This window comes from Pinus tabuliformis, chromosome Q, assembly GCF_031772625.1.
Source record: "Pinus tabuliformis cultivar Carrire ecotype Pingquan chromosome Q, CPIR1, whole genome shotgun sequence".
NCBI classification, from domain to species: domain Eukaryota; kingdom Viridiplantae; phylum Streptophyta; class Pinopsida; order Pinales; family Pinaceae; genus Pinus; species Pinus tabuliformis.
Genome location: NC_142296.1, coordinates 878,481,750 through 878,770,107, shown reverse-complemented (window position 1 = coordinate 878,770,107; position 288,358 = coordinate 878,481,750).

The window sequence follows — 288,358 nt, the reverse complement described above, 5'->3', positions numbered from 1 at the left end:
ATTTTGTATAAACATGAAGCCACCTTATTGAATGCATCCTCATAATAACAATGACTATCAACAACTTAGCATTGAAAGGCAATTGTGTTATTCATAGTTATTTGCTGCTCCAACATTCATCCATCGACAATGCACAAATGATCCAACTTCAAAGTGTAGCTCTTTGCATGCTCTAGGTTCCCTCCAAACATTGAGACTACATAAATAACTAGGTAGCTAGGATTTATAACATTGAACCTACTTGGACAGACTTGCACCAAATAATTACCAAACTAACACGTGTGCTACATTTAAACTATATGTACAACTCTCAAATGATAATGATCTTGTTCATAATAGAAACGTTATATTAAACATTAGGTAGTGAGAAGGTTGACCCTTTACTCCAGAAAAATATTCAACAAATGCACTTGGATAATTGCTATGAAGGCCCCATTCCTTATCAATGTGAAATCTGAAGTGAGGTGTCTCTTAATTAAATATCTGTCATCACCCTCATTTGGATATTATGGCATCCACTAACATCTACATACACATCCCTATTATACCATTACAACTCCATGCATATGATTTGTCACTTGACCAATAGCAACATCATCTAGACTCGATTCAAGAACATTGTCATTCCATAGTGCAACCATTATTAAACTAAGGCATATTTTCCATGCTTGAACCTAAAGAGTCAAACTCATCCATTTTACATGGAAGCTTGATAAACTACCATTAATTGCCAAACTCCAAGTGATGGATATTCTATCATCACCCTCATTTATCTATAATGGAATCCACTGATATGATTTGTAAATTGTTGTGGACATTCCACTAGACAGTTCATCTCAACATATCTATTAATATAAACCAAAACCTATATTATTAATGGTTAATGTTATAACTTATTTTACCCTCATTTGAGTTAGTTTCATTTGACTTTATAATATTAACCAAGTTACAAAGTTTGTACCCTTATTTGTGATCCTTTTAGAGCAGGGACGCTGATTAGCCCTTCCTATTCAACATCCCTCCCCTGATTACTAGTCTACATTCAAGGTTTGGGACACTAATTCTCCCTATGCAATCGATGTCCGAGTTGCACTTTCTAGAACTATCCATTCCTAGGAGATCGGGTTGATGTATTAACTTTATGACTTGGCTAGGTGGTGAATTATTATAAACATTTCCTAGCTTTTCTTGCCCCTAAGCATCCAGATTCATTCTCACAGGGAGGTCTAAAGGCCTATATATACTTGTCATATCAAGGGGAAAGTTAGATATAGTGTTTGTACTATAGTGCGAGAGCATTGTTCATGTGAGGGGCCATCCTTCTAGGAAGAGGAAACTAGGCTACTAGGTTGAAGGAGAGTTTCATAATATGCCTGAAGCTATACTATCTATGTATGCTATTTTAATTATAATATAGAATTGATTCCCTTCCTCTATGTTATTGTTGTTCATGTTATTTACATGTTGTTCATGTATGAATTATCAATGATTATCATTTGATTATTGTGCTAACATAACCTTCTAGGAAGATATTTGGGTATTGTTTGTTGGTTGTGTATGTGAAGGATCTTGGCTTGGAGATTGGAGACTACAAGATCTTGTGTCCCTCAAGCTGGTTGTACCAACTAGCTACTCAATGTTCAAATGAAAGGCACAACTTCCCTCAGCTTCTTGTATTCTATGTTATGGCTTGCATGACTAGAGGATTGTTTGAATCACTCTTTGCACACCATTGTCTGTCTAGTGAGCCTAAGGCAAGGATTATGGAGCAATGTCTCCTTGTGGTTGTGCAATTTTAATCATAACATAACTAGTGACTCCATTGGGGAGTATACCCTAGTATTGTTGAAATCTCCTCTTCTCCTTGCTATTTTGGTTTTTTGTTGCTTCCATTGTGTTCTTTGTTGCAGTACAACCTCATATGGATTTATGTTATTCCCTTGGCTTCCGATTTGGTTAGATATTATTCAATTTTGTGTTTTAAAATTGTATTGCAACGCTGATTCAAAATTGATTATGGAGCATTCGGCCTCAAGGACACATATTAGCCATTGTTAATATACATCTCAGACATTGTTTGGTTACTACTTACTTTGTGTATATGACCGTAAATTGAATTATTTTGGGGCTTTTACCTCAAAACTTGTTTTGTTTTTTTAGGTATATGTTGCTTCTATGTTTTGAAGTTCATATTTGTCTGAAATCTTATTTAGAACCTATTATATATCGCTTCTTTCCCATTGTAGGGTTGTTTTTCAATTTGTTTTGCTTGGTTTTTCAGGGGCTTGCCTTCAATATCTTGCTTTTTTTTGGATCTATCTTTTTGCTTAGTATATTAGTTCAAATTTACATTAGAATAATGGTCTTGAAGTGGATATGATGTATTCTCACTTTTTGGTGTTTCCATTGAAGGTTTTTGCTTGAGTTTGATTGCTTTTAGTGGCATTTTACCTTTTGGTTTGTTGTGGTTGTGCAAATATGGACTTGAAAAGTCTAGTTGAGTGTTTCAGATCTATTCCTCTTATCAGATTCAAATAATTCTCTTTGGTTTCCACTCATTTTTAGTCTTTTCCCTTGAATTAGTGATACATTTTTGGGCCATTATAGATCATTGTTTATGCTTGCTTTTGCTATCCATTGATATATAAACTTGATACTTCCTTTTCACTTTCTCTTACTGTTTAGAAACTCTCTTTTGATCGCTTTTGAGTGATATCTTATTTTGCAAATCCAAGTTTGAGTTTTTGAGTGCTTGGTGATCTTTCTTGGTTTTTTTTTTTGTATAACTATTTTTGAGTGATTTTATTGGTTTCTTATTTGTGTTTGTTTTGCTATAAGTTTAGTGAGTTTCAGGGAATGATAATTTAGAGTTTGTGAGGTTAATTGCTTTAATTTGAAAAGGAAAAAGGCTCTCTTCCCTTCTGTAGCTAGAGTTCATTGAACACTTTTTTGTTGTTGTTGCATTTTCATATAACCCACATTAGGGTTTTATTTTGAGTCTATTCCCACTGTATTAGTTTCATGCCGCTTCCTTTTGAGTAAACAACAACTTAAAAATTAACATCTGATAAAATATATTCGAGAGATTTTTATTTTCACTGGCAGCACACCAATAGTAGCTTAGGTTAGGGTGTTGGAATAAGGCAGTGAGGTCAATTTCTCCAAGACCCCCAAAACAAACCTCACATCTAGAGGTAGGGGGAGAAAATCCCCTTGCTAGTACACATTTCCTAGGAAGTCTTTCTAACGAGAGGTCATCCACAAGGTCACATTGGGGCTAGTAGAGTGATCTACCCTAGTTCGTTGGTGTTGGTGGCATGGTTTACACATATCCCTTAGTGTTATCAGTGTATTTTAGCTATAATTCTTGGGGACTCACCTGTGAGGAGTACCCCTCACTTCGAGGAATCTCTCAGGGTGTTTTAGGCGTAGTTTCTCTACCCTTGCATGTGAATATGACTTAAGACTATTACCCCAGGGCAGGTGCTGTAAGTGGTAACCTTAGTGGCCATAATAATAGTTGGATTACATTGGTAACAATGAGGGGATGTCATTGTTGTACTCGAGGCAGACATTGGTCAAATTCATTTGGATAGCTTGAGGGGTGCTCCACTACTTGTGAGGGGACTTGTGACGGGTCAAAGGAACATTAAGTAGGTCAGTAATGTAACTGCTCCAACAACATATTCAATTTTTACCTAGTTCCTCATCAACCAAACTCTAGCAATGAGAAGATCCCTTTATCTATTGTTTTGTGTGTACTTGTATCCTTATATTTTATAGCATGTGTTGTTTGATATGAGTCATAGCTTGGCCATAACTATGTCTTAATTAATTTAATATGTTAAAATTATATATTCACCATGGCTGAAAAAAACATTTTATGTTTTTGTATACTTTTAGGCCTTTCCATTGATAAGGCAGGTCCACTAATGCGTAGACGAAGGACAACTCTAGCAAAAAAGGAATTTCACCATACTTAGGTTAAGAGGGGATAACTTTGGTCCTAGGAGGGAATATTTGGTGATTATTGAAGTGATAGCCCATTGCATCACATAAACCCACCTTTGGCTGACCCTCTCGACCTGGTTTTAGTGCAACCGAGACCTTATGGTAGTGACCCCTTTTCCTTGTTTTCTTATAACATGTATGGTGAAAGCACTTCTTCTACTATGGGGAAGGTGGGTCCCTGTATACCCTCTACATCGGGAGTTTATGTTGCCATGTCATATTTAACACCACTTACTGTGGCTAGATACATTCCTCCTACAACACCTCTCTCTTCTTCTTTGGGTATTCCACCCATTACTTTTATGACCCCAACAAGTTTTCTGAATATGTCTATGTTTATGCCCACATATAGCTTTTTGATGGGGGTAAACCTTGGTCAATCTATGAGAGTTGGGATATTTACTCTTAGTTCATCTCAATCTATAATTCCTACATTTAACATGGGAATACCTACTTCTGGGAATATGTTGGGAGGATCGACTATTGCTTCTAGCATAGCTGGGGGAAACTATGTTTTTTGCAATACTTATCAACCATGGAATACTTCTATGTTAGGTGAGTTGCCTTACTATAGAGGTTTATTTTCCTTTGGGGAGGCTAATATACTTAAGAGCACTAACCCCATGAGTAGCACTACGCCTATGATTTCTAATGCTTAGAGAGATGCTTTTGCATAGAGAGGTTTTTCCTTTTCTACTGGGTACAATCCCTTTAGTAATCATGCACTTACCCTAGGGGTCAAAATTCTTACACCACATCTATTGGCTTAAGACCTCAACATACTGGAATGAACTACAACCTTGGTCTACACTCTTCTTCCTTTAACTGTGCTATGGGGGGCCATATGGTCCACTAGGGGGCTATTTCCCTTATGATCCATTAGAAACCAACAACAAATTATTTTTTGTCACCTTTTGATTTATGGGATTTGGATAAGCTGACAAATGACCCCATATGCAATGATCTTAGGTGGCCACCTATTTCAGCTAAGCTTCCATTTGATATTGCTAAGTTTAAAGGGAAGCAGGGAGAAAGCCCTTCCACACATCACCACCTACCATTTATGGTGTTCATCTAATTCTTTGGTGGATTATTTTGTGAGGTTAAGACTTTTCCAATGAACACTAATTGATGATGTCGCAAAATGGTATATCGAACTCGATAGGGAACCCTATGGCTCTTCCTTGGCTTGTACTTTCTTGAATCGTTTTCAATTACTCACCTGAAATAATCTCAGGACTTACCTCTTATGTAACAACCTAGGTTAAAAGTTCATGTAATAAAGTTAATAAAGGCAAAGTAAGACCAAGGTCACGAGACACATATTCCAAGCTGAATGTTGGACAAAACATCCTAGTGGGTGTTCATTTGGTTTATTATGGCAAAGGGGAAGATGACAAAGGCTTTGGAAAGGCAAGAGGCATTAATTGGAATTTTATTTATGAAAATAAAGGAAATTAGGAGAAAAGGAAGGTGAAAGGTCACAGGTTACATGTGAGGAGGAAAATGAAGGAAAAATAACGGAAATTGAAGAAAATAGAGGCTTCATTAATAAAAAGGCCTTTTAGGATCAATTCACAACCTTTTTTCAGTTTTAGCTTGGATCTATCTCCATTCTCTTATACTCTTGCACACTTAGAGCATTCTTGGAGCACTCTAGCATTGGAGGAAGGAAAGAAAAGGAAGGAAAAGAAAGAAAAGGAAGGAAAAGAAAGAAAAGGGGAGCAAATATCAAGTAAGGAAGAGTTGGAACAAGTGGCTACAATGGGATTACTTATAGGTATCGAGTTGCATGTATGATTTCCTTGCTAGTGTTGGCATGCATGGTATATGCATGTGTGTATTTGGTTATCTTGTTGTCATTAGCATGGGTTGTGCCAGGTGTGAAAGCGATATCAGCCTTTCCTTGCCATTTCCAGATAGCCATGGTATGATGGGGTTCTTATACTTGGTTGAGCTAGATTGTTGGATGGTTTCAAAACTGAGTGAGGTGGTCTTAGGAAAAATCACAAGACCTAGGAATCCATAGACTAGTAAAGGTGGGATTGTGGTAAATCCTGGTTGTGTATACCCTCATTGGGAATAAGAATCCTTAATTGGTAAATGGAAGGATATATGGTAAATACCGAGGGTGGATACAGACAAATTCCTCATGGCCTAGGTGGAGATATTCAAAGGCATCCATGCTTGTATGGGCCTAGTGATCCATGGATCAGTATGTGGTGGGATTGCGGTAAATCATGGTAGTGTATGTTTCTTGTTTGGGCCTAGTAATCCCTTGGAGGGATATCTGGTAAAGCCTAGTTATATAGGTTCTTGCTTCAAGCCTACAAATCCTTGACTAGTTTTGGCAGGATATGCAGTAAAACCTAAGAAGCATGGTTGGTTTTGTTGTGAGCCCCACATTCATGCTTGGAATATGGCATGGGGGTGGTTGGCTGAATGAAAGATTTGGTTCAGCCCAATCTATGGTTGGGTGGTATGTGGAAGTCCCCGACTTGGTTGCATTTGCATATGTTAATAAGAGATATTTTCCTATTGTGTACTATGTGTGAATGTACTTGTTATTATGTGACTTTAATGGTTGTTATATCATTGATATTTCTCTGGTTATAAGCATGGTTTTATGACAGACCTTGGTCATGGCTCTCATCATGTTTTGATTAGAAATGAGTGGATAATGAATGTAAGACCTAATAGATGATAATGCAACTATTATGAGAGGGCATCAAACCTTCTTGACAATTCTCAGATAAGTATGAAATCTATATGTTCAGATGTGTATAGGACCTATACATTACATGTTCATGATGTGTTTGATGAAATGTCTATCATAAATAGGCCTTGTTAGGTCAGGTTCTTGTCTAAGTTTTGTATGGAAGGCTTTGTCCCTGTGTCATTTATCATGCTTGAGAGTTTTATGAAGTTTTGGGCAGTGGTATGGAGACTAGTATGAAAAAGTGGCTTAAATCTCAACGTCACTAGCACAGAAATGGCTAAAAAAGTTTGTAGCCGCATGGAGGCCTTGTTGTGAGAGTGACTAGAGGGTTTCATTCACATGGATGGCTTGTGATCAGAGTGACTAAGGGTTTAGTCTAGTTAAAAGGCAATTTAAATGAAGAGCTGGGCACCTGGAGTGGTTGGATAACCTATGGGGGACCTGTAGCTCCCGAGGAAGGTCAGTTTGGTTTTGGTTTGTCGATTGCACTTCCTTAACTATACTTGGGGAGTTGAATCATGTCATAGTAATGCTTTGTCACATATTTACCCTGATGAACCAATTATCTTGGGTAAGTGTGGGAGGAGGGTGTTACAGAGTGGTATCAGAGCATGGTTCACCCCTTGGACTGGATGGGCCGAAAGTGTTTGTCTTGGATGCATGTACGTTGAAAATGCGCTTGATGTGTATGCATCGCGATGGTCATTGTTGCAGTTGTGTGGTCATGCAAAAGTCGAAAGTGTTGTTGTTAGAATGTGTTTTTCATGAATGCATGCCAGTTGTATATGCATTGGTTATGCATATCTATCTCTATATGTTGTTATGCATGCATCATGTCCAGTTGGTGTTATAGTTTGTGACATCATGAATAGTATTTGGATGATGGTTGAGATGATGTCTATATATTGTTATGATTATGATTATACATGTATTGTGATAATATGGTTGATCTTGCAGATGAGATATCCTCCCTTGAACTATACTGAGGTATGTTGGTTATGTTTATATTTTGGTTTAACTAACATGGTATGCTTGCAGGAAGAATAAGATGAAAGATGACTAGCAAAATGGTGGATTATAGTTCACAATATTCTCCCTATAGATCAAATGAGAAACATATTTAAGGGTACTCTCCTTACATAGCAGACACATTGAGAAGTTTGGAGGCAGAAATAAGAAGTTGCAAAGCAGATAATGACATGATCATTTAGGTGAAGGAGAAACGAGTAGAGGTTTGTTAGGCCCCTATACTATAGAGGTTTGTAGTGCCCATATTGTTACTATTGTGCCCCATAGAAGCCCACTATTGTTATTATTGTGCCCTTACATTATTATTGTTATGTCGGCTCTGATTATGTTATGACCCCTTAGACTCCTATATATAGAAAGGAGGTCTTTTCATTTGTATCATCCAAGAATTGTTCATTTATGTAATGTAAAGGAGGTTTCCCCCTCGAAGAGGCTGAATTCTAAGGCATTGATCTATCTTTTCTATCTTTTTCTTGAGCTGGTTTCATAACATTTGGTATCAAAGCTTTGGATTCTAGGGTTTCGCTGCTCCAAACAGGTCATCATGGCATTTTCGCTATAACTTTTTTTCTGTGACGTTTCAGAAGTTGCAAAAAAAAAACCATTTGAGAAGAAATCGCGCTAAACCTCGGGTCCGAATTTCAGAGCTTTTTGCACTATATTTGTGGAGATATGATCTGAGGAAGTTGGTCTTTTTGCAGACTCTTGAATTACATTCCAAACAGGTGACCTGGGGAAAATCGTCATAACTTTCTCTCTAGGGATCAGATTGAAATTTCGTAAGAAGGTACAGAAAGAGGATGGACTATAGTTTTTTGTATATTTTTTTCAGATCCAAAGGTCGAAACAGTGACACGTGGCACTTCATACAAGTTCGCTCTTCTGGAAAGGTCTATAATCAGGTCATCTTGGGAGATTGTGCATAACTCTTTCTTAGAGAATCCAAGTTGGATTAGACTGGTGGCATTGGAAAGAGGACACAGAGGGCTACTATAGGTCTCAATTTCAGAACTTAAAGATCTAAAAGTACAGAGTTACAGTCGTTTCAAGTTCAAGCTCCTAAAATCAAGAAAAAGCAAGATGAGGAAGTTTGATGGCAAGGATCCGGTAAATTGGATACTTCAGATGGAGCAATATTTTTATCTACATGGTGTACAACTATTACAGAAGGTATGTATTGCATCTTCATATTTAGAACCAGATCAATTTTTATGGTACGAAGGGCTTTGTTGTCGTAAACAACTTGTTACGTGGTCAATTTTCACGGAGGAAATGATAGCACATTATGAGGTTACAAGGAGCAACACCTTCTTTAGAGCAACACCACAACAACTGGAAAGAGTAAAAGGTCTTTTTGACATAGTGGAAAGAAAAATTATGGAAACCAGGAAGCGTACCCCTCACAACTATAAAGATGGAAGTGTTGTTTCTCCTAGCCTTCCACAACCTACAAGGGTTACACCACAACAATTGGAAGAAAAAAGAGAAAAAGGGATTTGTTACAATTGTGATAGCAAATGCACTAAAGGTCATAAGTGTGCTGAGAAGAAATTATTTTACATAGAATATGAAGAGGAGGAAGAAAAGGATCAAGAAACATCAAAAGAAAAATATATACGCCAAGACCCCACCCCAGAGAAAGAAGAAATGAATCAGACCATATCTTGTAAAGCATTGGAAAGAATTACCACTCCTCAAACTCTCAAGATAGAAGGATATATCAAGAAGAAAAATGTGCAAGAAGTGAAAGATCACATCGAGAAAGAAGAAATGAATCCAACCATATCTTGTAATTCATTGTTCGAAATTACCACTCCTCAAACTATCAAGATAGAAGGACATATCAAGAAGAAAAATGTTCAAGAAGTGAAAGATCACATCGAGCATCAAGAAATGAATCCGACCATATCTTGTAAATGATTGGAAGAAATTACCACTCCTCAAACTCTAGAGATAGAAGGACATATCAAGAAGAAAAAGGTTCAAGCAGTGAAAGATCACATCGAGCATCAACAACAAGTTCTCCAACTTTTAAAGGATAACGCTACTTCGGTGCAAAATCAAATGAAACAACAGGTAGATAAACATCGTAGTGAAAAATGTTTTGATGTAGGTGATTGGGTATTTTTACTGCTACATCTCAAGCAAGCTATTTATGAGAAGGAAATGTTGGCAATACTACATGCACTTAAAAAACGACGACCTTACCGAATGGGAAGACTCTTCAAGGATGAGGATGTGGAAGCATTGTTTTGTGCTATTTATATTATCCAACCAGATTGGATAAACGAAGCAAGGGATGAATGGAAGAAGGATGAAGAAGTATGGCCACTTATTCAAAAGTTGCAAAAGATCCCAATTCAAACAATATTGCCAGAAATTGAAGAGGAAGGAAAAATCATATTGGAACCTGGAGCAGTCACAGAAACAAGAACCCGACAGCTACGAAATCGATCAATTTCAGAGTATCTCATCAAGTGGAAGAACTTACCCACTGAAGATTCCACATGGGAGGACAAGAATTTTATATAGAAGCATCAAGAACTACTCAAGCGTTGAGGACAACGCTTTTTGAAGGAGAGGGGCATGTTAGGCCCCTATACTACTAGTGTAACCCCTTATTGTTATTAGTATAACCCACTTATTATATTGATGTACCCATGTAGTGCCCATATTGTTACTATTGTGCCCCATAGAAGCCCACTATTCTTATTATTGTGCCCTTACATTATTATTGTTATGTCGGCTCTGATTATGTTATGACCCCTTAGACTCCTATATATAGAAAGGAGGTCTTTTCATTTGTATCATCCAAGAATTGTTCATTTATGTAATGTAAAGGAGGTTGCCCCCTCGAAGAGGCTGAATTCTAAGGCATTGATCTATCTTTTCTATATTTTTCTTGAGCTGGTTTCATAACAAGGTTAATGCAATTATCCTTCAGAGTCTGTCATACTTGCATAGACAGGGATCACATAGGATCAATCATGGACAGGAGGACAAGACTAATGGGGCATATGGAAGTATGTCTCATGGTGGGCATAAGTCGGATAGGGATGACATGACCAGAGATGACAGGTTCTTGGATATGTTAGACAGGAGAGGTGATGGACACAGGTTCTATTCTAGTTCTAGTTTCGACAGGTACCATGGTCATCATCGCTATTATCCTTACAGGAGAAGTGACAACGGATATTTGTCAGATGAGTTAAAGAAAGCCAAGCTAGCTACATTTTATAAAGATTTGAAGAATCTAGAAGATGCAGAGGCATGGTTACTTGGGATGAAGAAGTTATTTGAGCTACATGATTACACAGAGAATATGAAGGCTAGAATAGATATCTTCAACCTCAAAGGGAAAGCAGATATCTAGTGGGAAGATATGAAGTAGGTTAGAGACATTAGGACAAAGGAGTTGAGTTGGCATGAATTCAAGAGACTTTTTAGGAATAAGTGCTTGTCAGAAAGGTAATATGACAATAAATTCAATGAATTCTATAAGCTAAAGATTGGATCAATGAGCGATGAGGAGTATACAACCAAGTTCCTGAAATTGTTGTGGTGTGTACCGTATCTTAAGGATGAGAAAGCCAAATTTTAGAGATTTGCTAGTGGATTACCATTAACATTTAAAGATTGGATTGAGTATGATGAGCCTTAGTCACTCGAAGAAGTCATTGGGAAGATGAAGCACTGTTATGATAAATCAATATGTAAGGCAGAATCTCAGTAAGGTTGGAAAGGGAAAGACAAGAATAAATGTAAATTACAACTGAAAAGAACAAGACCCCATGATGTAGGTGAGAAAGAGAATGTTCCGCATGGAGAACAACAGAACAAAGTTGATGGTAGGAGATAATTGCAGTGTTGGAAATTTGGTAAGGAGCATCTTAAGAAATATTGTCTGCAAAGTCAGGGTGGTAGACCTCAGATTTATAGTGCTCAGGAAGCACAAACAGTTGGGGATGTTGGGAAGAACATTCCTCATATCTATACAACATTGGATAATAGGCAGGAAAATCACCAGAAATTTATTATCGAGATGGACGGTAAGATTTGTGATCAAGTTGTTTAGATTTTGATTGACCCTGGATCTAATTATAGTTATGTTAATCCTAACCTGGTGAATAAGTGTGGTTTGAATAAAGAAGTACATGCAGAATCTTGGTTAGTGCAGTTGGATAAAGGTATAAATAAAAGAGTTCATCATTGGGTAAGAGCTTGTGCATTTAAGTTGAATGGTATGCCTACATCAGCGCATCTGAATATACTTCCATTGGGATCATATAGTATGATTTTGGGTATGGATTGGTTGTACCTTCACAGGACCAAAGTAGATTGTTTTGACAAGGTTATTGAATGCTTGGATGACAATGAAGAACATAGAATCTTGCAGGGTAAGAAAAGGGAAACATCAATCAAAATGGTTACAACGATGTAGGAAAAGCATCGTCGTAGGAAGGGGTGTATGTTGTTTGCAGTACATATTTCTAGTGACAAAGGTAAGGATGGCGAGGATGCAAAAGTCTTGAGCAGGTACCCAATTCTATAACAATTTCAAGATGTGTTCCCAACAAAGATTTCAAAGTTTTCGCCTCACAAGGAAGTGGAATTTTCTATTGAGTTGGTACCAGGGGGAGCACCAACATCAAAGGCACCATACATGATAAGCACTCTGAAGTTAGTGGAATTGAAGTTACAGTTGAAGGAAAATGCTTGACAAAGGATACATTAGGCCAAGTGTATCATTGTGGGGTGCACCAGTGTTGTTTGTGAAGAAGAAGGATGGTAATATCAGGTTATGCATTTATTACAGGGATTTGAACAAGGTTACCATCAAAACATGTATCTGTTGCCGAGGATTGATGACTTGTTTGACCAATTGAAGGGAGAAACAATGTTCTTGAAGATTGATCTGAGATCAGATACCATCATGTACACTTCAAAGAATAGGACATCAACAAGAGTGCTTTATGGACCTGGTATAAGCATTATGAGTTTGTTGTAGTTCCATTTGGTTTGACTAATGCTTCAAATACTTTATGTGCTTGATGAATAGTGTGTTGCATCCTTATTGGATAAATTTGTTATTGTATTCATTAGTGATATATTGATATATTCTAAGAATGAGGAAGAGCATTTCGAACCCTTACTAGTAGTATTGATATTTCTAAGAGAGCATCAGTTGTATGCCAAGCTTAGAAATGCAGTTTCTTTCAGACAAAGGTACATTACTTGGGACATGTGGGTTCCAGGAAAGGCATATCAGTGGATCTAGAAAATAAAAGGGCTATCATGGAATGGGAAGATCCTAGGAATGTAGATGAGGTTAGATCATTTATGGGTTTAACAGGTTACTACAGGAGGTTCATTAGGAATTTCTCATGGATTTCATATTCTATCACATCATTGCAATGGAAAGGAAGGAAATTTGAATGGACAAAGGAATGTGCAACAAGTTTTGAGAAGTTGAAACAATTGTTGACAAATGTTCCTGTTATAAAGATTGCAGATCTGGATAAAGAGTTCGTGGTGTGTACAATTTCTTGCAAGAGAGGACTTGGTGGGGATTTGATGTAGGAAGTACATGTGGTATGTTACAAATCACGTAAACTAAATGAGCACAAGTAGAACTATGTGACACATGATCTTGAGTTGGCAACGATCATCCATGATTTTAAGATGTGGAGACATTATCTTATTGGCAGGCAGTTCATCTTGATGAGTGATCACAATGGATTGAGATACCTATTTGACCAATCGAAACTGAATCCCAGGAAATCTAGATGGTTGGCCACGATCAATGAGTTTGACTTCGAGATTAGGGACATAAAGGGTAAGGAGAACAAGGTTGCAGATGCTATTAGTAGAAGAGTGTAGGTGAACCATATAGCAACTATCAGTTCATATGGGATATATTTATAGGGTCAAATCTTGTAGGCAGGACAACATGATGATAGGTATATGGAGCTTAGACACATGTTACAAAAGTAGGGTACATGTTACAACAACAGGGTACATGTTATCATGATGTGGACTATCATCTTACAACAAATGGTTTGTTCATGTTTAGGAACATGATCTATGTGCCAGACAATAGTGAGCACAAGAATCTTATCTTTAGGGAATATCATGCTAAGCCATATTCAAGTCATCCGGGATATCATAAGACATTGACAATGGTGAAGAAGTTATACTATTGGCCGAATATAAAGAAGGAAGTAGCAGAGTTTCTGTCTAGATGTTTGTATTTTCAACAGGTAAAAGAAAAGTGTAAGTATCTAGGTGGTTTATTATAGCCAATTCCAATTCCAGAGTGGAAATGGGAGGTCATTTCTATGGATTCCATCACAACTTTTCCGAGGACATCTGGATAGCACGAGTCATCATGGTTGTGGTGGACACGTTGACAAAGGTAGCACACTTCATTCCGGTGAAGTCTACATATTCAGTTAGTGATGTAGCATAGGTCTACATCAGAGATATAGTGAGATTGCATGGTGTTTCGAAGAAGATAGTATCAGACAGAGATGCCAAGTTCACTTCCATGTTCTGGAAAGAGTTATTTGCAGGATTGGGTACAGAGGTTGCCTTCAGCACAACTTATCATCTATAGACAAATTAACAAACAAAGAGGGTCAACAGGATACTGGAGGATATGTTGAGGATGTACGTGGTGCAACAATAGCGAAAGTGGGAAGATACTGAGTTTTCTTACAACATTGGGTATCGAGAGTCATTGAGGATAAGTCCATTTAAGGCACTATATGGGTGGAGTTGTAATACTCATATTAGTTGGAGTGATCTAGTGAACAGGGTATTAATAGGCCCGAACATGTTGGCAGACATGGAATAGGAAATGTAGGTTATCAAGAAGAATCTAAAGGAGACATAGGATAAACAAGAATTATTCTTATCAACACAAGGAATTTAAGGAGTTCGAGGTTGGGGAACGTGTGTATTTGCACATAACTCCCAAGAAGATCTCCTTAAGGATTTCATCATTTGCATATCTAGAACCTCGGTATTTCCGGCCTTTAGAGATCCTTGAGAGGATTGGACCAGTGGCTTACGGACTTGCACTTCCTCCGACAATGAAAATCCATGATGTTTTCCATGTTTCATTGCTTAAAATATATGTAAAGGATGTTGATCATGTTATTGATTGGTCTGTATTGTAGGTGGAGCTAGAAGGATAATTCCAACCGAAACCTCAATGCATTTTATATAGAAATATGCTCATGCTCCAAAACCGAGCAAGTTAAAGTGCAGTGGGGTCGATGAAGCTACATGGGAGATGGCCGATCAGATGCAAGCTATGTATCCTTGATTGTTTTTCGGTTGAAGCAAAGCATTTTTGGTATATGTATATATGTATATGGATGTAAATACCACAATGAGCTATGTTATAAAGCTCCAATAAATGGTATGGTTGTCATGATGTTATGTTTTTCATGTTGGTATTTCTTTTCAACAGGTTGTTCATTGTAAATGCTGCATTGAGCTAAGTTATAAAGCTCCATGGGTAGTATGTTTTAGTTTTCAACGATTTTGCTGGTTGTAGGTGTCATTGAACACTGAGGACGATGTTCCCCCAAGGGGGAGGGGTTTGTAACAACCCTGGGTTAAAATTTCATGTAATAAAGTTAATAAAGGTAAATAAGACCAACGTTGTGAGAGACATATTCCAAGTTGAATGTTGGGCAAAACATCCTAGTGGGTGTTCATTTGGTTTATTATGGAAAAGGGGAAAATGGAAAAGGTAATGATAAAGGCCTTGGAAAGGTAAGAGGCATTAATTGGCATTTTATTTATGAAAATAAAGGAAATTAGGAGAAAAGGAAGGTGAAAGGTCACAAGTTTCATGTGAGGAGGAAAATGAAGGAAAAATAATGGAAATTGAAGAAAATAGAGGCCTCATTAATAAAAAGGCTTCTGAGGATAAATTCACAAACTTTTTTTCATGTTTTAGCTTGGATCTCTCTCCATTCTCTCATAATCTTGCACAATTAGAGAATTATTGGAGCACTCTATCATTAAAGGAAGGGAAGCAAAGGAAGAACAAGAAATCAAAGGGAAGTAAAGGTCAAGCAAGGAATAGTTGGAACAAGTAGGTACAATGGGATTACTTGTAGGTATCGAGTTGCATGTGTGATTTCCTTGCTAGTTTTGGCATGCATGGTATATGCATGTGTGTACTTGGTTCTCTTGATGTCATTGACATGGGTTGTGTGAGGTGTGAAATTGGGTTTAGCCTTTCATAGCCATTTCCGGATAGCCATGGTGTGATGGGGTTCTTTTACTTGTTTGAGATGGATTGCTGGATGGTTTTGAAACTGAGTGAGGTGATCTTAGGAAAAATCACAAGGCCTAGGAGCCCCTGGACCAGTAAAGATGGGATTGCGGTAAAGCCTGTTTGTTTATACCATTGTTGGGCCTAGGAATCATTGACTGGTAAATGGTGGGATATATGGTAAAACATGAGGGTGGAGACAGACAAATTCCTCATGATCTAGGTGGAGAGATCCAAAGGAATACATGCTTATATAGGCCTAGTGATCCCTGAACCGGTATGTTGTGGGATTGTGGTAAATCCTGGTAGCGTATGTTTCTTGTTTGGCCTAGGAATCCCTTGGTGGGATATATGGTAAATCCTAGTTGTATAGGTGCTTTCTTTAGGCCTGGAAATCCTTGACTGGTTCTGGTGGGATATGCAGTAAAGCCTAAGAAGCATGGTCGATTTTGTTGTGAGTCCCACATTCATCCTTGGAATATGGCACGGGGGTGATTGGATGAAAGAAAGATTTGGTTCAGCTCCACCTATGGTCGGGTGGTACGTGGAAGTCCCTGACTTGGTTGGATTTGCATATGTTAATAAGAGCTCTTTTCCTCTTGTGTACTATGTGTGCATGTACTTGTTATTAGGTGGATTTAATGGTTGTTCTATCATTGATATTTCTCTAGTTATATGCTAGTTATAAGCATGGTTTTTATGACAGATTTTAATCATGGCTCTCATCATGTTTTTATTAGTAAATGAATGGATAATGAGTGTATGACCTAATAGATGATAAAGCAACTATTATGTGATCCAAAATGGATTTTGGATAGACTCCTAAGTCTAAGTGTTCCTCATTGAGGAAAATGAAAGTCCAAGGAAGTTCCTGGACATAACCCCATTACAGAGATCTTTTCATTCTAAATTTACTACAACTTGAATGGGAAAAAATGGACTTAGGATGCAGAAGTTATCACCAAAAGAAGATGCCCTATGTTCTTTAGAAAAAGAGGAAAAATCCTCTAAAATGATAAAAAACCCTTATAAAGGGAAATCGCATAGGAGGAGGGCCAAAGGTGGACTTAAGAAGAGAGAGAAGCCACCCCCGATTGTCGATCCCAGACATATTGGGTCGGAGGCAGGCCTGCGCATATAGCATAAGGTAAGGACCCCCCTGGGCCGATGCGATATGCTGATTGGCGAAATCGACAGATCGGCATTGACGATGGCATGGGACTTAAAGCAGGACCCCGGGCCTAGCAACATTGCGATCATCGAAATCGACAGATCGACCGTCCTCGATACACAAGGCCGATGTGATGAGCGATGCCGATAAAAAGGCTGGACCCAATAAGTTTTCAAAGTCCGATTGTATAAAATTTCAGGTCCGGGAATTCAGGATTTTCATGTATTTCCTGTGTATTTGGGATTTTACCCAAAACACATATGCGATGCGATAAGTGATGAATCCATACCCGAAAGGGTCTATAAATGCAAATGTATATTGTTTGAAGTCTGCCATAAGGCCATTCGACGGTATTTTAGTGTTTTAATGTATTCTAACAAGTACAAAGGAAAAAGCCCCCAAAGCGATACAGCCAGACCCGAAGGGGAAATAAAGGCACGATTAATGTTATTTGAGTTTTGTAAAGGCAGATTCCGGGCGGGCCTCAAGCAGTAAATGGTTTTGGGTTGGCTCCACCCAATCCCACACAATGAACAACATGTGGCTTGGCGAAGGAATAGGGAAACCACCTTTTCAGGCGAGTAACCTCCGTATCCTTAAGCCGGCCGAAATTGAATGAGGACCATTGGATCGGAGATCGCGTAGATCGATGGTGGAGCTATGAAAGCGGCACAAGGTAGACCCAATGTGTTTATAGGGTGGATGCGATATACTTTGAAGTCCGATAGGCTGCGTTTTGGCGGATTTTCCCGTGTTTTGCAGTGTTTCTCTGTGTAAATAGGGAACGACTGTTTTTGGGGATTTCAAGCGCTGATGGTTCCATCTGTTACAAAATCGGTGGCCACCATCCCTGAAAGAATTTTGCAATGATTGCTAACGCTCAGAGGGGGATTTGAGCAGACAGAGGCCGGGAGCCAGAGAGCCCAGAAGAGGAAACGAACAGACAACGCCGATTGGCTTAAAAGCCACAGAATGACAGGGACAGAGGAGGCACTGCTGAGACAGGAGCGCAAAAAGCTTAGCCAAAGCAAGAAGCAGAGGCAAAGAGAGCCAGAGCCGAGAGCCAAAGTGAGAGCCGAGAGCCAGAAGAGCTGAGAGCTTCAAGAGCCAGGGATAAAATGGTGTCTAAACCCATTGTTTCTGTGTAAAATAGTGGAGTTGAGCCAACAGATTGTAAAAGGACTTTGCCATAATCCCAAAGAGCCTAGTTGAGTTGACTAGAGCTCATGGAGATGTAGCCCAAGAGTTTTGGGTGAACTCCTAATTAAATTGCTGCCTTATGTGTGTTGTTTTATTGCTGCATTATATATCTGCTGCTTTAGTTGCTATTGTATCAGTTCAAGCAAATAGACTTAAAAACACATAAATAGTCAACAATAAACATAAGCATACACCTTATTTCAAGCACATATTTAATTATGCATTGGTTAATCATAAAGACTTGGGAATATTTGAAGCTTTGGAAGTGGGAGAGGTTCTTGAAAATTAGACAAGAAGCCTAAGTGCCCCATTTTCGGATTAGGTGGTATCAGAGCCTGAGATTGATTAACTCCACCTTCAAAGAAGGTTATATCAAAATGCTTGATTGACAGAGCAAAGATTGCTTGTCTAAAAGGTGTTTAAACAATCAGAGGTTAATTGTATGCTTTTTTGCATACTGACTATTGTTCGAGTTTGCAAAGGTGAAAGGAAAGCTATTGATAGCTCAGTCCAGGAATGACAAGAAGGAAGAAGGGATGAAGGCATTCTTCTATCCCAAAGGACCTCAAAGCAATCCTTGAAGCACAAGAGGTTTGTTGCAAAAGGTTGCTTAAATAAGCTCTTTATTAATCTTGTTTGAAGTTCTTTTTCTCATTGGTATAATGACAACTTCTACAAGTGAATCCTCAAATTCCTCCTTCATCACAAGACTCTATGATGGAGACATGAAGCAAGACTTGTTCATCATGATGGAAAAGGTGAGAGAAATGTATGAGGAGGGAAGGAAGAGCAACATACTTAGACAGTAGTTGAATTCCATGAAGGAAGAGAAGCAATTGCTTTCCGACAGACTGTAGGAAATGGAGAGGCAACTTCATATTACAAATATGAACCTGAAAAGGATGCATGAGTCGGAGTCACAACTCTTTGTTGCCAAAGAAGCCTTAGTCAAGTATCAGCTTGAAGAAGAGGTAAACCATTCCAGTTTGTCCTCAAATTCCTCTAAGAATGCTTATATTGGTTCTTTTGAAAAACATACTAAAGGCATAGGTTCCAAGCTAATGTCCAAGATGGGCTATGAAGGAAAAGGCTTGGGTAGACATGCACAAGGTATTGTTGAGCCAATAATAATTGAGGAAAGGCCTAAGTATTTGGGTCTTGGCTATGGACAAGCTTATGGAGAAATTTCCAAAGCTACCATGAAGACCATTAAAATAACTCCAAGAAGGAGTTGCATTGCAGGTCTTCAAGAGTGTGAAGGTTGTATTAAGGAGGAATGCAATAGTTTGAAACATCATTTGCAGGGTGCAGGTGTTCAGAAGCACACACTTGAACCAGAGAGTTGGGGAGACTCTAACAACTTTGAAGAGATTGATAGGGTTCCAAAGGGAGCCACTTCTTCATTTGCTTCACCTCCTCACGAAGGTAATAAAGGTGAAAGAGAAAGGTATAAATCTGGTTCTAATCATCTTCCTTTTGATTTTGCAAAGCATGATAAATTTCCACATAAGCATGGGAAAAGAATTGCATGTTCCTTTTGTGGTTTGGATAACCATCATGTTTCTAGATGTTGGAAGAGAATGGCCACATACAGGAATATTTTGAAGGAAAAGAAGAAAAAAGCCAAAGGTCCATTAGACAAGACAAATCATGCTGTTACGAGGATGCACATGTGTTGCACTTACTACCATAAGCAAGGGCATCTTGCTGAAAGGTGTTGGACTCTGAATCCAACAATGCTTCCACAAAAGCTGAGGAAGGTGGAAAGAGAAGATGGCAGAAATGGAAAGGAAGATTCCATGACTGATGTGTCTCAGGATGATTCACATGTTGATGCTGATGTGCAGACAAAGGTAGTACCTTTGAAAGGGATTGGTGAGAAATGGCTAGAGTTCTTATCCAATTAAGGTTGCATGTCTATTGATGCATCTATTTGCATTTCTTTGTTAATGAGATGCAAGTTGCAGGTTCTTACCAAGAAGGTGAATGGAAAAGTTGAGTAGGAGACTCACTTTATTGCTGCAACATTATATTTCATTTCAGCTTCGAAAGTACAGTGTACTTAAGTGAAAGTTGAAGGATGAAATGCATGCATGAGCATGATGTGCATGGACACAGGGATGTTGATGTTTTCCTTGTTTTGAACATGTATGTGTAATTAACTTGTAGGGTTGATTGCTTTGACATGCATGTGATGCAATGTTGACTTGGGAGAAGTTAACTTGGTCTCCAAGATGGAGATAATAATGAAGTGTTTCATCTTTTGAAAAGAGTCCTAATGGTCTTTTTCTACATGCTTGACTTGAAGAGTCATTTGTTTAAAGGCATGTTTTGTGGGCTTGTTATCTAGTCCATCATTTGTATGCAAATGTAAGACATGGAGGTGTTCACAAGCTGTGAAATCTGTTTCTTTTGTTGAAGTAGGAGTTTAGGCCATCCAGTTGTTGTCTGTATTTCTGTTGTTGTTAACAGTTGTTGTTGATAGCTTGTCAAATAGATACAAATGAAAGTTTTGTGGAGCAGAATAACTTCACATTTGTTTGAGCCACCTTGGATCAATGATTAAGGCAAAGAAGTTCAAACCACCTTCTATGACCATTTCAGTAGAAGTTCTGCAGGAAGGCAAGGAGGAAGAAAATTCTTCCTAGGAAGACCAACCCATCCAGGAAGGGAAGTGGTTAGAGACTTGGTTCATAGGCACTATGCAAGGCAAGTGTATGGAGGCTAAAAGAAGAGGGTGATGTTACTCTCAGGTACTGTTCAGATCAGTATATTAGTCTTTTGGATACCAAAAGTTCTTTTAGTGGGAAGGCGTGATCCAAAATGGATTTTGGATAGACTCCTAAGTCTAAGTTTTCCTCACTAAGGAAAATGAAAGTCCAAGGAAATTCCTGGACATAGCCCCATTATAGAGATCTTTTCATTCTGAATCTACTACAACTTGAATGGGAAAAAATGGACTTAGGATGCAGAATTTATCACCAAAAGAAGATGCCATATGTTCTTTAGAAAAAGAGGGAAAATCCTCTAAAATGAGCAAAAACCCTTATAAAGGGAAATCACATTGGAAGAGGGTCATAGGCGGACTTAAGTGGAGAGCGAAGCCACCCCTGATTGCCGATCCCCGACATATCGGGTTGGAGCCTGCGCATATAACATAAGGTAAGGACCCCCCCAGGCCGATGCGATATATCGATTGCCGAAATCGGCAGATCGACATCGGCGATGGCATGGGACTTAAGGCGGGACCCCGGGCCGAGCGACATTGAGATTTCCGAAATTGATAGATCGGAAGATCAGCCATCCCCGATACACATGACTGATGCGATGAGCGATGTCGATAAAAAGGCCGGACCCGATAAGTTTTCAAAGCCCGATTGTATAAAATTTCAGGTACGGGAATTCGGATTTTCATGTATTTCCCGTGTATTTGGGATTCTACCCAAAACACATATGCGATGATATAAGCGATGAATCTAGACCCGAAAGGGTTTATAAATGCAAATGCATATTATTTGTAGTCTGCTATAAAGCCATTCGATGGTATTTCAGTGTTTTAATGTATTCTAACAAATACAAAGGAAAAAGCTTCCAAAGCGATACAGCGAGACCCGAAGGGGAAATAAAGGCGCGATTAATGTTATTTGAGTTTCGTAAAGGCGGATTTTGGGTGGGCCTCAAGTGGTAAATGATTTTGGGTTGGATCCACCCAATCCCACACAATGAACGACATGTGGCTTGGTGGAGGAACAGGGAAACCGCCTTTTCGGGCGGGTAACCTCCGTATCCTTAAGCCACCCGAAACTGAATGAGGACCATTGGATCGAAGATCCTATAGATCGACGGTGGAGCTGTGAAAGCGGCCCAAGGCGGACCCGATGTGTTTATAGGGTGGAAGCAATATTATTTGAAGTATGATAGGCTGTGTTTTGGTGGATTTTCCCGCGTTTTACAGTGTTTATCTATGTAAATAGGGAACGATTGTTTCTGGGTATTTCAAGCTCCGATGGTTCCTTCTGTTACAGAACAGGTGGCCACCATCCCTGAAGGCATTTAGCAATTATTTATAACGCTTAGAGGGGGATTTGAGTAGACATAGGTTGGGAGCCAGCGAGCCCAGAAGAGGAAACAAACGGACAACACCGATTGGCTTAAAAGCCACAAAATGACAAAGATAGAGGAGGCAGTGTTGAGACAGGAGCGCAAAAAGCCAAGCCAAAGAAGGAAGCAGAGGCAAAGAGAGCCAGAGCCAAGAGCCAGAGCCAAGAGCCAAAGCTAAGAGCCAGAGTCGAGAGCCAAAGCGAGAGCCGAGAGCTTCAAGAGCCAGGGATAAAATGGTGTCTAAACCCATTGTTTCTGTGTAAAACACTAGAGTTGAGGCAAGAGCTTGTAAAAGGACTTTGCCATAATCCCAGAGAGCCTAGTTGAGTTTACTAGAGCTCATGGAGACGTAGCCCAAGAGTTTTGGGTGAACTCCTAATTAAATTGCTGCCTTATGTGTGTTGTTTTATTGTTGCATTATATATCTAATGCTTTAGTTGTTGTTGTATAAGTTCAAGCAAATAGACTTAAAAACACATAAATAGCCAACAATAAACATAAGCATACACCTTATTTCAAGCACATATTTAATTTTGCATTTGTTAATCATAAAGACTCGAGAATATTTGAAGCTTCGGAAGTGGGAGAGGTTCTTGAAAATTAGGCAAGAAGCCTAAGTGCCCCATTTTCAGATCATTATGAGAGGGCATCCGACCTTCTTGATGATTCTCAGATAAATATGAAATTCCTATGTTTAGATGTGTATTCATGACCTGTATGTTACATGTTCATGATCTGTTTGACGAAATGTTTGTCATGGCTAGGCATTGTTAGGTTAGCTTATTGTATAAGTTTTGTATGGAAGGCTTTTTCCATGTGTCATTTATCATTCCTAAGGGTTATATGAAGTTATGGGCAATGGTTTGGAGACTGTCATGAAAAGTGGCTTAAATCTCGCGGTTGCTGGCACAAAACTGGCTGAAAAATTTTGTAGATGCATTGAGGCCTTGTTGTGGGAGCGACTGGAGGGTTTCAGTTGCATGGAGAGCTTGCCATGGGAGTGAATGGGGGTTTAGTATAGTTAAAAGGAAAGTTAACTCAAGGGTTGGGCACCTGGAGTGGTTGGATAGCCTCTGGGGGTCCTGTAGCTCTTGAGGAAGGTAAGTTTATTTTTGGTTTGTCGATTCCACTTCCTTAACTATACTTGGGGATTTTAATCATATCATAGTAACTCTTCATCACATATTTACCCCAATAGACCAGTTCACTTGGGTAAGTGTGGGAGGAGGGTATTACATCTTGTCCATTTTCAAACAAGATATATCTACTCATATCTCTAATCATATTCATTAGTGGCGAAGAGACAAGAGGTTCGTACGAACTAGGTTTCCTAATGAAGTACTTAAAGACTAGTTTACTCGATCCCTATTGACATTTATCACCACACATGTTTCTATGGTTTGGGTTACAATTAAGGAGAACACAATCTTATGTGCTCAACATGTTGATTTTATTTACTCACAATCAGACACTTTGTACAAGATCATTTCTAATGCTCCTTGACGTTGAACTGATCCTTAGCGACCTAAGTTAGGACCACACTCCCATGAGGTTATTGGTTCCACTTTTTTTAATATTGTGAGCCAACTAGCGGCTCAACTATGGATAATCATTGTCATTCCCAAGCCATATCAAGTGCATCTAGCTCTCAACAAGCACCTTCTTTTAAGTAGTCCATTGAGGTTCTCACGGTGAAGTCTACAACACCTAAGAATCCCCGACAAGCTAGCAGTAAAAAGAAAAAGATTAAACAAACAAATAATCCTAAGCCTGCTAAGGAGAATACTAAAAACCAACCTAATTAGTGTGGAGACACAAGTGAGTGTTTCCAAAATGTTAAATTTCCTTGTAAGATCTGTTAAGGAGAACATTTGACTCATGAGTTCCCTCATATGGATGAAGTCCACCACCTTCTTGTGCCAACTAGTAACCACCCAACAATTAGCAGTTTTGACTCACCCATTCTTCGCCCAACCACAATAGCTAATGGTGGCATAAGCTCCTCAATTTTCACTTGGGGGCATGGGGTGCAACATTATTATCCTATTGGGAACAATGTAGTTTTTTTCATGATGAAAAATCAAATTAACTTGTCGATGAGAGTGAAGTCCTATGACCATCCTAAGTCGAGTTCTATTTCTAAGGACTTGACCCCCATTGTTGCCTCTATTGGACCTCTCATACTATATAAGCTTGTGGAACTATTATTTCACCCACCTAAGGGTGTTCCCCATAAGTCGACACACAATCCTAATGTGCAGGCTTCCCAACATTATTATATTGTTGAAGATTTAGCCCAAGCACCTTGTGCCATATCTGCTTTATATGTTTTATAGAGTTGTCTGTTGGGTCCCTATAATACTAGTAATTACCCCATTAATATTGTAGTTGCATCCCTTATTAATATTGTTGTGCCCCTATTATCCCCATATTGTTATTACTGTGCCCCATATAATCCCTCTATTGTTATTTTTGTGGCTTTATATTATTATTGTTAGGTCGGCTGGGTTATATTGTGACTCCTTAGACTCCTATATATAGAAAGAAGCTTTTGTCATTTGAATCATCAAAGAATTGTTCATTTATGTAATTTAAAGGAGGTTTTCCCCTCGAAGAGGCTGAATTCTAAGGCGTTGATCTATCTTTTCTATCTTTTCTTGAGCTGGTTTCATAACATTTGGTATCAGAGCTTTGGATTCTAGGGTTTCGCTGCTCCAAACAGGTCATCGTGGCATTTTCACTATACCTTTTTTTCTGCGACATTTCAGAAGTTTCAAAAAAAACCCATTTGAGAAGAAATCGCGCTAAACCTCGGGTCCAAATTTCAGAGTTTTTAGCGCTATATTTGCGGATATATGATCTGAGGAAGTTGGTCTCTTTGCAGACTCCTGAATTACATTCCAAACAGGTGACCTGGGGAAAATAGTCATAACTTTCTCTCTGGGGATCAGATTGAAATTTCGTAAGAAGGTACAGAAAGAGGACGGACTATAGTTTATTATATGCATTTTTCAGTTCCAAAGGTCGAAACAGTGACTCGTGGCACGTCGTACAAGTTCGCTCTACCAAACTAGTCTATAATCAAGTCACTGTGGGAGATTTCACATAACTCTTCCTTGGAGAATCCAATTTGGGTCAGACTTGTGGCATTCGAAAGAGGACACAAAGGGCTACTGCAGGTCACAAATTCAGAACTAGATGATCGAAAAGTACAAAGATACATCCGAGGCAATATCGAGTTCCCACAAAGTGAAAAAAGGTGTGTAGATTTTCTTAAATTTTTGCTTAAGCTTGGTTTGAAAATTTATTTTGAAGGAATTCAAAGGGCATAGTAGAGCATTATTATTGGTAACTGATTCCCCGAGGAAAGAAAATGCAAACACCTAGTAAGGAACCTGAAACTCTAGCATGACTCATGAAGAAGAGGAAGAAATGCTACATGATATATCAAAATTACAAGAACAAGTGCAACAAATGTCACTGTCACAAAAGCTAACAGAAGCTAAGATAAATGGCATGGAAGCTAAGATGGACAACTTGAAGATAGATTTGAACACAAATTTGAAGACAGGCATGGCAGATTTGAAGACAAATTTGACAAATTTTCTACAGGAAATACTTACAAATGGTGAAAAGGTAGTAAAGGAAACTCATGATGCGAACAAAAGAAATGTTAATCATGATTTCTTAGACTCTAATGTGGGATCTAAAACCCACCATATTCCAAAAATAGATATGAGGAAGTTTGATGGCAAGGATCCCACAACATGGATATTACAAATGGAGCAATTTTTCAATCTCAATAATGTGCAAAACACACAAAAGGTACGTATGGCAACTTTATATTTGGAACCAAATCAGTTTGTATGGTATCTATGGCTTTGCTGTCGTAAACAATTTATCACTTGGGCAATTTTTACGGAAGAATTGATAGCACATTATGAGGATACAAAAAGCAACACTTTTTTTAGCCAATTGGTAAGTCTCAAACAGAAGGGTTCAATGGAGCACATTGAGGAGTTCCAAAAATTGAACATAAGGATAAAAGATATTCCAGAGGAGCATAGGATTGATGTGTTCATAGGGTCTTTAAAGGATAATATCCAACATGATGTTCGCCTTTGGGAACTTGATTCATTAGAGAAGGCATTCAGGTTAGCAAGAAAAATGGAAAGCAAAATTATGGAAACCAAGAAGCATACCACTCTCAACTATAAAGATGGAAGTGTGGTTGCTCCTAGTCTTCCACAACCTATAAGGTTGACACCACAACAATTGGAAGAAAAAAGAGAAAAAGGACTTTGTTACAGTTGTGATAGAAAATACACTAAAGGTCATAAGTGTGCTGAGAAGAAATTATTCTACATAGATTGTGAAGAGGAAGAAGAAAAGGAGCAAGAAAGGTCAAAAGAAGAGGATATACTCCAAGAACACAACCTAGATAAAGAAGAAATGGATCCGACCATATCTTGTAATGCATTGGCGAGAATTACCACTCCTCAAACCATCAAGATAGAAGGACAAATCAAGAAGAAAAAGGTACTAGTGTTGATTGATTCAAGAAGTACCCACAATTTTATTCATTGTAAGGTAGAAAAAGAATTGAATTGCTTCTTATACCCAGCACCAGAGTGTCAAGTGATGGTTGCAAATGGAGGAACAATAAATTGCTCTGGAAAGTGCCATAATATCAAGCTATCGATGGGAGAATATGTATTGACTAGCCCAATGCTTTCCATTCCAATGGGAGGTGCTGATGTTGTATTAGGAGTACAATGGCTACAATCCTTGGGTACAATAGCTTTCAATTTTCAATAACTTTTCATGAAATTTTCCGTGGAAGGAAAGGAAGTTGAATTAAGGGGTATTGCAGGGAAACTGAGAAAGATAATTAGCTCTAATGGTATGACAAAGCTTCTAAAAAAGGAACAAAGGGGTGTAATTGCACAATTATGTTCGCTAGATGTTTCCACATTGCAATCATCTATTTCTCCAAATCTCCAAAAAGTCTTGGACAATCATTCCAAGGTATTTGAGACTCCCAAAGGTCTCCCACCTATTCGTGCTCATGATCATGCTATTCATTTGATTCCAGGAAGTGTTCCTCCAAACATCAGGCCATACAGATATCCCTATGCCCAAAAGAGTGAAATTGAACGTATGGCTACAGAAATGCTAGAGGCTGGTATAATTCAACCGAGTCAAAGTTCTTTCTCTGCTCCAGTAGTATTAGTGCACAAGAAGGATGGATCATGGCACATGTGTCCGGATTATAGGGAGATCAACAAGCTCACTATTAAAGATAAGTTTCCCATTCCCGTCATTGATGAATTACTGGATGAATTGCATGGATAAATTTACTTCACCAAGTTGGATCTTCATTCAGGATATCATCAAATCAGAATGAAGACTGAAGACATTCCGAAAACAGCATTTAGAACTCATGAGGGTCATTATGAATTTTTGGTCATGCCTTTTGGCCTTACCAATGCACCTTCAACATTTCAAGGTTTGATGAATTCCATTTTCAAACCATTCCTTAGAAAATTTGTGTTAGTATTTTTTGATGATATACTAATCTACAACAAGTCTTGGAAGGATCATGTTGAACATGTTGACAGGGTGCTACAACTATTGGAGGAGAAACAATTATATGCAAAAAGATCCAAATGTTTCTTTGGAGTGCAAGAGGTGGAATATTTGGGTCATATTGTATCTCATGAAGGAGTTAAGGTAGACCCTAGCAAAATTAAAGCCACTAAGGAATGGAAAATCCCCACATCCATAAAGCATCTACGAGGATTTCTCGGGTTGACAGGGTATTATCACAAGTTTGTTAAGAATTATGGGAGAATAGTAGCACCTCTAACAACATTATTGAAGAAAGATGCATTTTCATGGACTCCAGAAGCAACAAAGGCCTTCGATCATCTTAAAGAGGCAATGTGCCAAGCACTGGTCTTAGATACACCGGACTTCACAAAAACCTTTATTGTGGAATGCGATGCTTCAGGAAATGGAATTGGTGCTGTTTTAATGCAAGATGAAAGACCCATTTCTTTTGAAAGCCATCCAATCAAGGGAAAGTTTTTACACAAAGCTATTTATGAGAAGGAAATGTTGGAAATACTCCATGCACTTAAGAAATGGTGATCCTACCTAATGGGAAGACACTTCAAGGTAAAAACGGATCATGATAGCCTTAAATACTTTTTAGAACAAAGATTATCCTCTGAAGAGCAACAAAAGTGGGTCACAAAGATGTTGGGTTATAACTTTGAAATCATCTACAAAAAAGGGGAGAAAAATGTGGTGGCAGATGCACTCTCAAGAAAGGATGAGGATGTGGAAGCATTATTGTGCGCCATTTCTATTATCCAACCAGATTGGATAAACGAAGCAAGGGAGGGATGGAAGAATGACGAAGAAGTATGGGCACTTATTCGAAAGTTACAACAAGATTCCAGTACGTCTGATACATTTAGCTGGAAAAATGATTCTTTATGGTACAAAGATCGCTTATACCTCTGTAAGAATTCCCAACTAAAACAAAAGATTCTTATGGAATTTCACACTTCTCCCTTAGGAGGGCACTCAGGATTTTTAAAAACTTACCACAGGGTTAAGAAGGAATTTTTTTGGGATGGCCTTAAATCGGATATTCAAAAATTTGTGGCGGAATGTTTGGTTTGCCAACAAAATAAAGTTGAAATAATTAAGACACCGGGTCTATTACAACCTCTATCCATTCCAAGCCAACGTTGGGAGGAGGTTTCAATGGATTTTATCACAGGTTTACCCAAGTCTGAGGGAAAGAGTGTCATCATGGTGGTAGTTGACAGACTTACCAAGTATGCACACTTTTGTGCATTATCACATCCATTTAAAGCCAGTACAGTTTCTACTGCATTTATGGAAACAATTCAAAAGCTACATGGAAACCCAAAGTTGTTGTAAGTGACAGAGATCCCATTTTCACTGGATATTTTTGGACAAAATTATTTCCTTGTCTTGGTACTCAGTTAGCTCATAAATCATCTTATCATCCTCAATCTGATGGGCAAACTGAGATAGTAAACAAATGTTTGGAAGGATATATTCGTTACTTTGTATCTGATAAATAGACACAATGGGTCAAATGGTTGCCTCTGGCTGAATGGTGGTATAACACTTCCTTCCATACAGCAACAAAAATGACCCCATTTATGGCACTTTATGGATATCAGCCACCATCCATCACATCATATTTAAGAGAAAATCCTAATGTTCAAGCAGTGGAACATCACATCGAACATCAACAACAAGTCCTCCAACTCTTAAAGGATAACCTCGTGTTGGCACATAATAGAATGAAACAACAGGCAGATCAACATCGCAACGAAAGAAGTTTTGATGTAGGTGATTAGGTATTCCTATGGCTACAACCATATAAGAAAATGTCCCTCAAGCAAGCTAAGAAGGATAATAAATTATCACCAATGTATTATGGTACGTACAAGGTGTTGCAAAAGATTGGTACTATGGCATACAAATTGGAGTTTCCCGCAGCTTCTCGATTGCACCCAGTTTTCCATGTTTCATGTTTAAAGAAGTTTATAGGCGACAAGCTCCCAGTACAAACAATATTGCCAGAACTTGACGAGGAAGGAAAAATTATATTGGAACCGGAAGCAGTCACAAAAACAAGAACTTGACAGCTACGAAATTGATCAATTTCAGAGTATCTTATCAAGTGGAAGAACTTATTCGCCGAAGATTCCACATGGGAGGATGAGAATTTTATACAGAAGCATCCAGAACTACTCAAGTGTTGAGGACAACACATTTTTTGAAGGAGAGGGGCATGTTGGGTCCCTATAATACTAGTAATTACCCCATTACTATTGTAGTTGCATCCCTTATTAATATTGTTGTGCGCCTATTATCCCCATATTGTTATCACTATGCCCCATAGAATCCCTCTATTGTTATTTTTGTGGCTTTATATTATTATTGTTAGGTCGGCTGGGTTATATTGTGACTCCTTAGACTCCTATATATAGAAAGGAGATTTTGTCATTTGAATCATCAAAGAATTGTTCATTTATGTAATGTAAAGGAGGTTTCCCCCTCGAAGAGGCTGAATTCTAAGGCGTTGATCTATCTTTTCTATCTTTTCTTGAGCTGGTTTCATAACATTGTCCTACAAAAATCAAAGCCTTGTTTACCACTATCAAAGGGGTGGATCCCTTAGAGTCTAGTTTGATAATGTTTGAAATTGATGCCCCTCATTTAGACTCTTTGATGAAGTCACTTTTTATATTAGGGTGCATCTATTTAATAAGGACATATACCGCACCCTAGTGGATGAAGGGTGTTCTACCTATGTGATGTCTACATCATGTTAGAAGGCTATTAGTTCTTTAACAGTTTCTAAGTCAATACTACTCAAGAAGCCTTTTATGGGCACCACTTCATGCATCAAGGCATTCCTCCAAGGTTTGCCATCTAGTTAGGGGGAAAGACTACTATGTTGATGTTGAAGTTGTTAATTCTTAGACTATAATCTACTCCTTGTCTAGAGTTGGTTTTATGCCATGTGTGCTACCGTGTCTTCATTTTTTCATGTGCTTCGATTTCCCCATGAAGGGAATATTATCATGATCGATCAGTTATATTATTATATGCTATCGACCATTACTACCACTACAGGCAATTTAGTGGCATTCGTTGGAGATAACCCTATTGCTTATGAGAGTGTTGGTGTGAGACCATTTAAAATCCTATCACTTATTAGTGTCTTTCCTTTACACCCGCTCAAAATTCCTTCTTCTTCTGTTTCTCCTATGCACATGGTCTCTTCCAACAATTGTGGACCCCATTTGTCTCCTGATCCTTGGGTGGTGATTTCTTCTTTGGATGTAGATCAATGTAGTGAGTAAACGACACGTTTGGTAGAAGATATTTCCTCTTTGGTTATCCCATTAGTACCTCCTAACGCTGTTTAGAAAATCCATCCTAACAAGGAATATGACCAAGATTATTTACCCACATGGGTGATCACTCCACCTATTCCACATGACTCCCTCAATGACGAGTCTCCTTCCTAGAAAGTCATCATGAAGGTAATGGGTTCAGCTATTGATAATCCTAGGGAGATTAGGCCTCTTGTTGCCTCTATTCTCCTTGACTTAGGAAAGGTAGAGATTGGCAAAGAAAACGTTGAATTTTCCTAGGTGGAATCTCTTCAACCATCCCTGGAAGTGCCACCCATTAACTGAGTCAAGTCTTGGGTTTCAAATGTTGAACTCACCAATGAATTGTCTAACTCATCTTTGCATGTCGATGAGTTTCTTGTACCTACTTTGTATCTTGATTATCCATGTAAGGGAGCTACACTAGCTCATGATACCACTTGTCTTGCATGTCCTTGGCTCATTCCTAATAATGTTATGGTTCTAGGTTTTCCCTAGCACCACCAACCTTTAGGAATGAAGCAGTTCAAATTTCTATGGCATGGCCCCATAATAGTGCACCACATGGTACCCACAATAGTCCAAGAGATAATCTATGGGAATCCTTTTCCTGTGCCTAATAATGGGCACACCTAAACATGACCTATTAGATTGTGTTGCGCTTTGTACATATTGTACATAAGAGTGTGTGTGACGTTTTTCTCTCTTTTTGGTTTGTGTGTGTTGATGGTTTGTGTGTGTAACTAGTGTGCATGGTTCTTTATTAGAAGATGTCATGACCCTCTTTGATTTACGTAAGCCTTGAGAATAGTTCCAGATGTAGTAATTGGATGTAAATTCCACTGCTTGGGTCCTCTTTCCTCCCACTATTGATCTTGTGAGATCAGGGGGTATTTGTCTTCGCTCGATCACCAATAATGTGGAAGACTATAATGTTTTCATTGAGCTCTAAACTGAGGTTATCTCCCTTAGTATATGCCAATTGGTTGTCAAACTTGACTCACAACTTGTAGTGTCTTAGCTGAACTGTGTTCTCTGTGAGGAATCCTATGTCATTACATTATTATTTGAGGGTACATATCTTAGAATGACACTTCGATTATATTGTTTATTTACACATTACTAGAGGCTACAATGCACTTGCCGATTCATTAGCTAACTATGTGTTGGATTGGCATTTGTCACATTAATAATTTAAACCATGCACATGAAAATGAACTCATAAAAAACATCATTTAGAAAACACAATATACAACCTTTGATATTTTATTAAGTCAAAATAGAGTTTTACATCAAAACATGAGTACATAATGAAAATAGGGTGTTTGAGGCCCAGACTATCAAGACAAGTACATATGCTAGATAGAAAAACCATCCTACGAGTGTTACTATAGGAAGTCAATCACGCTGTAACCACCCCTCCCACATTTACCCAATTTCACCATCCTACCATGGTAAACATGAGATGAAGAGTTACTATGGCATGACTCGAACTCTTAGCTCTATTTAAGGAAGTGGGGACTACAACTGACAACCGATTGACAAATCGAAACATTCCACAAGGATACATGGATACTTAGGGGCGAAAGAACCACCCTAGGTGACCAAACCCTGAGCCTCCATGCAATTGAAGGCCTCCAATCGCACTCACAAGCCTGCCTAGGTGCGGTTGTGACCCAAATTGTCCAGTTCAGAGGGTGTAGTCTCGAGATTTGAGCCTCGATTCCAGGTCAGCCTCCAAACCACTGCCCATAACTTCTTAAAGCTTCTAAAAATCATTAATGACATGAAAACAAGGCTAGATATACAAACTTGAAGGCAAAACTTGACATAGATTGCCTAGAACATAATAGACATTTTGTTAAACACATGGAAAACTTGTAAGCTATAGGTCTGCATATCTGATCATAAAAGTTTGAGGTTCATCCAAGAATAACCAAGAAGGCCCTATTACCTCTCCACATAGTTGAAACACCACTTATTTGTCCATACATTCATCAACCGATCAATAGTTAAACAATTCATGATAAGAGCCATAGAAGATACACATCACATGAACAACATATAAGTAGCAAATAAACAACATATAAACCATGGCAACCAAACCATAATATCACCAACACATTGCCAACAATATACATGAATCACATTGGAAGAATATCTCTTATTAACATATTAAGATACTAACCAAGTTAGGGACTTCCACGTACCACCTAACCATAGATTGGGCTGAACCAAATATCTCTTTGAATCAATCATCCTTGTGCCATATTCCAAGCATGAATGTGGGGTCTCATGGAATAAACCAATACAAACCAAACTAGGGCTTCCAGAGTACAAACCACCTCAACCTTAACCAGTGATTCCACCTCACGGTCAAACATCACTAACACCAACCAGATCTATCTCTACCCAAGCTGTCTAGGGTTCCAGGAACTAATAAATCAACCTACAACCTTCTAGGGCTCCAGCTCATTTTTCCAACCTGACTCCAAGGACTAGTAACTCAACCCACCACGGGTTCTAAATCTTTTGTCCCAACATAGGCTCCAGGACTAGTAACCCAACCCAAGCTATTCCAGGGCTTCTAGATCGTTTGTTCCAACTCACAACCATAAGAAATTATGAGCACCAATAAGAAAACAATCCAGTGGAAAAACCCATAGCACCATGGCTATCTAGGAAATGACAAGGAAAGTCTAAAACCACTGTCAATCCAAATAGATCTCCATGCCAATGACAACGCATAACCAGATAATCACATGCATATACCATGCATCCATAAATGAGGAAGGAAATCACACATGCAACCTATTACCTGCAAAGTAATCCATCTATAGTTGTTGATGCACCTGTTCCCATGCACTTTCTGACTTTCACTTTTCTTCTTTTTCCAATCCAAGTAAAAACTAGAGTGCTCCAAAAATTCTCCAAGATTTCTCTAAGTGTGCAAGAGTATGAGAGAATGACATAATATAAGATAGATCCAAGTTAAAACTAACAAAAGCTAGAAAATGATCCTCAGAAGCCCTTTTATCATTAGGGCCTCTATTTTCTTCATTTTCCTCCATTTTCCCTTCAGTTTCCCTCTCATGCAAATATGTGAACTTTCATCTCCCTTTTATCCTATTTTCCTTTATTTTATAAATTATTTGCCATTTTTTACCACTTTGCTTTTTCCAATTTCCATAGCCATTAATTAATCACGAGTGATACCCATCACTATTTTTGCCCAATATTTAGCTTGGAATACATGTCTCATGACCTTAGTATTATTTTTTATTTACATAGGAAATCAATGAGAGGTTGTTACAAACCACACCCCCTTGGGGGAACACCATCTTCGGTGTTCAATGACACTGATAAACTAGCAAAACATATGCTGGCCATGGAGATTTATAACACATTTCGATGCAACATTTACATCATGTCATACTGCTGAGAGGATGACCATCATACCATGAACACCATACCGCTTATTGGAGCTTTATAACGCAACTCGATGTGGTATTTACATACATATACATATACATACATAACCAAAACACAACATCAAAACATATATAAAGGCACATCTTCTCAACCAATGAATAGAGAAGGATACATAGATCACATCTGATCAACCATCTCCCATGTAGCTTCATAGGGCCCAAAGTGCTTCCACTACATTTTAACTTGCTTGATTGCTCGATTCTAGAACATGAGCATCTTTTGCTGCAAAATGCATTGAGGTTCCAACTGGAATCCTCCTTCTGTTTCCACCTGCAATACATACTAGTCAATTACATGATCAAAATCTTTCACATACTTCTTAAGAAATGACATATGGAAAACATCATGGACTTTCACTATGGGAGGCAGTGCAAGTTTGTGGGCCACTGGTCTAATCCTCTCAAGGATCTCAAAAGGCCCGCAATACTGAGGTTCCATCTTGGCACATGATCTGATCCTCAAGGATCTACTCTTAGGCTTGATGTGCAAGTAGACATGCTCCCCAACCTGAAACTCCTTAAATACCCTGTGCTGATCTGCATAACTCTCCTAAATGTGCTGTGCTGCCTTTATATTTTTCTTGATAACTTGCATTTCATGTTCCATCTTTGCGAACATGCCTAGTCCAATCAATACCCTGTTCATTGGATCACTCCAACTGATGGGAGTGTTGCAACTCTTCCCATAAAGTGCCTCAAATGGACTCATCTTTAAGGAATCTTGATACCCTTTATTGTACGCAAACTCTACTAATGGAAGATACTCTTCCCACTTCTACTGTTGATGCATGACATACATCCTCAACATGTCCTCAAGAATCCTATTGACCCTCTCTATCTGTCCATCTGTCTACGGATGATAAGTTGTACTAAAGGCTAACTCTATCCCCAAACTTGCAAAAAACTCCTTACAAAACCTAGAAGTAAACTTGGCATCTATGTTTGACACAATCTTCCTAGGAATGCCATGTAACCTCACTATCTCCCTGATGAAGACCTGAGCTACCTTGTGAGCTTAATTCATGTACTTCACTAGAATGAAGTGAGCTACCTTTGTCAACTTGTCAGCCACAACCATAATATAATCATGTTGTCTATATGTTCTCGGTAAACCTTTAATGAAATCCATGGAAATGACCTCCCATTTTCACTTTGGAATCAAAATCGGCTGTAATAAACCACATGGATGCTTACACTATGATTTTACCTGCTAACAATTCGAACATCTCGCAACATACTTAGCTACCTCTTTCTTCAAGTTTGGTCAATGACAAGAGTTCTTCACAACTATCAATGTATTGTGATATCCCTGGTGACCTGAATACAACTTAACATGAAATTCTTGCAAGATAAGCTTCTTGAGCTCACTGTTGTTTGGCACATAGATCCCGTCCCTAGATCTGACCTAACCTTTTACTGTGAGATAATAATCCACATCTAATACCCTGTTGATGTAACATGTGCTTAAGCTGTTGGTACCTATCATCCTGCTATCATGCCTGTAAGATCCAATCGTCTAAATATTCCCCACACGAACTCATAACTGCAATGTGATTTACCTACACTCTTCTACTAATAGCATCTACAACTAGGTTCTCTTTACCCTTAATGTACCTAATATCGAAGTCAAACACACTGAGTGTAGCCAACCACCTAACTTGCCTGAAATTCAGATTAGGTTGGTCAAACAAGTACTTCAACCCACTATTATCACTCATCCAAACCTTCCAAGAAGATAATGTCTCCACATATTCAATGCATGAATGATCACTGCTAACTCAAGATCACGAGTCACATTGTTCTGATCGTTCTCATTCAATTTCCTTGAATCATAGCATACTACATATCCTTCCTGTATCAGAACCCCACCAAGTCCTCTCTTACAAGCATCTATACATACCACAAACCCTTTGTTTGGATCTACAATCTTTAGAATTAGAGCATCTGTAAGCAATTGCTTCAACTTCTCATAACTACCTACACATTCCTTTTTCCATTCAAACTTCTTCCCTTTTCGTTGCAAGGATGTAATAGGATAGGAAATTCGTGAGAAGTTCCTAATGATCCACTTGTAATAGCCTGCTAATCCCATGAGTGAGTTGACCTCATCCACAGGAGTTTCCCACTCCATGATAGCTCTGATGTTTTGGGTCCACCGCTATACCTTCACTGGAAACCACATGCCCCAAGTAATGAACTTCTGTTTGAAAGAAACTACATTTACTAACATTGACATACAACCGATGCTCTCTTGGCAATCTCAACACTACTGCTAGATGTTCTACATGCTCTTCCTCATTCTTGGAATATATCAATATGTCATTAATGAATACTATCGCAAACTTGTCTAGATAAGGACGCAACACATTGTTGGAAATAATGAGAGGGGGTGAATCTGTATTCATTTCATTTAGTATTATTATTAATCTTTCAAAGCATTAGTTACTCTTTAATTATTATCAGTGTTTGTACAATGGTAGCAGTAAACAAAAGGAACACAAATGCACACATTTTTTAAGGTGGAAACCCCCTCCAGGACAAAAGCCACCTGAACACTTTTCTAATAATTCTTTAATCTTCAAATCCAATTGAAAAGAAAGCTCCAACATTCTAGAATCTAGAAAATCATTCTTCTCCAACTCCCACTGGATGGACGCTCCAACACCCAAGATTCTTCAGTAGTCAACTGAACGGGTTCCCCAACTCCCAATGAGATACAATTCACCCTAGCACCACCACACCAACATGAATTTTTCATAGGCTTGAACTTGTTGGTGACTTCATGCACCAGCCTATCACCACCCTACCACCCTATAGAAGAATAAAAGAAGAATGGACTTCCGTACCAGGGAAAATGGTCCACTTTACAATGATATAGAATGATGTAGAAGAAGAAGACACACTAGAACATAACCCCAACTATGACACAACCACCTAATGATGATCCTAGACCTCCCAACACTTCCTTTTTGACTCTTGGCAGATAGACACTTGTACAACTTTTACAATGATGCTTTTACAATGACTATGTACAATGATACTTTTACAATGACTGTATGCAGTGCTGCCCAATTGAGGACTTCATGTGGTGAACTTATTGCTGTCGTTCTGCACCTTGATTGCTGCTCTTGTCATGCTACCCTTTCTCACTCTTCAAAACATTAGATTATGCATTGATTCTTCTCTTGATGAATATATAATACCTGCAAAAATTATTCAAGGAAATACTCATGACATGATAATAGCAAAACTTACCTCATCCTGCAGAGCATATGTCAGTGCTAAAAAAAAAACAATTTAGAATAAAAAGAACCTAACACAATTAAGAGATGAACATGCATATACAAAAGATACTTACTTGGAGCTTACCTCTACTGCATCATTTTGCTCCACCTTTCTCTTTGCTTCCCTAGAAACTCTGGTCCTTTGCACCCCTTGACAACACTTGATCTAGTTTTTTATTGCCTTCTGGGAGCACGATATTGAATATGATGTATCTCTATGATTTCAGATCCCCAATATGTTATCTTTGATCCTATAGTAGCCCTTTGAGTCTTCTTTCCAATGCCATAGGTCTGACCCGATTTGGATTCTTCAAGGCAAAGTTATGCCCAATCTCTCACAATGACCTAATTATGGACTAGTTCAGCAGAGAGAACTTGTATGACGTGCCACGTGTCATTGTTTCCTCCTTTGGCTTTGAAATTCATACAAATAAAACTACAGTCTGTGCACTATCCACCAATTTTTATAGAATTCCAATCCGCTTCTCAGAGAGAGAGTTATGACGATTTTCCCAAGGTCACCTCTTTGAGATGAAATTCGGGAGCCTGCAAAAACTCTAACTTCCACAGATCATATCTTTGAAAATATAGCAAACCGAGATCTGAAATTTTGTCATGACATTCATCAGGATTTCAGATCAAATGGGTTTTAATTTCAGATCTAATACTTTGCAGAAATAAAGTTATAGCGAAAATTCCACAATGACTACTTTTGGAGGATATATGAGATTTTTTTTATAGAGTTGAGAGGGGCTTCTATAGAGAATGTTGGAGGGATTTTAGGAGCTTAAAAATTATTTATTATTGACTATTAAATTAAAAAAATTAACGATAAATTCCATGCCACAACCCCATTGGGTTTTAGCCCACTAATTGGAGTTACTAACTTCAATCTTGAATAACTTACAAACCGTGAGGAATTACGAGGAGAGCTATATACCGATAGAAACATATTTTTGAGTAGAGTATTCCTATAATTTTTATGAGATGAGAAACCATGAATGATGATGCCCAATGTGCCATGGAATTTCAGGGTCATCCTTGGTGCTGCTTGGGTTGACATCAATGACAACCTCAAATCATCATTAGATCAACACACTTTATTCATCAAACACATGAAAGTAGCTGGAGCATTATTCAAACCAAAAGGAACCACAACAAACTCATAATGCCCATACCTGTTCCAGAAATCAGTCTTGTAGATGTCCTCTTATTTGATGTGCACTTGATGATATACTAATCTCAAGTCGATCTTCGAGAACACTACTACTCCCTTCAACTAGTCAAAAAAGTAATCAATCCATAGTGAAGGGTACCTATTCTTGATCGTCACCTAGTTCAAATACTTGTAATCAATGCACAACATGAGAGTACCATCCTTTTTCTTCAGAAATAATATTGGTGCACCCCAAGGTGATATGCTTGGCCTAATGTATCCCTTATCAAGCATTTCCTTCAACTGCAACTTCAGTTCCACCAACTCTGGAGTGGTCATCCTATAAGGTGCCTTCGATGCTAGTGCTTCTCCCGACATCAACTCAATAGAAAAGTCTATTTCCCTATGAGGCGGTAACTCTGAGATCTATGTTGGAAATACATCCTGAAACTCCTATAAAACCAAATACCTTTTTAAGACTTATGCATCATCAACATACTTACCTTTATCACAGGAAATATGAACTACAAACAATACACATCCTTTCCTACTACTGCACTTTGCCTTCATAGATATAACCATTCTCACTAATGTGGGCTTCCTTTTACCTTGCAATATTCTCTTCTTTCCGTCATCATCCAAGAAATTAATAGCCTTATCATAACAATCTACATTAGTCTTGTGAATTTACAACCAATCCATACCTAATAACATACTATAGGATCCCAACGGAAGCACATTTAGATGTGGTGGTGTAGACATGTTGTTCAACTCAAATGCACAAGATTTTACCCAATGATGAACTCTTTTCTTAGTACCTGTAGTTAACTACACCAACCAAAACTCTGCATGCAATTCTTTATTCAAGAAAAAATTATCAACCAGGTCATGGCTGATATAGCTATAGTTAGATCCAAGGTTAATAAAAATATAAACAAATTGATCACAAAGCTTAGTTTACATCTCATTAATAGACACTTGATGATCAACCTTCCTATTATCCACTGCATAAATCCGTGGGATACTCTGTCCAACATCCCCAACTGTTTGTGCCTCCTGAGCATTGTAAATATGTGGTCTTGCAACCTAATGTTATGGATAGTTTCTCCTACAATGATTGTTACAGGTCTATTTGGGCACATCACTCTTGATGATCAAATTAATGTAAACAGGGTCTATCAAACCCTAATTCAGTTGCTACGTGTCCTAGACATGCCACCACATTGAGTGCTTTCATCCATGAGATTTTCTTAACTTCAAACCCTGCTGAAGTGCTTCCTTGGGTCACCAGGGCACCCCTGGTCAGGGGTAAATGCTCTGCAGAGTAGGTAGCCCCATTCAAGGCTGCAGTGCAGAGCACCTAAGCCCACTCAAGCCTGCGCTGGGCGAGAATCCTCGAAATGTTCATTGGATCCTGAGTATATTCCTTCTAGAAGGAACCTAGCTCCTATCCTATCAAGATGAGCTCGACTTAGGATAACCTTGGATCATCTAATCCTCTATCCTCTCATCCCTTTGAACATGGAAACTAATCATCCAATTATGGAAAACCATTCAATGCCATATTAATAACAAAACCACCTCCATCCAGTATGGTCGCCAAATTGTTATACGGAATTTATACCTACGGATAAGTATATCTTCCCTAAGTGGGTAATTACACTTAGAATAGCTAAAGTAAATATGTTTTAACCTTTTCCTACAATAAACAAATAAGATAAAAGAACCTACTTGTGATCCTTCACTTCCTTTGATCTCCTTTGAGTTGCTCTCGTCACTCCCGCTCAAACTGAATTCGCTCAATTGGTACCTGCCAACATAAATAGAGGATGAAAACAATCAAAGCATATGATATATTTATTGTAAACAAATTGGATTGACAACATTTGAACATACATTCATCATAGATATAGACAAAAATATTGGAAAAGGAACAAACAACTTTATTGATTGATAGAAGGAGAAGTTACACCTAATGTGGTTCGATCTTGTATCACTCATCCAGCTTAGTCCAAGCGCTCATCACACCAATAGCAACATCAATCCAACAACATAACATTACTTTGAAAATGATTTCAAGTCTCTAAACCAACAATATTTCTCTATAATATCCAAGTTCTTTGGCTCTATGATGGGAGGCCAATTTATAGATGAATGCAAGTGGTTTTGTCATTAATATGGCATTGAATGGTTTTCCATAATTGGATGATTAGTTTCCATGTTCAATGGGATGAGAGGATAGAGGATTAGATGATCCAAGGCTATCCTAATTCGATCTCATCTTGATAGGATAGGAGATGGGTTCCTTCTAGAAGGCTCTAGAAAGGAGGAATATACTTAGGATCCAATGAACATTTCGCGGATTCTTGCCTAGTGCAGGCTTGAGTGGGCTTAGGTGCTCTGCAACGTAGACTTGAATGGGGCTACCTGCTCTACAGAGCACTTATCCTTGACCAGGGGTGTGCTGGTGACCCAAGGAAGCACTTCAACAGGGTTTGAAGTTAGGAAACTCTCATGGATGAAAGCACTCAATGAGGTGGCATGTCTAGGGCATGTAGCAACTAAATTAGGGTTTGATAGACCCTGTTTACATTGATTTGATCGTCGGGAGTGATGTGGTCTATTTGGGAACATCATTCCCGATGATCAGATCAGTGTAAACAAGGTCTATCAAACCCTAATTCAGTTGCTACATGCCCTAGACATGCCACCTCATTGAGTGCTTTCATCCATGAGAGTTTCCTGACTTCAAAGCCTGCTGAAGTGATTCCTTGGGTCACCAGCGCATCCCTGGTCAGGGATAAGTTCTCTTCAGAGAAGGTAGCCCCATTCAAGGCTACATTGCAGAGCACCTAAGCCCACTCAAGCCTGTGCTGGGCGAGAATCCTCGAAATGTTCATCGGATCCTGAGTATATTCCTCCTTTCTAGAGCCTTCTAGAAGGAACCCAACTTCTATCCTATCAAGATGAGCTCGACTATTAGTTTAAAGACTTGAAATCATTATCAAAGTAATGTTATGCTATTGGATTGATGTTTCTATTAGTGTGATGAGGGCTTGGACTAAGCTGGATGAGTGACACGAGATCGAACCATATTGGGTGTAGCTTCTCCTTCTATCAATCAATAAAGTTGTTTGTTCCTTTTCCAATACTTTTGTCTATATATAGATGAATGCATGTTCAAATGTTGTTGATTACATTTCTTTACAATAAATAGATCACATGTTTTGATTTTTTTGTCCTTTGTTTATGTTGGCAGGGACCAATTGAGCGAATTCAGTTTGAGCGAGAGCGATGGGAGCAACTCAAAGGAGATTAAAGGAAGTGAAGGATCACAAGTAGGTTCTTTTATCTTATCTGTTTATTGTAGGAAAAGGTTAAACATCTTTACTTCAGTTGTTCTAAGTGTAACTACCCACTTAGGGAAGATATACTTATCCGTAGGTATAAATTTCGTATAACAAATTGGCGACCATACTGGGGAACGACCATCGTTCCTGGTAGTTATCCCTTGTCTTAGCAGCACCAGTAGACTTTGTTTGAGTTCATTTACCTATATTAAGTCATTTTGAAGCTTGTTTGGTCAAAATGTGTGCTTATTTGTGTGCTGATAGTGCTCTCTGGCATCAACGCACTAATGTTCTTAACATAGTGCGCTACAGAGCAGCCTTAGCCTATAGACTGTGCTCTACAATGCACTGTCTCCCACTCAGGGCTGCGCTGGTCCATGCCAAGACAAAAACCCATCTTTTTGCTTGATTTTTTCCAAACTGTTTCACATCTTGTTTGCTGAATGGTCAATGTTTCTCTGTCCCTGAAGTCCAAATTAGCATTTCTTTTCCATGCCCACTTTGGCTTTGTTTGTTCAATGTTTCTTTATGTTTTCTTTATCATTGTTGAATCAATCCCAAAGTTAGCTTACATTGATTAGTCTTTACTTTTCTGAAAAAGAATTGTCATAAAGTCTTCATTTCTTTGAAAAAGAAACTGTCGTAAAGTCTTCATTTCTTTGAAAAAGAAACTGTCGTAAAGTCTTCATTTCTTTGAAAAAGAAACTGTCGTAAAGTCTTCATTTCTTTGAAAAAGAAACTGTCGTAAATTCATCGTTTAGTGTGAAAAGCATTGCTTGACCATTTGTGCATTTAGTTTCTTTATGTTCATCTAAACATTAAAGGAATGAAAAGAAAAACATGCATAATGCATTTAGAAGTTTGTGTGTGCTTGTAGGAATGGTATAGGGAAAGTTGCATTAGATGTGCTCTATGCTCTTTGTTTAAAGATTATGATTGCTCTATCCCTTTTAGTTATGGTTTTCATTGTTTAAATCAAATGAAAAGAATGTTTCCCATCTTAGTTGCATTCTAGGAGTTTCAGAAACATCATGAGGTGAACCTGAAAGGCAAACTTTTAAACAAGATCAGCTAAAATTTATCTCAATTAACCTAATGGAGCATTGTAACTTAACGCATAACATTTAGAGGTCTAGGCTAGAGCTGTGTTCCGACGTCGTTAAACATAGCAACTGTCGCTAACAGTCTGCGATACATTCTGATTGTGATACCTCATTCCACGTACGTAAGTATATCATAGCTCATCCACATACTTTCGGGCATATCGGGCGACGTTATAGTACGAAAAGTATAAGGGAATGATCTCACTACGCGGTTTCGCATTAGACAATGCTAACACGGATTGGGCCTCCACGTAATTTCAGGTATATTTGGGAGGACTACAATAGGTTGCTATCCATCCATAGGTAACTGAGTCGGCCTCCTTGTATATTGTGATACACCGAAAACAACATTCGGGGAGATTACCTGCACGTATGTTAAGTCCTTGGCTCCTCCAAGGCATTATATTACAATTCATAGTTACTTGGTAATTCTTTTGCCTAGATTACTCTCTTTTTATTTATTTCTTTTTATAATAAAATCAATCAGAAATCGTGGAAGAAAATCAGCCTTTACCCCGTCGTTCGCGTAGGACAACGAGTAAATCGCCTTTACTGCCTGAAGCTACACCTAGTCGATGAAAGCGGTCTCATTTAACCGAGTCCAGTACATCACAAACTTTTGGTTCTTCATCTGATTTACCAGAGTCACCTATACCAGTACGTACTACGATTCCAGTTACTCCTACTCTTACTGGTTTATCTGCTAATGAAGTGGAACCTTTACAATTAACTGAGGACACTGAAAGTGAACTTAGTGGAATAGTAACTGAAGTTGTCCAACAAGAAGTTGATCCTCAACCAGAATTTGTTCAAGAAATTCATCCTAAACCCGTTGTTCTTTTACCAGAACACTTGGATCCAAAAGTTGAACAACTAGAAGTTGTTCCCATACCGGAAGACAATCGACCGATTTATCCTCAGACATCTGTAACTATTGAGACTTCTCCTTTATCGTAGAGTCAAACACCGGAAATTTATTACGGACCTGACGGTGAAATCCTTCCACCCGGTTTGATTGCTATTGAAGAGGAATTTGAAGAAGAAACTTCACCTAGAACTCCAACTCATTTTGGACCAAGGCTTTATCTTTATCCTTCTTTTCCTTGGTTAACTTATACTGCTCCTCTTGATCCTGTTTACTTTCAAACTCCCATAGATTCATTAGGACATTTATTGGGTCATTTGACTATGGCTGAAACAACATCCCAGACTGTATCATCTGTTACAGTTGCGACAACATCTACTATCACTACTTCTTCGATGTTTACCACAACACCTGAGTCACATCTGTATGGTGGTCCATCCGTCCCACTGGGTTACCAATCATTATCTGGAACTCACTTTGGTGTTTCTTCTAGTCCATGGTATTCACCGATGTCATCCATAAGAATTTTACCTGGTTCTTCACTTATGGATACTGAACAGTTTGATCCATCAAGTCAATATCAAGCTGGTCCATCTGGTTACCATCCAATGTATCCACTTAACAATGGATTACCTCCATATGGAGAACAATATGCCCAATCTGCTTATTCTCCATACTCTGGGGGTCCACCATATGGCAATATACCGTCATCTTTAGGTCCAACTTATTTTGTAATGATTGTTTGTCAATGGCACCCTACAATGCCTGTTCAACCAAGGCTTGTGTATTCATCACAACCAATACAACCTGTTTCATCCATACCTGCTACGTCTGCCATTACAACTTTACCACAGACGCAAGCTCAGTTGATTGTATCTCAACCTTTGCAAGCTGATACTTCAACCTCTTACCCTCAAGTTTTAGGTCTATAGAATCAGTCTTCTCAGGCCATTTTACAACAACCGTTTGTGTTTGAAATCCAACAACCTTAGGCTAGTTTACCATTAACTGGGATGACTCAGACTTATACTGGTCCAATTTATCCACAACTTGGTCAAACTTATACTGGTGGGAAACAATCGTTGTATCAACAACCATGGCAGCCACAATACCAACAACAACAATTCCAACAGTACCAAACTTATCCTGGACTTGGTCAACAAGCCTATGTTGGGTTTGGTCAACAACAAGCTTACCCAGGTTCTAGTCAACAAGCCTATGCTGGTTTTGGTCAACAACAAATTTATCCTGGTTCCCAACAACAACCTTATACTGGATATGCTCAACAAACCTACCCTATCAAGGTTACCGAAAGCAGATTCCTTATGTTGGTATACAAAGACCTATTGCCCAGGCAATTCCATCTTACCATGGTTACACTCAACCCGACCTAAAGTGACAATTGCCTTTTGTCGCAACACTTGAATTATCAGATTTAAATCGGATTACCAATGATCCCATTCTTTATTCAGCTTGGTGGCCGGTGATTCCACACAAATTGCCTTATGGTATTACTAATTTCAATGGAAACCCTAGAGAATATCCGTCCAATCACGTTATGACTTTTCATTTATGGTGTTCATCCAAATCCCTAAATGATGATTCAGTAAGACTACATCTTTTCCAGTGAACACTCACTTGTCCGGCTGCAAAGTGGTATATTGAATTACCACGAGCTTCATTTAACAACTTCACAGCCTTAACCACTATATTTTTAACCCATTTCCAGTTACCCATTAGATATGAAACTGGAACGGAACTATTGACCAACTTTAAGAGACCACTGATACTCACATTTTTTATCATATTCATGAGTGGTGTCGTCGTCGTCGAATGGTCAAAATTTTTGTTCTTGATCAAATTTTAGCCGAGTGGTTTATTAAATCCTTGTTTCCATCTATCACCGAGGATGTGCTTAAAGGAGGAGTTGTTACTGAAGAGCAAGTAATTACTCATGCCCAAAACTTAGACTTGATTTACACCTAGTCTAGCATGCTCTATGATAAGATTCCAAATGCACCTAGACCATCTTTTACTGTTCCACCACCTCCATCCAGTAAGGACTCTCATGCCAGTGATAGTGTGATAGGTTCTTCAAGCACTCAAACAACAAGTAGATTATCTAGTCAAACACTTGCTATTTCAAATCAAACCTCTAATACACCTGATAATACACTTGCTTCTGAAATAAATGTCGTGTCATCTAACAAAGGTAAAAATGAAAAGCAATCTGGAAGCAAGAAAAAGGGGAAAACCAAAAAGAAACAAAATTCTCCCCCTCAAGAGAAATCATATGATTCCTCTTCTCCGACTAGGAAACCTCGTTACCCATGTTTAATTTGTAATGAGGAGCACTTTATGTGAGACTGTCCTCACCGCTCTAAAGTCTCAAAACTTCTTAAGACTTCTAGTACATCCGCTGTGTTGACAGACCCTTTTCCAAACCCAGAGACTCATTTGGTTGCTATAGATCATGCTTCCACTTCACAAGTGCTTATGCTATCTGCCACTAAGCCTAAGACTGATGTTTTGGTGACTACACGAAGTAAAGATTATGGTAATAGACCATTTTTTTCGAATAACCAGGCTATAGATCAACCCAATACTTCAAATTCGACTTCGTCTGACTCCATTCCACCACCCATTGCACCAGAGTTAACAATAAAACCGCCTAAGGGAGTTGTTCATAAATCTACATTCAACCCTCGAGCTCGAGCAACGCAAAATTATAACATAGTAGAAGATTTGGCTTAGTCACCTTCTGCTATGTCAATGCTTGAGGTGCTTCAAAATTGTCCCTCCCAAAAGCATTCTTTATTTTCAGCAATTGGTGGAATTGAACCAATGGATTCCAATATTGTATTCTTTAACCATGTGGGTTATACGCCACAATTACCAACACAGTTAGCATTCTTGATCCAAGTAAATGCTTTGAATCACCTCATTCACTGAACCATTGTTGACGAAGGTGCATCTACTTGTATCATGTCAATGAATTGCTGGAAAACACTTGGCTCACTGCCTTTGTCATGATCACCTATGATGTTAAAAGCTTTTGACGGTCACACTTATACACCTTGTGGAATTTTAAGTAACCTGCAGATAGAACTAGGGGGAAAAACTGTAACTGTTGAAGTTGAGGTCGTTGACAGACCCCTTGACTACAATATTTTACTAGGAAGACCGTGGGTTTACGCTATGGCTGTTGTGGTTTTGACATACTTTCGTATGATCACTTTCCCTCATAAAGGCAGAATCACAGTAATTGATCAACTCGCCTTCTTCGCCTCTAGTTCATAGGAAACTGGAAGTGTTCCGTTAGTTCACGGACCTCCGCTATCTCTTTAGAACATTGGAGTAGGTCTCTTCAAAGATTCTTCCCTAATGGGCACCTTTTCACTACCGTCACCATCACAAACGGTGGAAGTTGCAAAAGTTGAGACCTGTAACATGATATCTTCCACTTCATCTGACTCATGGAAGATTTCCAATAATTCTGAAGTTGATATGTGTAATGAAACCATGCCGCTAAGCCCAATTGAGCTCGCATAGAAATCAATCTTTTTGGCTTGTGCAACAAATCCAAATCCATCATCACTGATTGTATGGGTTGATTGTTCGTTAGAATATGGTACTTCCTCTGATCCTTTTTCACGTACATTTTCTATTGATGAAGGAATCATCCAACCAATGATGATAGAAGAAGAACTATGGGCAGATTATCATCATCGATCCCATCTTCCAGATCACATAGAAGATATTCCAAATGAACTGGATCGCCCTTCAATCATTGATTTTCTTTCAAATTCTGTATTTATAGACACAGTCAATTCCGAATGAAACTTATCGAATATCGAAGAAACCATTTCTATCAATATTTCGACCAAACCTAGAATTGTAGAAAACATCCATGTTGGCAAATATTTTTCTCCATCAGAAATTGAAACTTACCATGCTCTTTTTCATGAATTCCGCGATATATTTGCTTGGTCATATGAGGAAATGCCAGGTATTGATTCTAGTATAGTTGAACATGAGATTAAAATGTATCCTGATGTCAAGCCAGTACGACAACGCCTTCATCCTATTCATCCGAAGAAGGTTGTTGCCATAAAAGAAGAAGTTGAAAAACTTTTACATGCTGGTTTCATATACCCCATTCCTCTTACTGATTGGGTTTCCAATATTGTTCCTGTCATGAAGAAACAAGGAAAAATACGAGTGTGTGTTGATTATAGGGATGTTAATCATGCTTGTCCAAAAGACAACTATCCCACTCCCCTTATCGACCAGATAATTGATGAATGTCTCAGATGTGAAATATTTTCATTTATGGATGGCTTTTTTTGGCTATAATCAGATCAATATTCACCCAAAAGACCAATCTAAAACTGCCTTTATTTGTACCTGGGGAAAATTCGCATATAGGAAACTCCCTTTTGGTTTGAAGAACGCTGGGGCAACTTTTCAAAGGGAAATGAATTATGCCTTCCATGACATCAAACACATCGTTCAACCCTATCTAGATGAATTACCTTCTCATTCACGGAAATGGGCTGATCACCTGCAACATTTGAGAGCCATCTTTTTATGGTGCCAACACTACAAAATTCGACTCAATCCACATAAATGTGTGTTTTGTGTTGGTTCTGGTCATTTGCTTGGTTTCGTAGTGTCCAAAGAAGGAATTCGACTCGACCCCTTGAAGGTTAAGGCAATTCTTGATCTGCCTCCACCTTCCAATTTACTTCAGTTACAGAGACTCCAAGGGAAGACTAACTTTCTAAGTAGATTCATTCCCAACTATGCCAAAATGGTTAAAGGATTCACTCATCTTTTGAAAAAGGGAATTCCCTTCCATTGGGACCAGGTTGCGCAAGCTTCCTTTGATGCTCTCAAAGATACCTTGATCTGAGCATCATTAATGTATTCCCCTAATTATCAGAATGACTATTTCATGTATCTTGCCGCTGCAGATACAACCATTGCTACGATTTTAGTCCAAGAAGAAGATGGGATTGAACATCCGATCTATTATTTGAGTCGTAATATTAATGATACGGAAGTTAAGTATTCTTACGTTGAGAAGCTAGCTTTGGCTTCCATTCAAGCTGTACAAAGATTTCGCCATTATATCCTGCTTCGAAATACCACTGTCATTTCGAATTGCAACCCTATGACATACATCTTGTCATGTTAATTGCTGGGGGGCAAATGTTCAAATTGGATTGTCATTTTGTAGGAATTTGATTTGGAATTCATCAAATCCAAGTCAAAGAAATCTATATTTTTTGCTGAGCTTCTTTGCGACCTTCCCTCTACAGCCATTGACTCAACAATGGAACCATTAATTCCGGATGAGTATCTGTTTCTAATCTTGTCATCTGACCCTTGGTATGGAGATATACTGATCTATCTCCAAACCCAAACTTTCTAGTCCGATACCTCTCGCTTGCAACAATGACATATTCAATATCAATCCAAAGATTATTTGATCATTGGTGACACCCTTTACTCTCGCAGTATCGATATATTTTTTTGTAGGTGCCTCACACATGAGGAATCTAAGAAAGTTCTAAATGATTGCCATTCTGGTGCTTGTGGTGGACATTTATCTGGTTATGCTACCTCACAGAAAATTCTCCATGTTGGTTACTTCAAGCCTACCATATTTAACGATTGCATTAATGCTCTCAGAATTTGTCATGCATGCCAGATTTTTGACCGTAAAACTCAATTACCACCTACACCACTGCATCCTGTCGTCATTGTTGGACCATTTGAAAAAATGGGGCGTTGATTTCATGACATGTAACCGTCACTCGACCGGGGGGCCTCGGTATATTATTGTCGCCATTGACAGTTTTACGAAATGGGCCAAGGCGATGCCTACATTAAACAATAGTGGTGAGACAACTACACTTTTTTTCTTCAACCATGTGGTTGCACGGTTTGGTGTACCACAAGCTGTAGTTATAGATCATGGTTCGCATTTTCGCAATCACATGATGACTGAATTAACTACCAAGTTAGGACTCTTACATGATAGTTCTATTCCTTATTATCCACAGGCTAATGGACAAGTTGAAGCCATCAACAAAGTCCTTAAGCGAATGCTTCAACGAATGATAGGAGTTCACAAACGAAACTGGCATTTGATCCTGTACTCAGCTTTGTGGGCTTACCGAACCTCGGTAAGAAACACAATTGGAATCACACCTGTCCAATTGGTGTATGGTCTTGAGGCAATCTTACCAATACAATGTGAGATTTCATCACTAAAACTCACAATTGACTTGTTACCTAACACTTCTGATGAGGAAGAACGTTTCTTAGAACTCATCCATCTAGATGAAACACGTCGTGAAGCCGCATTGGCCAATGAAGCACATAAGAAATGAATTAAGGCACAATATGACCGCAATGTCAAGCCTTGCATATTCTCAGAAGGAGACCTAGTATTGCTTTATGATCAGGAATTCGATAAATTAGGAACATGAAAATTTGAACCACTATGGATGGGCCCCTACATTGTCAAGCATGTTTTGGCAAAAGGCGCTTATGACTTGGTTGATTATGATGGAATTCCATTGTTTCAGCCCCGAAACGGGATGTATCTTAAACGCTGCTATGCTTGATTGTGCATAGTAAAAACATTGTATATATGCTTTGATTACGTGTGCATGTCACAGTGTGACTTTTAGAGTTTTTATGTGGTTAGTAATTTGCTTTGCATTTGTTGCAGATGTCAAAATACTTGGAACCATTTGTTGGTTATGTTGATGGTGCTAGTCCTAGTACGCATAACCTATCCTCTGCAACATGGGCCATATTTGCTCCAAGGGGAAAGTTAGTGAGCTTTCAAGGGATTTGTATCAGTCATTCTACGAACAATATCACTTAGTATAACACATTGATCTAACTCCTATCTGATGCCATTTCACTTGGCATTCATCGAATCATCATTAGGCTAGACTCACAACTTGCCGTACTACAACTTACGAATGTTTATACCGTCTGAAATTCAACTATTCATTGTATATTCCTTAGCGTTCATCTCTTGGAAAGACATTTTGATTACATTCAATATCAACACATTTCTAGAAACTTTAACACATTGACTGATTCTTTAGCGAATTACGTGTTAAACAGACATTTACAACATATGTAAAGAGTAAATTTTCAATTCACATCAACAGTTGAATAAGATTACACATAACCATACAAAGACATTGAAAGTAAAATAGATAGATGTTCAAAGTTTTTACAAAAATTTGTGTCCAAGACATTTTGGTCATCTGACCTCAAAACCTCAAAATGCATACAGTAAATCATCCTAGTTAGATCTAATGATGCTCATGATAATAGGTCACTGCCTGAGCTATCATGCACAATAGCCTCATCCAATGGCTAGGTACACCAATAGTATGGAGATGTAGTCTCATCGGTAACTCCTCGATTCGAACATCCAGTATACCGAGGGTTAACCCCTCTATATGATGTTGCAACTTCGCCAATGTCTCGATCAGATCTAAATCCTGGAGAACTGCCCTTCCAACATTTCTCCCGCTGGTTCACTCGCCCCCTGTTGATGACCCATTGGTCGAATAATGCCAGCATCTGTATACATGAGAACATTTTTAGTTTAGTCTTGGAAACATCAAAGAACAGAAAAACATGTAAAAACTCAAAAAATAAAAAATACATGGTCAAAACAATTTACATATAGCACCCCATTGAGCATCCACTGGTAATCTCAAATCTGGATCTCTATAGAAATCCATCCCTGCATATGGATGCTCCTCTATGACAATATGTTGTCAATGGAGCCAACTGAAGAATGCAGTAGAAAATGAGATTGATGAATGATCAACATGTCTAGCCATCAACTTTACCCATCTCTGCATCCGTGGATCTCTGGGACTAGCTAAACTCAGTGTCACATGCTGAGGTTGCATCAATGTAATTTTCTCCAAAGTGAAAGCGATCAAGATCGATCCATAGCTGAAATTTTTCATCTTATTTCTTTTTACTTTAGTCAGTTGCTATTTCATCAAAGAGAGTACTACCTCACACCAGTTGAATATAGTTGGCTCGAGACACTCGAGCGCATACTGCATGTATGATTTATTTGCGACATGAAGTGTCATGCTACCCGCCAAGTTTGCGATAGTAAAGAGGATTGTTCGCAAGGGCATATCACGAACATCCCTGATGTTTATCTTTCCATCTTTGCTAGGCTATGTACCTAGCCGACAGAATTGTCGAATGTAGTGCCTCACTGATTCACCCCCACGGGTAGAACCTGCAAGAGAAATGGGGTCACCACATCTCGACAATCCTGTGAGAAAGTAAATATCATTGATCAATATAGGGAGCACTTTGTCCCCTATGTGAAAAACCTGTTCCGCTGGATTCCATGAATGAACCAAGAATTGCAATAGTTCTAACTGTTTCCTCATCCTGGATAACTTGAAATATTTGAGAAGCCCACAATCTCCGAGGGCATCAACAATACTAGGATCATTTAGGGCAACCATATCCTGTTCTTCATGTTCTCTTTCAAGCCATGTGATAGCCATTCTGATCCAATCAAAGTCTGAAATCACACCATATGTTTAGTTAGGATCCATTTCATGCAAAAATTGAAGAGATTTTGGGTAGGAATGATGAATCGAATTTCTAAATTGCGCCCAATGCACCCCTGATCTTTAGATAGTGCGATGCAGAGTAGTTTCCATTCTGTTTGACTGCTATGTAGTGTAATTTTCAATGCATAAGCGTGCATTGATCCAAGGGCGTGATATATTTAGCCTAGGGACCCCAAAACCCTAAAATTTTTGCCTGAAATTGAAAAAGAATGACCTTAAATGAAAGAGAAGAGATAGATCTCCTACCTGGCCCTGATGATAGGAAGAATGATCCATAGAATATCCCGCAATCAACTGCTGAATTTTGAGGTAAAAAACTGGTTCAGAGCACAAAACTGAATGGTAAATGTCAAATGGTAAAATGACTTGGTAAATTCTTGTTTTATGGTTATTTCATGTTCATTAAATGAATAAACTATAGTTTTTACCTATTTTTACCAATGAAACAGGTATGTTTAATCCGTTTGGTGTTTTTTTGAGCAAGTTTACAGCTAACATAGTGAATTTGACATGCATGATCGTAAAATGTACTTTTGACCATAAAGCATACTTTTATCTCTTTTTCAAGCTCTGTTAAACATCGAAAAAGGAACCCCCCTAGAGTCCTCTTTCAACTCTTTTCAGACTCTCAAAATATGAAAAGATTGCCAGGCGCTTGTCCTTTTCAGCTCATAAACGGATTGGAAACGACATCTACTCAATATAAGTTTAACCCTTTTCTGGACTGAGATAGATTACTTACGAAAAAGGAATACGTTGATCGAACATGGTCAATAGGTTCTCTCTTGTATTATTTTACGATTTTTCAGACTTGATAGATAAATTTATGAAAAAAAACTTGTGGAGTTTTATTTTTGTCCCTTTTCAAACTCTCTAAACATGAAAAGGACCGGGTTCTCATTGTCGTCAAACTCGTTAAAGATTCAAATATCGACAAACTTGTCCATCATGACAAGACCAATTTTCACCTTCGCTAGACTCGTTAAAACATCACATAGTGATGGATTCACCCAAAGGAATGAATTATAAATCAAGCATATGTTATCCTCCTCAAGCTTGTTAAAAAATAAATAGGTACTGGTCAGAAATGACTGGGGAAAATGGGAAAAGGGATAAATCACTTTATGGTAGCAAGTCGCTCTTGAACATGACACTTTCACTTCATATTTGTGACTATTTGTGTTGGGTTATCTGCTTGATGGTTATCATACCTATGGTCTATCACACCATCCATCACTTTGATTTTGGGTCAATGCTGCCAATTCATTCAGTGTCACCGACATGTTCAAGAGAAGTCACTCAGTAAACTTCATCCTTTGCAATACTCATAAACCTTCATTTTCATGACCGCCATTCCTAAAAATTGTGTCATGAGTCATATTCTGTCTTCAAAATCATTACACTCGTTTCATGTTATTGATGGGGGATACATCAAGGCCCTCTTGTGACAAGTCGCTTCTTGTCAACAACAACACATTATCCAGGAAGTTGACTTAGAAACACCCTTCCAGTACCTTGAGGCTTGCATACATCAATGGAAAGTTTCTCGCTTCCGGTGACAATTTGACATCACAGGCCTTTGATCGAAAGACTTTGTATGGTGTTCGACATGAAAACATCTATTCACACCATGTAGAATGTACAATAGTACCTTGAGAATCATTATCATTATTGGTGATTTCTCTCATGTCTGTTAAGAACTTACATCATTGGCTGGTAATCAGACAATGTCTTCCCATGTTCGACTTCAGATCAAATTTTCATATGGTTAGACTCGTACTTGAGCAAACGATTGGATGAGATGGAGGACACCGGATCTAGTTTCATCCATCCAGGCTGTGATTTTAGGAGAGTACTAAATCATCTGTATGATGGCTTTACACAGATGGTCATCTTATCATGGGTCTATATCTGTAGATGACTATCTGATTTATGTACATGTAATGAAAAGTTTATATTCTGAGCATGGGTGTGACTTCCCTCAGCAATTCATGAAAAATTCAAAGATATCATGATATTATGTATTGTAATTGATGCAGGTCACCGTTCGCTTCAGATCCTTATCACATCATAAAGCATATCACTCAACATTATCATTTTTGACTTCATGCTTTAAGGGGCAACTATTACATGTCTATTTGGGCACATCACTCCTAACGATCAGATCAGTGTAAACAGGGTCTATCAAACCCTATTTCAGTTGCTACATGCCCTATACATGCCTCCTCATTGAGTGCTTTCATCCATGAGAGCTTCTTGATTTCAAACCCTGCTGAAGTGCTTCCTTGGGTCACCAGCACACCCCTGGTCAAGGGTAAGTTTTCTGCAGAGCAGGTAGCCCCATTCAAGGTTGTGTTGCAGAGCACCTAAGCCCACTCAATCCTACGCTAGACGAGAATCCTCAAAATTTTCATTGGATCCTAAGTATATTCCTCCTTTCTAGAGCCTTCTAGAAGGAACCTGTTATCACTCTGATAATTATTTTGAAGTAATAAGAAAGAAAAACCAAAGGTAACCACAAACCACTTTTGGAGATCAGGACCTAGCCTTCCTGATGCTCAGAGAGGGCTCTCTCTTTAAAATTTAACTTTGTTTTAGTTAAGATGTTTTAGGCTAGCTATGATTGTTCAAGGGGTTTTTGATTTGTATTTGAGATTGGGTGGTGGGATCTGCTTAGACAGATGGATATATTGATGTCTTTTAGACCATTGGGCTATGGATTCAACTAATAAGGAAGCAAAACTAGATTAACTCACTAAAGGGGATGTTCCAAGGGCAAGATAGCAGAGTGTATTTCAGATATTTGAGATAGAGGGGTGAAAAGGTTTCACTCGGGGTGAGAGAGTAGTTAAGGGTTCTCAGACCTGAATAATGAATGAGGAATGAACGAGTAATCAAAGATCATAGGGAAATTAAGAATCCTTTAACCTCGATTATGATTTGTTCAATCTAAACCAAAGAGCAATTAAGAATTCTTTAATTTAAATATCAGAAGAAAACATTCAAATACATAACTGTTAAGACAAAGTGTGATTAAACAAGTTCTGAAATATTATTCCAGTTATAACATTTAGATTGAGAAACACATATAATATTATGAATAACTTTGAGAAAAATGACAATAAAACATGAAAATACTTGTCTGAAATTCACTCAACAAATGAATCCTTGGAAAAGTCTACTCTTTATTTATCAATCCAGCTTGCTGGCTCATCAATTGATACAATAACCTTATGGGTCTTCTTGATCAAAAAGTCTATAAAAATGTCTAATAGAATCCACCCTACATACTTTGAATTGTGAAGTATTTATACAAAATTTTATTACAAAATATCTCAAATTGATTTGAGATTTAATCGAGGAAAGAAAAATATCTTCTTGGCAAGAATATAGAGATAGCTACTGAACTGTTTCATGCTGTCCCTTTTATTTTGGTTGTGCTGGCTATTATTCTTTGATTTTTAGCCCTTCATGCTACTTTGTTGTTTGATCTTTCACAGTGGATGCTTCATTTACTTTAGCCCTTCATCTGATACACTTTCACTTTGATACACTTTGACCCTGCTGATCTATCTTTATCCTTTTACCATGTTGTTTTACTTTTACTGTACATTAACCTTTTTATTGCATATTTCTACAGTAAATTAGTTAATTTCTCCCATGCTTCAGCATCAAGTAATTGAATTTTTAACATCTTTCTATATATTTCATCTGCCTCGGTGTATTTGGCAAAAGTAGGCTTATTGATAAACAAGTGTTTTACCTCATGCTGGAGGTAAAACAAGTTTTCAAATGTTTGGTAGAGTACTTTGCCTGTTGGTAATGCCTTTATTGATGATGTATTTACATGATCCTTTGTTACCTCTCTGATTTTCTTATTGTAATGCTCATGTGTCATGAGCTTGTCATCTATCACTAAGGGATTGGGTAATCCCTTTTCTCTTAAAATTTGAAACTTAGCCATAAATCTGTCGATGGCTATCTGCATATTCTGACACTTGTCCTCCAAGTTTTGCATCAAGTTACTCTTGGGGAGGACCTTTCCGACCTCCAAAATTGTCTCTGTTCTATCCTCTATTTCCAATCCCTGAAGTTCATACTTATTCTTGCTGTTAAGGAATTGGATAATTCTGGTAGCCTCTTCTGGCATTTGTCCTAATTCTTCTCTTACTTTCTGGATGGCCTCTGTAGCCAGCTTTATCAAATCTATTTGCTCAAAAATTACCCAAATAGATGGACAAATATCATTGACAAAGTCAATGATATCAGCCCATAGTTGTTCCTTAGCCTGCCCAAGGGGTTCTTTCAGTGTCAAGTCCTTTTCCAAGGCTTTCAATCTTTCACTCAACCTGGTAGCCTTTTGCACTTCTTCTTTGTGCATGATTTTGGCAAGCTTGTAATCAGTTTCCAAGCTTGTCACTTTCTCTTTGAGCTTATTCATCTCTGTTGTCTGTATGGACATTTCTTCCATAGCTTTAACCAACTTTGCTGCTTCATCACCTGACATACCTGCTGCTAATGTAGATTCTATAGAAACCGGTTGTGCTATGGCCATTGGAGCTGTGGGAGTCAATGAGCTTGCCAATGTGGAAGGAACAACCGTGGTGACTGCTGGGATGACATTCACTGAGGTATTGCCAAGATCAGTTTGCTTTAATTGGATTAAGCTGTCCAATTCCTTTTCTGTCTCCCTCAACTGATCATTTAGTTTGAGGACTAAGTCCATCAACTCTTCATGCCTTGTTTGGTTTTCCAAGACTTCCTGTGTCTGGGGGTGTTGTAGTTGAGGTATCTTCAACTGCTTCTTGAGCGCTGCAATGTCATCATTCTTCTTTTTGATTAGTTGTTTAGTAGCCTTGATGTCTTTGGGATCATGTCCCAATTCAATTATCAAGTCTTCTAAAGACTTGATTCTAGTGTCTTTGGCCTGTGAGGAGGCCTTTTCCAACTGATACTGGGCTGAAATGTTATTCAATGAATTCTGCAACTGATGGGCAGCTATGGATTTTCCTGTAAGGGTGGAGTAAATCATTTCTCCAGCCTGCTTGTGAAATTCAATTTGGTCAATGGGATGAATATCCCTTGCCAATACTTCAAAGTCTATCTTCTTGAAATTTGCTGATGTTCTTGGTTGTTGTACAGTTGGCTTTATGAAGGACATTTGCATCTTTCCTTCCTTGATGTCAAAAGCTGACATCAACCTAGTTTGATTGGTGGGTGTAAGTTTGAGATACTATGCATAGGATTGTGCCTTCAATTTCTCATTTCTCATTTTTATTTCCTTGAACCTATCCTTAATATCCCTATCTCTATCCACAGGCTTATTGAATGAGGAGACTTCTACATTGAGATGCCTTTCTAAAATTTGAGTCTGTGATGTAGATGGCTCCTGCGTTTCTCTAGATGGAATTGTGCCCTTGCTCATGTCTAACTCAGTATTAGTTATTTCTACTGAGCCTTCTGTGTCTTCCTGTTCTAAAACAGGATTGAGCCTTGGCCTTTTTCTCTCACTGGCTTCATATTGTACATTGGAAGTGTCCATACCTGAACTGGAGGCTCCCTCTCTGTTCCTTTTGGGATTCTTTTCCTCATTCTGAGGAGTCTGCAAAATAGTAAGGGTACTCATGGTTCCTTCTTGCTTTGGTACCTGCAGGAATGAGCTTTCATCAAGCTGTCTCTCTAAATCAAACAAGGTATTTTCAACATCTACCTTTGTACTATCCCTGTCTATGAGAGTGTTTTCCAACCACTCAGATTGGTTGGCATATCTTTCTATTTCTGGTATAGGGTGATGAATATAAGGTCCCAATTTGGCCTTTTGTCTTAGTTTGGTCATAAACCCTTGAGGGTCATACCTCCACATGAAACTGTTCTGAAACTTCATTTGTTGCAGAATTTGATCTGCTTCCTCTTTTGCTTCTCTAGAATTGCAAATGAAAGGGCCTAACTGATTTTTGACCTTGAACTGAGTTCTTTTCTTGGCTGAGACAAAGTTGAAATTATTAGAGTTCATTATCTGCCTATAATACTCTAGAGAAAATAACCTCATGGGGAGGTATTTGGGCAGTTTGTATGGGGCAAGTTGGCAACCATAGATTCTTATTTCAGTGTGATTTTGGTAAAGGTACCAATCTTCCACCTTACTTTTATTGGACAATTGGAGCACTCTTTTGATTTCTTGACTTATTCTGGGTGGAAGGTTTCCTGTCAACATGGTCATGACTGGATGGACAAAAGAGTCAATGAAGTCTGTGTAGATGTATGGTGATGAATACCTGTGGAATAGTGGTGTCCATAATATAACAGACCTGGGTTGGCCTTTAGTATCCAACTTTTGGATGGTGAAGGGAAATCTGTCTGACTGATAATACAAAAACATGTGGTAAAGTATAGATGAGTATTTGAATACTCTTTCATTGTGCATTCTGGTAAATTGTTCATGCATCCTTTCAGCTATGAACTAGGCATGATTGTACAAAGTAGCAGGAGGCTTTCCTGGGGTGAAAATGGACATGAAGGCCAGGATGTGCTCGTCAACAAATTCATCTGTGGTATATCCCAGAATACATGATATCATAGTTACAATTTGCTTGCCCTTTTAAGAGAAAATGATATAAACATATGGAGGGGCATCTTTAGGAATGTGCTACCCTTCTACAATTAAAGTTTGGAATATTTGGGCCAGTCTAGATGGACTCAATTTGGTGTACTAGTCTAACAAATCCTCAATGGAGAGTGGGGTCAGGTTTGGAGCTGGTTGGACTTGCAACATTTCATTGATTGATTCAGCTGTGATAGTAAACATGACTTTTTGGTCAGGGGACATTATAGTTCTCTGGTTGGGAATGTAACATGTATGGCACATATGGACAATCTCAGGAAAGATATGTACTTTTGGAAACTAGTATTTGGGAAAATTGGAGTCCCAAAGGCCAATGTCATCAGTATGGTTTAGATATCTGTCCTTACTCAAACAATGAATTTTGAGCAGGAGTGTATAGGCACTTGTGTCTTTGATTTGAAAATCCCTGTCTGCCAGGGGAAGGTGGTCAAGGTCCAAATGGGGGGTTGTGACAGGTCTGACATCCATGGTGATAGGGGCATCCATAATTCAGTTCTTGTGGATTTGAATTTGGCAATACAGGTTTATATCAGAGGTTTTGAAGGAAACTTGGAAGCTTTCAGAAGGGCTTGGGCACACACTTTAATTTTAAAGTAATTTCAATTAATTTTACATAATTAAAACACTTTAAAGACTAAACATTTTCAAATTGGAAGGGTGTCTAGTAATTTCTCTTCAAATATCTGGAATTCAGGTGAATTAGCTTCAAATTGGTGTTCTCGGAAACTGCAGAAGGTTGAATGGGCTTTGGTACGGACCAAGAGCTTTATTGGGGTCTCTGCAACTTCTTCCGGAGTGAAATTGAGGCTAATTGGTGATTTCAATGTTTGAAGGTATCACAATGGTTTGCAGAGGTTTACAAAGAAAATGAGTGAAAAAGGCGAAATAGGGCTTCTCGACCTTTTTATTAAACAACAGTCACTTTTTGGCAGGTAAATCACAAATGAACAGTGGGCGGCTTTTCGGATTGGGCGGGGAGGTGGTTTCCCAAGCCATTGCACCACTTTATGGAGGAGGCAGTATTTTGGAGGGGTAACCCGATCTATATTAGCGCTTGACACGTAGCAAATGGGGGACCGGGCAAAACCACTTTATCGGGCGGGTAAAGGTCGAACATCAGGTGAACCTGATATGGCTATGAACTGTTGGATGTGGGCGCTGATGATTGGATGGCAGTCGGGTGATGGATGTGCATGGATGAAATGGGCAGAGGTTTCGAGGGGGCCCGTGGCTTTAATCCATGATGGTTTGGGATTATTTACAAGTTAAACATGGGATTAGTTGATCGGACAGGGTTTAATGATGGGTTTATCTTAACTTTAGTGAAAATTGGTGAGTTAAGAGGGTTTTGTCGGGGGTATGGGATAAAAGTATAGTTTATAGCTAAACTAAGGGTTGGGGTATTAACTACAAGATTTACTTATATATGGGAAAAGGTATATCTATATCATTATGTTAAAAATTAATATGAAATGAAATGAGCGGAGTGAACATACCCCTAAGCATAATGTAATATTTGTGCATTTTATTCACATACACTTTATATTTAGGATAAAATCTTTTTGTGGGTATTTTGAATGAAATGGAATTTTAACTTGGGGTTATTTACTTTTCATAGGAAAATGGAGTTTAACCTTAGGAAAAGGGGTTTTATTAGGGTAATGAAGGGAAATGAATTTTATGAAGGGAATTCTAACACTTGATATCCATAAGTCATTAAGCTGAGGGTCCGGTCCCACCAAAAGTCAGAGAAATGCTCTGAGCCTTTATGACTTGAAGGATTTTTAGTACTAGAACTTACTTGTAGATGGGGAAATTAGTAAGTATAGGGATGAAATGAATGAGGGGAAGTTAATTAAATCAACTTGTAAACCATTGTTTTTGCTTTCTTAACTGCTCATGCACATTGAAAGATATGATTAAGCATGATAAATGTGCTTTTGTCCAATCAACTTTATACTTCAACAACCTTTCTTCTACTTACCCATTACTTACCCTAACATTTTTTCTTCATTTATTTGGGTGCATTTAGGTTAGCAGACCCGTATCATTCATTTTTCTTTTGAAAAGTAAACTATCTACTTAAACTGATGAGCTCCTTTTATTTTCTCTACCTATCTAATGATCTGCCAAGATTAAGCTGTTTGGTCAGATTTTATTCTCTAACTATAAACATAAAATTCAAAGCATGAAATAGTCAAGATTAGGCAGTTTGACTACCATGGGTTGTGGTATTATTGCAAGCTACACACAACCATTATTTAATACAGTAAAGCAGTAAAATAGTAGTGGCATTTAGACTTGCACACTTTCATGATATGTTTTTGTGTTTGGGGTTCATATATTTTCATTTTTTGATCTTTTCTTATTCTTTTTGTCCTTTGATATTTCTTTTAGGACATACCCTCTTTACATTTTTTAATTTTTAATATGGAAAAATTTTGTAGAAAGCAAAGATATGTACAATATTACAAGGCTTAACCTCAACCAATTCAAAATTATGAATCCTATCACTATAGGACTCTAATAGAACCCAACTCCTATCCTATCAAGATGAGCTTGACTTAGGATAGCCTTGGATCATCTAATCATCTATCCTCTCATCCCTTTGAACATGGAAACTAATCATCCGATTGAGTAAAACCATTCAATGCCATATTAATGACAAAACCACTTGCATTCATCTATAAATTGGCCTCCCATCATAGAGCCAAAGAGCTTGGATATTATAGAGAAATATTGTTGGTTTAGAGACTTGAAATCATTGTCAAAGTAATGGTATGCTACTGGATTGATGTTGCTATTGGTGTGATTAGGGCTTGGACTACGCTGGATGAGTGACATGAGATCAAACCACATTGGGTGTAACTTCTCCTTCTATCATTCAATAAAGTTGTTTGTTCCTTTTCCAATACTTTTCTCTATATATATGATGAATGTATGTTCAAATGTTGTCGATTCCACTTGTTTACAATAAATATATCATATGCTTTGATTGTTGTCATCCTCTGTTTATGTTGGCAGGTACCAATTGAGCGAATTCAGTTTGAGCTGGAGTGACGGGAGCAACTCAAAGGAGATCAAAGGAAGCAAAGGATCACAAGTAGGTTCTTTTATCTTATCTGTTTATTGTAGGAAAAGGTTAAAACATATTTACTTTAGTTGTTCTAAGTGTAACTACCCACTTAGGGAAGACATACTTATCCATAGGTATAAATTTCGTATAACAATGATCCTTACCACAAGTCCAACACTACAAAGGCTTCCTACCATCACCCTTATTCTGCTCCTTAGACTGAAATCCATGTCATATGACTGCATTGAATTTCTTTTACGGTGCCACATTCTCCTTGTTATTTGTGTCCTGAGGTTTTCCTCTCTTCTTAGCCCACTTTCCTTTATTCTTCTCATTAGCTTTCCAATCCCGCTTAGACTAAGACCTGCACTTTGATTACTCATAACAATGCTTCAACTTTCTGATGGATTCCTCCAACGATCTAGGCTCATCAAACTCAATCCCGTCTTTGAATGATATTGACAACCCATTGATGAATATCTGAATATTTGCTTCTCCTCCTTAAGATAAGGCACATATCTCAATAACTCCAATAATTTGCTAGTATACTCGTCATTGGTCATAGATCCCATCTTTAACTCATAAAACTTCTTTGTCCTGTCATCATAGTATTTTTCAGATATATACTTCTTCCTAAAAAGACCCTTGAACTGACTCCAAGTCAAATCCTCTTCTCGAATTCCTCTAACATTCTTCACATGTTCCAACCAAATGTCTAATTTTCCTTTAAGATTTAAAGTAGCTATCCTGGCTTTCATATTTTTTGAATAATCATGGCATATGAAGAACTCATTCATCCCAATTAACCAAGCTTTTGCATCTTGTGACTTCTTCATTTCTCCATGAAATGTATGAGGCTTTGCTTTCTTGAACTCCTCGGGCAAGTAGTGCTTCTCACTCCTATACAGATGGTGATGGTGATGACAATGTTGTCTCTCTGAACCAAAACTAGAATAGAACCCATAGTTACCCCTCCTGTCACATGTATCCAATAACCTACCATCTCTGACTATGTCATCCTTGTCAAACCTGTATCCTGATTGAGACCTACTGCCATATGCCGCATTAGTCTTTTCCTCCTGTCCATGAATGATCCTAAGTGGTCCCTGTCTCTGCAAATATGATAGAATCTGAAGGATGGTTGCATTAACTTCCGCTTGCTTTTCCTTTTCCTTGACAAATATTTTTTATGAATGAATGATCTTGTCATTATATGCCTTACAACTTATGATCTTTACTTTCAAACTTCTCAATGTATTTTCTATGTGAGGGGAGTACTCATCACCATTTTGTTCATCTAATCTATAGGGAGAATCATGTGAACTATAGTCCACCATTTTTCTTGTCATATTGATCTTCTACTTCCTGCAAACATACCATGTAAGATAAGCCAATATAAACATGATCAACATACCTTAATAAAGTTCAGGGGAGGCTATCTTGTCTGCGAAATCAATCCAGATTAGCACAACATATGTATATATAATGAAATCAACATATCAATCATCTCAACATCAACATCATAAACCTCTACATGATGACACAACTGCAACAATAACGATCACAAGCATGCATAACGAACACATAAACAATTGAAATGCATGCATGACAAACACTTTCTGCCCATCCAGTCCAAGTGCTTGAACCTGGGAGCTATGATACAACTCTGTGGTATCAATATCACCCAAAGAGAATGGAAACCTACTCTGGTACCACCCTGTAACTACCCCTCCCAAATTTACCCAATTTCACTGACCTACAAGGGTAGATAGGAGATGAAGAGTTCTATGACATGACTCAACCTCTTAGCTCAAGTTAAAGAAGTGGGGCTGACAAAATGACCACAAACTGACAACTTACCTCATCCCTCAATGTAGAAAGACACTCAGCAACCAAAGAACCACCCCACGTGACCAAACCCTAAGTCGAAGCTCATTTTCACACACTTTAACCTCCAAAAACATGCATGACAAGGTCTCCATGCAGTTATAGGCCTCCAACTACATGCACACGCTTGTCTAGGTGCTGTGACCCAAATTGTCTAGTTCAAAAAGTGTGGTGTCGAGATCTAAGCCTCAATTCCAGGTCAACCTCCATACGACTGCCCAAAACTTCCTGAAACTTCTCAAAATGATTAATGACATGAAAACAAGGCTAAACATACAAACTTTAAGGCATAACTTGACCTAGATTTGCCTATAACATAATAGACATTTCGTCAAACACATGGAAAACATGTAAGCTACAGGTCATGAATGCATATCTAATCATAAAAGTTTAAGATTCATTTGAGAATCACCGAGAAGGCCCTATGCCCTCTCCACATAGCTGCAACAACACTTATTAGTCCATACATTCATCAACTGATCAATATCTAAACAATTCATGACAAGATCCATATAAGATACACATCATATGAACAACATATAACTAGAAAATAACCAACATATAAACCATGGAAACCCAACCATAATATCACCAACACATTTCCAACAAGATACATGCATCACAATGGAAGAATAACTCTTATTAACGTATGAAGATACCAACCAAGTCAGGGACTTCCACATACCACCTGACCATAGATTGGGCTGAACCAAATCTCACTTTTAGCCAATCACCCCTGCACCATATTCCAAGCATGAATGTGGGATCTCATGGAATAAACCAAGACAAACCGAACTAGGGTTTCCAAAGGCAAAACTACCTCAAACTTCAACTAGTGATTCCACCTCACGGTCAGACATCACTAACACTAACAACCCAAGTTTTCCAAGCCTCTAGGAACTAGTAACTCAACCCATAGTCTTTTAGGGCTCTAGAGCGTTTGTCCAACTCGGCTCTAGGGACTAGTAACTCAACCCACCAAGGGCTCCAGAGCGTTTGTCCCAACCTAGGCTCTAGGACTAGTAACTCAACCCAAGTTGTTCCAGGGCTTCCAAAGAATTTGTTCCAACCCATAGCCATAAGGAATTATGAGCACCAATCAGAAAAAAATCAAGTGGAAAAACCCACAACACCATGGCTATCCAGGAAATGGAAAGGCAAGGCTAAAACCACTGTCAATCCAGGCAAACATCCATGCCAATGACAACACATAACCAAATAATCACATGCATATACCATGCATCCATAAATTAGCAAGGAAATCACACATGAAACCTGTTACCTACAAAGAAACCCAGTTGTAGTTGTTGATCCACCTATTCCCTTGCCTTTCTGACTTTCCCTTTCCTTCTGACTTTCCCTTTCCTTCTTTCTCCAATCCACGTAAAAACTAGAGTGCTCCAATCATTCTCTAAGGATGCTCCAAGAATGCACCAAGGTTTCTCTAAGTGTGCAAGAGTACTAGAGAGTGAGAGAATATAAGAGAGCTCCAAGCTAAAACTGACAAAAGATAACAATTAATCCTCATAAGCCTTTTTGTCATTGAGGCCTTTATTTTCTTCATTTTCCTTCAGTTTCCCTCTCATGCAAATATGCGACCTTTCATCTCTATTTTCTCTTATTTTATTTTATTTCATAAATAAAATGCCATTTATTTCCAATTTGGCTTTGCCAGTTTCCGTGGTCATTAAATAATCACCAGTGATACCGATCACTATGTTTTTCCCAAGATTCAACTTGGAATATGTGTCCCATGACCTTGGTCTTATTTTTTATTTACATAGGAAATCAACTAGGCCCTGTTGCACACTCGTGTTGGTGGAAACATAGCACAATGCGTGCAATTCAGCATAATAGGCCTTGATGACGATGTGAGCATACCCCCACTGTGTGCCTCTATAGGTGTGGATAGATGTCGTCCATAGGTATTGACTGAACTCCAAGTGTAAGACTCTTCACATTGTGGGTGAAATACCACAACTCATCATGCTCTCCTCGTTCCTCCTCCTCCTTGGACACTTCTCGAACCACTCGTGTAACTACTCGTTTGCCATAGAGTGGTGACTAGCCTGGGGGATGAGTTGGTCCCACATCTACATATCACAAATTTTAAATGTTAGTAATGATGTGTTCATGAAAAAAAATGAAAAATACAAAACACGAAAACATCAACAAAATTCAAAAAACCAAACTTTCTTATGAAGGGCACCTAGTGTGTCCCAAGAAGCAAGACAAGGTTTGGATCTTGTCTAAAGTCCATACCCTCATAAGCATAGTCATCAAGGAATAGAACCATAACATTAAACCATTTAAAGTATGTTGAGTCAAGCCAATGCCCACTAGGGGTACCTTCTTGCGTCACCATCATCCATGACCATCGACTCATATGAAGCATCTAAAGATCAAGGTCATCCTCTTACTCTTCTTGGGGCCTCATGCACGAAACTCGCTCAAGGAAAAAGGATACCACTATGTTCCCATAACCAATTTATTTTAATTTACCTCTCTTACACCAGTGGAGTTGATCCTTAATGCTCTCTAACATGTTGTTGCACCAATTAAACAAAGTCAACTCTAGACATTTGACTGTTAGGTCATTTTGAGTCTTGGTCGCGAGGTGTGATGTCGATAATTCTATGACATGGGTCATGGTGAGGATGATGGTTTTTAGGGTTAGGTTGACTATGTCTCTTATGGAAACTTTGTGGCCCACTCTTTGTGCCCCTGGCCTACAATACGTGGCCACATAGGAATCTGCACTATCTTCATTGTTGTTGCTCACCATGCTCAAAATTACATGGCAACCAGACCTAAATCAGTTAAGAAGTATTTATATTCAACCTCCAGCCTTAGAACTTCCTACTACACAATAAACTATTCATTATTCAGATTCCATGAATTCACTAATTTCCATGACAAACAAGCTTAGCTCAACATGATTGACCCTTTGAAAATTTTTAACAAGTCACAATATTTGAGAGACCTGAGAAATGGACGATGGGCCATGGCTCAAAAATAATTCTCTCGGTGCTCTTTTTCCCTCCAATCAACCATTTTGGTGACCTAGAAAGTTAAAATAGTCAATTAAAACCCTTAGTTGAGGAACAACACATAAAGAAAATGCACACAAACCTTAGAAATCCCTTAACAAATCCAAAGATCATTTTTTAAGGGAACAAATGTCAAATTTCTTGCTACGTGCTTGATCTGAAGTTAAACAAGAACACAACAAATTACAGATATAATTATAAATACAAAAATGAAACATAAATAACACTTCATTTCTTTAATATCAAAACACTGAAATATGCTTACAGACAGAATGGAAATGAACTAGCTTGGGTGATGATAACTTATCTCTGAGAAGAGATGTGGTGGCTACATGCCTATGAACATGAGGCTCAAGGGACTATTTATTATTGAACAACAAGGGAAAAACCTAAACAACCAAAATCCTAACCCTAGGAGATGTAACTCCAAGGGTTTGTGGGCCCCATTGGGGTTAGTTGGGTAGCCAACTTCCCAAGGTCGTAACTTGGGCATATTATCTCTGTTTGGCGTGTACAATACCTTGTTGGAAAGGTCTCTTTGAGTACTACAAGATTTAGGGCATGCCCTTTCCTACAACCATAGGCGTACTACGGACCTCGAAAAATCGCCCTTTAGGGGGTCAAAATTGCTCTTGAAGTTCAGTACCTGAAAAACTGCTAAAAATAGTAAATGCTGAAATAAACAAGGAAACAAAGGAAACTGACTGGAGGTCTAGGTGGAATAGGAAGGTGGCCACCAATACCTACCCAGATCAGTCCTCCCCCCTTAGGAAGCAATGGTCCCCACTGCGTGTAGAGCCTCCATGAGGTGGGGAAATTTCTGTTGAACCTGGTCCCTGGTGAACCATTTGCCTTGGTGAAGAAGTTGGCTTGCTTTGAGAACTCGATATAGTTGGATCCTCTGTTGGTGGGTGTTCTTGATATATGTGTCCATGAGATGATTTTTTGTGGCCTATTCCATTTAGTCTGGGTTGAGCTCTATTGGTGTGAATTGTTTTGCAATGTTGGATGTGTCCAAAAATTGTGGAAAGTATGGCCGAAGGAAGTGTACATTGAACACTAGGTGAAAACCAAGGAATGATGGGATGATGAGCTCGAAGGCATTATCCCCTACAACCATGGTGATGGTGTATGGTCCATATCATAGTAGGCAAAGCTTGCGGGTGCGGTCTAACGAGGCACTCCTTTTACAAATGTAGCCAAACTTTGTCGCCCACCTGGAACTTGTGTGACTCAATGATGATCATGGCGCTGCTTGTACTTAGCATTGGCTATGTCTAATATATCATGGACCTATTGGAAGATTTTTTGAATGCGCTCAATGAAGTTGTTAGCCTTGTTGGCTTCGGATTAGATGTGAGGGGAATATGCCAGAGTAGATACAAATTGTATGGCCACATCAATGGGACATAATGGTTGAAATCCTAGCCCTACCTGAAATGGGCTATGGCTCGTTGAGCTATGGAGAGCTCTGTTATAGCTGTGCTGGACATAGGGTAGGACTTCATCCCATGTGTGTGGATGATTCAAGTTGTACATGGGCAGAATGTGTACAATCATCTTGTTGACGAACTCTATTTGGCTATCAGTTTGGGGGTGGAATGTCGTGGACTTAGTAAGTTTGGTATCCAACATTGACTAGGGACATTACCAAAATGCACATAGGAATCTCCTGTCTCGATATGAGATAATGGACTGTGGGATTTGAAAGTGTACTCACATTTATTCAAAGAAGAGCTTAGCAGTGTCCTCTGCTGTTATACTCTTCTTGCAGGCTGCCAAGATGGCCATCTTAGAGAATTTATTGACGACCATGAAAACCCAATCATTGTCATGCTTAGTAGAAGGAAGGCCCAACATGTAATCCATGGAGATAAATTCCCAAGGTCAACTAGGAGTAGGTATAGGAGTATATAGGACTTGCTTCTTGATGGTTGGTTTGTCAATGACGCTGGTGGTGCAGGATCTAATTTACTTCCAAACATCCTGATGAATTTTTGGCCAATAAAAATACTTCTGCAGTACCACCACTATTTTCTCTACTTTGAAATGTTCAACAACCCCACTGTAGTGTGCCTCCAAAATCATATTGGCACACTCGCTTGAAGGAACAAAAATGTGTCCACGATTGTATAATAGTGCATCCCAAAGGTGAAAATTTGGAACTTGCTTCCCTTCTAGGAGTGTCTGGTATGTGTTTCCAAATTCTGGATTGCTCTGGTAAAGATGCGGTCGCCCTGAAGTCTCATGCCCATAAGAGTCGAGCGTAGTGATCAACACCATGACTGGTTGTCGGTTGAGGGAGTTTGCAAAATTATTGGTGCTGCCCTTCTTGTACTTAATGTCAAAATGGAAGTGTTGTAGGTAGATGGACCATTTCTGATGGCGATCATTCTTCAACCTCCCTTATGTCTATATGAATTACAGGGGTCAGTGGTTTGTGTGCATGACCGTTTCCTTCCCCATAATGTAATGATTCCATTGACGACAAGCCTACACAATGGAATACATTTCTTTTTCATAAGTGGGATACTTTCAGACTGTGTCTAAAAGTGTCTCACTATGGTAAGCCACTGGATGTCCCTACTGAGTAAGAACTACACCAATAGCATAGTCGGAGGTGTCTGGTTCAATCTCAAATGGTTACTACAGGTCTGTTAATGTGAGCACATGTGCAGAGTAGAGGCGATGCTTCAACTCGACAAACACCTTTTGTTGGGTTTTGGGCCAAAAGTCCTTTGGTTTCACTCCACCTTTGGTGACTTGAATTAAAGGCCAAATGATATGAGAGAACCCCAACACGAATCTACAGTAGAAATTGACAATAGCTAGAAAGATGCAGAGCTCTGTTAGAGTGGTTGGGGCTGGCCAATCTTGAATGACCTGTATCTTGGCTGGGTCCACATGCAGACCCTTCTCATCAATGATGTACCCCATATATTGAACTTGGGTCATGCCAAAGTGCATTTCTCCAAATTGGCACATAATTTGTGTTATCGCAAGGTTTGAAGGACCTGTCGAATATGGTGGAGGTCCTCTTCCCAAATATGGCTGAAGATCAAGATGTCATATAAATACACCACCAAGAATTCATTGGTGAAGGGTCAAAAGATGTCGTCCATCAATCTCATGAAGGTTCCGAGGGCATTTGTCAACCTAAAAGGCATGACAAACCATTCAAAAAGGCCCTCCTTGGGTTTGAAGGCAGTCTTCCACACATCGGAGGGTTCGATAGGCAACTAATGATAACCAGAATTCAAGTCAATGTTGCTAAAATATTTGGCCCCATTGAGCTGGTCCAAAAGATCATCAATCCGTAGAATTGGGTACCTATTCCGAACAGTGATATTTTTCAGCACCCGATAGTCAATACAGAGTCTCCAGGTCTCGTCCTTCTTCTGTACCAATACAATCAGGATCCCATAGGGTGATGAGCTTGGCCTAATGTTCCCTTTCTGCAACAACTCTTGAATTGCCTCTTGATCTCATTGTTCTCCAGAACATAGCTTCGATAGATCAGTCCATTGGGTAGCAACTTGCCAAACGTTAGATCGATGGAGTGCTTGACCTGATAGTGCAGAGGTACCCCTGTAGGTGAGTTGAAAATTTCCGTATACTCCTCCATGACCTTGTCCATATGCTGTTGCTATGCAGAGGAGACCTCTCTAGAAGTCATGACTACAACATTATTCTTGCCCTGATGGCGAATCATAAGGAATTTTTTTTTCCTGGTATGGGAAATGATGTTATTGCATTTCTTTGTAGTGATCAAAGAGATGGTGGTAGGCGGGGATACCTCCGGTATCCTGTACAACTTATTGCCCAAAGTAATAATCATAGAGAGAGGTCTAGACTCATATACAACATGTCACTTCCACAAGTATGGTTGTCCTAATAATACATCAAAAACTTCAAGAGGATAAGAATCACATAGTACCTCATCCATGAAGGGCTTGATGATGTAGGGAAGGCGACACTGCTGGCTGACACAAAGATCTCGTCCTTGGTGAAGCCACATGATGGTGTACAACTGCAGATATGTTGTTGTCGGTAGGCCTAGCCGCTTCACAACCTCTACTAAAATGAGGTTATTTTGGCTCCTGCTGTCGACAATGAACTACAATGGAGAACCCTTCACCCACATCTGTGAGTGGAAGAGGCATCCCCCCTCCTCTATATCTTCAGACTCATTCTTTTGGATCTTGGTGGTGTCCATGGTGGCACTGGGCTTCGCGTCAAAGATTTTCTTCCCTTTTTCATTCCCCTTGTTGGGTTCTGACTCAGAGTCAGAACATGCGTCTGAATCAGAAGCCTTCAACTTGACTGCCAGTGACTGCTTGGACCAACACTGACTTGTGTTGTGAGTGGAGCTCGTATGGAACTCCCACCATTTTCCCATGTCATTCTTTGTCTTCATGGTGTTGTTCTTTGCTTGTGGCTTCGGTGGTTGTCCCAAGTCGCCTTGCCTTGGCTTTGGCCTTTTCTCTATGGTTTGGGGGCGCCTTTTCCTTTCTTAAGATTCACAGATCCGAAGTCTCGCTTCTTCTGTTTAAACTTTTGCTCAATCTTAACAGCGTATCGGTATGCCGTACCCAGTGAGGAGATGTCCAGGAACTCCATCTCGTCCTAGATGTACTTGTGTAGACAACCGTGGTACTTGAGTAACAAATTCCACTCAAAATCCTTGATAATCAACTTCATGCGAAGGGTATGGAAAACATTTGTGAAATCCGACACATCTTGGTCCCTTCCTTGCCGTAGCGTGGTCCACTTTATGTATTTATCTTCATAGCTCTTGACAGGGTAATATTGTTCCTTGATGGCATCTTAGAAAGAATCCCAAGTGGTTGCAGCTGAAAGCAATGAGGATTCCCTCTCGTCCTTTGGTTCACAATAGGTTTTTCACCAGTCCTTGACGTGTGGGGCGACTTTGAGAAGTGAAAAAGTAATATTTTCCCGATTGGAAAAGTCATGAATTCAAAAATATCCTTCCAACAAATTCAATCATTTATATACGGTGTCTGCATTTATCTATCCCTCAAATATGGGAATATCAAACTTAACTTGTACCTTAAAAGAAGGGCGCCTCCAGAGTGGCTGTTGGATGAAGATGTGTCTCCTGTGGGTAGCCGTCGGAGGATCCGGGCAATGTTACCCATCATCGCATTCCTCTGTCACTCGAGAGATTCCTTAAGCAATATTTTGAATGGATCTCCTACCCCCTCGTCTTTCTTTTATTCCTCCATGGGAGGCCATCAAGGTTTGTGAGCCTGGTCTTGCAAAGGTTCAACCAGTTCGAGCCCTAACTCCTTATACCCTGACCTCGTTGGGGACATGCAAAGAAAAACAAAGAAAGAGTTGGCTGCTTTGATACCACTGATCCGAACTTAAACAAGAACACAAAAAATTACAGATATAACCATAAATACATAAATGTAGCATAAATAACACTTAATTTCATTAATATCAAAATACTAAAATATGCTTACAGACAGAATGCAAATAAACTAGCTCGGGCAATGGTAGCTTATCTCCGAGAAGAGATGTGGTGGCTACATGCCTTTGAACTATGTTATAATGAGGCTCAAGGGCCTATTTATTATTGAACAACAAGGGAAAACCCTAAACAATCAAAGTCCTAACCCCAAGAGATGTAACGCCAAGGGTTTGTGGGCCCCGTTGGGGTTAGTTGGGCAACCAACTTCCCAGGGTCGTAACTTGGTAATACTATCTTCATTTGGCGCGTACGATACCTTGTTGGAAAGGTCTCTTAGAGTACCTCAAAAATAAGTCGTTTAGGGAGTCAAAACTGCTCTGGAATTTGAGGACCTAAAAAACTGCTAAAAATAGTAAATGATGAAATAAATAAGGGAACAAAGGAAACCAACTAGAGGTCTAGGTGGAATAGGTGGGTGGCCACCAATATCCACTTGGATCAGTACTGGGGTGTTATCACTCCGTAATTTGTGAGATTGCAGAGTAAATCACAGAGGTAACTGTAGAACCACTTTGGAAACTGGGAATCCAACCCTTCCAGTTTCAGCGAGGGATCTCTCTTTATGATTCAACTTTGTTTTACTGATGATATTAGGCTAGTTATCATGTTCAGATTTGGGTTTTTTGTATTGTTGGGTTGAGATAGTGGAATTAGGCCATTGGGCAATGGAGTCACAGGTTTAGGTTGATCAAAGACAAATTTTACAGGCTAAACTTACAGGGAAGGGTATGCAAATTCGTTGGATATTTTAATATTTATGGTGTGAAAGAGAAGAAAAAGATAAAGCAATCCAATTAATAAACAAAGCAATTAAGAATTTTGTTTTTTAATTTTTAGAAGAAAACATGGAAATTATTCATAAGTCAGATATAGAGTGTACTTTTAAACAAATTATGTTCATACTCTTCTTAGAATAATTTAGATTATAGAAACACATATGAAAAATAATGAAAACATTTAACAAAGAAAGATGCACTTCACCAATGAAATTGACACAAGAATCTTGTAATGCTTGAGTTGTATTACTGAGATATGATCAAAGGTAGCTCTGTGAGCTTCTTTACAATATAAGTCCTTTCTTCAAAACTAATCCCAACCCTTCATAATTCGAATTATGAAGTACTTATAGAAAATATTACAAAATATCTTGATTCAAAATATCAAGATAGGATCCTAAAAATATCTAACAACTAATTACAAAAGTAGTACAAAAATTTAGGAATCTTCTAACTGCTGGAACTGCTGGTACTAACTTCGAGGAAAATTGTTGATGACTTGGCCTCAAAATGTGTTGCCTTGCTGTTTGTCTGTTGGAGATGAAAATATTTCACTCAATGGTGTCACACAATTGATCCCATCTTTCATCACTAGGGATAGAAAGATTGAGTAACTTTCTATACACTTCATCAACTTCAATATACTTCTCAAAGGTTGGCTTGTTGACGAAGATGCGTTTGATTTAATGTCTGATAGTTAAATCAAACTCCAAAGATTCTAAAAAATATTTCCCTGTGATATGTCCCTTGATACCTGCAAATTTGGATTTATCTGTAGCAATAATATAGAGTTTCTGATAGTAATCCTCCAAGTTGATCAATCTATCATCTGGTGCTACTAATCTTGGTAATCCTCTCTTGTTCAATAAGTTGAACTTGGTGTGAAATCTATAGACAACATTTTCCAAAGTCAGAGTTTTGGTCTCCAATTGGGTCATCAAGTTTCTTTTCGGCAATACTTTCTTGATTTGCAAGACAATCTCTGTCTTATCTGTGATATGCATCTGTTCTAATTCTAATATGGTCTTTGTATTCAACACTTTGATCATGGCTGTGGCCTCACTTGGTTTGTGTCCCATAGCATTTCTAACCTGTTCTATTGTTGTATTACATCTTTCTATCAACTCTTCTTGCTAAAAAATGATTTGAATGGATGTCCAAATATTAGTCATGGCTTGACTAATTTCCAACAAAACATTTTCCTTGGTTTGTGCCAAAGTCTGAGCCATCAATGAATCATTTTCCAATCTTTCAATCTTGTGGGCAAGCTGGTGAGATTTCTGCAACTCATCTACATAGAAGCTGTCAATTTTCAACTTTTGTTCTTCTAGATTCTTCAATTTATTCTTTAGCTTGTTAGTATGTTGTCTCTGAAGAGACAAGTACTTCATGAGTTTGTTCAAGTCACTTGATGCTAATGTAGAATCCTCAACTGTCCCTGCAACAAAATTTGGTATAGATGTGACTATAGTCATAGCTAATTGTGAAACATCTTCTTTTTCTTTCAGTAACTTTTCTATTTTCTCTTCCATCTCCTTAATCTGGACATTTTGTTCAATGATGAGTTTGAGCATGTCTTCTTTATCCTGCTAATTTTCTTCTATCTCTCTTGCTTGTGGATCCTCTGTAGATGGTAATTTAAGCTGATTTCTAAGTGTTTCTATATCTGTATTCTTTTTCTTCAAAATTTCTTTGACTGCTTTGACATCACTGGGATCATAACCCAGTTTGATCACTAGTTCCTCCAATGATTTTATTTTGTTGTCTTTTGTTAATGAGGAGATTTTCTCCAGTTTTAATAATGATTGGAAATTGCTAAGTTATGTCCTTAACTTTGAAGTTGTCATAGAAGTGTTGGTCATGGTGGAGAAAAGAATTTCTCCAGACTGTCTATGCATATCCATTTGATCTATAGGATGTATCTTCTTTGCATCAAATGAAAAAATAGTCTTCTTGTAATCTGAAGGGGACTTTGGGAATGGCACTTGAGCTTGTAAAAATGCCATCTGCATTCTTCCTTTCTCACTGTCAAATGATATTAATAGTCTATGCTGGGAAGTAGAGGTTTGTTTCCAAAACTGATCATATGTGTCAGTCTTGAGTGATTCATTCTTCTGCTTGATTTTTAGAAATTTATTGAAGATGTTTGGCTCATCTTGATTATCTCCCAATTCTGTTGACAATACTAATTCTGAAGGATCCTGTGAGGTCGAGGAGGATGGAATTTCAGAGATAATATCCTTTGACTTTTTTGAGGCCTGTGTACCAATCATGACAATGGTTTCCTGCCCTTCTTCATGCTAAATGGTGATTGTTTTAGGATCAATCTTTTGCCTTTTATAATAAATAATAGATTCCTTGGCAGTAATTTTTGTAACTGGTGAAGATATTTCTTCCCTTGGTATTTTATTCTTCTTCTCTTGAGGCACTAGAGTTTGGGAGGTGGCTGTTGACAGAGTCTGCTCCTCTGCTTCTTGTAGTGTGTTTTCCTCCCACTAGTCTTGATTCATGAATTTCTCGATCTCTAGTCTAGGCGTATGATTATAAGGTGTAGTTTTGTGCTCCACTCTTAAATTAAAAATTATGTTGAAGGGGTCATGTGACCAGGTAAAACTTATGTGGGAATTCATTTGTTTGAGGACTGAATCTGCGTCATTCCCTGCTGCTCTGCTATTACATATAAAAGGTCCCATTTGTGACTTAATTTTAAACTGTGATTTTCTTTTACTTGAAACAATATGGAGATCATCCATGTTAATCATTTTCCTAATATATTCCAAAGAAAATATCCTCATTGGAACATATTTGGGCAACTTCTATGGGGTTAGTTCACACCCATATACTCTTATTTCTGTATAGCTCTGGTACAGATACCAGTCTCCAGTTTTGGTCTACTCAGTTAGGTGTAAAATACTCTTAATTTCTAAACTAATCCTTGGCTCAATCTGATTGTTGAGAAGCCCTGCAGCTGTATGAATAAACCTATCTATGAATTATATAAAACTGAACTCCATTGAATTTCTTCTCACTAATGAGGTCCACTATATTATTGACTGGCTGACTTGTTGATCATCTTGTTTTTGCAATGCTATTGGAAAATTTTCACCTTCTTGAAAAAGGAACATGTAAACTAATACAAATGGATACTTGAACATGCCTTTGGTAGTGATCTTCATCAATTGTTCGTGCATAATATCAACCAAAAAGTGACTGAAATCAAACATGAATGCTGGCTTATGCTCCTTAGAAAAAATGGATAGAAAACCTAGAATAGGTTCATCCACCCTTTGGTATGATTGGTACCCTAAAAGGCAAGACACTAAAGAGATGATCTATTTAGTTTTTTCTGGGAACATGCAAGTCGGATAGGGGGGGAATTTTATTGGGAAGTTGAGCATCCTCTGGGAGGAAAATCTCAAAGATTTGTGCTCTCTTAAGGAAGCTGAGTTTATGATACAAATCCATTAGGGCATCTGCAGAAATTTGACCGAGAGAATCATTTTCAGGAATTAATAACACAGTTTATGGTTTTTGGTGAAATAGTGACCAAAATGTCTCCATTCTCGGCCACAATGGTTCTTTGAACTGGATTATATTTAGCTCGACACAATATGATGAAATTAGGAAAATGGTGGACCTGTGGAAACAAAAACATGGGCAATAGGGATTTCCAGATATTGATGTCATCCCCTTGGTCCAGAAAAGTTTGCTTCAATGAGTGGTGCAATTCGAACAAGTTGAATTCACACTCAGTATCAACAATTTTGTAATATTGGCCAGCTAGGGGTAAATGGTCGAGGTCCAGGGTGGCAAAGGACATTGGATTTTCATCGTGTGGTTTGGGATTGGTAGATTTACCCTTTTCCTTGGGTGCCATGTCTGTAAATTATGAAAAAACAAAAGAAATGATAGAGATTCGATCAGAATGCTACCTAGATGGGCAATTTAGAGCTAAGTTGCAGGAACTGACAGGCGCTGGTGGTGGATGCGAAATGAAATATGAGAGATGGGTACCTATAAATCACAAAACTAATAGTGAAAAGGAGGACCACGCGGGTTTACCAGGGTTTAATTATAGCGATTAGATTGGTGGCCATTGCGTGCAGAACCGTTACAAAACGAGTGGATTAGGGAATAAATGATTAAATGGTTAATCTCAATGAGAGAATGCAACGAGTTTTTTGTGTAACAAATAGGTTGATAGGTGAGTGAGGGAGAGACGGGTGGCACGATGACGAGAGTGGAGAGTAGGATACAAGAGTTGACCTGGTTTACCGTTGGTGGGAGCGGAGGAGATAAAGGTGGTTTTCGGAGGTAGTGGTATCGTGATTAAATAACACGATTAATCATTCTAAAACTAATTAATTTATCTTAAGCATGACTAATTTATTCTAAAGGCGCATTTTGATTTGCAAGCTTTTTTATTTTATTTTTCCTATTTAAAATAATATGAAAGTTTATTGAAATACTTAATCCAACTTTAGCCAAGTTTAGATAGTTTGGCTAACTTTTCTCTAATCTAACTAACTATTGCAACCAATATTAAGCTATATGGTTCATTTATTTCCCTAACCTAACCTATTAGATCAAGTTTAATCATTATTAACTGAATCCTTTATTTCTAAGTGGCATTTAAACAAGCTACACACTTATATACAAACATTTCTAAATGAAGGTATTCATGTATTTTTTGATTTTTCTAGTGGCATTTGGAATTGCTCACCTAGGGGGGAATTTTCTATATATATATATATATATATATATATATTTATTCTTTTGGAAATAAATTTCAAACATGAAATATTATTTACATTTTTCAAATATAAAATCATTAGGTAAAAACAACTCCTCTTATGAAATATAGGACCCTAATAGTGGCTCCAATGGGGTTGGCATCCTCCTTCTGAGGTGCTAAGAAAACCATAGATTCAATGGCCTTGGTCCATTGGGCATGCTACTAAGATATCCCAATTGAACTGTTTCACCTGTCTATTATCCATATCTATGGTACACATCAAATAAAAGCTCAGGGCCTTCACTGCGGGCTTCAAATTTTGCTCTCTTAAAATATAAAAGTAAAATGGTATTTTACAATGGTGATAAATGAATGGTATTACTCTGATGGGAAATAATGCTTAAGATGCCTGCCATTCACTGGTCCACCTAGCAGCTCTTCTCCATTCAAATTAATTAATAGAAATGCATTGTTGCCCCTGAAAGCTTCAATCTTAAAAGGCCATTTCCATAAGTTGTCAAACTTGCCATGTTTTCCCTTATCCTCATTTCTGGAATCCCATTTCAAAACAAGATCATTGAGTTGAAAATCATCTACCTTTGTCCTTCTATCATAAATCTTCTTAATGTTTTCTTGAATGACTTGAGTTTTATGATAGACTTCTTCTCTTGACTGTTGCAACTGAATAGTTTGGTTGATCCTTCTTTGCATGTCATTGGTCTCCACCTGAGCTTCTTGCAAAAGTTTTAACACTAGAATTCCCAAAGAAGTTGGGAAAACAACATTTGTCCCATACACTATCTAGAATGGTGACATTCCAATGGATTTCTTGGAAGTAACTCTGTCTGCCCATAGTGCATTGATTAATTTTTTGTGCCATGACTTTTTGTTTTCTAGCAGTAATTTATTAATAATGTTAACCAAACTCTTGTTTGAGGACTCATATAACCCATTCCCCTAAGGGTAATAAGAAATAGAGTGCCCTAACTTGATCTAATAGATGTTACAAAAATCTATCATCTTTTTGGACTTGAAAGCAACAACATTTTCAGTTATGATTTTATGAGGGAAGCCAAACCTAGGCAGTATATTTCCTTCTAGAAATTGGATGATAACAGAGTCAATGGCCTGTCTAGTGGGAATGGTTTCTATCCATTTAGTAAAGTCCATTGCAGTCAAAATCCATTTATGTTGACCTGAATAACTAGGGTGAATTTCTCTAATGAAGTCTAAACCCCATTGTTGAAAAGGGAATTCTACTGAAATTGGTTTCAAAGGTAGAGGTAGTAGCTTTCTTTTACCTTCAAATATTTGGCATTGATGAAAAGAGGTGACCTTATTATGCACATCATAGAACAGGGTTGGCCAGTAAAAACCGACTCTAAGGATTTTATTGGCTGTAGATTTCCAATATAGATGGCCACCATAGTCTCTCTGATGATATAATCCATAACCCTGTCTGATTCATCTTTCAACAAACACTTTAGTAACATTCCTCCAGCATATTTCCAATATAAATTATTGTCAATAATGCATAATTTCAAAGATTTCATTTTAAGGAACCTTGCCTTGGTTTTAGTTAAACTAGGAGGAGCATATAAGTTTTTTAAAACAAAAATTATATCAGCATACCATGGTGATGTGCTGAAAACTTCTGAGATCGGTGGAGTCACCTGCTCTTCATGTTCATCTAATTCTACAATAAAATTAATGTCTAACACATTACAATTGGACTCTGCCATGAGTTTTGCTAACCCTTGACCCTTGATAAGCTTTGTTGGTCTGATTTCAATATCATATTCCAGAATGGTGGCAATCCATTTGCCCCTTCTGCCATCTGGATCTGCTTGTGTGAGTATGTCCTTGACAACTACACTAGGGACAAAAGCAATAATATGTGAGTGAAAAATATAAACCCTAAAATCCTTGATTGCCTTAACCAATGCAAATTCATGTTTTTCCATGATGTTGTATTTCAGCGATGCATCTCTCAATGCTCTGCTGAAAAAGGAAATTGGTTGTTCATGTCCTTCAACATTCTTTTGCAACAACACAACTGCTATTGTATGATCAGGTGCAGTTGTTAAAGCTTTCTTAACCTTAGTTAAAGAATCCTTTACATCATTATGCCATTTAATTTTAGTATCCTTCTTTAACATGTTTGTTATTGCTTTTAGGATTTCAACCAAATTTGGTATAAATCTCTAAAGGAAGTTTATTTTTCCAATAAAGGATTGGACCTCTTTCTTGTTCCTAGGGGGATCTATTTTTAATATTGTTTCCACTCTGCTAGGGTCAATTTTTATACCATCCTTTGAAATTATGTGTCCTAGTAATTTTCCCTCTTCTAAACCAAATAATGTTTTCTTAGGGTTAAGAGAGATACCAAATTTTCTACATTTTTTGAAAACTCTCCTTAAATGGAGCAAATGTTCCTCATATGTCTTTGATAAGACAATGATATCATCTAAATAAATGACTATAAACCTACCTAATTCATATACAAAGGAAAAATCCATTGCTCTTTGGAATGTAGCCCCAACATTCATCAGACCAAAAGGCATTTTCACATACATGAAAGTGCCCCAGGGTGTTTTAAATGTTGTTTTCTCTTGGTCATTGGGATGTACTAGAACCTGGTTATAACCAGAAAATCCATCTAATAAAGAAATTCTTGTTGATCCAACTACCTTCTGTAGGATGTAGTCAATTTTGGGTAGAGGATAGTTGTCTTTTAGAGAAGCTTTATTGAGATTTCTAAAATCGACACATATTCTAATCTCCCTCGTCATTTTTCCTAGTAGGAACTAATTTTGATACCCATTTTGAAAATCGCAGGGGTACAATGATTTTGGAATCATACATTTTCTTGACTTCTTTCTCAACTAGGGGAAAAAGCATTGGGTTGATCCTTCTTAGTTTCTATTTAAAAGGTTTGTGGTCCTCTTTTATAGGAATTTTATGTTGTATAATGCTGGTGTCATAGGACTTTAAATACTCATAACTCCAGGCAAATACATTTATGAATTCTTTGAAAATCTATATATACTTCTGCTTTTGAGCTGAAAGAAAATATTTGGACAATTTAACCATTTTAGGCTTTTCTTTGGTTCCTATGTTACATTCTTCCACATCGGCTCCATTAGGTTCTATTTTAGGTTTTTAGCCACATCATTAAAATCAAATAATTCTTCCAAGGGAACTAACCCTCTAGGAAAAACATTATCCTTCAATTGCAAAATTTCTGACTCTTCTTGATCTTTATCCAATTCATTCAATTCTACTTTATTCATTATTTTATGTACATTATTATCTACATCACAATCTATGTCTATATTGGCACACTCAAATTCATCCTTTGACTGCAAAAAAATTTCAATTTGTTCATCATTACCAAAAACTTGCCAGTACTTGATGTTATTTGGTACAACTAGTTTGTTTTTAACTTCAACTTTATACTGGTGACTAGGGTGATAAGGCATTTTACAAGTACAAGTTGAAGTAGCGATACCATTAGCTATAATGTTTTGACCTCTTGGAACTAAAAATAACTCATACTCAAAAAAACGTTGAAGAAAATCTAGAACAACATTCCTATAAGCCATTATCCTTAGATGTTTAGCTAAATATTCCCCTTTGATTTGTTTAATTATGAGCTCAAAATATCCATGAACTGAAATTCTCTTAGCACCTAATTTTTTTCAAAAGCAATAATCCTAGGATTAAGGGTTCATACTCAACTATATTATTGCTACATTGGAAGTTCAGTTTATATGAATGTCCTTCAACTTTTCTAGTTTGTGAATTGAAAACCCACACACCTGCTCCTGATCCTTCTTTGCTTACAACCCCATCAAAATCCATGTTCCATAAAGGCTCATTATCTTCATCTAGTTTTACCATGTTTGTTTTGTTTTCTTCTATCTCACACAAATCAGTTTCTAGGTTAGGGAGTTTTCCTTTTATACCTCCATCATTATACAAGATAAAAGAGTCTAGGTCTGAATGAAATGAATACAAGGGATGGTTGTTTGGTCTATCCTGACTGCTAACCATGTATTTCATTAGGGTTTCTCTGTAAAGTCTCCTAGGCTGACCAAAAATAGGTATGGTAGCATAACTCATATCCATTTGCAGTGTGCCTTGCAGCTTCACCCCCATGATCTAGAAAGAAGCATTCCATATTTTGGGGGTATGTCTGCCACTACAATATCCATGACTATGCTTTTGGCAGGAATTTGAGCTAGGGTGACAGAGAGGTCTTTAATGAGACCAAGGCACCTCACCTTGATAGAATCAAAAGAATACAAGTCTTTATATGGCCTAGTAATGTCAAGATTCAATTTCTCCATTATGGCTCGAGGCATTAAATTTTGTGAGGCACCAGAGTCGAGCATGGCATTGTGAAGGATTTTGTCAAGGATATTGAGAGTGACATAGAAAGGGGGAACATTTCCATCTTGGGGTTTACCTACTATCTCTGGACCAAACAATAGTCTAGGCTTGTCATTAGTAAGGTTTAAAATATCTGTTCCTTCTCCTACCTTTAAGGCTTTCATTACTTGTGTCCTATACACATTCTTATTCATCAATTCAGTGAAGGGGGTTGAAATTTTAACTTTTTTCCAATTCATTTTCTATGCTAAAAGAGGTTTGTGGCTTCTCTATTTCCTTGAGGTTCTGATCCTATTTCGTAAGGTTTTCTCTTTAAGTATCTTATTTGGATTGACTAGAGGAAGGAACATCTTTAGTTTGACTAGAAGAAGGGATATTGGTCTGATTTTTCTTTGGTTGATTATCAATAACCTTTTTTGAAGGATTATCATGGGTTTTCTTAGGAGGAGCATCAACAATTTTTCTACTCCTGAGGTTATATTTCCTATGCACCTCCATTATGACATTCTGATATCCTTGCTTGTATTTTTTAGACTCTAAAGGAATTGTTTATGGTTGTGAAAGCATAAATTTATCTTGCTCTTCTTTAGTAAAAAATATATGATCAACTTTGCCTCCCCAAACAAATTGATTTGGTTTTCCTCTGGAAATTCTTCTATTCCCACTTCTTCTTCGACATAGTTTTCCTGAAAAAGGGGCCTAAGTTGCTGATCATTAGGGCCCCTATATTCCCTTTGTTTTATCAGAGGTGGATTTCTTCTAAGATTCTGATTTTTGTTTTGAGAATTTGTTTGGTTATCCCTTGGAGGGGTTCTATGAACCATTAACATCCTCTCCATCATTCTTTCCATGGTTTTGACTAGATTACTTATTTTTAAGTCTGATGAAGAGGAGGAAAGTCTCTCTTTGATGGTAACCCTTCTTTCAGTTTTAAGCTTGGTTTTTTTGTTTAATAAATTAGCCTCTACTTTGACAACATTGCTTTTCATTTCTTCAAGTGTGGTAGGGTCTCTTTCTCTTAATTGGCAAGCCATGTCAACATCAAACACTTTAGGGAAATGAATAAGAGCTAACCCTGGTGGGGGATTTATAACAGTTGGAATGGCATTATAAACTCGATTAAACCTATCACAATATTCTTCAATAGTTTCATTAGTCCCTCTTTTTATATTTTTATATTCATTTAAAACTTGGAGGGGATTTTTTATTTGTTTCCCATATGTTGAGGAAAGACTGATGAAAGGCAAAAATATCATTAATGGTAACTGCTGGTAAGGATTTAAACCATTTTCTTACCTCTCACTTAAGGCTTTGGGAAAACAACCTCATCTTCACATCATCTTCGTCAACCTCTTGAAGGTCAAAGTGGTCATTCATCTTATCTACATGTTGTTGTGCAGGGAAGGCCCCAGTGCCATCAAACTGAGGAATCCTACTTTGATAGTCTTGAGGCATGTTATGTAATTGAGCAAGTAAAACCAGGGGAGCATATCGGGCTGCCATGAATGGTATATGGGGAGGAACAATAGATGAAACTATGTGAGGTGTAGATGTGGAAGGAATTAAGACAATTTGTATTATACTTGGTGATATTAATGGAGAGGTAGTGTAAATGGTTGAGGAGGTGGAAATAAAGGAAACAAGATGTAAAGATTGTGTGATGGGAGAAGAAACATAGAATGATAAGGATGAAAGTTCAACTCATTTCTGGATGTAATCTTTATGGATAACTTGATATAGGTCTATCACTAAGTCTTCTAATTTTTCAAACTTACAAAGATATTGTTTGTCAAGATCCTAGACTACAGACTGATGTTCAAATATGTATGGCTTTAAAACTGACTCATCAATGACAGTTTCAGCTACAAAGCTTTCAGACTTAGTTCTAAACATACTGAGTTCAAAGGGTAGATCAAATTTAATGTCTTGTGTGGTAACAAAACTCTCTAGAAAAGATTTGGCTCTTGCCAGAGGACTATTACTCCCTTGACTTTTAGTCAAGCTTTTCTTCCTTATCAATTTGTCAAGATTATCTAGGATATTGGGAGGATTCAGATCTGGATGAGCTCTGGTATGAATTATTTTAGGAGCCAAATCTATATAGTATTTAACACACAATTACAATATGTACAAAAATTACAACCTCAAAAACAATTATTTCTAAAAATAAATCTTAAATGTGCTGAAATAAAGTTTTTGAACCAAGGAAATGAAATTTCAAACAAAGATATGTTTGTTCCCCAGTATGGCCGCCAGGATGTTATCACTATGTAATTTTTGAGGTTGCAGAGTAAATCACAGAGGTAACCTTAGAACCACTTTGGAAGCTGGGAATTCAGAGAGGCATCTCTCTTTATGATTTAGCTTTGTTTTACTGATCATATTAGGCTAGTTATCATGTTAAAATTTGGTTTTTTGTATTGTTGGGTTGAGATAGTGTAATTAGGCCATTGGGCAATGGAGTCATAGGTTTAGGTTCATCAAACACAAAGTTTACAGGCTAAACTTACAGGGCAAGGTAGGAAAATTCACTGGATCCTTTAATATTTATGGTGTGAAAGAGAAGAAAAAGATAAAGCAATCCAATTAATAAACAAAGCAATTAAGAATTCTGTTTTTTAATTTTTAGAAGAAAACATGGAAATTATTCATAAGTCAGATACAAAGTGTACTTTTAAACAAATTTTGTTCATACTCTTCTTAGAATAATTTAGATTATAGAAACACAGATGAAAAACAATGAAAACATTTAATAGATAAATATGCACTTCACCAATGAAATTGACACAAGAAGCCTGTAATGCTTGAGCTGTATTACTGAGATATGATCATAGGTAGCTCTATGAGCTTCTTTACAATATAAGTCCTTTCTTCAGAACAATCCCAACCCTTCATAACTCGAATTATGAAGTACTTCTAGGAAATCTTACAAAATATCTTGATTCCTGGAACTGTTGGTACAAACTTCGAGGAAAAAGGTTGATGACTTGGCCTCAAAATGTGTTGCCTTGCTATTTGTCTGTTGGAGATGAAAATCTTTCACTCAATGGTGTCACACAATTGATACCATCTTTCACCACTGGGGATAGAAAGATTGAGTAACTTTCTATACACTTCATTGACTTCAATATACTTTTCAAAGGTTGGCTTGTTGATGATGATGTGTTTGATTTCATGTTTGATATTTAAATAAAACTCCAAAGCTTCTAAAAAATATTTCCCTATGATATGTCCCTTGATACCTGCAAATTTGGATTTATTTGTAGCAATAATATAGAGTTTCTGACAGTAATCCTCCAAGCTGATCAATCTATCATCTGGTGCTACTAATCTTGGTAATCCTCTATGGTTCAATAAGTTGAACTTGGTGTGAAATCTCTGGAATTTTTTTTCCAGAGCTAGAGTTTTGGTCTCCAATTGGGTCATCAAGTTTCTTTTCTGCAATACTTTCTTGATTTCCAAGATAGTCCCTGTCCTGTCTGCAATCTTCATCTGTTCTAATTCTTCTTTTTTCTTTGAATTCAACACTTTAATCATGGTTGTGGCCTCACCTGGTTTGTGTCCCAGGGCATTTCTAACATGTTCTATTGTTGTCTTAGATATTTCTATCAATTCTTCTTGCTAAAAAATGATTTGAATGGATGGCCAAATATCAGTCATGGCTTGACTAATTTCCAACCAAACATTTTCCCTGGCCTGTGCCAAAGTCTAAGCCATCAATGACTCATTTTCCAATCTTTCAATCTTCTGGGCAAGTTGGTGATATTTCTGCAACTCAACTACATAGAAGTTGTCAATTTTCAACTTTTGTTCTTCCAGATTCTTCAATTTATTCTTTAGCTTGTCATTATCTTGTCTCTGAAGAGACAGGTCCTTCATGAGTTTGTTCTGGTCACTTGATGCTGATGTAGAATCCTCGACTGTCCCTGCAACAAAAATTGGTATAACAGTGAGTGTAGTCATAGCTGATTGTGCAACATCTTCTTTTTCTTTCAGTAACTTTTCTATTTTCTCTTCCATCTCCTTAATCTGTACATTTTGCTCAATGATGAGTTTGAGCATGTCTTCTTTATCCTACTCATTTTATTCTATCTCTCTTACTTGTGGATCCTATATAGATGGTAATTTAAGTTTCTTTGTAAGTGCTGCTATATATGTATTCTTTTTCTTCAAAATTTCTTCCACTACTTTGAGATCACTGGGATCATAACCCAATTTGATCACTAGGTCCTCCAATGATTTGAATGTTTTATATTTTGCTATTGAGGAGATTTTCTCCAGCTTTAACTATGATTGAACATTGCTGAGTGATGTACTTAACTTTGAAGCTGTCATAACAGTGTTGGTCATGGTGGAGAAAAGAATTTCTCTAGACTATCTATGCATATCCATTTGATCTATAGGTGTATCTGCTTTGCATCAAATGAAAAAATAGTATCCTTGTAATTTGAAGGGGATTTTTGGAATGACACTTGAGCTTTTAAAAATGCCATCTGCATTCTTCCTTACTCACTGTCAAATGCTGTTAATAGTCTATGCTGGGAAGTAGAGGTCTGTTTCCAAAACTGAGCATATGTGTCGGCCTTGAGTGATTCATTTTTCTGCTTGATTTTCAGAAATTTATTGAAGATGTTTGGCTCATCTTGATTATCTCCCAATTATGTTGATTGTACTAATTCTGAAGGATCCTGTGAGGTCGAGGAGGATGGAGTTGCAGAGAAAAGATCCTCTAACTCTGTTGAGACCTATGTACCAATCATGATAATGGTTTCCTTCGCTTCTTCATTCTAATGGTGACTGTTTTAGTATCAGTCTTCTGCCTTTTCTGATAAATAATGAATTCCTTGGCACTTATTTTTGTAACTGGTGAAGATATTTCTTCCCTTGGTATTTAGTTCTGCTTCTCTTGAGGCACTGGAGTTTGGGAGGTGGCTGTTGACAGAGTCTTCTTCTTTGCTTCTTGTAGTGTGTTTTCCTCCCACTAGTCTTGATTCATGATTTTCTCGATCTTTGGTCTGGGGGTATGATTATAAGGTGTGGTTTTGTGTTCCACACTTAAATTAGAAATTATACTAAAGGGGTCATATAACCAGGTAAAACTTAGGTGGAAATTCATTTGTTTGAGGACTAAATTTGCCTCATTCCCTATTGCTCTGATATTACATATAAAATGTCCCACTTGTGACTTAATTTTAAACTATGATTTTCTTTTACCTGAAACAAAGTTGAGTTCATCCATGTTAATCATTTTCATAATATATTCCAGAGAAAATATCCTCATTCAAACATATTTGGGCAGCTTATATGGGGGTAGTTCACACCCATATACTCTTCTTTATGTATATCTCTGATACAGATACCAGTCTCCAGTTTTGGTCTGCTCACTTAGGTGTAAAATCATCTTAATTTCTGATTCGATCCTTGGCTCAATCTGATTGTTGAGAAGCCCTGCAGCTGTATGAATAAACCTATCTATGAAATCTATAAAACCAAACTCCATTGAATTTCTTCTCACCAATGAGGTCCACTCTATTACTGACTGACTGAATCCTTGATCATCTTGTTTTTGCAATGCTATTGGAAATTTGTCACCTTGCTGAAAAAGGAACATGTAAACTAATATAGATGGATACTTGAACATGCCTTTGGTAGTGATCTTCATAAATTGTTCATGCATATTATCAGCCAAAAAGTGACTGAAATTAAACATGAATGTTGGCTTATGCTCCTTAGAAAAAATGGAAAGAAAACCTAGAATAGGCTCATCCACCCATTGGTCTAATTGGTACCCTAAAAGGAAAGACACTAAAAAGATGATATGTTTAGTTTTTTCTGGGAACTTGGAAGCTATATAGGGCGAATTTTCTTGGGAATTTGAGCATCCTCTGGGAGGAAAATTCAAAGATTTGTGATCTTTGAGGGAAAGTGAGTTTATGATACACATCCATTAGGGAAACCGCAAAAAACTGAATAAGAGAATCATTTCCAAGAATTAATAACGATTGGTTTATGGTTTCTGGTGAAATAGTGACCATAATGTCTCCATTCTCTGCCATAATGGTTCTCTGAACTGGATTATATTTAGCTTGACACCATATGATGAAATCAGGAAGATGGTGGACCTATGGAAACAAAAACATGGAAAATAGGGATTCCCAAATAATTATGTCATCCCCCTGGTCCAGATAAGTTTGCTTCAACCAATGGTGCAATTCGAACATGTCGAATTCACACTTAATATCAACAATTTTGTAATACTGGTTAGCGAGGGGTAAATGGTCGAGGTCCGGGGTGGTAGAGGAGATAGGATTTTCATTGTGTGGTTTGGGATTGGCAGATTTACCCTTTCCCTTGGGTGCCATGTCTGTAAATTGTGGAAAAATAAAAGAAAGGACAGAGATTTGATCAGAACGCTACCTAGTTGGGCAATTTTAGCGTTGAGTTGCAGGAGATGATAGGTGTTGGTGGTGGACAAAAAATGCAATATGAGAGATGTGTACTTGTAAATCAAACAACCAACAGTGAAAAGGAGGACCAAATGGTTTACTAGGGTTTATTTATAGCGATTGGATTGGTGTCCATTGCGCGTAGATCCGTTACCGAACGAGTGGATTAGGGAATCAATCATTAAATTGTTAATCACAATGTGAGAATGTAATGGGTTTTTTGTGTAACAGATATGTTGATAGGCGAATGAGGGAGAGACAGGTGGCATATGACGGGAGCGAAGAGTAGGATAAGGGAATTGGCATGGTTGACTGTTGGCAGGAGCGAAGGAGAGAAAGGTGGTTTTTAGGGGGGAGTAATGGTATGTGGTTTAGGCGTGGGGGGGGGGGGAGAGGGGTGTGAGAAGTCATAAGCAGCTGCCATGTAGCGTGGGGCCCAGGGATTTGATTACCGCTTTTCGGACCCCTCGCCCATCGATAATGGCATGATGGACTGGAGGGGCGGAAAGCGATCCCCTGCCGTTAATCTGGGTGGGGCAGATCACGACCTTTGAATCGTGCACCCACTCTATCACATAACAACAAAGAATTTTTGTCATTTTCGACTTTATCATCAAACGAAAAATTTAGCTCCAGATGCCTTATTACAAATTGTTAATCATGATTAAATAACATTTTTTTTTTTTTTTTTTTTAACGAAGTCGGGTACTTATCTATTATAAAAGCCTGAGTTACAGAGATCTATTACATTGCAGAAGAGAGATTTTTGATCTGAGGAGCAAAAGCGGGTTCGCAGACCCATATTCCTCAATACTTCTCTTGTTTAATCTGAAAGCAAACTGAAGACGGCTGTATTGCCTTACAAAGGAACCTCCTAACCAGTTAAATTTACAATGCATCTGTTAAGGGAAATGTTGGGTGACAGAATCCTCCTGGTTCCTGGCGCTTGCCTTGGTTGAGGCTTCAGCCTGGTAACTCTAATCATGATTAAATAACATTATTAATTATTCTAAACCTAATTAGTTTATCCTGAACATGATTAATCTATTCTAAAGATGCATTTTGATTTGCAAGCCTTTTTATTTTATTTTTCTTATTAAAATAATATGCAATTTTATTGAAATACTTAATCCTACTTTAGCCAAGCTTAGACAATTTGGATAACTTTTCTCTAATCTAACTAACCATTTCAACCAAGATTAAGCTAGATGATTGATTTATTTCCCTAACCTAACCTATTGGATCAAGTTTTATCACGATTAGCCAGTATGATTAACTAAATCATTTATTTCTAAGTGGCATTAAACAAGATGTACACTTATATACACACATTTCTAAATGAAGGTCTTCATTTATTTTCTATTTTTTTTGGTTGCATTTGGACATGCTCACCTAGGGGGACATTTTTCATTTATATATTTTTTCTTTTGTCTTGTCTTTTCTTTTTTTATTTTATTTTCTTTCATTTATTTATTCTATTTTTTTCTTTTGTCCCCTGCATTTTTTTTTCTATATATATATATATTTTTTGTTTTGGAAATAAATCTCAAACATGAAACATTATTTAAAATTTCAAATATTAAATCATCAGGTAACAACAACACGTCTTATGAAATATGGACCCTAACATAGGGTGCATTTTGTTAGTGTTAGCCAGTTCTTCCTGTCACCAATGATCAAATATGCTCTTACAAGGTTTTGTTAGGGATCTCAAAGTCAAATTTTAATAATTTCATTAGGTTTTCAGAATAAAATTTGGTCACTGGCTAGTGTGCTACGTGTTTTGCTGCTCCTTCAAAATTTTCATGTTCTGGTCACTGCCATCGCTGAAAGATCATCATCATTATCTCAGTCATATCACCATGGCCTTCATTCAGCTCAGTGTCACCATTAGGTCATTAGGGTTAGGGTAATAGGGTTTTGCTCAGAAGGTTCTGTTCCAAAGTGTAATTTATTTCAAAATGATGTAATAAGTTCAATGTTCTAAAGTTGCATTTAAAATTTCCAAAGTTACATAGTTTTCAAAAGCAAAGTGAAAACATATGGTGGGCCACCCTACCATTATGAAATTTCCTTTAACAAGCTATAAAGACTAGTTAATTAAATTTCTCTCCCTCATATTCATTGGTAGAGAGCTCTCATTCACCAATAAGTCATCTCCTCAACATTTTCACAAGCATAAATACTCCAAAAGGCAATCTCAGTAGCCCACACTGTGTTTTCCAGGACCCACATTATGTTTTCCAAAATTTCGCTGCGTTTTCTCTCCACAGGCCCTAAAACTTGTTTTCAACGGTTTTCAATAGTAATTGAAGTCTTCAACATATTTATACAAGTAAGTTTAAGTCTACTGACCCCTCCATAAGTCTTTTTTCCTTGATTTCATGGTGCATATCCTCAAATTTGCCCACACGTTGCGTTTTCACAGTTTTCCTAGTTGGGATGTGTATAAATTCCCTAAACCATACCCTACACTCATTTCATTCCATTTCACTTCCCAAACATAACTAAAAACCAATACCTACTTCCCTAAATTTTCCTACCCTCTTTCCCTTCCCTAAAGCCTTCATCCTATCCCCTCATCTAATTCCCATGTTTTCCTAATTATGGTTTTCTCTTGCACAATGTCAAAATGGAGGGGGAAAGGAAATCCTATAATAAGGGAGGCTAGATTTCAAGGTTTGAACCACTAAACAGTGTTGAGCTGATGTCTTCCCCACTGTCCAAACAATGCTTTCATAATGTAGGGTGTTTAGGGTTTTGTGAGCTAGTTCAAAAGCTCAAATACCATGCGAAGTTGACCAGTTTGTTTGCCACTCATCTTAGGAGAGATAAGGTCACTGTTGCAGGTGTTAATTTCACTATTTCAACTGAAGTCATAGTAGCAGCCACAGGGATACCCACCAATGGAGAAAAATGGTTTAAGAGTCTGAACTTGGACCTGCAAAACTATCAACCTTTCATCAAAGGTCACTATAAACACAAAATTAAGAAGGTTTTTCCTTTCGGACAACTCCTTGAGAAATTTTCTCCACTGATGAGGGTTATTATGAAGTACTTTACATGTGAGTGAATTTTTTTCTAGATTGTACAAAGACCATGTTAAACTTCTCATGCATTTCACATTGGTAAATCCGCTAAACCTACCCTACTACCTCTACAAAAGCGTTGATAAAATGGCAGAGAAGGTGCAACATAGACATAGTGATCATCAAAAAATCCTTTTTCACCATGCCCTCATAAATATTATTGTATTACATTAGATTTCTCAAAAGAACATCACTTGGGAGACATTCATTTAATCATATGTCTTGTTGTTCTCTACTAGTAAATTTACTAGCACAAGTACACCATCAACACCATCTAATCATGTGAAGATTGGTTCATCTAGAAAACCTGCAGTTGAGAGGATACCTAGGCCTGAGGCGACTCAAACCTATCAGAGAGGCAATATACTTGTGTTTACTCCACATATTGTGGAAGGGGCCAAGCTTACACCAGCAAAACAGGGATCACCATCACAACATGAGACACCTTTGCAAGACAAGGAGCCATTGCATATTAACACTGACATGGTTGAATTGAAGGTTAATAAGGAGCATAAGATAATAGAGCAGGTCATGATGGAGAAAGATGCTGAGATTAAAGAGCTTAAAGATAGGTTATCAAAGGCCAATTTCATGATTTCATTCCTTGAGCAAGAAAATCAGCAATTGAAGGTAAAACATCTAGTCTTGGAAAAGTGTGAGGTTGATGTTGGAAAAGAGGATGTAAAGGGAAAAGCAGTGATTGATACAAAGGATTGAGATGAACATTAGGAATAAGTGACAAGGAAAAGGCCAAGGCTAGAGGCCTCAAGAGGGCACTTTAGCAACAAAGATAACAAATGTCTTCAGTTGACCTAATTGCAACATAAATAAATGAGAATAGAGAGTTTTGGCTTGATAAGCTTAATTTTCATTTGGAAAATCTTCTTAAGAGGGCTGACATAGACAACTGGTTTCAAAGGCACATGGCCATGCATTATTACACAAAGAATAGGGTATCCCAAGTTAGAGTCAAGCGGTTGAAGGAAAAACTCAAGGAAAACCTAATCAGGCAAAAAGAGAATGATAAGTTGGATTTTCTTGCTGATGCCTCCCTCATAGCATATCATAGCACTTCAAGACTTCATGAACTAATTTTGAAGAGATTTGGAGAAATTTTAGTTTTTTGTGAATTTTTGGAAATTTTGACTGAGTCATGGAGTAAAAAACGCAATGTGCCCCACATTTCACTTTTTATAGGGAGCCCAAAAACACATTTTGTTTGCATATCTGGATTCCTCATTACTTTTATATTACAACTAGCCTTTGGGAGTAGATATTCAATAGGTTTTGATAGGTAGAAATGGCCAAAAACTACCAAAAAATTACCTTTCTGCCCTCCTTTTGAAGAGCAAGTTGCCCTTTTGAGAGTACCTACGGGAGAATGAAGTTTTGAGGGGCTAGAAGTGACCCTTTTCAGATCTTGAAGAGTCAATCATGTAGCAGACATCCACAAATTTCCAATGAGCCATCAAGATCATAATTTGGACCTCGGGAAGGCATTCAAAAACTAGTTCTCCCAAATTTGCTACGTTTTCTCCTAACACGCTACGTTTTTGAATGATTTCGCGACGCTTTTTACCGTAACAACTTTTTCTCAGTTTTGTCAGCTGGATTTGACGTTTGATGATGTAATATTTGATTTTGATGTAACTATGATGTAATTAAGGGTAAAAAGGCTTGTTAAGATGTTTTTATGTAAATTAAGGCTTCATTAATGAGAGTAGTTTGAGTCAAAGTTTAAATGAAGGAGTTGTTTTAACCTCCATAGACATTAGGGTTTGGTTGAAACACCTCATGTATCAGTTCCTAGACTCATGGTTTCGACCCCTGAGAGAAGGGAGATGTTTTTTTGGTCATATGTACCATTTTCTCAGACATAGAACAGGCTGGACATCAGTGAGTTGAACTCTTGGAGCTTGTACTTCATCACTTTTGCAGAAATTAAAAGGATAGTTGCAGCGATTATTTAGGAATTCTTGTATTGTGAGTTTGTGATAGTGTTTTCTCTCAGTTATAGTCTTATATGAAATATAATTCCATTATCTTTCCATGCTTATGCTTTTCAATGATTTTCCTTTAAGGTTATAAACAAAATTCTTAGTTCTAAGCTCTATTTTGTTAGGAATTTCATGTTTATTTCTCTTGTCTCCTGATAAATGAATTCATTCTTTCCATGCTCATTTTGATCTCTACATTTCCATCCTACACTACATCGACAAAACCCTGAAGTATCACAAAGGAACAACTACCCTACTCCTTTATATCTCTTGCGGCTGAACCCTTTGATCTTTTGACCTAGTTCTTTGATTTTCCCTCCTGATCTAGCAAAACCATAAAACTTTCAAAACCCTACCCTAGCATAACATATATAACCTAAAATCCTTTCCCATTCCAGCCATCATTGGCTATGAATCCATAGGGATCTAGTTTAGTAGGGCTAGTTGCTGAACCGTAAGTGGTTGGAGGTTACCTCTTTCGATTTCCCTTCTCAGCCTTATGATATTATGGAAGATAACATTTTGGTGCCGTTGTCAGGGAGATGACTGATATATTATTCCCGAGATTATTTTTACAAATGCATTCAAGGCTGGTGCTATGGGTGATAGGTTTCAATACTCAAATAAGGCCGATTTAGATCACATCAAGTTAAGGTGTTAAATTCTGGCTCCTAAAATACACACGAGGTCAAACCTTGACCCAAATCCATCTCTTGTGGTTGATGATCTAGAGAAACTACTAAGGAAACTCAAATCTCCTCATCTTGAAAGTAGAGCTCGTAAATGGGTAAGAACTACTTCTTTTCCTAATTAATTGTTTACTGTTGAAGATCTTTCCTTTGATATCCAATTTGAAGTATCTCTTTTCTGATCAAAGTCTGAATCTTTCCTTTCAGAGGTAGTATTTGACCCTATCAAGTTTTATTCTTACTTGCCTCCTTCTCAATCTCTATTTTCTAAACCTTCTGCTAAACCTCTATTTTGTAAAACTGATCATGAACTTTGGTCCAACTTTGATAAGCTCCAAAGCCTAGTCACCAACTTCAGATCACCACTGAAAAGGCTTACATTCAATAACAACTTGAGATTTTTTCTACTGCTACTTCCTCTACCATACCACCAAATACATCCTCCACTACATCTGTCATTGTTAATCCACCATTACTCCCATTGACATCATCATCTCCATCAACACAAACCATTGTATTTACCACAGAACTTCCTCTAGCAGTCATGGAAATTGCCTGGTCAACTTGCTTCCCTACCTCAAAACTATGGCCAAAGACTTCCTCTTTTTGAAGGAAATTCAGTAATTATAGCTCAACAAAATGTTGAAAAACTGGTGGATTTCATCGATCTTGAAGAGGTTGATGACGAAGATGGTAAAATGAGAATTATAGCACAGAGGTTTTTTGGAGATGTTAAGAAGTGGTTTCGTAGTTTGGCAGCTGGTTCCATCAACAACTCTTAGTAGCTGATAGAGTTGTTTTTAGCCCGGCGTCAAGAAAAGAAGAATCCATTATAGATTTTGGCTGAATTCAATTCCATGAAGAGAAATCCGAATGAGACAGTGTAGGAGTTCACAACAAGGTTCAATCTTGTGTACAATTCTATCCCTAATGATATGAAACCTCCTCCTGGTTTAGCACTCCTCCACTATCCTGATCCCTATGATCTAGACATGGCTTATCAACTTAGGGAGAGAGACCCTTCCACTTTAGAAGAAATGTAGAAAAACGCAGTGAGTGTGGAGGCTAATTTACTAATCAAGAAATCCAAAATAAAACTAGAGAAGAAAGTTATCATTAAGGAGGAGTCCTCCTCTTCTTCTAATGGTAAACTCGACACTATTATAAAGACCATGGGAAGAATGATGGAAATAATGACCATTGCAGATCGACAAGTGAAGCCTTCAATAAGGAATCCAAATTATAGGGGACAACAATAACCACAATTCAGAAATAAGCAGAAAGAGAAGGAAAATTAGGATTCTCAGGGACAAATCAGAATTCCATTTCAACAAAATTACACTGAAGGTCTGAAAGAAGATCAAGAAGAGATTGCTAAAGAAAACCATTTCTTTGATGATGATCAATTACCTATCTTTCTAACCGAGGAAGATTAATTTTATTAGGATACTCTTGCACTAAGTGATCAGTAGCTTGTCCTTGGAAATGATGATTCACAGGAAATGCAGATTGAAGAATACCAAAAGGGATATTAGAATGCTCTTAGCCATTTGCAGAAGAAGTACAATTTAAGGAGTAGGAATGTGCCTGTTACATTGAACCAAAAAAATCAAAATGCTCAGAGAGATGCACAAGACAAAGAAACAACCCCTGTAGATAAAAACAGAGAAAAGGAGATTGTTATTCTGAGCGAGGACAAGACCAATGAAGCTTCTACCAACAATGTGAGGAAGGATAAGGAGGTTCCAAATGAAGGTCAGAGAAAGGAGTCTCAAACCAAAGGACAACCTAAAAAGAAGGAAACCACTTCAAAAGAGGTAAACAAGCAATCCAATTTGTTTAGTTTAGAGAATGAAATTTCTAAGTTGAAAGTTTTGATTCCTCTAACTGAACTAGTCAAGAATGATAAATACAACTCTCAGATTGCTAAAATGTTAAAGGTAGATAAGATGTCAGGTATGGTTAATGTTGCCAATGATGAGCCTGCAATTCCATTTGGTCTAGCTATAGAGGGAAGTCCAGAAGATAGTGAAGTCCCACTTGTTGGGCTGAGGAAAAGGTATGTTTTCTCCTCGTAAATAGCTTAGTTAAGCATTTGTCTTCACATGGTTATCTTCGTTTTATGAATAAAAATAGAGGAAACAATAGAAAAAGCTAGGTAAAATCAATTGTTAACAAATTAGATAAATTTGGGCACGAAAAACTAACTTTCACTATATTTATATGTAGGGACGTGGATTGGAAGATTGCTATTCAATCGACAAAACAACAACAACGAGGAAAGGAAAAAAGACAACGACTTGAGTATGGAAGATAGTGGAAGACCAGGAGGACCAATGCTATTCTACGATGAAATCATATTGAGGGTTGTGAAATCCTGAGGATCCCCTGATCCTGAGGATTCACTTCTATCCATTTATTTTTCCAAAAGTTATATAAACCCGTGAGGCGAATTGAATAGTTAGTTAGGAATTCACAAATTGTAACTATTCTTTTTGGACATATAATACTTTCATCACGGTGATGTTGTAACTCTGTTATTGATTTTAATGAAGAAGACTGCGTTTCATCCATAATCGTATTTTAAATATCTAACAACGAGGACTTCTGGAGACTTTGGGCCCAGTCGATAGGAGATCTACTACTTCAATTGTGTTATAATTATTTCTGTTTATTCTTATAACTATTTATTATTGTTAGTTTGTAAAGTTAGCACCATTATGATTACTATGAGGATTGATGATTCTGGTTTGCATTTGCTGTTCAGACGAGATTCTAGATTTAGCTGTGTGTTACATATGCGTGATACTCTTTATTGAATTGGTTATGTTAATTTCAGCATTAGATTGTTGTTCATTCTAAAGTAATGCTATCACAGATTTCAAAGCTAGAGTTGATTGCTTTCCATGAGATGTTTACATGGTTATTTGCTGTTCAATTGTTGTAGCTTTCCTTCATGTTAAATGAATTAGTTTCAATACCAGTTAGATTGTTGAGAATGGTTCTTTCTATTTTCATTTTGATTCAGTTTCTTTAAGAATAGATTAAGTAGACTTGAAAGTGTTTTATGGATTTCTTTCAGAATTGTTTGGATTGAATTTAGAGGAATAGACATTTGCGATTGCAACAACTCCAACTTCTTTCATTATGAGTTGACCTCTGAACTCACTACATATATAGTGCTGACACTCTTGAAATAAAAATACTTGCCTTGGGTTGATGATTAATGTAGGTATTAAGATTGCTTGTAATAAGACATCTTAGTGCACCAACATTTTGGCATCGTTTCCGGGGAGAGTGCTTCAAAGTGATTTCTTTTTATCTTGCTGTAAAAGAATTGGGTTTTAAAAATGGGAGGTAAGAACTTGCGTAACCAACAAGTAAAGTGCTTGCTCACCAGCCTGCTTTTCAACAAATGCATAAAGGTTAAATAAGAATAGTTTTTATGAATGACTAGGAATAAAAAGAAAGAAAAAGATCAGAACCCCCCACCTAAATCCACAAAACCCAAGGGATCGGTGAACCTTGGGAGAAAAACTTTTATAGAAGAAATCGTAAGAAAAGTAGAGTCTCAAGCATCGGTAGGACCCCAGATTGTATCTAGAAAAAGCCCTACTATAATCCCTCAAGCAATAGGATCACCATCTGGAGCTTATGCTGAGATTCATAGCCAAATTTGAGGATCTGAACAAAGCTTTCAGGGTACAGAAAATTTACATTTTGATCCTTTACAAGAGGGAAAATTGTGCAATTTAAGAGAAGGAGAGGGGGAAACCAGTGGGACTACTAAGGTAGGGCCATAGTTGTCTAAACTAGGATCTCATGCAATCCTAGATCTAGGCAGTGTTGCAAATCCATATCGGGTTGAGAATCCTCCACTTACTCAAGTAGCAACCCCTGAAGTCCGTGAAGGATATTGGCACATTTTTGACCAAATGATGAATCTACCACCTCAAGGCCAAAACTCAACATTGGAATACCCCATAGTTGATCCCGTAGCCAATGCCCCTATGAAAGCTATTCCCTTGCAAAATCTTCCAACCTTTCATGGGATGATCACAGAGGATCTGGATGCTTTCTTATTCGAGTTTGATGTCCTCTTCAGAGGGTACGATTACACCACTGACCCTCAAAAATTAAAGTTGTTCCCTTCTACTTTGAAAGGAGCAGCTTTGAGGTGGTTCATGGGTTTAAGCATATATACTATTAACTCTTGGGATAACATGAAAACTTCCTTCCTCACAAGATACCAGGACTTTTGTAGGACTAGGGAATTAAAAGATGAAATCTTTAAGATGACTGCAAAGGATAATGAAACTCTAGAAGAATATGTCGAATGGTTTCACTACAATTTATAGAGATCCCCTCATTCCACATTACCAAAAGAAGTCCTGAGAGACATCTTAATTAAGGGAATGAGAGATGAATGGATATAAACTCTAAATTTGATGGGGAAGGGAGATATTTCTCAAGAGGATTATGATGAAATTGTTCACTTGTGTTTCAGGTGTTTGTGAGGTAGCACATGCACCGGGTTAGGAAGCCGAGATCCTATGACCAGAGGAAGAAAACCAAACAGTGGAGGCGTAACAAGAATGGAAATCAATAGCCTCCTGGAAGACTTGAAGACATACATACTGGGCACCCTTACAACACAACTGGACATCCTACAGGCTAAACATAAACAAGTCTTAGTAGAACAAAACTTGGCCATTTTCTGCCCATGCTACCAAAAGAAGCACAACCAACAGGAGTGTCCATTGGACATGGTCCAGACGTGCGCCATTTGCACCAAGGATCATGCCACTAAGCAATGTCCATCACTTACAGGGATGAAAGCACTTTTCAAAGAATCAGAAGAAGAGACAAAACTAGTATACTTAATGAAAAACGTCGACAGTGGCAGGCCAAACCCACAGGTATGTCATAAGACACATCCCAGTTCTTTCCTTCTTCATCATTTAATCAACAACATAACCCCGGGGCAGCATGGCAAGGTCAATCACCTTACTTAAATTGGAAATCCCAACCATTTCCTATGACACCTTGGCCAACTCAGTCCTTTCCGGGTAATGGCTGGCCGAATTCTCCTTTTCCTCCTGTTTGGCAAGGTAATCCATATCCATCCCGGTGGCCTGCCTCTACTTCACAAAATCTGAACTGGTCTCTGAATTGGCAGCAAAATTTAGGGATAACCAATACACCTATGGGGACAGGTCCTCAACCTCAACCTACATTATCATCCCCATATCCATTACAACAAAATTTTCAACCCCTTATGCGTCCTCAATTCCCAGCTCAACTGAATCTGAATCCCAATAACAGACCAGTTCAGATGGTGCAAATTTTCGAAAGCTCAGACTATGAGATTGAACAAAAAGAATGCAATGAAATTAGAATGAGGTCAGGATGCATCATCACATCTGAGGAAAACAGATACCAACCATCAATTGAGTTAGAAACCCCACCAGTACATACACCATCGACTGTGACTGACACAAAAATAAAACAAGGAGAAGATACAAATGAGCATAAAGATCCTTTTGGTTTGTTCAAAAGAAACCCAAACAGAGCAATGTCTTTTAGAAAATAGTGAAATGCAGACAGAAGATCCTTATGTTTGCCTAGGGAATCCCAAATGGACTTCCCCACTACTAATGCTGTTGTCCAAACTAATTTTGCAGAGAATATTCAGGAATAATGCCATATGACCCAAGGAACAACTGAAGTTTCTATTCAAAATGATACTGAAGAAAACACCCAAGCTGATTGTGTATGACCCGAGAAGCGGCTGAGGCTGCTGTTCAAACTAACCCAATGGCAACACAAGATGATGAGGTCCAGATAGAGGGTAGCGGTCATTAGGAAATTATAGAATGAACTAGCTAAGACTCAACAGGAGTTGACTCTGCATAAAGAGGAAGTAGTGACCCTATGAGTACACCAGGAATTACGAAAGAAATTTGAGGCACTCACTGTCACAGAGGATGAGACTTTCGCTAATTACAAGGATGAACAAAAGAAAGTCAAAAAAGCATAGGTCAAGTTGTAGAAGGCTAAAGAGAAAATGGAGATTGTTTGCTCTCTTTACTCAGATGCCTTGTCATGCTGAGTTCCTGCCACCAACTATGCACTATTCCTATTAGAAAGGTACGTCTTATTGAAGGTTAAAGCCATTAAGGATGGTAAGTTGGTGGAAATTAATACCACCCCAGACTTTGTCAAGTGTTTCAAAGAACAAAATGAACAGGTACATCGCCTTTTGTGTGAATTGTACATGCATAATTTTTTCTTAGAGGATGACTTAAACAATAATCCTGGCCACTTCATAATCCAATTTCAAGCTTTTCTTTCCTTTTCCACTAATCAAATTAAATGGTCTAAAGCCCATAATACTTTTCAAAAGAGAGAATATGGCATAGACTTATGGTTTAGGGGAGAACCCACAAAACCCCTACACCTGTGTCCAGCACAAACATTTCATGAAACGAACGGGCGTTGTGGGTCAATTAGGACTACTCCACATAGACATCATACAGGCAGGGAAGGAATACTTTCAGGAAATCAAAGAAGAAGCTTTGCCTGCAACCAGACAAATATGGGAAGCCTCCAACAATAATGTCAAGAACAGGGAGCCATTTGGGTTTAGAAATTTCAAAGCTACTTCCACTCGCTTACACAAATACAACAATATGGTCCTAAGCATGGGCCCTGATTGGATAGGGTGCCGATACATAAGTCTAATTATCTGGTATCCTCCGGATGGGTACCACAACGATTATAACTTGCTAGATCATCGAGTGAACCAGAATTTTGCAGTGATCAAACAAAAAAACGGTTTTAGGCTATATAAGGAGGAAGTATATCCTGCTTATTCCTTAACTCAACTACACCTTAACCATATTATTGCACGAGGACATGCAAAAAGGTAAGCAGGGGAGTATGTTGGGCCGAGGAAAAGGTATGTTTTATCCTCGTAAATAACTTAATTAAGCATTTGTCTTCACATGTGTATCTTTGTTTTATGAATAAAAATAGAGAAAATAATAGCAGAAGCTTGGTAAAATTGATTATTAACAAATTAGATAAATCTGGGCACATAAAACTAACTTTCACTATCTTTATATGTAGGGACGCGGATTGGACGATTGTTGTTCAATCGACAAAACAATGGCAACCAGGAAAGGAAAAAAGAGAGCTTCTTGAGTATGGAAGAAAACGGAAGACCAGGAGGACCAATGCTATTCTATGATGAAATCAGATCGAGGGTTGCGAAAGGGATCCTGAGGATTCACTTCTATCCATTTATTTTTCCAAAAGTTATATAAAGCCGTGAGGCGAATTGAATAGTTAGTTAGGAATTCGCAGATTATAACTATTCTTTTTGGATATATAATACTTTCATCACGGTGATGCTGTAACTCTATTATTGATTTTAATGAAGAAGACTGCATTTCATCCATAATCGTATTCTGAATATCTAATTGCAGGGACTTCTGGAGACTTTGGGCCTAGTCGATAAGAGATCTACTACTTCAATTGTGTTATAATTATTTCTGTTTATTCTTATAACTGTTTATTATTGCTAGTTTGTAAAGTTAGCACCATTCAGATTACTGTGAGGATTGATGATTATGGTTTACGTTTGCTGTTTAGACGAGATTCTAGATTTAGCGGTGTGTTACATATACATGATACTCTTTATTGAATTGGTTATGTTAATTTCAAAGTTAGATTGTTGTTGATTCTAAAGTAACGCTATCACAAATTTCAAAGCTAGAGTTGATTGCTTTCCATGAGATGTTTACATGGTTATTTGCTGTTCAATTTTTGTAGCTTTCCTTCATGTTAAATGAATTAGTTTTAATACTAGTTAGATTGCTGAGAGTGATTCTTTCTATTTTCATTCTGTTTCAGTTTCTTGCAGAATAGATTAAAACAATGTAAACTTTGAAACGGGAACTATAAACTCAAAACGGGAACTTTGGCCAAAAAACCTTGTAAAAACATAAAAAACAGTGCTAAAAACAAAAAGTGTTGATGCTGGAATAACACCTTTTTTTTCTAGGGTAAATTTTCAACATGTTTTAAAAATGGCAGTGAAAACCAATTTTTTGGTGCAAAAATTGTCCAAAAAACACCCTCAAAACGAAAATTGTTGACGCTGGGATAACACTTTTTTTTCAAGGGTAAAATTTCAACATTTCGAAATAATGGCATAAAATATTTTATCATGACCCAGAAAAACATTAAAATAAAAAAAAATAATGAAAACATAAAATAAAATAAAAAATAAAAAAATTAAAATAATGAAAAAGCACAAAACAAAAATAAGTTAAAAAAAATAACAAAACACAAATTAAAATATATACTAAAAACAAAACATAAAATAAAAATAGAAAACAAAAAAAATCAAATATATAAAAAAAGACAAAAAAAAATCAAACATAAAAAAAAATCAATCATAAAAATGTGAAAAAAAAAAACAAAATTAATGATAAGAATTAAAAAAACTAAAAACTAAAAATAAAAATTATAAACAAATAAATAGTAAACGAAACATATTTAAAAAGAAATGGAAAAAAAAAATCTTGTAAACCATAAAAAAAATTGGCAAAAGAAAAAAAACATTAAAAAAAACTATAAAATTAAGTAGATAAAAACAGAAAAATTTAAAAAACATTAACAAATAATAAAAAAAAATGAAAATTAAAAGCAAACTAGATTTAAAAAAAAGAAAAGGGAATTAACAAAAAAATTAAAAACTACTTAAATTGAGATTAAATTATTGATTACTTAAAAAAACAAATATAAAAATATATATAAAAAAGACAAAAAAAAATGTTACATATGAAATTAAGTAAGTAAAAATAGAAAAATAAAAAAAAACACTAACAAAAACTAGGAAAAAAACAAAAAATTAAAAACAAACTAAATTAAAAAAAAAAGAAAATTAACAAAAAAAAATTAAAAATAAGAAACTAGTAAAATTAATATTAAAAACATTTAAAAAAATCTTAAAAAACAAAAATAAACTCATTATAAAAAAAAAAACCAAAAAGATACGAAAATGGCCTAAAATATGTCTTTTCAAATTAAAAAACATTTATAGTGTATGTATTTTTGATTAAAAAAAAAATTAATTGGTTTTTATTAAACTTACATTTTTTATTTAAAAACAAAATAATAAAAAATTTTAAAATTAATATTTTTTTTAAACAATTTTTAATTTTTTTAATTTTAATATTATTATTATTATTATTATTATTTTATTTACTTTTTTTTTTAATTTAAAAAAATTATAATTTTTTTTAAACAATTATAATTATAGTTTAATTATTTTATTTTATTATTTAAATCATTAAAAATTATTATTTTTTAAACAAATTTAATTTTTTTATTTAAAATTAAAAAAATTAAAAAAATTATTATATATATATATATATATATATATATATTTATTTATATTTATATTTTAAGCCATGGCCCATCCGTTCGCTGCCGCTCGTGGTGGTGCGACCCTGGGCGGAGGGCCTGCATGCAGACCCTTCGCCTAGGGCCACGCCACTAGGGGCGGCAACGCGAGCGGAGGGGCGATTCACGTAGACCCTCCGCCCAGGGCCACGCCACCGAGGGCGGCGGGCAGGTGGAGGGGTGATTCATGTAGACCCTTTGCCTAGGGCCGCGGCACCACGGGCAGCCGGCGGGCGGAGGGGCAATTTTGAGTCTGCGTGCAGGCCCTCCGCCTGGGGCTGCGCCACCACAGGGAGCGGGCAAGCGGAGGGGACATGACTTTTTTTTTTAAGTAAAAAAAATTTGATTAAAAAAAATCATTTATTTTTAATAATTTTTAAAATTTTTAAATTTGAAATGTTTTATTTTATTTATTATTTTCTTCTTATTATTATTTATTTATTTTTATATATATTAAATATTTTTTTTTTTTTAATTTTTTAATCTTTAAATTTTTTTGTTTTGAAATTAAAAATGTAAGCTTAATAAAAAGGATTTTATTTATTTATTTTTTTAATTTAAAAATACATATTTGTTTATAACTTTAAATGTTTTTTTATTTTTATTTTTATTTTTTATTTTTATTTTGTTTATTTATTTATTTATTTTTATTTGTTTTATATTTTTATTTTATATTTTTTATTTTTTTCTTAAAAGAAATATATATTTTTAAAATTTTCATATTTTTTTGGTTTTTTTTTTATAAATGTTTTTAATATTAATTTTACTAGTTTTTTTAATTTTTTTTGATTAATTTTCTATTTTTTTAATCTAATTTGTTTCTAAATTTATTTATTTTTATTTTTATATTTTCTTGTTTTTGTTAATGTTTTTTTTTTTTTTTTTTTTTTTTTTTTTTTTTTATAATTTTTTTTTAATTTTTACTTAATTATATATATATTTTTTAAATTTTGTTTTTGTTTTGTTTTTTGTGTTTTGTTTGTTTTTGGTTTTTTGTCCTTTTATTTTTATTTTATTTTTTATATATGTTTTTATATTTGTTCTTTTTAAGTAATCAACATTTAGAAAAAGAAAAATAGAACAACTTGAAAATTCGTTAAGTAATCATAATTTTAAAAAAATTGGACATAATAAATTTTAAAGTGTGAAAAATAAGTCCTCTAAAAAAAAAGGTATGCTGCATCAACACTTTGCAGCAACACATTTCAAAATCAACATGAAAATCACTAACATTTAAAAACAAATATTTGTATTTGATACATAAGAAAATTTAAAGTGTCAAAAATATGCTAAAAAAAAAAAGAATTGTATTCTGCATTACCACTTTTCAAAATCGGGTCACGTTTTTACCACCCCTATGAAATGGGTAATCATATTGGTTATCTAAAGTGCCAAAAACTATGATCTAAAGAAAATATGTGTGTTCTACATTGCCCCTTTTCAAAATCAGGTCTATTTTTTGCTATCTCTACGAAACGGGTAACAGTATCAATTCCCGTTTCAAAGCTTACGTTGTTTTAAGTAGACTTGAAAGTGTTTTACAGATTTCTTTCAGAATTGTTAGGATTGAATTTAGAGGAACGGACATTAGCGATCGCAATGATTCCAACTTCTTTCATTATGAGTTGACCTCTTAACTCACTGCATATACAATGTTGACACTCTTGAAATAAAAAGACTTGCCCTGGGTTGATGATTAATGTAGGTATTAAGATTGCTTGTAATAAGACATCTTAGTACACCAACACCACCTTTCTACCTTAGTCTGAAACTCCATGAGTTTATCCTCCATAATTCCATGTTAGATTTCGGGGCCTCACATAACCTTATGCCTAAATCCATTATGGAAAAACTAGGATTATATATCACCCGACCATACCACGACCTCAATTCATTTGATTCGGGAAGAATGAAATGCCTCGGTCTTATCAAAGACCTACCCTGGACCAAATTCCAGGCAAGAATGTTGATGGATGTGGTTGTCGCTGATATAACTTCATGTTTTGGCATGCTGCTCTCACGGTCTTGGGGAGAAAAGTTGAAAGACACCCTACAACTTGATTTCTCATATATTACTATACCAGTATTTGGGCAGCTTAGAAAACTATACCGAGAGAAAAAGATGAAATTCATGATTAGTAGAAAAGAGAGACCTAATAATCACCCAATCCATGCTGTACATACCGACCTAGAGTCTTTTATTTTGTATAGTGATATGAGTCGAGTAGATGATGACAGTCAGATTGTAGAGATTTTAGAAGTTTTAGAAGTTATAAGTAGTGTACAAGAAGATTTGATTGAAGAAAAAGAGAAAAAAGATATTGACTGTTTGCAACCAAAAATTTCACCTGAAAAGATTGTTGAATCAGTGCCAGAAACACAGATTGTTGAGACAACGAGTCATCCTCCAAAAAGTCAGACAGATCAGCCCTCCAAGTTTTAGTTTTCAGATAAAGAATATGGTCTTTGGACCATGCAGTTTGATGGAGCATTGGGAACAAAAGTAGCATGGATTGGCATGTGGGTTCATGGTCCCTTGCATCAGTCAAGTAAAGTCCCTCACAATGTGAGATTAAGTTCATATAAGTTGGCTTTTGATTGCTCAAATAATGAGGCACAGTACGAAGCATTGATTGTTGGCCTTAAAATTCTCAAAATGCTGGGAGCAAAGAAAATTTCAGTTTATGGTGACTCCGAGTTGGTGATTAAACAGGTAAAAGGGGAGTATCAGGGCAAGCATCCAAGGATGCGATCTTATCGAAATTATGTCCTTGATATTCTCAATTTTTTCCAGAATATACACTATCTTTGATTCCTAGAAGTCAGAATTTTATGGTTGATTCCCTTGCTACTGCAGCAAGTATGTTTAAGATCCCCATCCACTCAAATAAGAAGTTTTAAATTCATGTCAAGAATCATCGAGTTGTCCTTAAAAATTTGAGATATTGGCAAGTGTTTTAGGATGATAAATAGATAACAATTTTTGCAGCTGAAAATGAAAATGATCAGATTATCAAGGATTAAGAAAAGAGTAGTAAAAGAGAAGAGTTTGTTCTAAAGAATCTTGCAAAAGAAAACTGTATTTAGGAAAATTTCCAGCAAACAATGTCTTCTTTGACTGAAGATAATAGTAATCAACAATCAATTGATGAAGATCACATTCATTCCATTGAATTATATGAAGGTATTCAACAATGTTCAGGAGACCAAGACATTGATGAGGAGTGTTAATCAGATTTCTCTTCAAATATTTCATTTCTTGAATTTTTGTTTCAAGATGTAACTTGTCCATCTATATGTTTAGAATTTTTTGAAGACCAAGAGCACACTCTTTCTGAAATTCATCATGAAGAGCGACTAGTTGCAATAGAAGGATGTTTCTTGATTCCTCCAAATAAGAAAGATCCATTTTTTTCATGATTTTCAGGATCCCGTCGCAAATACGTTATAGCTAGTAATGAAGGTCGATGTTGCAACATTCATTGACGAAGGTGATCAGTTTAGCACATAGACAAATCAATAGTTTGGAATGAGGTTTGTATTCCTGTTTTAAATCATTCGGAAAAGCATATGTTGCATGTTTTCCATGATCCTTTGGTCAGTTTATTGTAGTCATCGGTGAAGGTATAATTTTCTTGGTTCATCAATACAAGTGTTGGATCCATATGGAATCTGGAGTTGCCTAGCGTTTGTTTTTTCTACCTGCTCAAGGAAAGTGTGAGTAGGATTCAAGTAAGTAGCCATTTGCTGGATTGGTTACACTAGAGGGATCATTGCACATGATTGTATATACATCTTTAGTAGGTTGGCAGTTATCATCAGAGGTTTGAAGCCCGAGGAGAAGGCCATAAGGCTTCTACGATCAACTGTTGTTTTTTTTTTCAAGTTGTAAAGTCAATTTTTCAGTTAGTTTTCCAGTCAGTAGTCAGTTTTAGAGTTAAGTCTTTTTTCAGTGTGTCAAGTCAATTCAGTTTTTCGGTCAGTTTTCAATTTTGAATTTGGTCTTTGTATTTTGACTCCATGCCCAATGGTTAAGGCTACCCGGTCTACGGTGTTCTTGACACCTCCAATGAGAAGCCATCCCCAGGTGGAGGCAATGTTAGTTTCAGTCAGTTCTGCCTGTCACTAGTGATCAAATATGCTCTTACAAGGTTTTGTTAGGGGTCTTGGAGTCAAATTTTAATCATTTCATTAGGTTTTCAGAATAAAATTTGGTCACTGGCTAGTGTGTCTAGGTCTATTTCTCTGCCTTCAAAATTTTGATGTTCTGGTCACTGCCATCACTCAGTTGGATGTGCCATCACTAAAAGATCATCATCATCATCTCAGTCATATCACCATGGTCTTCATTTAGCTCAGTGTTACCATTAGGTCATTAGGGTTAAAGTCATCAAAATTTGTCATGTCATTAATAATCTGGTGAATGATGGAGTAGTAATAGGGTTTTGCTTAAAAGGTCCTGTTCCAAAGTGTAATTTATTTCAAAATGATGTAATAAGTTCAATGTTCTAAAGCTGCATTTGAAATTTCCAAAGTTACATAGTTTTCAAAAGCAAAGTGAAAACATATGGTGGGCACCCTACTATTATGAAATTGACTTTAATAAGCTATAAAGACCATCTCATTTCATTTATCTCCCTCATATTCATTGATAGAGAGCTCTCATCCACCAGTAAGTCATCTCCTCAGCATTTTCGTAGGCAAAAATACTTCAAAAGGTAATCTGAGTAGCCCATGCTGCACTTTCAGCAGCCCACGTTGCGTTTTCCACGACCTACATTGTGTTTTCCAGAATTTCACTGAGTTTTCTCTTGATAGGCCCTAAAACTTATTTTTGACGATTTTATATAGTAATTGAAGTCATCAACAACTTTCTAAAAGTAAGTTCAAGTCTATTGACCCCTCCATAAGTCTGTTTTCCTTGATTTCATGGTACATATCCTCAAATTTTCCCACACGCTGCGTTTTCACAATTTTCCTAGTTGATCTGTGTATAAATTCCCTAAACTAGATCCTACACTCATTTCGTTCCATATCACTTCCCAAACATTCCTAAAACCCCTACCTACTTCCATAAATTTTCCTACCCTATTTCCCTTCCCTAAACCCTTCATCCTATCCCCTCATCTAATTCCCCTGGTTTCCTAATTAGGGTTTTCTCTTGCACACTGTCAAAATGCAGGAGGAAAGGAAATCCCATAATAAGGGAGGCCAAATTTCAAGGTTTGAACCACTAAACAATGATGAGATGATGTCTTCCACACTATCCAAACAATGCTTTTAGAATGTAGGGTGTTTAGGGTTTTGTGAGCTAGTTCAAAAGGTCAAATACCATGCCAAGTTGACCAGTTTGTTTGCCACTCATCTTAGGAGAGATAAGGTCACTGTTGCAGGTGTTAGTTTCACTATTTCAATTGAATTCATAGCAGAAGTCACAGGGATACCCAACAGTGGAGAAAAATGGTTTAAGAGTCTGGACTTGGACCTGCAAAAATATTAACCTTTCATCAAAGGTCACTATAAACACATCATTAAATAGGTTTTTCCTTCCGAACAACTCCTTGAGAAATTTTCTCCACTGATGAGGGTTATTATGAAGTACTTTACATGTGAAGGTAGATTTTCTATATTGTACAAACACCATGTTAGACTGCTCATGCATTTCATAGGGGTAAAGCCACTAAACCTACCCTACTACCTCTACAAAAAGCTTGGCTAAAATGGCAGAGAAGGTGCAACATAGACAAAGTGATAATCAAAAAAGCCTTTTTCACCACAGCCTCATCAAGATTATTGTATTGCATCAGATTTCTCAAAAGAACATCACTTGGGAGACATTCATTTAGTCAGATGTCTTGTTGTCTTCTACTATTCAATCTACAAGCCCAAGTACACCATCAACACCATCTAAGCATGTGAAGAGTGGCTCATCTAGCAGACCTGAAGTTGAGAGGATACCTAGGCCTGAGGTGACTCAAACCTATTAGAGAGGCAATAGACTTGTGGTTACTCCACATATTATGGAAGGGGCCAAGCTTACACCAGCAAAACAGGGATCACCATCACAACATGATACACCTTTGCAAGATGAAGAGCCTTTCCATATTGACACTGACATGGTTTAATTGAAGTTTCATGAGGAGCATAAGACAATAGAGAAGGTCATCATGGAGAAATATGCTAAGATTAAAGAGCTTAAAGATAGTTTATCAAAGGCCAATTTCATGATTTCATTCCTCGAGCGGGAAATCAACAATTGAAGGTAAAGCATATAGTCTTAGAAAAGTATGAGGTTGATGTTGGCAAGGAGGATGTAAAGGGAAAACAAATGATTGATACAAAGGATTCAGATGAACATTAGGAAAAAGTGACAAGGAAAAGGCCAATGACTAGAGGCCTCAAAAGGGAACTTTAGCAACAAAGAGAACAAATGTCTTCAATTGACCTAATTGCAACAGAAATCAATGAGAATAGAGAGTTTTGGCTTGATAAGGTGAATTGTCATTTGGAAAATCTTCTTAAGAGGGCTAACAGAGACAACAGGTTGCAAAGACACATGTCCATGAATTACTACACAAAGAACAAGGTATCCCAAGTTAGAATCAAGCAGTTGAAGGAAAAACTCAAGGAAACCCTAATCAGGAAAAAAGAGAATGATAAGTTGGATTTAGATATCACTTTAGGACTTCATGAACCAATTTTGAAGAGATTTGGAGAAATTTTGGTTTTTTGTGAATTTTTGGAAATTTTGACACAGTCATGGAGTAGAAAACACAGCGTGCCCCACACTGCGCTTTTGATAGGGAACTCCAAAACACATTTTGTTTGCATATCTAGATTACTCATGACTTGTATGTTACATCTAGCCTTTGGGAGTAGACATTCAACAGGTTTTGATAGGTAGAAATGGCAAAAAAATACCTAAATATCACCTTTTTGCCCTCCTGTTGAAGAGCACGTTGCGCTTTTGAGAGTACCTCTGGGAGAATGTAGTTTTGAGGGGCTAGAAGTGACCCTTTTCAGCTCTTGAAGAGTCCAACATGTAGCAGACATCCACAACTTTCCAATGAGCCATCAAGATCATAATTTGGACATCGGGAAGGCCTTCAAAAATCAGTTCTCCCAAATTTGCTGCATTTTCTCCTAGCATGATGTGTTTTTGACTGATTTCAATACATTTTTGACTGTAATAATGATCCAGGTGGCTCTAGACACAGGGAAAGAATTCCTAGAGGACTTAGGAAGGGTCAAAAATCAAAGTGTTTGCATTGTGCTTGAACTAGGTTCATGTTGAAGATCTCGCCATTTTGATCATGGCGGTGCGAACGGTTCGTCAAACCGAGCTTGTATGCGAAAGTTAGAGGCAGTCAAAGTTCAGGGTTGACCAGGTGACTTGGCAAGCTTAAGGAAGGCACAATTTCGCAGAAATCTAGCCACCAGATTCTGGCCAACTTCTGGGCAAAATTGTGGCCTCATTAAATTGACTCCTTCGGTCAATGTTCGAGAATTTTCAAAATTTCATTTGTTATATATAAAAACAAAAATATATATATATATATATATATATATATATATATATATATATATATATGTATGTATGTATATGTATATATATATGTATACATATGTATACATATATATATGTATACATATATATACATATATATATGTATACATATATATACATATATATATATATATATATATATATATATATATGTATACATATATATACATATATATATACATATACATACATACATATATATATATATATATATATATATATATATATATATATATATAGGAGGTGGTGGGCCACCACCCCACACCTCACCATATATATACCATACGTATTAAATGAGGAGGTCGGTGGGTATCGAGCCTGTGCCAGCCATGTGGGTTGGCCTGCCACCATGCGGTGGCCCCATGTACAACCCATGAAACAACCATACGTTTAATACCACACCCATTTAATTCTTAAACGAACCAACCAACGCACCAACAAACAACAACACCCCATTTTTGAGCTGCAGGAGTTAAGGGGTGGGCCGCCCAATGCAGACCTAACCCCTCTAAAAAATATACATGCAGTTTTTAAAAACTGTAATGTATTAAAATGAGAGGGGCAGGGATTGACCACTCGACCCCTCAACTAATTTCATTTTTTACCAATCTGCCCAAACAGACTCTTTGAAAGCTCCACTCGGAAATTTATATAAACCTCATTTTTCAGTGCACCCACAAGCATGGAGGAGCAGGAGCGCGCATGGAAGCTGAGGCAAAATTTTTAATTAATTTATTGCAGGTGGAACCATGATTGAACGAAATTTCCAAGACGGTGAAATTTTTGCAGTGTCCAAATTGGACAAATTTTATGTTGATCTTACACCTCTCAGCGACATGAACCTAATTGTGCAGTCAGAATTTCGATCTGAGTAGCAGATTTGCAGAGGAGCCAGAGGAAGGAATCTTTGAGGAATCTAAAAGATTCCATAAGCCCTAGATTTCCACTTTCTCAGAATTCAGAAATTTGACAGCCGATTTTTCACTATTCGACTCCACAAATATGATGGTGCATTCAGATTTTCCATTTTCTCATTTCATTTTTCTGCCACTTTTCTAAGTGGAGTGCAGGTGTCAGCATTCGACGTGCAAGCAGTCATTCCATGCGATTCGATGCCGCGAGATTGATGGTACAACCAACTTCAGCAGCTTGACATCCTTTTCTTCAGATGGCCCCTGGATGTGAGGTATATGTAGTGTATTCATGTACTTCTTTTGCTATGCATTGTGCTGCACATATCCCTGTTTGATGTTTGATGAGGGATCTTGTTTCTTACTTGTTTTCAAGATTCCTTCTTGATGTGATTCAGAATCATTTGTGGGATATACTTGTTGTCATGATTCGTCATGTTTCGTTTGAGATCCCTTTGTCGTTATGTTGATGGGAGACTCATGTGTCGCCATGTATGTTTGCATTGAGATCCCTTTTATGCCATGTTGGCAGGATGCTCATTATCATCATGCATGATTTTGTGTCATACTGATAGGAGTCCTTTTTGACTGAGAGTTCATGTAGTGGAGCATCTCATGGAGCCACTCCCGCATGAGGGAATTTTCCTTATATGATAGTGACATCATCCCTTATGTACATCATCACTATTTACAACACTTAATGCAGAAGCCTACACCATCTTAACACCGGGGCTCGGAGACGTAGTCCCTCCTGGACAAACTCCGTTATCAACAGTTTATGTTTTCATGTGCTGATGATTGTCATGTTCCTCTTCTTTACAACATGCAGATGTATTCATTTATGTTCTTTTAAAAATGAAATTTAACACATCACGAAAGTAAAAGGTCTTGGAAGGGTCCTTTGTCACACCTGAACCTGGATCAAACAAATTTTTCTTAGTTTTGTCAGTTGGATTCGACTTTTGATGATGTAATTATTTGATTTTGATGTAACTATGATGTAATTATGGGTAAAAATGCTTGTTAAGATGTTTTTATGTAAATTTAGGCTTCATTAATGAGAGTAGTTTGAGTCAAATGTTGAGAAATGTCAACAAGAAATTCCAGTTTAATTTGTCCTTGAAATAAGCTGTGATTTAAAATAGAATTCTTTCCTCATAGCAATTTGAAAATAATTAATTAAGTTTAATTAACTTAATTAATTAAGGAAATTAGAATTGGAAGTCTTTTAGAAGACATGTATATGTTCTCCCTAACTTATAGGAGTTAAGGATGAGTTATGAATGAGTTGTAATTAGTTAACTCAGTTTATTGAGTTAAGTCCAATTACTTCCAATCAGTTGGGACACTAGTGACCTAATTAGTGCTACTCTAGTTAACTGAAGATTCCACCATCAGAAACTCATGCATGTCGAATTTGAGAAAGACCCATTGGAGACTAGAGTGTAGGGACAATGTACTATTTGTTTTAGATTTTTCTGAGTTGCACTGATTGTGCATACAATCAGGAACTAATCCTTGAGGGATTGCACTATTTTTAGAGGCTTTATTTCCCTTTAAATACAAGCTATCCTTCATAGGAATTACACATTGGAATAGAGACTTGGAGAGCTTGTGAATTGGCTAAGCTTTAGGCTTGAGCTTGCTTATGAGTTGGAGATTGAATTTGCTCAGTGTTGGGATTGTTCTAGAGAGAACAAGCATTGTAATTTCATCTTGATTTTCCTAATTAATGCAAAACAAATAGTGGGGTTTTGAGCTGTGGCTTTCCCCGGATATTTATTGTGTTTTGTGCCTTTGATTCTCTTCCTCTATTGATTATTATTTGCTCGATGTTTATGGGCTTCCTCTATAAAGAGTAGAAGTAGATTCTTGTATCTTGCTTTAGAAAATTGCATTAGCTTGTGAATCTACAGGATTTTCTACATGGTATCAGAGCAAGATTGTTTTTTGGGCCGAGAGTTTGCAGAGAATTTCTGAGAATTTTTGTGCAAAATTTTCAGAAACAAATTGCATATTTGGATTCCTGGGAAAAAGATACCCAAATTCAAAAAATAAATTGGTCGAGTCGGAGTTCGGATGAGGGAGATATCACTGATTTAAAATCAGCTCTCTATAGGAGATTTTGAAGTTTTGAGTTTCTCGGTTACAGGTGAAAGTCGAATTTTCATACATACTTCAGGATTGGTAGATGGAGTTCCATGGGTTGAGGCTTGAGTATGTCTTGGAAGGAAGCTCGAACTTTATAACCTGGAGGGACAGGATGGAGGCTGTGATAGAAGATAATGGATTGAAGGAATTCATTGATCAAGAAGTCCCCAAGCCAGAAACTATAGATGCACAAAACTTGGCCAAATGGAAGACGTGTGTGGCAAAGGAAAGGTGGATAATCCTTGAGGGATTTCGAGACCACATTGTCTCGAGTATCCATGGCAAGGAAACTCTACATACTATGTGGAAAACATTGATAGACTTGTATTAGAATAATAATGATTAAAGGAAGTTGGAACTGAAGGATACAATTCATAAAATCAAGATGGAGAAAGGCGAGACTTCCAAAGTACTTGACCAAGTTCACTCAATTTTGGGACGAACTTGGAAGTGTTGGAATCATAGTTTCCGAGGAGGATATATTGAGCCTTGCTCTTCTTGGACTCCCAAAGAGTTGGCATAGTTATCAGGACTCTGTCAATGGTCAGGAGAAGCTGCCAGATTGGGAACGACTATGGTCGGATTTGATGCAGGATGAGATTAGGAGGAACACTAGGGATGGCTCTTCATCAAACAATGATGATGAAGAGAACCATGCCTTATAGATTAAGGCAAGAAAGGGAAAAGGTAAAATTTCTTGTTCCAAATCAAATTCTTATCATGGAGGTAAGAAGAAGGACATGGCGAAAGTTAAATGCTTTTATTTTCACAAGATTGGTCAATTTGCTACAAATTTTCCATTGAAGAAGTCCAAGGATAAGTCCTCAGGAGGAGCAGTGGGTGAGGCTTTGACCTCCCAATTCAAGTTGGACTTTTCCCCATTGCATGCATGGTGTCTTCAATGATGGGAAGTGTCTGCTACTTAGACAGTGGAACTTCTTTCCACATGACTGGCGACAAATAGTTATTCAGTGAACTGGAGGAGAAAGATCTCAACATGCATATCGAGATGGTGATGATAGCAAGTATAGTGTTACTGGTGTGGGCACTATTACTTTTTAGAGGTAGCATGCGACTCCACTCACCTTGAATAATGTTATGCATGTACCCGGGATGACGAAGAACTTGGTATCCATTGCCATGCTTGAGGATAGAGGCTATGATGTGATCTTTTCGAAAGGAAAGGTGTTCCTTCGACACATAGCCACGGGTCAAGTAAAGAAGATAGGGATTCGAGTTCAGAATCTCTATAAGATAGAGGTAGAGGATTGTGCTTCTTTGAGTTCAAAAGTGGAAAAGATGTTGAGCTGAGACATCGACGAGTTGTGGCACATGCGATTGGGCTACTTGCATCATGGGGATTTGAAGATATTGCAGCAAATCTCTACCAGTCTTCCCAAAGGTACGCTTGAGCAAGTTGATACATGCAAGGGTTGTACTTTGGGAAAATACACCAAGTCTTCCTTTGGAGATAGAGACAGTCGAGCAGAGTCTATTCTGGAGAGAGTCCATTCAGATGTGTGTGGACCATTCTCAATAGTATCCACTGCCAAACACAGGTATTATGTTATATTTATAGATGACTATTCTCGTAAATGCTGGATATTTTTCATGTAGAGAAAGGATCAAACATTCACATAGTTTTGTGAATTCAAAGCATTGGTCGAGAAAGAGTCAGGCAAGAAGGTTAAAGCTCTATTGAGCGATAACAGTGGAGAATATGTCTCCAATGAGTTTAAGAACTTCTGTGCAGTGGAATGGATTAAACGAGAGTTCACGACACCTCATAACCCTCAACAGAATGGGGTTGTCAAGAGGAAGAACATGAACATAGTAGGGGCAGCAAGGGTGATGTTGCATGACCAGAGCCTACCACTACACTTGTGGGTTGAGGCATGCAACACAACGGTTTATGTTCAGAACAGTAGCCCACATTAGATACTTGAGAGTAAAACACTAGAGGAATCTTATTCCAGTAAGAGGCCAGATGTTAGTCACTTCAGGATTTTTGGGTCATCGGTTTATTTCCATGTGACCAAATATGCACGGAAGAAGCTTGAGCCAACAACAGAGATGGGGATCTTTGTGCGGTACACTGATACTCCCCACAACTGTCGGGTGTACATGCAAACTAGTTGGATGACAGTGGTTCGTAGGGATGTCAAATTTGATGAAGAGAAGGCCATGTGAGTATCCCTTGAGAGGGAGCTTGATCTACATGCAGAGGAGGAACTTTTAGTTCCTAAGGTTGAGGAGCCTTAGATTGATGTGGAGCAACAACGTGCAGAGGTTTTGGGAGTGGAGACATCCACTCAAGCAGAGTCTTCTAGAGAGGGAAGAAAGCACACTAGAGAGGCTGAAATATTGTTGGATGATGCACCGGAGAATGTGGGAGCACCCTCTTCTCAGCGCAGACAGAAGAGGTCACTAGAGAGGTACATTGGATACGTGGCACTTATGGGTGCATGTGTTGTGACAGAGCCATCTTCCTTTCAGGAAGCAGTATATTAGCTAGTTTGGGTTGATGTGATGGTGGAGGAGTATGACTCCATAGTTCGAAACAATGTTTGGGATGTGGTCCAGAGATCGGAGGACAAGTCAGTTGTGAGCTTCGGTTAGCTTTACAAGGTAAATCAAGCTGCAGATTGTAGTGTGGAGAAGCATAAGGCCAAATTTGTGGCCCATGGATTTTCACAGGTAGAGGGGATTGAATATGATGAGACCTTTGCTCATGTTGCAAGGTACTCATCTATCAGATCTATTTTGGAACTATCTGCACAAATGGGTTGGAGTATCCATCAGATGGATGTGAAGACTGCCTTCCTTAATGACATGATTGAGGAAGAGGTGTACATAGAGCAACTCGAAGGTTTTGAAACCTTGGACCATGAGTCACATGTGTGCCGACTCAAGAGAGCGTTGTATGGGCTGAAGCAAGCACCCCATGCTTGGTACACTAGGATAGATAGCTACTTCACTGGGTTGGGCTTCACGAAGAGTGAATCAGATGTGAACTTGTATCACATAGTGGTGGAAGGTAAGATTTTGATCATTTTAATTTAGGTAGATGATATCATACTGACAGGTGATGAGTAGCTCATCAAATATTGCAAGGAGGACCTTTCAAGAGAGTTTGAGATGAAGGACATGGGGCTCATGCATTGCTTTCTTGGCATGGAGGTATGGCAGGGACATGGGGAGTTGTTTGTTTCTCAAGTCAAGTATGCCAATGAGATACGCAGGAGATTCCGCATGGAGAGCTATAAACCCATGGAGACTCCTCTAGCTGGTAACTGGAGGAAGGAGGATGCTACTTCAGGAGAAGTAGTGGAAGCTACTGTTTACAGACAGCTTGTGGGTTCACTCATGTATTTGGTGAACACACGACCAAATATGTGTTATGCAGTTAACAAACTTAGTCAAGCGATGGTTAGGCCTACCAAGCTGTATTGGAAGGCGACAAAGCATGTATTGAGATACCTCAAAGGCACTACTCAATTTGGGTTGTGGTACAAACAGACAGAGGGAATGAAGCTTCAAGGCTTCATCGATGCAGATTGGGCGGGGAGTCCATCAGACAGGAAGAGCACATCAGGATGGATCTTTAGTATTGGGTTAGTTGCAGTTTCTTGGTACAACATGAAACAAATATCAATTGCATTCAGTTCGACAGAGGTAGAGTACATGGCTGCAAGTCAAGCAACATGTGAGGCTATCTGGATGAGGAAGATCCTGGTTGGTTTGTTTGGTCAGCAAATGGATCCGGCAATGATTTATTGTGATAATTAGAGTTGTATCAAACTCTCTGAAAATCCAGATTTTCATGATCGGTCCAAGCATATAGATATCCGGTATCATGATCTGAGAGATTATGTATTGAGGCAGATCATGTTGTTAGATTACATTCCCACGAAGGAACAAGATGCTGACATCTTGACAAAGGCATTACCAAGATGTAAATTGGAGTTTCACAGAGACATGATCAGGGTAGTGGATAATCCCTTCTGGTTGAGAGGGAGTGTTGAGAAATGGCAACAAGAAATTCCAGTTTAATTTGTCCTTGAATTAAACTGTTAATTAAAATAGAATTCTTTTCTCATAGCAATTTGAAAATAATTAATCAAGTTTAATTAACTTAATTAATTTAGGAAATTCGAATTGGAAGTATTTTAGAAGACATATATATGTTCTCCCTAACTTATAGGAGTTAAGGATGAGTTGTAATTAGTTAACTCAGTTTATTGAATTAAGTTCAGTTAAATTAGTTCCAATTAGTTTCAGGAACTAATAGTGAGTAGATAGTTAGTTGGGACACTAGTGACCTAATTAGTGCTACTCTAGTTAACTAAAGATTCCACCATCAGAAACTCTTGCATGTCGATTTCGAGAAAGACCTAGTAGAGACTAGAGTGCAGGGACAATGTACTATTTGTTTTAGATGTTTTTGAGTTGCACTCACAGTGCATGCAACTAGGAGTTGATCCTTGAGGGATTGTAGCATTTTTAGAGGCTTTATTTCCCTTTAAATACAATCTATCCTTCATAGGAATTATACATTGGAATAAAACTTGGAGAGCTTGTGAATTGGCTAATCTTTGGCCTTGAGCTTGCGTATGAGTTGGAGATTGAATTTGTTGAGTGCTGGGATTGTTCTAGAGAGAACAAGCATTGTAATTTCATCTTGATTTTCCTGATTAATACAAAACAGATAGTGGGGTTTTAAGCTCTGGATTTCCCCAGATATTTATTGTGTTATGTGCCTTTGATTCTCTTCCTCTATTGATTATTGTTTGCTCGATGTTTACGGGATTCCACTGTAAAGAGTAGAAGTAGATTCTTGTCTCTTGCTTTAGAAAATTGCATTAGCTTGTGAATCTAAAGGATTTCATACAAGTTTAAATGAAGGAGTTGTTTTAACCTCCCTAGACATTAGGGTTTGGTTGAAACACCTCATGTATCAGTTCCTAGACTCATGGATTAGACCCCTAAGAGAAGGGAGATGTTTTTTTGGTCTATATGTATCATTTTCTTAGTCATAGAGCAGGATGGACATCATTGAGTTGAACTCTTGGAGCTTGTACTTCATGACTTTTGCAGAAATTCAAAGGACAATTGCAACTATTATTCAAGAATTTTTGTGTTGTGAGTTTGTGATAGTGCTTTCTCTTAGTTATAGTATTATATGAAAGATAATTCCATTCTCTTTCCATGCTTATGCTTTTCAATGATTTTCCTTTAAGGTTATAAACAAAATTCTTAGTTTTAAGCTCTGTTTTGTTAGGAATTTCATGTTCATGTCTCTTGTCTTCTGATAAATGAATTCATGCTTGCCATACTCATTTTGATATCTACATTTTCACCCTACTCTACATCGAAAAAACCCTAAAGTAACACAAAGGCACAACTACCCTGCTCCTTTATATATCTTGCAGTTGAACCCTTTCATCTTTTGATCTAGTTCCCTGATTTTCCCTCTTGATCCAACAAAACCCTAAAAATTTCAAAACCCTACTTGAGCCTAACATATCTAGCCTAAAATCCTTTCCATTCCAGTCATCATTGGCTGTGAATCCATAAAGAGATCCCTCTCTGGTTTAGCAGGGCTAGCTACTGAACCATAAGTGGTTGGAGGTTACCTCTTTTGATTTCCCTTCTTAGCCTTGGGATATTATGGAGGATAACATTTTGGTCCCGTTGTCGGGGAGATGACTGATATATTATTCTCGGGATTAGTTCTACAAGTGCATTCAAGGCTGGTCCTATGGGTGACAGGTTCCAATACTCAAAGACGATTGATTTAGATCACATCAAGTTAAGGTGTTAAATTCTGGCTCCCAAAAGACACATGAGGTCAAACCCTGACCCAAATCCACCTCCTATAGTTGATGATCTAGAGAAACTGCTAAGGAAATTTAAATCTCCTCATCTTGAAAGTGGAGCTCGTAAATTGGTAAGAACTACTTCTTTTCCTGATCAATTGTTTACTGTTGAAGATCTTTCCTTTGATATCCAATTTGAAGTGTCTCCTTTCCGATCAAAATTTGAATCTTTCCTTTCAGATGTAGTATTTGACTCTATCGAGTTTGATTCTTACTTACCTCCTTCTAAATCTCTGTTTTCTCAACCTTCTGCTAAATCTCTGTTTTCTAAAACTGATCACAAGCTTTGTTCCAACTTTGATAAGCTCCAAAACCTAGCTGACCAACTTCAAATCACCACTGAAAATACTTACATTCAATATCAACTTGAGATTTTGTCTGCTGCTACTTCCTTTACCATACCACCAAATACATCAACCACTACATCTATCATTGTTAATCCACAATTACTTCCATATAAATCATCATCTCCATCAACACAACCCATTGAAGTTCCCGCAAAACTTCCTCTGGAAGTCATGGAAAGGCTTGCCACTCTAGTATTACCTTGTCAACTTGCTGCCCTACCTCAAAACTATGGCCAAATACTTCCTCTTTTTGATGGAAATTCAGAAATTACAGCTTAGCAACATGTTGACAAACTTGTGGATTTCATCGATCTTGAAGAGGTTGATGACGAAGATGCTAAAATGAGAATTATAGCACAAAGCTTTTCCGGAGATGTTAATAAGTTGTTTCGTAGTTTGGCAGATGGTTCCATCAATAGCTCTCATTGACTGATAGAGTTGTTTTTATCCCAGTGGCAAGAATAGAAGAATCCATTACATATTTTGGCTGAATACAATTCCATGAAGAGAAATCCGAATGAGACAATGCGGGAGTTCACAACAAGGTTCAATCTTGTGTACAATTCTATTCCTAATGATATGAAACCTACTCCTGGTTTAGCACTCCTCCATTATCCTGATGTATTTGACTCGGATATGGCTTATTAACTTAGGGAGAGAGACCCTGCCACTTTAGAAGAAATGTAGAAAAACACTATGAGTGTGGAGGCTAATTTACTGATCAAGAAATCCAAAATAAAACCGAAGAAGAAAATTACCATTAAGGAGTCCTCCTCTTCTTTTGATGGTAAAATTGGCACTCTTATAAAGATCATGGAAAGAATGATGGAAAGAATGACCATTGCAGATCGACAAGTGAAGCCTTCAATAAGGAATCCAAATTACATAGCAGCAATCACAATTCAGAAATAAGTAGAAAAAGCAGAAAAATCAAGATCCTCATTGGCAAATCAGAACTCCATTTCAACATAATTACACTCAAGGTTCGGAAGAAGATGAAGAAGAGATTGATGAAGCAAACCATTTCTTTAAGGATTATTAATTACCTATCTTTCTAACTGAGGAAGATCAGTTTTCTCAAGATACTCATGCACCAAGCGATCAACAACTTGTCCTTGCAAATGATGATTCATGGGCAGTGTAGAATGAAGAATACCAAAGGGGATATCATAATGTTCTCAACCATTTGCAAAAGCAATACAATTTAAGGAGCAGGAATGTGCTTGTTACATTGAACTAGAAAAGGAAAAATGCTCAGAGAGATGCACAAGACAAAGAAACAACCACTGCAGATCAAAACAGATAAAAGGAGATTGTTATTCTGAGTCAGGACAAGACCAATGAAGCTTCTACCAACAATGTGAGGAAGGATAAGGAGGCTCCAAATGAAGGTCAGAGAAAGGAGTTTCAAACCAAAGCTGTTATAGACATTTTTGTGCCTAACAGCATGAAGCATGAAATGTCGATAATCTGAGGGATCCAAAGTCCCTAAACATGTTGTTCCTACCCCTAGAGGAACAAGGTCAGCAAACCACAGCACTGAAAATCAGTTCTCCACCTAAAAACACTCAAAAACAAGCTGTTTCTGGATCATGTCAACTGCTCCACTGAGCATCTGCGCTGAATGTCAACTGCTCCACTCTGTACCTGCGCTGAATGTCAAATCTAATGAAGGCTACCTGCGCTGGGCGAGATTGGCCAAGTGGCACAGTCATTCTGCAAGGTGTCAATTGCCCAGGAAGCTTCCAAACTGACACTTGGGTCAAGGAATTTGCCTTGTGATGAGTAAGAGAGTCTTGATCTCCAAGTGGAAGCAAGAATCTCCAAGTGGACTCAAGAACTGAAGTTTAACTAAAGTGGGAGAGGACACTAGTCAGCTTCATGTCAGTCTCAAGCTGACTCATCCTTTCTCCAAATCTCCTATATATAGAGCTCTCTCATGAGGTCTATGGAGGCTGGAATTTTGTGCAAGTAAGGAAGTGCTGTTGGTTTGTGTATAGAACTATTGGGTGATTGCTTTGAAGGAGGTGAAGAGGAGATTTCTTTCTGCTGGGAGGTGTTTCTGGATTGGGCCTATTATGGTTGTAACACTCTCAGAACTTTACTTCTTCCATTAATAAAGTATTTGAGGTTCTTCTATATGCATGTGTCTTTGTGGCGTATTGATGCTTGTATATTTGATTTATTCTAATCCTTGAATCAGTTATGGATGTATGCTTCTTGTAGTTTCCTTTTCTTGTGCTTTTGCAGGATCTTTGTGTAGCTGGGCCAGTGAAAGAACAAGGAGCTAGGAGCAAGCAGCAAAGAGGGAAGATTGGATCAACCATTAGCGGAAGATAACGGTTAGTGGATCCCTTTCTCCTCTCTCTTACATCTCATAAAGAAGTAATCTTGAATAGCTTTGCTTTGATTGTTGCTGAGGTACTATCACCCTTAGAGTGGGATAGGGTCATTCCGTATTGGATACTTTTCCCAACAACAAAAGCACAACCTAAAAGAAGGAAACCACTTCAAAAGAGGTAGACAAGCAATCCAATTTGTTTTGTTTAGAGAATGGAGTTTCTAGGTTGAAATTTTTGATTCCTATAACTGAACTAGTCAAGAATGATAAATACAAATCTCAGATTGCTAAAATGTTAAAGGTAGATAAGATGTTAGGTATGGTTAATGTTGCTAATGATGAGCCTACAATTCTGTTTGGTCCAGTTGTAGAGGGAAGTCCAGAAGATAATGAAGTCCCACCTTTCTACCTTAGTTTGAAACTCCATGAGTTTATCCTCCATAATGCCATGTTAGGTTCTGGGGCCTCACATAACCTTATACCTAAATCCATTATGGAAAAGTTAGGATTATATATAACCAAACCATACCATGACCTCAATTCATTTGATTCGGGAAGAGTGAAATGCCTCGGTCTTATCAAAGACTTAGTAGTGTCCCTGGACCAAATTCTAGCCAAGAATGTGTTCATGGTTGTGGTTGTTGCTATTATACCTCCATGGTTTGGCATGTTTCTCTCACGGTCTTGGGGAGAAAATTTGAAAGGCACCCCACAACTTGATTTTGTCATATGCTACTATACCTGTATTCGGGCAGCTTAGAAAACTGTACTGAGAGAAAAAGATGAAATTCATGATTATTAGAAAAGAGAGACCTAATAATCATTCAATCCATGCTGTACATACAAACCTAGAGTCTTTTATTTTGTATAGTGATATGAGTCCAGTAGATGATGACAGTGATATTGTAGATATTTTAGAAGTTTCAGAAGTTATAAGTAGTGTACAAGAAGATTTGATTCCAGAAAAAGAGAAAAATGATATTGACTGTTTGTAGCCGAAAAGTTCACCTAAAAATATTGTTGAATCAATGCCAGAAACAAATATTGTTGAGATATCGAGTCATCCTCCAAAAATTCGGACAGATCAGCCCTCCAAATTTCAGTTTTTAGATGAAGAAGATGGTATGACCCTACAGTTTGATGGAGCATTGGGAAAAGAAGGAGCAGGGATTGGCATGTGGGTTCATGGTCCCTTGCATTAGTCAGGTAAATTCCCTTGCAATGTGGGATTAAGTTCATATAAGTTTGCTTTTGATTTCTAAAATAATGAGGCAGAGTATGGAGCATTGATTGCTAGCCTTAAAATTCTCAAAAAGCTAGGAGTAAAGAAAATTCCAGTTTATGGAGACTCCGAGTTGGTGATTAAACAAGTAAAAGGGGAGTACCAGGCCAAGTATCCAAAGATGCGAGCTTATGAAAATTCTGTCCTTTATATTCTCAAAACTTTTTTCAGAATATACACTATCTCTAATTCCTATAAGTCAGAATTTTATGTCTAATTCTCTTGCTACTGGAACAAGTATAAGATCCCCATCCACTCAAATAAGAAGTTTTCAATTCATGTCAAGCATCGTCCAACTGTCCCTGACAATCTGAGATATTGGAAAGTGTTTTGGGATGATAAATAGATAACAATTTCTACAGCTGAAAATGAATCCGATCAAATTGTTAAGGGTCAAGAAAAGAGCAGTAAAATAGAAGAGTTTGTTCTAAAGAATATTGCAAAAGAAATCTGTATTCAGGAAAATTTCCAACAAACAATGTCTTCTTTGACTGAAGATAGTATTAATCAATAGTCAATTGATGAAGATCACATTCATTCCCTTGAATTATATGAAGTTATTCAACAGTGTTCAGGATACCAAGACATTGATGAGGAGTGTCAATCAAATTTCTCTTCAAATATTTCATTTCTTGAATTTTTGTTTCAAGATGAAACTTGTCCATCTATATGTTCAGAATTTTTTGAAGACCAAGAGCACACTCTTGCTGAAATTCATCATGAAGAGCGACTAGTTGCAATAGAAGGATGTTTCTTGATTCCTCCAAATAAGCAAGAGCCAATTTTTCATGATTTTCAGGATCCCATGGAAAATTCGTTACAACCAGTAATGAAGGTCGATGTTGCAACATTCATTGATGAAGGTGATCAGTTTTAGCACATAGACAAATCAACAGTTTGGAATGAGGTTTCTTTTCCTATTTTAAATCATCCAGAAAAGCATATGTTGCATGTTCTCCATGATCCTTTGGTCGGTTTATTGCAGTCATTGGTGAAGGTAGAATTTTATTAGTTCATCAATACTAGTGTTGGATCCATATGGAATTTGGAGTTTCCTAGCTTTTGTTTTTTCTACCTCAGCTGCTCAAGGAAAGTGTGAGTAGGATTCAAGTAAGTAGCCATTTGCTGGATTGGTTACACTCAAGGGATCATTACATATTATTGTATATACATCTTCAGTAGGTTGGCAATTATCATCATAATTTTGAATCTTGAGGACAAGGCCATAAGGCTTCTATGATCAATTGTTATTTTTATTTTTAAAGTTGTAAATTCAAAATTTCTGTCAATAGTCAGTTTTTCAGTGCGTCAAGTCAATTCAGTTTATCAGCCATTTTTTAGTTTTGTAGTTGGTCTTTGTATTTTGACTCCATGCCCAATGGTTAAGGCTACCTGGTTTACGGTGTTCTTGACACCTCCAAGGAGATTCCATCCCTAGCTGGAGGAAATGTTAGTTTCAGTCAGTTTTGCCTGTCACCAGTGACCAAATATGCTCTTACAAGGTTTTTTTAAGGGTCTCAAAGTCAAATTTTAATCATTTCATTAGGTTTCCAAAATAAAATTTGGTCACTCGCTAGTGTGTCTAGGTCTATTGCTGTTCCTTCAAAATTTTCATGTTATGGTCACTACCATCACTCAATTGGATGTCCATCACTGAAACATCATCATCATCATGATTTGAGTCATATCACCATGGGATTCATTTAGCTTAGTGTCACCATTAGGTCATTAGGGTTAGAGTCATCTAAATCTGTCATGTCATTAATAAATCTGGCGAATGATGGAGTAGTAATAGGGTTTTGCTCAAAAGGTTCTATTTCAAAGTGTAATTTATTTCAAAATGACGTAATAAGTTCAATGTTCCAAAGTTGCATTTCAAAGTTCCAAAGTTACATAGTTTTCAAAAGCAAAGTGAAAACATATGGTGGGCCACCCTACCATTATGAAATTGACTTTAATAAGCTATAAAGACCATCTCATTTCATTTCTCTCCCTCATATTCATTGGTAGAGAGCTCTCATTCACCAATAAGTCATCTCCTCAGCATTTTTGCAGGCAAAAATACTCCAAAAAGAAATCTTAGCAGCCCACGCTGTGTTTTCCAGGACCTACGTTGTGTTTTCCAGAATTTTGCTGCGTTTTCTCTCCATAGGCCCTAAAACTTGTTTTCAATGGTTTTCTATAGTAATTGAAGTCGTCATCAACTTTCTAAAGGTAATTTCAAGTCTATTGACCCCTCCATAAGTATTTTTTCCTTGATTTCATGGTGCATATCCTCAAATTTTCCCACACGCTATGTTTTCACAGTTTTCCTACTTGGGCTATGTATAAATTCCATAAATCAAATCATGTACTCATTTCATTCCATTTCACTTCCTAAACATTCCTCAAACCCCTACCTACTTCCCTAAATTTTCCTACCCTCTTTCCCTTCCCTAAACCCTTCATCCTATCCCCTCATCTAATTCCCCTATTTTCCTAATTAGGGTTTTCTCTTGCAAACTGTCAAAATGGAGGAGTAAAGGAAATACTATAATAAGGGAGGCCAAATTTCAAGGTTTGAACCAGTAAACACTGATGAGATGATGTCTTCCCCACTGTCTAAACAATGCTTTCAGAATGTAGGTTGTTTAGGGTTTTGTGAGCTAGTTAAAAAGGTCAAATACCATGCCAAGTTGACCAGTTTGTTTGCCACTCATATTAGGAGAGATAAGGTCACTGTTGCAGGAGTTAGTTTCACTATTTCAACTGAATTCATAGCGATAGCCACAGGGATACCCAACAGTGGAGAAAAATGGTTTAAGAGTATGGACTTGGACCTACAAAACTATCAACCTTTCGTCAAAGGTCACTATAAACACATCATAAAGAAGGTTTTTCTTTTCGGACAACTCCTTGAGAAATTTTCTCCACTGATGAGGGTTATTATGAAGTACTTTACATGTGAGGGTATATTTTCTAGATTGTACAAATACCATGTTAGATTGCTCATGCATTTCACAGGGGTAAAGCCACCAAACCTACCCTACTACCTATACAAAAGCTTGGCTAAAATGGCAGAGAAGGTGCAACATAGATAGAGTGATCATCAAAAAATAATTTTTCACCATGCCCTCATCAAGATTATTGTACTCCATCATCTTTCTCAAAATAACATCACTTCGGGGACATTCTTTCAGTCAAATGTCTTGTTGTCTTCTACTAGTCAACATACAAGCCTAAGTACACCATTAGCATCATCTAAGCATGTGAAGAGTGGCTCATCTAGCAGACCTATAGTTGAGAGGATACCTAGGCCTGAGGTGACTCAAAACTATTAGAGAGGCAATAGAATTGTGGTTAATCCACATATTGTGGAAGGGGCCAAGCTTACACCAGCAGAACAGGCATCACCATCACAACATGAGACACCTTTACAAGATGAGGAGTCATTCCATATTGACACTAACATGGTTGACTTGAAGGTTAATGAGGAGAATAAGACAATAGAGTAGGTCATCATGGAGAAAGATGTTGATATTAAAGAGCTTAAAGAGCAGGAAAATCAACAATTGAAGGTAAAACATCTACTCTTGGAAAAGTATGAGGTTGATGTTCGCAAAGAGGATGTAAAGGGAAAAGTAGTGATTGATACAAAGGATTCAGATGAACATCAGGAACAGGTGACAAGGAAAATTCCAAGGACTAGAGGCCTCAAAAGGGAACTTTAGCAACAACGAGAACGAATGTCTTCAGTTGACCTAATTGTAGTAGAAATCAATGAGAATAGAGAGTTTTGACTTGATAAGGTGAATTTTAATTTGGAAAAGCTTCTTAAGAGGGCTAATAGAGATAACATGTTGCAAAGACACATGTCCATGCATTACTACACAAAGAATAGGGTATCCAAAGTCACAATCAAGCGGTTGAAGGAAAAACTTATGGAAACCCTAATCAGGAAAAAAGGTAATGATAAGTTGGATTTGATTGTTAATGCCTCCATCATAGCATAGCATATCACTTTAGGACTTCATGAACCAATTTTGAAGAGATTTGGAGAAATTTTGTTTTTTTGTGAATTTTTGGAAATTTTGACACAACCATGGAGTCAAAAACGCAGTGTGCCCCACGCTGCGATTTTGATAAAGAGCTCCAAAACAAATTTTGCTTGCATATCTGGATTCTTCATGACTTGTATATTACAACTAGCTTTTGGGATCATACATTCAATAGGTTTTGACCTATAAAATCACCTTTCTGCCCTCCTGTTGAAGAGCACGTTGTGCTTTTTAGAGTACCTCTAGGAGAATGTAGTTTTAAGGGGATAGAATTGACATTTTTAAGCTCTTGAAGAGTCCATCGTGTAGCAGACATCCAAAAATTTCCAATGAGCCATCAAGATCAGAATTTGGACCTCGAGAATGCCTTCAAAAATAATTTCTCCCAAATTTGCCACGTTTTCTCCTGGCACGCTGCGTTTTTTACTGTAATAGTTTTTTCTCAGTTTTTTTAGTTGGATTCGACTTTTGATGATGCAATTATTTTATTTTTATGTAATATGATGTAATTATGGGCAAAAAGGATTATTAATATGTTTTTATGTAAATTTAGGCTTCATTAATGAGAGTAGTTTGAGTCAAAGTTTAAATGAAGGAGTTGTTTTAACCTCCCTAGACATTAGGGTTTGGTTGAAACACCTCAAATATTAGTGCCTAGACTCATGGATTCTACCCCTAAGAGAAGGGAGATGTTGTTTTGGTCTATATGTATCATTTTCTTAGTCATAGAACAGGATGGACATCATTGAGTTGAACTTTTGGAGCTTGTACTTCATCACTTTTGCAGAAATTCAAAGGACAATTGCAGCTATTATCCATGAATTCTTGTGTTGTGAGTTTGTGATAGTGTTTTCTCTCAGTTATAGTCTTATATCAAAGATAATGCTATTCCCTTTCCATGCTTATGCATTTCAATGATTTTCCTTTAAGGTTATAAACAAAATTCTTAGTTTTAAGCTCTGTTTTGTTGGGAATTTCATGTTTATGTCTCTTGTCTTCTGATAAATGAATTCATGCTTGCCATGCTCATTTTGATCTCTACATTTCCACCCTACACTACATCGACAAAACCCTAAAGTATCACAAAGGTAGAACTACCCTGCTCCTTTATATCTCTTGCAGTTGAACCCTTTGATCTTTTGACCTTGTTCCCCGATTTTCCCTCCTGATCCAGCAAAACCCTAAAAATTTCAAAACCATACTTGAGCCTAACATATCTAGCCTAAAATCCTTTCCCATTCCAGTCATCATTGATTGTGAATCCATAGGGAGATCCCTCTTTGGTTTAGCAGGGCTAGTTGTTGAATCGTAAGTGGTTGGAGGTTACCTCTTTCGATTTCCCTTCTCAGCCTTAGGATATTGTGGAGGATAACATTTTGGCACCGTTGTCAGGGGATGACTGATATATTATTCCTGGGCTTAGTTCTACAAGTGAATTCAAGGATGGTCCTGTGGGTGACAAGTTCCAGTACTCAAAGAAGGCTGATTTATATCACATCAAGTTAAGGTGTTAAATTCTGGCACCTAAAAGACACACGAGGTCAAACCTTGACCCAAATCCACCTCCTATGGTTGATGATCCAGAGAAACTACTAAGGAAACTAAAATCTCCTCATCCTGAAAGTGGAGCTCGTAAATTGGTAAGAACTACTTCTTTTCTTGATCAATTGTTTACTGTTGAAGATGTTTCCTTTGATATCCAATTTTAAGTATCTCTTTTTCGATCAAAGATTGAACCTTTCCTTTTAGAGGTAGTATTTGACCCTATCAAGTTTTATTCTTAATGGTCTCCTTCTAAATATCTATTTTCTAAACCTTCTGCTAAATATTTGCTTTCTAAAACTGATCGCGAGCTTTGGTCCAACTTTGATAAGCTCCAAGGCATAGCTGACGAAGTTCAAATCACCACCGAAAAGGCTTACATTCAATACCAACTTGAGATTTTGTCTACTGCTACTTTCTCTACCATACCACCAAATACATCAACCACTACATCTATCAATGTTAATCCACCATTACTTCCATTGACATCATCATCTCCATCAACACAACCCATCGTATTTCCCACAAAACTTCCTCCAACAATCATGGCAAGGTTTGCCTGGTCAACTTGCTGCCCTACCTCAAAACTATGGCCAAATACTTCCTCTTTTTGATGGAAATTCAAAAATTACAGCTCAACAACATGTTGACAAACTGGTGGATTTCATCGATCTTGTAGAGGTTGATGACGAAGATGCTAAAATGAGAATTATATCACATATCTTTTTCGGAGATGTTAAGAAGTGGTTTCGTAGTTTGGCATTTTGTTCCATCAATAGCTCTTAGTGTTTGATAGAGTTTTTTTTAGCCTAGTGGCAAGAAAATAAGAATCCATTATAGATTTTGGCTGAACACAATTTCATGAAGAGAAATCTGAATGAGACAGTGCAGGAGTTCACAACAAGGTTCAATCTTGTGTACAATTCTATCCCTAATGATATGAAACCTCCTCCCGGTTTAGCACTCCTCCACTATCCTAATGGCTTTGAACCGGACATGGCTTATCAACTTAGGGAGAGAGACCTTGCCACTTTAGAAGAAATGCAGAAAAACGTAGTGAGTGTGGAGGCTAATTTACTGATCAAGAAATCCAAAATAAAGCCGGAGAATAAAGTTACCATTAAAGAGGTGTCCTCCTCTTCTTTTGATGGTAAACTTGACACTATTATAAAGACCATGGAAAGAATGACCATTGCAGATCGAAAAGCAGAGCCTTCAATAAGGAATCCAAATTACAGGGGACAACAACAATCACAATTTAGAAATAAGCAAAAAGAGCAAAAAAATTAGGATCCTTAGGGACAAATCAAAACTCCATTTCAACAAAATTACACTCAAGGTCCAGAAGAAGATGAAGAAGAGATTGCTTAAGCAAACCATTTCTTTGAGGATGATCAATTACCTATCTTTATAACTGAGGAAGATTAGTTTTCTTAGGATACTCTTGCACCAAGTGATAAACAACTTGTCCTTGCAAATGATGATTCATGTGCAGTGCAGACCAAAGAATACCAAAGGGGATATAAGAATGCTCTCAGCCATTTGCGGAAGCAGTACAATTTAAGAAGCAGGAATGTTCTTGTTACATTGAACCATAAAAGGAAAAATGATTAGAGAGATGCACAACACAAAGAAACAACCCCTGCAGATAAAAATAGAGAAAAGGAGATTGTTATTCTGAGTCGGGACAAGACCAATGAAGCTTCTACCAGTAATGTGAGGAAGGATAAGGAGGCTCCAAATGAAGGTTAGAGAGAGGAGTCTCAAACCAAAGGGCGACCTGAAAATAAGGAAACCACTTCAAAAGAGGTAGACACAATCCAATTTGTTTAGTTTAGAGAATGAAATTTCCAAGTTGAGAGTTTTGATTCCTCTAACTGAACTAGTCAAGAATGATAAATACAAATATCAGATTGCTAAAATGTTAAAGGTAGATCAAATGTCAGGTATGGTTAATGTTGCCGACAATGAGCCTGCAATTCTGTTTGGTCCAGCTGTAGAGGGAAGTCCAGAAGATAGTGACGTCCCACCTTTCTACCTTAGTCTAAAACTCCATGAGTTTATCCTCCATAATTCCATGTTAGATTTCGAGGATTCACATAACTTTATGCCTAAATCCATTATGGAAAATCTGGGATTAGATATCACTCGACCATACCATGACCTCAATTCATTTGATTCGAGAAAAGTGAAATGCCTCGGTCTGATCAAAGACTTAATAGTGTCCCTGTACCAAATTCCAGCCAAGAATGTGTTCATGGATATGGTTGTCATTGATGTACCTCCACGGTTTGGCATGTTTCTCTCACAGTCTCGGGGAGCAAAGTTTAAAGGCACCCTACAACTTGATTTCTCATATGCTACTATATCGATATTCGGGCAACTTAGAAAACTATAACGAGAGAAAAAGATGAAATTCATGATTAGTAGATTAGAGAGACCTAATAATCACCCAATCCATGCTGTACATACCGATCTAGAGTCTTTTATTTTGTATAGTGATATAAGTCCAGTAGATGATGACAGTCAGATTATAGAGATTTCAGAAGTTTCAAAAGTTATAAGTAGCGTACAAGAAGATTTGATTCCAGAAAGAGATAAAAAGGATATTGACTGTTTGCGGCCGGAAAGTTCACCTAAAAAGATTGTTGAATCAATGCCAGAGACATAGATTGTTGAGACAATGAGTCATCCTCCAAAAATTCAGACATATCAACCCTCCAAATTTCAGTTTTTAGATGAAGAAGATGGTCTTTGGACCCTATAGTTTGATGGAGCATTGTGAAAAGAAGGAGCATGGACTGGCATGTGGGTTCATTTTCCCTTGCATCAATCAGCTAAAGTCCCTCGCAATGTGAGATTAAGTTCATATAAGCTGGCTTTTGATTTCTCAAATAATGAGGCAGAGTACAAAGCATTGATTGCTAGCCTTAAAATTCTCAAAAGTATGGGAGCAAAGAAAATTTCAGTTTATGGCGACTCCGAGTTGGTGATTAAACAGGTAAAAGGGGAGTACTAGGCCAAGCATCCAAGGATGCGAGCTTATTGAAATGTTGTCCTTGATATTCTCAAAACTTTTTTAGAATAAATACCATCTCTGATTCCTAGAAGTTAGATTTTTATGGAAATCTGAGATATTGGCAGGTGTTTTGGGATGATAAACAGATAACAATTCATGCAGCTGAAAATGAAACTAATCAGACTGTCAAGGATCAAGAAAAGAGTAGTAAAAGAGAAGAGTTTGTTCTAAAGCATCTTGCAAAAGAAAACTATATTCAAGAAAATTTCCAGCAAACAATGTCTTCTTTGAATAAAGATAATATTAATCAACAATCAATTGATGAAGATCACATTAACTCCCTTGAATTATATGAAGGTATTCAACGGTGTTCAGGAGACCAAGACATTGATGAGGAGTGTCAATTTGATTTCTCTTCAAATATTTCATTTCTTGAATTTTTGTTTCAAGATGAAACTTGTCCATCTATATGTTCAGAATTTTTTGAAGACCAAGAGCACACTCTTGCCGAAATTCATCATGAAGAGCAAGTAGTTGCAATAGAAGGATGTTTCTTGATTCCTCCAAATCAGCAAGAGCCAATTTTTTCATGATTTTCAGGATCCTGTGGTAAATTTGTTACAACCAATAATGAAGGTCAATTTTGTAGCATTCATTGATGAAGGTGATCAATTTCAACACATAGACAAATCAACAATTTGGAATGAGGTTTGCTTTCTTGTTTTAAATCATCTAGTAAAGCATATGTTGCATGTTCTCCATGATCCTTTGGTCAGTTTATTGCAGTCATTGGTGAAGGTAGAATTTTCTTAGTTCATCAATACAGTTGTTGGATCCATATCGAAATTGGAGTTGCCTAGATTTTGTTTTTTCTACCTGCTCAAGGAAAGTGTGAGCATGATTCAAGTAAGTAGCCATTTGTTGGATTGGTTAAACTCGAGGGATCATTACACATGATTGTATATATATCTTCAATAGGTTGGCAATTATCATCAGAAGTTTGAAGCTCGAGGAGAAGACCATAAGGCTTCTATGATCAACTGTTGTTTTTTTTAAGTTGCAAAGTCAAATTTTCAGTTAGTAGTCAGTTTTAGAGTAAGTCGGTTTTTTTAGTGTGTCAAGTCAATTCAACTTGTCGGTCAATTTTCAATTTTGAAGTTGGTCTTTGTATTTTGACTCCATGCCCAATGCTTAAGGCTACCTAGTCTATGGTGTTCTTAACACCTCCAAGGAGCTGCCATCCCCAGATGGAGCCAATGATAGTGTCAGTCACTTTTTCCTGTCACCAGTGATCAAATATGCTCTTACAAGGTTTTTTTAGGGGTCTCAAAGTCAAATTTTAACCATTTCATTAGGTTTTTAGAATAAAATTTGGTCACTAGCTAGTGTGTCTATGTCTATTGCTGCTCCAAAATTTTCATGTTTTGGTCACTACCATCACTCAGTTGGATGTTCCATCACTGAAAGATCATCATCATGATCTCAGTCATATAACCATGGTCTTCATTTAGCTCAGTGTCACCATTAGGTAATTAGGGTTAGAGTCATCAAAATCTGTCATGTCATTAATAAATCTAGTGAATGATCGAGTAGTAATAGGGATTTTCTCAAAAGGTTCTGTTCCAAAGTGTAATTTATTTCAAAATGATGTAATAAGTTTAATGTTCTAAAGTTGCATTTGAAAGTTCCAAAGTTACATAGTTTTCAAAAGCAAAGTGAAAACATATGGTGGGCCATCCTACCATTATGAGATTGACTTTAACAAGCTATAAAGACCATCTCATTTCATTTCTCGCCCTCATATTCATTGGTAGAGAGTTCTAATTCACCAATAAGTCATCTCCTCAGCATTTTCGCAGGCATAAATACTCCAAAAGGCAATCTCAGCAGCCCACGTCGCATTTTCTAGGACCTATGTTGCATTTTCTAGAATTTCACCGAGTTTTCTCTCCGCAGGCCCTAAAAATTGTTTTCAACAGTAATTGAAGTATTCAACAACTTTCTACAAGTAATTTCAAGTCTATTGACCCCTACATAAGTCTGTTTTCCTTGATTTCATGGTGCATATCCTCAAATTTGCGCACACGTTGCGTTTTCATAGTTTTCCTAGTTGGACTGTGTATAAATTCCCTAAAACAGATCCTGCACTCATTTCATTCCATTTCACTTCGCAATCATTCCTAAAGCCCCTACCTACTTCCTTAATTTTTCCTACCCTCTTTCCCTTCCATAAACTCTTCATCCTATCCCCTCAGCTAATTCCCCTGTTTTCCTAATTAGGGTTTTCTCTCGCACATTGTCAAAATGGAGGGGGAAAATAAATCCTATAATAAGGGAAGCCAAATTTCAAGGTTTGAACCACTAAACACAGATGATATGATGTCTTCCCCACTGTCCAAACAATGCTTTTAGAATGTAGGGTGTTTAGGGTTTTGTGAGATAGTTCAAAAGGTCAAATACCATGCCAAGTTGACCAGTTTGTTTGCCACTCGTCTTAGGAGAGATAAGGTCATTGTTGCAGGTGTTAGTTTCACTATTTCAACTGAAGTCATAGTAGCAACCACATGGATATCCAACATTGGAGAAAAATGGTTTAAGAGTGTGGACTTGTACCTACAAAAATATCAACCTTTCATCAAAGGTCACTATAAACACAACATTAAGAAGGTTTTTCCTTTCGGACAATTCCTTGAGAAATTTTTTCCACTAATGAGGGTTATTATGAAGTACTTTACATGTGAGGGCATATTTTCTAGATTTTACAAATACCATGTTAGACTTTTCATGCATTTCACAGGGGTAAATCCACTAAATCTACCCTACTACCTCTACAAAAGCTTGGCTAAAATGGCAGAGAAGGTGCAACATAGACAGAGTGATCATAAAAAAATCCTTTTTCACCATGCCCTCATCAAGATTATTGTATTGCATCAACTTTCTCAAAAGAACATCACTCGGGAGACATTCATTCAATCAGAAGTCTTGTTGTCTTCTACTAGTCAATCTACAAGCCCAAGTACACCATCCACACCATCTAAGCATGTGAAGAATGTCTCATCTAGCAGAACTACACTTGAGAGGATACCTAGGCCTGAGGTGACTCAAACCTATGAAAGAGGCAATAGACTTGTGTTTACTCCACATATTGTGGAAGGGGCCAAACTTACACTAGCAGAACAGGGATCACCATCACAACATGAGACACCTTTACAAGATGAGGAGCCATTCCATCTTGACACTGACATGGTTGAATTGAAGGTTAATGAGGAGCATAAGACAATAGAGCAGGTCATCAAGGAGAAAGATATTGAGGTTAAAGAGCTTAAAGATATATTATCAAAGGCCAATTTCATGATTTCATTCTTGGAGCAGTAAAATCAGCAATTGAAGATAAAACAACTACTCTTGGAAAAGTATGAGGTTGATGTTGGCAAAGAGGATGTAAAGGGAAAGAAGTGATTAGTATGAAGGATTCAAATGAACATTAGGTGTAGGTGACAATGAAAAGACCAAGGAGTAGAGGTCTCAAAAGGGCAGTTCAACAACAAAGAGAACAAATGTCTTTAGTTGATCTAATTGCAGCAGAAATCAATGAGAATAGAGAGTTTTGGATTGATAAGGTGAATTTTCATTTGGAAAAGATTCTTAATAGGGATAACAAAGACAATAGGTTGAAAAGACACATGGCCATGCATTACTACACAAAGAACAAGGTATCCCAAGTCAGAATCAAGCGGTTGAAGGAAAAACTCAAGGAAACCCTAATCAGGAAAAAAGAGAATGATAAGTTGGATTTGATTGCTAATGCCTCCCTCATAGCATAGCATAGCACTTCAGGACTTCAAGAACCAATTTTGAAGAGAATTGGAGAAATTTTGGTTTTTTGTGAATTTTTGGAAATTTGACACAGTCATGGAGTAAAAAATGCAGCATGCCCCACGCTGCGTTTTTTATAGGGAGCTCCAAAACACATTTTGCTTGCATATATGGATTCCTCATGACTTGAATATTACATTTAACCTTTGGGAGTAGACATTCAACAAATTTTGATAGGTAGAAATGGCCAAAGACTATCTAAAAATCACCTTTCTTCCCGCCTGTTGAAGAGCACTCTGCGCTTTTGAGAGTACCTCTAGGAAAATGCAATTTTGAGGGGCTAGAATTGGCCTTTTTTAGATATTGAAGAGTCCATCATGTAGAAAACATCCATAGATTTCCAATGAGCCATCAAGATCAGAATTTCGACCTCAGGAAGGCCTTCAAAAATCAATTCTCCCAAATTCGATGCGTTTTCTCCTGGCACGTTGCGTTTTTGACTGATTTCGCTGCGCTTTTGTGTGTAACAAATTTTTCTCAGTTTTGTCAGTTGGATTCAAATTTTGATGATGTAATTATTTGATTTTGATGTAACTGTGATGGAATTATGGGCATAAAGGCTTGTTAAAATGTTTTATTTATTTATTTATTTTTTAATATAAATTTAGGCTTCATTAATGAGAGTAGTTTGAGTCAAAGTTTAAATGAAGGAGTTGTTTTAACCTCCCTAGACATTAGGGTTTGGTTAAAACACCTCATGTATCAGTTCCTAGACTCATGGATTCAACCCCTGAGAGAAGGGAGATTTTTTTTTGGTCTATATGTATCATTTTCTCAGTCATAGAACAGGTTGGACATTAGTGAGTTGAACTCTTGGAGCTTGCACTTCATCAATTTTGCAGAAATTCAAAGGATAGTTGCAACTGTTATTCAAGAATTATTGTGTTGTGAGTTTGTGATAGTGTTTTCTCTCAGTGATAGTCTTATATGAAAGATAATTCCATTCTCTTTCCATGCTTATGCTTTTCAATGATTTTCCTTTAAGGTTATAAACAAAATTCTTAGTTTTAGGATCTGTTTTTTTAGGAATTTCATGTTTATGTCTCTTGTCTTATGATAAATGAATTCATGCTTGCCATGCTCATTTTTATCTCTGCATTCCACCCTACACTACATCGACAAAACCCTAAATTATCACAAAGGGACAATTACCCTGCTCATTTATATCTCTTGCAGTTGAACCCCTTGATATTTTGACCTAGTTCCACGATTTTCCCTCTTGATCCTGCAAAACCCTAAAAATTTCAAAACCCTACCTGAGCCTAACATATCTAGCCTTAAATCCTAACCCTAAGTGGTTTGAGGTTACCTCCTTCGATCTCCCTTCTCAACCTTGGGATATTGTGGAGGATAACACATCCACTAATTGAACGACTGCAACTGATGTTCGTTCCCTGGCCCGCCCGAATAAATAACACAAAATTCACATCCGGCCACCTAGCCAAATTAGGGCATGCAATTTTACCTAAAAGAATCGGTAATAGGGCATGAAGACTTACCTAGTTCAGAAGGTTCTCCAAAAAACATACAGTAGCTCTTACAATCTCCTTCCCCAACTTGAAGGTAATTTGGTGTTTTTCCCCTCCTCTCCAACTTCTCTGCTTCATAAGGTAAGAATGAGGTATGGGGAGGTATGTTGGTATTTTTAGAGAATGTTTAATATTAAATTGGGGAAAATTACCTTTTTTTATCTCTCTCTCTCTCTCTTTCCTAATGATAGGAGTGCTTTTTTATTTTATTATTATTCTAATGACTTTATTTGTAGGAGTGTGGGGCCTTTTTCTTAGTACATTTTTCCTGGAGTAATTTTTTTTTATTCCATTATTATAATGTGTTATCTCCCTATAATACTAGTGATTCCCCCATTACTATTGTCATTGTAGCCCTTATTGTTATTATTGTTCCCCTATTGTCCCCATATTGTTATTAGTGTACCCCATAGAAGCCCAATATTATTATTGTCGTGTCCTTATATTATTATTGTTATGTCGGCTTTGATTATATTGTGACCTCTTAGAATCCTATATTGTGATGTAGGCAAGTTCTCTCTACGAACAGAGGCAACCCCTTTAGCCCTAGAGTGGGTCTAGTCATAGAAAGAACAATATCAAAGCAAATTCCCTTAGATAGTTAATGTCATGAAGGCCTACCTTCAAATCCTCATTTGATGAAATTCTCGTTGTGTTGCTCCAGCTCTCGTTCTAATCACTTTTGTACCTGAAACATCATACAGAGAACAACAACAAACATAATATAATACAACAAAAATGATCTACTTAAAGGGTCAAGGAACTTAAAGCTATCAATATGAATTTTTGACATAAGATATAGGAAATAAACCGTTGATTTGTATTAATGTGAACTAAATTAAAACTTACAACCATAACTTGATAAGTCTCCTTGAAAGGTCTTTTCAGCATGTCTCCACAAGCATTCACTCATTAATTGTCTCCCAAGAGGATGAATAACTCTCCCTCCTACCCAAAAGGAAAAATTATGATGCTAGAACACTCATACAATCAAGCCAAATCCACACAAAACTATCCCAGGCTAAGTTACATTAGAAGCTACTTCCAAACTCTAGCAAAAATATCTCACTCTACTCCAACCCTCTTCACTCTCTCACTCACTCTATATCTGAGCTACCTGATCTCAACCATGAAGGAGATATTTATAGGAGGAGTAGCCTCCATAAGAGATGGGAGAAAGAGATTATCCCTTTGGGAGGTTGCACAAAAGGTGGAACAACCAACCCAAAGGAGAGAGGCGAGCTCATCTGATCCAATAACCAACCCTAGAACCGCCCGTTGACAATTTGTTAAAACAAACTCGCCAAAAATAGCTCTTCGCAAGTGAAACACAGGGACAGAGTGACAACGTCGCTAGGCTTAGTTCAATCTTGGCTATCTTCGTGGCTAGAATAAATAATGACCTGGGACGACCGAAAAGCAAAGGTTAAGAAGGGTTTGCTCTAGGAGTAATGAACTGAGGTATTCTTCTTGATATGACAAGGAATAAATTGACACATATTTTGCAACATGACACAATGCAGATGTCAATAAAATGGACAGGTAGTGTCCGGGATGTAGAAAATTTCTAGAAATCTAGCTCTGATACCATGTAGAAAATCTGGTGCAGGTTAACCCGATAATGCAATATAAATCAAAGAAGAATACTATAACCTACTTCTACTATCAATTTGCGGAAGCTTAAAGATTGAGTTGAATAATATAACCAGAAGAAGAAGAATCAATGCACAATACACATGAAAATACTTTGGGGAAAGCCTCAGCTAAAAACCCCACTATCTATATTATCATACAAGGTGGAAATACATAGGAATTATACAAAGCCTTAGCTCTCACGGCTAGCTAGCTCAGTACAATCCTCACAGATGCTCACAGGAAATCTTGGCTTCTCTCCAGCCTTCCTCTCTGCCCTCTCCTATTTCCTTGTGCTGTTCCTTTGGGATGATTCACCTTCAACCAAGTCGAACACTATGATCTCACACATTGTTAGAACTGTGCAATCCTGAAGGAATGATTCCTTGACTGCATGCATGAGTTTTCTTTATAAGAAAACACATGCAACTGATAGTACACTATCCTCAAATTTAATATCAACTGGGTCTTTCTCAGAATAGACATGCATGAGTTTCTGATGAGGGAATCTTCAGTTAACTGGAGTACACTAGTTGAGTGCATGCATGCATCAACTGACTGTTAACTCTCTATTAGTTCCTCAAACAGTTTGGAACTAATTTAACTAGACTTAACTCAGTAAATTGAGTTAACTAGTTACCACTCAAATATAACTCAACCTTATCTCCTTAATTTAAGGGATAACTCTTGCATGACTTCAAAAATACTTCTAAATTGAATTTCTCCAACTAATTAAGTCAAAATGAATTTATTTAATTATTTCCAAGTGGCTGTTAAGACTAAATTCGATTTTAATTCACAATTTAATTCAAGGACAAATAAAATTGGAATATTGTTATTGCCACATTTCAACACAGGATCAGGAATGCGGGGTCAGTGACAAATTACTGTGTAACAGATGCCCCCTAAAGCATGAAGGTCGAGAGAGTGGGAGGGGTGAAATTCTTTACGGGTGAAATGATTTACGAATCCATAACTGAAACAAAACACCATCACAGAGAATCCTACAAACGCAAGTACAACTGATATATCTGATACATAAGTACATAGTGAAAGGAAATACATGTGCATAAGGCATGGGCGCAACGACCCAGAAGATAAACATAAATTATTTGTGGTATGGACGCAACCATCCAATCAAAAGGACCATATAAAAGACTCAGGTATGGTCGCAACCATCCAATCAAAAGAGTCATGTATACAATCATGAACCAATCCGTGCAACTTGGACTTGTGTAATATAAGCCCAGGGTCTTGAATCCCAACCTAATCAAGGTACAAATTCTAATATGTGAATAGATGTGCTGAAGTTGATCATACTAGAAAATCACTTGATTACCGGTCAATGATGTAAACTGTTAACAAGCGCGAGAGAGACCACTAGTAATGTCAATGGTTCTCAAGGTACTGCTAGTACAATCCACGAAGTGTGAAGAATGATCTGAAGTTGAACACCCATGAAATCACTCGATCGAAGGCCAATAATGAAAACCCGTCATCAAATGCGAAGAACTTGCCATTAAGGCATGCAAGCTCCAAGGTACCAGAAAGGAGTCTCTAGATAAACTTCCCAGATAATGAGCTGAAGTTGACAGGAAGCGATCGATCGAAGGAGGGCCATAATGTTTCCCACATCATCGACATGAGACAGAGGAACAAGATGAATGTGGATGAGATAGAGAATCTAAAGAAGGTGTGTAAGGATATAAACTGCAGAAGGATTAAGCTCTTGAACCTATCGGTGACATGACTCCAGAGTTTGGCAGCATTTTGGTACCAAGAAATCAAAGGTCATGATGGTGCAGCAAGGATAAGATGGAATGAGGCAAAATGGATAACCCAAAACCTGGAAGGCCAATGATAAAGTGAGGATATCCCAACCCGACATGAAGCAGAAAGAGTGTCGATGTTCAAGAGCGACAAGCTGCCGTAATAATTAATAAAACCGACGGAATACTTCCAAATTTCCCCCCACCATTTCTAGCGAGTACCCCAAATATTTTTTATCGCAAGCTTGAAGGAGATAACATATGCTTGCATTGTAAATTCATCCTTTGGATGAATCTGACATAGTAAGTTTAATGAGCCCTAGGAAGGATAAACTCGTGTTCGTCATGGTGATGAACCCGATGTCGTTTCATAGTTTAACGAGTTCGACAAAGGTGTAACTCAGTATCTTTTTCATGTTTAGAGAGTTTGAAAAAGACACGTAAAAGAAAACTCCACATGGTCCCTTTTCGTACATTTGTGTCTCTCGAGCCCGAAAAGGTAGAAAACAATACTTGATAGAACCGCTTGACCATTTCATCCAAGGAGTACCTTTTTCATAAATAGTGCTTCCCAGCCCGAAAAAGGGGTAAACTTATACTGGGTGCATGACGTTTCACATCCGTTAATGAGTTCGAAATGACAAGGGCTCGACCATATTTTCGTTTTTAAAGGGTTGAAAAAGCGAGCGGACCCCCCATTTTTATTCTCTTTAATGAGTCAAAAAGGGAAAAATACTCGGCAATATTTTCATCTTTTACGAGTTAGAAAAGAGCTTAAAGGTGACTCATCCTAGAGGAACAAGTGGTATAAAGGGTAGGCTCAAAACATGTAATGGTCAAGAGGCTGGCTAATAAAACCACTCGTCGTTGCGATCCCTCAGGAAAGGAAAAACAACCAAGTGAAAGCATATGATCGGCCAAATAGATGGTGGCAATTGAAGGAAACAACCAAGGCTCATCTAGCAGAAGCAGTTGATTAAAGCGGCAATCATGAGATGTAAATTGGGCATGGGTTCATTTTTTCACAAGCTTGAACCATGGAGAACTTTGCTTAGATTCGGTTTCATGTTTACACAAGCTTGAAATGAAAAACTATGCTTGCTATAAGTTCGCATGCCCCCAACATAATGACTCAAATCGAGGTACATGCCCCCCAAGCTTCATTTCATTCAACTAGGTGGATGGAATGAAGGTTCACTTTCGAGATCTTAAAAAGACTTGATTGGGATTTTACGAGATCTTAATCAAAGACTCGATTTGAAAAGGGAGTTGCTTCATTTTTTAATGAGGTTGACACAGTAAAAGAACTATCCTTAAGACCCTTGTTTCATTTTTTAACGAGCTTGACATAAGACAAGGAACTATGCTCCAGACCCTTGTTTCATTTTTTAAAGAGGCTGATACAAGAAAAGAGCTGTCCTCATCTCTTGTTTCATTTTTTAATGAGGTTGACACAAGACCACGAACTATCCTCACGAATCCTTGTTTCATTTTTTAACGAGGTTGACATAAGACAAGGAACTCTCCTCATCTCTTGTTTCATTTTTTAACGAGGTTGACATAAGACAAAAACTATCCTCATGTCTTTGGTTTCATTTTTTAATGAGCTTGACACAAGACAAATAACTATCCTCAGACATCTATTCATGGAACATACGAGAACATGGCTCCCAAGAGATCCTCACTAGATGGAAGGACCACGCTCGGGGAGGAATACATGTCATTTGGTACCAAAGACAAATCGGGTTCCAATGCCCCCAGTACATAATGTACTATACCATCTGTGTGATCATCAATAGATGTGGAGATGGAATGGGTAGCCACATAATTGACCTATGGCAGGGAAGGTACTGCTTGCAAACAAGAGCCAATAGGGGATGATGGTTGCAAAGGAGATGCCTGGTGACCAATGAATGACAATTGATCAATAGTCACAATTCTTCCTTCGTACGGAAAACAAACCACACGGAAAAGTGAAGAAACAAGAGCTCCCATGACATACACATAGTCGCGTCCAAGGAGTAGATTAAAATCTAATGGACCTTGGACTACCATCACGTCTATATAGACGATCTTTACCCCTAAAGTAATAGGGAACTTTAGAAGGATCCCTAAGGGTTGACTTGTTCCTCCGTTGAAAGCCAACATATTCTGGGTGACAGGCACAAGCTGTGGGGAGCCCAAAGCTTGCCAAGTAGTAGAAGACATGATGCTAATAGACACACCTTCATCTAATATAGTGCCAGGTACTACCATATTATAGGCATGTACTATGATATGGAAAGGCATGCAAGATGGGAGTCGGAAAGCAGTCAAGTGACTCCAATCGAAACAAATGACAAAACCAATTGGTGGGGAAATTATGTGACTGCCCCCATGCTCTGCAGGAATAGAAGAAGGACTCTCCTGAACAGCCGGGACGGGAGGGTCACTCTTTGATTCATGAGACTTTGAGGAGATGAGATGAATATGAACAGTATGATCACTATGCTCTTTTGGAACAGAGTGAGCAACTGGTGGTAGAGCCAATTCGACACTCTGTTCGACCAATGGTTGGTCGAGAACAAACACAAAAGAGTCTTGCTCAGGAAGAGCAGGACTAACAAGACATGAACCCAAGTCAATCTCTTTACCACCCAGGAGAGGGTTAGAAGAAAGCCTCTGATAACCAACAGGGAGTTGGGGTTGAGTTGCTGTAAGGTTTTCCAAAACTTTGGAAGCTTTATTCATAAGAGGAAAAAGGTGAATAAGATGCTCTCTGTCACATAGCATACAGGTGAATCTAATATTCCCTTTCTTCTTACCATCACTAGCCAAGAGTGTAGCATCGACATGATCGCCAGAGGTCGATGGGGATGGTCGATCCATATTTTGAGACCATACCTCTAAGACTTTGGGAATGCCAGGATAGTCTCGGAGGAGATGGTCACCCTTACACATCCTGCAAGGGGATTTGACCTTCCATGGAGGATCAAAATATTTTTCTGCGAGAGGTGCATTTGGAGTAACAGTCACACGGTCGACCTCTTGCTTAGCTGACTTCTTCTTCTTCATCTTCTTCTTCTTTTTGGTAGCCTCCTGGTTACTAGATTTGAAACTTTCACTAGGCGAAGTAGAAGATGAAGGTGAAGAAATAGGGGAAGAAGGTGAGGGGTCAACCTTAGAATCATCGTGATGTGATTCAAATTAAGGAGACGACAGGGCAGGAGTTGGGCCACTCGGGATTAATGAGGTCGGAAATAACCAGACAGGTAAACCAATGGTTAACCTAGGGAGGGACAACATTGCCATATAAGGAGCACCAACGTTTCCAAAAGAAGGAAAAGGACCAGGATTCCCATCCGAAGGGAATCCTTGACTGGCAGAATCTGGAAATGTTGCCATTGGAATCGACTCTAAAGAATTAATAAGGAAGATAACTTTTACCAGGAATATTTCGTGGGAAGTTAATTTTAGAACACTGAAACAAAACTTTGCCTTTTCATGTTTTAAGAGTCGAGAAAAGGATGAAAGGTGACTCTATCACTTCTGATTGGAAACGAACTCGAAAGGACAAGTGCTCGAACAATCTTTTAAGTTTAATGAGTCAAAAAGATCAAATGACTACTCTGGAACTCTAGGAAAATTTTTTACCAGATAAATTGTAAAACTACATATACACCTTGGTAGTAAAATGAAAGGGAAATGACCAAAGACTTCTCATACAACAACTAATCTTCCCAAATGTTGTTTTCGATGTGTTACGATTCATAAGGCGGTAGACTCGGCTTCCTATGGATAACAGGATTGCAACCTAGTGGGGTCCCCCATCATATACACGATGGTACTGGGAGCAGAAGTCTGTACTAGCACTTATCAAATCACAAAAGGAGGAATCACCCAACCTTATTGAAAACAACAACCACTAGGTTTAAAGACGTCGGAACACGTCTCTAGCCTAGACCTCTAGATATATGAGTGTTAAGTTTCAATGTTTCCTCAGGTTAATTCAATAAATTTTAACAATTTATCTTGAATTAGATCTCAATTTCAAGGCCCTACCGAATGTATCTTAAAAAACTCCTAGAATGCAACTAAATGAGTAAAGAAACCATTCCTTTTCAATGAACAACTAACTAAAGAAAAGTGAGAGGTTCATTTCAATGCAATCAAAGCAACAAGCAAGCAAATGCAAGAATGGTACATTTCGTTATTTCGCAAGCAAGCTAATCAAGAGGAAATAGAAATGCTTCTATCTTCCATTAACTTGCAAGCGATCCAATTAAGGAAATGAAAAATACATCCTTTGCTTTTCAGCTTCTAAATGTCAAGAATTTACTAATGCAAAAGATTGTTCTCATTTCCTAATGCAAAATGAATGCGATATTTTGTTTTTTCGAATAAATGACAAGAAACCAAATGCAAAATTCAAAACAAAGCTAGTTTTAAGTCCTTTTTGAATGAAATTATTCAATAAGTGAAGAGACACATTCCACTCAGAAACTAATCAAAGATTTAAAACAAAGAATATATTTCTTTTCGCAAAAACTTGAAAGCTTCTAACTGATTTGGAAGCAATGTGATCTATGCCAAAGTGATGGAAGGAAACCAAACAAACAAGACTTGAAGGTTTTGATAACCAAACGTCACATACCAATCAGGAAGATGAAAGAATAGTCAATAAGGAAAAGCCTCAAACAAAGCAAGGGATCATTTCAAACACAGCTCAAAGGTCCAAACGAACAAGTAACCCAAGAAAAGCTAATGCTTCAAGAAACCCTAAGGTGAACAGGTCACACAGTTCAAAAGGAGAAATATCAAGGGAATGAAACCAAGAGTCAAGTATTCTAGCAAACAAAAATTTGACGCACAAAAAATAGGTAGAAGACAAGCTCAGAAGGATAGGACACAATGGCCAATCAGCAAACAAAACTTCAAAATTCAAACCTACAGGAATCTTCGCGAGCGTCAAACTGACAACCTACGCCGATAATGAAAAGTTGCACCCCCTTAACTAGCAACTTTGTGATGTCATTGTAGAAGTACACCAGACAACAATACCGAGCCTATTTCAGAGCCCATTGCGACTGTGAGGCAATTTAATCGCGCTAAACAGTAGAAAGCACAACTAATTAAATAGAGTAGACGTGACCATCATCGCGACTGTCATAAAATAAAAAATGATGACCCCAAATCAAAATAAAAATTTAAAAATTTAGCTGAGGAAAGGCCATAACTATCACTTATGATAGAGGGAAGACTACTAGGAGTAGTCAAACAACCCACAATATGGAGAATTCTACCCAGAAAGTAAAGGAGACAATAAACAAGCAAAGCAAAATCAAATCAAGAGACAAAAGACAAAGCTTCCTAGTATGGTCGCCAACTTGTGATGCAAACAAGTTCCCTCTATGGACAGAGGCAACCCCTCTAGCCCCAAAGTGGGTCTAGTCATAGAAAGAACAATATAAAATCAAATTCCCTTAGATAGTTAATGTCATGAAGGCCTACCTTCAAATCCTCGTTTGATGAAATTCTCGTTGTGTTTCTCTAGCTCTCGTTCTAATCACTTTTGTACCTGAAACAACATACATAGAACAACAACAAACATAATAGAATACAACAACAACGATCTACTTAAACGGTCAAGGAACTTCAAGCTATCAATATGCAATTTTGACATAAGATATAGGAAATAAACCATTGATTTGTATTAATATGAACTGAAGTAAAAGTTACAACCATGCCTTGATGTTGTAAGTCTCCTTAAAGGGTCTTGTCAGCATGTCTCTGCAAGCATTCACTCATGAATTGTCTCCCAAGAAGATGAATAACTCTCCCTCCTACCTAAAAGGAAAAACTATGATGCTAGAACACTCATACAATCAAGCCAAATCCACACAAAACTATCCCAGGCTAAGTTACATTATAAGCTACTTCCAAACTCTAGCAGAACTCTCTCACTCTACTCCAACCCTCTTCACTCTCTCACTCACTCTATATCTGAGCTACCTAATCTCAGCCATGAAGGAGATATTTATAGGAGGAGGAGCCTCCATAAGGGATGGGAGAAAGAGCTTATCCCTTTGGGAGGTTGCAAAAAAGTTGGAACAACCAACCCAAAGGAGAGAGGCGAGCTCATCTGATCCAACAACCAACCCTAGGGCCACCCATTGACAATTTAAAAAAAAAAAACTCGCCAAAAGTAGCTCGTCGTGAGTGAAACATAGGGACAGAGCGACAACGTCTCTAGGCTTAGTTCAATCTTGTCCATCTTCGCGGGTGGAATAATTGATGACCTGCGATGACCCAAAAACAAAGGTTGAAAAGGGTCTACTCCAGGAGTAATGAACTGAGGTATTATTTTTGATATGACAAGGAAGACATTGACACACATTTTACAACATGACACAATGCAGATGTCAATAACACGGACCGACGATGTCCGGGATCAGGGAATGCGGGGTTGGTGACAAATTACTGTGTAATAATATATAGAAAGGAGGTTTAGTCGTTTGTATCATCCAATAATTGTTCATTTGTATAATGTAAAGGAGGTTTCCCCCTCAAAGAGGTTGATTTTGAAGTCATTGATCTATATTTTCTATCTTTTTGTGAGCTGGTTCATAACATTTGGTATCAGAGCTTTGGATTCTAGGGTTTCGGTGCTCCAAATAGGTCACCGTGGCATTTTCACTATAAATTTTTTTCTGCAATGTTTCAGAAGCTAAAAGAAAACCCATTTGAGCTGAAATCTTGATGATCCTTGGGTCCAAATTTTAGATCTATTCTCGCTATATTTTCAGAGATATGATCTAAGGAATTTAGGGTTTTTGTAGGCTCCCAAATTACATCCCAAATAGGTAACCTTGGGAAAATCGTCATAACTTTCTCATTGAGTATCATACTACAATTTCGTAAGAATTTACAGAAAGAAGACATACTGTAATTTTTTGTGAATCGTTTTCAATTTCAAAGGTTGAAATAGTGACACGTGGCACTTCGTACAAGTTTTCTCTACTAAAAAAGTGTATAATCAGGTCATCTTGGGAGATTGGGCATAACTCTTTCTTGGAGAATCCAATCTCGATCAGACTGGTGGAACTAGAAAGAGGACTCAGAGGGATACCACAGTTTGATATGTCAAACCTTTGAGATCGGAAATTTCAGAGATACATCAGATTCAGTATCGAGCTTCTACAAAGTAAAAGAAGGTGTGTAGTTTTTTTTAAAATTTTCATAAGTTTGGTTTAAAAAATTAGTTTGAAGGAATTCAAAGGGCATAGTGAAGCATAATTATCATTAATTGATGCCCCGAAGAAAGAAAATGGAAACACCTAGTAAGAAACCTGAAAGCTCTAGCATGACTCATGAATAAGAGGAAGAAATGCAACATGATATATCAAAATTACGAGACCAAGTGCAACAAAATTCACTCTCACAAAAAGTAATAGAAGCTAAGATGGATGGTTTAAAGAAAGGCATGGAAGCTAAGATGGATGGTTTAAAGAAAGGCGTGGAAGCTAAGATAAATGACATGGAAGCTAAGATGGAAGGAAAAATGTAAGATTTGAAGACAAATTTGACAAAGTTTCTACAAGAAATGTTTACTAATGGTGAAAGGGTAGTAAAGGAAACTCATGATGAGAAAAAAAGAAATGTTAATCATGATTTCATATACTCTAATGTTGGATTGAAGACCCACCATGTTCCAAAGATCGATATGAGGAAGTTTGATGTCAAGGATCCCGTAACATGGATACTAAAAATGGAGCAATATTTTGATCTCCATAATGTGAAAAACACACAAAAGGTACGCATTACAACTTTATATTTGGAACCAAATTAGTTTGTATGGTATCGATGGCTTTGCTCTCATAAACAAATTGTCACTTGGGAAATTCTTACGAAAGAAATGATAGCACATTACAAGGATACAAAAAGCAACTCCTTTTTTAGCCAATTGATAAATATCAAACAAAAGGGTTCAATGATGGAGCACATTCAGGACTTACAAAAATTGAATATAAGGGTAAAATATATTCCAGAGGAGCATAGGATTGATGTGTTCATAGGGACTTTAAAGGATAACATCCAACATGAGGTTCACCTTTGGGAACCTGATTCATTGGAGAAGGCATTTAGGTTGGCAAGGAAAATGGAAAGAAAAATTATGGCAACCAGGAAGCCTACCACTCACAACTATAAAGATGGAAGTGTTGTTGCCCCTAACCTTCCACAACCTACAAGGTTGACACCACAAAAATTGGAAGAAAAAAGAGAAAAAGGGCTTTGTTACAGTTATGATAGCAAATACACTAAAGGTCATAAGTGTGCTGAGAAGAAATTATTTTACATAGATTGTGAAGAGGAGGAAGAAAAGGAACAAGAAACATAAAAAGAAGAGGATATACACTAGGAACAAACCCTAGAGAAAGAAGAAATGAATCCGACCATATCTTGTAATGCATTGGCTAGAATTACCATTCCTCAAACTATCAATATAGAAGGACATATCAAGAAGAAAAAGGTAATAGTGTTGATTGATTCGGGAAATACCCATAATTTTATTCACTGCAAGATAGCTAAGGAATTGAATTGCTTCCTATATCCAGCACTAGAGTGTCAAGTGATGGTTGCAAGTGGAGGAAACATAAATTTCTCTCGAAAGTGCCATAATATCAAACTATCCATGGGAGAATATGTATTGAAAAGCCCAATGTGGTTTGAGGATACCTCCTTCGATATCCCTTCTTAGCCTTGCGATATTGTGGAGGATAACACATCCACTAATTGAACGACTGCAACTAACGTTCGTTCCCTAGCCCACCAGAATAAACCGTGCAAAATTCACATCTGTGCACCTAGCCAAATTAGGGCATGCAATTTTACCTAAAAGAATCAATTAAGTGCCATAATGAAATTTATTAGAGGGGATAATAGGGCATGATGACTTACCTAGTTCAGAAGGTTCTCCAAAAAACATGTGGTAGCTCTTAAAATTTCCTTCCCCATCTTGAAGGTAATTTGGTGTTTTTCCCCTCCTCTCCAACTTCTCTGCTTTATAAGGTAAGAATGAGGTATGAGGAGGTATGTTGGTATTTTTAGAGAGTGTTTATTATTAAATTGGGGAAAATTACCTACTAATTTTGAAGTCGTTGATCTATATTTTATATCTTTTTGTGAGATGGTTCATAACATTTGATATCAGAGCTTTGGATTTTAGGGTTTTGCTACTCCAAACAGGTCATCGTGGCATTTTCGTTATAACTTTTTTTTTGCAATGTTTCAGAAACTAAAAAAACCCATTTGAGCTGAAATCTTGATGATCATCGGGTCCAAATTTCAGATCTTTTCTCACTACATTTTCGGAGATATGATCTAAGGAACTTAGGGTTTTTGTAGGCTCCTGAATTACATCCCAAACAAGTGACCTTGGGAAAATCGTCATAACTTTCTCTCTGAGTATATATTGAAATTTCAAAGAAGTTACATAAAGAGGACGCATTGTACTTTTTTGTGCATCATTTTCAGGTCCGAAGGTTGAAACCGTGACACGTGGCACTTCGTACAAGTTCACTCTACTGAAAAAGTGTATAATCATGTCATCTTGGGAGATTGGGCATAATCTTTCTTGGAGAATCCAATTTCGATCAGAATGGTGGCACTGGAAAGAGGACTCAGAGGGCTATCGTAGTTCGCAATTTCAGACCATGGAGATCTGAAATTTCAGAGATACATCAGACTCAATATCGAGCTCCTACAAAGTGAAAAAAGGTGTGTTTTGTTTTTTGTTTTTGTTTTTTGTTTTTGTTTTTTTTTTAAATTTTGCATAAGTTTGGTTTGAAAAACTACTTTGAAGGAACTCAAAGGGCATAGTGAAGCATAGTTATCATTATTTGATGCCTCGAACAAAGAAAATTGAAACACCTAGTAAAAAACCTGAAATGTCTAGCATGGCTCATGAAGAAGAGGAAGAAATGCAACATGATATATCAAAATTATGAGAACAAGTGCAACAAAATTCACTCTCACAAAAAGTAACAGAAGCTAAGATGGATGGTTTAAAGAAAGATGTGGAAGCTAAGATGGATGGCGTGGAAGATAAGATGGATGGTTTAAAGAAAGGCATGGAAGCTAAGATGAATGACATGGAAGCTAAGATGGATGACATGGAAGCTAAGATGGATGGTTTAAAGAAAGGCGTGGAAGCTAATATGAATGAAGTGGAAGCTATGATGGAAGGAAAAATGGAAGATTTGAAGACAAATTTGACAAAGTTGCTACAATAAATGTTTACTAATGGTGAAAGGGTAGTAAAGGAAACTCATGATGATAACAAAAGAAATGTTAATCATGATTTTATAGACTCTAACGTTGGACTGAAGACCCACCATGTTCCAAAGATCTATATGAGGAAGTTTGATGGCAAGGATCCCATAACATGGATTCTACAGATGGAGCAATATTTCAATCTCCATAATGTGAAAAACACACAAAAGGTACGCATTGAAAATTTATATTTGGAACCAAATCAGTTTGTATGGTATCGATGGCTTTGTTCTTGTAAACAAATTGTCACTTTGGAAATTTTTATGGAATAAATTATAACACATTATGAGGATACAAAAATAAACACCTTTTTGAGCCAATTGATAAATCTCAAACAAAAGGGTTCAATGATGGAGCACATTGAGGACTTCCAAAAATTGAATATAATGGTAAAAGATATTCTAGAGCAGAATAGGATTGATGTTTTCATAGGGACTTTAAAGGATAGCATCCAACATGGGGTTCGCCTTTGGGAACTTGATTCATTGGAGAAGGCATTCAGGTTGGCAAGAAAAATGGAAAGAAAAATTATGGAAACCAAGAAGCCTACCACTCACAACTATAAATATGGAAGTGTTGTTGCCCCTAGCCTTCCACAACCTACAAGGTTGACACCACAACAATTGGAAGAAAAAAGAGCAAAAGGGCTTAGTTATAGTAGTGATAGCAAACAACTAAAGGTCATAAGTGTGCTGAGAAGAAATTATTTTACATAGATTGTAAAGAGGAGGAAGAAAAGGAACAAGAAACATCAAAAGAAGAGGATATACAAAAGGAATAAACCCTAGAGAAAGAAGAAATGAATCCGACCATATCTTGTAATGCATTGGCTGGAATTCCTAGTCCTCAAACTATCAAGATAGAAGGACATATCAATAAGAAAAAGGTAATAGTGTTGATGGATTCAGGCAGTACCCATAATTTTGTTCATTGTAATATAGCCAAGGAATTGAATTTCTTCCTATATCCAGAACTAGAGTGTCAAGTGATGGTTGCAAGTGGAGGAACCATAAATTTTTCTGGAAAGTGCCATAATATCAATCTATCCATGGGAGAATATGTATTGAATAGCCCAATCATTTCCATTCCAATGGGTGGTGCTGATGTTGTATTAGGAGTCCAATGGCTACAAACCTTGGGTACAATAGCTTTTAATTTTCAAGAAATTTTCATGAAATTTTGTTAAGAAGGAAAGGAAGTTGAATTAAGGGTCCAACGGAATGAAAAAGATTCTAAAGAAAGAAGAACGAGGCGTAATTGCACAATTATGTTCACTAGAGGTTCCCACATCAAAATCATCTATTTCTCCAGATCTCCAAAAAGTCCCGAACAATCATTCCAAGGAATTTGAGACTCCCAAAGGCCTCCCACCTATTCGTGATCATGATCATGCTATTCATCGGATTACAGGAAGTGTTCCTCGAAACATCAAGCCTTACAGATATCCCTATGCCCAAAAGAGTGAAATTGAATGTATGCTAGAGACTGGTATAATTCAAGCTAGTCAAAATTCTTTCTCTACTCCAATAGTATTGGTGCACAAGAAGGATGGATCATGGTGCATGTGTCTAGATTATAGGGATCTCAACATGCTCATTATTAAAGATAAATTTCCCATTCCTATCATTGATGAATTATTGGATGAATTGCATGGATCAATTTACTTCACCAAGTTGAATCTTCGTTCAGGATATCATCAAATCAGAATGAATATTGAAGACATTCCAAAAACAACATTTAGAACTCATGAGGGTCATTATGAATTTTTGGTCATGCCTTTTGGCCTTACCAATGCACCTTCTACATTTCAAGGTTTGATGAATTCCATTTTCAAACCCACCCTTAGAAATTTTGTGTTAGTATTTTTTGATGATATACTAATATACAACAAGTCTTGGAAGGATCATGTTCAACATGTTGATAGGGTACTCAAACTGTTGGAGGAGAAGCCATTATATGCAAAAAGCTCCAAATGTTTCTTTGGAGTACAAGAGGTGGAATATCTGGGTCATATTGTATCTCATGAAGGTGTTAAGGTAGACCCTAGCAAAATTAAAGCCATTAAGGAATGGAAAATCCCCACATCCATAAAGGATCTGCGAGGATTTATCGAGTTGACAGGGTATTATTGCAAGTTTGTTAAGAATTATGGGAGAATAGCCGCACCTGTAACAACATTATTGAAGAAAGATGAATTTTCATGGACTCTAGAAGAAATAAAGGCCTTTGAACATCTTAAAGAGGTAATGTGCCAAACACCGGTCTTAGCTACATCAGACTTCACAAAAACCTTTATTGTGGAATGTGATGCTTTAGGAAATGGAATTGTTGCTGTTTTAATGCAAGAAGAAAGACCCATTGCTTTCGAGACTCTTCCAATCAAAGGAAAGTATTTACACAAAGCTATTTATGAGAAGGAAATATTGGCAATACTACATGCACTTAAGAAATGGCGACCCTACCTAATGGGAAGACAGTTAAAGGTAAAAATAGGTCATGATAGTCTTAAATACTTCTTAGAACAAAGATTATCTTCAGAAGAGCAGCAAAAATGGGTCACAAATATGTTGGGTTATGACTTTGAAATCATATACAAAAAAGGGAAGAAAAATGTTGTGACAGATGCACTCTCAAGAAAGGATGAGGATGTGGAAGCATTGTTTTACACCATTTCTATTATCCAACCAGATTGGATAAACAAAGCAAGGGATGAATGGAAGAATGAAGAAGAAGTGTGGGCACTCATTGAAAAGTTACAACAAGATCCCAATACATCTGATACATTTAGCTGGAAAAATGTTTCGTTATGGTACAAATATCGCTTATACCTATGTAAGAATTCTCAACTCAAACAAAAGATTCTTATGGAATTACACACTTCTCCCTTAGGAGGGCACTCAGGATTTTTAAATTCTTACCACAGGGTTAAGAAGGATTTTTTTTGGGATGGACTTAAATCAGATATTCAAAATTTTGTGGCGGAATGTTTGGTTTTCCAACAAAATAAAGTTGAAACAATTAAGACTCCAGGTCTATTACAACCTTTATCCATTCCAAGCCAACATTGGGAGGAGGTTTCAATGGATATTATCACAGGTTTACCCAAGTCCGAAGGAAAGAGTGTCATCATGGTGGTAGTTGATAGACTTACCAAGTATGCACACTTTTGTGCATTATCTCATCCATTTAAAGCCAGTATAGTTTCTATTGCATTTATGGAAACAATTCAAAAGGCTACATGGAAACCCAAAGATTATTGTAAGCGACAGAGATCCCATTTTCACTGGAATTTTTTGTACAAAATTATTTTCTTGTCTCGGTACTTAGTTAGCTCATAGCTCATCTTTTCATCCTCAATCTGATGGGAAAACTAAGATAGAAAAAAAATGTTTGGAAGGATATCTTTGTTTCTTTGTCTTTGATAAACAGACACAATGGGTCAAATGGTTGCCTCTGGCTGAATGGTGGTATAACACTTCCTTCCATACTATAGAAAAAATGACCCCATTTATGGCATTTCATGGATATCATCCACCATCCATCACATCATATTTAAGAGAAAATTCTGAGGTTCAAGCAGTTGAATATCACATCGAGCATCAACAACAAGTTCTCCAACTCTTAAAGGATAACCTCACTTTGGCGCATAATAGAATGAAACAACAGGTAGATCAACATTGCAATGAAAGAAGTTTTGATGTAGGTGACTAAGTATTCCTATGGCTACAACCATATAAACAAATGTCCCTCAAGCAAGATAAGAAGTTTAATAAATTATCACCAAAGTATTATGGTCCATACAAGGTGTTGAAAAAGATTGGTACTATGGCATACAAATTGGAGCTTCCTGCAGCTTCCTGAGTGCACCCAGTTTTCCATTTTTCATGTTTAAAGAAGGTTATAGGTGATAAGCTCCCAGTTCAAATAATATTGGCAGAACTTGATGAGGAAGGAAAAATCATATTGGAACACGAAGCGGTCACATAAACAAGAACTTGACAGCTATGAAATCGATCAATTTCAGAGTATCTCATCAAGTGGAAGAACTTACTCGCTGAAGATTCCACATGGGAGGATGAGGATTTTATATAGAAGCATCCAGAACTACTCAAGCATTAAGGACAACACATTTTTAAAGGAGAGGGGCATGTTAGGTCCCTATAATACTAGTGATTCCCCCATTACTATTGTCATTGTAGCCCTTATTGTTATTATTGTGCCCCTATTGTCCCCATATTGTTATTAGTGTGCCCCATAGAAGCCCACTATTGTTATTTTTGCACCCTTATATTATTATTGTTATGTCAAATTTGATTATATTGTGACCCCTTAGACTCCTATATATAGAAAGGAGGTTTAGTCATTTGTATCATCCAAGAATTGTTCATTTGTATAATGTAAAGGAGGTTTCCCCCTCGAAGAGGTTGATTTTGAAGTCGTCGTTCTATCTTTTCTATCTTTTTGTGAGTTGGTTCATAGCATAATGGGCCTGAGGCACACTTTATTGAACCTTGAATATAGGGGTAGGTCTCTCATTTACATCTCTGTTGCATCATTTACCATCATTTCCATCTTCATTGTGCCTTAGGTCTGACCCTATCAAGTTGTGATATTAGCCCATCTCTTTTATGCACATCGTAACTTGGTAGTAGAACTTACTTCTACATGGATGCCCTTGATTAACAACTCTGTTTAATGTTGGTATCCATGCAACGCTTAATTTTTTCCATCTCAAAATCATTCGTTTTGACGTGCCATGACTTGGAATCTAAGCCTCATTTTTCTTTTCTTCATCAATTTCTAGCCTTACCTAGAGAGTATTCAACATTTATATACCTTATGATTGCTGCATCTTTTTAAGCCTTATTTGTGCATGCTTATGAGCCTTGTTTTCATTTTTCCATCGCTATCATAATTGCTTGGCCCATTGCTTGCTTTCGCTTCGTGTTCTTACCCTTTCCTGGAGGGGCCACTATGATGAGTGGTCTTATTTTCCAGCCTCTTTGCCTCCTTATGCTTAGGGAAGTCATACCAACTTAGAACTAGTTTCTACCCTTTATACCACTCGTTCCTCCAAGAATATCTCCCTTTGAGTACTTCTCATGCTTGTTAAACCATGAAAGACACTGAGTATCCTATTATCTCTTTTTTAGGATCGATAAAACTGAATTAAAAAGGAATTATTGAGCTTACTTGTCTTCTCTTTTATGCTCATTAAACTATGAAGGAGACTAAAAAGAGAGAAATGGAAGGGGAATAATTCACTTGAGTTATTTGTCAAAAGGCAACGTTCATCCCATCACCCTCAAATATGGCACCTATTTGAGTAATTTCGTCACATTTGGGTTTTAACTTGCTTATGAGTCATCCTATACATATGAGTTTGTCGACTCCTTCGACTAGTTACTCTTATAGTCATTATGGAGTGTGATTCAATGCCTCTTATGTTGTTTCACGATATCACATTGTGCTCATTAGTGAAAGTTGTAAAGTTAATTTTGTGTCATGTCGTTAAGCGTTTAAGGGACGTTTCAACCTAAGTTGGCCATCTGTAGTCCTTGTTGACCATTTTGTGTCAGCCATCCCTATATCAGTTGCACTTCATGAATTCACAACTTCATCTATCTCACATCATATTTTGATTTGTTTCATATTGATTGATGGGGATACATCAAGGCTATCCTTTGACGGATCTTCTCCTGCCAAATTCAACTCATTATCTAGGAACTTGATGTAGGAACCAATAGTACCTTGGAGATTCCAGGCCTCAGTGGCAGGTTTCCTCATGATTGACAGTGGGTTTACCTCATTGAATCCTGATTAGTTAAGTCCATAAGTGTTCGACATTACCTCATTTTTTCACCTTTAGTGGATTGTGCTAAGTACTTACAGGTCCATTTTCATCGTTGGTGGGTCCCCTCAAGTCTGTTAAAGGTACACCTCATTGACCAATAATTAGGTAGTTTCTACCATCCTCGACATCAACACATTTATTCACATGTTGTAGATTCGTACTATTGGGCTTGTGTATAAGACCCTGGGTTAGGGACATTTCACTTTTATATGTCATCCTTCCCAATTTGTGTTGGAGTTATTTATTATTCATGTACTTTGAGTACTACTCTGGGGAACCTCTCTCTTTTATGTGCCCATAGTCCTACTAATGTATACAGTGACATAGATCCACACCATATTCTAGTGGCTATGACATTTCTTATTTGTCACATGCATCCACTATGTATTGTTTGTGGCCATGTCCTAGCATTTTATGTCATGCATCCCCAGTGTATAGTTGGTAGTCATGTTTAGTTTCTCTTTATGATTGAGCATGGTATGCCTGACTTAGGGATATTATGAATAGGGTTGAGACTTCAACATTTGAGTTTCTCCAATTCAACGTTGCAATCCTGGAGCCTTCCTCTCATTTCGAGATTTGAATTTTATTTAATGCATTTCAGCCATCAATTTCTCTTCTGACATCATGCATTAGGGGGAATTTATTATAACCTATTTTACCCTCATATGAGTCTATTTCATTGGAATTTACACTTTTGACCAAGTTGCATAGTTTGTAACCTTGTTTGCGAGCCTTTTAGAGTAGGGATTTTGGTTATCCCTTCCCATTCAACATCCCTCCCATGATCTCCAGTCTATATTAAAGGTTTGGGTTGGTGATTCTCCCTAAGAAACCAACATATCAGTTGCACTTTCTAGAAATACTCATTCCTGAGGAAATCAAGTCGATGGATTAACTTTATGACTTGGATAGGAGCAAATTATTATAGAAGTTTCCTCAATTATCTCCCCCCTAAGTGTCAATATTCATTCTCCCATGGAGGTCTAAAGGACTAAATATACTTGTCATATCAAGAGGAAAGATAGATATAGTGTCTATACTATAGCGTGGGAGCTTTGTTCTTATGAGAGGCCATCCTTCTAGGAAGAGGAAACTGGGTTGATAGGTTGAAGGAGAGGTTCATCATATTCTGGAAGCTATACTATCTATGCATGCTATTTGTTATCGGGAAATCTAGTGTCTATGCAGAGCTGCTAGTCCCACTAAGGCTGGTAGCTACCTTAGAAACAAACAAAATAAAACCACTTTCGTTTTCCTTTATGAGAAGTAGATAAGAGGGGAAAGAAGGAGACCAACCTCTGTCTTGCGCTTGGTTCCTTGCTTGATTCCTCTCTCTTCTGATAGATATTTGCCACTCGCTTCCTCATCTACCCAGCTTCAAAGAGCACCTGTAGAATCAAAGCAACATAACACTATCCAAGAACATAGATCTACTATCATAAACAATATAGGACCAGATATATATTGACCACACAAATGCATATATCATCAATCATACAAGAATGTGGAGGAAAATTTGAATAGCTTTATTAATAATCAAGAATAGAAAAGAGGATTACAACCAATTGTTCTGACCCAGCATCATCCTCTCATCAAGAAAGCCCTTCTTCACCTCATGAAAAGCTTAGATCACCCAACACTATGATGTTACACCAAGAAACCAGCAGCACTTCCTTACAAGATCCAAAATTCCAGCCTCTGGATCTCTGGGATGAGGGATCCATATATAAATGTTTGCAAGGGGGGTGAGTCAGATTTTGAGATTCGATTAGTGTCCTCTCTCTGATAGTTCTTGATTCCACTTGGAGATTGATGATCTCTTACTCATCCCTGGGCGAATGTAGAGAGGCAAGTGTCATAGGAGAAGTTTTTGGAAGATTCCATGATCCTCCACCTTGCAGATTGACCCTGCCATTTGTCCACTCTCGCCCATCGCACCCCATAGAAGGGCTTTTCAGTATGCATCGCACCTCCCATGTGTATTTAGGTGGGATGCAGTGCACTTTGACCATGGAGCAGGTGAGATGGTCCAGTTTTTACCAGTTCTGAGTAGTTTTTCATGGAGAACTTCTGGGAGAAGATGTAATCAGTTGACCTTGTTCTTTTAGAGGTTAGAACAACACTTTTAGGGACTTAAGAGCCCTTGGTTTATGGACATTTATGATTGGGGTTGTAGTGCCCAAAAATGCCTATAACAGTTGCCCCCTAAAGCATGAGGTCGTTAATCTATTGATGTCAGGTGAAATGCTTTATCATGAGGATCTGAAGTTTTTTCGAGATGGAAGGCGACCTGTAATAAGATACAATACAATACATTATCTTCATAATATTTTCATGATCTAGCTGAGGCGGGCATTCCCATGCTCAGCTTTATAAATTCATTTTCATGTACATAAGACAGACAATCGTCTGAGTGTAGACTGATGATTCTCGTAGAGCCATCATCCCTCGGATTGGATGATTATCTGTGTAGTAATGATGTACATTTGATGTCTTTATTTTCCTGAATATATATCACAGCCCGGATGGATGGAACTAGATCCGGGGTCTTCAATCTCGTTCGATCTTCACTCAAAGTACAAGTCGATCCATGTGAGAGATGTTCTGGAGTCGAACATGGAAAGACATCGCTTGATTACCAGCCAATGATATAAGCTATTAACAGGCACGAGAGGAATCACCGATAATGATGATGAACCTCAAGGTACTACAGTACAATTCACATGGTGTGAATAAGGGACTTGGCGTCGAACACCACACAAAATATTTCGGTCGAAGGCCATTGATGTAAACCTGTCACCGGAAGTGAGAAACTTGCAATTGAGGTATGCAAGCTTCAAAGTACTGAAAGGGTTGTTCCTAGATCAACTTCTTGGATAATGAGTTGATGTCGACAAGAAGCGATCCGTCATAGGAGGGCCTTAGTGAATCCCACATCAATGACACAGAACGGAGCAAATGATTTTAATGGAGGTGAAAACGATCTGATGGCATAAGGTTCAGGGTGGCGGTCATGAAAGAATGGAGCGTAAATGTATTGCAGTGGATGAGACACAGGTGAATTCTCTGAGCGACTTCTCTTGAACATATCGGTGACACTGACATGATGGATTGGTAGTGTTAACCCCAAATGTGGATGGTGTGATGGACCAATGGTGATATGACCAGTGAACAGAACAACCCAACCCGACTCGGATGCGGAGTGAAAGTGTCATGTTCAAGAGCGACTTGCTACCAACAAAGTTTCTTCAAGTTTTCTTCCCAATTTTTCCCCAGTCATTGCTGACGAGTACCTCTTTATTTTTGTCAAGCTTGAGGAGGATAACATATGCTTGTTCTATAATTTTCCCTTCAGGCAAACCCATCGCTATGTTTTAATGAGCCCAACGATAGTGAAACTCGTTCTTGTTTGTATGGACAAGTTTGTCGCTATTCGGTTTTAACGAGTTTAACGACAAAGATAACTCGGTCATTTTAAATTTTAGAGAGTCTGAAAAGGGACGTAAAGAAAACTCCAATAATCCTTTTTCATCATATAATCCCTTAAGTCCGAAAAAGTATAAAATAATACAAAAGGGATGAATTTTCGGTAATTTTAACGAGCCGAACAAAACAAGCGCTCGATCGTTTTGTGTAGTAATCCCTCAAATCCAAAAAGATTAAAATCTAAAGGAGGGATAACACTTCCGGTCACTTTAACGAGCTGGAGAGGCCAATTACTCGACAATCTTTTCATATTTTATGAGTCAGTTGAAAAGAGCTTAAAGGAGACTTGTTTTTTAAGGAATGAGTGATAAATTTGGCTAGCAGCTAATTCCAGGTAAGGTTTGGAATTTTCCAATTACGGCAGTGTCACAAGGATGGCTAACAGGATCACTCTTCGCAGCTGTTCCTCAAAATGGGTAAACAATCAAATGGAGGTGAATGATCGGCCAAAACAGAGTGGAGGTGATGATGAGAACATGACCAAGGCTCAAAGTCTGATGATAATGCATTCACGATGGTTATTTACCGGGAATTGGTTCATTTTTTAATGAATGAGCTTAAACTCTGGGGGAAACATTTGCTCATTGCTTATGTTTAATTTTTAATGAGCTTGAACTCCACATAAAAATTGCTCGAGGCGGGTTTATTTTTTAACGAGCTTTAACCTGCGGTAACACTGCTCGTGATAAGTTTGCATGCCCCCAACATAATAACGCAAAATGATGGCTCTACCAGAATCATCAGTCTGCACTCAGACGATTGTCTATCTTATGTACATGAAAATGAATTTATAAAGCTAAGCATGGGAATGCTTGCCTCAGCTAGATCATGAAAATATTATGAAGATAATGTATTGTATTGTATCTTATTACAGGTCACCTTCCAGCTCGAAAAAACTTCAGATCCTCATGATAAAGCATTTCACTCGACATTAATAGATTAACGACCTCATGCTTTAGGGGAAACTGTTATAGACATTTTTGGGCGCTGCAACCCCAATCATAAATGTCCATAAACCAAGGGCTCTTAAGTCCCTAAAAGTGTTGTTCCAACCTCTAAAAGAACAAGGTCAACTGATTACATATTCTTCCAGAAGTTCTCCATGAAAAACTACTCAGAACTGGTCAAAACTGACCATCTCACCTGCTCCATGGTCAAAGTATGCTGCATCCCACCTAAATACACACGGGAGGTGCGATGCATACTGAAAAGCCCTTCTATGGGGTGTGATGGGCGAGAGTGGACAAATGGCAGGGTCAATCTGCAAGGTGGAGGATCATGGAATCTTCTAGAAACTTCTCCTGTGACACTTGCCTCTCTGCATTCACCCAGGGATGAGTAAGAGATCATCAATCTCCAAGTGGGATCAAGAACTATTAGAGAGAGGATACTAATCAAATCTCAAAAGTTGACTCACCCCAGAGATCCAGAGGCTGGAATTTTGGATCTTGTAAGGAAGTGCTGCTGGTTTCTTGGTGTAACATCATAAAGTTGGGTGATCTAAGCTTTTCATGAGGTGAAGAAGGGCTTTCTTGCTGAGAGGATGATGCTGGGCCAAAACAATTGGTTGTAATCCTCTTTGCTATTCTTGATTATTAATAAATCTATTCAAATTTTCTTCCCAATTTTTCCCCAGTCATTGCTGACGAGTACCTCTTTATTTTTGTCAAGCTTGAGGAGGATAACATATGCTTGTTCTATAATTTTCCGTTCGGGCAAACCCATCGCTAGGTTTTAACGAGCCTAGCGATAGTGAAACTCGTTCTTGTCTGTATGGACAAGTTTGTCGCTATTCGGTTTTAACGAGTTTAACGACAAAGATAACTCGATCCTTTTCAATTTTAGAGAGTTAAAAAGGGAAGTAAAGAAAACTCCAATAATCCTTTTTCGTCATATAATCCCTTAAGTCCGAAAAAGTATAAAATAATACAAAAGGGATGAATTTTTGGTAATTTTAATGAGCCAAACAAAACAAGCGCTCGATCTTTTTGTGTAATAATCCCTCAAATCCAAAAAGATTAAAATCTAAAGGAGGGATAGCACTTTCGGTCACTTTAATGAGCTGGAGAGGCCAATTACTCGGCAATCTTTTCATATTTTATGAGTCAGTTGAAAAGAGCTTAAAGGAGACTCATTTTTTGAGGAACGAGTGATAAATTTGGGTAGCAAATAATTCCAGGTAAGGTTTGGAATTTTCCAATTACGACAGTGTCACAAGGATGGTTGACAAGATCACTCTTCGCAGCTGTTCCTAAAAATGGGTAAACAATCAAATGGAGGTGAATGATCGGCCAAAACAGAGTGGAGGTGACGATGAGAACATGACCAAGGCTCAAAATATGATGATAATGCATTCACGATGGTTATTTACCCGGAATTGGTTCATTTTTTAATGAATGAGCTTTAACTCTGGGGGAAACATTTGCTCATTGCTTATGTTTAATTTTTAACGAGCTTGAACTCCACATAAAAACTGCTCGAGGCGGGTTTATTTTTTAACGAGCTTTAACCCTGCGGTAACACTGCTCATGATAAGTTTGCATGCCCCCAGCATAATAACACAAATTGAGGTGCATGCCCCCCAAGCTTCATTGCATTCAACTCGGTGGTTGGAATGAAGGTTTACCTTTGATATCTTTGAAGGTCTCAACTTGGATTTTACGAGATCATAATCAAAGACTCGATTTGGAAAGGGAGTTGTTTCATTTTTTAATGAGGTTGGCACAGTGAAAGAATTGTCCTCGGTATCCACCGTATTTACAGTATTTGATAGAAAATCAAAAACTGAAGGATGATTAAGGTTGTTGGAATAATCTTCGTGGTAATCTGGAAGACGGGAACGATGGTGGTGATTTTCCCATGGTGCCTCTCCTATCATCATTGAATGAATGATTCCTTTGTCTGTAAAACGTACATGCGACCATCTGAAGAGGTACCATATTCCTTAGACCTATCTATCCAAACACTCAATGAGCGTTGTTTTGGGTCTGCCCCCCAGGCCAAGAAAATTGATTGCTACAATATTTCTAAAATGGCGATGATCCATGCTGTCAAAATGTTCAGGAATCTTCCGAATCCATTAGATATAGAATATTTCATATTGCAGGTTTCCACTGTGGCCACTTCCTCCAGATTACTTGGAGGTGGTAGGGCAAAAGTACCCATTAAGGCAGGGTCTTTTAGGAGACCTACTCTGATATTTTGAAGCGAATGATTGCTTCCATGGATCATTGGAACGCTTCCCGTAACTTGTGAACTATTGGGGAGAAATGTTTGTTGGTTGACGATTGTAATTCCTCCTTGAAAGGGAAATGCAATCTTTCTGAAGTATGTCGACACAACTGCAGCCATAGCATAAATCCAAGGCCTTCCCAGTAGGATGTTGTAATCGAGGTTTCCATCGATAACCTCAACATCAATTTCTACTGTTTTGCCCCCCAGTTCAACTTGCAAGTTACTTAAAATCCCGTATGGAGTGTATGATCGTCCATCAAATGCTTTTAACATCGTTGACGATCGCGACAAGGGTGGTGAGCCTAAATTTTTCCAGCAACTCATCGACATAATACATGTAGATGCCCCCTCATCAATAATTGTTCGATGAACAGTTTTGTTGAGGGCTTTCACTTGAATAAGGAAAGCTAGTTGAGCTGGTAACTGAGGGTCATATCCTTTGTGATTAAAGGATACAAGATTGGAATCCGTTGGCTCAATCCCACCTGTTACTGATAATAGAACCTACTTTTGGGAGGGGCAATTTTGCGGTACCTCAAGTGTCGAGATAGAGAACGACGATTGGGCCAGGTCCTCTACTATATTATAATTCTGTGCTACTTTAGCACGAGGATTAAATGTCGATTTGTGTACTACTCCCTTTGGCAGCTTTATCGTTATCTCAGGAATGATGGGTGGCACAACTTCGGTTGAAGTTGTTGTCGAACTACTCAGTTGATCAGTAGCCTTGTTGTTCGACAGCTGTGGATTCCCGTAATCTTTATTCCTTGTCAAAGCGTCATTTTGCTGTTTTGAGATAGAAAACATAAGCACTTGGGATCGGGAAGCATTTTGATTAGCAACCAGTTTGGTTCCCGAGTTTGGAAACGGATCAGTCAATACTGTTGAGGTTTTTGAACTCTTAAAGAGTTTCTTAACTTCAACTTTATGTGGAAAATTTCTCGTCCGATGATCCTCATCGCATATCTGACACCCCACAGGGGGTTTCCTTTGCCCATAAGGGTTTGCAGAAGGTTTTTCAGGAGATGACTCATCCTGCTTCTTTTTCCTCCATTTCTTTTCTTTCTTGCCCCCTAGTTGCTTTAGTTGTTTGCCCTTGTCGGTCGACACGACATTTACCTCTGAGGCAAGAAGTTCTTCATTTTCATTTTGATCAGAAATCTTACGGGCTTTCTTAGATGTAGCCTTTTTCGATTTTGTGCTTGTTGTACCTATCATGCCATCGCCGGCATGAGAGTCTTTGTTTGATTTGGGGGGGGGGACAGAAAATTCCGGTCTAGGAGCGTCAGGGATTTTATCATAGAGCGTGCCAGACTGAGTATAAATCAAGTCTAAATATTACGCATGAGCAATAACTTGCTCTTCAGTGACGACTCCTCCCTTTGCCACATCTTTTGTTATGGAAGGTAATAATGACTTAATAAACCATTCAGCTAAAATCTGATCACGCACATACGTTTTTACCATTCTACGACGACATCGCCACTCATGAATATGATCGGATATGTGAGTGGTTGTCGTTTGCTTGAAATTGGTAAGAAGTTCTGTTCCTGTTTTTACCTTATGGGTAACTGAAAATGGGTTAAAAAGGTTGTGGCTAGGGAACTGAAGTTATCAAACGAAGCTCTAGGTAATTCGATATACCATTTTGCTGCCGGACCAGTTAACGTTCTCTGAAAAAGGCGAAGCCTAATCGAATAATCATTTAGGGTGTTTGATGAACACCACAGATGAAATGTCATCACATGATTTGACAGATATTCACCTGGATTCCCATTAAAATTAGGAATATCTGACGGAAGTTTATGTGGAATCACTGGCCACCAAGGGGCGTAAGCAGTTGGATCGTTTGTTAGCTGATTTAGATCCGGTAACTCTAAAGTCACCATGAAGGGTAATTGCTGATTCAGGTTTGGCGAAGCATACCCAGGATAAGATGGAATTGCCTGGGCAGTTGGTCTTTGCATACCAGCATAATGCATTTGATGCTGGTAACTTTGATAAGGTTGATGGGCATAACCATTGACCGTTTTGAATATATGGCTGCCCATTATTTGCAAAGATTTGTTGCTCAGATCCTTGGTAAAGATATTGCACCAGCCATGGTTGTGAAGCCATGTGCTGTTGTCCAATACTGGCAGTTTGACCAAGATGAGGGGTAATTGTACCCGTTTGGTCCTGTGTCATTCCACTAGTTGGCGATTGTGGTTGAGTCGCAGGGACAAGAGGCTGTTGCATTACAACCTGAGAAACCTGAGGTTGGCATACAACAGGCAACGCTGGTACTTGTGACACCATCACAATAGCCGACGTAGTTGGTATATTAGACATAGGTAAACATTGTTGCATTGAGTATACAACTATTGGTTGTTGAGGCAGTATTCGCACCCAACCACTAGATGTAATTCCAGCATAACCTGAATTTTGTTGTGAACTCTCATATGGTTGTCCTCCCGAAGGAGACAATGAAAGGGTATATTTCCCCCCATACGGCGGTAATCCAGTACTTAAAGGAATTATTTGTCCTTGAGGACCGGACTGCCCAAATTGACACCGTGAAGGATCAATTTGCTGAGCCTCAACATAAGAGTTCCTAGATATTATTCCGGATGAACAAACGGGAACAGACCATACTGTCGAAATAGCCCCTGAGTGGGCCCCATCTAGCGATTGAGAGCTAGTTGGGACAGATGGTATGCCGACGAACATTGTTGGAGTGATAGCAGGAAGTTCTGCCATCACTGTGTCAGATGACACAGTCCTAGATGTCGACGGTTGTTCAGACATTTCTAGTCTATCCAAAAGATTTCCTAGAGATTCTACAGGAGCTTTCGATAACATTAGACTAATTTCTGATGAAGAAGGATATAGGATGATCCCAACTCGAAATTGCGATGGAGCACTAGATGGAGGATCCTCCACAATCTCTTCTATAGCAATCAAACTAGCTGGAAGAGGTAGACCGTCAGGTCCGTAAAATATTTCTGGTGCCGAAGAAGGTATAAAATCTGTAGCGATAGATGTTTGGGGAATAACACCTTCCGAATCAGCTGTAGATGGAGTTGGTTCAGTAATACAAGTGTTTACCTTCACACTAGGATCAACTCTACTATCCTTTGGTGGCTGCGGAACTTCTTTTGTAAAGGCAGGGATACCAAAAATGGTTGGAGTAACCGGAGTTTCCGATGGTGTTGGAACACTTGTTCTAACTTTATCAGGGGATTTGTAACTGGTTAAACGAGTTCGCTTCGTCCGTAACAGTTTTGATTCTGGAGACAAAGACGGTTGACTCGTAAGCCTCTGTGAATGATGGGGTTTCAAGTGACTTTCTTCCACGATTGCGGATTACTCGATCAACTAAAAATCAAGGGGAAATATGTTTCCGAATTAAATGAATTTAAGATGCTTTGACACAACTTGTTTTTTCAATTTTTAAGAGTCGAGAAAAAACAAAAGATGACTCTAGCCGCCTTCGATTTTTAATGATCTTGAAGTGACAAGTGCTCAGATGGACCTTTTCCTTTAAGGAGTCTGAAAAGGAACGAAAGAGACTGCTCTGGAAATCTAGACAAAGGGATTACCAAACCAATCGCAAAACTGCAGAATACTTTTTACGGTACGACAATCAATCTTCCCGAATGCTGTGTTCAGTGCATTGTGATCGATAGGGCGACAGACACGGCTTCTTATGGACAAAGGATAAAGCCTATTGTGGTCTACCAATATATACTCGATGGTACATGGGAGCACAAGTCCGTACTGGCACTTATCTTCTCAAAGTGGAGGAATCACCCAACCATCAATGAAAACAACATTTACCAGGCTTTACGACGCCGGAATACGTCTCTAGCCTAGACTTCTAAATGTTGTGCATTAGGTTCCAAAGCATTTTTAGATTCATTAAATTTATTTTACAGTTGATCTTGTTTAAGAAATTTTCCTTTCAGGTTCACCACGTGATGTAGATATACAATTCCTAAAATGCAATCTAAGATGATAAACAATCATTTAATCTTTTTTTCAATGAAAATTCTGGCTACTAAGGAAAGAGAGATGATATTCTTTCAACATAGAGCAGAGAGCACACACTATATGCACTGTCCTAAATCAAACCAAAAAACAGTCTAAATGCAAATCCACATGCATGTATTTGTTTTCAGCCTTCTTAATGTGTGAATGATAAAAAGAAAGCTAAGCGCAAATCTGAATTATTTTTCAAAGTGACATTACTAACAAGTTTCTTTTCAAGACAAAATGAAGGCGATGACGACACTTTGCGATTTGGAAATGAAAACTTGCTTTCGACACTTGAAAAACTACTAATTCAAATCAAATACAAGAATAACAGTGTAATCGACTATCAAGAATAATCAGATTCTCTTCTATGACTGAAAACGACACTTGCGACACTTTCAAATCAAGAAACGACAGTTCAATTATGCTACTTCTTTGTAAAGAGAACTGAAAATGGATCACAATACATAAAAACGTTTACAGTTCATTGCACAATGGAGGCGGAATAATGGTAAGGAAGGGGGTTTCAACAAAGGTATATTGACTATAGATAGCAAAACTCCTGAATAGAGCTGAAAATACTGAACACAGAAACCAAAATCTAAGAGCAGAAGAGGTCTTGTCTGATCAGCGCACTTGTAACACAGGGAAAGTGAGATGCAACGCACCTACTACACTCGGGAAGTGCGATGCATCCAGATTCCAAAGAAGAGACAGTGAGATGGTCCAGGGACGAGACTTCAACTGGGTTTCGGGTCACAGTTTGCAGCTCATTTCAGGGATTTAGGCCGAGCAAGTGGTAATCAGTAAATAAATCACAGGGGTAGATCTAAGGAGGTCACTAGAGCCACCACAAGGGCAATTAGAGAGCCTGTAAATCGATTGTTAAATTCATAAACAAAACCCGGAGATAGACTGAAGAAACATTGATCTACTTTGCACTTGCATAGTAAATGTAGTTCGAAGGCTAGCTGACTTGACTTTAGGCTTCGTTTGTAAGTTTATAAAGCAAACAAATATAGACAAACAAACAATCTATTCGCTCCCCAGCGGAGTCGCCATTTTGTTATTGGGAAATCTAGTGTCTATGCAGAGCTGCTAGTCCCACTAAGGCTGGTAGCTACCTTAGAAACAAACAAACTAAAACCACTTTCGTTTTCCTTTATGAGAAGTAGATAAGAGGGGAAAGAAGGAGACCAACCTCTGTCTTACGCTTGGTTCCTTGCTTGATTCCTCTCTCTTCTGATAGATCTTTGCCACTCGCTTCCTCACCTACCCAGCTTCAAAGAGCACCTGTAGAATCAAAGCAACATAACACTATCCAAGAACATAGATCTACTATCATAAACAATATAGGACCAGATATATATTAACCACACAAATGCATATATCATCAATCATACAAGAATGTGGAGGAAAAGTTGAATAGCTTTATTAATAATAAAGAATAACAAAGAGGATTACAACCAATTGTTCTGACCCAACATCATCCTCTCAGCAAGAAAGCCCTTCTTCACCTCATGAAAAGCTTAGATCACCCAACACTATGATGTTACACCAAGAAACCAGCAACACTTCCTTACAAGATCCAAAATTCCAGCCTCTGGATCTCTGGGATGAGGGATCCATATATAGATGTTTGCAAGGGGGGTGAGTAAGATTTTGAGATTTGATTAGTGTCCTCTCTCTGATAGTTCTTGATTCCACTTGGATATTGATGATCTCTTACTCATCCCTGGGTGAATGCAGAGAGGCAAGTGTCATAAGAGAAGTTTTTGGAAGCCATGATCCTCCACCTTGCAGATTGACCCTGCCATTTGTCCACTCTCGCCCATCGCACCCCATAGAAGGGCTTTTCAATATGCATCGCACCTCTCGTGTGTATTTAGGTGGCATGCAGTGCACTTTGACCATGGAGCAGGTGAGATGGTCCAATTTTGACCAGTTCTCAGTAGTTTTTCATGGAGAACTTCTAGGAGAAGATGTAATCAATTGACCTTGTTCTTTTAGAGGTTGGAACAACACTTTTAGGGACTTAAGAGCCCTTGGTTTATGGACATTTATGATTGGGGTTGCAGTGCCCAAAAATGTCTATAACACTATTTTGATTATAATAGATAATTGATTCCCTTCCTCTATGTTATTGGTGTTCAAGTCATTTACATGTTGTTCATGTATGAATTACCAATGATGCTCATTTGATTATTGTGCTAACATAACCTCGTAGGAAGATATTTGGGTATTGTTTGTTGGTTGTGTATGTGCGAGATCGTGGTTTGGAGATTTGAGACTACAAGATTTGGTGTCCCTCAAGTTGGTTGCATCAACTGGCTGCTAAATATTCAAATGAATGGTATGAATTGCCTCCTGTTTTTGTATTCTATGTTATGGTTTGCATTAATAGAGGATTTTTTGAATCACTCTTTTCACACACTTATCTGTCTAGTGAGCCTAGGGTAAGGCTTATGGAGCAATAACTCCTTGTGTTGTGTGATTATAATAACAACTATTAATTCCTTTAGATTCCAGATCTCTTAATACTATTTTTTCTATTAATGCATGCAATATATAAAATGTAGAAAATGGAGAATAGTGAACTACAAACACTCACTAATCAAAATGAACACCAAGATATGCTCTCGAAAACATTTTTAGAAGAAAACCTAGCTAAAAAGTGAGGCTTATTTTCTCTCTTTTGTTAGCAATGGAAATAATACAAGTTCAAAGTAGAAGGAACTCTATATGAAGTTACCTAAAACTTGTGGCTCAAGGACTACTATAGAAAACAATCCCCCTCTTTCATGTTCTCTCCCTATCCACTCCTAGCTACTTTGATATACTATGGAAAAAATGCAAGCAAATAGAATGGAACCCGATTTCCTCACAGTGTCCCAATTATAAAACAACGTGATAGCTAGCTAGGGGTTATGTTTGACTCAAAATATTGATGGGCCTCATTAATATGCATATAATTAGGCTCATTTAGCCATCCTTCAGCACATAATGACCTCTTTCCTTGCATTTGATAACATCTTTTTGACTATAATTTTTTTTATTAGGAAGACTAAAGGATGTTTATCATATCTTATGGCCTAACATGATTAATGTGCAGGAAAAGGGTGCATTTACTATGCAGAGATACGTTGGAGGTAGCCAGAGAAGACTTAGGAGGCTTTTTCCCCACATTTACTCACCTTCAACTAGACTTTCTTCTTGTATTTACTCACCCACTGTTTGAGGATCTACTAACAATTGATGAACTAAAGGACTGCAGGAATCTTAGGGAGCTAGCCTTCCACGTTTTCATGAATTTTGGAGGGAAGAAACCCTATTTCCAAGGAGGCTTCCCCTTATTCATTTTTATATAAATAAGGAATCCTAAAGGCTCAATAGGATTCAAACTTTTGGAGAAGATAGAGACTACTAAAAGCTCAGATCTCGAACTCGTCATTTTCATTCCTTTATCATGTACTTGAGCACTATCTTATGTTAATGAGAAATATTTTGTTATCTTCAATATGAGTTTTCCTTAGAGGGATAAGTCCCCTTGGGTTAGGGCCCAACCCAGAGGCTCTCGTCTCTCTCATGTGTATTTTATTCATGCATTTTCTTACCTAGAAGTACTTTCTTTCCTTCTTGAAAGGATTTGTTTATGAAAAATTACTTGTGCAGGTGTTGGGATGGGGTCCCCAAGGGCATAATGGAATTAATTAGTCATTTTTTGTAACAAGATTGAAAAAATATGTAAAGTCTCTGTGATATATGGAAGCGGAATGGGTAGATGAAAAAGAGTCAAAGGGGTTCAACCCCTTGTTTTAAGTATAGTTTTGAGTCAATTTTGAGATTCACCCATGGTCCGCGGACCATGGCATTGTATGGAAAAGTCTATAAATAGTCAAGTCTTAGTGAGTCTTAAGACAAGTTTTGACAGAGAATTGGGCTTATTGAAGAGTTTGGTGAAAGAGATAAGGCAGGAAGGCTCTGCTTCCTGTGCTTAGGTAGAAAAGGGAAGGCTCTGCAGCTGAGTGCGTAGAGGCCTGGGTAGAGTCCAAAACTGAGTGTGCAAACCCCTGCAGCTGTGTGTGTAGGGTAGTTTGAGTCTGTAATCAGTCATTGAAGATCAATAAAGACAATTTTCCAAAGAATTATTGAGTATTTCCGTTGTATCTATTTATGTTATATGCTGCCGATGAATGAGTTGTTTTATGAAATAATGATTAAATGCCACACAAATCTATTGAATCTATCTTAATAATGTATGAAATGAATGCTTAGCCACTTTTGCAAAGATTCATATTGTTTCTCTTATGTTTTTCGACGAATAAAGTAGATCTACGCGAACTCCAATCTAGGGATACTTTTTGATGCGCATAAGTAGGTAAATCGACTGATAAGGGTTCGCAAGGACTGATTGTGGACCTTCACAAAGGTTTGAAGGTTTCTTTAACTGAGTTATAGTGACATTCCCTAAAAGTTTTTGATCTACACAAAGGCAGATCCAAGGCGATGGAAGACATCACAGTAGTCTCTGGATGCAGAAACTTGGTTCTTGCATCCCCCAATATTACTTCGGGTGAGACTGCAGCCTGCGCTACGCGGGTTGTTGCCGAAAGGGCCAATAATGTAGGATTTTGTTGGTTGGCACAACTAACTATGAACCTGGGCCACGACCCTCTAAGCCAACAAATTGTTCCATTGCTGGGATCGGGATCTGCTTGAAAGAGATGTGTGATGTCGCATCATTGGATCCCAACCAAGAAAAAATTTGAAAAGGGGTTGGATCAGAAGATTCACGAGTTCACGACGCAAAAAAATAGGAATCCGCACCTAACAAAGGAAGATTGGTTGAATAGATATATGTATACAAAGATACATGAAATCTTCTTTTGCACCTTCCCAATTGAACTATACGAGTAGTTAGCTAAATTGACAGACAATCAAGGAAGGTGGAAGCTCAATAGTCCTATAGTGTGGACTCCAGAATTAGTGCGATGACTAGAAGCCTCTAAAAACAAGATCGCGTAGGCTATCAATCATTGGCTCAATCAAATTCTGGGAGGATTTGTTACAGAATTTGTAGTTGATACCTCAGTAAGTTATAGTGAAGCAGAGTGAAGATTCTTTAAAGGACCGCGAGGTAAGTATTTAAGATCATTGAATACTTGGATTAAAATTATATTATGGGAAAAATGGGTAATTCCATTACCTTGATGTTCGGAGCTATGTGAAGAGGAAGATTCTTTATAAATCGCTCAGGATCAGAACCATAGTATAGCCCATTGGTTGGACCTCCCTCAAGAAACGACGAGGGGGCAGTGCAAACTACACCATGAAGTGTTGTTCAACTAATAACTGAGGGTATTACTAGGAAAAATCATCCATCCACTCCACCTCCACCTCCACCTCCACCACATACACCTTCACCCACACCTCCACCTCTGTTGCCACAATTAAACACGACGAACACAATGAAGATGCTGATCTTCAAGGGCATAGGAAGTGAATATCCAAATCAGTTCTGGTTTGCTACGAGCATTGTATGGATAACACAACAAATCACTGATGATAATATAAAGAAGGCTCATTTGATTACCGCCTTGTAGGATCGCATGCTAACTTGGTACATTAAGTATTATAGTGACAATCCTCATGCATTGTTAGCAGAAACTCAAACGTCTTTGAACAAAGAGTTTAGTAAACCAAAATTTGACTCACGGTCGGTGATCGAATTTAAAGAGATCATGATGAAGGTTGAGGAGACACCTTGGGACTTTGATCATAGGTTGAAGTGCCAGATTAGACAGGCTAACATGCAGATCTCAGATAGCCAACATCGTGACTAGCTTATAACGTCGCTTTTGCCCCATTTGAGAATTGCTCTGTCACAATAGAAGATAGATGCACAGGAAAAAGCCTTGGAGATCGTGATGAGGTTGCACACATCACTTATTTAAGACACAAATCTAGGGGTGTATTAGATCCACTCACAATTAGAAAACCTACACCTAGAATTACAGAGTTTGAAGAAAGACAAGGAGACTAAGCCTAACATGAATGCAGAAGTTTGGTGTTTGAAGTGCAAGGGCCATGGGCATGATAAGGATCATTGTCTCGTGTTTACGAATTATATTACGAGGGGACCAATTCTCTTGAAGCCAGAAGCCCCAACAGGGCCAAGCACGGGGACTGTGCTATGATGTTCCATTTGTCAAGTTACTGGGAAACATGCGACATATAACTGCCACTTACTTTAGAATTTTTTTCAAACACCTCAACATTTGTTCTGTAATTTCTGAACTGTGGGCCACGATGAGTGCCACTGTCGAAGCCATGAGTTGATGATGGAAAGAACCCCTACTTACCATATGCAGGTAGAGACTTGACATCCATATCAAGGCGCTGGAGGAGCGCGCGAAGGTTTTCAAGGCCGTGGACGGGGTCGAAGAGCAGGACCTGGTAGAGGTCGAGGTCATATTATCTGCTACAACTGCACACAGCCGGGGCACTATGCACGAGAATTCCTGAATCCTACACACCCGTCATGTCAATACTACAGACAGTTCGACCATACCATAGAAGAATGGCCGATTTTAATAGCTAAGATGCAAGAGAAGAAAATGCAGCCTTAGCAGTCTACGTAAAATTTACAAATGATGCGGGCTAAGCCCCGTGAGGAAGATCAAAGCGTTAATATTGTGCTGAGAAGTGGAATGACAATTGGGGCTGATAAGGGTAACCATCCTAAAAAAGATGGATGGGTCTGTGTTGGGACAAGGTCCCCTGCGGTCAATTTTGGGGCAAAATCCCAAGTTTTTGTTATGTAAAGTGTAAAGTCTCCGCAAGATATGGTCGTGGAGCACATAGATAGTAAGTTTCATAAAGGGATTTTCCCTTCTTTTATGTAAGTTGTATTGGTTTTAGTAGATCTACCTATGGTTCTCGGACCATGGGATTATATAAAAAGGAGAGTCTTAGAGAGTCTAAGTTCAGTCATGAGCGAAGAATGAATGGAATCGGTCATTAAGAAGTGAAGAGTGAAGAGTCTTAGAGTAGAAGAAGGTCTCTGCTGCTGTGTGTGCATAGGCCTAGAGGAGAGTCTACAATTGAGTGCGCGGACCCCTGCAGTTGAGTGCGCAAGGTAGTCTTGAGTCTATAAGCAAATATGAAATATCAATAAAGAGACTATTCTAGAAATATATGTGTTTTGTCCATTTAATTTTGTTATGAAAGATTGCGTTTATGTTATGATTAATGATGGGTTTATGATTTAACACTGTATTGATGCGTGATTCAACATCGTTTACATTGTTATATGAATGCAAGTACTAATATCAGTTTACGCAAAGAATATCTTAATGTATGTTAAAGTTATTAGATACTTAATTCAATCTAGGTAAATACATAACTAAAGGTAATTACAGAGGTGCGTAAGTGGTCGATTCACCTGTTTAGGGTTCGTGAAAGGCAGTTGTAGACCTTCACGAAGGTTTAGAGGCCGGAAAAAGGCTTATCAATCTGTGCGAAGGTAGGTTTAGGGTATAAAATGACATCACAATCATCTATGGGCGTGGAAACTTGGTTCCAACATCCCCCCATACTACTTTGGGTGAGACTTCAGTCCGCGCTTCGCATATTGATGCTGAAAGGGCCAGTAGTGTAGGGATTTGTTTGGAAAAATTAACTCTGAACCTGGGTCAGGACCCACTAAGCCAACAAATGGTTTCATTGCCAGGACCGAGATCTGCATAAAGAGATGTGTGCTCACTGGAATCCAACTAAGAAGGAAATTGAAGATTGGTTGGATAGGAAGATCCACGAATTCACAATGCAAGAAAACAGGAATCTGTGATTGGCGAAAGAACAGTGGTTGGACAGGTATCTGTACATAGAGATACACAAAATTTTCTTTTGTTCCTTCTTGATCAAATTATACGAGTGGATCGCTAAATTGGCAGACAACCAGGGAAGGTGGAGGGTTGATGGTCCAATAGTGTGGACCCCAGAGCTAGTGCGAAGATTGGAAGCCTCCGAAGATAAGATCACACATGTTGTTGATCACTGACTTGATTGCGTCTTAGGAGGATTTGTGATAGAGTTTGCGGTTGATACCTCAGTCAGCTACAGCAAAGCAGAGCGACGCTTCTTCAAGGGACAACGAGGTAGGTATTTAAGATCTTTTAATACTTGGATTAAAATTCTCTTGTTTGAAAATCAAGTTATGCAATTACCTTGATGTTTGGAGCTACATGAAGTGGAAAGTTATTCAGGGATAGAAGGGGAACATGACCTGAATATAGCCGGCTGATTGAGTCTCCTCTAAGTGACGGAGAAGGAGCAACGTAGGCTTCTCCACATAACGTTGTCCAATTAATAAGACAAGGGTTCGCGCGAATACCCCATCCTCCCACACCACCTCCATCTTCACCTCCACCGCATACACCTTTGCCCACACCGCCACCACCTCCACCACTGTTCAGTATGGCGAATACAATGAAGTTGCCCGTTTTTAAGGGCTTGGGAAATGAGGACCCAGACTAGTTTTGGTTCATTGCGAAGGCTGTGTGGCAAGCCCAGAACATTACAGATGATCAGATGAAGAAAGCAACGCTGGTTACTACTTTACAAGACCGTACGCTAACATGGTACATCAAGTATTGCACCGATAACCCAATAGCAGCGTTGGCAGACATTCAGACTACGCTGAATAAGGAATTCAGTAGACCCAAGTTTGAAGTGCAATCAATTGTGGGATTTAAGGAAATCATGATGAAGCCTAATGAGGCACCCTGGGAGTTGGATTAGAGATTGAAATGCAACATCCGCGAAGCTAACATGAATCTTACAGATGGGCAACACTGCAAATGGTTTGTGGCCTTACTCTTGCCTCATTTAAAACATAGTTACTGATTAAATGAGAACTATTACCTCAAAACGGGTACTCGAGCCCAAAAACCCCAAAGAAACATGAAAAAAACAACCCAAAAATGAAAATCGTTTATTCTAGAATGATTGTTTTTTTTAGGGTAAATTTTTAACATTTTTTTTAAATGGAAGTAAAAACCATTTCTTTTTTTTTAAATGGATGAAAAAACTCCCTTAAGAAAAATTGTTTATTTTGGAATAACAAAAGAAAAAATCGGGTTACAATTTTGACATTTTTTAGCAATGGAGTTAAAGAGAAAATATCTGGACTTTGAAAAACTGTAAATTCCAACAATTCTCGGAGATGATGTTAAAGATAAAATATCATGTCTCGAATCCTGATAATTCCAACTAATTCCATCCATGTTGTTAAAGATAAAATATCTTGACTCTAAAAAACCTTGAAATTGTAATTGTTTTCGACCGTAGCATTAAACATAAAATATCATGACTTAGAAAAACATTAAAATCTTGATAAATTTTCAACCATGCATTTTAAACCAAAGATTATGACTACAAAAAAATCTAAAGTTTTTAAAATATTTCAAGCATGACATTATGAAATTTTTTTATGACAAAAAACTTTAAAAATGAACACCCAAGAATAATTTATTTTTTTACATGCAAAATATATAGAGATTTTAAAATCTTAGCCTAAGACAACTCAATACATTGCAACAAAAATTTATAAATCAACCACCAAATTGACACGCGGTGTAGATGAACTCAACCCGTTGTAATGAAAACTTAAAGACTAACCACGAAATTGATACATTGTGGGGGAAGAGTTGATTCATTATAACGAAAATTTTAAAATCAACTATCAAATTTCTCATAATGGGATCGGGTTGTTAGACGAGCATCAACACAGACCCTGAGAAAAAAATGAAAATAAAAACCAAAATGAAAAATACAAAAGAAAAAAAAAATCAGATATTGATAAAAAACAATAAAAAAAAGAAAAAAAATAATACAAAAGTTTTTTCTTTTAAAATTGATAAAAAAAAAACAATGAAAAAAACACAAAAAATAATAAAAAGAAAGCAAATTTTAAATATTGAAAAAAAATAAAAACAATAAAAAAACACAATAATAAAAAAGAAAACAAAAATTCAAATATTGAAAAAGAAAAATAAAAAACACGAAAAATAATACAAAAGAAAAAAATATATATTAAAATATTATAAAAATGTAAAAACAGTAAAAAAAAAAAAAAAAATAATACAAAAACACCAAAAATTCAAATATATAAAAAACACACACATATATATATATATATATATATATATATATATATCTATATAATAACAAGAAATAAAGCATAAAAAAACTTAAAAACATGACAAAAAATCAACTATAAAAAAGACAAAAAAACCTAAAAAAATGTAAAAAATAACATAAAATTAACTTATAAATATAAAAAATTAGACAAAAAAAAAATATCATTAAAAAAAAATTAACAAAATAAAAATAAAAACCTTTTTTTTTTAAATAAAAAACATTTTTTTCTTAAATAAAAAACAATTTTTTTTAAAATACAAAACATTTTTTTTAAATAAAAAGAAATACATAGCTAAAAAATTAAATTGAATTAAAAAAAAAAAAAAATTAGAAAAAGAACAATTAAAAAAATCAAAACAAAACAATTAAAAATTAAAATAAAAGAAACAATTAAAAACATTAAAAAAATAACATTAAAAAAATTAAAAAAAATAAAAAATAAAAATAAAACAATAAATAATTAAATTAAAAAAAATTAATAACAAAAAAAATTAAACAATTTTTTTTTCCCGCCACCCCCGGGTGGGGTTGGCGTCGAACGTGTGTAGGACCTGCGCCTGCGACCAACTCCACGCTAGGGGTGGCCAGATTTTTTATTTTTATTTTTATTTTTTGTTTTTGTTTTTGTTTTTTTAATGTTTTTAATTGTTTTTTTTATTTTAAAGCCCACGGGGCTTTGGATTGGTGGTGAATGGGTGCACTGTTAAGGCACCACTCCTCGTGATAGGTCACTGGTTAAAATCCCTATGGGTGCTTACCTACCAAAAAAAAATTGTTTTGTTTTGTTTTGTTTTTTTGTTTATTTTTTATTCAATTTAATTTTTTATTTATGTATTTTTATTTTTTATTAAAAAAATGTTTTGTATTTAAAAAAAATGTTTATTTATTTAAATGAATGTTTTTATTTAATTCAATTTTTTTATTTAATTTCTTTTTATTTTTTATATTTTAACTTTATATTTTATTTGTTTTTAATTGTTTGGTTTTGGTTTTTTTTTTTTTCCTTCTTCTTCTTTTTTTTTTTAATTAATTAATTTATATATATATTTATATATACCCGCCCCTATCCACTGTTCTCCCAACTCCTTCGGTGGCAGCCCCCGTTTCCGGATCACCAGCTCCCCCTGTGTCTGGGTTTCGGCCATCCAGCTGTTTCGAAACCCCAGCGGTTCAAGTTAAAGCCACAAAATCCTCTTCTCCTGAGGGGACACAAAAAACCTTTGTAGATCATCCCTCGGTTCCTCGCACCAAGAAGCGGAAATCCAGGTGCATCAAGGTAACGCCAAAAGATATAAACATTAGGTTTAGAGATTCATGAGCCATTGGGGAAGTAGCAGTTATGGCTCGCACCGTTCTGGTAGGACATGTGCGAGGGCGGGCATACTCAGCAAACAGACTGACGCTATGGGTAAAAGAGATTTGGGGTGGTCTGCTAAAAGAATTGCCAGATGTCCGTGTTCTCCCCCGTGGATGGTTCTCTCTTCATTTCGCAGAAGAAGTATATACGGACCTGGTTTTGGCAAAGTACTGGCACATCGAAATGGCACCAGTCCTGCTCAAGAGGTGGAGTCCCTTTTTGACCCTGAGCGTGAACAGATTGGGGTGGGACCCCTGTGGGCTCGATTGCCAGGTTTACCGCTACAATACTGGAACGAGGATGTACTTATAAAGATTGGCAATGTGCTTGGCACATACCTGGACCATGACCGCACGTTTGTAGAATCAAAGAAGCGTACACTTGCTCGTGTGCTAGTGCACCTGGACACTCGAGAAGGGCTGGAAGAAAAGATCACTCTGCATTGGGGCAAATATAACAGAATTCAGATCCTGGATTACGAAGGCGTCCCGTTCCGCTGCAACCGATGCCATCAGGTTGGGCACCTGTTCAAGGATTGTCCGCACAATAAAAATTTGGAGGAATCGCCTAAGATATCGTCAATTCCATCCAGAGGTGCCTCCCCTGTTAAAACTCGACCGCCTCAGGGGCCCTCTCTTGTCTCTCAGGTCTCTACTCAAGCTACTCTGCTGACATCAGGAAAGATGGGTTTCGGATCGTCCTCCCCACCGATGACCAGGGCTCGGGCAGCAGCAGGGGCTGCATAGGTCTCGGGTACCTCTCTAACCCTATCTCCCTGTTCACTTGATACTTCATCGACTGTGGATACAAAAGCTCATGTATCAACTGCACACTGCATCATATCATCCTCTCCCCCGACTTTTTCTTCGGTCGAGCCTTCCTTGCCCCCCTCTTCCTCCTTTTCTTCAATGTCATCCCCCCGTAAATCGACCTCCCACCCTTATGCACTCCGATCCTGTGCGCTCAAAGCTGATCTACTTGGTAGTCAGGTAGGGTTGGGAATCATCTAATCAGGGACGGGACCTATGACCACCAGAGGCAGGAAAACCAAACTCTCAAAAGCTATCAAATGGGCTGGGGCAGAGGTAGTATCAGGTCGTCAATCTACACTCGAAGGGGTCCTTAGAGCAATTCCAACCCCGAGCAGTGTTCCCCATGAAATGCTTATCTTTCAATTGTAGGGGTTTGGCTAGTCCCCCCAAAAAACTAGCCCTTCAAGGCTCTTTGAGGTAGAACAGTCTGACATTATTCTACTTCAATAGACTCTTGGTCCGACTGAGAATGTTACCCTCTCCTTACAAGCCCTAGCCCCAAAATGGAAATTCATGGCATCTGATGCTATTGGAAGATCAGGGGACTCGCTATCGGCTACAATCCCAGAACCATCAGAATTGATGCAGCTTGGGGTGGACTGGGGTTTTTGGGTATTGATTTCTTTTCATCGGAGCTTGGAAAATCCCTCAGAATCTTGAATGTTTATGGTCCCTGTCACTAGAGGGAGACTTTTTGGAGGCACCTCCTTAATCTTTCTCTACTGGCCCATGATCACACCATTCTGGGGGGGGATCTAAATTTTTCCTTGGGGTTCAGTGAATCATGGGGGTCCTCGGCACAGGTGGATGCCATCACGGAATTCATGAGGAACATTTTGGAACAGAAAAACTTTATTGACGTCCCCATGCAGAAGCCTCAGCCCACCTAGAAGAACAGAAGGGTGGGCTCGGCAGCGTTAGGGCGCAGACTGGATAGATTCTTGATGAAGGGCCCTCTGCTTCAACAATTCCACCATTATAAGCAATGGGTAGGTTCAGGGGGTATATCTGATCACTCCCCCATACATCTAGAGATATTTGGGCCTCACCCGAAACCAAAAGCCCCTTTTAAGTTCAATCACTCATGGATTCAAGATCAAGGTTTCATCAAATTGGTCAATGACTTCTGGAAGGCACATCCCATTGACAGAGAGGCCTCCCTGGAAAAAAGATTCTGTAATAATCTCACCTTGCTAAAGCATCAGACCATTGAGTGGGCAAAGGAAAAGAACCGAAAGGAATCCGAACAGATCACCAACATTGAAGCTGAGCTCTCTGCTCTTCAGGATGACCGGAATTTGGGATTCATCTCGGGGGAGGAAAAATCTCGATTGATTGAGCTAGAAAACCAAAAAGCAAGCATCCTCAAACTAAGGGAGGAATCCAACAGGTTGAGAAGCAGAGCTATATGGTTGAAAGCTGGAGATGAAAACACAAAGTTCTTTGAGAACTATGCAAAAGGAAGGAAAGTCTCAAATACTATATGGAATCTGCCTCTACCAGAGGGGGGTCTTGCAGACTCTTTCAATAAGCTCTCCCAGCTCGGTACTAATCACTTCAGAAGCATTTACAAATCCCCACCAGGAACAAATCTGGCTGAAATTATAAATGTGGCAAATCATTTCCCTAGATTTGTAAATGAGGAAGACGCTGAAGATCTTACGGCTCCGGTCACCATGGAAGAATTAGAGGGCACTTTAAAATGGTTCAAGAAAGATAAAAGCCCTGGACCGGATGGATGGTCCATTGAGTTTTACCTGACTTTCTTTGAACTCTTGGGTCAAGATCTGCTGAGGGTGGTGGAGGAAAGCAGAGCATCGGGCTGTTTATATCATGCTATCAACTCAACTTTCATAGCCCTCATTCCCAAGACCGACTCCCCTTCCTCCTTCAATGACTACCGTCCCATCTCCTTGTGTAACTGTCTATACAAAATCATCTCTAAGATTATTGCTAATCGTCTTAGACCCATCCTATCCAAACACATTTCCCCTCAACAATTTTCTTTCCTGGAGGATAGACAAATCCATGAAGCCATCGGCTTTGCCCAAGAGACCCTGCATTCCATTTGGTCTAGACACTTAAAGTGCATTCTCCTCAAGATTGATCTGTCAAAAGCATTTGATCGGGTTAGCTGGCTTTACATTAAAATGCTTCTCATTCATCTGGGTTTCTCAATATCTCTTATCAATTGGATCATGGCCTGCATCATGACCCCATCTTATAGTGTGCTCATTAATGGATCGGCCTCCCACTTCTTCCACTCTGAAAGGGGACTCTGTCAAGGATTTCCTCTCTCCCCTCTATTATTCCTCATGGTCATGGAGGGCTTGAGCCGTCAAATCATATCTACTAAAAGAGAGGGATCCCTCTGCGGCCTCAAGATCTCTGATGAATGCTATCTTACACATCTACTCTTTGTGGATGATGTCCTCATTCTACTGGATGGTAGCATCAGAGACTCTCTAACCTTTTCCCGCATCCTCCAACTCTTCATGAAAGCCACTGGCATGATGGTTAATCAGCAAAAATCCACGATCTCTTTTTCCAGATCCTCGGTAAACGAAGCCCAAATTGCTCATCAAGCTTTCCCCTACACCATACACCCATTGGACAGGGGCCTAAAATATCTGGGATTCTGGCTCAAACCTGCGAGTCAAAGAATTGCAGACTGGGTCTGGTTAGTCAACAAATTGGAGAAAAGGCTAAATTGTTGGAGCCACAGATATCTATCCAGAGCTGGGCGCCTCGTCCTCATTAAATCAGTGCTGGAAGCAACCCCAGTCTTTTGGATGGCACTTGCCTGGATTCCCAGAAATATTCTCGCCCGACTCCAACAACTCTGTAACAAATACCTCTGGGCTGGAAGCCAGGACAAGCGCATATTTGCTTGGATTGGATGGCAGAAGATTGCACTCCCAAAAAGGTGGGGAGGCTGGGGCCTAAAGGACCTCCCATTATTTGCAAAAGCAATGGCAGCTAAAATGAGCTGGTCGCTGCTAACTAGCCAGAATCTATGGTCTCGTTTATCATACCATAAATACATCTGGCCACTAGATATTCTGGATTGGGTAAGGCTCCCTAGTTGGAATAGGACAGGCATTTCAACTGTTTGGAAAGCCCTGCTATTCTCATTGCCCCTAATCAGGGACCACCTGGTCTGGAGAATAAACGACGGATCTCTGGCTAGAATAGGCATGGACCCATGGATTGGCAGCGGGGGTAGGCATACCCTATCACGAGATCTGATTCAGTACCTACACTCCCGAGATATAAATGTAATCGCACATGTTGCCGATCGCGGAAACTCAGGGATCTTTCATCAAGCATGGAAGACGGCGCATCAAATAAATCTGCCACTCAGATGGCATCAGGAATGGCAAGATTACAGATCTGCACTAACCGAATCCCATATAAGAATCAGAGAAGGTCCAGATGAATTAGTTTGGAGCCAGGCAGAGAATGGAAAATATTCTCCAAAAGCCGGATATATCACACTCAGCAGCCACAAAAAACTAGACCATATCCTGACCTGGTGGCAAAGCATTTGGAAACTACTTGCTCCGCCTAGATCAAAACTTTTTTTTCTGGTGCGTACTGTGGAATAAGGTTCCTACAGGAGAATACCTAATGCACAGAGCATTATACGGGCCATCTTGGTGCGTTTTATGCAAGGACGCATCGGAATCCACCGAGCATCTATTTCTGAGATGCAATGCTACACTCGAATTATGGCGATCTCTCACAAATCACATCTCCCACATTGGCAACTGGGAAGGAACGGGCTTGATCGAGGCTTGGGAAAATTGGGCTCAAAAACATAAGGGATCGAAATGTGTACTTCTTCCGATTCTTGTAAACTGGCAGATCTGGAAGGCTCGAAATCGCTCTATTTTTGAGAACAGTCCCATCATCTGGCCACTGATCGAAGCCGCTATCATGGCTGCCTATAAGGAACTCCCTGACCCTCTGCCCCCAAAAGATCGCCATCCTCATCCGCCCCCTTGCATTGATAAAAACATCCCTTGGGCCTTCTTTGATGGGGCTGCAAATCATCAAAGCTGTGGGGGAGGTTTCATAATACATTTAAATGAACATCATTATTTCACTGTAAAATCGGGCCTGGGCACAGGATCTAATAATTTTGCTAAGCTCATAACCTTGAGACATCTACTCCATTTTGCTCTACACCACCATTGCACCAACATTAATATTTTTGGGGATTCAAAGACTATAATAAATTGGTTCAATGGCATATCAGACTGTCACATACACACACTCAACATCATCCTAAATGAAGTTTTAGTTTTCAAGGCGCTTTTAACAACATCTCGTGCTCCCATATCTACAGGGAACATAACAGACATGCTGAAAAACTATCCAAGGAGGCCGCGCTGATGGACAGAGGCATATGAGAGATCGCAGAGGTGAAGGGACGAAACGAATACAGATATTTTCACCGGCCATACATAGACCAAGAATACCAGCATGCACCAGAATCTTAATTACTGAAAGGATTTTTGTTTTTTGTCATGCAGACAGTATCTATCTACGATGATCAGAAAATTGCATAATTTTGTGCCTTTAAGGCAAAATGTAAACAGTCTTATATGACAGATCTATCTCTCGGAGAGCTATACAGTGCTCTGCTTGATATATTTATGTAAATATGGAACACTGCTATACACACAGTGGGAATCGCATATGCGTAAAGCATCTACAATATGTAATTTTTCCAATCTTAATGAAAAATTACGGATTTTTCCAGTGGATATATATATATATATATATATATATATATATATATATATATATAATATTTTGTATTTTGTTATTTTTCAATTTTTTTCTTTCATTTTTTTTTTTTTAAATTTTTTTATTTTAATTTTATAATTTTTATGATTTTTTTTAGTTTTTTAATTTAATTTGTTTTTAATTTTAATATATATATATATTCATTTTTTTAATAATTTTGTTTATGTTTATTTTTTTATAATTATTATTATGTGGTTGTATTTTATTTTTTTTAACTTAAAGAAATTGTTATGGATGTATTTATTTATTTATTTTTTATTAATATTCAAATTTTTTCTTTAAATTTTATGCTTTTTGATATATTTTCCTTATTTATTTATTTATTTTTGTTTCTTTTTACAATTTCATTTTGTTTTATTTCTACTTTTTTATGGGTGTTTTTTTAGTTTATATATATTTTATTATTTGAGTATTTTTGGTCATGTTTTTAATTTTTTTTACCAACATGAAAATCACAAACATTTAAAAAAAATATCCACACTTAATACATTAGAAAATTTAAAGTGTAAAAAATAAGCCCTCTAAACAAAAAGTGTTGATATTGCATCAATATTTTTCAAAATCAAAATGAAAATCACTAACATTTAAAAAAAATGTTCATACTTGCTACATAAAAAAAAATTAAAGTGTAAAAAATAAACTCTTTAAAAAAATGTGTTGATGTTGCATCAACACTTTTCAAAATCAAGATAAAAATCACTAACGTTTTAAAAAAATGTTCATACTTGATACATAAGAAAATTTAGAGTTCTAAAAATATGTTAAAAAAAAGGTGTATTCTAGCATCACCACTTTTCAAAATCGGGTGATTTTTTGCTACCTCAAAAAAACGAGTACTAGTTCATTTTCTCGCTTGATCGGTAACTATGTTTTAAGGGTTGCTTTATCACAGCAAAAGATTGGGACCCAGGCGGAAGCCCTAGAGATTGAAATGAGATTGCATGAGACACCGATTTAAGATGCTGCTTTGGGAGTTCAAAAGATTCATGCGGAGTTGCAAAATCTTTGCCTAGAATTCCAAAGTCTAAAGAAGGATAGAGCGGCTTGGCCAGAGGTGCGCGAAGAAGTTTGGTGTTTGAAATGTAAGAGTCAAGGGCATGATAAAGATCACTGCCCTGTCTTCGCGAATTATGTTGCAGGAGGAGGGCCGATGCCTCTGAGGCCGGAAGCTCAAGCAGGGCCAAGTACAGGGCCCACGCTGTGGTGTGCTATCTGTTAGGTAGCTAGAAAACATGTGACAGACAATTGTCACTTGCTGCAGAAATTTGTACAAACACCACAACAACTCTTCTGCAACTTCTGCAAATCAGTAGGTCACAATGAGAGCAATTGCCGTAGTTATGAGTTAATGATGGAAAGAACACCTGTGTACTGGATCTAGACAGAAACTCGGCCTCCGGACCAAGGCACTGGGGGATCGCAAGGAGGATATCAGGGGCGCAGACGAGGCCGAGGCGGAGGAGGACCTGTGAGAGGTTGGGGACAAGTTATTTTCTACAATTGTGGAGGACCAGGACACTATACGCACGAGAATGTATGATCCCGACGTGCCTGTCATGCCGATACTATACTCAGTTTGACCATGTGACAGAAGACTGCTCAGTATTAATAGCTAAGATGCATGAAAAGGGGACACAACCTTAGCAGCCTACCTAGAACTTGCAGATGATGAGGGCTAAACCCCACAAAGAGGATCCTTATGTGAATATCGTGTTGTGAAGCGGAATGACGACTGGTGAAGATAAGGGGAAGTAGCCTGAAGAAAGTGAATGGGTCCGCAAAGCTCTAGAGAATGAGGTTGGCTTTGATTTAGAGCATGCGAAAGAAACCTTCATGGAGGTGAAGAAAAGCTTTGCTGAGGCTTCTACCTCAGGAAGTCAGGATAAGAAATTTGAAGAAATGGACCCATCCATGCTTAGTACCTTTTTGGAGACTTGTATGAAGATGCTACACAATAGCAAGGCCGTGAAAGGATTGCAGGAGTTGATCAATTAATGCGTTGGTAAAGAAAATGCTCTGGAGGAACCGCGCGTGGTTAGGAAAATTGGTAAGCATAAGGCAAGAACATGGCATGAGATGAGTCTCACCACATAAATAGGAGAATATGAAATGGACCAAGTTATTCTGGATCTTGGGTCCGATGCAAATGTTTTGCCGAAACAAACATGGGAGAGAATGGGGAGACCCGTGCTGTAGTGGTCTCTTATTTAATTGAGGATGGCGAATCAACAAAATATTATCCCCATGGGAAGATTGCAAGGAGTGACAGTAGATATTGAAGGCGCGAGTGTGTTGGCGGATTTTGAAGTGATAGAGATTGTTGATGATAGCGATCCCTACCCCACACTCATTGGGATCGATTTGGCTATTGACATGAATGGGGTGATCAATTTGAAGAAGCGAACGATGTCATTTGAAAGAAAATCGCTCCACGTAGTAGTACCTTTGGACCCTGCAGAAGGACTGCGTTATACTGAACCGGTCCACGATTATGAAAGTGACGATGATTTGGACCAAATTTATAAGATAACAATGCGAGATCAAGATTGGGTGAATTCGACAGCTAATGGACATATTGCATGGGACCGCAAAAGCTCCTGCACATCAGATTCAGATGAGGAATTGGAACATTGGCAGAATCAATTACACGAAGTGTCTATGCTACGATGTAACATGATGACCAAATCGTTGTGATGTGTATCATCGGAGGTAAGAAGTTTGCCTTATTATGATGGGTTGATAATTTTTTGGATGCATTTGAAAGGGAAGTGCCAGAGAAGCATCGCTTCCAAGCCTTGGACTTGGCAGTACGCAATATGCTTGCAAGATGGTGGGGTACGCATAAAGACAATTTCAATGGATGGCACGAGTATAGAAGAATGATGAGGGTATGGTTTGGTCACCCAAAGGTGCGATTGACAGAGAAATATGATGGGAGGAGTGATCCACGCGACCACTTAGAAAAATGGACTGATGCTTATGGAGCAGAACCAAAATTGGAGTGGGTGCATCTGTTCTGTCACACTTTGGACGTAATACCAATGAATTGGTACTTGGAAATAGAGCTTCACCATGGTACAGACGAATGAGATATTTTGAGACAGGGATTCTTGATGACATTCAACATTGAGGACGGATTCAAGTGCATCAATGAAGCGCTGCAGGAGGTCAAGGCAGCGATCTTTTGAATCCCGTAGGATCCCTTGGATTTGATTCAACCTGATTGGACCACCCAACTGTGCCATGCGCTGGAGTGCTACAATGTGACTGCTGAAGAAGAAGAGGAGGATCCAAGGAACATTAATATCCCAGAGGCAGAAGGTCACCGTGAATTTGAGGGGCTACAGATAGAGAATCCAGATATCACCGTGCCGCTAAAAACTAGACAAGTAAACATTGGAATAGAGGCAGAGCCGAAGTTTGCAAATATAGGGGACTACTGGGACAATGCTATAGTGGATAAGGTCACTGAGTTGCTTCATGAGTACTAGGATTTGTTCCCTACAAAGTTTTCGAACTTGAAGGGGATAATAGGTGATTTAGGAATGATGAAGATAACGTTGAAACCAGACACAAAGCCTGTGAAGTAGAGGCCATATCGCCTTAATCCAGAGTATAAAGAAAAGGTTTGCTTGGAGTTGGATAAGATGTTAGTAGCATGTATTATTGAATCGATAGAGGAGTCTGATTGGGTAAGCCTTATGGTAGTTTAGGAAAATAAGCAAAAGGATGAGATAAGGATATGCGTAGATCTCAGGAAGTTGAATGATGCTTGTGTACATGATCCCTTTCCAACTCCATTCACCGATGAAATGCTGGATAATGTTGGCGGACAGGAAGCATATTCATTCACTGATGGGTTCTCTGGGTACCATCAGATCAAGGTCGTGCTGGAAGATAGGAGTCAGATGACCTTCACGACTAAGTGGGGATGTTTTCAGTATATTGTAATGCCTTTTGGACTTAAGAACATGCAAAAAATATTTTCGCGTGTAGTCGTTGCGACGTTCAAGGAATTCATTCACAAGTTTTTGGAGGTGTACTTTAACGATTGGATGGTGTTCAAACTGGTCAAGTGCCATGTAGCTAGTTTGCGCTTGATGCTAGATACGTGCCAAAGGTATCAGATTGCGCTAAACTTGAAGAAGCATTTATTTTGTGTCCCTTTCAGAATCTTTCTGGGTCATGTAGTGTGCAAACAAGGATTAATGATGGACCAAACTAAGATCATAGTCATAATTAATTTGGAGGCGCCAAGAGGTGTTAAGCAGCTATGTGCAACACTGTGTCATACTGGTTATTACCGAAAGTTCATCAAGAGTTATGCCCAGATTACCTCACCGATGGAAAAAATGTTGAAGAAGGGCGCTACATTCTGTTGGAAAGAGGAATGTCAGTGGAGCCTGGATGTGTTAAAATAAAAGATGGTCACCGTGCTGATCCTAGTCTTCTTAGATTGGAAGAAGGGATTTCATGTGCATGTGGATGCATCATGTATTGCGCTGGGAGCAGTATTGACACAGGTCGGTGAAGGAGAAATCGATCACCTAATAGCATTTGCGAGCAGGAAGCTATCTAAGGCTCAAAAGAACTATTCGACAACGGAACATGAAGGGCCGACTATGGTGTACGCACTCCAGAAATTTAGGCATTACTTGCTAGTCAAACACTTTAAGATGTATACAGACCATTTTGCATTAAAGTACTTGGTCAACAAGCCTGTGTTGGGGGGGAAAATATGCAGATGGTTGTTGCTATTCCAGGAGTACGATTTCAAAGTAATTGTGAAGCCAAGGAGATTGAATCCAGGACTAGATCATTTGTCATGCATTGAAACGGAAGAGGATCCTACTAATTTGGAGAAAGGATTTCCTGATGCACAGCTCTTTGCAGTGCACGTGGTAGACAAGAATTTTGCAGACATCATCCACTTCCTGACTACGGGAATGGCTCAAGAAGGATACATGAGTCAACTAAAGAAGGATTTGGTGGTGCGCGCGGGCGATTTTACTGTTATTGCAAGTCACTTGTATAAAACGAGATCAAATGATATATTGCAACGATATCTGCCTGATTTTGAACGTAGTAGTATCCTGGCTGAAGCTCATGGAGGAGCTGCAGAAGGCCATTTTGCAGGAAAAGTGACAGGGCAGAATATTTTACGTGCTGGGTTGTGGTGGCCAATCTTGCATAAGGATTCCAAATCATATTGTAGGGCGTGCGATGCATGCCAGAGGACGGGCAAGCTATCATGGAGGGATGAGCTACCTCTGAATCCGCAAGTGTTATTGCAACCATTTGAAAAGTGGGCAATTGATTTTGTAGGACCAATTCAGCCTCCAGGAAAGAAGACGGGTGCGCAGTATATCATCACCGCGACTGAGTATTTGACCAGATGGGTGGAGGCACAACCCATGAAAGACTGTACAGGGGCAATCACAGTGAAGTTCCTATTCAAGTATGTGTTGACCAAGTTCGGTTGCCTGAAGGTTCTGATGAATGATCGTGACACACACTTCCTTAACAAAAGGATCAGCACGCTGAAGTAAGAGTTCCAAGTTTATCATCAAAAGAGCATGCCACATCATCCTTAGGCCAATGGGATGGTGGAAGTTTTTAATAAGATATTGGAGATTGCATTGACAAAAGTTTGTAATGCACAGAGGAATGACTGAGATGTGCACGTACTAGCGATGCTATCGGCTTATAGAACTACTTGTAAAAAGATGACTAGACAGACACCTTTCGGGCTGGTCTATGGCGTAGAAGCCCTGATGCCGATGGAGTATATTGTGCCTAGTCTACGCATAGTGACGTTCAAATGAATGGCAGACCGCAGAGCCTTGGAAGAGCAGCTCACACAACTGACAGAACTGGAGGAAGATAGAGTCTTGGCTGGATTCCATCAACAAGTTCAGAAGGAGTGCGAAAAGGCATGGCACGATCGACATATCAAACTGCGCACCTTCAAGGTAAAAGGTTTAGTTTTATTATATGACAACAAGTTTGATAAGTTTCTAGGAAAATTTCAGATGCATTGGCTAGGGCCATATGTGATCAAGGAGATTACTGATGGTGGAGTAGTTCAACTTGTGAAATTGAATGGAGATCCATTTTCGGGAAAGGTAAATGGAAGCCGATTGAAGCCATACACGGGGATCCGACCATATGACTATATGATGGTAGCATAGTCTTAGCGCTCCAGGTAGCTGTACGGAGGTGTGAGACTATAAACTACACTTCCCAGGTTATAGAGTTGTGTGATGACGGATCTGCGCAGAACGTGAGAGTGTCACGGTATCAACAGAAGCGCGAAGGGGGTTGCGCTACAGAAGGAGAGACTTCACAACATAACCGGAAAGTGACCGTTACTGTCACTGTTAATGATTTGACTGCCAAAAGACGGTTAAGAGGAGAGGGTAGCCAACATTTAAGGCATTTAAGGCTGAAATCAAGTGTGAAATATTTGGAAATCTGCCGCCAATATCGCATTTATAGACGGATTTTGGGGGGAACAGTCAAATTTGAATTCGAAATTGCCTATAAATTATAGATGGCTGTCCAACAAGAAACACTTTACAGTCTGAGAATTTCTGAGTTGTCCTGTCTGTTGCGTGAGCTATTTAAGAATTTGCTTGCAAGCCATGTGTCTGAGTAGTATTCTGAGTTTGATCAGAACCTCTTTAACAATGTCATGTCTGCACCAGTTGAGACCGATAGTACTGGGGGTGCTGTCGCCTTTGAGGGAGCTTCCCATGAAGTCATGAGTATGGAGGTTCCTGTAGCAGTGCCTAAGGCGCCGAGGTCACCTAGGCCGAAGCCTATGCCAGTAAGAGAGGTTCCCAAGCCGAAGAAGGATAAACAAAAGAAGACACTGCTAGTGCGCAAGTCACCAAGGAAACATGCATCTACATAGGTGAAGTGGAAAGAAAAGCCAACCACGCAGGAGAAAGGCAAAGTGGTAGATGTGGAGGCCAAGGAAGGCGCAAAGGATATTGACATTGAGGGGGTGGACCCTATTTCAAAACTGCCGGAGTATATCCATTCGTGCCAAGGCAAGGTGAAGGTATCGAAGGACCTAGATGAGGGACAGTTCCTCCTGAACACACCCCTACTGCTAGAAAAAATCACTTTTGAAGGTCCGCGCTTGGCACGCGTCCCACATCTGAAACTTGAAGATTGGAATTTGGGAGACGTTGAGCGGTTCCCCACCTGGCTACCAATACCTTAATGAAGCGAGTATTCTACAAGGAGTCTGGTGCCACCACACTGGAGCTGGTGGAATGGATCCGAGTGGTAAATAAAGCAGGGTTGTTGAACCTGCTATGGGTGCCTCACTACCACCGCGCCCCTATAAATTTGATAGTCATTAAGCAGTTGCTGTGCCTTGTGCATGACGGGTGCTTGTGGTTGAGTGAGATGATACCAATCATTGATATGCCGATCCATCGGATCACGCTGCTACCTCACTATGGACTAAATCCTTTGAAGGCATTTCGCCGAAAGATGGGCGAGTGTGACCTCACCGAGAAGATGAAGGACAAGTTCAAACTTGTCAAGAAAGCGCGCGGGTATTCTATTTCCAGTATTACTGACCCCGCGGTGAAGGTGGCCACCCAAATTTTGGCTGGCAAAGTGATGAGGAAGTGCCGTGCAGATGAGGTGCTGACACCAGTGGTTTCGTTAGCGGCTCAATGCGTGGAGGGCGTACAGTTCAACTGGGCATGCTACCTGTGCAACAAGTTCCTCACGAATTGCAGAGAGGCACATGACCAAAGTAAAACTTTCCATTACTTATGGTTATTACTGTCAATTGTGCTGGTCGGTGGGAGTTGTCGGAGGACAACCAGTTTCCTCCAATTCAGAAAGATTTACCAGAAGCAATGAAGTTTGCTTCGCTATGGGCCACAAAGGATGCTGCGCGGGTTCGAGAAAGTAAAGTTTTTTGGGTATTGATGGAGATGAGCATTCATATGGCCATCAATCGGAAGCTGCGGTTGTCGCCAACCGCCTTTGAGCAACTATTTGGCTATGCGAAGTTCAAGGCAGACTTCCATCATGTGTACATCCAGGCGCTGAAGGATCTGGATCAAAAGTGGCATGATCTTCCCTACTTGACTACATATTATGCCATTGCTGAAGTCATTAAGCGATGGCCAGCAGATTGGCACACACCATCAGATTTGACCGCTAGGACTAGGAAGTCCGCAGAAAAGCAGAAAAAGGAAGCGACCTGACTAAAGGTTTAGCAGCTGGATGAAAAGAGAAAGAAGGCGATTGAGGAGAAGGCCCATGCAGAAGCAGAGCACACTGCAAAGGAACAAGCGGAGCAGGAAGAGTGCGACTCTGATAGAAGTCAGAAATATCCTTCGCCCCAAACGAAGGAAGACAAACAGTCAGGACAAGGTGGTGGAGATCTAGAAAACACTCCTTTCTGCGTAAAGTGACATAGAGAACATGAAAAGGAGGGACAATGAAAGAAGACCAAAGCTTCCAAATCATTGCTCGATCCAATCGCCTTGACCGAGGGTGACTTGGACAATATTGGAGATAATGTAAGGGATACGACAGTGGAACTACTACAGTAGTTTGAGCAGTAGCAGAAGCAATCACTGGTCGCTATATAGACGGGTCTGCGTGAGCTGTAGATCAAAAACCCTAGATTGCAGGTAGGTGCAGGGCAGAGCAGCGTGGCATTAACTAGTTTGGTGCAGGGGACCACTCAAGCAGCAGAGTTGGTTCGATCCTTGGATCTCCGAGAAGTCACATTGCTGGATGGAGGTCTGAGCGTGGAGGCAGAATCTGACAAGGCTACTGTCAACACTTGAAAGAATACTAGTATGAACTTGGCTGGCTCCCTAGTGAATTCATTCACACGCTGCAAGCAGGTGTGATTGCAAAGCTTCAGGACCGAGAGCAGCGCGCGTTGAGCATGATCAGTGAGTGGGAAGTGAACAATGAACATATATTCGTTGAGAAGATAACTACGCTAGAATCATGGGAGAAGGTTCAAGAGAAGAATGAGCGAACCACAATAGTGGTAGTGGAAGCATGCAGAACTGTTCCCAAACTACATATCCCAGAAGAAGCACCGGTGGAGGCCAAGATTAGAAAGTTGGCTGTAGGTGTACGTGATGCAAAGACAGAGATGACCAAGGTTCAGTTTGAACTGAACCTTAAAATCATAGAGCTTGAGTTGAAGTCACAACCTTCAACTCCACTAGATGTTAGAGAACAACGCGAGGCAACCGTAAAGAATGCAATCGCAATAGTATATGCCGCAGTAGCAGATTGCATCATGCTCTTTGAGTAGTCTATGGAGGTCGTTACAACTCTGCAGGAGGATCCTAACCTGCAGAGGTTGAACATAGAGGCCCGGAATTGCAACAACGATATGACGTAGCAAGAGTGATGACGTGCACCATCGCTATATCACAACGACTGGCTAAGCTGCATGAGGCAAAGCAGTTGCTTGAACAGGTGGAGGTAGTGCAATGGAAAGAGGTGGTCCTTAAGGCCATAATGGGGCCTTGGATGGATGAAGCCTATGTTATCTCTATCACCATTGAGGAGAAGCTGGCAAGTCTACATAGGACATAATAGAAGGTAAAGGAAGACAGTGCAGGACCAAAATCCGAGTAGCTAATTGAGTAGATCAAGCAGGTAGCCACACAGAGCGTGACTGAGGTAGCAGTGTCACAGGTCAAGATGGGAGGTCTCCGTTGTAAGATCTCCATGCCAGAAGAGTGACTTAGGGGCGAGTCATGATATTTGTGTTGGGGGCCTGTTGGGACAGGGTCCCTTGCGGTCAATTTTGGGGCAAAAGCCCAAGTTTTGGGGCTGAAAGCCCAAGTTTTTGTTATGTAAAGTGTAAATTATACGCAAGTTGTGGTCTCAGAATTCATCGATAGTAAGTGTCATAAAGGGATTTTCCCTTCTTTTGTGTAAGTTGTGTCGACTTTAGTAGATCTACCCATGGTCCGTGGACCACGGGATTGTATAAAAATGAGAGTCTTAGAGAGTCTAAGTTAAGTCATGAGCGAAGAATGAATGGAATGGGTCATTAAGAAGTGAAGAGCGAAGATTCTTAGAGTAGAAGAGAGGCTCTGCAGTTGTGTGCGCAGAGGCCTAGAGCATAGTCTGCAGTTGAGTGCGCAGGGTAGTCTTGAGTCAGTAAGCAAATATGAAGTATCAATAAAGAGACTATTATGGAAATACTGTGTTTTTTCCATTTACTTCTGTTATGAATGATTGTGTTTATGTTATGATTAATGATGGGTTTATGATTTAACACTGTATTGATGCACGATTCGGCATGGTTTACATTGTTATATGAATGCAAGTACTAATATCAGTTTACGTGAAGAATATCTTAATGTATGTTAAATTTATCAGACACTTAAGCCAATATGGGTAAATACAAAACTAAGGGTAATTACAGAGGCACGTAAGTGGTCGATTCACCTGTTTAGGGTCTACAAAAGACAGTTGTAGATATTCACGAAGGTCTAGAGGCTGGTAAAAGGCTTATTGTTCTACGCGAAGGCAGGTTTAGGGTATAAAATGACATCACAATCATCTTTAGGTGTGGAAACTTGGTTCCAACATCCACCCATAGTGCTTCGGGTGAGACTTTAGTCCGCGTTCTGCGGATTGATGCCGAAAGGGCTAGTAGTGTAGGGATTTGTTTGGAAAACTTAACTCTAAACCTAGGTTAGGACCCACTAAGCCAACATTCTGCAAAGCTATGGAGAAAAAAGATGGCTTTGATCTAAATCATGATAAGGAAACATTTATGGAAACTAAGAAGAGCTTCGCTGAGGCCTCCACCTCAGGAAGCTAGGACAAGATGGAAGAAATCAGTGTGCCAATAGAGGTTGACCCTTCTGTACTCACTACATTTATGGAGACATGAATGAAGCTGCTGCGCGATAGAAAGGCTATGCAAGGACTGCAGGAATTAATAAATAAATGTGCTAGTAAAGAAAAAGCCCCTAATTAACATCGCACGGTCAGAAATATTGGTAAGCATAAGGCATGAATAGGGTGGGAGATGCGGCTAACAACATAGATAGGAAATTATGAAATGGACCATGTCATCTTGGATCTGGGGTCTGATGCGAATGTTCTACCAAAGCAGACATGGGAAAGGATGTGGAGACCTACGCTGCAGTCTCCGATTCAGCTCATGATGTTGAATCAACAAAAAATCATCCCCATGGGACTGTTACACAGTATTTTGTCACCCCTCCTACATTTCCCTGTGACATACCTTGAAGTTCCCAAAACATGACAATTATACAATATACTCAACCAGGTATACAACACAGATCCTTCCTAAAACTTCGTTTGGAAAATGTCTTGAGATTTCCCTGAAGAAATAGCTCTTAAAACACTAAAATGAGAGTCATCACCTGTTGCACTGTGTTTTACCAGTGATGAAATCACTGTTGGCTTAGTGGGTCCTAACCCAAGTTTAGATTTAGTTGTGCCAAAAAAAACCCTACACTTCTAGCCTTTTCGGCATCAATCCGCGTAGTGCGGATTGAAGTCTCACCCGAAGTAGTATGGGGGGATGTTGGAACCAAGTTTCTGCATCCAGAGATCAGTGTGATGTCTTTCTATGACCTAGATCTACCTTCACACAAATTTCTAAGCCCTTACAACTTAATGATGTAATTCCCCTCAATCGGCCTCTAGACCTCTGCGAAGGTCTACGACTGGATTTTGCGGACCCTGAATAAGAAAATTAGCTACATACGCACACCATAGATTACACTTAGATCAACATTTACTTGGATCTACCTAAGTGTTCGATAACTTTAACAGAAAGTGTTATGATCTTGACATAATCAATTAACATTAATTACGTTCAGATAATCAGACAAATAAAGTAAATTCATGCATCAATACATCATTATTTTATAAGGACATCATTTAATCAGAACACATATCACAATCATACATAATAGAAGTAAAGAGATAAAACACATGAATTTCTGCAACAATCTTCTTTATTGATCTTCAGTATAGGTTTACAGACTCAATACTTCCCTGCATACTCAGCTGCGGGGTCCGCGCACTCAGTGACAGACACTACTCTAGCCTCTATGCACTCAGCTGCAAAGCCTTTCCTCTTACTTTCTTGTGCTAACTCTCTAGACTCCTCTTGTCGTACCCATAGAAAAAGACTATCTCATTCTATCTACCTTAGACTCTCTAAGACACACCTATTTATACAATCCCATGGTCCGCGGACCGTGGGTAGATATTCAAAAACCGACTCAAGTTTACAGGAATGAGGGTAAAAACCCTTTTTTACTCTTAACTAACTCTACGCTCCGCGTCCACAATTTGGGCTTTTGCCCCAAAAATGACCTAAGGGACCCCATCCCAACAAGCCCCCAACAAAAAGGTCATGACTCGCCCTTGAGTCACTCGGTTGACGTGGTGATCTTGTTGCGAAGATCCCCCAGCTCCACCTACACAACTACTACTTCAACTGCGCTCTGTGTGGCTTCCTACTTCACCTGTTCGACCAGTTGCTCTGTAGCTGGTCTTTCGCTGGTTCACTTGATCTTATGCTGTGTAAGCTGTAAGTTCATCAACTTTTCCTGAATGTTGGTTGAGGGTTCGTCCAACCAAGGACCCAACCGTGCCTTAAGCACTACCTCTTTTTTCTATGTTGCTTCCACTTGTGTAAGGAGCTGTTTTGCCTTCTGTAACTTGGTGAGGCACTGCACTGTAGTAATGGAGCACGTCGTTGCCCTCACTTCGTCATACTTCTGCTGGAACTCATGGATATCTGTACTCAATATCTGTAGGGTGGGATCTTCCTACAGGGTTGTCTCCACTTCCATGGCATGTTAAAAAAAAGTTGTGTAGTCAACAACTGCGACATCCACAATATCTATCCCTTCCTCGATGGTAGTGCTGCGCTGTTCCCTGACCTCGGGCGGAGTTGAAGGCTGTGAATTGAGTTCCAGCTCCATGATTTTCATATTGAGTTCAAATTAAACTCTAGCCACCTCTACCTTTGCATTTCGAATGCCCGCATCGAGTTTCCGGATCTTGGCCTCTAGTTGCACTTCCTCAGGGATGTGCAACTCCGACATTGTTCGGCATGCCTTTGCAACCACTACCACTAACTGGGTGTTCTATGCTTGGATTGTATTCCTTTCCTTCAGGGCCTTCATATTCTCGGTGAACATTTGTTCATTGTTCACCCTGTACTCGATGATTAAACTGAAAGAATGTTGCTCCCGTGCTCTGAATTCCGCTGTTACACCTGTCTGCAGTGCGTGAAGATATTCGTTGGGGATCGTTGCAATTTTAAGGCTGATGTTCTTCAGGGTGGTGACGATGATCTTGTCATCAGCCGATTCCATGCTTAGGGACCCTTCTGGTAGTGCAACGGTCTTGAGGTCCACTATCCTGACCAGCTTGGCAGCCTGACTTGTCCCTGGTGCCAAGCTCGTCTGTGCGGAGTTGACCTTTCCTGCACCCACCTGTATTCTACTGGTATGGATCTATAGTTCATGTAGATCCTTCTGAATATTACCTAATGAATGCATGTTCTATTTCTCAAATTACTACAACAGTTCAATGGTAGTGTCACACACTTTGTCCCTGATCTCATCAAGATCGTCCTCTGTCAGCGTAATGGGATCCATCGGTGGTTTAGTCACCTTTGTCTTCTTTCGGGACCCCTCCTGCTATTGTTCCCTACACTTCCTTACCCGAAATGGGGTGCTCTACCCCTCGTCGCCTCCACTACCCTGTGTCGACCGCTCTTCCTCCTCGGTTTTGGGCGAAGGGGATTTACCGCTTTGTTCAGATACGCGCTGTTCCTATTCAACCTGCTCCTTTGTAGCACACTCCTTTTCCATTAGGGCCTTCTCTTCAACCTCCTTTTTTCGTTGCATGACCAATTTTTGCACCGCCTGCTTCGCTGTGTCCTTCCGATTTTTCTCTGCTGAGATTCTCGGGCCTTTTCTGGTACCTGCAACCAAATTGGATGGAGTATGCCAATCTGCTGGCCAATGCTTGATTACTTCCTGAATGGCATCATTGGTAACTAGATATGGTAGATCAAACCACTTCTGCTACGGGTCCTTCCACGCCTGGATGTAAACGTGGTGGAAGTCTACCTTGAACTCAGTGTATGTAGATAACAGTTCATACACAATTGGGGACAACCATGGGCACTAGTTGATGGCCATGCAGAAGCTCGACTCCATCAATACCCAATAAATTTTTGTTTCAATGACCTGCGCGAGGTCCTTCATGGTCCATAGGGAGGTAAACTGGCTGTCCTCCGGCAGATCCCAAGAAACAAACACAATGGAGAGAAGCAAACACGCGTAGTGGAAGGTCTTGCTCTCATCTTGGGTCTTGCGACAATTTGCAAGGAACTCACTACATAAGTAGCACGACCAGTTAAATTGCACGCCCTCTGCGCATTGTGCAACTAATGAGATCACAAGTGCTGGAACCTCATCCGTGTGATACTTCCTCATAACCTTGCTGGCTAGTCTCTGGGTGGAAATTTTTACTGTGGGATCGTTGATGGATGTTATGGAGTACCCGCGCGACTTCTTGATAAGCTCGGATTTCTTCTTCGTCCGCTCTACCAAGTCTCTTTCACTTGTCTTTCCACCAAATTCCTTGGCCGGATTCAGACCTTCGTGTGGTAGGTACATGATCCTGTGTATGATCATATCCATGATGGGGATGGGTGTGTAAAACCACAAGCACCCGTTGTGTACTAGAGTAAGCAGCTGTCGTATACATGTGGTATTAATGTTGGAGTGGTGGTAATGGGGCACCCACAACAGGTTTAACAATCCATATTGCTCTACTCCACGAATCCATTCAATTGACTCTAGCTTAGTGACACCTGAGTCTTTGTAATACACCCGCCTCATATAATTCTCCATCACAAGGTGGGGGAACCTCTCATGGTCAGCCAGGTCCCAATATTCCATCTTTAAAAGGGGAACACGCACCAAGCGCGGACCTTCGAAGGTTATATTCTCTGGCAACAGGGGCGTGTGAATGACAGGTTTATCCAAGTTTGGGTCCTTAGTGACCTTCGTTTTCCCTTTACGCAGAGGGTTGTATTCCGACAACTTGATGATGGGCTCTGCACCCTCTACATCTATATCTTTAGTGCCCTCTACGGCCTCCAAATCTACAACCTTCTCATGCTACTTATCCTTCTTCTGCACCTAAGCAACAAAATTCTTTTGAGGCAACTCGCGCACTGGCACCGACCTCTTTTGCTTGTCTTTCTTCAGCTTTCGGGTCTCTCTCATAGGTGTAGGCTTCAACCTAGGCGACCTCGGTGCTGTAGGCATAGTAGCCAGAGCATCTATGCTCACAACCTCTGGATCAGCTCCTTCAGAGGCGATAGTTCCTCCAGTGCTTGCAGTCTCAGCAGGACCTGGTCCTGACATGATGTCACAAATGAATTTCCTGTCTAACTCGAGAAATTTATCGAATGTGGGGCTTGCGATCAAAGATTCAAAGAACTCACGATTCATAAGCGATGAACAACACAACTTAAAAATTCTAAGGGTGTAAAGTGTTCTCGTTGGACTGACACACGTAATTTATAGGGGAATTTGAATTCAAATCCGATTGTTCCCCCCAAAACTCGTCCATTAATGCTGATTTGGCAGTAGATCTCCAAATATTTCAGCCTTAAATTCCACCCAACTGCTCCTCTTAACCGTCTCCTAGCTATCAAATCATGAACAGTGACTCTAACAATCATTTTCTAGCTGTGCTGCGTGATATCTCCCTCCATTGCACAACTCCCTTCACGTGGCTTCTGGTACTGTGACATCACCCCGTTTGTGCAGCCCCCCTGTCGTGTAGTCCCCAAAACTGAACAATGTAGTTTATAGTCCCGTGCTCCCTTCTAGCTACTTGGAGCACTAAGACTGTTCGGCTGCCATATAGTCATTGAGCCAGATCTCATGCATACAGATTCAAGTGACTCCCATTCACCCTTCTTGGGAAAGGTTCTCCATTCAGCTTTGTGAGTTGAACCACGCCCCCATCTGTGATTTCTTTGATGACATATTGCCCCAACCAGTGCATCTAAAACTTTTCTGGAAACTTAGCGAACTTACTATCATATAATAATACCAAATCATTGACCTTGAATGTGCACAACTTTATGTGTCGATCGTGCCATGATTTTTCACGTTCCTTCTGTATTTGCTGATGAAATCCAATCAAGAATCTATCCTCTTCAAGCTCCATCAACTGCGTGAGGCATTCTTCCAAGGCTTTGCGGTTTTCCATCCTTTTGAAAGTTGCTATGTGTAGACTAGGCATGATATATTCCATAGGCATCACAACATTTACGCCATAGACCAATCGGAAAGGTGTTTAACTTATTAGTTTTTTGCAAGTAGTCTTGTACGCCCATAATACTCCAGTACACGAACGTCCCAATCATTCCACTGCGCATTGCAAATCTTTGTCAGCACATTATCCAATATCTTATTGAAGGCCTCAATTATTCCATTAGCCTGAGGATGATGTGGTGTACTCTTCTGATGATAAACCTAGAACTCTTCAGTCAACACACTGATCATTTCATTGACGAAGTGCGTACCGCGATCACTCATCAACACTTTCGGGAAACTGAATTGGTTAACACGTACTAAAACAAGAATTTAGCTATTGTAGCCCCTGTACAATCCTGCACAGGATGTGCCTATGCCCATCTGGTTAGATACTCTGTCATGGTGATGATATAGCACACACCTATTTTCTTGCCTAGGGGCTGAATCGATCCTACAAAGTCGATTGCCCATTTCTCAAATGGCTACAATAACACCTAAGGGTTCAAATGTAGCTCATCCCTTCGCGATGGCCTGCCCGTTCTTTGACATGCATCACATGCCCTACCATATGCTTTGGTATCCTTATGTAATGTAGGCCACCACAAACTTTCGCACAAAATATTCTACGCTGTTTATTTTCCTACATAATGTCCTCCCACAACTCCTCCATGAGCTTCAACGAGGATGCTATTTCATTCAAAATCGGGCACATACCGCCGCAGTATCTCGCCCGATCCCATCTTATACAAATGTCCTGCAATTATGGAGAAATCGGTCGTGCGTAATACCAAATCTTTCTTTTGCTAATTGGTGTATCCCTCTGGAGCCACCCCTGTGGTCAAAAAGTGGATAATATCTGCAAAGTGGTTATCCGCTATGTGCACTGCAAAGAGATGTGCGTCGGGCAATCCTTCCTCCAAATTAGTAGGCTCCTCCTGCATTTCAATTCGCAACAAATGATCAGGTCCTGCATTCAACCTTCCTAGCTTCACAATTACCTCAAAGTCATATTGTTGAAACAACAGGACCCATCTTCATATCTTCCCCCCCAGCACAGGCTTATTGACTAGGTACTTCAAGGCAGAGTGGTCTGTGTACATCTTGAAATGTCCGCCCAATAGATAGTGTCTGAATTTTTGGAGTGCATACACCATAGCCAATCCCTTACACTCTATCGTTGAGTAGTTCTTCTTAGCCTTTGATAATTTCCTACTCGCAAAGGCTATAGGGTGATCCATCTCTCCTTGGCCAGCCTGTGTTAGCACTACTCCCAACACAATACATGAGGCATCAACGTATACATGGAATTACTTCTTCCAATTTGAGAAGACTAAGATCGGTGTGGTGACCATCTTCTCTTTCAATACATCTAGAATGTGCTGACATTCTTCTTCCCAACAGAATGTAGTGTCCTTCTTTAATAGCTTCTCCATAGGTGTGGTAATATAAGCATAAGCCTTAATTAACTTTCGATAATAACCAGTATGGCCCAACATTATGCACAACTATTTGACACTCCTTGGGGCCTCCAGATTGACTATTACCGTGATCTTGGTAGGATGCACGATTAGTCCTTTATTTCACACCATATGACCTAGAAAAATTCCAAAGGGGACACAGAACAAGCATTTCTTCAGGGTCAACATGATTTGATATCTTCGACACGTATCCAACATTAAGCGTATACTGGCCACATGGCGCTTTACTAACCTAAACATTGTCCAGTCATCGAAATATACCTCCAAGAATTTGTGAATGAACTCCTTGAATGCTGCGATGACTACGCGGGAGAATATTTCCGACGCATTATTGAGTCCGAATGGAATCACCGTATAGTGAAACAACCCCATTCTATCGCGTAGATTGTTTTTCTCCTATCTTCTAGCACGATATTAATATGATGGTACCTAGAGTACCCATCAGTGAATGAGTAGGCCTCCTGTCCTCCAACATTATCTAGTACCTCATCAGTAAACGACGTCGGGAATGGATCATGGACGTAACCATTGTTAAGATTTCTTAGATCTACACAAATCCTTATTTCTCCCTTCTGCTTCTTTTTCAGGGTAATCTTCATCACACCTAGGTCAACTATGATGCCTTTTAGGTACGAAAATTTTGTAGGAAACAAATCCTAATATTCACGGAGAAATTCGACAACCTTATCCACTGTGGCATCGTCCCAGTAATCTCCAATCTTCACAAATTTTGGCTCCGCTTCAGTACCAATGTTTACTTGCCTAGTCTTCAATGGTGTGGTGATATCCAAGTTATCTATTTGCGGACCTTCGACCTCGCAGTGGCCTTCCATTTTTGGGCTATTGATATTCCTTATATCCTCATCCTCCCCTTCAGCAGTCACATTATAGCATTCCAACGCATGGCACAGCTAGGTTCTCCAATCCTGTTGAACCAATTCCAAAGGATCCTATGTAATTTTGAAGATCGTTGCCTTAACCTCCTGCAGAGCCTCATCAATGCTTCCGAATCTATCTTCAAAACTGAATGTCATAAAAAAGCCTTCCCTTAAAATATCCCACTCCACGGTGCCATGGCGGAGCTCTATTACCAGGTACCAATGCATAGGGATTATGTCCAAAGTGTGACAGAATAAGTACACCCACTCTGGCTATGGTTCTGTTCCATAGACTTTAGTCCACTTTGCAAAATGATCGCTTGGATCATTCCTCCCATCATATTTATCGGTTAACCGCACTTTAGGACGACCAAATCACATCCTCATCATCCTCCTGTAATCATGCCATTCATCAAAGCTGTCCTTGTGCGTACCCCACCATCAAACCGACATAGCACACAGTGCCAAATCCAGTGCCTAAAAGCGATGATACTCCAGGACTTCTCTTTCAAAAGCATCCAAAAACTTATCTACATCGGTTGAACCATTGTAATAAGGTAAATTTCTTACCTCTAATGGAACACAACACAATGATTTAGTCATCATATTGCAGCGCATTGTAGATACTTCATGCAACCTATTTTGCCAATGCTCCAATTCTTCATCTGAGTCTGAGGTAAAGGATATTTCACAGTCCCATGAAATCCGTCCATCAGCTATTGGATTCACCTAATCTTGGTCTCGCATCGTAATTTTGTAGATTTTATCCAAATCATCATCACTTTCCTCATAGTCACAGACCGGTTCAGTATAGTGCGATCCTTCGACAAGGTCCAATGGTACTACAACGCGGAGCGATTTCCTTTCGAACGACATTTTCTGCTTCTTCAAATTGATTACCCCATTCATATAAATAACCTAGCCAATTCCAAGGAGCGCAGGGTATGGATTGTTGTCATCAACAATTTCTATCACTTCAAAATCAGCCAGTGTGCTCGCACCTTATATATCTATGGTAACTCCACGCAAACATCCCATAGGGATAATCTTCTGTTGGTTCACCATCCTCAAATAAATCGGAGACCACTATAGCACATGTCTCCCATTCTCTCCCACGTATGTTTAGGCAAAAAGTTCACATTAGACGCTAGATCCAGAATAACCTGGTCCATCCCATAGTCCCCTATTTATGCGGTGATCCTCATCTTGCACCCAGTTCATGCCTTATGTTTACCAATCTTGCAGACTATGTGGTGTCCCTCAAGAGCATTTTCCTTACGGCACACTTGTTTATCAATTCTTGTAGCCCTTTCATAGCCTTGCCATTGCGCAACAATTTCATACAAGTCTCCAAGAAGGTAGTAAGCACAAAGGGGTCAACCTCTGTAGGTGCGCTAGTTTTTGGTAGTTTGTCTTAGCTTCCTGAGGTAGAGGCCTCAATGAAGCTTTTATTTGCCTCCATAAGTGTTTCCTTTGCTCTCTCCAGATCAAAACCAATCTCCCTTTTCAGGGCCTTGCGGACCCACCCACTTTCCTAAGGGTGTTTTCCTTTATCATCACCAGTCGTTATTCTACTTCTCAACACGATATTCACATTTGGATCTTCCTCGTGGGGGTCATCCCTCATCATCTACAAGTTATGGGTAGGATGTTGAGGCTACGCCTTCTTCTCTTACATCTTGGCTATCAACACAGGGAATTCTTATATTGTGTGGTCAAACTAAGTGCAGTATTGACATGACGGGTGTGTCTGACTCGTACACTCCCATGTGTAAAGCCCTGGTGTTTCACAATTTAGAAAATGACTTGTCCTTGACCTCTACCAGGTCCTCCTCCTCCTCGGCCTCGTCTACGCCCATGATATCCTCCGCGTGCTCCCACAGTTCCTTGATCCCGAGGTCGAGTTTATACTTGAATTCAATACATAGGTTTCCTCTCCATCATTAGTTCATAGCTATGATAGTGGTGCTCATCGTGGCCCACCAATTTGCAGAAATCACAAAACACTTGTTGTGGCGTCTGCACAAATTTTTTCATCAAATGATAGTTATCTGTTACATGTTTTCCAGCCACCTAACAAATAACGCACCATAGAGCGTGCCCTATACTTGGTCCTGTTGGAGCTTCCTGCCTCAGGGGCATTGACCCCCGCTATGATATAATTTGCAAAGACAGGGAAATGATCCTTATCATGCCCCTAGCTCTTAAACTTTAGGCACTAGACTTCTTTGCGCATCTCTGTCCTAGTGTTGTGGGGAAAAATGCCTATGCAGGACGATCCTATCCACCTAAGGTGTGACAGTGCCTTAGCAACAAACAGAAACAACTATTCTAGTATTCTTCCTTTATGAATTAAGAATGAAGAGAGATGGATGGACTAATCGGTGTCTTCCGTTTGTCCCTCGATCCGGTTTCTCTTCTCTTTGAGAGTTCCCAGCTACTTGCCTTCTCGCTCGCCCAACTTCAACAGGTTCCTGCAAGATCACAAGAAGGAACACTACACAAAGACATAGATTCATATTCATAACTAGTTCAGATTATAAATAAACTAAACATACTAATGCAATCATACATCAAAGATACATCAGTATATAGGAGAAACCAAGATAGCTTTATTGATGAATAACAAGGTTCAGGAGGAGATACAACCAAGAGAGTTCCAATCCAGCATCTACCTCCCAGCGAATGAAATCCTTTCTTCACCTCCCTTCAAAGCATTAAGCACCCAATGATTCCAATCTCAAACCAACAACAATTCTTTGCAATAACAAAATTCCAGCCTCCTAGATCTCATGGAGGAGAGATCCATATATAGATGTTTGGAGAGAGGATGAGTCAGCTTGAGATCTGACTAGTGTCCTCTCCCTCTGTCAGTTCTTGCTTCCACTTGGAGACTAAGAGCCTCTTACTCATCAAGGCAAGTGTCATGGAGGAAGATTCTGGAAGCTTCCATAGTCTTTACACCTCGCAAAAAGGACCCCGCCATTTGTCATTTCCCGCTCAGCGCACCCTGGTAGTGCTTCCACCTGCGTTGCAATGCAACTAGCCAGTGTAGCCTCTGCATTTCAACGCAGGCAGCTAGTGGAGCCTCTGAATTGATTCTGAATTGACTTGTTTTTGAGCAGTTTCTGGTGGAGAACTTCTGTGAATTGCTGTGGTTTGTTAGCCTTGTTCCTCTAGGGGTAGGAACAACATGTTTAGGGACTTTGGATCCCTTGGATTATGGACATTTCATGCTTATAGCTGTAAGGCACAAAAATGTCTATAACAGTTGCCCCCTAAAGTATGAGGCCGTTTATCGGGTGAAATGCTTTATTAGGAGGATCCGAAGTTCTTTCAATGCTGGGAGGAGACCTGTAATACAATACAATACAATACATTATTTTCATACTTTTTTCACGATCTAGCTGAGGCGAGCATTCCCATGCTCAGCTTTATAAATTCATTTTCATGTACATATAACAGACAATTGTCTGATGATAGATTGATGATTCTGATAGAGCCATCATCCTTTTGGTAGGATGATTATCTGTGATGTAAAGCTGTACATTTCTATGTCTTTATTTTCTGAATATATATCGCAGCCCGGATGGATGAAACTAGATCCGGGGTCTTCAATCTCGTCCGATCTTCACTCTAAGTACAAGTCGATCCATGTGAGAATTGCTCTGAAGTCGAACATGGAAAGACATCGCTTGATTACCAGTCAATGATGTAAACTGTTAACAAGCGCGAGAGGAATCATCGATAATGAAGATGACCCTCAAGGTACTGCAGTACAATTCACGTGGTGTGAATAGAGGACTTGGCATCGAACACCACACAAAATCTTTCGGTTGAAGGTCATTGATGTGTACCTGTTTCCGGAAGTGAGAAACTTGCCATTGAGGCATGCAAGCTTCAAAGTACTAAAGGGGGTGTTCCTAGATCAACTTCTTGGATAATGAGCTGATGTTGACAAGAAGTGATCCGTCAAAGGAGGGCCTTAATGAATCCCACATCAATGACACGGAACGGAGCTAATGATTTTGATGGAGGTGAAAACGATCTGATGACATATGATTCAGGGTGGCGGTCATGAAAGAGTATAATGTATGGTAGTGGATGGGACACAGGTGACTTCTCTGAACGACTTCTCTTGAACATATGGCGACACTTATGCGATGGATCGGTAGCATTACCCCAAATATGGATGGTATGGCGAGACCATGGCGATGTGACCGGTGAATGAAACAACCCAACCCGATTGTGGTACGGAGGAAAAGTGTCATGTTCAAGAGCGACTTGCTACCATCAAAGTTTTCTTGAGTTTCTCCCAATTTTTCCCCAGTCATTGCTGACCAGTACCTCTTTATTTTTGTCAAGCTTGAGGAGGATAACATATGCTTGTTCTATAACTTGCCCTTCGGGCAAGCCCATCGCTATGTTTTAACGAGCCTAGCGATAGTGAAACTCGTTCTCGTCTAAAGACAAGTTTGTCGCTATTTCATGCACTTAACGAGTCTAACGACAAGGATAACTCGGTCCTTTTCATCTTTAGAGAGTCTGAAAAGGTACGTAAAGTTAACTCCAAAAGTCCTTTTTCGTCATCTAATCCCTTAAGTCCGGAAAAGTATAAAACAATACAGAAGGGATGGATTTTCGATATCTTTAACGAGCCGAATAAAACAAGCGCTCGATTGTTTTGTGCAATAATCCCTCAGGTCCAAAAAGATTAAAATCTAGAGGAGGGATAGCTCTTCCGGTCACTTTATCGAGCTGGAAGGCCAAAACTCGGCAATCTTTTCATATTTCACGAGTCAGATGAAAAGAGCTTAAAGAAGACTCGTCTTTTGAGGAACGAGTGATAAAAAGGTTAGCAGCTGATTCCAGGGAAGGATTGGAATTTCCAAATCACGGCAGTGTCACAAGGATGGCTAGTGAAATCACTCTTCGCAGCTGTTCCTCAAAATGGGTAAACAATCATATGGAGGTGAATGATCGGCCAATGGAAAAGTGGAGGTGATGGGCAAACACGACCAAGGCTTTAATGGCTGATGATATTACATTCACGGTGGTTATTTACCGGAATAGTTCATTTTTTAACGAGCTTAAACGCGGATGGAAACATTTGCTCGATCTTATGTTTATTTTTTAACGAGCATGAACTATGCACTAAAACTGCTCGGATCTTGCGTTTATTTTTTAAAGAGCATGAACTGTGTGCTAAAACTGCTCGATTAATCCAGTCATATGATAAGAATGTCTCATTAAGATTCTATTTTTTATGGAGCTTCATCTTACAAAGCTTTGCTCTGCATCCTTTCTTTATGCAAGTTAGGAAACGACTAATCCAAAAAACAGATAAATAACCGCTCTTTGCTTGCACTCCAAAAGGTTTGCATGCCCCCAGGCATAAAACAGAGTTTCAAGGTTACCCCTACTTCATCTTCCGCCAAAACATTTGTTTTACCGAGAGAGGCCTACCTCTTACAGGTTACCCAAAGATTGTTCTATTTGCACCCCAAACAAAACACTTCTTCGGCGATGTCTACCGAAATAGACAAAGGTGAGCGCCAAACACATAACTTTGACAAGAGAATCTTATTCTAGAATAACCCCTCTTCCAACCACGGACGGGGTACAGACTAGTCATATTCTCCCGCGGAAACCTACTCTATACCCAAAGTTTTCCTGTCGAAGCAGACCAGGACGCATGCTCCCTGGGTTCCAGTCATATCCTTCCGGATTACTCGCGCTCATCGGGAGGACGGACCGTGGGTTGAGACATTTCTTGAGCGAAGAGACCATTTAGGGATGGTATATGACTATTTGCGATGCGTGATCCGGGGAATGAAAGTTGATCCACGAGCTTGACCATTCTTCCTTCGTGCGGAAAACACATTACTCTAAAGAGTGAGGAGATGATGGCTCCCATGCAATATATATAGTCTCGTCCAAGGAGTAGGTTATAATCCAAGGGTCCTTGAATGACCATCACGTTCATTTGAACGGTCTTCCCTTTCAATGTGATAGGCACATTGGGGAGGATCCCTAAAGGTCGACTGGTTCCTTTATCGAAGCCTGTCAGATTTCTCATTTCAGGCAAAAGCGCTGGCGAACCAAGCGCTTTCCAAGCAATAGAGGAAAGGATACTCACAGATGCCCCCTCATCAATGATGGTGCCAGCCATTACCATTCTGTATATTTGAACGATAATTCTGAATGGTATGCTTGCTGGTAAGCGGGGTCTGCCTAGTTGATTCCAGTCAAAGGATACAACTAGGTTGCTTGGTGGTGGGACCGAATATACGACCGGGTATGACTCTGACGAAGTTCCTTCCTGCGATAAAGGAATGGGCAAATTGCCCCCTTGTTCGTCGGAGTCTGTGTTGATGAAGAGAATTTGGACGGTGTCGTCTTTATTCTCTTCTGTGATGGTATCATTCGAAGATAGAACCTCTGAAGGCAAGACCGGGTCAACTGCCGCCTCGACCTTTTGACTTTCGTCAGGTATGGATTCGGACAATTCATCCTCAATGATAGGTGCTTCGGCTGACCACCTGAGCGGGCCAGCCGGGTTCTCAACTGGTGAAGGACTTGGCAGGAGTTTTTGATATCCAGGAGGAAGTCGCGCTGGTAAAACCGGGCGATCTTCCAAAACTCTTTTTTCCTCGTCTAAGAAGGGACAACGGTGGATGGCATGGTCGCCTTCACACAGTTTGCAGGGAAATCTAGCTTTCCCTCTCTGTCCTGTGGCTTCACTTTCACTAGTTGACGGTGTGCTGTCGACATGGCTATCAGAGGTTGACGCCACCGAATTGTGCAAGCGGGGAGACCAGTCCCTTAGTATCCGAGGGATGCAAGGACAATCTCTGTGAAAGTGGTCTCCCTTGCATATGACACATGGCGATTTAGGCCTGGTCAGTGCAGTGTGTGGATTTTCGTTAGATGCCATTCTTTTGCCCCCAGTCGCTTTTGGCTCCTTCTTCTTTTTTTCTTTCTTCTTCTTTTCCTTCTTCTCCTTAGGAGCTTGGCTTTTAGCTTTGCCAGCTCCATCACGCGAAGAGGAAGGAGGAGAGGAAGAGTTAGAGGAAGTGGAAGGCTGGAGGGCAACTCTAGACTGGTCTAACTACTGATTCGATTGTTCAGGAGTAGTGGTGTTTTGAACAACATTAGTTGAGAAGAGCCAGACAGGGAAGCCAATTGTCAGTCCTGGAAGCGACAATGTGGCCATATGGGGCGCTCCAACATCTCCCCAAGAGGAGAAGGGACTAGGACTTCCACCAAGGGGAATTCCTTGGTTGGAGGGCTCCATTTTCCCAACTGAAAGATCAACGCGGGAATAAGGGTGATTTATTATTCCGTTAAAATAAATTTTAATGAAGCTTTAGACACAACTTGTTTTTTCAATTTTAAAGAGTCGAGAAAAAACAAAAGATGACTCTAGTCGCCTTCGATGTTTTAACGAGCCCGAAGTGACAAATGCTCGGATGGAATTTTTCTGTTATAGAGTCTGAAAAAGGCCAAAAGGAACTACTCTGGAGATCTAGGTAGAGGGTGTGCCAAACCAATCACAAAACTGCAGAATACGTTTTACGGTACGACAGTCAATCTTCCCAAATGCTGTGTTCGGTGCATTGCGATCAGTAGGGCGGTCAACACGGCTTCCTAAGGATAAAGGTTTTAAGCCTATAGGGGTCTCCCAATATATACGCGACGGTACGTGGGAGCACAATCCGTACTGGCACTCTTGGTCCCTCAGGAGGAATCACCCAACCATCAGCGAGGCCAACAGATACCAGGTTTTACGACGCCGAAACACGTCTCTAGCCTAGACCTCTGTGTTGTGCGTTATGTTACAAAGTGTTATTAAGTTCATTCAGTTTATTTTATGTTGATCTTTCTTAGAAGTTTGCCTTTTGAGGTTCACCACGAGATGTAGATACAACTCCTAAATGCAATCTAAAAGATGATAAGCAAATTTTATCTCTTTTTCAACAATGAAAATCATAGCTACAAAGGGAAAAGAAAGACACCATCTTGTCTCAAAGAGCAATCAACACACTCTAAATGCACTTTTCCCAAATCAAGCATGCAAACTATCAAGATGCAAATGCACAATGCAGGTGTTTGTTTTCCGCTCTCCTAATATTGATGCCTAAAAAGAAAGCTTTTTGTACAACTTTGAATTTGCTTTTAAATGACAAATACAAACAAGTTTACTTTTTCGAAATCAGAAAGGGTAGAAGAGAATACAACACTTTACGACTTTCGAAATGAACACTTGTTTCGACACTTAAAAGAGACAAACTCAAACCAAAAGCAAAAGTAAATGTATAATCAACTGTAAACAGCCAATGAACTCTCTCCTAAGATCACAATCAACAGATCTGAATCAAGGACTACAGGATGACTATTTCACTCTTGCAAAGGAAAACTGTAAATGACGTCACAAACACATAAAAACACTCACAGTCTTTTTGTACAAAAGGAGATGGAATTAAAGCAGAGAAAAGGAGTTATCAGATAGGTACCTATGCTGGTTACAGGCTGTAGAAATCAGAGATCAAAACAAGGAAAAACAGAGCAGAGAACCCCAGCTGCACAAGGCCTAAGCTGGATCAGCACACCTGTATAACAGAGAAACTGAATTGCAATGCAGGTAGCCTTCACAAGAACTGCATTGAAATGCAGAGTCTCTTCACAGAGCCTGCGCTGGAGCAGAAACGAGAGTTCTTCTCTGGGTTCTGGGTCACGGTTTGCTGATTAATATACGGTTTCAGGCCAAATAAAAGCAACAAGCAAGGTACAATCAAAGGGATGATTTGAAGGAGGGCTAAGATCTATCACAAAGGATCATCAAATCATTTGTGAGTCCATTGTTCAGATCATAGATAAATCCAGTGATTGGATCAAAGCAGCAACTATCTACTTTGCATCTGAAAATAGCAGATGCAGTTCGATTGTTGCTCTTGAGTCTATGAAACAAACAATGATAGAGACACAAATAAAATGAATAAACAGATCTCCCTAGTGGAGTCGCCAATTTGTTGTGGGGAAAAATGCCTATGCAGGACGATCCTATCCACCTAAGGTGTGACAGTGCCTTAGCAACAAACAGAAACAGCTATTCTAGTATTCTTCCTTTATGAATTAAGAATGAAGAGAGATGGATGGACTAACTGGTGTCTTCCGTTTGTCCCTCGATCCGGTTTCTCTTCTCTTTGAGAGTTCCCAGCTACTTGCCTTCTCGCTCGCCCAACTTCAACAGGTTCCTGCAAGATCACAAGAAGGGAACACTACACAAAGACATAGATTCATATTCATAACTAGTTCAGGATTAGAAATAAACTAAACATACTAATGCAATCATACATCAAAGATACATCAATATATAGGAGAAACCAAGATAGCTTTATTGATGAATAACATGGTTCAGGAGGAGATACAACCAAGAGAGTTCCAATCCAGCATCTACCCCCAGCGAATGAAATCCTTTCTTCACCTCCCTTCAAAGCATTAAGCACCCAATGATTCCAATCTCAAACCAACAACAATTCTTTGCAATAACAAAATTCCAGCCTCCTGGATCTCATGGAGGAGAGATCCATATATAGATGTTTGGAGAGAGGATGAGTCAGCTTGAGATTTGACTAGTGTCCTCTCCCTTTGTCAGTTCTTGCTTCCACTTGGAGACTAAGAGCCTCTTACTCATCACTTAGTCGAACTCATCAAGGCAAGTGTCATGGAGGAAGATTCTGGAAGCTTCCATAGTCTTTACACCTCGCACAAAGGACCCTGCCATTTGTCATTTCCCGCTCAGCACACCCTGGTAGTGCTTCCACCTGCGTTTCAATGCAACTAGCCAGTGTAGCCTCTGCATTTCAACGCAGGCAGCTAGTGGAGCCTCTGAATTGATTCTGAATTGACTTGTTTTTGAGCAGTTTCTGGTGGAGAACTTCTGTGAATTGCTGTGGTTTGTTAGCCTTGTTCCTCTAGGGGTAGGAACAACATGTTTAGGGACTTTGGATTCCTTGGATTATGGACATTTCATGCTTATAGCTGTAAGGCACAAAAATGTCTATAACACCTGGCCTCCTTTTATTTTTTCAAGCTCTGCAATTTCAAATAGAGGTTCTACAATTGCAAGTGAATTTTTTGGACTCCCAAATACATGTCCTAAATAGGTGTTTCATGCAATCTCATCATGATTGCCAGAGCTTCCACCTGAGTTCCTATCTTTTGTTGCGATAAAGCAATCCTTAGGTGGGGCAGGAGCGAGGCTATAAACCACTCACGGTGCTGACTATCCGTGAGATGAATATTAGATTCACAGATCACACACTTTAGTCTTTGATCTAGTTCCCACGGTGTTTCACCGACCCTCATAGTGATTTACTCAAATCCAATTACTGATTGCAAGTCAGACTTAGGCTTACTGAATTCTTTCTTCAAAGCGGTCTGAGTATCTGCTAATGACGCCAACGAATTATCAGTGTAATACTTAACGTACCATGTCAGCGCACGATCCTATAGAGTGGTAACCAACTACTCTTTCTTTATATTATCATCGATAATCTGTTGTGCTGTCCACACAACCTTCGTAACAAACCAAAACTGATCCGGATCCTCACTTCCTAATCCCTTGAAAACTGGCAACTTCATGGTATTCGACATGTCAAACGATAGTGGTGGTGGTGGTGGAGTGGGCGAGGGTGTAGGTTGTGGAGGTGAAGGTGGAGGTGGTGTGGATGGATGATGTATCTATGGAAAACCTTGCCTTATCAACTAGACAACGCTTTGTGACGAGGCCTACACTGCTCCTTAATCCTCACTTGAAGGATGTCCAATCAATAGGCCATATTCAGGACCAAATTTTTCTTGGTTTCTAAAGCTCCGTCCACTTCACGTAGATCCAAACATCAAGGCAATGACATAACCCATTTTTCACACAAGAGAATCTTAATCCAGGTATTCAAAGACCTCAAATACTTACCTCGCGGTCCCTTGAAGAAGTGTCGCTCTGCTTTGCTGTAACTGACTGAGGTGTCAACCGCGAACTCTATAACAAATCCTCCTATAACCCAATCAAGCCAATGGTCAACAATGCGTGTGATCTTATCTTTAGAAGCTTCCAACCTCCACACTAGCTCTAGAGTCCACACTATTGGACCGTCAAGCCTCCACCTTCCTTGGCCGTCTGCCAATTTAGCTATCCACTCGTATAGTTCAATCAGGAAGGTGCAGAAGAAAATTTAATGTATTTTTGTGTACAAATATATGTTGATCTTATCTTTAGAAGCTTCCGACCTCCACACTAGCTCTAGAGTCCACACTATTGGACCTTCAAGCCTCCACCTTCCTTGGCGGTCTACCAATTTAGCTATCCACTTGTATAGTTCAATCGGGAAGGTGCAGAAGAAAATTTAATGTATTTCTGTGTACAAATATATGTCCAACCACTATTCTTTTGTCAGGTACGTATTCCTATTTTCCTGTGCCATGAATTCGTGGATATTTCTATCCAACCACTTATCAATTTCCTCCTTGGTTGGATTCCAGCGATGCAACATCACACATCTTTTTATGCAAATCTCGGTCCCGACAATAGAACCATTTGTTGGCTTAGTGGGTCCTGACCCAGGTTCAGAGTTAGTTGCGCTAAAAAAAACTCTACACTACTGGCCCTTTCGGCATCAATCCACGTAGCGCGGACTGAAGTCTCACTTGAAGCAGTATGGGGGGATGCTGGAACCAAGTTTCCACATCCATAGATTAGTGTGATGTCTTTCTATGACCTAGATCTGCCTTCATGCAGATTTCTAAGCCCTTAAGGCTTAGTGTTGTAACTCCCCTTAATCGGCCTCTAGACCTCCGCGAAGGTCTACGAATGGCTTTTGCAGACCTTGAACAGGAAAATTAGCTACTTACGTGCACCATAGATTACCCTTAGATCAGTGTTTACTTAGATCTACCTAAGTGTTCGATAACTTTAACATAAAGTGTTATGATCTTTGCATAATCACTTAACATTAATTGCATTCAGATAATAAGATGAATCAAGTAAATTCACGTATCAATACATCATTATTTTATAAAGATATCATTTCATCACAACATATATCACAATCATACATAACAGAAGTAAAGAGATAAAACATAGGAATTTCTGCAACAGTCTTCTTTATTGATCTTCAGTATAGGTTTATAGACTCAATACTTCCCTACACACTCAGCTGTAGGGGTCCGCGCACTCAGCTGCAGACACTACTCTAGGCCTTTGCGCACTCAGTTGTAGAGCCTTTCCTCTTAATTTCATGTGTTAACTATCTAGACTCCTTCCATCGTACCCATAGACAAAAGATTTCTATCTCTATCTATCTGCCTTAGACTCTCTAAGACACACCTATTTATACAATCCCATGGTCCGCGGACCATGGGTAGAGCTTCAAAAACCAACTCAAGTTTACATGAATGAGGGTAAAAAACCCTTTTTGACTCTTAACTAATTCTACGCTCCGTGTCCACAATTTGGGTTTTTGCCCCAAAATTGACCTAGGGACCCCATCCCAACAATCACTCTGTTCCCTTGCATACCCATGATGATACCAAAAAGGTAATTTTCCCAAAGAGGATGAGAAGCTTCGTGATCTAGAAGCTTCCATAGCAACGAGTTGGAGGTTGTTTCGCATAGATGAGGTCAAATCCTCCCAACTTGACCTATTTGTCTTATCCCTATGAGCTACCTCCTTGAGATGCGGGCCTAATCTTATCTTTGGAGAATTCCTAACTCCAGCTTCCATCTATAAATTCCTCCTCTCCAATTCCTAAATGGTTCGTATATGTCTATTTGCACCCTTATGCTAAGCTTGTGCCTAGAGGCTATTCATTAAACTTGGAGGAGTGCTTGGAGAGTTCTTTTCTTGGATTTGTATTACCACTCAAGAGAGCCTTTCAACATCAAGGCTTTGGTTGTAAGCTTCCCTTTATTTCCTAATAATATACAACTGCTCGTTCATCTTCCCAAAATATATTTGTTCATGTATGATTTAGCTTGACATTCCTTGATCAGTTAAGTAGGTTGTTATTAGATTTGCTATTGGTTTTGACATGCTTTATTGTCTCTTGATCACTTGTGCAGGTACATAAATGCTGAGAGAAGCAAGAACAAGTTTGTGACACAAGCGGTTTGAGGTCCTCAACAAGGAAATCAAAATAGCATCAGAACAAGGTAGGTCATCTCTTTCATTCTAATTTTCAATTATAACCTAGAAAGATGTCTAGTTGATTGTCTCTTTAGTTGCTAGACCCACTCATTGGGCTAGAGGGATCATCTTTGTCCATAGAGAGGATTAACCTTGTCAACAGGGATGGTTATATGGAGTAACTATTTCTATTGAAGGTGCGAGTGCAGTAGCAAACTTTGAAGTTATATAAATTTTCGATGACAGTAATCCTTACCCCACGCTCCTGGGAATCGATTGGGCTATTTATATGGATGCGGTCATTAATTTGAAGAAAAGGACAATGTCGTTTGAAAGAAAGTCACTTCGGGTTATAGTACGGTTGGATCCTGCAGAAGGAGCGCACTATACTAAACCGGTTCGTGACTATGAAGAAAGTGACGACGAGCTAGATCAAATCTACAAGATAACAACGCGAGATCAGGACTGGATCAATCCAACGGTAGATGGACATATTGCATGGGACCAGGAGAGTTCCTACACCTCTGATTCAGACAAGGAACTAGAGCATTGGAAGAACCACTTACATGAAGTTTCTACATTGTGATGCAATATAATGACAAAGTTGCTGCGCTATATTTCATCAGAGGTAAGAAAGCTACCTTATTATGATGGTTTAATTGATGCAGATCTATTTTTAGATGACTTTGAGAGTGAAGTCCTTGAGGACCACCGCTTTCAAGCATTAGAGTTGGCACTATGCGTTGTGCCTACACGATGGTGGGGTACGCATAAGGATAGTTTTGCTGGATGGCGAGATTACAGAAAAATGATGAAGCTACGGTTTGGGCATACTAATACCAGAATGACTGAGAAGTATAATGGAAAGGATGATCCATGCACTCACTTGGAAAAATGGACTAAAGCATGGGGAACATAACTGCAGCTAGAATGGGTACACATATTTTGTCATACCTTGGATACAATCCCCATGAACTGGTATCTTGAAACAGAGCTTCACCATGGCACTGCGGAATGGGATGTATTGAAGGAAGGTTTCTTATTGACTTTCAGCTTTGAAGACGAATTTGCAAGAATCGATGAAGCGCTGCAAGAGATTAAAGTGGTCATCTTTAGAACACCGAAGGAACCTATGGAATGGACCCAACCGGACTAGAGCACCCAGCTGCGCCACGCATTGGAATGTTATAATTTGACCGCTGTAGAGGAGGAAGAAGAACCAGGGAATATCAATATTCTGGAGACAGAAGGGCATTGCGAAGTTGAAGGCCCACAAATAGAGAACCCAGACATCTCCGCACCTTTGAAAACAAAGCAAGTAAACATTGGCACTGAGGAAGAACCAAATTTCGCGAAAATTGGAGATTATTGGGACAACGATACAGTAGATAAAGTTGTTGAATTACTTGGTGAATACCAGGATCTCTTCCCTACTAATTTTTCAAATTTAAAGGGCATAATCGATGATTTGGGTGTTATGAAGATCACCTTGAAGCCGGGCATGAAGCCTGTTAAACAAAGGCCTTATTGCCTTAACCCTAAGTATAAGGAAAAATTTCACCAAGAGCTGGATAAAATGATGGAAGCAGGCATCATAGAACCTGTTGAAGAATCTAATTGGTTGAGCTCGATGGTGGTCCAAGAGAAGAAGCAAAAGGGTGAAATAAGGATTTGCATAGATTTGCGGAAGCTTAATGATGCATGTGTTCACAATCATTTTCCAACACCATTTACAAATGAAGTGTTAGACAATGTTGGAGGGTAGGAGGAGTTCCAGACATAAAGTCTAAACCTGGTCACAACGATTGAGCAGGCCTGCAAATCTATACCTGATTTGGGTATACCTGATGATGAAAAGGCCTTAGCCAAGGTGATTTTCAAACTACAGATGTAGATAACCGAGCTTCAGTTGAAGTTGTAGCTGACCACACTACTAGAGGTTCAGGAATAAAGGAATGTGGTGATTAAAGAATCCATGGATCAGTTAGATGTCGTCGTTCAAAGTTGTGACAATCTCTTCATTCAGGCACTAGGCCTCTAGGATACACTGTAGGAGGATCCTACGCTGCAAAAATTGAGCACAAAACTCAGGGAAGTGTAGCAACAGTACGATGATCTCAACACGACATCACAAATGTTGGCACCAGTCCAACATTTCATGTGCTTATAGGAAGGTAAAGCAAAATTATGTTTCCGTTGTATCTATTTCTGTTATATGATGTTGATGAATGACTTGTTTTATGAAATAATTATTAAATGATACGTGAATCTATTGAATTTGTCTTAATAATGTATGAAATGAATTCTTAGCCACTTTCGTGAAGATTCAAATTGTTTCTCTTATGTTTTCTAAGGAATAAAATAGATCTACGTGAACTCCAATCTAGGGATACTTTTTGATGCATGTAAGTAGGTAAATAGACTATTAAGGGTCTGCAAGGACTGATCATGGACCTTCACAAAGGTTTGAAGGCCACTTTAACTGAGTTATAGTGACATGCACTAGAAGTTGTCGATCTGTGCAAAGGAAAATCCAAGGCGCTGGAAGACATCCCACTAGTCTCTGGATGCAGAAACTTGGTTCTTGCATCCCCCCATACTGCTTTGGGTGAGACTGCAGCCCACGCAATGCTGGTTTTTGCCAAAAGGGCCATTAGTGTAGGGTTTTGTTGGTTGGAACAAATAACTCTGAACTTGGGTGAGGACCCCCTAAGTCAATAGAAGGTCTATCAATCACCTCTCTTGTGGGAAGTGTGGTTAGAGACATTATGTTTGCAAGCCAAAAATATATAGTTACTTTCTTTTTTAGTTGTTAGATGTCAGATTAGTATTCTTTTTTGCATCTCTGTTTCCTACAAATTAGTGATTGGTTTAGCAGTTTTCTTTAAGAATAGAAGCTACTGATGGTGTTGGACTCGCCAACATGTCAGAGGATATCCCCAGTAAGAAGTCCCAACTAGACCTCAAACCGTTTGGTGTACGAGTCCCAATAGTGGGTCGTACAGTATACTGTATTGCCTTGACCATGGTTGCTCACAGAGGTAAGTAAGATTTCCTTGTTGGTAGCAAGGGTGTGACATGAGCAACAAGCCAAGGAAGGTGCGTGAATGGTCCTAACACACAAAATGTGGGGTAAGTGCACCCCTTGGAAACCTGTGGAAACATGCAGCTTGGAAGGGAACACACGAGAAAAAATGCATCATAGATTGGACGGTAGGTGAAGCAATAATCCAAAGTGATGGTTAAACCAACAACACATCTTAGTAGGATTCATACATACATATACAGAAAGAGTCTATACATACATGCGTAAGCAAACAACTACATATATCATTAGATTAACCAAGATAACTAAAATATAATAATAACATATGCATGAAACTTGCTGACTCTGTTATATTAAGAAGTGAAAGTTCCAATCATACATTACAACCATCACCAACCACTACTCCCCATAACGGAAAGTTACAGTCACTGCCACCTGCTCCTCCAAAGAGATGTACTAGCTCTTCATTATGGAGAAGTCAAGGCTCATTACAATGCACTCCAAGCTTTCTGCAAGATACTCCTATATGAAGCTTGGATGCCCAAAAGCATCTATAATGAGTTATGAGGTTCTATAAATAACAAAGGGTGGGTTGAGCCTTGATATTCCCCTTTGTGATTGTTCACATACCCTCATGAATATTCAATTACTCTATGATTATTACATTCAACTATTGACACTGGAATTTCACTTTACAAGATGTTACATACAATCTGCACATGTACCCATGTGAGACAAAATAGGCTTGAGAAAGCCATGCAAGACATCACTAAGACTCAAACAACTCTGGGAAGACCAACTCTTCGACATCCTCATGATGGTCGACGGTGGTGAACTGATGCCAAGCTCGGTAGTCCATGATGGTGTTCGTGTACTCTATGGTGACATCTTTCTGGAAATGAACTCTTTCCTCTGTTGCATCCGGGTACACTAGTTTGGCTCCTCTGTCCAACTCGTTTGATAACATGCACATCATTGTATTGAGTGCGCCTAGACCAAACGACATACTAATGCATAGTGCACTGATCGCCAAGTCTACGCTGGTGGCTATGTGCATCAAATCATCAAAGTACGTGTCCAGCTCCAGTCAGACTTGATTCTTTGTCTTTGGCTCTGTGAGTGTCCCAATAGATGGGATCACATGCGTGCACACAACAACATCCATGCTTCTGAACACCCGTGCATGTGAGGCCTGCAAACTGGTGATGAGCTGTGGGAATTCCTCGTAGTTCTGGATCTAACTCCCGATGCATGCCTTCAACTCTACTGCGTTGGGCTTCATCAACTTGGTAAAGTGTAATGGGGCCCACTTGCATCTCATTGTTCATGTCTGCATGTGGTCGACGACAATGTGAAAATCTGACAAGATGCGTGCTCTCCTAACACAGAGCTGCTGCCAATCGTTGAGATGGACAATTGACTTATGCACGGTGCCAAATCTGGAATACAACATTCACATGACTGTCTCGAGAGACGATACCTCATTCAGTATTGCTCTCTTCAACTCTGCTATGGTAGATGATGTAACCTGTTCTCCTCCTTGCTTGGCCATTCGTAACTCCTTAGCCATTTTATCATTCTCTACTATCAAGAAGTGAACACTCAAGCTGGTGGCTTTGGCTTATGCTCTGGTAGCATTGCCCAATACTTCTGGATGCTTGCGCATGTTGGATACGATCACTCGTTCTTCAAATTGCATGAGAGATGCGTGGACATCCAGAGTAGTCACTTTGTGTGATTGCTCAACTCTATGCTGTGACTTATGGAATGATATGTTGTGCATCTCTGCTTCCGGATAATCTTCAAGGATCTCTGTATCTCCTTGATTGCTTAGGACTTCCTTTGCTTCCGGATCTAGTGAAGTCGGTAGGTCAACCTCTTGGTTGTAAGGAATGAGGTCAATATCCTATTCTGACTCTGGCTGCTCCATCTCCGTATCCATCTGTTCAAGTATCCGTTCAATCTCTTGAGCGAAGTCTTGCTCTAGCAACTGCTCACCCTATCTTCTTTGTGCCAACTGCTCGGATGAGTCTACAACCTGTATGAGCACAGTTTCATCAATCTTTGCATGTTTACCTCTTGCTGTGTCTATCCCTATTATGCTTTCTTCTCCTATCTGTGCAGCTCTTGTTTTTCTCGGAGTTGTTGCTTCAACTCTTGCAACTCATTCACTATTTCCTCCATCCTTTGTTTATATCTCTGCCTTTGCGCGTTCCCCCGGTCATGCTTTCGCCTATTCGCCTCTATCTCAAAAGCTACCTTCTCCACAAATGGATCTGCTTTGATCTTGCAGCTTCGTTCTACCTCTGTGCTGTCAACAATATTTCTCTTGCCTTCGTCACAAGCATGTATGTTACCCCCTGCTGCTATTGATGATGGTGCTCTCCTAGATGCTTATTTGCTAACCATTTCATAGCTATACTGACCTGTTCATTGAGCCTGGAGAAGCTGTGACAATATCTCCATGGGTCTTCCTCAGCCCAATGACATGTCCCGTGGATCCAAGGAAATTGCACTCTCACACAATGGTCATTTACAAAGCAATGTAGGTCATACAGATTGAAGCTTCTGGTGCCGAAAGTAAATCTTTTGAACTCTTATGTCTTAGCATTAACATGCTTAATATTCCATATGTCATACAACCCGATCCGCAATGGAAGAGCGGGCCAGGATGCCTTCTTCTTCCTATGTAGTATAGCTGACAGCCTTTTCTAGATGTGGTACGACACTTCTTGCATGATGAGCTTGTCCATGAAAAACTTTAGTAAAACATACGGAGGTTTCTTCGTGCTGTACATCCATATGAAGGTGCCAAGAGGCGAGGCATACCAATTTTCTATGTCGATCAATTCCTCCATTGTTGCCTGCGACATGCAAGGTGGATCCTGATAAAATATAATCTTGTATACAGGGGTGAAAAAATGGCCTGAAAACTCTGTGATGACTCCATGGAAACTGCATTCGGAAAACAATCTACAGTAAGTGTGTACAAAGGTTTCCGCTGATATCCATGCCAACTCAAGCCTAGGAACTGGTGACAGGAAGATATCACATCAAGAATGTATGTGGATATGTATATCTCTGCTTGCTAACCTTTGGGTAGCTGTCGAGATCCTGCCACCTGTTCCTTTAGCTTGTGAGCCAACATGTTGGACGAGTTGCATGGTTTGACTTAAGTGGCCAGTTGGTCCAATGCGATCACCCGACTTTGCGGGAAGGTCTTTGTGCTCTCTTCACTGTACAAGTGACATGAAAAGATGACCAAGTACTGATATGCCTTCCACAGTGTCTTCATTTTGTAAACCTGGTTGGGTGTCATCCTGAACTTTGCTGGCCCCTTCACCCATCTCTTCAAGATATCCCTCGAGTTTGCACTGCTACTGGGTCTGTTGAAGGGTGTTTCCATTATGATCACTGATTGCGGTAACTAGTGCATCTTCTGATAGTCATGTGCCCTGAAGGTAGCAATCTATGTCCCAATGACACTGCTTAACACCATCGTCTTGGGATCAGTGTTCCTGATTATCCAATGTATCATGTCCGCACATGAAAACGCAGGATACCTTCATGCAATCCGGTACAAGCCAAACTTGTGAATATTCACATAGACCCTGTAGTCTTCAAGATCTTTCCCAAATGTGCCTGAGAATGTATCATTGATATCCTGCCATTTTAACTTGATGTATTTGTCTACGAGCAACTTGATGTCTTCATAAATTGGCAAACTCATGGAAAATTGCTCAACTGCATCTCCAGTTGCGCTTCCATCGATGTCCTTTGACCCTGATCTCTTGGAGGCCATTGAACCTGAACTGATGAGAGATGGATGAACACCTGAAATACCTGGAGACATGGAAACATTCATGGCAAGCAATATATCAGTTGAAAACCGAAGCAAACTTGAGGACTGCCATGCAACATACCTGGGAGACTTATGGAAAGGATTGTGCAATTTTCACCGGGAGGCCATGAGACTGACTACTGGAACTGCACAAAACATAGTCTGGAATGTTGAGAGGCTGGTTGGCTACTGGAATTGCACAATGTACAATCCAGGCTGACCTGTTGGGGGCTGCTATTACGCAATGTCCAATTTCAATCAACAAGGCATGTAGGTCCAAGGACTACATTGCACAATTTTTTGGGTCAGTAGATCATTACCTCTGAGAATTGTGCAGAGAAAGCCTAGAGGACAATGTCTGCTCAGTTTTGTGCATTTTTTGGGAGGAAGGCAGAGCCTTCCCTCTCAGAAATGCACAATGCTATCCGAGCAAGACAAGGCCAGGGCCAAGGTTGCCCAGACCTACCGACGAGCGACTGAAAACATATGAAGCTTCGAATGCATGGCGAAATTGAGTGTAAGCAAGAGTGAATGATCATGCATGCAAACAATGAATGCAAGATTCAGAAAACATGAAAACATGCATGCATGTGAAACGGTCGCCGCAACAGTGACCGTCGGTGCAAAAATAGTGTCATGCATGCGACATCAGCGAGATACAAATGAAAACTGAAATGGTGCTTGTATAGGCTAATGTGCATGCAAACGATAGAAAGCGTTCATAAAAATCAAGCAGACAACACTCACACAAGCCAAAACACAAAAAACGACAGAAAATCCGCAAAATACATGTAAAGCGGACTTACCCAGAAAAATATGAGCTGAACATGCTGGCGACTTATAGATGTGATGTGGGATGTTAGGGCTCTAATATCAATGTGAAGAATGAGCTCTACATCGTCGAATAAATAAGTTTGAGGCTCATGACGCGCATGCCAGAAATCTAGGAAAAAGTGACACTTGGAGGGTAGTTTCTAAAATGACCTTTGAATGTAACCTCCAACTACTAAAAATAGATCCCTAAAATCTAGGGATGCTTCTTGCATGTTGATTTTTTCTATTTCGGGAAAAGCAACCCATGCATGCAAATCAATTTTGTTGGGTCCCGGAGGGAACCGGTCAACCTGAAGGCACATGCATTGGTCCACGAGATTGGGATGAAAATTTGCGTAGTTTCTGGGCTAAGTTGGGTTGGCTGTCCCTGAGGGATTGCGCAATTTCTAGGATGAGGCTTAGTGCTAGGCCAGAGTGTGCATTTTTTTGTTGGAAGCCTGTCTGACTAATCTGTGCAATTTTGGAGCCCAACGGGCTGCCTAACATATTTGCGCAATTTTCTGGGGGAGCTACTCAGCCAAAAAATAGCCTAAGTCCAGAAAGTCAACTTGCGGGAGGGAGACAAAGAAGTTGAGATGCACAGGCCAACAAGCCACTAAAACCTAGCTGAAGCTGGTGTACTTGACAGTGCAAGACATGTTGCTAAGGATGGTTGGTAGGGAGGCTCCAAAACGAATCTAAGGAAAAATTTTGGAGGGTAGTTGTAGCCGCTACAACAAAAGCATAGTTTTTTTTGGATGTAGGTCTTGTTCAGATTACAAGATAGGCTTTATTTCAATGCAACAGTTAGATTTCAAATAAAATTCAACTCATCCTTTCTCTATTACTACATCTTTTCTGCAATTTGCATTATTAGAAATGCTCTAGATGATTTGCAAGATTGAGTAACGTTTTATGGTGTGCACATACTACTGTTGATTTTCAAGGTCAAAATAGTCGTTTACACTCCTTATCTACCACCATCTCCCTTCTTTCTACCTCAACAACTCCCTCAAAACACTATTCACCGAAAGTACATTTCTGGGTTGTTGAAGGTCATCGTGTTCATTTGTCCTTGTGCAAGATGGGCCCTTGAAGGTTACTAAGCTTGAAAAGGGCCTCATACAACCTTCATCTGCCCTCCGTTACCTTTTCCTACCATCAACAACCTTTTTCACCCCTAGAATGCTCATAGATTCAATCCTGTAGCAAAACAGAGCAATCCTGTAGCACCGTGTAGAAGCCCACCAAACTTGACCAAAATTGTCCTTAAAGCTTTATTTTTTCATCCTAGCCCTTAATAATGTCTCTTAGGATCTGAAACCATGATTGAGGGATACCAAATACCACTTAGTACTTGCCTTTCCACCATTGCAATTCATCTTTGCAATTAGGGTTAGTGAACAAGTTCATGCATTGAATGACATAATGATGATTTACATGATTATTTTATGAAGCACTTAATGAACTATGTTACTAGGATATAATCTCTCTTGAATGCAGTGATTGAAGGTTGATTTCATGCTCTTTACCTTGTAAAAGTTAGATTAGGTTAGATTTCTTTATTTTATGCTTCTTAAGCTAGGGTTTCCATTTTAAGCATTGTTATTTCCTATGCATAAACTAGGTTTCCCTTTGATGCAACATTTACATTATGCAAGTATATTAATGTTTACTTTTGCAAGTATATTAATGTTTACAATTTTCAAGTAGATTAATGTTTCCAATTTTCAAATAGAATAACATTTACATTCGTGCAAGTAGGTTAACCTTTACATTTATGAAAAGTAGAGTAACATTTCCATTCTTTCAAATACATTAGCATTTCCATTCCTAAAAATAGATTAACATTTCAATTCTTGCAACTAGATTAGAAATTCCATTTATGCATTCTTTTTCTTTCTTTCTTGCAAATCTAGATTCATTTGATAAAGTGGTGTTTGTATACCTTGGTTTGGTCCATTGTATTAGAGTAACTTTATTATAGCTTAGCCTACTATGCATACAACACTGCGACCTCTTAAGTTTGTATGAACCTCGAGTTGATAATTAAATTTGGTAGCCTTGGGAGTTACAACACTCTTGTTGCAACACTGGGGCTCATCAACTATAAAATAGAGTTAAAAATTTGACATTTCTAGAGTCTTCCTCATAGTCTTTGCGTGGCTAGTCCATTTTCCATGAGTAACTAGGGTTGATGTGACATCCTCACGAATTATGACAGTTAATCATGATAGGTCAACTTTCGGGAGTTGTAAATTGGGGTTATCTCGAGTGTTTGGGTAGAATGGTTGTAATCTTCCGTATGCAAGTTCAAATCCATGCTATTGACATGATGACCTATAACACCTTCATGGTAAATATTGTTGTAATGGATTTGTGCTTATGAATAATGTTGTACTGGATTTGAGCCTTGTGAAATCTTGAGTGAATTTATCTATGGTTTGGCCTCGTACCAATAACATCACTCTAGCCCTTGGGCTGAGAGGGATGCTGATTTCTTTCCTTAAAAAAAAGGTCAACTTTTAGGAGGCATAACTTTTGCATTGGAACTTTGTTTGATGTCTTTCTTGCAATGTTATAAAAGTATCTTAGTGTATAAGAGCATCATGGGGATAAAAAATTCAATAGGAAAGCCTTACCCCCCCCCCCCCCAAAAAAAAAAAAGTCTCATTTAAGGCCTCAAAATAGCCCCAAAAAGTTTGAGACATTAATTCTCCAAATTGGGTCCCTCTAAGAAAACTCCTCCTATAAGTTGATTCAATCAATTTTTCCACTCTAAAAGCATCAATATGGATGAAATATAATATAGTGATCCAATCTGGATCGTACATGCCCCTTTTTGGACCAAAATCTTTATTAAATGAGGTGAGGAAATTTTTAATCTACATTCTCCCTATAGTACCATTTAGCCTTGTATGGAAGTTGTCCTTTCAACCCAATCTACCAAATATCATGTTTCTCTTGTCATGCAGCTAAGTCCTCTATGGAAGGTAGGACCTATTCCTCTATCAACTATAAAATTATATTATTTTTCAACTATACTTGAGCACTTGGAGCTAAGTACTCTATGGAAGATAAGACTTACTCCTCTTCCTGATATAACATGGAAAGTTCATAGAGTTTGATATTTTCCACATTCATAAATGAGTAAATGTGCATGTATGGGGTATATTGAGGTTGTAAGCATTATCTCCCACCTTTTCTAGTATCTCTATAGAAATATCTCAAAATTTGCAGTTGCCAATGAATTCAGACTGAAAATAATAGAGACAAATTTCTTCTAGTCAATATGTGGAAAGAAAAACATATAATAGAAATACATTCAATCACAATGAACATAGTATTTTTCATGGGGAACCCAATTGGGAGAAAAATATCCTCTATTTTGTATTAAATTAGGTTAGACTATGGATATATTATAATGACTGCTTCAACCTGTTAGAGTCGGTCTAGTAGCCCTCCATCAGCGATCAAAACTCTTTGCATTTGCATAAATGGGTGTCTCATCAGTGTCATTCTTTGCATTCCGTTAGGCATGCCATAACCCTGATGGAGGAGCTGGTGTCTTTGTCCCCCTCTTGGCATTGCTGGATCAAAGTCATTTCAGTCCTTAATCTCTTTCAGGCTTGTCTTGTCTTGCCTTGAGGTCAAATTCCTAGGTCTAGGGTTTTGGTCAAGTTTGTTTACAAGGTCATGTCTCTGAAGGTCAATAAGTGCTCAGCAAGCCAGAGGGATGATTTTCAAAATGTTTCTTCGCAAATTTCTATCTTGTACAGTTAATTTTCACCTTGGATTTAAAAACCCTGTTTTTAAAGCCAAGGTCATTTTTCAAATTTTTGTAAAAAGTGATGAAATTTCAAAAAGCTTCCAAGGACAGCATGTAACCCTGGCTCCCTTGCCAAGATCCCTAAGATGATATCCCTGCAAAAAGTATCGAGCAAAAGCATTAAATGAGTCAATTTCAGGACAAAGGAAACCAAAATGGTCAATTTTATAAAGTGTCAAAGAAAAACATTATAAAGTGGGTTTGGGCATGAAATTATTTCAAATCAAAGTTATAAAAGCCCAATCTCCCTCCATTTACCCTCATTGTGCATCTAACTCACTTGCAAGAGAGATTGGGCGAGGGTTGGAGTGAAATTGTGAGCAGATCAGGCGCACAACCCGTCAGACCAGGCGCGCGACCCGTCAGAGGCGCGTGACCCGTCAAGCGCCTTCCAGTAGTGTTATTTTCTAACGGGCGCAACCCGTCAGTGGCGCGCGACCCGTTGGGTGAGGCACGTGACCCGTCAGCGCCCTCCTTACCAAATCACTTGCAAATTCATCCAAGGAGCCAACAAAATTGATAAATTTCCTAAGGTAGGCCCTCCAACTTACAAATTGCTGCTTGTTATGGTTAAAGACATCATGAATACATGTTTTAAAGATCTCATTGTGCAAGAGAAAAAGCTCTATATGGCTGTGGTTTAAAATTGTAAAATATGCCTAGGGTTTTATGCTGTTTTAAGGTTTTTCCCTTGTAAATCATTTTTCCCATTTCCCATGTCATTTTCCTTGTCTTTCTATATAAATTTCCCTTTTAAATTTGTAAAGAAAACCTAAACCCTACCCCTTTTCCCTAAAAAATAAGAATCAAGCCCTAACCCTACCTCTCATTATACCCATGTAAACAATGTATATAATGATGCATATGCAATGATTTTTGCAATGTTTTTTCCCTTAAATCCCTGTTTTATATATTTATTCCCATTTTCCCTTTAAAGGTGTCCCTCCCCTAACATTCCCCTCGTGCTCCTTGTCCCCTTGAAACAGCATATAAATCAGCATTTTACAAGGTAGAAATAACAATACATTTTGGCCACTCTGCTCCTTAAACAATGTCAGAAACCGAAACCTATGAGCAGAGTGATGACCAGGCATCAGCTTCAGAGATTGAGGTACAGAGGAGGCCTCATAAGGGTGGAAAGGGCGGTCATCATAGGCGAGAGGAGCCCACCTCTTTGACAGATTTACAAGCTTGTCCTATGGCAGTCTCATGTTTCCAGTACATGTCTTGCTATGAGTTTTGCGAGAGGATCTCTCGGATTCAGCACCACAGAGAGTTGGCTCGCCTATTTGTTTTACACTTGCATGATGGACATGTCAACCTTACCGGGGTGGACTTTACATTGACACCCGAGATGATTGCACAAGGCACAGGGATACCTAATGTCGGAGAGGTATGGAATAAGCGCAAGGTGTTGGACAGTGTTCATTTTGAGCCTTTCGTTAGACCAGCACTCATGAGACACTTGACAGGAGTGTTTCCCTTCAGATTTCTCAGGAGTGAGTATGCTCCCATGATGAGGCTCATCATGCTCTGTTTTACCTGTGAGGGTAGATTTTCATAGGTATATTCATACCATATTCGCCTATTGATGCACTTCACACGGGTACGGATGATGAACATCCCTGTTTTCTTCTATCAAAACATTGAGAGGATGGTGTCCATGATGCAGAGGAAGAGCTCGGCACAGCAGTATAGGAGCCTTTACCATTATGGTTTGATTTAGCTTGTGGTGTTACATCAGTTGGCTCAGCAGGGCATCTCATGGGAGGAGTTCATCTCTCGTGAGCTTTTCACAGCACCACCACCGCCACATCCTGAGGTTATTCACGAGGAGGGAGGACCATCATAGCAGCATGACATCCCCGTCACTAGACATGTCAGCTCCTCACCTTTGGTTACTTATCAGAGAGGCCAGAGGGCCTTATTTGCAGCAGCTCGGCGAGTACTTTCTCCATAGCATGTGGAAGGGGTCTCACCTTCTTCATCAGCTCAGCGAGTGTTATCTCCACAGCAGGTGGAAGGGGCCTCGCTTGCTTCAACAACACAGGCAGCACAGAGGGGCAAGCAGCCCAAGATTGATGAGGGGCCATCAGGTGTTCCAGCTATCGAGCTTATTGATCTTGATGTCAGTTCTCCTAGCCTAGAGTCGAAGGAGATCATTCAGCACCTTAGAGCTGAAAATGATGCATTGCAGAGGAGATTCGAGGGGGCACAATGGAAAATCTCATATCTAGAGCAGCACAACAAATAGTTGGAGGATGAGCAAGCTCTTGATGAGTTGTGGAGGATACGTAGTGACCGCAACTTGAATCAAAGAAGACCCGGTGATCCATTGCCCGCTGAGCGAGAGTCCATGTTTATCCAGCTGAATGCTCACTTGGAGAGGTTGTTGGCTAAGGCAAACTAAGATAAAAAATTGTTGAGAAACATGAAGAACCATTATTGGGCGAGAATGCACGTGTGCAAGGCAAAGATGAAGATGTTCCAAAGGCGGTTGGCCAAGGCACAAAAAAGGAGAAATAGGACCGATCCCCTCCATATCTTGGTCGAGGCCTCACTGAAGGACCAAGGCACTAAATAGCCTAGCCACAGCACAAATCCCAAGAAATTTTGAGCATTTTTGGTAAATTTTGGTTTTTTCAGGCAACTTACAGGTTTTCTCCATTAATGGGTCTCACCCCCCGCGCGACCCTTCATCCTGGCAACTCCATTTTGCAAAAACTCAGCATTTCCAGATTTTTCATGAGAAGTTACATATGCTCATCCATGGCCAAGAGATTTTATGAAGTTTTGGGCCTCCAGAAAGTCAAAAAACAAGCAAAAATGACTTTCTGCCACATTTTTGAGACACAGAAAGCAGTCTTGGGAGATTGCAATTTTGAAGGGGCAAATGACCACCAAATTCAGAAATTCTAGTTGGGTTGGAAAGTAGACTCATAGACCTTTCCAACAAGCCTACTCTTGCTCAATTTGGACACCTGGAAGTGCCCCAAAAGTGGTCCCAAATTCGCGCGACCCATCAGGCAGAGGTGCGTGACCCGTCAGGCAAATTTCTCCAATTTCAGTGTACAGCTCAGAAAAACGCAATTTGACCCTGTTTGACTTTTTGGGGTGGATTATTATCCTCTTTGATGTAATTAATGTACTTTTATGACACTTTTACACTTATGTACCTCTTCTAGAAGATTCATTCATGAAATAGGTGAAAATTAAATGAATGAATTGGTTTCCTAGCTTATAAAGGCAAGTTGTTTTGACTGCCTAGTTTTCAGTGCTTAGTTTAGAAGTGGTTGAAACAGCTCCTAGGATAGTGAGCTCGACCCATGGAGGTAGGGAAAGAGGTTAGATGATCTATATTATGTACTTTCTTGCTCATTTTCATGGTTGGACTCTTGAGGGAAAAGCTATCATTGTATTATTCACTGTATCTCTGCAATTTTTGGCTAAGGAAGACCAGGGTTTTGCAGTCCTTTTTAGGATTCTTGTGGTTACATGTATTGATGGTGTGTTTCTCTATGTACTTGTAAGTGTGTTATGTGAATCATTTCCTTACTTTTCCTTCTGCACATTAAACAAATGAAGTGTTAAAGTAGAATTCATGACTGTCATGCTCTGCTTTTAAGTTTGTTTAATTTCAATGTTTTCTGTTGTTTAAGGAGAATTCAAAGTTATTGTTTGCTCTCCTTAGCTCCTCACCTGTCTTTCTCATCCATTCACCTCAATCTAAGGCATCAATACTGTATCCTATCTCGCCCCAAAGAACCCCTTGCAGAAACTGTGTCCTATCCCCGCACCCAAAATTGCCACTCCTCAATTTGCCACCAAAAACCCTAAAAATTCCAAATCAACCCTTTTGATCAGTTTACTAGCCTAAAATCAGTGTTACCCTATTGGTTATCTCGCCCATTGAAGATCTTTATCGAGATAGACCAGAGAGAGCCCTCTCCCGCCCCGTAGGGCTAGCTACGAGGCTAAGTGGTTTGATGTTGCCTTGAGGTTTACCTTTGTCAGCCTGAGGTGAAATTTCAAGCGCTAACACAACCCTTGAAGCTACACATACATTGCACTAGTGATCTCTTTCTCTTTGATTTGCTCTAACCAACACTTTTCCAAAATAGGCCTTAGCCTTCCTCCTATTTCCTTGCGCAATCCTTGAGGAAATTAGCTCCTAAAAGATAAGAGAATTCCCTATTTCCTTGTGCAAATCCAAGAGAAATTGATCACCTGGTCCAATGCAAAATTGTGTACACTCTCTAGTATACAATAATAAAAACATTGATGCCTTTTTCCACCACCTCAACTAGGAAATTCAAATTCCATGCATGACTAGGGATATTTTTAGTAAATTGACTAGCTAACCGAGATATCAATGAGTTAAAAATGGTTACAACTACTCAACTGAACTCTTATTGACTCTATTCATGGATATAGCTCAAATAGCTAAGTTTCACTAACTATAACTCCACTTGATTTCTAGATATAAGAAATTAGCTTATTTACAACTCTACTTCTTTCCCACAAACTCGAATTGATTGAATTAACTACGTGACTTGGCCATGTCACTCCTACTAACTGCAACTCAAGTCATACTGATGATGTGGAAATTTGAATTTATCCACTTGACTAAGGCACAAGTCAAATGAAGCCTTTTCTTACTACAATTTAGCACTCCCTCTTAGTAAGAAAAGGGTTCTGAACAACCCCAATCTCGCTCCTCCTGAGGAATGTATTGTAACACAACTAAAGCTCCCTCTCACTATTGTTGTTTCTACTGAAACAATTGAGATCATCCGAAATAATGAATCAACCGTGTCTCTGAGCTGTAATTGTCTCCTGAGTCTTTGACTGCTACTAGCCTCTGCATGATTGCTCAATCTCTAATCGCATCAACTGACATTTATCCTTCTGCTACTGAATACTATGGGCCCATGTAGCAAGGGTAATGATCCATGAGAAGAGTATACTGCAACACTTTCTGCTCTCCTATGGACCCTGCCCAAATCTTTGCTACTCTGGGACTAAGGCTCTACATCGCCCCACATCACTCCTGGAGGCATGGCTGCATGCATGGTGAAATATACCTCTAGTTTGTAGAGTTTTTTAACGCGAACACCAATTTGTTTTACTTATCCAGTAGCAACATTCTTAAGAAAATATCCCCCCTTACTAAACATCACATCATATCCACTATCTTCAAGTACAACTACAAAAACTAGATTTTTCTTCAAACCAGGCACATACATTACATCCTTTAGGTGAAGATGGGAGTCTAACTCCCTCTTAAAGGTGATAGTTCTAATATCTTTGGTACTATACCTTCCATCATCTCTAAGCTCTATGTGTAATTTTAGGTCCTTCTCCTCTAAGCTGTTGAAGAACTCCTTATTTCCTGTCATATGATATGAAACACTAGAATTTAGGTAGTCCACCTTACTGCACTTTCCATGCAAGAAATGAGGCTAAAATCCAACTCAAATTGTGATGCGAGAGCATCTCCTTCTCCTCCTGTTATAGGCTCTTTACTGGATTTCTTATATGGAAACTTGGTTGCATAGTGTCCATACTCATGGCAGTGAAAGCATTTAATTCTAAGGTCTTTCTTCTTGCCATGGTTATGGCTGGATTATACCACACCTTAGGCATTCTTTCCTTTACCAATTAGAGCACAATCTACTTCCTCATCAGATATAGATGTGACACCATCTCTAGTGTTTATTCTAATATCCTCTCACATTAAATCAGATCAAAGTCTCTCCCAATTTGGAATATTGTCTCTTCCATTAACTTAATCCTAATAGATGCGCCAAGACTTCGAAAGAATAATGAGTGCTAAGCTCACAAGATCAGATGGTGGTACAGTCTCTCCTACTCCTCCAAATTCATCTATGGCCTAAGTGAATTTGGATAATTACTCAATAATGGTTTAATTTTTCTACATTCAAATATTCCTGAGCTTATCTTTCAATGCCAATTTCTTGGCATCACTATTGCTTTCAAATAGCTCTGTGAGGGTTTTCCACATTGCATAGGCAATCTCTTTCCATGCAAAATCAAAACCACATGATCTCTAACTCCCTCCGAGATAATCCTCCTGGATTTTGTAGTATCTTTCTTCCACTAAGCTAGGTGTTGTGCATATGATGCTACTAATTTTGGAATATCAGTTTGTGTGTACTCCAATACTCCATTGTCATTCAGCACAATTTCCATTCTGTCTTTCCAAGATATGAAACTTGAAGTGCCTTCCAATGCATACTCAAGCCTCAATCCATAGAAGAATATTGTTCCTGCACTGAAGAAGATCTGCACCAAAAACTCTGCAATTCGAAATTTATTAGAGAGAAGATCTAGAACATAGTATATATGTAGTCTTCAATTGCTCTGATGCCATGTAGAAATAGTTCAAAATTTGCAGTTTCCAATGAATTCATACTGAAAACAATAAAAACAAATTTCTTCTACCGCAGAAAGAAAAACATAAAATAGAAACACATGCAATAACATGAAATCATTCAATCACGATGAGCACACTATTTTTCCCGGGGAACCAAACTATGAAAAACCCCTCCTCTGTTTTGTATTAAATTTGATGAGATTATGGATCTATTACAATGACTGCTTGAATCCTCTAAGTTACACCTACACTGCAATACTGATATCCTTCCCTCTGACCTGCTATGACCAACACTTAGCCAAAATAGGGCTCAACCTCCTCTTATTTACTTGTTCAATCCTTTGAGGAAATTAGCTTTAAAATATAGGATAATTCCCTATTTCCTTGCACAAATCCAAGAGGAATTGATCACCTGCTCCAATGAAAAACTATGTAAACTCTCTAGTATACAATAATAAATACATTGATGCCATTTTCCTCCATCTCAACTAGGCCATTCGAATTCCATGAATGACCAGGGCTATTTTTAGTAAATTGACTAGTTAACTAAGAGATTAGTGAGTTAACAATAGTTACAACTACTGAGCTAAACTCCCACTAACTCTATTCATGACTAGAGCTCATATAACTGAATTTAACTAACTATAACTCCACTAGATTTCTATATCTAAGTAATCAACTCATGCACAACTCTACTTATTTCTGACAAACTCGAATTGATTGACTTAAATAAGTGACTTGGCCATGTCACTCCTCCTAACTACAACTTAAGTCATGTTGTTGATGTGGAAATTTGAATTTCTCCATTTGACTAAGGCACAAGTCGAATGAAGCCTTTTTTTGCTACAATTTAACAATCTTGAAAGGACCATATCGCAAAGCCTTAATTTTCTTACTGGGACCCTACAACCTCTGATTATACAACTATAACCATACTTTGTCTTCCACTCTAAATGACCTATTTGTCTTGTTTTGGTCATGCATGGCCTTGTATTTTTCCCATGATTTCTTCAGAGAATCCCTTACTTGTAAATGGATCTTCCTGATCTCCACAATTTTTTTGATCTTAAAGCATCCCCTATGATATCTTTCATCACTCTTTGTTGTCCATATACTACATCCAAAGGTGAAGATGGAAAATATCTAAAACAAGTCTCAAATGGTGACTTACTAGTTGAATTGTGGACTACTCTATTGTAGGAGTGTTGTATATAGACCATTTTTTTTAACAAGAACGATTAATGTATTTATTTCCAAAAGTGGAGCATGCTCCTATTAGAATCAACAGTAGCTTTTAAAAATTGAGCAATGAGAATGTGCTGAGGACGTAGTCCCTTCTCCTTTTCTTATATTCAAAAATTCATTGAATTCTTTGGCTATTCTTGTTTTCTGTCTTACATATTGTCTCTGGAAGAGCAAATTCTGTGGCCTTTCCCTTGTGTTTTTCATTTTGTTGTTCCTTAAGTTTGTTGTTCCTTTTGTTGTTGTTCGTTCTGCTGATGTTCCTTCGAATGTTGTTCCTTCTGTTTCTGTTCCTTCTGGTATTGTTCCTTCTGATGTCGTTCCCTCTAGTTGTTGTTCCTTTTGCTGTTGTTCCTTCGGCCTGTTGTTCCTTCATATGTCGTTCCTTCTGCTTGTTGTTCCTTCTGGTGCTGTTCCTTCTGGTGTTGTTCCTTATGGGTGTTGTTCCTTCTGCAACTGTTCCTTCTACCATCTGCTGCTATTCCTTCTGGTGCTATTCCTTCTGCTTGTTGTTCCATCTACTTGCTGCTTGGTGATCCTAAATGTGACTTTTAGAGTTCCAATTACCACTTTCAAACTGAATATTGGGGCCAGTGAGTGCAGATCTACCTTCTGTAGATTGTCTAAGGCAAAGGATGAATCAAGCAGGGTCCTCCATTGAGGCTAAGTTTTCCTTGAGACAATAGGCAGCCTTTATTTGCCAGCGAGTCTGCTTGCTTGTTTAAATCCCACAGAATATGGTATGAGTCAATTATGTCGAAGTCTTTCAATGTGTTTCGAATTCTCTGCAAGGTTTTGTTTAAAGCTGGGTTACAAAAATAATCTTCGGAGTTTAAGAGATTAATTAGAAGCTCTGAGTCTCCGAATATTTGGATTATTTTATAACCTAACTCCTTCGCAATTTGGCAAGCTTTTAAGAGGCTATAATTCTCTACTTGATTGTTCAAACTTATGCCTAGGCCACAACTATAGTCAGTTTTATTCAATCTATCTATGGAAAGAATCAGTCCTCCTACGCCTGCAGTGCTTGGATTCCCCTTGGATGCTCCATCAAAGAAGATAATGGCTTTTGAGGTCCCCTGCCACCACAAAATAAAGTCACCTTCAGTGAGACGCAGGTGCAAAGTAGGAGCTTTCATCGGTTTGTTGATTGAATCTTTCCTTTCTCCTGTCACGCAGGGTCCTAGCCACGCAGAGACTTCTGCAGATAAAATAAAGGCAAAAACTGATTTATCTACTATTTCCAACAAGAGAGCTTTTACTTTGGCAGCCACTTCCACTGAATTCGGGAGCCTGTTGTTGAAAACGCACTCATTTTGAGCCAACCACACTTTCCACCAAAGGCATTTTGGAATAGCTTGCCAAATGTTTTTCCAGCTTGCATTTTTAGTTTTTTTACAGGGTTTTGATCTGCCCAGGAGGTGTAGAGAGAAATGACTGATATCTGGGGGGGTGGGTACGCTAAGTCTGTGGAGGACCATCTTCTAGACTTCTTGTGTGAAAACGTAGTCAACCAATAAGTGGTCAGAGGTTTCGATAGCAGAAGTGCATAGGAAAAATATAAAGGGGCCGTGGAACCCTCTTTTGTTCAGATTTTCTCCTATTAGTGCCTTTTTATACATGAGTAACCAAGTGAAGAAATTCATCTTTAGAAGGAAAAAGGGAGACCAAATGGATTTCCAAAGCTTCGGTGTTAGTAATGATGCATGTGTAACTTGTAGAGAGGAGAATCCTTGAGCTGCTGTATAAATTCTGGTTCTGCCCCACCCCCATTTATCTTTGGATGAATGATGGACAGGGGCAAGGCCAGAGAGAGCTGCATAGAGCAAGTTTTTTTGTTATTCCAGAGGGTCAGGAACCCCTGGAAAAGTCCATCTTGCCAAATTCCCTTTGCTGTCCCAGGAACATATGTTTGCAAGCTGGATGAGGCCTTTGTTCACTAGCCAGATCTTTAAATCCTTACATGAGTTTAGGGTGGCCAATGGGGCATTCCCTTGAATTGTATCCTCCCACAATAATGTTCTCTATCCATTGCTTGGAATTCCGTATAAATGCTATTGTATATGGTCGATGCTTCTTCTGACTAAATTCCATATTGTTGTTCCTGTTGGAGTAGACGCTATTGTGAGGTTTCTCAGGGAGCCTCCCTTTAGGTATTTCTTCTAGAGGATCTTGCTGACAGGATGATTTTTATCTGCATACAATTGTCACATGATTTTTCCACTGACAGCCAGATTTGCTAAGCCTGGATCCCGTATCTGTAACCCACCTTGTTGGAGTGGTCTATTAAGGATATCCCATCTTACTAGATGTAACTTTCTCTAGTTGTCCTTGCCCTCGTTCCATAGGAAGCCCCGAAGGAGTTTGGAAATCTGTTCCATGGTAGGCTTAGGAGCTAGCAGGAGGGAAGACTAGAAGATGGGAAGGGCAGAGAGGAATGCCTTTATCAAAACCAACTTCCCTACCTTTGTTAGCCATTGGCCTCCCTAATATGCTATTTTTGCTTTTATCTTGCTAATTACTTCAGTCCAAAGGGAGGGAGGGCTTGGTCCCAAGGTTAAGGGAAGGTATAGATATTTGATATTTTCCCATTTGTCATACCCAGGGAATCCCAATGTGTAGGAAATTCGAAGAATAGTTGGGTGATCTACATTCCAGCCATAAACCACACTTTTTCTTTTATTGATCAAGGCTCTTGTGATTAAACAGAAGTGTTGAAGGATTTCTTTGAAAGCTTTTTCTATATTAATCGAGGCCCCTCCCAATAGGAGAGAGTCATCCACAAAGAGGGCGTGGTTTATAGGATCCACCCCTCTTGCTGCCTTGATACCTGGAATAGTGCCTACTTCCATTTCCGTAGTCAACTTTCTACTTAGGGATTCTGCCAACAAGATATAAAGAAAGGGTGACAAAGGGCATCCTTGGTAGAGCCCTCTAGAAGCTTGGAAGAAGTCAGAAGGTCTGCCATTGACCAGGGGGGATATCTAAGGTTTGTGTGTGCAGGCTTTTGTCAAGTTGACAAATTCAACATTAAAATCGAAGGAGAGGAGGATTTTATAGAGAAATGAAAGTTTAACGGGTCAAAAGCATTTGACATATCCAAATTGATGAGCATGACTTTTTCCTTCCGAGTTTGGCTAGAGTGGAGGGCTTCTTGCACTTGGATCACATTGTCTATGAGGTGCCTTCCTTTGACAAAACTGCCCTGCATAGGGGAGATCAGGTTCCATAACAGAGGCTTGAGTCTATTGGGTAAGAGTTTGGCAAGGATCTTGTAGGAGGAATTACAGAGAGAGATTGGCTGAAACCTGTTGAAAGTCTCAGGGTTAACTTCATTTGGGATTAGGGTGAGGAAGGTGGAGTTGGTGCACCCTCCCACTTTGGCTTTCTTTTGAAAGAATTTTACCATTTTGAGAAGATCAAGTTTTATTACATTCCAGCAAACTCTATAGAAATGGATGGTGAAGCCATCCGACCCAGGTGCTTTATCCGGCTGCATTGATCAAATGAATTCAACTATATCTTTTTTAGAAAAAGGCATCATTAACTTAGTGTTTACATCTGTAGTGACAAGAGAGGGGATGTTTGACAAAAATTCGGTAGCCAGGTATTCATCGGAAGAACCATCCTCCTGGAATAGATGCTGAAAATGGGCTATGGCTGCCTGTTTTATGAGACGATGTCCTTTGATGACTTCCCCCTCCCTGTTGGATATTTCGGAAATGTGATTCCGAGAGAGATGGGCTTTGTATTGTCTGTGAAAGAAAGCTGTGTTTCTGTCTCCAGCTTGGAGCCATAAGCAGCGAGACTTAAGGTGCCAGTATTCCTCTTCCTGTCAAAAGGAAAGAAAAAAGTTGAACTGGTTCTATTCGATGAGCAGCTGAGCTTTGGTGATTTCAGATCCTTCCATGCCTAACTGAATCTCAGCTAGAGCCTGAACTTTTTTTTTCTATGGCTCATTGGAGTGGAAAAGGTTTTTTTTTTTCCCAGGATTTTAATGCAGACTTAGTGTATTTGAGTTTCTGTTCCCACACAAAGCTGGGGGATCCTTCAACTGGTTGCGGCCAAACGTGAGCCACTATGTCCATAAAGCCCTCTCTCGATACCCAAAGAGGGTTGAATCTAAAGAGAATAGGGACCAAGTCCTCCTCTTTCTCTATTAGTAGTGAGATGGGTTATGATCAGATGTTATTTTGGATAGTATTTTTGAAGAGATTAAATGCTTCCCCTCCAGTAGAGTACTTTGAACTAGGAACCGGTCTAAACATGCAGCAATGTTGGCATTACCAACTCTATTATTGGTCTAGCTATAACGACCTTTCTTAGGTTTGAGGTCAAGAAGGTCCCATGCGAGAATCAGAGACTCCACCGAGGCATGGAAGGGATCTTTACCCCATACTCCGCCTTTTTTCTCGTTTGGGTCTAGTGTGATGTTAAGATCCCCTGCCAGAATGATGTTTGGGGGGGCATAGATTTCTAGGAAGTCTAAGAGAGAATTCCAGTAGTCCTTCTTTTCTAGGAAGTTAACAGGAACATAAAGATTGAAGAGGGCTAAAGAAATCTTACTTGGGAGATGTAGAAGATTTGTATATATCTAGTGTTGGGTTGCAGAGGAGCTTTTAAGCTGGAACATATTCTCTGACCATAAGGTTGCAAGGCCCTCTGAAGTACCTCAGGCACTGACCACTTTTCTAGAGTTCTTTTTCCATTTGGTTCGACTTAAAGATAGAAGAGCATCTTCTTCTATCTTTGTCTCTTGGAGCAGGAGAATGTTTGAGGTTTCCATTCTTAATAGATATTTTACTGCTTCAGCTTTCAGAGGGTTTCCCAGATCCCCGTAATTCCAAGAGACAATCTACATTATTTACTATAGAGGGGCAGTGCATGCCCACCCTTTGGGGGTCTAGTCCTTGTGTTTCTGCCTAGTGATATTTCGATTGTGGACTGACTGCCCTGCATCTTTAGCCGCCCCTCCTCTTCTTCTCTGATCTACTTGCGAGACTTCCTTCCTTCCTTTTTGTTGGATTTCTCAAGAGGTTCATATTCGGAAGAACCAGGAATGTCTATCAATTTTTTCTTTTTGGTCATTTCTGCATAAGAGGGTGGGGAAATGGCACCTACTAGAGGGCCCTGATTTTCCTATTGGATTGCATCTACACAAGAGGTTTCTAAAATGGCTTCTACAGTTTGTTCTTGAGTTCCTGAGTTTATTTCTGCGTCTGCTATTTGTTTCATATACTGTTGCACCTCTCCTTGTTCAAGTTCTGGTTGGTTTTTTGGAGGGTTTAGAGCAAAAAAAGGATTTGTTGAGATGGTGGCATTTGCTGTGGCTTGATATTCGATTAAACTCTTCCCAGTAGAGGGTCCTCCAGTCTTTGGATTCCCTCCTTTCCTTTTCACTCCGTTGGTCTATTTGGATGTGCCTGCTTTTCTGGCTTGCGTCCACTGTTCACCCTTTTCTTTTTCAGATTCTTCCTCAGTTTTCTTCTTGCAGTTTCGAGTGAAATGATCATAGCCGTGACAATGTCGGCACTTGAAGGGGAGCTATTCATAATCTAGTTCCTGAATGTGAGACTAGCTAGTTATGGTCAACTTGATCACCTCAGGCAATCCTGTCTCCAGATCAACTTCAACACATATTTTGGCACACAAATATTATTCTCTCCGTTTCAGCCATAAAAATGTATTTACCTAATTTGTTCCCGATTGTTTCCATAGATTCTGAGTTCCAGCAATGAAGAGGAAGATGGGGTAGCCTTACCCAAATAGGGACGGCTGAAGGAGTGTCTTGGGAAGGATCAAAGTCCGACATCCATTTATTCAGATAGAGCCCTTTTGGGCCCATGAAATATGGACTGTTTCAGAAAATAAGATCTTGATCTTCTATTGATTCAAAAATAAAAACATAATAACCTCTGCCTACCATGTGGCTTCGAATTCATTCAGAGACAAGGGGCCTCCAATTTCGCTGGACCCATCCATCAACAGATTTGGGAGAGGGCCAAAGGCTCGTGAATTGTCCAATGAGCCCTCGTTCTACCAGGTTCAGCATAGTCTGGCACGGGTGTTCCACAGGCAGTTCTACCGAGGGGATGGATTCAGATTTCTTAACAAATTTCTGCTAGTTCAAGTTTGTTTTCCTCTTGCCATAGGATGCTACCAATCGTTTGAAGGCATCGATCTCAGGAGGGAGAGGAGGGGGCCCCCTCCAGCATCCATGCTGGTTGGAATCAAATTTTTGATGAAGAAGCTCACCACGCACTCTCTTTCTGGTTGGTCTTAGCATCGGGAGGCTGCCGAGAGAGTTCTACAAGAGAAACGAGGGCTAGGTCTGTTGAGTGTGCTCTAGAGTCGAACCCTAGCGACCAAAAAATCCCGATATTGATGGTGAGATCGTATATAGACCAAATTTTCATCCCAATTATTTAGGTGATTTTTATTAGAAGCCCTCAAAACCTATACCAACATCTTGTTGATTAATTTTCTTTCCCATCTTTCAGTGGATGGAATGTTGTAGACCTCTAAAATTTTGTGTCCATCTTCTCCTGCAACTTAGTCCAAAATGCATTGAGAAATCTGGTGCCCTTGTTTGAAACAATTCTCCTTGGTATCCTAAAATGCATCTATACATTTTGAAAGAACAAATTTGCTACTTCTTTCCCCATTATGGTCTTTTTACAGGAATAAGAACACACATCTTGTAAACACCCCTCCCATATTCACCCAATTTCAATGACCTGCCATGGTAAACATGAGACAAACAATTATTGTGACATGACCTGACCTCCTAGCTCAAGTTAAGGAAGTGGGGCCTATAACTGACCACTGACTTACAAATCACAATATTCCAAAGGGCTATAGGGACACTCAGGGGTAAAAGAACCACACCAAATGACCAAAACCTAAGCTGGGGCTCCTTTTCACACAACTTAACCCCCAACTGCATGCAAAAAAAGGCCTCCATGTAGTTGAAGGCCTCCAACCGCACTCACAAGCCTGCTTGGGTGTGGTTGTGACCCAAATTGTCTAGTTCAGAGGGTGCGGTCCCATGATCTAAGCCTCAATTCTAGGTAAGTCTCCAGACCACTGCCCAAAACTTCTTGAAACTTCTCAAAATAATTAATGACATGACCACAAGGCTAAACATACAAACTTGAAGGCCGAAATTGACCTAGACTACCTAGAATATAACATGAATTTTGTCAAACACATGGAAAAAATGTAAGCTACAGGTCATGAAACAATATCTGAACACAAAATTCTGAGATTCATCTGAGAGTCATTGAGAAGGCCCTATTGCCTCTCCACATAGCTGCAATACCAATTAGTAGTCCATACATTCATCAACATATTAATAGATAAATAATTCATGACAAGAGCCATAGAAGATACACATCATATGGACATCATATAACTATAAAATAACTAACATATAAACCATGGAAAACCAATCATAATATCACCAACATATTTCCAACAAATATGCATGAATCACAATAGAAGAATAACTCTTATTAACATATGAAGATACCAACCAAGTCAGGGTCTTCCATGTAACACCAGGACATAGATTGGGTTGAACCAAATCTCTCTTTCAGCCAATCACCCTCATTCCATATTCCAAGCATGAATGTGGGATATCATGGAATAAACTAGACAAAACCAAACCATGGATTTCAAAGGCCAAACCACCTCAACACTTAACTAATGACTCCACCTCATGGTCAGACATGACTAACACCAACTAGATTGGTCTCAACCAAGCTGTGCAAGGCTCTAGGAACTAGTAACTCAATCCACAACCTTCCAGGGCTCTAGATCATTTGTTGAACCTGACTCTAGGGATTAGTAGCTCAACCCACTAAGGGCTTGTTGATGGTGTTGGACCCGCCAACATTCAGGTGATATCCCCTATTTGAGGTCCCAACTAGACCTCACACCATTTGGAGTAGGAGCCCCAACAATGGATGGTAATGTAATGCCTTTACCGTGGTAGCACGAAAAGAAAAGTATGATAATTTTGGGTGAGAGAAAGTGTGTGACCTTGCTGAGAGTCAAGTGCAATGCATGAAGGTTCTAACACATGGAGGGGAAAAGGAAGTGCACCCTTTGGAAGCTTGTAATAGTATGCATCTTGAAAGGAACACATGAGCGATATGAAATAAAAAGCTAAAATGCAGAATAGTCCACAAGTTAAAGTGATGAGTTAATCCAACAACACACATTCAATCAGATTCGTACAAATGTATACAAAGTAGTTCATAAGCATATGCGTAAGTTAAATAACATACATTTCCAATACAACAAGAATAGTTCTACTATATTAATAACACATGCATGAAAGCATGTTGGATCTGATTTTATTATTATAAGTGAAAGTTCCATCCATACATACACCATTGATGACCACTAGCCCCAATAGTGGAACATTACAGTCAATAACACCTTCTCCTCCAAAGAAGTGTACCCGCTCTATGCTATGGAGAAGCCAAGCCTCTTCACAATACTCCCAAGCCTTTTCTAAGCCTAATCCTTGTCAAAAGCTTGGCTCCCAAAAGCCCGTTCTATGAGTTATGAGGTTATATTTATAACAAAGGGTGGGGTGATCCTTGACATTCCCCTTTGTGACTCTTTGACTTCCCTCACGACCCTTCAAATTCTTCACTAAATGACACATCACATTACATGATGAAATTTCATAATCCAATATTGACACTTGGAGTTTCACTTACAACATATTTACAAATAATATTACATTTTCCACATGTACTCATATAAGACAAATAGGCTAGAGACAACCTAATGAGAAACAACACTACGATTCTAGATTTTGGGGAAATTCCATCTCAACAACCTCCACACGGTACTTCTCGGTCACACATCGATGCTAAGCTTGGTACTGTGTGATGGTGTCTTTATGAAAGCAGACTATAGCATCCATGGCATCTGATTATATGGTCTTGGAACCTATATCCAACTTGTTATGAAGCATGAGCAACATGGTCTTGACCTTGACACGACCACCGATGTACTTTTGCATGCTGTGTGCATTCAACTCCAAGTATTCCTTGTTGGAATCTCGTCTTAGCTGCTCAAAGTACTCATCGATTTCCAATCAAACTTGGTTCTTAGTTTTAGCATTGGTGAGGGAACTGATTCATGGGATCTCGTGTTTTTTCACCAGGACATCCAAGCTACTGTACAACCACAAATATGAGGCCTGTGTGCTGCCAATGAATGAGGAAAGATGCTCATTTTTCTAAATCAACATTCATACCTTTGCTTTCTCCAACTCTACCTGTGTCTTCATCTTCTTTGCTAAGTTGAGCAGGGCCCCTTTGCACCGCATTATCCAATCTTGTACATGGGTGATGGAAGCATGTATTTTCTTGAGAGTTTGAACAAAATATTTGCTCCACTGGTGTAGGCCATGTAAATGGAAAACTACTTTATGCATAGTGACAAATCCGTCATAGATCTTCCACATGGTATCACCAAGTGTTGATACTTCAGCAAGTATCGCTGTCCTCATCTCCCCCAAAGTGAAAACTGCATTCTCCTCTGATGCTCAGAGTTGTTCTGCCTCTTACTTGGAAACATGCAAGTTCTTTACTAGTTTCTCATTTTCGGTCATCAGGTACTGAACATTTGAGCTTGTTGCTCCTGCATAGGCCAAGTTAGCTTGGGAAATGGCAGTTGGATGCTTCCTGGTGTCTGACACTATCACCTTTTCCTTGATGAATTTAGGTGATGTGTGATCATCTGGAAAGTGCTTCCTCCACGCTAACACAATCCTCTTTTGGAACTCATCAAATGATAGGTTGTACACATCCATGACCAAATTATCATCAAAGAGAACATCATCTCCTTGCTTGCTCGGGGTGCTATGCTACTGGAGGTGGTGGAGACTGAGAGATGACCAATGGTGATTTCAGTATTAGGTCAGTGTCTTCACGCTACAAAACCTGTTCCAACTCCATGTTTGTCACTTCAATCAATTGCTCAATCTGGTGAGAAAGCTCCTGATCTTGTATCTGTTCACCCTCTTCCTCAGCTGTTGGCTATTTTGGCTCATCAACCTATATCAACCTTTTTTCCTCTATTATCATGCCTTACCTTTATTCTTCTTCTTGCTTTTTCTTCTCTTCTCTTTCTCTCCTCCTCAACTCCTGTTCTTCCTTCAACTTCTTCTCTGTTTCTTACAGCTTTAGTTTTGCTTCCTACAACCTCTTCTTTTCTGTCTTCCTTTGTTCTACTCTCTTCATCTGTTGCTACCTCTTTTCTTCTGCTGCAAAAGATGCCTTTGCTTTAATAGGATCTACCATAATTTTTCAACTTTTCTCTCCCTCTAGATCATCAACAATCTTCCTCTTTCCATTGTCCTGAACTGGATTTATGCCTTCTTCTATTGTTGATGTTGCTTCTAGAGCTATCGTTGTCTCTAGAGAAGCCTTCCAAGTTCTTGCTATACTGACCGATTCATTGAGTCTATAGGCATTGTAGCATTACCTCAAAGGATACTCCTTTGGCCAATGAAATTTCCCTGTGGAACCACGGAAAGTAAACTCTCGTACAATGGTCTTTGCAAATACCATGGGGATCATATGTATTAAAGTCCTTGGTGCCAAACTCGAATTTAACTATGTCCATAGCTTTGACATCTACATCTTTCAAGATCTTAATATCATATAATCTGATCTATAAAGGAAGAGCAGGCCATGTCACATTTTTCTTCCTATGCAGTCTTGCTAAAAACCCTATAGCAAGGTGGTATGAAACTTCTTTCATGATCAATTTTTTAGTGGCATACCTTGGTAGGACATGCAGAGGCTTCTCTCTGCCAAACACTTTGATGAAGGTGCCACCTAGTGAGGCATACCAATATGCAATATTTACTATCATCTCCATTGCTTCTCGGGACATTCAAGGGGGATTTTTCTCAAATATAAGCTTGTAGAATGAGATGATAAAGTGGTTAGTTAGCCTTTCCATCACTCCTCGATAACTATAGTTGGGAAGCAACTTACAATATATGTTCATGACAGTCTCTTGTGGTGTCCATGTCTAGCTCATGCCAGGGAACTGCTGCTGGGCACAGATTGCATCCAATAAGTACAAGGAGATGTAAAACCTTGCTTTCTCATTCTTGGGTGGATTCTGAACCTTAGCCAAATGGGACTTTAATTGACGAGCCAACAAATCCAACTAGTTGAATGGCCTCCCATCATTCACCAACCGGTCTAGTAATATTGTTGACCCTTCAGGGAATGTCTCTGTGCTCTCGTGAACATATATTCTGCAGGCAAAGATGATCAAGAATGAGCTAGCCTTCCAGAGGGAATTCATTTTGTAAACATGGGTGTGTGTCTGTCTAAACTTTGATGGCTATTTCACCCAACTATTGACTATGTATCTTGTATTCAAATAGTTATGGGTGGCATAGAAGAGTGAGTTCATGCACTTCACCGACTCAGACAAGTGATACATCTGCTGAAAGTCTTCTGCCTTGAACGTGGAAAGCTTCCTCCCATTGGCATTGCTCAATGTCATAGTCTGTTCATCTGTATGTGAGACAATATAGCTGATGATGTTCAAACACGGGAAGGTGGGGTACCTTCATGCAACCTTGTATAACCTTGACCGTTGGATGCTAAGATAAACCTTCCGGTTTTCTAAGTCTGCTTTAAATTCCTCTACAAAAGTGTCTTTGATCTGCTTCCATGTCAGTGTTGTTCCCTTCTCAATAAAAATATGAGTATCTACATACATTGGTAAATAAACTAATATTTGCTCAACTACTTCCCCAATACTTCTCTCGACGGTTTCCTTTGATGTAGCTCTCTTGGATGCCATGTTAACTGTGACTGCTAGAGAGACGCTAAAAAATTGCTGTACCTGTGGGACAGAGAGGACACTCATGTCAAGCAAATGTCGGCTAAAAACCAAAAAAACTTCAAGGCAAGTTCAAGCAACAAGTTAGACACTTGATGGGGAGGATTGCACAGGTTTTCTTGAAAAGGGTGACTGATTGACTATGGGAACTGTGCATTGCATACGCAGTTCATTAACCATACATTCATTAATGGGAATGTGATAAGATCCATACTTAGATATGCCAATTAACCATGATTATAACTAGCATATAACCAAATAAATAACAATGTTAGAACAACCATTAAAGCCACATAATAACAAGTACATTTACTCATCAACGCAAGAGGAACTTAGCTCTTATTAACCAATGCAAAAGCCAACCAAGTCAGGGACTTCCATGTACCACTTGACCATAGATTGGGTTGAAACCCTATGTCATATTCCAAACATGAATGTGGGATATCATGGGATAAAGGAATACATAAACAACCAAGGGAATCCATAGGTTAAAGCACCTACGCCCTCACCATACTGTGATATCACCTAAACTAGTCCCGAGATGACAAAACCAAATCGAGCTTGGAATCTTCAGAGTTCGTTCACCATCCCTTGAGGAATTTTCCTATCTCTACCCACCTATTGAGGGCTTCCCAGAGAAAACCATCTCCACCCCCAACCCTTGGGATTTTCCTGAGACCACCTCACCCATATCCAAAACCTTTTGGCAATCCAAAGCTTAACCAAGAAAGAATCCCATCACACCATGTGTATTCAGAAATGGCAAGGCAAGGCTAAAACCACTATCAAACCCAACAATATCCATGCCACCAATAGAAAATAAACCAAATATACACGTGCATGTACCATGCATGCCAAAACTAGCTATGAAATCATACATGAAACTTGTTACCTACACGCATTCCCTTTGAATCTGCTTGATTCAACCTTTCCTTGCTTGATCTTTCCTTTCATTTTCTTCCCTTGTCCTTACTTTGTTTTCCTTTTCTTTCCTTGTCCTTCCTTTTTTTGCTTGCTTTCCTTCTCCTCTTGGTGCTCTTATCCTCTTTGAGGCTAATTGTGGAACTAAACTTACAAAAAGTTATGAATTGATCCTCATAATCCTTGTTATTATTGATGCCTCTATTTTCTTGAATTTTTCATTATTTTCCTTCAATTTCCTCCTCACATTCAATATGTGACCTTTCACCTTCATTTTCTCCTAATTTCCATTATTCTCATAAATAAAATGCCAAAATACCTTTTTGACTTTTCAAATCCTTTTCCATTGCCTTGTCAATTTCCTCTTAGCCAAAAACACAAGTGATGCTCACTAGGATATTTTGCCCAAAATTTAGGTTGGAATACATGTCCCATGACCTTGGTATTATTTTTCCTTTATTTACTTTATTACATGAATTTTTAACTCAGGAATATTATAATGATGTAATGTCAGCTCACCAAATCGAAACTCTCCCTGAACCATGGATTCGCCAGTCCCACTACTCAAGCTAGCCATTCGATTTTCCTTATTTTTTTTTCGTATATTTACAAAATATCTCAACCATTCGTGATTCTCCATGTTGGAAAATACACGGTTACCATTTCTCTTTAACAAAACAGTTGTCACGTAAGGGGTGTTATAATAATTATTCTAAGAAAAACTAAATTCATTTAAAATAGCAAAAAATTCCACATATTAAGCCAATTTTTTTTTTACAAATATAGCGTTATGATGATGCAAAAGCAACAAAAAATTTTGGTATCTAGTTTTATTTCCAAAAATTAACTCATAAATCTCAGTTTGTCCAAATTTTGTAACCCATTTTTTGCTTAATTTTTTGGAGCATTTATCTTGTATATTTTTGGATCAAAGACTGAAGTACACAATTTATGAAGCAAACACGACATTAACATATGGGCAACACCAAGAATGGTTTGTAGCATCGTTAACACCGCATCTATGGAACGTGCTGGTGCAACAAAGACTAACCACTCAGGTTGAAGCTTTGGAGGTTGCAATGAGATTGCACAAGGCTCCAATACAAGATCCTAACCTGGGAGTTCAGTAGATTCACACGCAGCTGAAAAACTTGTTCCTTGAGATGCAGAGTTTGAAACAAGACATGACGACCCATCCAAAAGTGCACAATGAGGTATGGTGCGGAAAGTGCAAGGGCCAAGGGCACGACAAAGACCATTGCGCGGTGTTCAAGAATTACCTCGCAGGAGGAGGACCAATGCCATTGAGACTGGAGGCATAAGTAGGACCAAGCACGACACCTGCATTATCGTGCGTGATTTTTCAGATAGGAGGAAAGCATGCTACAGATAACTGCCAACTATTACAAAAGTATATGCAAAATTCCTAGCAGTTGTTCTGTAATTTCTGTAGGTCAGTAGGCCATGATGAGTGCACCTGTAGAAGTTATGAACTGATGATGGATCGGCCTCCTACCTATAGAGTTCAGGCTGAAACACGACCCCTTGACCAAAACGCAGGGATGGTGTGAACCGAATTTCAGGGGCACGGATGAGGCCAAGGTGGAATGGGACTAGGAAGAGGTCGTGGACAACTGATATGTTATAATTGCGGAGGGCCAGGACATTATGCCCACGATTGTATGAATCTAACGCGACCATCATGCTTTTATTGTACGTTGTTTGATCATGAGACAGAGGACTCTCCCACCCTAATAGCGAGGTTGCACGATAAAGGAACACTCCAGCCTCCCCCAACTCAGAACCTACAAATGATGAGGTCTAAGTCGCGCAAGGAAGACCCTAATGTAAATATCGTGCTCCAGAGTGGTATTATGACAAGGGATGACAAAGGTAAGCAACCTGAAGAAAGTACCTAGGTTCGCAAGGCTCCAATGAAGGAACCAGAATCTGATTTGGAGCATGCTAAGGAGACCTTCTTGGAAGCTAAGAGGAGCTTCGCTAATGCCTCCACTTCAGGAAGTAAAGATAGACTAGAGCCAGAAATGGACCCATCAATGCTCACTATGTTCTTGGAGACATGCATGAAGCTGTTGTGCGACATCAAGGCTGTAAAAGGGCTACAAGAACTCATAACTAGATGCGCTAGGACCATGCTAGGAGAACCACACGTAGTCTGGAAGCTCGAGAAGCACATGACGTGAACATGGAGGGAGATGAGATTGACCGCACAGATCAGGGAATATGAGATGGATCAAGTGATTCTGTACATAGGATTAGATGAGAACGTTCTGCTGAAGCAGACATGGGAGCGCATGGGCAGACCTGCCCAGTAATGGTATCCTATCCAACTGTGGATGGTGAACCAGAAAAAGATCCTACCTATGGGGAGATTGCAGGGAATCACAGTAGATATCGAAGGAGCGAGCGCGCTAGCATATTTCAAAGTGATAGAGATTGTTGATGACAACAATCCCTACCCCATGCTATTGGGAATAGATTAGGCCACTGACATGAATGGAGTGATAAATCTAAAGAAGCACAAGATGACTTTTGAGAAAAATTCACTGTCCATAGTAGTACCTTTAGGCCCTGCAGAAGGATCACACTACATAGAGCTAGTGCACGACTATGACAACGACAATGACTTGGACTATATTTACAAAATAACCGTGTGGGAGCAGGACTGGGTAAATCTAACCGCAGATGGCCGAATTTCGTGGGAGCGTGAAAGCTCCTGCACATCAGATTTTGACGAGGAGATAGAGCGATGGTAGAACCAGTTACACGAGGTAACCACGCTCAATTGTAACATGATGACAAGGTCATTGTGCTATGGAACAATAGAGATAAGGGATCTGCCTACGTATGACAGGTTAGGAGAAGTGGAGGAATTCCTAAACAAATTTGAAAGAGAAGTGCCGGAACAACAACATTTCCATGCTCTGAAATGGGTATTGAGTGCTACACCCGCAAGGTGGTGGGGTATGCACCAGAAGATTTTTGAGAACTAGTGTGACTGTTGAAGGATGATGCGCCTATGATTTGGGAAGCCTCGGATGTAGTCAAAAGACAAGTATGAAGGACGGGATGATCCACGTGCACACCTCGCGAAATGGACAAAGGTCTATGGGGAAGAGCCCCAACCTAAGTGGGCACCTGTTCTGTCATACCCTAGATATTATACCCATGAATTGGTATATAGAAACAGAGCTCTGCCATGGCATGAACAAATGGGATATCTTGCACGAAGGATTCATGTTAACCTTCATGTTTGAGGATCATTGGTGGGATACTGTTGATGATGCACTACAAGCAGTAAAAGCATCTATCTTTAAAATACCCCAGGAACCAATGGAAGTACTTCAGCCTGAATGGGCGACCCAGCTGAGCTGCACGCTAGAGTGTTACAACATAAACATTGAAGAAGATGACGAAGATCCGCACAAATTTAACATTCCAGAAACTAAAGGCTATCGCGAGGTTCAAGGGCCATTGATTGAAGACCCTGACATTACCACATCGGTAAAGACAAAGAAGGTAAACATTGGTACGAAGGCTAAACCGAAGTATGCAATGCTTAGCGACTACTGGGATGATGCCATGGTTGATAAGGTTGCTGAGTTACTCTGCGAGTACCAAGACTTATTCCCGACCAAGATCACAGACTTAAAGGGGATCGTTGGCGATTTAGGAATGATGAAGATCACCCTAAAAATTGATGCAAATCCGGTTAAGGAGAGGCCTTACAACTTGAATCTGAAGTATAAGGAAAGGGTCCGCATAGAATTAGACAAAATGCTCGCAGCTGGAATTATGGAGCCGGTGGAAGAATTCAACTGGGTAAGCCCTATGGTAGTACAGGAGAAGAAGAAGAAGGGCGAAATAAGAATATGCATCAACCTTAGGAAATTGAATGATGCCTGTGTGCACGACCCATTCCCGACCCCGTTCACAGATGAAGTATTGGAAAATTTCAGCGGACAAGAAGCATATTCTTTCACTAATGGGTTCTCAGGGTACCACCAGATCAAAATCACGCTAGAAGATAGGAGAAAGACCAACTTCGCAACTAAGTGGGGCTTCTTTCAATACATCATCATGCCATTTGGGTTAAAAAATGCGTCAACCATCTTTTTGCGCATAGTTGTTGCCACATTCAAAGAATATATCCACAAGTTCCTGGAGGTCGAGCTGGATGATTGGACTGTATTTTGATTGGTTAAGCACCACATAGCAAGCTTATGTTTGATGTTGGATACTTGTCGATGACAAAAAATCATGCTGAACCTTAAAAAGTGTACATTCCTCGTTCCCTTTGGGAACCTGTTGGGACATGCGGTCTACAAACAAGGACTAATGGTAGACCCCATGAAGATTGCAGTAATTCTGAATTTGGAAGCACTGTGAAGTGTTAAAAAATTGCGCGCTACCTTGGGACATACGAGGTACTACAGGAAGTTCATCAAAAGCTATGCATAAATCACCGCACCAATGGAGAAACTGTTGAAAAAATATGTCACATTCTGCTGGAATGATGATTGCATGAAGAGCCTAGATGTACTAAAAGAGAAACTGGCCTCCGCCCCAATCTTGGTCTTTCCAAAATGGGATGTGGAGTTTCATGTCCATGTTGACGTGTCATGTATCACGCTGGGAGTAGTGCTAACAAAAGAGGGTGAAGAGGGCTTGGATCACCCTATCATGTTCGCAAGTCGCAGGTTTTCTAAAGCAGAAAAGAACTATTCCATAATCGAATGTGAGGGATTGGCTATGGTGTACGCACTCCAAAAATACTGACACTATTTGCTAGGAGGACATTTCAAGATGTATACAGACCATTTCACGCTAAAATACTTGGTCAATAGGCCTGTGTTGGGGGTGCACATATGTAGGTGGTTCTTATTGTTCCAAGAATATGAATTTGAGGTCGTGGTAAAGCCTGGATGCCTCAACACAGGACCGGATCACTTATCGCGTATTGAGACGAACGAGGAACCTACTAGTTTGAAGGAAGGATTACCTGACGCACAGCTCTCTTTTGTGCGCGTAACGAAAGGACACTTTGAAGATATAATCCACTTTCTAACAACAGGGACTGTGCCAAAGGAATACTCCATCTAGAAAAAGAAGGAACTGGTGGTGCATGTGGCTGAATTTTCTATCATCGCGGGGCACCTGTACAAAATTGGGAATGATGAGATACTATGAAGGTACGTACCTGAATTTGAACGAAGTCAAATCCTCACGGAAGCACATTGGGGTGCTGCAGGAGGACACTATGCAGGATGAGAAACTGTGCAAAAGATTCTCTGCACAGGGTTGTGGTGGCCAACCCTTCACCAGGATTCAAAAGCAAACTGTAAGGCATGTGATATATGTCAGAGAACGGGTAAACCATTGCATAGGGACGAGATACCTTTGAATCCACAAATGACGTTGTAGCCCTTCGAAAAATGGTCCATTGACTTTGTAGGACCTATCAAACCTCGGGGAAAAACGAGTGTGTGATACATTATCACCGCGACAGAGTACCTGACTCATTGGGTAGAAGCGCAGCCGTCAAATATTTCATGGCTACAAAGTTTTTTTTTGAACAAGTGTTAACTTGATTTGGTTGTTCGAAAATCTTAATGAGTGATCACGGTACACATTTCCTAAATGAAACCATCAGCGCGCTAACAAAAGAGTTCCAGGTGTATCATCAGAAAAGCACACCGTATCACTCACAAGCCAATGGGATAGTAGAAGCATTCAACAAAATACTGGAAACTATGCTAACCAAAGTATGAAACGTGCAGCAGAGCGATTGTGACCTGTGTGTACCTGCAGTACTATGGGCTTATAGGACAACATGTAAGAAACTGATGAGATAGATACCTTTCCGGTTAGTTTATGGCGTGGAAGTTGTCATGCCAATGGAGTATATTGTCCCTACTCTACGCATAGCAGCACTCATAGGGATGATGGACCGCGAAGCCCTGGAAGAAAGACTTGCGCAGTTGGAAGAAATTGAGGAGGAATGGTTCCTGGCTGGCTTTCATCAACAGGTGCAAAAGTAGTGTGAGAAGGCCTGGCCCAATCGCCATATTAAGTTGCGCACCTTCAAGGTAAATGATTTAGTTCTGCTGTATGACAATAAGTTTGATAAATTCCCAGGAAAGTTCAGAATGCATTGGCTGGGACCATACGTTGTTAAGGAGGTCACAAATGGAGGTGCGGTACATCTAGTCAAACTAAATGGAGAGCCTTTCCCAGGAAAAGTGAATGGCAATCGCTTAAAGCCCTACATGGGTGGCCCGACTATCTAACTAACTGGCAGAAGCACAGTCTTCACGCTCCAAGGATCCAGACAACAATGTGAGACTATAAACAAAGGCGGGATACCGACATAGATGCAGAGAAGTAGTTCTGACAAAAAGGTCTCAGAACAACGTATTCAACAAATCCATGAAGCAGCAGCTCAGTGTGTTGCTGGCCTTGTTGCAGTTCGAGAACAGTTGGAGGGACTCTGCGCAAAGATCTTTGGGCCGACAAAGTGACTCGAGGGCGAGTCATGATGTTTTTGTTGGGGGAATGTGTTGAAAATAATACTGAGAGGGGGGGGGGGGTGAATCAGTATTAGCAAGTCAATAATTTTTCATTTCCATAACCAGATTCATGTACACTACTTCAGTTAATGGAACTCGCGTGTATACGCAACTGTGTTTAAGGCAACTAGCGTATATCGTGCAAACTTATGATTCAATTAATTCAGCATATGTTGATCTTTAATCAATGCATCAGAACCATATAAACAGTAACCAGGTGTAGTAAAAACAGAACAGACAGTCACCCACATGAACACAAGATATAAGGTGGAAACACAATGTGGGTGAAAACCACCTGCTACAATCATCTCTATCTTCTTTTAAATTAGAAACTTCTTTTTACAATTTTTGTATTGGTGCAGTCTTATACCAGTATGCAGGCTTCTACCAGCAGAAGGCTACAACCTTCTCTCATTCTCCATCTTCTCCTGGAAGGGAGCTACAACCCCCTAGCTCTTGTACTAGCTGATATTTTTACTAGTAAGTAGGTGTTGGCCTACAGAAGGTTACAACCTTCTCTTTTATTCCAGGGACCACGTTTCATAAATTTTTAGACTGGATCCATCAATAGCATCATTCAATCATCAAATCAACCAATCTCCTTTGCACGAACCACAACTGAATCAACCAATCACTTTTACAACCCTTCAATATGATCTTTCAGAATGCTGTAACCAGAATACAGAACACTGCAACAAGCAAACAGAAGCAGCTAAAGCATATTTTATGAGGTATACGCTACTTCAATGTGTCGAACCTATGTGTATACGCACTTTTCTCAAGGCGAACCTGCGTACAGATCTACAAATCAAATTTAATATGTATATGCTACTTTGATATGCAGAACCAGCATGTATACACACCTTTTCTAAGGTGAACCTGTGTACAGATCTGTAAATGATGATTTAAAATTTACAACAATTTTAGACTTCAGTTATACCCATATCATCATATGTACAGACTACAACATGCACTAGTTATTTAGATAAATGATCAAAACCACACAAAGATACTTCACTTCAAGCCTTAAGATCTTGACCCATCATTAGATCTTATCCTTCATCAAGTGCTAAGGTTCATCCTTGGTTCAGATCCAGCTATGCACCATAACCCAATAACCTGTATACTAGATCTTGCTCTTCATTATATATTCAATACTTGAGTGCATTTGCCTAATGATCTTCTCCTCCTTTTATAGTCTTAGGCCTTACTCAATACCCTGGACCAAAACCACTTAGAACCAATACCTTGGACCAAATACCTGGGGTCAACACTTCAGAAAAGATACCTTGGACCAATACCATGGATCAAAATACCATGGACCAAATACCACGGACCAAAAATTAGTTTTCCAACATGTACATGCCTTTCCTTATGTGAAAGTGCGTGTGTAAGCTATGTGCTCCTTTTGTTCTGCGAACCTGCGTGTACACGCGGCTTAGTCAATGGGGAACCTGTGTATACCTCTCTTTCTTCATTCTGTGAGTTTGAACTATGATTTGTCATCTGACTGAGTTGCCATCAAGGACAACACCTGTGTCATAGAGCCAAATCTATGTCATAATGCCAACAATTGGCATGTTGGCCATGGAATCCCCCCACGGCATGTTTTGGGGCTTAAAGCCAAAGTTTTGAGGAAGTCTTTTGTAAAAGCTCCGTGAATTGTGGGTGCGGGGTGCGAAGTCATAATAGAGTCACAGGGTTGTCTGCCCTAGTTTTGTAATGTAATGTTGGCTGGATAGACCTACCCATGGTCTGCAGACCATGGGATTGTATAAATAGAGCGAGGCTCTAAGTGTAAAAGAAAAACGAATAATGAGGAAGGATAGAGAAGTCTAAGTGATTGAGTCGAAGTGTAAAGTGTGTCTGTGGGTCGTAGAGTAGGAGAAGGCTTTGCAGCTGTGTGTGCAGAGGCCTAGTAGTCCTCAGCTGAGTGCACGGACCCCTGTAGCTGAGTGCGCAGGGCAGGTCAAGTCTATAATCATTGGACGAATCAATAAACATAAGTTTTTCTATAATTCGGTGTATCTTTTCATGGTTTAATGCATGATTGGATATAATTTTCAATTATACTGTTTATTTACTGCGCAAACCTATATGAATGTTTTGTATTGTTAAGTATAAATTAAGACATTTAATTAGGTGAAGGTGCTTAAACAATACTAGAAGATAAATAAGATCGCGGGTAATAGCACAGAGCACGACACAACCACTGGTTAGGGCTGCACGAAGGCAGTGTATCAGGCCGCAAGGAATGGGAAAGTGCGTGAAGCAACCTGCATGCAGGGACAAACAATGGACCAGTCGAACTCATCAGACATCTTAAGGGTGCGGAAACCTGGTTCTAGCACCCTCCCATACTACTTCGGGTGAGACCTCAGTTCATGCTCCACGAACTGTTGCGAAAAGGGCCAGTAGTACAGGGATTTGTTTGGCTAATTAACTCTGAACCTAGGTCAAACCCCAACAAGCCAACATATTTATTCATTGTGAATGCTATTGATATCACTTGGTTGCATCTTGCTCTTATAAGTAACCTATCGCTTCTAATTGATCAATGACATAAGGAATTGGATAGGAGCATTATCTGTCTTAAAAGTAAATCTTGTGATATTGTCTTCTTTGAGTACTATTGTGATCTAAATTGGATAATCCTGTTGCTTATTTTGTTGAATGATTCATAAACTTCGTGCTCCTTGCTTCTCACTAATTATTTATTTAGTGAATTTGTCAAATTTTAAGATTGCTAATCATTGAACATATCTTGAATTGATTTACATTTGGGCATTTTGTTGATCTTGTTCCATTAGCACATTGTCTTAATTGAGATTGTTTCTATAATTACTCTCTTTAGGTACTTATTTTTTCCTTTGAACTTACATCATAAGCATCTAATTTAATTGAAAGTACTTATGAGGTTCATCTAATAAGCTCATTTAAGGAAATCACTCATAACTTGCACTTCATCTTCGGATTAGTTGTGCATTAATCAATTTACCTCCAAGCATAAGCTTGGTGGATATAAAGTGAGGACCTCCTTTCTCACCCAACTTCCATAGTTTAGACCCTCACTTGTGGTTAACATAGTGACCTTGCAATCATCAGGGCCATATTCCCTGGAGCACTGGAGGCATTCAGGTGGTTAGAAATCTAGGGGAGGTATTGTTAATAAAGTCGTATCTTTCTTCCCTTGGGTTTCTCTCCACAACCAACATTTGAAACTAACTCCAAAATAGTTGAGAAAAAGGATTCACTTAGAATAGGCATTTAAGTTAAAAGTAACCAAGAGTTTTAATTTCACTTAGTCCTAGGTATCACATATCATATAGGATATTTTTCATCCTAACAACAATTGTTCATCCTGTAACTTGGAAATTAATCTACATTGTGTGAGTAATTTGACTCGTAAGGCACTGGTCTCATACTTAATCAATTTTTAAATCTAAAAAAATTGTGCTAATAATATTAACTTACTAATCATTTTCAACCAAGTTACTAGACCATTCAGTTGTGTTTCCCAAACTCATTGTTTCATCCATAAGGACTACCCCCCTTAGCCTGTTGTAGGGAGACAACTTAAATGGAGAGGGTCAGGATCAAAGTGGCAACCCCTGCCCTGAGTGTTGTCGCAAATATAGTGTACAATTTGGGCGACAAAAAACTCAAAGGACTATGAAGACCAAGGCCATAGGAAATCTTGCAAATGCTAAAAAAAATAATAACTTTAAAAGCAGGGAAAAATAAAGACAAAATGATGAAAAGGTGAAAAATCTAGCCTTGAATAAAATAAGATTCCAACGAGACAAAATGTGTGTTATCGCTCAGATTGTCCCTTGGCTCCTTAAGGGATACGGCCGAGGTAACCACAAACCAATCTTTGGACTACAGGTCCTAGCCTACCTGCAATCAGAGAGGGCTCTCTCTTTCTGATTTAACTTTGTTTTTGGGTTGATTTTAGGCTAGTTATGGACTTATTTGGATTTTTTTTAAGTTTTGGTGGGATGATTGATGTTTTCAAGTAGGGAGGCATGCATCGTGTGAGAGGTTCAAAACATTGGGCATGGAGTCATGGAGTTAGGCTGCCGGTGCGTTTTCTTGGTCACAAGAGGAATATAGAGCAGGGTAGCTACACATGAAACAATCATTCAAGCTAAAAAGGATGAAATGAAGGCTAAGGAATGAAAGGCAACTAAGAATCTCTCATTCAGCTTGACAGAGGGAAGGTGAGTGAACTATATCTAGGAGCAGTTAAAAATTCCTAAATAACAGTCATACATGAATGAAATAGAGCAAATACGAGCCATGAGGAATTCATATTTATGCCTAAATCAGAAGAAAACATATAGAAGTCACAGAAATTGAGCATAGAGTGCAGCCAGGAAAATTCTAAGCTAATCTTTCTTTCTGTAACTTAGATGGTGATATGTGTATGGTATAAACATATATGAATTGAAAACAGAGGTAAGAAACACTTATTGGGCCATGTAGCAGCGCAAGAATTCTATATTTCACTCTTCAGCCATTAATAACACAACGGACAGTCCATCCTCCAAGCTTTTCAGCAGTCTTTGATTATTGAAATTCTCAAACATACAGTGCGAGTCCAGAATGAAGGTTATCAACCAACCAACCCTTTAAACAATGAATTAGGGTGGTTTATATAGGGAAAAATATCCAGAAATATCTATTACAGCAGACCTTAAACAGGTCTGAGGGAAATGCATTCTTTAACCTAATCTTGCCCTGAAATTAATACACGAAAATATCTTTGAGCTGCGCTGGAGGCAGCTGTATCAAAATGAGTTAAAATGGTGTCCTTATGGCTCTGTGCTGTTCATTTAGCCATAACTGTGCTTTGGGCTTTAATCCCCTGCTCTTGAGTGGTTTTGATGTGCATTAACTGTGATATGAGAGCCTCTAAATGGCTTCGCCTCTTTCTTTGACTTTGCTTGGGGGCCTTTAATGTTCACCCGCTTTGGTATTGCCGACCTGATACACTTTGCCGCTTCACTGATACTCTTTGATTGAATTTGGGTTTTATCTTTCCTCTGATACTCTTTAACACTTGAATCGGGCCACTTTCTCTCGATCTGATATGCTTGAACCTGTCAAATCGCCCCTTTTCTGCCCTGTCAAGGCAAAAATGGCTGTTGCAAATGATTTCCGTACCCTCTGGAATGCTACAGGCACTGGCCGATTTGAACACGAACATAAATGAAGAAATCCTGTCAAAACTGCGAATTTTTGGGCATGATGGTAGCCGAGTGATATGAAGCCTTCCATTTTGGTCATTTTTTCTTAGTGATGCGCGATTAGCGCTTAGCGCTAATCACGCATCGAAAACTGCCTATGTTTTACATTTCGAGCTCTCTTTGCTGCGATTTTTGCCCTTCGCGCCTTCTTTCAGTGATGACGTTAGCATGACATCAACATGACATCAGCGGGGGGTCCCGGTACGACAGTGACGTGGCAGTACGGCGGGGATTAAATCGGCGATCGACAATCGGCGGGGACAGGGGGTGATGGCTTTTATATGTGCGAGGCGATGGGAGCGATTGCCGATATCGAACAAAGCGATAAGGCATGCGGCTGTGCGAAAATGGGAAATATTGCGGAAATGAGTGGATCGCGATGCGATATGCTTTCGGGTGCGATAGCAATATCGCGTCGGCGGATGAGAGGGGGGATATATATACAGGTATAGAACCTTGCGACTGCCGATCGCGAAATCGCATCGGTGAATTGATATCGGGGAGTTATAAAAGGGGGGCCGATGAATGAATGCTGCGACCTCCGACAGCGATATCGCGTCGGAGGGGAGGAAAACTCATCGGAGGAGGAAACACTCAATCGGAAGAGGGTTAATGCGATCAGAAAATGATTTATGTGATCGGAAAAGGCTTTTTAAAGCTTTGGAAGGGTTCTTGAGGCCTCGGAAGGGGGCCGATGACCAAAGAAGAGGGATTTCATGCCTTGGAAGGAGTCCAAAGACACTTTGAGGGAGTTTTTAAGAAGCAAAACTGAGGGTTCTTACTTAAGTTTCAGGCAAACTTAGTAATTCCCAAGCATATTTATGGTTATATTTCAACCAGAGGAGGGGATATGTAAATAATGGGGATTTTTACTATATTTTTTAGTATGGGAAGGGGAAATAAGGAGGGATTTACATAATAGAGTTAAGAGTTAATATGAATTTTGTGAAGAAAGCACTAAGGATAGGAATCTTAGGATTTAAAGGGGAAACCAGACCTGTATAAGAAATATAAGCATCCTTAAGCAAAGCAGATCTTTACTTAGGCAATGATATGACAAATGATGAAACTTAAGAGATATCAAGCAGATCTTGACCTCTTTGGGGAGGTTAGTGAATGATTTGGGGAACAAGAAGAAGGGAGAGTTAGCCATGCCTCGCTTGAGCTGCTCCAAGGGAAAATTGCCTTACACTTGTGATCTGAAGTAAAATAACACTTTGAGATACAAAAATTGATCACACTTATTCATTCTGCAACCTCAAAAACTACTTACCCAGCCTACTTACCTAACATTTTTTCTTCTTTTTGGTTTGGGTGCACTTAGACTTGCAGACCCTGATTATCTTCTTTTCTTTTGACTGCCCTGCTATCTAAATGTACCCTTATATCTTCCAAGGGCCCAGATTAAGCAGTTGGGCTCCTTTATTTCTCTACCTAGCTACTGATCTGCCAAGCTTAAGCTGTTTCGACAAATATCCATTCTCTATGTTCTACAACAAGAAATTGAAACCTAGGGAAGCCAGGATTAAACTGTTTGGCCTTCCCTTAACTGGAAATTCTTCAAAATGGAATGACTCATCAAAATTGGAGTACAACAGTGGCATTTAGACTAGCACACTTTCATGGCCTCTTCTTTGGCCTCCTAAGGAAATATGGAACATTGCAGCATGCAAAGTATGACATATTTGGCATGTAAAAATGTCGATCATGAAAGATGAATACCTGTTGCAACAGGAGGCTAACAGTGGCTCCACTTGGGGATGGCTTTTCCTTGTGAAAAGCCAAGAACAGTAGGTCAGACTGCCTTGATCTTCTATTGTTGCTGTGGAACTGAAAACAATTCTTCGTTGGCTGCTAAAAGACTGGAATTTTGAGATCTGAACAACACTCTCCTCAACTGAATTACTGTGAACTATATAGCGTCGCCTGCTTTCTTCTGCGTGCTTAATGTTATGTACAATGTTGCCTGAGCACTGCCCTTTGAAATAGTCTCAAAACATGGATAAAAAGGAGCATTTTCTCTAATTGGCTTCCACCTGATTTAAGCTTGAACTCTGAATGCGGCCTCCTTTAAACATGAATCGCTGCACAATACAGCGCTGCCTCTTTTTAACACTGAGTGCTTTAAATACATCTTAATTGGTCCTGAGCATCCTTCTGCACTTTATTTGCAGACAGGGGTCGAATATGGATCATTCTTTTTGACATCAATTTCACAAGAATAGAGAGCAGGGTGCTACATTCTATTGCTCCTTTTATTCAAAACTCCACAGCGCACTTATGTTGAAACTAATGCAAAGAGAGAGCCTTTGAAATGGATGATTTGCATGGGCTGTGCCTTATAAAATTTGCTGCACTGTTCTCCTAAGAATGATGCTGTGACTGATCGTTAAAATAGAGGACTACCTTGCTCTGCCTCCATAACTTCGCTGCTTGGTTCCAAGCAATCGGATTGCTTATACAAACAAAAAAAAGAAAGTGCTAACATATATACAAACACTAATATACAAATATATACATAGGGGCATTGTATCCCTTAAAAGGGATCTCGATAATGTTTCAATATTCGACCATTTACAGGGCCGTCTTCCATTGTGTTGTCATCTATAGTTTTGAGAAAATACGTGTTATTGCCTTGCATAGTGCTAATAACAAATGGGCCTTTCCATAGAAAATCAAATTTTGCATGCTTTCCCTTGTCTTCTCTTCGTGAGTCCCACCTTAGAACTTTGTCGCCAATGCAGAAATCCTCAACCTTGGTCCTTTTGTCAAATGCTTTCTTCAGCCTCTCTTGCACAATTTGAGCTCTGTCATACACTTGCTCTCTGGTTTGCTAAAGATGAATGGTCTGATTTATTCTTTGTTGAATATTGTTTGGTTCTGCCTGAATCTCTTGCAATAGCTTCATAATGGAAATGCCCAAAGAAGATGGAAACCTGGCCTCCATGCCATACACCAGCTCATAAGGGCTCATCCCAATGGATCTCTTTGTTGAAAGTCTGTCTGCCCAAAGGGCATTTGTGAGCTTTATATGCCAGTTCTTCTTGTTTTCTTCTAAAATCTTCTTGATAATATTAATCAGGCTCTTGTTGGATGATTCGGCCAAGCCATTACCTTGAGGGTAATAGGCTGTAGAGTGGCCTAAGGTGATGTGAAATTTATGGAAAAAATTGATCATCTTTTTGGATTTGAAGTCAGAAGCGTTGTCAGTGATGATCTTCTCAGGGCAGCCAAATCTATAAACGATGTTGCATTCGAGGAATTGGATAATGGTGGTGTCATTAGCTTGCCTACATGGGATGGCCTCAATCCACTTGGTGAAATAGTCTGTGGCTGTTAGAATCCTTTTGTGCTGGCCTGCGGAAGAGGGATGGATTTCTCCAATGAAGTCAAGACCCCATTGTTGAAAAGGCTTTTCGGTTGAGATGGGTTTAAGGGGAAAGGGCAGAAGCTTTCTTTTGCCTTCAAAGATTTGGCATTTGTGGCATGAAACAACAAACTTTCTCACATCAACAAACAAAGAGGGCCAATAGAAACCAGCCCTGAGTATCTTATCAGCAGTGGACTTCCAGTATAAGTGCCCTCCACAGTCCCCTGCATGGAATTCTTTCATGACATTGTTAGTTTCATTCATGGTTAGACAATTCAGCAATATTCCTTCATGATTTTTCCAAAACAGGGCACTATCTAAGACACAAAACTTTGATGTTTTCATCTTTAAAAATCTCTTGTGGGTTCTGGACAACCCTGGAGGAGCAAACAGGTTTAACAATACAAAACAAATATCAACATACCATGGGGATTGCAAGAAGGTTTCACTGATCTGTGGAGTCGCCAGCTCCTGTTCATTGTCCAGTTGGTTAATGTCTAGGGCTTGAAAATTTGTTTCGGACATCAGTTTGGCTAAACCTTGTCCCTTTATGAGCTTGGTTGGCTTTATCTCAGTGTCATACGCAAGGATATTAGCAATCCACTTGCCTATTTTGCCTTCTAATCCATCTTGGGTTAATATGTCTTTTACAACAACATTTGGGACATAGGCAGTCACATGTGAATATAAAATGTAAACTCAGAAATCTTTGATTTCTTTCACAAGGGCATAGGCCTGCTTCTCCATAATTTGGTACTTCAAAGGGGTATCCTTAACGGCTTGGCTAAAAAATGCAATTGGCTTTTCATTTCCTTGATCATCCTTTTGTAAAAGGATAGCAGCTATGGTGTGATCAGATGCAAAAGAAAAAATGATAAAATCTTTGTCAAATTGTGGACTGGTGAGGACAGGGGCTTGGGTTAAGGCAACTTTGATACTCTCAAAGGCTTGCTTGGTTTCAAGAGACCATTTTACCTTGGCATCCTTCTTTAACATGTTTCTTAGCATTCTTATTAGTTCAGCTAAGTTTGGGATAAATCTCCTAAGAAAATTGATCTTTCCAAGGAATGCTTGCAACTCTTTTATGTTTCTTGGATATGGGATTTGAAGGATGGCTTGAATTATTTTAGGATCAATTCTAATCCCCTCTTTTGAAATGATATGGTCTAGTAATTTTCCTTCTTCAAGGCCAAATAAAGACCTCCCGGGGTTCAAGGAAATGCCATATTTCCTACATGTTAGGAACACTTGTCTCAAATGTTTTAGGTGCTCTTGATCAGATTTGGAGAAAGGGGTGAGGTCATCAAGATAGACAACCAGGAAATCATGGATTTCCTTGGCAAAGGCAATGTCCATTGCCCTTTGAAAGGTAGCACCTGAATTCTTTAGGCCGAAAGGCATCTTCACATACTTAAATGTTCCCCACGGTGTTGTAAAGGCTGTCTTGTCTTGGTCATCCAGGTGAACAAGTATTTGGTTGAAACCTAAAAAGCCATCTAGCAAAGAGATTCTAGATGACCCCACTACTCTTTGTAGGATGTGGTCCATTTTTGGCAATGGGTAGTGGTATTTTAGGGAGACTTGGTTTAAGTTTCTCAAATCTACACAAAGTCTAACCTCACTTGTTTTCTTTCTGGTGGGAACAAGATTAGATACCCATTCAGAAAATATGATAGGTGCTATTATGCCAGCCTCAAACATTATCTTTACTTCCTTCTCAATTAAAGGGAGAAGCACAGGATTGATTCTCCTTAGTTTTTGTTTGAAGGGCTTTTGGTTTGGTTTTAAGGGAATGGTGTGTTGGATCACTGAGGTGTCATAGGGCTTCAAGTCCTCATAACTCCAAGCAAACACATCTTGGAATTCTTTGAACAAATCAACATATTTGGGCTTTTGATCGGGTGGCAAGGATTGAGATAGTTTGATCATTTTGGGCTTCTCTGCTGTCCCAATGTTGTGTTCTTCTATAGCAGCATTTAAGGGCTGCATTTTTTGCTTTTTGGGAATATCATTTGCATCAAACATATATTCTAATGGAGTGAGGCCAGCAGGGAGAAAGTTATCCTTTAGATCAATTATCTCGACCTCTGTTTTGGCTATTTCCTCCAAATGCATTTGTTTAAGCTCTTCTATGTTTGCATTGTCAAAAAAAATTGGGTTTAGCATTTGTTTGGCTGTTACAGCTGTTACAGCCTGCTGATTTTCATTTGTTTATTGTTGTTCATCCGTCATAGCATCCATGTCAATGTTAATATTTGAAAACTCATGCTCAAGAGTGAGGAAATTGTTATTCCGGGTATCATTTTCGAACACTTTCCAATCTTTAACATTATTTGGGACAGCAGGCCTATGTTTTATCTCAGCAGTGAAATGGTGATTTGGCTTAAAGGGAAGCTTGCATGTACTAGCAAAAGTGGGTAGGCTGTGAGCATGTATGTTATGGCTTCTAGAAATTTTGGCAAGCTTGGATTCGGTGAAGGAATTTAGTATTTCTATGGCAGCAGAACTATAAGCTCTCAGCCTATTGTCATTAGTAACAAAGTTACCTTTCATCTGTTAAATGATCAAATCGGAGTCACCTAGAATGGACACTTTTGCAGCTCCTAGAGCTTTGAGTAGTTTAAGGCCTAAAAGGAGAGCCTCATATTCTGCCATGTTATTGGTGCACTTGAAGTTTAGTCTGCAAGCATGACCCTCTGCCTGGCTGTTATGTGTATTGTGACTCCATACACCTGCCCCTACTCCTAACTTGTTAACAGAGCCATCAAACTCTAAATACCATGTGATTTCTTGCTTGTGGTTAGTATTAAGAGTTTTAGCCATTTTAGGATTGGGCTGATTTGAAATTTCTGTTTGGGGAGGTTCTTCTAGTATGCTGGTTGCATTGGTTGTTTTGACAGTTTCGTAAATATGGGCAACCGATTCTTCATTGATGTGTTCTTCTTGTTCTAAAGGCAAAGGCCTCTCATCAGTGAGAGGGCAGCTATCATTGTTGAACAATATAAAGGAATCCATATCAGAATGGATTGAGTAAATGGGAAAGTTTTGGGGTTTTTCCTCACTACTTACCACATAATTCATCAGTGTTTCTCTGTATAGTCTCTTTGGTTGTCCAAACAATGAAATAGTGGCATAGGAGAGGTCTAGCTGGAGAGATCTGGGGAAGTTTTGCTCCCCAAGATCTTGATAAGAGCATGTTGTACTTTGGTGGAATGTCAGTAACCACCATGTCCATTAGGATCGTTTTGTTGGGAAATTGGACTAAAGACACACAAAGGTCTTTGATTAAGCCTAAACACTTGACCTGACTAGAATCAAATGAGAAAAATTCTTTGTAGGGTCTAGTGACATAAAGGTTTAGCTTCTCCATTACAGCTCTGGGCATCAGATTGTGTGAAGCACCTGAATCAAACATAGCATTGTGCAACACTTTATCATGAATGTGCAAACTGACATAAAAGGGTAGAACAACTCCATGTCCTGATTTACCATTGACTTCAGGGCCAAAAAGTAATTCAGGTTGATTATCTAAGACATTAACATCATCCTTGGTCTCTGGCATTTGAAGTGATCTTTGGATTTGTTGCCTATATACATCGTGCTTAGCAAATTCAGACAGAGGGATGGATATCTTAAGTTTACCTATTTCTGCCTCTAAATCAAATGTTTTCTCTGATTGGGTTTTAGTGTTGTGATAGGCAGGCTTCCCTTTTTCCATGGGAGTATTAGTGATTTGTTCTTATTCTTCATTGATTTCTTGAACTATTTCTGATTTGGAAAGGCTTTCGGGAGTGCTGTTTATGTTTTCCTTTGAGGGAAAAGATACAAAAGGTTGATTCTCAGATGGCTGAACATCTGTGATATCCTCTATGGTCACTTATTTTGGATTTGGGACTGTTTTATCAACAGTTTCTATGAGGGCAACCTTTTCTTTGATCTTCTTAAGCTGCTTTGATTCCTTCTATTTGATGGCCTCGGGCACATCAATTGTTCTAGTTCTCAGTTTATACTGTTTGTGGACCTCATAGACAGCTGAATCATAGCCTTTTTTGAAGTCAAATGACTCTCCAGAGTTGGTCTGAAATTGATTATAGTCATGCTCATCTTGGTCTTCTTGGGTTAGGAATACTTGTTGTTCACTTTTCAAACCCATCGAGTTTATATGAGTGTCTTCTGTCTACTCACTAGATGTGGATGCTTCTGTATAGTTTTCTTGGAAAGGAGACCTTATATCCTAGTCTGGGCTAGACCTACCAGCGTTTGTGTTCTGAGTTTTCCTGAAATTTGGGTTCCTTATGGTATTGGGCTGTTTTCCTCCCCATGTAGATTTCCTTTCAACGCTTTCCACTCTATCTCCCAGCTTGTGCATGCCACTGATAATAACATCCAACTTTTGGTCTAAGGCTGAGGGTTCTTCCTTAAAGGTGGTCCTTCTCTTAGTTCTAGCTCTGTTTCTTTTAGCAATTAGATTTTCCTCTACGCTGACAACAACATTTTACATGTCTGCTAGGCTTTGAGGGGCTCTCTCCCTTAACTGATAAGCCATGTCCGTATCAAAACCATCAGGGAATTTATACAAAGCAAGATCAGGTGGAGGCCTAAGGTTCTGTGGTATTGCATTATAAACATTGTTGAATCTTGCACAATAGTCTAAGACAGCCTCTTGAGGGCCTCTTTTGATGGTGTCATATTCAGATAATATGTGCAAGGGATCTTTCTTTTTCTCCCATCTGTTAAGAAATGTTTGGTAAAGGGCCTCTGGGTTAGCTATTGAATTTGCAACAAGGCTTCTAAACCAGGGCCTTACATCTCCTGTTAAACTTTGGACAAAAATCTTCATTCTTACACTGTCATCATCTATCTCGTAGTTCTCAACATAGTCTTGCATCTTCTTGGTAGTTGGAGGGCTGTACAAGAACCAGTACTATCAAAATATGTGATTTTAGTTTGATAATCCTGAGGCATAGCCCCTGGATTTGCTGGTAACTACAACGGTGCATATCTATTAGCCATATTAACAGGTATAAGTGGAACAACAGGGATAAATGGAACGACTGGAAAACGGTAATAACAGTGGTAACAGGAGTATGCGCAGTGAATGGAGGTGTGGAAAAGGTGCTTGGAGAGGTGGATGTTGAACAAGGGGAAGTGGGGTTTGAACGAAACAAAACTTTAACTGGGGTTGGAAAACAGCTTGGCTGAACTGTTTTAGGACTAGAATCAGCAAGCTCTCCTTGTTTTTGCTTGCTGAGGTTTCTAGAGATTAAATTGGAATTTTCAAAAACAACTGGTGGATTTGGGTCTGGGTTTGACCTGGTATTATGCGTTTTCTTCTTAGGAGCCAGCTTCTAACTTGTTTTTTGGAATTTTCTGAATAAGTTCCCCAGTGGAGTCGCCAATGATGTTATCACTCAGGTTGTCCCTTGGTTCCTTAAGGGATACGGTCGAGGTAACCACAAACCAATCTTTGGGCTGCAGGTCCTAGCCTACCTGCAATCAGAGAGGGCTCTCTCTTTCTGATTTAACTTTGTTTTTGGGTTGATTTTAGGCTAGTTATGGACTTCTTTGGATTTTGTTTAAGTTTTGGTGGGATGATTGATGTTTTCAAGTAGGGAGGCATGCATCATGTGAGAGTTTCAAACCATTGGGCATGGAGTCATGGAGTTAGGCTGCTGGTGCGTTTTCTTGGTCACAAGAGGAATATAGAGCAGGGTAGCTACACATGAAACAATCATTCAAGCTAAAAAGGATGAAATGAAGGCTAAGGAATGAAAGGCAACTAAGAATCTCTCATTCAGCTTAACAGAGGGAAGGTGAGTGAACTATATCTAGGAGCAGTTAAGAATTCCTAAATAACAGTCATACATGAATGAAATAGAGCAAATACAAGCCATGAGGAATTCATATTTATGCCTAAATCAGAAGAAAGCATATAGAAGTCACAGAAACTGAGCATAGAGTGCAGCCAGGCAAATTCTAAGCTAATCTTTCTTTCTGTAACTTAGATGGTGATATGTGTATGGTATAAACATATATGAATTGAAAACAGAGGTAAGAAACACTTATTGGGCCATGTAGCAGCGCAAGAATTCTATATTTCACTCTTCAGCCATTAATAACACAACGGACAGTCCATCCTCCAAGCTTTGCAGCAGTATTTGATTATTGAAATTCTCAAACATACAGTGTGAGTCCAGAATGAAGGTTATCAACCAACCAACCCTTTAAACAATGAATTAGGGTAGTTTATATAGGGAAAAATATCCAGAAATATCTATTACAGCAGACCTTAAACAGGTATGAGGGAAATGCATTCTTTAACCTAATCTTGCCCTGAAATTAATGCATGAAAATATCTTTGAGCTATGCTGGAGGCAACTATATGAAAATGAGTTAATATGGTGTCCTTATGGCTCTGTGCTATTCATTTAGCCATAACTGTGCTTTGGGCTTTGATCCCCTGCTCTTGAGTGGTTTTGATGTGCATTAACTGTGATCTGAGAGCCTCTAAATGGCTTCACCGCTTTCTTTGACTTTGCTTTGGGGCCTTTAATGTTCACCCACTTTGGTATTGCCGACCTGATACACTTTGCCGCTTCACTGATACTCTTTGATTGAATTTGGGCTTTATCTTTCCTCTGATACTCTTTAACACTTGAATCGGGCCACTTTCTCTCGATCTGATATGCTTGAACCTGTCAAATCGCCCCTTTTCTGCCCTGTCAAGGCAAAAATGGCTGCTGCAAATGATTTCCGTAGCCTCTGGAATGCTACAGGCGCTGGCCGATTTGAACATGAACATAAATGAATAAATCCTGTCAAAATTGCGAATTTTTGGGCCTGCTGGTAGTCGAGCGATATGAAGCCTTCCATTTTGGTAATTTTTTCTTAGTGATGCGCGATTAGCGCTAAGCGCTAATCATGCATCGAAAACTGCCTCTGTTTTACATTTCAGGCTCTCTTTGCTGCGATTTTCGCCCTTCGCGCCTTCTTTCAGTGATGACGTTAGCATGACATCAACATGACGTCAGCGGGGGGTCCCGGTACGGCAGTGACGTGGCAGTACGGCGGGGATTAAATCGGCGATCGACAATCGACGGGGACAGGGGGTGATGGCTTTTATATGTGCGAGGCGATGGGAGCGATCGCCGATATCGGACAAAGAGATAAGGCATGCGGCTGTGCAAAAATGGGAAATATTGCGGAAATGAGTGGATCGCGATGCGATATGCTTTCGGGTGCGATAGCAATATCACGTCGGCGGATGAGAGGGGGGATATATATACAGGTACAGAACCTTGCGACTGCCGATCGCGAAATCACATCGGCGAATTGATATCGGGGAGTTATAAAAGGGGGGCCGATGAATGAATGCTGCGACCTCCAACAGCGATATCGCGTCGGAGGGTAGGAACACTCATTGAAGGAGTAAAAACTCAATCGAAAGAGGGTTAATGCAATCAGAAAATGATTTATGTGATCGGAAAAGGATTTTTAAAGCTTTGGAAGGGTTCTTGAGGCCTCGGAAGGGGGCCGATGACCAAAGAAGAGGGATTTCATGCCTTGGAAGGAGTCCAAAGACACTTTGAGGGAGTTTAAGAAGCAAAACTGAGGGTTCTTACTTAAGTTTCAGGCAAACTTAGTAATTCCCAAGCATATTTATGGTTATATTTCAACCAGAGGAGGGGATATGTAAATAATGGGGATTTTTACTATATTTTTTAGTATGGGAAGGGGAAATAAGGAGGGATTTACATAATAGAGTTAAGAGTTAATATGAATTTTGTGAAGAAAGCGCTAAGGATAGGAATCTTAGGCTTTAAAGGGGAAACCAGACCTGTATAAGAAATATAAGCATCCTTAAGCAAAGCAGATCTTTACTTAGGCAATGATATGACAAATGATAAAACTTAAGAGATATCAAGCAGATCTTGACCTCTTTGGGGAGGTTAGTGAATGATTTGGGGAACAAGAAGAATGGGGAGTTAGTCATGCCTCACTTGAGCTGTTCCAAGGGAAAATTGCCTTGCACTTGTGATCTGAAGTAAAATAACACTTTGAGATACAAAAATTGATCACACTTATTCATTCTGCAACCTCAAAAACTACTTACCCAGCCTACTTACCTAACATTTTTTCTTATTTTTGGTTTGGGTGCACTTAGACTTGCAAACCCTGATTATCTTCTTTTCTTTTGACCGCCCTTCTATCTAAATGTACCCTTATATCTTCCAAGGGCCCAAATTAATCAGTTGGGCTCCTTTATTTCTCTACCTAGCTACTGATCTGCCAAGCTTAAGCTGTTTGGACAGATATCCATTCTGTATGTTCTACAACAAGAAATTGAAACCTAGGGAAGCCAGGATTAAACTGTTTGGCCTTCCCTTAACTGGAAATTCTTCAAAATGGAATGACTCATCAAAATTGGAGTACAACAGTGGCATTTAGACTAGCACACTTTCATGGCCTCTTCTTTGGCCTCCTAAGGAAATATGGAACATTGCAGCATGCAAAGTATGACATATTTGGCATGTAAAAATGTCGATCATGAAAGATGAATACCTGTTGCAACAGGAGGCTAACAGTGTGAAGAGATAGAAAGGAGAAAGTACATTCCTTGCATATTAATATGTCCTTTTTTTTACACAAATTTTGTGATAAATTTTTCTTGCATGGAATTTTGTTATTCATGCTCTTTTTCCATCCTAAACTAGATGCACAATTATGAATAAAACACAAGATCCTCGTCAAATTATTTTTTATTTACTCTCTTTAAATGTTCCTGCTTCATGATCAAATTGATTGCATTAAAAATTTACTACACAAGTCCTGATAATCAAAACTTAGGGATGATACTTGAATAAATGTTTTAATGGAAGTAAACATGAGAAAAATGATAAATATTAGAGAGACGAAAGGTTAAAGTAAGATTCATAGAATGAACCCTTATGATGGCTCATTATGCGCTTGCATGTCTTCATAATTGCACTATTCAAGTTAATAAAAGAAAAAGAACAAAAACAAACTATATTACTCGTAATCCTTTTCTAAATACTTTGATTACTACGTGAAATCAAATTTCTAACGAATCCATTCAAATTGTTTTAAACCTACAACATATGTGCATCATAAATTAGAAAAAACAAATTGTACTAATATTAAACAACATGGTAATTTTAAAATATTTATACTTATATCAAGCACATGCAAGATGTAGAAGATCCACGAAAGTCTAATATGCTAATATGAGCAATCTGAAATGAAATTTCTTCTCACATAAACAAAAAATTTCTCTACAAGATGCAGCAGAATAGGAATATAAATAAAAGCATAGTCACACATTTCAAAAACATAGAATTGTGTAGGGAACGCAATTGGGAAAACCCCCTACTTGTTTGATAATTTTATTCATAGAGAAACTAAACAATTGATCTCTCAAAAAATACAATTGTTTCAATCTTAAAGATGCACTTGTCTTTCCTACTTGTTTTAAGCTTGAAACCCTTGCAAGATTGTTGGTCTTTGTTTCCCTCTACCAACCTTTGCATAACCTTCTCTTGCACACTCTTTCTCTCACAAGCTCCATGCGCAAACTCGTGCTTCATATTTCTTGGTCTCACCAACTCGTGCTCACAAAAAAATGATTAAACTTGTGCATTTGTTCCTCCTTTTAAAGGCAATTCAAATGGTTAAAATTAGTAAGTTTTCTAATTAAGGAATGATTCTGTGATTGATTGAGTTAGCATGAGTTAACTGCTCATGCAAATCGTCCCATTTCAAGTCAACCACTTGAAACTCAATCACTTGTGTTTTTCCTCAATCAACCCACACTAGAAAATCACGAACTCGACTTTCAATTTCAACACATCAGTTAAATGCATCCTAACTCATCCTAAGTTTTAGGGAATGATTCCTAAATTATAAGAACTTGTCCTAATTTGTAGAGAATCTCCTAATTTTTAGGAACTCAAGTCATGCACAAGAAAGAACTCATTTTGGCTCCTGTGATTAAGGCACAAATAAAGGAACCCTTTTCTCACTAATATTTTCAAAACTCCCTCTTAGCGAGGAAGGTGTTCCTAGAAGAACCTCATCCACTTGGATTTGTCTCCAACATTACCATGTTCTCCATTGTTGCGATTGCTCTCTCTGAACTAGAATTCTTCCCTACTTTCTTCTACTGAACCTGCTTTGACGACCTATTATTTCCCACCATACTTTGTGAGACTATCATTTATGTATTTTGAGCACTTCCTGCCTCGCTGCTCAAGGTTGCTCCCTGTTAAGGCATGAATCTCAAACTCCACAATCTGCCACTATTAGTGAATGCAGCTCCTTTAGGTCCCTGATCTTTGGCCCAAATAGTCTTCCCTCTAATTTCTCCTTTGTCCATCAAGGATGCCAACTCATAGGGTATTCATTCTTCAACCTACCCACTGCTTGCCTCATTGTTGCTCTACAAAAGACAAATCAAGGGAAACGGAGGTTGCCCACTCTCATTGTAGAATTCCATCTCTACATAGTGAACTAGGGTTGAATACTAAGCCCTCTTGCTTGCTTCCTTTGTCCCTTCAAGGATCAACCCTGAGCTTCAACAATTTTGTCACTCCAACCATATTTGATGTCATTCCCAAATGTTGGACTTAGGGCACTATTGTAGCGGCTACAACCACCCTCCAAAATTTTGGCTTGCATCCAATTTCAGAGCATCCTTTGAGAGTTTTACTTGATGACTGCATTCACTCGGGTTCACTCTGTGAGTTCGTGTGAGTCCTCACACCCACCTTGCTTGATCATTCCACCGATAGCTTTTGCGTGTTGATGTCAATGTCATGCTTGCGACCATGTTCTGGTCATGCTCAAGGTCTTCGCTTCATGTGTACATGTTGTGTTCTCTATGTAAACATCCATCGCACTCACACATGGAGTCACATAAATGATCACATAAGCGTCATCACGGTCAACCAATTATCAATCACAAGTGCCACGCTTGTCGCTCACACCATCAATAAGTCATTTTGAGCATGCGTGTCTAGATGGTTTGAGTCATCTCGTTGTCAAGTCATGTAAGTGTGTGTTTTCAAGATCACGTATGCATCTTTCATTCGTTCACACTCTTAGTCATTTTGCTGAAGTTTTGACAACCAGATTCCCCCCTGATAGCCAAACCATCACCCCACCATCGACTCGATTGATTGTCACCCAAAACAACATGAAAGCACCAACAAGCCATTTCAAGTTACACTGTCCGCAAGCAGATCAATCAACCTTCATGCTAGTCAACCGAAGAGTTTGACCTAGAAGCCACCCCGAGACTGACTTCCCTAAAAAATTACGCAGAGGCTACAGACCTTGCCTGCTCCACTCACTCATAAAACTGCACAGACAGACTGAAAAGACACCTAGTGCCCATCTCTGTCTCCCTCATAAAATTGTGTAGTTTTTCCAGTCAACCCTCCAATCAGTCAATCGGTTGCTCACCAGTAAAACTGTGTAGCTTTCATGAGAAATCCCTTTGCTGCCCAGTAGTTCTCTCAGCTCAAAAACTGCACAGAGGTGATAAGTAGGCCATCCTCTCAGCATCAACATAGTTTTACTTGCCAGCAGCTCCCGACAGCCGACTAATAGTTCCCTCCAGGAATTATGCAGTTTTTTCTGCCAAGCTCCAGCAGCTGACTGCTAATTCCCTCTAGGAATTGTGTAGTTTTTGTTGCCAAGCTCCCGATAGCTGACTCCCAGTTCCCCTCAGGAATTGCACAGTTTTTGCTACCAGTGACCCAGTAGCTGACTACCAGTTCACCCTAGGAATTGTGTAGTTTTTTCTTTCTATCTCCCACTACCCACTTATTTTGGAAATTGCACAGATTTTGCCTGCCCAGCCTTCCCGTAGCCCAGACTGTTCCTCCCAAAAACTGCGCTGTTTTGTTCTCGAGCTAAGCCAGACCCCGCGGACAGTCACTGTCGATCCAAATTTCCCATCTCCATCACCCAATGAATGTTATGCAACTTTCATTAGTAGTTCCCAGAGCCTCCATCCCAACTTGCAACCTTGTCTCCTCTCTTGGTCAACTGCATCCGAAATGATCATGCATCATGGTAGACTAGGAGGTTTTTGGATTTGATGTTATCTCATCATGAGTGACTATGGATATAGGTACACAAACAAACATAGTGTGACAACGGATGGGATGAACGAAGGGAGCACATGTAGAAGGATAGGTTCACCAACAGATGAACAGATGATCATGCAAAGATGTGTTCACGGACAGACGAACGAGGAAACATGCAAGATTTGTTCATGGATGAACTGAGGGACGAACATGCACCTTTCATAAAAAAACGAACCTGTCAAGCTTACCAACATACAAGAAATAAGCAATGTATGCATGCAACATCAAGTGAACCAATGACCATCGAATACTCTGCACACTTTGCCATGCAGAGGTGAAGCTGTGACACACCGTGAGAACATTCGTCACCCAACAGCACTGCAACTTGACATGCACACTAACAACAGCATGAATGTACTAGAACTATCATGTCGACCACATCTCTACTATGGGCCATATTGTTAATCAATGTAATGTAACGTGGAAGTCCAAGAGACCCACTTGTTGTATTAAGAGTCATGTAAAGTCGAAAATTCATGGAAGTCAAATATTCATGAGGGTAGTCAAATAGACACAAGGGTCAGTTTCATCCTTGGCTATAAATACTCCCTCATTTTTACATGCAAAGGACTTTTTCACCTCATCTCCTCCCACATAGCCTTGAGAGTCTGTAACCCTTTCTTTGAGGAGTAAGTAGTGGCTCCAACGCCTTGCACGCGGGGTTAGTGATATATGGTGTAATGATGTGTCTTGGAACTTTCTCTTAATTGAGAAGCCTGCTAATAGGCTAGCACGTTTTCACACATGTATTATAACTGTTCTCACAAGACAATGCAGACCACTCCCCTATGCTGACAGGAAAGAGTTGAGGAAAATCTTTAAGATAATGGAAACCGGGCCATTGTACAGGATGGGACTCCCACACCAGATGGTGTGATGTCTAGTTGGGACTTCATACCGGGGTGATCCCCTGAATGTTGGCAGGTCCAGCACCATCAACATTTTGGTGCTAGAAGGAGGTCCAAATGACAAGTTTAGCCCATACATCTGGGTTGAATCTCTTACCCAATGAATAATACACAATTCATGCTCCCAGGATGTTTCTCTCATTTCTCCCTTAATCAGTTATCAATCCCCGATGAGCTTCTCAATCACTTGTCCTTGTTAAATTTTGACAGCGAGGACAAAACTTCTGTAACCGAGCACATTTATGATTTTCTTCACTTTTATGAATCTGTTGTGGTCACCAACAACCCCCCTTTCTTCATCTGACATTAGCAATAATGTCAAGCGAAGAGGGGACCCTGAACGAAAATCCCAAAAAATATATTTTTCTAAAGTTTTTTTTTTTATTTCTCTCCCGAAGGCTCAAATCGCATCGCAAAGAAAGGCCGAAGCATAACTCGAGCGCAAAAAACAAATACTGTGAAATTGCGATGCGAAGTTCATCGCATCGCACACCTCGCACGCTCCCCTTAAAAGAAAAACCTTCGAGCAATGCGATCGCCGATTTTCGATATCGCAAATCGCAAGCATTACGTTATACGACGTAACCATTAAACGAGAACTTGCGATATTTGCGATTTGCGATCTGCGATGGCAGCAATCTGCGATCTGCAACCTGCGATCTGAAAAGACTTACCACACGATAGACCCATGCATTAAGCGCGCGCCTTGAAAGAATTTAATGACCGCATGCTTAAGTATCTAGGAATGATTACGTTACATTTATCGAAGAGTCAAGTGATGATGGATGTCAGAATTATGTATTCATTAGAGATTAATGCTTTCACGTCAAGTCTTTTCATTTCACTTCTCCTTTGCGTAGACTGTAAGACACGCAACTGATATAAGTTTATATGCAGGAAACATCTGAAGGAAAGAGGAAAGCGCCAATCAGCAAAGAGAGAATGCTTTCGCAAAATGGATGCCGCATGCAGCAGAACCGCGGATTCCAGGCTATCAGCCAACCGGCACTGATGAAATTAGACTATCCGGGACTCAGAGTCAAAGGCGCACAAAAGCAGCATATTCAGAAAAGATCCTGAAGCTAAGACTTAGTGAAGCAGAGAAAGAAGCGCATAAGAAGGAGAACGCTTCAGGGAAACCTGGAACAAAGAACAGAAGAAATTCTCGACACAGGGAGTTGCCCATGCAGCATGACTCTTAACCCACTCAGTCATTCGCACGACCAGAAACCGAAAACGGCAACAGCAAAATCAGTTCGAGAAGAAACTGGGACACGCTAAGTATACACGCGGCGAATACACCCAGCTAGAGAAAGGTTTTCGAAAATATCTTCTGGTCTGCCGGAAGGAAGTGCCAGCTCCTGCTATTTCCACTTTTATCTCCCGAGCGAAACAAGAAGGCGGCTAGCCGACTCTTCCTAGGAAAGCATTACACTGTTGATAGCACTAAAGAGAATATACAGAAACGGTCAGAAATTAGATTTTAAGTTTAGAAATAAAGTTGCTTTTAGTAAAAGGGCGGTCATTTGAGGCCGATTCCCTAATTTCATGTAATTAATATTGATTAGTTAGTAGTATTTAACCCTTCTCATGGTTTTTGGAGAAGGGTCCGGAAATCTGTCAAAAAACTTATCCTCAGAACATGCACTTCTGCACCCTCAGAGGAGGTTTTTGATGAATGGATGGATCGAGATTTATTTATGTTTGCATTTTAATATCTGTTACTGATGTTGCACTTCTGTACTCTTAGCAGATGTTAGAAAAAGTAGAAATAAATCATTGTTACTTGAAGTTTATTAGTGAACTTAGTCATAAATGGTACTTTTATCTCTTGGCTAGATTCTGGTAGTATTCCTAAAGTGATATGTGGCTGAGTTCTTTGTATGTTATTGCATGAATGTCTGTATTACCATTTGGCACTTCTGTACGGTGGGGTCATTTATTTATGTTTAACATATAGAAAACTGATTATGCGATATACTGTTCACAACTACTCTGCCTAACTTCTTATGCAGAATAGTTTATCTTTATTGATTTATATTCTGATATCAATTGAATGATCTTTATTACCGGCTGCTGTTAGAAATCTTTCTAGATCGCATAACAAAAGAAAAACACCCCGGGTTAGTGTAGATTAGATGTATCTTTCTTCATTAGATTACATTAGCATAGAGTTAATTTAGCAGTTAGAATTAAGACCAGATTAGAAGAATCCTTCCCCCTTCCTTAGATTAATATCATCAGACTCTACGCACACACACACACCCATCACATTGGGAAACTGGTCCCATTACCCCCAGTCGGACCCGCTACTCCAAACGGGCAAGGAGCCGCCAACCAGGTTCCGGACCGGGTGGGTATCCCCCTTGTTGTTGACCCGACCTCGGGGCCCTCAACATTTCTGGCGCTAGAAGGAGGGCCACAGCTATGAATGGCACATAACTCAAAATCCAAATACCATTCTAAGAGCAAATCACCCTCACCAACTTCCCCGACTTCCCCAATACGACTAAACTCGGAACTGGAAGTCGCTCGGACATCCACCGCTGCTATACATCCCGATACATCAGAACAATTTATGGTTGATCCCCCTGAAGTTCAAACCTTGATCCGTAAACTCCAGGGATTCTCTATTTTTAACCAGAAATCTGATAAATCTAAAAGCAGCTTGACTTCGCAATACAACCCTGCTCATCCCCTGACCCGATTGAAGAGTGAAAAGTTTGGCATTCAGCCAACTGAAATCCCTCTCCCCACTAGGAAAAGAGCAAGGAAAACATTTCAAGAGTCTGACAGAGAGACTCTTTCATCCACCTCATCCATTTCAACTCCCTCTCCGCGAAGTCGACCACCCACATCTCCACCTCAAATCACTCATCCATCTTCCGCAACTCTTCCTCCACAATCGTCAAAAATCATAACATCTCTATCTTCTCAACCTCAAAGATCATCTTCTACACTTTTACTAACCAGCAACTCAGCAATGGCACAATCTCCATGGAACAACCCTGGGGCGGTTCTAATGCCTCCACCCCTGAGTCCAATACCTGCCCATCCCGAGAAATGGTTACCAAAGTTCAATCCAGAAACTGGAATGCTAGCTGAAGAACATATCAATAATTTCATGCTTTCAGTTAATCTCAACGGAGTTACCAACGAAGGCGCCGTGGTCCGACTCTTCCCCTATACAATGCAAGGTACGGCCGGGTCATGGTACTTCTCGTTACCCTCCGGATCTATCACCAGCTGGGATATTTTTCAAAATCAATTTCTCACTAAATTCGGCGATGATAGATCGACAGCGACACTGATCAATGATCTGTCCAATCTTAAAGCTGAGGCTCGGGAACCCATTAAAGATTTTAACTTACGGTTCAACAAGATCCTCAATAAAATCCCCGCTGCTTCCCAACCCAGCGAGGAAGTAAGATGCGAATGGTACATCACCGCCTTACCTTCAAACTTGGCCATCTTCATGGATAGGGCAAGCAAGACAACCTTAGTCGAAAATTTGGCTGAGGCATTAGCAGTCGAAAGACGCGTAGTAGCCCTAGAAAAGAGATCTACAATCGAAGAGCGTAAATCTAAGAAAATCTCTTTCAAAGAAGAAACCAAGAAGAAGCAAACGAAGGATCCTTTCGACATGGAAGGATTACAAAAGGTATTAAATGCCATGTCAAATGAGATGATTGATATCAGGAAACAAGTAGCAGAATCGTCCCCAAGAAAGCCTTTTAGGAGTTTTAAGAGAAATCCTCCTATGGAGACGAAGCCACCTAGCGTGGTCTCTAACGTCGAATCTGAAGAAGAAGAAGAAGAGAACACCGCTGAAACGCATACCGACGATGAAGAAGTGGTGGAACTGCAAGGAATGTGGGATTTCATCCTCCCACAAGAGGAAGATCAAGAAGCACTTCCGGTTAGTACAAGAAGCAGAAATCAACTTGATCCTCCCCAGACTACCCCAAAACAGAAGGGCGCAAGCCCTCCAACAAAAGAAAAGGCCTCAACAAAGAAGACAACCCCTAAAGTGACCTCATTTAGCCCAGTCCAATCAGAGCAATCGCCTCCATCAAAGACACTAATAGTGTCGGATGAAATGGAGTATAACATCATAGACGACATGAAGAAGACTAGGGCTAATATCACCCTGTACGAGCTGAGCAAATTGAAACACCAACAGAAGATCATGATGAAAGAGTTACACGCCGTACCTACTGCGCCTCTACCTACAGCTATAGCTTCTCATAATATAGGAAGACCCCCAATCAACGCGATCAATAAAATCGATCCAAATGACATCGCCTTGATTGGAGGGAGGTCTAGATCTCACACTCCCCCTTTCCTCCTCACTTATGAGATCTTTAACAGAAACGTGCATAACTGCTTGGTTGATTCTGGTGCTTCAACCAATATTCTACCCAAGTCAATATGTGCCAAACTTAATGTTCAACCGCAAAAATCCGCAGTACGCATAGTTCAACTTGATCGATCACAAGTCGAAGTGATAGGCGAACTAAATCAAGTGAACATAAGACTATCGTCCAACCCCAAGGTGTGCCAGGTCATCGATATTCTAGTTGCTGACATCCCTGAATTTTATGGTCTAATTCTTAGTAGGGATTGGTCCGAGAAGCTCCACGGATATTTTTCGACTGACTAGTCGCACATGTGGTTACCCTTCAACGGGAAGCCAAATCAAATAAAGGTTGAACGAGAACTGCACCAAAAGTACATAGTGACGGACCTAGAGGGAGAGAACGAAGCCATAGCATACAACAGCAGCATCATAGGCAACTATTCGGTAGACTCTTTCCTTGGAAATTTCAATGCTCACATATCACCATATTTAGAAAATTCAGTCGTGTCCCAAGTAGAAAACTTTTCCCAGACTGATGATTCAAAATGTGTTAGTTTCTTAGATAACCCTGTAAATATTTCTTTATTTTGGAAATTATATTTTGATGGCTCTAAGTCCAACGAGGGAGCGGGAGCAGGATGCGTCTTGATTAGCCCAGACGGAAATAAGACCATGCTCACATGCAGACTGGAGTTCGATTGCACGAACAACACAGCGGAATACGAAGCCTTGGTGCAAGGCCTATACAAAGAAATCGGCTCCAAAGTCAAATATCTTCAAGTCTTTGGAGATTCCGAGATCGTCGTCAAACAGGTACGTAACACCATACATTGCCTGTCTAGTCATTTAAAGCACTACCAATCTTTAGTGCAAGATCTCACTGCGCATTTTACAACATTTAATATTTCATCAATCCAAAGACTTCACAATGCAAGCGCAGACCTGCTAGCAAACGTAGCCTCCAGACTCATTCCCTCCGAAGACTTTAGTCCAGATAGGTTTTCGATAGAATTAATTTTTAAACCGTCTATTCCTGACAACATCACCAACTGGAGAGTATTCAACGACGACCCAGACATCGTAAGTTTCCTTACCTCCGAAGGATCCTACTCAAGCCAGATAATCGACGAGGACTGTCATGACCACCAAATACAACAAAGTAGCACTGATAACGCTATACCCAAATCAGTGGTCAAATTAGAAGATTTGTATGACTTAAAAAGTCGGTTCAAAAGGTCAGCTAATGCCAAACTTTACAGTTCAACTCTGAACTACGAATCAATGAACTTAGGAACCGACGAGAAACCCCAAAACGTCAATCTAGGCCAAGGCCTAGCTCCTGAAGAAAAATCAGCATACATCCGTCTTCTACGACAGTACAAAAACGTCTTTGCCTGGAACTACGATGAGCTGAAAACTTATAACACTTCTATCACTCAGCACACTATCCCTATGATCGATAACGAGAAACCCGTCCAACAAAAGCTCAGAAAAATCCACCCCAACCTGGAAAATCAGATAAAAACTGAGCTGAATAAGTTGTTGAGAGCCAGAATAATTTTCCCGGTCAGACATTCCAAATGGGTGTCCAATATGGTACCTGTTAGGAAGAAAAACGGAGATATTAGAATCTGCATTGACTTCCGGAATCTCAACAAAGCCTGTCAGAAGGACAATTTTCCCCTTCCACCTATGGAACAAATATTACAGGCTGTAGCAGGCTTAGAATTGATGTCTTTCCTGGACGGATTTTCAGGATATAATCAAGTGCTGGTACACCCAGACGATCAGCTAAAAACCACCTTCCGAACTAAATGGGGTACCTACGCGTATCGAAAGATGCCGTTCGGTCTGATCAACGCCGGCGCTACTTTTCAAAGAGCTATGGATATTGCGTTCAAAGGGATAATCAATAAATCAGTGGTGATTTACCTGGATGATATAACTGTGTACTCCAAAAAACGAAGCAACCATCTCAGAGATTTGAAGCAAATCTTTCAAAGATGTTTAAGGTATGGAATCTCGCTTAACCCGAATAAGTCTTTTTTCGCGTTGAGTGAAGGAAAATTGCTAGGATTCATAGTGTCCAAATCGGGCATTCACATCGAATCTGCCAGAATCAAAGAAATTTCCGAGATATCCATGCCCCATAACAAAAAGACCATGCAATCTTTCCTAGGACAGATCAATTTTGTGAAAAGATTTGTCCCAGATTTTTCACGTATTATTTCTCCTTTACAAAAAATGATAAAAAAGAATTCAAACTTTAAATGGGGTCTAGACGAGCACGAAGCGTTTAACTTAATCAAACAAGCCATCATCGACGCCCCATCCCTAGCAACCCCAAATTTTTCAGAACCATTTGTCTTATACACGTTTGCCTCAGAGCATTCTTATGCTGCGATCTTGACCCAGGCAAACAAAGAAAAGGCAGAAGCCCCAATCGCATTCTTTAGCTCAAACTTACAAGGTGCTGAGCTGAAATATTCGGACGTAGAAAAACAAGCATATGCCGTCTTTAAAGCAGTCAAATATTTTAGACCCTTCTTGCTAAAGGCCCATACCAAGGTCATAGTACCATTCCTAGCGGTAAGAAACCTCCTGATTCAGAAAGACGTGGGCGAAAAGAGAGCGAATTGGATCACCGCCTTACAAGAATACGGCCTGGAAATCAAGCCGGAACACATCGTAAGAGGCCAAGGCTTCTGCAAGATGTTAGCTGGAGCATCGCAAATCCCCGAAGAGTCACCTGAAGAGGTACACGCGTATGAGGTAAGCCTAAACGACGCAGAATCATTTTATGCCGACATCATTTATTTCCTAAAGAACTGATATGCTCCATTTCACCTGGATCATATAAAAAAGAGAGCCCTGAGGTTAAAAGCTAAACAATACCAGCTCGTAAATGATGTCTTATTTAAAAGAAACTATGATTCTGTGCTTCTTAGATGTCTTGAGAAAACTGAAGCCGAAAAGGTTTTGCAGGAACTCCACGATGGACCAGCAGGTGGACACTATGCTGGAGAAACCACCGCACACAAGATCTTACGTGCAGGATACTACTGGCCCACGCTGTTCAAAGACTCGTACAATCACGTGAGAAAATGCCAAGTCTGCCAAACTGCTGCAGGAAAACAAAAGAAGTCATCCATGCCACTGCAGCCGGTTAATATCGAACAGCCGTTCAGCCAATGGGGCCTGGACATAATAGGTGAGATCGTTCCTCACTCCTCTAAACAGCATAGGTATATCCTCACTGCAACCGACTATTTTACTAAATGGGTAGAGGCAGTTCCGCTCAAGACAGCTAATTCTGAAAACATTGTTGAATTCATAGATCAATTTATCATTACTAGGTATGGATTGCCGACGGCCTTAATATTTGATAATGCTTCATATTTTTCTGGAAATACCATGACTGAGTTCGCGCTCAAAAGAGGGTTCAAACTGAAGTATTCTGCCAACTACTATCCGCAAGGTAATGGGTTGGCTGAATCAACAAACAAGAACCTAATCAGGATTATCAAAAAGACAGTTGACCAAAACCAAAAGAATTGGCACAAAGCGCTGGTAAACGCCTTATGGGCAGACATAATTACCAAGAAAGCCTCTATCGGGACTTCTCCCTTTAATTTGGTTTACGGGAGAGAAGCAGTTCTTCCTACCCACTTACTCATTCCCTCTTTGTCCTTAGTACAACACATTGATGAAGTACCTACTTCTCCCTTACAACTAAGGCAAATGGAGATAATCAAGTTAGAAGAACGACGAGAACAGGCCAAGAAAACCCATGCTCACCACCAAGCGTTGATAAAATCCTCTTTTGACTCAAACATAAAGACCAGAAAAAACTTCCAGATGGGTGATCTAGTTTTGAAGTGGGATAAGGCTCACGAAGAAAAGGGCAAACATACGAAATTCCAGAAGCTATGGCTTGGTCCTTTTCAAATCGTGGAAGTCATAGGCCCGTCAACTTTTGTGTTGCAGGACTTGACAGGCAGAAGAGATTCTCTGCCTGTAAACGGACAAATCCTCAAAATGTATTTCCCATAGAAGGTCATCCTTCTGTTTTTGTAGGATAGTTTTAAATTTTCATGTTAGTTTTCATTTTTCATAGATAGGGCTGGTTGTAAATGATCATAAATAGTATTCATGAAGAAACATACCATTTCTGTATCAAATTTTGATTTCACTTGTATAAATAGCAAAACTTTTCGAAAAATCTGACTTTTATTATTGACAAATAGAGTTAGCTTTAACCTGAATATGATGTTAGTTTCAAACTTCACAAAGAAACCTGGGATGAGAGTAACTTTTGGCAAAAGATTGTTTTATGCCAATGCTATGAAAGGTATCATCGATAGCAAAATAGGTATTCTCTGCAAAACTGCTATTCTTAAAACTCTATTATTGTCGTCCAGAGCTTTCTTAAGGAAAAACAATGACTTCCTCCCTGCTAAGGAAAATCGCAGCATCCAGAGAGACAATCCAAGAAAACACTATATCTCAAAGAATAAGAGGTCTCATCACGAGCCGACTTATCATGATCACAGATATTATAACTTGCTGACTTTGCCACTACTGTCTACCAAAACAGGGCAACGACTCAAGATTGTGCAATCAAAAGACAAGGGGTCTCATCACGAGCCAGCTTGTTCAGCAAAAAGTATAAATCAAGTGAATGACTGTGTCATAATTTGGCCACCAAACCAAGACATTGTTCTTTAGAGAATAAAAAAAT